The sequence below is a fragment of the Stegostoma tigrinum genome, chromosome 1 (assembly GCF_030684315.1).
Source record: "Stegostoma tigrinum isolate sSteTig4 chromosome 1, sSteTig4.hap1, whole genome shotgun sequence".
In the NCBI taxonomy this organism is placed as follows: Eukaryota; Metazoa; Chordata; class Chondrichthyes; order Orectolobiformes; family Stegostomatidae; genus Stegostoma; species Stegostoma tigrinum.
The window spans coordinates 129156363-129444720 of record NC_081354.1 but is presented as its reverse complement, the minus strand read 5'-3'; the positions used below and the strand labels follow the sequence as shown (position 1 = coordinate 129444720).

The window sequence follows — 288358 nt, the reverse complement described above, 5'->3', positions numbered from 1 at the left end:
CAGAAGAGAGCTGCTGAATATGTACGCAGGGTCGTTCATTTAGCTTTATCAAATGTACGCTTTTCGGGGGTGGGGGGGGGAAATACAACAGTCACAACAGAAAACGGCGACCAGAGAGAGGAAAAAAAATCGTTTGAAATGTCTAGCTCCTCCGTGTCAATCAAAACGGATAAAATCCATCAAGCTTTGGCCGATTAAAATGACAGTTCAACAGCTCCACCGCCCCCCCCTTGGTTTGTGCCGAGTCCGCTATAATTTTTATTTTTTAGATGTTAACTTGATGCAAGTCCGGCGGCGTAATCTTTTTAAACTTTCAAACAATACACGAATACCGACAGCGAATTAATTCATAGAAAATATCAGGGAAAGGAGTTGGGATTGAGAAGCAGAATACTGCCAATAATGCACAGCGATTTATAATCAGACAATAATCACTGTTTGCAGCTTCTGCATTTGCGGCAGTTTGAATTAAACCGGTGGAGTAAGCTATTTGAAAGCACTCTTCGTAAATTCAACAAACCCAACATTTGACTGGATGTGCCGCTGTGTGGATGATACTGAGGAGGAGGGGGGCGGGGAGAGAAAATTGAGGTGTTTGCATTTAATACGAGTGAAAGTATTACTAGCAATCCGATTTGAGAGGAGACATCTGTCTAATGCAGCCAATAAGAGCTATCCATTAGTGTTATTGGAGCTGAGGAGCGGGGGACGGCAGATCGCGATGAGATTAAGGAATTCGCAATCGGATTAGAGGTTGGCAGCTCAATCTCGTACTTTCGGAGCGGCAGAATGTCAGGCAGACTGCTCCAGCTCCGCTCTCAATGTAATCCGATTAAAAGTAAAACCAGACAAGCCACGCTACTTCCAGTCCACGTGCAATCAGATCAATAGTTTCAGGTAAACTGCTACAGGCAGGCTTCTTGCGTGAGCACATTACTGTACAGTCAGGTACAGAGCTGCATTCTCATCTCCAAACTCCTTCGCTTTCATTTGGGGCTGAGCAAAACCTGGAACTTTTTTACCCCATCCTGTGAACAAAAAGACGAAAGTCGATCCAGTTTCATTCTGTGTCCCATCAATCAGGAAGGGCGTGGAATTCCTTCCTGTCCCGGGAATCGGATCAAGACCAAGTCCCGCCGCCAGCTCCAAAGTAGCTGATACCCAAATAGGTTTCAGACCGCCCTCGGTCGCTGTCCTTCGCTCATCAGCGGCTGCTTGATGCAGTGCATACCCCAGCGGGAAAAAAATTCCAATCAACCCGTTCAAGGACGTTATTACACATCTGGAACAGGTGGGTCTTGAACCCTAGTCTCTTGTTTCAGTGGTGTAGGTGCTACCCCGGTGCCACAAAAGTCCCATACCCAGGCGGAACAGTGCACTCGTTGCACATACAGACAGAATGGCTGTGGAGTGCACATCTCGGCATATTTGTGTAGTCAGTGCACATCAGGACAGAATAGTTCACTCGATGCACGTTCACATAAAACTAGTGCAGGCAGTGCACACAATAACAAAAAATAGTGCACTCAGCACACTTCCAGAGAAAACAGTTGATCCAGACCAAAAAGTGCAATCAGTGGCACATCCAGGTAGAATGGTAGAGAGAGTTCACATCGACACAGAATAGCGCATACGGTTCACATAGGGAAGAAAATAGTGCACTCATTGCACATAAAGGCAAAATCGTGCAGTCAGTGCACATCGAGCAGAATACTGCAGTCCAGAAAGAATGGTGCAGTCATTGCACATCAAAACAGTTAAGTAGTCACTCCACGTCCTGGCACAATAGTGCAGCTACTGCTCATTCTGACACTGTGTTGTGCAGTTGGGTCACTTCCAGGCAGAATGAGACAGTCGGTGCTCGTCCAGAGCACATCCAGGCAGAACAGTGTGGCAAGTACGCATCCAGAGAGCATAGGACCGCGAGTATATGTCCAGACAGAGTAATCCAGACATTGCACGTTCGGGCCAACAGTGTACTCGGCGCCGATTAGGACAGAATAGTCCAGTCATTGCACACCTGGCAGAATAGCGCAGTGAGTGTACATCCAGGTAGAAATAGGCAGTCAATACATATCCAGGCAGATCAGTGCAGTCATTGCACATCCACAGACAATAGTGAGGTCGTTGTCCATCTGGACAGGACAGAATAGTATAATAAGTGTGTATCCAGACAGAATACTGCAGCTACCACACATTGAGAGAGAATAATGTAGTTAGATTACATCTGGGTAGAATTGTGCTGTCAGTGCAAATTCTGACACAATAGTGTACTCAGTCAACATCCAGCAAGAATGGTGCAGTCAGTGCATATCTTGACAGAGTAGTGCGGACATTGTACGTCCAGGGTGAATAGTGCAGTCAGTGCACTTCCAGGTACAGTAGTGTGGTTAGTGCAGATCCAGGAAGAATGGTGCTGTAATTGCACATTCTGGTAGAACAGTGCAGGCAGTGCAAATACCAACATTATATAGTGCAGGCAGTACAGTTCCAGACACAACAGTGCAGTCAGTACACATCCAGGAACAAAATTACAGTTAGTGCATTTTCAGACAGAACAGTGCACATCCAGGCAGTACACTGCTGTGAGGGCACATCCAGATAGATTAATACTGTCATTTCACATCTGGCAGAATAGTTAAGGCACTGCACATCAGACAAACCATTGCAGTTACAGAGTTATAGAGTCATATAGCATGGAAAGAGACCCTTCAGTCCAACTAGTCCATGCCAACCATGTTCCTAAACCAAACTAATTCCACTTGTCTCCGTTTAGTACATATCCCTTTAAATCTTTCCTATTCATGTACTTGTCCAAATGTCTTTTAAATGTTGTGACTGTACCAGCACCCACCACTTCCTCTGTCTGTTTATTCCACATACGAAACACTCGCTGTGGAAAATAATTTCTGCCATGTTTTTTCAAAAACTTTCTCCTCTCACCTTTAAAGTATTCCCCCTAATTTTGAACTCTTCTACCCTATGGAAGATAGTCTTGCTATTTATCTTATCTATGCTGCTCAGGATTTTGTAAACATCTATAAGGTCACCACACAACCTCCCACATGCAGTGAAAAATAAATCTCAGCCTATTCAGCCCCTCTTTATAATTCAAACCCTCCATTCATGTCAGCATCTTGGTAAATCTTTTCTGAACCTTCTCCAATTTAATAATATCCTTCCTACAGCAGGGTGACCAGTGCTACTGACAATACTCAAGGAGACCTCTCCAACATCCTGTATAACCTCCAACATGATGTATCAACTCCTGTACTTAAAGCTCTGAGCAATGAAGGCAAGTAGGCTAACTGCCTTCTTAACCATCATATCCACATGTGATGCAAATTTCACAATTATGCACCTGAACCTAGGTCTCCCTGTTCTATAACACTGCCTAGAGTCCTGCCACTAATAGTATTAGTTTTGCCCTTATTTGTTTTACCAAAATGCAATACTTCACATTTATCCAAATCAAATTCCATCTGTCACTTCTTGGCCCATTGACCTAATTGATCAAGATATCTTCATTTTAAGATTGAGGAAGCAAGGATTGGGCAGGGCTCCAGAGGTCTACAAGGTAGCCAGGAATGAACTGAAGAATGGAGTTAGGAGAGCTAGAAGGGGGTATGAGAAAACCTTGGCGGGTAGGATCAAGCAAAGCCACAAGGCATTCTATGCTTATGTGAGGAACAAGAGGATGGCCAGAGTAAGAGTAGGGCCAATCAGGGATAGTGGAAGGAACTTGAGCGCAGAACCAGAGGAGGTAGGGGAGGTCCCTAATGAATACCTTGCTTCAGTATTCACCAGTGAGAGGGACCTTGACATTTGTGAGGACAGCATGAAACAGGCAGATATGCTCAAACAGGTTGATGTTAGGAAGGAGAACTAGAAATTTTGAAAAACATTAGGATAGATAAGTCCCCTGGGCCAGACGTGATACACCCAAGGTGCTATGGGAAGTGAAGGAAGAGATTGCTGCCCCTTTGGCAATGGTCTTTCATCCTCACTGTCCACTGGAGTAGTACCAGAAGATTGGAGGGTGGCAAATGTCATCCCTTTTTTAAGAAAGGGAATAGGAATAAATCTGTAAATTACAGACCAATCAGTCTTACTTCTGTGGTGGGCAAATTATTGGAGAGGGTTCTGAGAGATAGTATTTATGATTATTTGGAAAAGCACAGTTTGATTAGAAATAGCATGGCTTTGACAGGGGTAGGTCATGCCTCACAACCCTTATTGAATTCTTTGAGGATGTGACAAAACACAGTGATGAAGGTAGAGCAGTGCATGTGGTGTATATGGATTTTAGCAAAGCATTTGATAAGGTTCCACATGGTAGGCTCATTTAGAAAGTAGGGAGGCAAGTAAATTTGGATGTCTGGTTGCAAAACTGGCTGTCAAATAGAAGACAGAGGGTGGTAGTAGATGGAAAGTATTCAGCCTGGACCTTGATGTGAAATGTTATTGGGATAACATCCCATTAATTTTTATGCTCCTTATCTTCTTACACAGGAATATGTAGAAACTGTCTTAAACTTCCTACCCAAATAGGATTGGGTGGGAAACATTTGTAAAGGTGTGAGACATCTGTAATTCTGTAAAGGGGTAAAACTTCTGTAAAGGTGTGAAACTTCTGTTTCCATTGAAGTGGCCAGGTCAGTGACCTTTGTTCAAGCTGGACACTTCGGCGACTTGAAATCACATCCTGTCATTATCAGTCACTTCGTGAATGATCAATGTTGTATCCTGTTCTCTTTATGTTCCAAATGTAGTAATTGTTTTATGTATCAGCCAAAATAGAGTATAAAAAGCTGGGACTGTCCACTGTTCAGGGAGAATTGCTTACGGAACTCAGCACTCTGTGCCGGGTTGAGTACAGCAATCCTCCACAGCTTTTACTTGCTTAACAATACAGGACTGTGTTTTTGTAGCCAAGTCAGTGTCTTGCTATTGCATCAAGTCTGTGAGGGTCTCTGAAAAATGCACCTAATGCTCAGTGGTGTTCTGTTAGACTGCGGGAGGAAACCAGAGCACCCAGAGGAAACCCACACAGACATGGGGAGAATGTCCATCTCCACGCAGTCACCCGAGGATGGAATCAAACCCAGACCCCTGGCACTGTGAGGCAGTCGTGCTAAGCATTGATCCACCGCACCCCCTCCGTGCATATCAAGGCAGAATAGGGCAGCTGCTGCAAATCCAGGGACAATAGGGCAATGCACATCTGAAGATAATAGTGCAGTCAGTACAGATCCAGACAGAATAGTACAATCAGTGCACATTCAGTTAGAATAGCGCAGTCGGGGGCACATACAAAGTGTAAATAGTGCAACAAGTGCACATTCAGACACAACAGTGCAGCCAGTCCTTATCCAGGCAGCAGTGCAGTTAGTGCAGATCTAGGTAAATTTGTGCAGTCAGTGCACATCCAGGCAGAATTGTGCAGTTAGTTCACATCCAGGAAGAATGGCACAGCCAGTACACATCATGTACAATAGTGTAGTCAGTCCCCATCCAGACAAAATAATGCAGTCAGTACACATTCAGGCAGAATAGTGTCGCTACTGCACATCCAGGTAAACTGGTGGAAACACTGCACATCCAGACAGAAAGAAGGGTGCAGTTAGTTCACTTCCAGCCAGAATAGGGAAATCAGTGCATAATTATTAAGAATGGTGCAGTCGGTGCACCTTTGGACACAATAATGTGTTCAGTTCACATTCAGGTAGAATTGTGCAGGCAATGCACATATGAAGATTAAGTGGTGCAGTCAGCACACTTCCAACAGAACACTGCAGTCATTGCTGAAACAGACATAAAAGTGCAGTCAGTGTACATCCAGGCAGAAAAGTGCAGCTACTGCACGTCGAGGAACAAGAGTGCAGTCAATGCACATCCAGGTAAAACAGTGGCGACTGTGAATATCTGGACAGAATAGAGCAGTCAGTTCACAAACAGGCGCAATTGTGCTGACATTGTGCTTCGAGGCACAATAGTGCAGTGGGGGCACATTCTGACAGAACAAGGAGGTCAGGGCCCATCCACTCAGGGCACAAACAGGCAGAATGTTGCAGGCAGTACACAGAGTATATATGCAGTTGGTACACTTCCAGATACAATAGTGCTGTCATTGCACATCCAGGTACAATAGTGCATTTACTGTACATCTTGAAACAATGGTGCAGCTGTTGTACATCCAGGCACTAGAGTGCAGTCAGAGCACATCCAGAAAGAATGGTGCAGTTAGTTGACATCCTGGCACAGTCATGCAGTCAATGAACATTCCAGCACAATAGTTCAATCAGTGCACATCATAAGAGAATAGGGCAGTCAGTACATTTCTAGAAATATGGTGCAGTCAGTGTACATCCAGACACAATGTACAGCATGGTAACTCAGTGCTTAGCACAACAGCCTCACAGCGCCAGGGACCTGCGTTTGATTTCACTCTTGGCTGACTTTCTGTGTGGACTTTACATATTCTCCCTGTGTGTGTGTGTGGATTTTCTCCCATGCTCTGGTTTCCCTCCATGATCCAGTGATGTGCAGGTTAGGTGGCTTGGCCATGCTAAAATGCACAAAGTGCCCAGGGATGTGCAGGCTAGGTGGATTAGCTATGCGGCATATGGGGTTACAGGGATAGGGTTGAGCAGTGGGTCTGGGTGGGATTCTGTTTGGAAGATTGGTGTACACTCGATGGGCCAAATGGCCTGCTTCCACACTGTAGGGATTCCATGATTTTATGGTTGCAGTCATTGCACATCCAAGTACAATAGTACAGTCGGGGTACATCCAGACAGAATAGTGCAGTCAACAACAACCAGGTACAAAAGTGCTGTTAGCACACATCCGAAAGGAATTGTGCTTTCAGTGTACATCCAGTAGTATAGTGCAGGCAGGACTCATCCAGGTAGAATAGTGCTGTCATTGCACATCTAGAAACAAAAGTGCAGTCTGTGCACATGCAGACGGAATAATGCAGTCTGAGGGCACATCAGACACAATTGAACAGTCAGCACAAATCCAGATAGAACCATGCAGTCAGTGCATGTTCAGGCAGAATAGTGCAATTAGGACACATCCAGACAGATTAGTCAGTCATTTCACACCCTGACACAATTTTTCAGGCAGTGACATCAGACAGAACAGTGCAGTCATGAGCCATGGCATCTTACGGCATGAAAACAGACTCTTCGCTACAGCTAAGTCCACGCCACACCTTCAAATGCAACAGTGTATTCACAAGATATCCAGTAGAATAGTGCAGTTAGTGCACGTCCTGACATAATAGTGCAGTCGTTACACATCCAGGGAGAATAATGCGGTCGTTGCACATCCACATACAAAAGTGCAGTCACTGCACATCCAGGTACAATAGTGGAGGCACTCCACATATAAAGATGATATACTGCAGTTAGTTCATGTTCAGGCACAAGAGTGCAGTCAGTGCACATTCAGACAGAAGTGTAGTTATTGCACGTCCAGACAAAACTGTGCAGTCGGCATACATCCAGGCAGAACATTGCAGCTACTGCACACCCAGAGACAGGACTACAGCTGGTGCACATCTGGCTAAAAGAGTGGAGACAGTGAACATCCAAAAAGAATAGTCATTGCACATCCAGACAAAACCATGCAGTCAGTGAATATCTAAGCACAATGGTACAGCCAGTGTACATCTAAAGAGAATTATGCAGTCACTGCATATCTGGGTACAATAGTGCAGTCAGGACACTTGCAGGCAGACTGGGGCAGTCACACACATCCAGACAGAACAGTGCAGTCAGTGCATATCTGGGGAGAAAAGTGCAGTCATCGCACATCCAGGCAGATAATCCAGTCAGTGCACATCCAGACAGGATACTTCATTCGTGGCACATTCAGGTGAAATATTGCAAGCAGTACACTTCCAGACACAGTAATGCACTCACTGCTGATCTGGACAAAAATGTGCAGTGTATATTCAGGCAAAAACAGCAGCTACTGCTGAAACAGTGACAAGAGTGTAGTCAATGCAGATGCCGCTAAAAGTGGAGACAGTAAGCATCCAGAAATATTGAGGCAGTAAGTTCACACCCAGTCACAACAGTGTAGCCAGTGCACATACAAACACTATCGTGTAGTCTTGGTTAGAGACAAAAAAAAACTACAGTTGCTGGAATTCAAGTAGACAAACAGGAGCCGGGAAGAATACAGCAGGTCAGGCAGCTTCTGGAGGAAAGGAGCGGTCAATGTTTTGGGTATTACGCAAAAAATACTCCAGATGCTGTCTAGCTTGCTGTGTTTTTCCAGCCTCCTGTTTGTCTCCAGTAGTAGTCAATGTGCATCTGGGTAGAATAGTGTAATTAATGCGCCTCCAGAATGAACAATGAGGTGGGTGCACATCCAGACAGAATACTTCAATGTACATCAGGTAGAATTGTGCAGGCAGTTCCCGTACAAAGACTACATAGAGCAGTCAGTGCACATCCAGACTTAATTGAGTGTTCAGTGCACCTCGAGACACAATAGCGTATTCAATTTTTTTTCAAGTGGTAGAGTGCAGACAATGCATATCCAGACACAGTAATGCAGTCTCGGTACAATAGTGCAGTCCGTGTATATCCAAGCAGCATGTTGCATTCACACTGGCGGGGCGGCCTAACAACTTCCTCATTTCCAATTGTTCAGCGTGTGCCGTATTTTAGCGTATGTTATTCCAGTAACATTTCGGCCAAGAACAAGTGTTCCCTCTGTCCATCAAATTTTTTTTCTTGAAGTTATTGCAGATGTTCATCAGTTCTAGTTTGATTCAATTTGTGGATTAGCCAATCCAGATCTACCGTGGATTAGTGCAGATACTACAAATCTACAGTGCAGACACGACATCCAATATATTCTTGTTGGGACTGAACCCCATTGTTCAGAATCAAAGAGAAACATAAATTAACGTGCCGTTGCTGCTGTTACTTGTAAGTAATGCAAATCTATGAACTCCATCACCGTTATTAATTTACTGGATAATATCAATGTAATTTGGCTTTAATCTGAGATAACAAGGTGTGGAGCTGGATGAACACAGTAGGCCAAGCAGCATCAGAGGACCAGGAAAGCTGACCTTTCGGGTCTGGACCCTTCTTCAGGAATGGGGGAGGGGAAGGGGATTCTGAAGTAAGTAGAGGGGGTGGCAGATGGAAGATGGATAAAGGAGCATTTTTGCCCCGACATTATTATTTGATGATTTTGCAGATTTATGGCTCATAAGGACTTTACTGGCTTTTGAGCCAAGCGGGAGGCCTCCAGAGGACAAAGTGATTTGGAAATGGGGCAGAGTATCACGTTTGCGGGGATGCCTTCGACCCCTTGGCTTTGCACATATTGTGCAGTTTCTTTAAATCGCCATTATTCCCCGTCTCCATCTGAAGCATCAAGATTTTAAAACTAAGTTGTACTAAGTTGCACTCATTGTCCGCAATAACATTCTGCCGGAAACTCCAGCGCAGATAGTTTGCCGTTGTTACTTACAACGATTGCTTATTACCAAACGCTTATAAAACCACACTGTATTTCACTGAGAAAACCCACACCTTAGAAATAATTGGAAGCAACTATTTATATTGCCCACTGTTGTATTTTGTGTATTGGGTCATACTATCCTGAGGAACGCCTCATACTTCCAATCCTTTGTCACTGTTGGTACAGTATTTTGTTGGAAGGGTTATTCTGTAAATTAAAGTCATATATTTAAAGCGATCAGATTAAACCTTTGCATGAAATTTAAGGTACTCGTAGTGTGGCTACGTCGGCCTAAATAGCGTATTCCCTTTAAGACGCCCTTGTTTTGAGAGTCTGACCGATTTGTTCCTTCTCGGAAGTAAAAATTTTGCATGTTGAAATACGGCTTCTTCGTCGCAGACTTCCACCATGAGCACGTTTTCGAATTCCTCATCTCCTTCACTCTGCCCAAGAGGCAGTCGCGGCGATACTTTTAACCTGATGCACCATTTCCTTTTTAAATAACATTTATTTTGTCCGGATATCTCACTTTCAGAAAAAACACAGATGGTCGAGTGGGTTGGTTCATTGATCTGTGTGTGGCACGAAGAAACGATCCAGGGTTCACATCACTCCTACCCCCCCCCCCGTTCCGAGCTTTTATGCAGATTCCCTTAATAAAGTACTGTGTTTCTCAATTCAAGAAGCTTGTCGCTCTTCAATGCTGTTCAGGCTGACAGTTTATAAACTCAAGGAATCGTCACAATTTGACAGATTTTTATGCTGAAATCATATTTAGGTCCCATCTACTTTGCAAATCATCCTTTCAAATAATGCAGGACACAAAACGTCAGGAATATTCTTTGGGTTATATGATATCATTTCCCCCTTCTCTGGGGAGGATTATGCCTTTGTATTTGTAGATCTTTTCAAAACAAAAAGGCACAGCGCCATCGAATTTTAGTAAATAAGGAGAAAGGATGAAGAAAGTGAACATAGGGGTTGGGAGGAAACAACAGGACAGATCCTGCCCTGGGTTGTGAATAGGCATTCCCCATTGGAGATTTGAAGGAGGATTTTTTGCACTGTTTGCGGCGGGAGTTGGATTGGAGGGTGGGGTGTGGATAACTGAACTCACCACATAAACACCATGGTTACAACAGCAGGTCAGAGGCTAGGAATATTGCAGCAAGCAACTCCTTTCCTGTCTCCCCAGGACCTGTCCACCATCTACAAGGCACAAGTCAGAGGTGATTTAGAATACTCCTCACTTGCCTGGGCAGGTGCTGTGCCAACAACACTCAAGAAGCTTGACACCATCAGGCCAAAGCAACCCTGCTTCTTTGGCACCACATCCATAGACAATCAGTCATCTGCCATCAATGCTCAGTAGCAGCAGTGTTCAGTATCTACAAGATGCTCTGCAGAAATTTGCCGAAGACCATTAAACAGCATCTTCCAAACTCACGACCACTTGTGTCTCAAAGGACAAAGATAGCAGACACATGGGAACATTATCACCCGCAAGTTCACCTTCAAGCCACTCACCATCCTGACTTGGAAATATATCACCATCCCTTCACTGTCCCTGGGACAGAATCCTGTAATTCCCTCTGTAAAGGGCAGTGTGGGTTTATTTATAGCACATGGACAGTTGGGGCTTGAGAGGCAGCTTACCATTGACATCTTGAGGACAATGAGAGGTGGGTGATAAATGCTGGCCTAGGCAGTAACACCCATGCCTCATGATTGGATTAAAAAAGGAAATAGTCTGCATTGGAGATGTGAAAAGAGAGATGCAAGTATGGCAAGCAATCAGGGAAGTAATTAGAATGTTATTAATTACAAGAGGGATTGAATATAATGGTAGGGTGATGATGCTTCAGTTCTATGGGCTCTGGTGGGACCACATCTGGAATATTGTGTACACTTATTTCAAGAGGGATGAAATACATTGGAGGTAATTCAGAAGTTTACTGGACTAATCATTGGACAGGTTAGGTTTGTATGCACTGGGTACTTGAAGAGAAATATATTCCAATCCTGAGGGGTCTTGATAGGATAGATGTGGAGAGATATTTCTCTTGCAGGAGAATCTAAAAGTAGGGGGTCGCTGTTTAAAAATGAGAGATTGATGAAAAACAAAGATTAGGTGATTTTTTTTTTCTCTGTCTCAGAGGGTTGTGAGTTTTTGCATTTCTCCTCCTGAAAATGTGACTGAAGCAGAGTATTCGAATATTTTTAAGGCAATAAGAGGTTCTTGCTGAGCAAAGGGGTTGAAATCATATCAGGAGAGGCAGGAATGTGGATGTAAAGTTGCAATTGGATTAGCTGTAGAATCACTCATAGAGTCAAAGAGATGTACAGCATGGAAACAAGACCCTTCGGTCCAACTCGGCCATATTGACCAGATATCCTAGGTTAATTTAGTACCATTTCTCAGCATTTGGCCTATATCCCTCTAAACCCTTCCTGTTCATATACCCGTCCAGATGCCTTTTAAATATTGTAGTTGTGCCAGCCTCCACCACTTCCTCTGGCAGCTCATCCCATACACATACCACCCTCTGCATGAAAATGTTGCCCCTTAGGTCCCTTTTAAATCTTTCCCTTCGCACCTTAAACCTATGTCCTCTAGTATTGTACTCCCCTAACCTGGGGAAAAGATCTTGACTATTCACCTTATCCATGTCCTTTGTGATTTTATAAACCTCCAGAAGCTCACACCTCAGTCTCTGATGCTCCAGGAAAAATAGAACGTAGAACATTACAGCACAGCACAGGCCCTTCGGCCCTCGATGTTGTGCTGACCTGTCATACCGATCTGAAGCCCATCTAACCTACACTATTCCATGTATGTCCATATGCTTGTCCATTGATGACTTAAATGTGCTTAAAGTTGGCGAATCTACTACCGTTGCAGGCAAAGCGTTCCATTCCCTTGCTACTCAGCCCCAGTTTATTCAGCTTCTCCCTACAACCATGACCTACTTGAAAATGCTGAATGGCCGACTTCTACTCTGGATTCATACATTCTTATCCTGCTCCAGGGGAATGATGACGCTGAGGCTTGAAGAAGGTTTCTGCATGGGTGCTTTCAGTGGAGAAATGCAGTACTGAGCATGTGAATGGAGACGTGCAGCACTGGGGGAGTGATGAGTGATGATCTCAATGAAAGATGGTGCAGATTCAGTGGGCCGATTGGCTGACCTCTGCTCCTGCATCTTGTGGTCTTATACTGTACTGAGAGGTTGTAGGGAGAAATGCTCCGTTGGTGTCTTGAATGGAGAGATGCTGCATTGGAGGTTTGAATGGAGAGATAATTCAGTGGAGTTTCAATGGAAAGACGTTGCATTTTGCTATGGATGGTGTGATGTTACACCTAAGATTGGGATGTAGAGAGAATTAGCACTACACTAGTGGTGGGAGAGATGTTCTGAATCATGGTGGAGATACTGAAAGATTTACAAAATAGTATAGTGATGACTACGGCATAGCAAATGATTAAATATTGTCCACTTCATCCTTAGGAGGTTTTTTTGTTTACTGTACTTTTTGAAATGCTTATTTGAAGCTCGGCATGGAGATAGCCGCTCTGAGTCCAACTGGACTTCTGTGATATGCAAAACAAATCAGGAAATGTGATCAGTGAATGAATCTAAAAGTCAGAAGTAGCTTCTCAGGCATTGTTGATGCATATCAGATTAATTTTTACATTCATTGCTGAAAAATCCATAAAGTAGACCAAATGTTTAGCTAATGGGCAAATCTGTAAGCCAAAAAGTATTTTGGCCAAAATGAAACCAGGACAGATTATTGCTAATGGTTTTAATCTTTTCGCTGTTGTACATATGCCATCTGGCACCATGTGTTGGAACACGTTTTGCTAAATTTCACATTTATGTACTGTTGTTTTGTACTACAGGTACTAACTTGAAATCACTTCCATTTGGAACAATGTATAACTCGAAGACCGAACTTATGCGACAGGCTTCATATTGCCATCTTGTTGAAGACTTCCTGGCATCAGAGATGCAATAGTTATCTTAGTGTTAATATAAAAAATAAAGTTTAAAGAAGTTTCCAGGTGCTTCACAGAATGGGCAGGGAACTTTGTAAACATGCCTTTTTACTGGTCACAGATTGGAAAAAAATATCAAGTTGGATGTTTATACAGACCTAACACTACTTTGTGATAAGTTCTTAAAGGAAAAAAAACGCTTTACGTTTAAAACAAAACTGTAAACCTACAAGTTTAGTCTAGCAGCCCTGTTAAACAAAAAATAGGACTGTCTGAGGGTGACATTGTAACTCCCTTAATAAATTCATTTTCATATTTAATAGATCAAAGATTTTACTAAAATAACAAAAAAATGAAACGTGTATTCTATGGACTGAAGTAGTAATATCTCTAACATACTTCTTTGCATATGTATCATTATGTTCAATCCCAGTTGCCTTAACACCTCACAACAAACTCCAAAAAGCTTGAGTTTAGAACATAAACAGACCGTTCATTCACTGAAACAAAGCAGACCTTCATTTATTACATTGTATCCAGCAGAGTAATGTGAAGTTGATCCCTTTTTCAGAAATATCGTATACATGGAAGAAAAACTAAATGTCGTCGTCTTAAAGTGTGGAGACATAAATGTGATAAATGTCCCATCTATCAGACATTGAAAAATAAATCACAGAAAGTTGTGAAGAAAATATCTGGGATGTTTCTATAGACATTGTACTATTGGATTGGATTAGGTTTATAAATTAAACATAACGTGATGACAGCTTGAAATCACTCAACAGATAATCACCATAGCAACCCAAAAGTTTAACCATCTACTTCCAAAAATAGAACATCAGCCATCCAGATGTTCAATATGATAAAATAAAATTGTATTTTCTAGCACAAGTAATACTTCAAAAGCAATTATTTTTATTTCCTTTTTATATGTACGACAAACATGCCTTTTGATATTTTTATGGTTTTTTTTTGCATTGTAGGTTTACCACATTTTCAAAGGCCTGTAATGAGGCAACAGAGGAAGTAGAGGTCTGCAGGGAAGGAGTTAAAATTTTGCCTGAATAGTAGTTTCTGGACACTGTGAGTTTCACCTGCACCTGACAGACACTTGCTGATAAATTCATCCTTGTTCAGGCACAACGGCAGTGGGCCAGGAGGTTAGATAAATATGACATGACATCGTAGGCACTGAAGGTTATTTGATTCCCAGCCTGCCTTTTGACGCCTTTGCACTGTCTGTGCATAACAGTGCACTAGTAATACATCCCCTCCCCACATTTGTACCTGTTTAAAATGAATAAATTTAACATTTAGAATAATGAAGAAATCAACCAGTTGATGTCTTTAAGCTTGATTGTGACAAATACTTCTCTCCATTCACTAAAGGTTCTTAGAATTTTAATTAAGTTTGTAAATTTAATTCATATATTTTGCACAAATTTGATGAATCATTTGAGTATGTAAGTACATTATTTAATTTTTTCCTAGATTTTGCACAAATGTGGACATTTATTCCATTGTGATTGCTAGCAATATTCAACATTGTATTAGAAGTCAGAGAACAGAAATAATCCTTTCTGGCACTCCATGTAAGTAATTTAATTAACAGTTTGTTTTAGTTATCATATGGGAAACTACAAGAAAAGCAATCACTAAAACTGCTTTTGAAATTAGGAGATCTGCTTGATCAGGTGTCATTTATAATAGTTTCACATTGGAAATTTTACCTACTGGCATCATCAAGGAATTAATAATAGTACCTGAATATTCTAAGCATTTTGGAATAAAATAAATCTTCACTTTTACTTAAGATTCATTCCAAATGTTCTGAAATATGTAGGAAATTATATTGTTGCCTTCTTTTTTGTGGCCCACAAGCATATGCTTTGTTTGTTCATATGGGTGACTTGTTTTTAATTTTTGCAGTTTCCACCACCATGTACTATGATTCTGGTCTAAAGAATTTTCAGAAAACCTTCTCTCAGACCTCAGTCAATGAACTAGTTATCAAGACTTGTAGGATTCAGTTGCCAGGTTTACTTTTTTAAGAAGGCAAAAATCTGCTCTTAACGTCTGGCACACTCTTGTTCTCCCACTGCTCTTCAATATCATGTCACTTTCCATGTCTCCTAACTAAGTGTCACCTTCAGCCTTGCATATACAATGATATATTTCTTGGTTCACCTGCTAAGTATATAAACTGTGAGGGAATGATCCATTGGAAAGGTGAACTTAAGGACATTGCATTATATTTTGGGGAATAACTGTTTGGGAAAAATAGTCAGACATCCTTTATGCCAGAGTTCTGTCCAATCCCATATTGTATTGTGCCCCAGTGCCAGAAGCATGTGGTACTTTACAGCTGAAATTTGTTTTTTTTAAAGTCAGCAATCATGCAATTTGAATGCATTACAATTCTTCAGTATTTACACTGGTAAAGTACACAGTAATCCACCCAGTCACACAAGAAAGGTCTTGAGGAAATATGGGAACACAAGTGAGCCATTGAATCCCTGACCTTCTTTTCCAACGCAATTAGATTATGGTTGAACCCAACTCCTCTATCTTAGCGTTTTTATGTGCTTGAATATCTAACAAAAAGATCAATCTTGGTCTTGAAAATTTAATTTGATGGAACATCCACTGCCTTTTTAGGGAGCAAGTTGTAGATTTACAATACTGGTAAAGGACACAGTTTTCCACTGTTTGCAGGTGGGAAGAAGGGCAAGTAATTGGATGAGTCACATTGGAATGATAATTGACAAAAAAAACAAAAGAACTGCAGTTGCTGGAAATCTGAAACAAAAACAGAAATTGCTGGAAAATCCGAGTAAGTCTGGCAGCATCGGTGGAGAGAAGCCAGAGTAAATGTTTCTGTTCTGAAGAAGGGTCGCTGGATCTGAAATGTTAATGCTGATCTGTCGACACAGATGCTACCAGATCTGCTGAGATTTTCCAGCAACTTCCGTTTTTGTTTTGGAATGCTACTTGCCTGCTTCTCATCATCTCAGAAAATATTCTAGGTAAATAAGTTGGGTTTTTTTTAAAAATCAAGCTATTTTTCTAATTAACCCATTCAGAGACATTATTACACATCTCTGGAACAGGTGGGAACTGAATCGGGGCCTCCTGGCCCAGGCATAGTTACAGTACCATTGGACCACAAGAGGACCCAAAATGAATGCTGCTGTGATTCAGATCCAACCTGATCCATCACAATGCACAGTACTAACCACTATATGATCACAATGCTACACAATAGCAAGCATAAGATCAACTTGTCACTTGCTATTAATTAAGGTTTTTTAAGTGTTCAATTAATGGCCTCTTAAAGGCTTCAAGTCACCACTGGCCCAGCATCCTGCTTACCCATCAGGTGAGAAAAATGGCTTGCTTTCCAGCAACAACGCAACCTGCATATCAGATTGAAACTTGGACCTTTTCTTCCCCCAGTCTGCAGCTAGTTCAGGACAGGGATACACAACACAGGACTGGATACTGAAATCCACCTCTCCTATCCCCATGTGATGCTTGAAATAAATGCATACCTTCTTGTGGTTGCATCCCTGAAATTTAGGCATCTAGCAATAAACATGGGCCCAGAACCTACTAGTTCCTGACTGACTATCAGCTTTGGATGAAGCAGAACATCAACACTGAACCCCTTGAACATATGAATTAGGAGTAGAAATAAACCATTCAGCATTTCAAGGCTCCTCTACCACTCATTAAGTTCGTGGTTGTTGTGATCTTGTTTTGTTCCAATTTTCATAATTTCACCTATCTCTAATAACCCTCAATTCTTCTTGCCTAATAAGAATCTATTTACCTCGCCATTAAAAATATTCATGACTCCATCTGTACTACCTACTGAGGGAGAGTGTTTCGAAATTAGACAACAATGAGAGAAAAATATTCCTCTCATTGTTGTTCTAAAAAGGCGACCCCTAATTTCAAAACAGTGTCCCCTTCTTCTGCATTCACTGTTGAAATTAAAAAAAGCCCTTACCACCTTGTCAGAACCATTCAGTAATGATATCGCTGAGACTTATAACTGTTAGTACCAAAAATGTTACATTTTTAATATTATTACATAGGAACATCCTGAACATTGCTGTACATGAGTAATGTATTTAAAGTAGAACACAAAATTATGATATAGTATGAAGTATTGTGCATTTTACTAAGACATCGGAGAGGATATGTCTCATATGCCACATGCATTAAAATCATAAACATTCTTCTAAATAAGAAATTTATGATTTAATTACATCTAAACACATCAAAAATAGAGCAAAGTGGATCAAAACACAAAGACGTTTTTGTTTTTCATGTATTTTAGCTAGTTTAAAGAGATTTTAGATGAGGAACTGGTGTTAGCCATAACTTATTATGGAGCGGGACATTTTAAATGAGCTTGTAAAGTTCCGATTTATTACTGTTGGGAACTGAGAATCCTTTACTATTTGCAAACATTATCAACATCAAATTAAGAATTACATACTACCAAAATATATCTTCTCCTTGTCTCCACACATACTCTACCTTTATCTTCAAAAAACCTTGGCATCTCACTGGAATATGCTTACCAGATGTTAACTTGTTCATCATCAAAATGACCATATTCTATATTAGCCCAGGCAATTGCCTGAAGATTCCAATGCAGTGCATTCATTCTTGTTGGAGTTAACCAGGTGGGCGAGAACAGGAAATGGTCCAACTGGGAGAACACACAAAGACATTGAACTCCAAAGCAACCAATGAATGCAAATATGATACATCATCCAGCTTGAGTTCAAAGACACTTAAGATGTGAAACTAGGATTATTTACTTAATTATATTGCCACAATTAAAAGCTGGCATAACACAATATATAGCCCATATACAGCTTTATTTAACCTATTTCTCTGTTTTCTCCTTAAGTCTACGCACATGCACTTTAGTGGGGCTAATTTGGGAACAGTTATGAAATTCTAGGCAATGTTTCCCTCCTTTACTGTCCTTCTTAGAGGTGGAATTGATGCCTTTTGCTTTCTGCACTGTTACATCTGTTTCTTGGGATCCTTGCCTTGCTTTGCCTTACCTTGCAATGCCATGCATTTCCACAGATTGGCATTTCACCCACTGCCTAAGCGCTCATAGTACAGCCATGTTGATTGCTGTTTAACCCGCAAAGGGTTAGGCTGTTCGCTGTGCTTGTCACTGGGGATCAGTGTGAGGGATGGCCACCTTCCTGTACCTTCATGCAAAGTGAGACATCAATCTCACACCTACACTACATGCTAGTTCCCTGCACATCAAACACACTACATTATTTTTCAAGAAAGTGGCCATTTCTCAAAGAAGCCCTTTGTCAAATCAAAGGGTCTGCTGTCACTCAAGGGTGGAGTATGCACAAATCAGAGGTTTGGCCATGGTCAGTCATTTGCTCGGGATTGTCATAGTCAGGGACAAGTTGGTCCAAAGGGTCTGTTTCCATGCTTTACATCTCTATGACTCTGTGAGATATTGTCTGACAATGGCTGCAGTACACTTCATTTTTGTATGGGATATGGGCCTTGCCAGCATTTGTTGCCCATCCCTAATTGCCTTTGAACAGAGTAAGCTACTTCAGAGTCAGTGACAATGCTGCAGGTTGGAAGTCTAAAGCACACTGAACCAGGTAAGGATGGCAGATTTCCTTCACTGAAGAACATTTGTGAATCGGAAGTGTTTTCAAAGTAATCAAAATGGTCACTGATAGGCTAGGGAACATGTCTGTCTACAGTCTGGACAGTAAGCAGTGGTCAATTCTGTAGAACTGTCTCAAGTAGTCAGGGGAATTGCATATCGTCAGTTGGGGAGCTGCAAGGACAGTAGTCAGAGGGGACAAAGCACAGTGACTTATCAAATAATAAGGGGTATAGATAAGGAGAATAGCAGGTGTCTTTGAAGAGGTTTTGAACCCGGGGCGGGGGTGGGGCTGTGGGGGTGGGGGAGGAGGGGGCACATCATAGGTGAGAGGAGAAAGATTTAAAAAGACATGCGGGGCAATTTTTTTACACACACTGGTTTGTGTGTAGAGTGAATTTCCAGCGGAAGTGGTGGATACAGCTACAGATCAGTTCAGGAATAGATGTTGGGAGGAATAGGGACTGAGTTTAGGCTAGTGGATCTAGTTTAGTTTGGGATTATGGTCAGCATGGACTGGTTGGACCGAAGGGCCTGCTCTATGACTCAATGATTCAATGACATATACAGGGTGGTGGTGTAGCATGTTAAGCTGTGTGGCATTGGAGTTTGTATCAGTGATAATGGGAACTGCAGATGCTGGAGAATCCAAGATAACAAAGTGTGGAGCTGGATGAACACAGCAGGCCCAGCAGCATCTCAGGAGCACAAAAGCTGACGTTTTGGGCCTAGACCCTTCATCATCTCTCTCTGATGAAGGGTCTAGGCCCGAAATGTCAGTTTTTGTGCTCCTGAGATGCTGCTTGGCCTGCTGTGTTCATCTGGCCTGCTGTGTTCATCCAGCTCCACACTTTGTTATCTGGCATTGGAGTTTGCCTGGAGTGTTGGTGCCTGGTGTCCAAAATGGAGATGCAGTGATGGTGAGGTATTAATGCATCCAAATAGACCTCCCGCCGTTGACTAGTAAGAATCCTATCTCGCCATTTGGTACTAGGTTGGAATATGTGACTTGCTCCCAACATCAAGAAGTTCTTCTTTGGCAATCTCATATAATTTTCCAAACTTTCTTGGCATTTCACCTGTCATTCAGGGAGCTGATGATTTTGCATAGTCTTCACTTCAGAGAAATTCATCATTTATTGCTTCTTAACTGAGCATTTAAACAAAAAAGACACTTGGATTATAGTACATTATATTGGTGACAATTTCAATTCAAACTAAGGCCATCAAAAAAAAATAGATTTGATACTCATAGAATTTTGTAATGCGCAAGATTGTTGCCGTAATAACAATAATAATACAAATTTGGAAAATAAAATTTGAATGTGAAGTGGTTTTAGACATCTTGGGGATTTAGCGAGCTGTTACATAAATGTGTTATTTCCTTCAGGGTATGCTGTGAGGGGACAGGAATAAGCTAGAATGCTATTGACATACAACAAATGTCAAGTATTATGAATGGAATCACACAAGCAATAGTGTCGATTAAGGTTCCAAAACTTAATATGGTTTTCAACAATAAGAAAACAGTCATACAGAGAAGCATAGTCAAAAACCATTCTTTGTTAAATCACTAATTGCTCAATTGCTCAATTTCAAATTCATCAAGAGCTCAGGCGGCATGGTCGCTCAGGGGTTAGCACCGTTGCCTCTCAATGCCAGGCATCTGGGTTTGATTCCAGCTTTGAGTGACAGTCTGTGTGGAGTTTGCACATTCTCCCTATGTTTGCGTGGGTTCCACCGGATGCTCTGGTTTCTTCCCGCAGTCCGAAGATGTGCAGAAACAAATACAGAAGTTGCTGGAAAAGCTCTGAGGAAGGGTCACCAAACTTGAAACGTTAACTCTGAGTTTTCTTCACAGGTGCTGCCAGACCTGCTGCGCCTTTCCAACAACTTCTGTTTTTGTTCCTGATTTACAGCATCCATAGTTCTTTTGGTTTGTTTTTCCAAAGCTGTGCAGGTTAGGCGAATTGGCCATGGTAGGTCGCCTTACAGTGTCTAGTGATGTGCAGGCATGGTGGGTTAGTCATAGTAAATGTGGGGTTTTGGGGTGGGGGTATAGGTCTGAGTGGGATGGCCTTCAGAAAATTGATACAGACTCAATGGGCCAAATGGACTCTTTCTGCACTTTGAGGTTTTGGTGATTCTCAAGAGTCCAAATATGATGTCATGTTGTGACTGGCCCCCTAAAATTCAATACAGTTCAATTTATGTATGTTCCTACGTCAATTTTTGTATTCTTCAGAGTAATTCAGTTACTGATGCTAAGATGCTTAGAAAATTAATTTCTGAACATTTATTTGGACAAAGTTATTCAGGATAATGTGTAATTTCAAAACATGTCTGTGGAGGACAAGCATTTTATTGTTTTTATATAAGCAGAGATGTCTGACAACCAAAAGCTCTGTCGTAAATTCAGTGTTTCCATAATCTCACAAGGGAGCTGTGCTTGATGGGAGCATATGTTGAGGACTGAGCTCTATGCTTCTGATCTGCTAATTGTGTACTTCACTCCTGTTGAACATGACTTCCTTACTTGGTGTACTATACCACTGAATTTACCATATTGCTTTTCTAGGCAACATGTGAACATAATTAGTGGCTTCCATCCAAATGCTTCTACATTGTTCCCATCTAGCTCTGGCTTAGTGTAAGTAGGACAGGATGTCCCCATGGATTGTGATGAAGTATTTGGAACGTTGCTGACGTAATTTCAGAGCAGGACTATGTAAGGCTGTTGCTTGACAGGTCTGTAGAACTGCTTCCAGTTTGGGAACCACTCTCCATACTGTTAATGAAAAGAACTTCAGAGGACCAACTGGGCCAAGGTTACTTGAGTTATGTCCTCGTTTGATACAATTGTCCAATTTCCCAATTATTATTGAAGCAAGAACTAATTGTTAGAGACCAAGAGGCATTCTGGACCATTATCAAAGTGTTAAGGAATCAGTGGCAGGTATAGGTCACTTTGGGTAATATTGCCAGCTACCCTTTCTGGTTGCTAACTCTCAGTTTATCAAATATGCTGGAAAATTGCTTTGCAGTTATGAACTCCTGACTTCAGAGTTGACTAGTATTAACCTCACTACAGTGTCATCACCAAATAGATGAACTTTGAAGGAAAATGGATACCTGGCACTGTTTTTGATTCTTCTAATATGTCTAAATTAAGGTAGGTTGTTATTATAATGTCACCCAGACCTCCATAACAGAAGGCTGCAAAAGACCACTTTGTGTTATTTAGCTAATCTTTCAAGGATCTTAGCTGTATCTTTGAACGTTGCATTCTCTGATGCATTTCCAGTTTTCCCTGTTGTCAGGTATGTCTGATAGTTCCCAAGTGACTCATAGGTCCACTAGATTTATGCCATTAATATCCTGTCTTTCTTCTTTCATTTTGGTGGTCAGCAACCAGCTCCATCAGCAGCCATCCACCGCTAACCTCTCATCCTGGAATTCATGCTGGGATGAAGAATCTGTGGATTTCTGAATTTTTCATGCTGCAGCAATTGTACGTAATATGCACAATTAAAGTTCCAAGAAATGTCCTCAATTTTATTAGATATTACTGGATCAGATGTGTTGCCGCTTGCAGTGTTGTGGGTGTGCTGCTTTCTTATGCCACCTAATGCATAATCTATTTACTATGGAATGTGGCCCTATAAAAGACAACAGTTGTGAAGCAAATATTAACCTGAGACAGTGCATATTATTTATTACCTATTATTTGATCCGGCAACTTAATGCATTAAAATGCGTTAGCCAGTTTCAGACTGAAGGTTTGAACAGCAAATCAGAGGCAGTCAGCATTTTAAAATGCTTTTGCATGTATACTGAAGCACTGTCTCTGGATTGTGATGTTTATATACTGATGCATAATTTTTTTTATTACTAGCCTATTTTCCTTGGCATTGTTCAAGAGTTTCCATCCTTAGTAGTTCATACTTGTTCCATGTATTTCCTTCCTGTACAGTTGTAATTTAGAAGTATTTTACGAGTATGAAATTTGAACCAAACAGGTGTGGATATGTTTAAGAAATTTCAAATATTATTGAATGAGGCTGAAGCCTGATGAAAGATGCAGCCTAGGCACAATGAGCAACATTTTAACTCCTTCAAAACACACTCAATTACAGTCTTTTGAACCTCAAAAGCACTGCTGACCAATGCCTTGTCATGAGCAATTAGAAAGGGCATTAAATGCTGGCCATTAAAACCAAACTGAAATCTCATGAATAAATAGTAAAAACAAAATGGATTGGGGATTTGCAACATAATAAGAGAAACATTACTGGGATACATACTTTCTGTTTAGGGGAGAAGCAAATGGCCAGTTTCTAATGGGATCAGGAGTAGAGATGAGTCTGTCCATCTCTTCATATATTCATGAAAACGCTGGTCTGATGAGATTGCTATTTCAGGCAAAGTATCCTGACTTTTTCCCCCGTCAGGATACTTTGCCTGAAATAGTAATGCTCAATTCATCTTCCATTACACAAGAAGCTTTGTGTATAAATTGTGGTATTGAAGAATCTAATACACGTTTATTACAGAGATAGAGATAGTAGGAACTGCAGATGCTGGAGAATCCGAGATAACAATGTGTAGAGCTGGATAAACACAGCAGGCCAAGCAGTATCATAGGAGCAGGAAAGCTAACGTTTTGGGCCTAGACCCTTCTTCAGAAAAAGGGTCTAGGCCCGAAACGTCAGCTTTCCTGCTCCCATGATGCTGCTTGGCGTGCTGTGTTCATCCAGCTCTACACATTTGTTATATCAGACATTTATTATAGTCAGCTGTAATCCATAAAAGATTATCCTAATCATTCACATCACAATTGGGCAGCATGTTTTCAGTGGCATTTCATACATTAAGTGATCCCAAGGTAATATGGAGGTTGAGATCTTTGTACCTTCAGGCCACATGTTTGATAGGGTGATGATACCATAAGCACGTCTTTTAAACGCATACTGTCATTCTATCCGTGGGACATTTATATGTTTTATACAAAGATAAAATGTTATCTCAAGCAACTAGACATGATCGTCCATAGGCATGTGTTGTGACAGAGATGTATATCAACAAGTAAAACAGAGTTTGTAAGCTTAACATTTCAAAGATTATGTAACATTTGGAGATTTGATCATTTGTGCTGATCTGGTGATTGTATACTCATCTGGAAAGTTAGGCATAGTTCTCTGTTACACTTGTCCAATAACTTGGTGTCTTCCCGCTGGTTGCTGTCACTAAACATTACTGCACCATCATCATTGTTGAGTGTTCCTCCTCCTAGTCTTTGTCACAATTGGGATGCTGCACATTGTTCTGGTCAGGTTTCTTTTCCTCAGAACAGATCACCGTGATCAGCCATTACTTTTTGTGATCTGCACTAGCTCCAAATTTTAGAAACATCTGCTGACAGCCAAGCATTTGTATTTGTATTTCTACTTTGCACTGTCTGACCTACACACGGTTTTGTTAGCACTCTACCTGCTCGCTCGTTGTGTATCTCTTTCATTCTCCTCTGTTATTGAAGAACATCCGGTGTTTTAGAATATTTAGACAGTGGTTATTGGGCAAGTTTGTTTGGACTTGCTTTCCAGCCACTAGTTGTGCCACTAATTGTAATTCTTTCTCCATTGATCTTCCAAGAAAGTGCACCAATTCAATGCAAAAATCTTGTTTTGTTGCTAAAGACTTAATGGTCAATGATTTGATAGCACATCGATTTGATATTCTACTGGTCTGTTACAGTGTGAATGATGGGGAGATAATGTAATATGTGTCAGTCCCCATTTACTGTGCATATTTTGAAATGGTTTCCCAGTGAGTTTTTTTTTGAGGAGGCATTGGTGATAATATCAGTTGACTAGAAAACTAGAACAACAGATGATTTTTCTGGAGATGTAGGATTGTGTCCCACCATGGCAGATAATGAAATTCAAATTAAGTACAATCTGGAATTCAGATCTAGCCTATCAGTGATCACGTAACCATTTCAATTATTGAAAACACTTCTGGTTCACAAATGTTCTTTAGGGAAGGAAATCTGCTATCCTTACCTGCTATGGTGTGTGTTAGACTTCAGGCCTGCAGCAATGTTTTTGACTCTGAAGTAGCTTACTCTGTTCGAGGGTAATTAGGGATGGGCAACAAATGCTGGCGATGCCCATGTCCTATACAAAAATGAAATGCGCTGCAGCCATTGTCAGACAATATCTCATAGAGTCATAGAGATGTACAGCATAGAAACAGACCCTTCGGACCAACTTGTCCATGCCGGCACGATATCCTAAATTAATCGAGTCCAATTTGCCAGCATTTGGCCCATTTCCCTCTGAACCCTTCCTATTCATATACCCATCCAGATGCCTTTTAAATGTTGTAATTGTATCAGCCTTTACCATTTTGGCAGCACTCACCACTCTCTGTGTGAAAACGTTGCCCCTTAGGTCCCTTTTAAATCTTTCCCCTCTCACCTTAAGCCCCTATAGTTTGGTACTCCCTTTCCTTGGGGAAGAATCCTTGTCTATTCATCCTATCCATGCCTGTCATGATTTTATAAACATCTGAAAGGTCGCCTGTTAGCCTCCAACGCTCCAGTGAAACTAGCCCCAGCCTATTCAGCTTCGCCCTATAGTTCAAACCCTCCAACACCGAAAAGATCCTTGGAAATCTTTTCTGAACCCTTCCAAGTTTTGCAACATCCTTCCTATAGTAGGCATACCAGAACTGAATGTAGTATTCCAAAAGTGGCCTAACCAATGTCCTGTACAGCCGCAACATGATAGCCCAACTCCTTTAGTTAATGCACTGACCAATAAAGACAAGCATACAAGTCTGCTTCTTCACTATCCTGTCTCCCTGCAACTCCATTTTCAAGGAGCTCTGAACCTGCACCCCAAGGCCTCTTTGTTCAGCAACACTCCCCAGGCCTTACCATTGAGTGTATAAGTCCTGACCTGATTTGCCTTTCCAAAATGCAGCACCTCACATTTATCTAAATTAAACTCCATCTGCCACTCCTCAGAACATTTGGCCCATCTGCTCAATGTCCTGTTGTACTCTGAGGTAACCTTCTCCATTGTCCGCTAGACCACCAATTTTGCTGTCACCTGCAAACTTACTAACCATACCTCCAATGTTCACATCCAAATCATTTATATGAATGACTGATCTGGGACACTGAATAAACTGAAAATAGCACTCATCCTGTCAACAATGGGCACGCCTCTGCGAACAATGTGAAATTTAGAGAACTTATCCATTGCAGAGACGTAATCTTCTGCATCCCCTGTGAACACGAAATGGATGAAATATTGCGTGAATGTAGAGGCTCCTTTTGCTGCTGATGTTATATATTTGGCAATGCCTCACATGCAGCTGTCTCCTTTCGATGGAAGATCAATCAAAAGAGGAGTGTGGAACACCCAGGGAGACTTCCCCAACACTTGAGCTAGATGCTGCCTTCAAATCTTTAATGAGATCAATAGTCTCCTCTTTATCCTGTGGTATTCATGAATCTTCCACAATATTCATGGGGCTTATAGTTATTTTGCCTCATTAACTAACATATCAGATCTGAAATGCCACTTCTTAGAAAACTGACTAAACTCGACTGTCTATATTGGGTAACTGTGGTACAAAATCCCCAAAATCTAACACTGTCTTCACTACCCTCTCTTCTTTACTCTCCCAACATCTCTGCTATCTTCCCCATATTCCCTGTCTTTGCCAGCAGATTAAAAAGTAGGCAGAATGGACAAACACTTTTTCACACAGTCTCTCACACTGCAGGAGTTGGGTCACCCTAAGGAGTTGGATAGTCCACACTCTCCAGTAGAAAAAAATGGAAATATTTTAGAGGGGGCATGCAGCTGTCAAGAATCAGCCTGAGTCCCATGGTAGCCATTGCTACTTCAGATCTTTTGAATCTTAAAATCTTACGGTGACAGCTTTCTTTAAAACACATAGAAAGGAATCTCACCATGTGGCGACTGACCTTCCAAATTATGCCAATTTAATCCATCATGTTAAATTCTGTTTAAAGTTTTTCTTGGATGAGTGCACTGCACCAGGCTGTACTACTGCAATATTTAACGGCATCTTGACAGATACATGAACAGGTAAGGAATAGAAAGACATGGACCACAGAGAGGCAAAAGTTTTTTAGTTAGAAAGTCATCACGCTTTAGCACAGTCTTGGATGGCCAAAGGGCCTGTTCCTATGCTGTACTGTTCTTTGTTCTTTGTATAATCACTATACTGTCAGGGAGACAGTGGCATAGTGATCATAACACTGGACTAGTAATCTAGAAGCCAGACTAATGCTTTGGGGCCAGAGAGAGTCATAGTTTCACATGCCTCTACGCAACTGATAGAGTTTATATTCAATTATTAAATCTGGAATTGAAAACTCTTTAATAATGTTGTCACAAAACTAGCTTGTTTGTCATAAAAACTTATTCGGGTGTCTAAAATTTACCAATTTTACTTAGTCTTGCCGACATTTGACTCCAGATCCACAACAGTGTTGTTCACTTCCAAGTGCTTTCAAAGACCTAGTAGGTAAAGAGCTACTAGCGATGGGTAACAAATGCAGCTTTGCCAGTGATGCCAACACCCCATAAAAGAATAAAGGAAAAAAAAGCCCTGACATACCCTATTTTTTACAGTCAAGATTTAGGGGCTGGGAAACAATAGATCCTTCTGGAGTTTCTAGGCCAGGTCGCAGCTTACTCCATTGTTTTTGATTTGGCCAGTTACAAATGAGATGAGTAATCACTTTCTGCAAGTATTTGTTTGAGAGATCTGGGACAACTTATGAAGGTATTGTTGTTGTACCTTATGTTCCTCCCCCACATTTTGTGCCTAAAATGTACAGCTGACTATCACGGATGCTAACACAAAATATATGACTGTAATTTAGTGCCAGTGCCAAATTTTATTTTTCCAACATTTACGTTCATTAACAATAAACCACAGGCTTAAGTGCTGTTGTAGTGTTCTACATACATTTTAAGAATAATAAATAAGGAATGTTAGGGTCATAAATCAATATATCAGTTCATGATGAGTCATCAAATGGAACAGTGCTCTAAATTATTTATGTAACTCTCAGAAGACACTTGCTTTATTAAAACAAAGTATAGTTTACCTGGAATATCCCACCAAAGATTATTAATATTAACAATAACTAAGAATCAGTCTTTATAAAATTACACTAATCTTTTTAAGAGTTAAAAGATATATATATATATATGTATATATAATGTATGTTGTCTGTATGTGAATGGAAAACAGAAACTCAGTAAAGATTCTCTAAAATAATCTTCTCTTCATGGATAGAACAGAGTGCTGTTTGTAAGAAAGATATCTTCAACATATGTTGATGGATTGTAATCTCATACTGTATAGTCTTTCAATCAAATTAGTCTCACAGCAATGGTACAACTGTACAGAAAATTAAGGTCAATCAGACAATGGGCTGAATTTCCACAAGAGACCTCCTGTATGCCAGATCCTCAGAGAACTATAAATAAGCTTTTTAAAATGGTGAAAATATCATTTATTTTGAAGTTTCCGCATCTCTTTTGCTGACCTGTAGAGAAGCTCCTTGTAGAAACTAATCCCGACTCCCACCCTTGTCACAATCCCTATGTGAGAACCATAGATGAAAACCATCCATTTTATTAAATGAACACACCACCCAAACAAGAAAGTATAAACATTTTTTCACTTTTTGTAATTATGTGTAAGTTATGTAAGCTAAACAAATTTACCAGACCAATTGTGTTTCACTTGAGAGGATGAATTTCAATTTAAGGTAGTTGATACAACAAAAGTATCTCTCAGGATTATAAGCATTTACGTTCTGTCTGTTTGTCATTACGAAGCTGCACAGTATTTTGATACAATAGCGTCATTTAGGAGGTATTTAGACAGAATAGTGGGATACAGATAATGTGCCGGCAGATTTGACTGGTTTAGAATGGCATCATGGTCAGCACAGATATAATGGGCTGAAGTGCCTGTTCCTATGCTCTACTGTGTTGTTTATTTGTGCAGGGTAGATCAGGAACCTTATTTAGATTTCATCTCCGTGTTTTACCAATATAATTATCATTGGTAAGGCACACTGTCATGAACTTTTTTACCCTTGGGTCAGAACAGTCCTGATGATGTAGCTTTCCAGTATTTCCTTACAAACTACCGACTAATAACACCTCAGTTTATGGCTTGGCTACTTACTACTATACATCTAATTCTGTAGCACCTCTGAATTATTTACACAGCTTTTTAAAAAAAGTTTCAGACATTTTTTAACTAGCTTTTACACAACCTTCAAGATTTTTTTTTCTGTTGTACAGAAAATATCCTAATCTTTGTCTGAAAGAGATTTGCTTTTCTTCCTCACAAAAAATTCTGTGTGTTTTGTATTTCTGTCTCTATCTACTTTCTGTTTGTGTCTACTTTGTGGATTCAGATTTATTGCATGTAGCTTTCCTTTGTGTCTGTTAGTCATATGGCTTTCACTCTTAACTATTTTACTGGTGGCACTGCTGCAAGGCAAGGGTTCCCGGTTCGTATGGCTGACATTTTTAATAGCCAAGAAAATTATACTTGATCTCTTTCTAAACTCTTAAAAGTCATTTTCAAACATTCTTAAAATGATTAAGATTCTCTCGATATTTTAAGTAAATTACAAATATTTCTCACTGCATTGCACTCCCAAAGGTCGTCAACACATTATGTACATTTTATAGCAATAAAATCTACTTTAAACACAGCATCCAAACAAAAGATGAGAGGAATCGCTAAGAAAATGTGGCTTCATAAATTATTTGTTACCATATAAATATTCATTAAATTATTACTTTAATTGCATGATATTGGATACAGTATTACCTACCAGATCATCTGGTTTGTTCCAAATGCTCCATGCATTCAGAAGCAAAACTTTTAAGTTTTTCTTTTAATTATACTTGTAATCTCTAGCCTTATCTGTTGTTGTGTATTCCCTATCCATTCCTGTCATGGCCTGTTTATTATTTACCATATTAATACCTTTCTCCCTCTATTCTACTCCTTGATTTACTAGAGCTTCCCAATCTTATAGATGACTCTACATGCTGATTATCCAAATGGATCTTAGTATTATCATCATGTCCAAAAATTCTGTGGCTTAATATTGGTCTCGCCTCCAACTATCAGGGCCCTCAGCTGTGGTAACGTTTATCAGCTTCCCTGTCGGATACGTTTATCAAATGGTGACTCTGATGCTAAATATGATTGCACATTCACTGAGGTCCCTGTATTGGTGGAAAGTGCAAGGGAAGGTATGATGTGTGCCCTGTAGGATAGTGATTCTTTCCTCCTCACAGTTCAGCTAGAGGGTCACAGAGTCCAGCCAATGCGCGGAAATTATAACATACATCAGAAAATGTCATTGTATTAATTTGAAGGAAATGAATGACAGATCTCCTGTGCACCATACCCATTGTGGGACACTGATGTAAATAATTTTCTGGAGATTGGGAATCATTAGCCTACACCTATGTTTATGAATATTGACATATTTATCTCAACGATAGAAAGTTCATTCCATGCAATGATCATCAAATCCTTTACATTGCTAACTACGCCAGGATCTACTCATTGACTAGATATCTACAGATGGTTGGATTATCCTGATCAGTACAACTTTGGGAATGAGTATCTTGCAGGTTCACTCAACTGAATGATCACACCAAACTACAATCTAAAATTCATCATTGTCAGCAGATTCATTAGAGATCTTCCTAAGTTAAACACTACTTTTGTACTTAGAGAAAGCTGAGAAGCTGAACTTTGTGAAATGAATCAATGTTGGATCATTTAATTCAAAATATAGACTTTAGTTTGATAAGATGTAATGTTCAGTTTTTCTGTTCTTAATTATGTGAGTCTGTTTATTATTAATGCTCACTGTGCTTGATTAGTTAAGCCTGGGAGTGGACTCATCAAAAACAGGGTAGTTTGATCTTAGCATAGGATAATAAATTGGAACAACATGTTGAGCTGAAGGGCCTGCACTGTGCTGTACTGTTCTATGTTGTAAAACAAATTGTAGAAGTTGCTGGAGGTTAGAACTATGATACTGATATTTTAAAGTACTATGAATAAAACCTGTTATTCATATTGACATAGTGTCCGAGATAATGGGAACTGCAGATGCTGGAGAATCTGAGATAACAATAACCCTTCCAGGCCCAAAACGTCAGCTTTTGTACTTCGAAGATGCTGCTTGGCATGCTGTGTTTATCCAGCTCCACACTTTGTTAGCTTTGAATTTATTTTCTTTGAAAGAAAGCAATTAGGGGCCAGCCACATTGTTGTGGGTCTGGAGTCATGTGTAGGACAGACCAAGTAATGGTGGCAGATTTCCTTCCCCCAAGGACGTAAGTGAACCAGATGGACTTTTTTTATGACACTTGACAATGGCTATATGGTCACCATTAGGTTAGCTTTTTATTTCAGGTTTTTTTTAATGTTTATTTAAAATTTCACCTTCTGCAGTGTGAGATTTGAACTCAAGCCCAGAACATTAACCCAGGGATCTAGGTTGTTTGTTCAGCGACACTACCACTATGACATCACTTCTTGTGCCTGCCCTTTCCTGTCACTTCACCTTCAGTGAGACACATTGCTTGTTCCCCATATCAAAGTCAAAATATTCGAATGATTCTGTGATACTTACTCCAGCAGCCTGGACGATATCATTGACCCACTTTTGGCATCGCACCAAATGTGCCTTTGAATGTCACTGTTGATAATGTGAAATAAAACTAAGAACTGCCACTAATCCCTAGTGTGAGGCTGGATGAACACAGCAGGCCAAGCAGCATCTCAGGAGCACAAAAGCTGACGTTTCGGGCCTAGACCCTTCATCAGAGAGGGGGATGGGGAGAGGGAACTGGAATAAATAGGGAGAGAGGGGGAGGCGGACCGAAGATGGAGAGTAAAGAAGATAGGTGGAGAGAGTATAGGTGGGGAGGTAGGGAGGGGATAGGTCAGTCCAGGGAAGACGGACAGGTCAAGGAGGTGGGATGAGGTTAGTAGGTAGATGGGGGTGCAGCTTGGGGTGGGAGGAAGGGATGGGTGAGAGGAAGAACCGGTTAGGGAGGCAGAGACAGGTTGGACTGGTTTTGGGATGCAGTGGGTGGAGGGGAAGAGCTGGGCTGGTTGTGTGGTTCAGTGGGGGGAGGGGACGAACTGGGCTGGTTTAGGGATGCAGTAGGGGAAGGGGAGATTTTGAAACTGGTGAAGTCCACATTGATACCATATGGCTGCAGGGTTCCCAGGCGGAATATGAGTTGCTGTTCCTGCAACCTTCGGGTGGCATCATAGTGGCAGTGCAGGAGGCCCATGATGGACATGTCATCTAGAGAATGGGAGGGGGATTGGAAATGGTTTGCGACTGGGAGGTGCAGTTGTTTGTTGCGAACTGAGCGGAGGTGTTCTGCAAAGCGGTCCCCAAGCCTCCGCTTGGTTTCCCCAATGTAGAGGAAGCCGCACCGGGTACATTGGATGCAGTATACCACATTGGCAGATGTGCAGGTGAACCTCTGCTTAATGTGGAATGTCATCTTGGGGCCTGGGATAGGGGTGAGGGAGGAGGTGTGGGGACAAGTGTAGCATTTCCTGCGATTGCAGGGGAAGGTGCCGGGTGTGGTGGGGTTGGAGGGCAGTGTGGAGCGAACAAGGGAGTCATGGAGAGAGTGGTCTCTCCGGAAAGCAGACAGGGGTGGGGATGGAAAAATGTCTTGGGTGGTGGGGTCGGATTGTAAATGGCGGAAGTGTCGGAGGATGATGCGTTGTATCCGGAGGTTGGTAGGGTGGTGTGTGAGAACGAGGGGGATCCTCCTAGGGCGGTTGTGGCGGGGGCGGGGTGTGAGGGATGTGTTGCGGGAAATACGGGAGACGCGGTCAAGGGCGTTCTCGATCACTGTAGGGGGAAAGTTGCGGTCCTTAAAGAACTTGGACATCTGGGATGTGCGGGAGTGGAATGTCTTATCGTGGGAGCAGATGCGGCGGAGGCGGAGGAATTGGGAATAGGGGATGGAATTTTTGCAGGAAGGTGGGTGGGAGGAGGTGTATTCTAGGTAGCAGTGGGAGTCGGTGGGCTTGAAATGGACATCAGTTACAAGCTGGTTGCCTGAGATGGAGACTGAGAGGTCCAGGAAGGTGAGGGATGTGCTGGAGATGGCCCAGGTGAACTGAAGGTTGGGGTGGAAGGTGTTGGTGAAGTGGATGAGCTGTTCGAGCTCCTCTGGGGAGCAAGAGGCGGCGCCGATACAGTCATCAATACCACCGACTCCCACAGCTACCTAGAATACACCTCCTCCCACCCACCCTCCTGCAAAAATTCCATCCCCTATTCCCAATTCCTCCGCCTCCGCCGCATCTGCTCCCACGATAAGACATTCCACTCCCGCACATCCCAGATGTCCAAGTTCTTTAAGGACCGCAACTTTCCCCCCACGGTGATTGAGAACGCCCTTGACCGCATCTCCCGCATTTCCCGCGACACATCCCTCACACCCCGCCCCCGCCACAACCGCCCCAAGAGGATCCCCCTCGTTCTCACACACCACCCTACCAACCTCCGGATACAACGCATTATCCTCCGACACTTCCGCCATTTACAATCCGACCCCACCACCCAAGACATTTTTCCATCCCCTCCCCTGTCTGCTTTCCGGAGAGACCACTCTCTCCGTGACTCCCTTGTTCGCTCCACACGCCCTCCAACCCCACCACACCCGGCACCTTCCCCTGCAACCGCAGGAAATGCTACACTTGTCCCCACACCTCCTCCCTCACCCCCATCCCAGGCCCCAAGATGACATTCCACATTAAGCAGAGGTTCACCTGCACATCTGCCAATGTGGTATACTGCATCCACTGTACCCGGTGCGGCTTCCTCTACATTGGGGAAACCAAGCGGAGGCTTGGGGACCGCTTTGCAGAACACCTCCGCTCAGTTCGCAACAAACAACTGCACCTCCCAGTCGCAAACCATTTCCACTCCCCCTCCCATTCTCTTGATGACATGTCCATCATGAGCCTCCTGCACTGCCACAATGATGCCACCCGAAGGTTGCAGGAACAGCAACTCATATTCCGCCTGGGAACCCTGCAGCCATATGGTATCAATGTGGACTTCACCAGTTTCAAAATCTCCCCTTCCCCTACTGCATCCCTAAACCAGCCCAGTGCATCCCCTCCCCCCACTGCACCACACAACCAGCCCAGCTCTTCCCCCCCACCCACTGCATCCCAAAACCAGTCCAACCTGTCTCTGCCTCCCTAACCGGTTCTTCCTCTCACCCATCCCTTCCTCCCACCCCAAGCCGCACCCCCAGCTACCTACTAACCTCATCCCACCTCCTTGACCTGTCCGTCTTCCCTGGACTGACCTATCCCCTCCCTACCTCCCCACCTACACCCTCTCCACCTATCTTCTTTACTCTCCATCTTCGGTCCGCCTCCCCCTCTCTCCCTATTTATTCCAGTTCCCTCCCCCCATCCCCCTCTCTGATGAAGGGTCTAGGCCCGAAACGTCAGCTTTTGTGCTCCTGAGATGCTGCTTGGCCTGCTGTGTTCATCCAGCCTCACATTTTATTATCTTGGAATCTCCAGCATCTGCAGTTCCCATTATCTCTGATTCAGTTTTTGTAACTTTAATTTTAAATTAACAGGCAAATTATAGTTAGTACAAATGATAAGTTACACACAAAACCAGCTACAAGCTGGCTACCTCACAAGTTTATAAGCATTTGTGTTTCTTCCCATAAACAAGGAACATTAGATGCAATCTCACACCTTTTCTAAACAGGCTGTTTCTTTTCCCACTTTGATTTGATCCTCAAGTCACCTATTGGTAGCTGCACTCCTGAGTTCACTGGAGACAGTTGTCACCCAAATAACACACTGTACCACAAAACTCCTTAGTTAGGTTTACTACTGTCTTGATAGCATGGATTCCCCAGAGACAGGTTTCATAAATATCAGTCAGTGGTTTGGTCAGTTTTAGTAGATCTGAAGCACTGCAGTGGAATTGCCCAATTGACAGTAACAGATGAATTAGTTACAGAAGTTGGCCATTTGGCCCTTCAAGCCTACTCTGTCATTCAATCAGATTCTACTTGATCTGTTTGCGTTCTGAATTCCACATTTCTGTCTTTCCCCAATAACCTTTGATTCCATAAGACTGTACACATAAGATCAGAAGTAGACCACGCAGTCCATCAAATTTGCTCTACCATTCAATGAGATGATGGCAGACCTGATAATCCGTAATTCTACTTTCCTGCCTTTTCTCCATAGTCTTTGATGCCCTTACAGATGAAACATTGGCCGCGCTTAGACATTTGCATCTGTTCATAGATCCTTGAAGGGCTATAACACTATTAGCTCTGGCTAACATATTGTACCGTTGATCTTTGCCGTGTCATGATTTCTTTTTCCCAAATTTCATTTTCATACCATCCTTAACTTCCTCACTTGATTATGGTTGGTTTATTGTCCCCCTTGAATCCTTTTTTTTCTCACTGGGATATATCTTTGCTGTGAGCCAAGAACTATTTTCTTATATATTTTCCATTGTTCTGTTAAATTCCTTTCCCCAGTCCACTCAAGCCGATTTTGCCCTCATCCCTATTTACTTAAGCCATTTATGTTTCACACAGTTTTTTCCAACCCAGGTTTCTCATTTTTGAACTGAATGCTAAATTCTATGTTGTGATCAATGATATTGATGCATCTTTTACTCTGAAGTCATTAAATCTACCTCATTACTCATTACCCGATCCCAAATGGGCTGATTCCTGGTTGTATCCATGACACATTGTCCTGAATGCACTCTATGAATTCTTTCTCTATCAATTTGATTTTTCCAATCTACATGAAGATCCATGATGATTGTACTGTCTTTTTAAAATGCTGTCATTATCTCTTGATTTATTCTCTGTCCTTCAGTAATAGATACTTAAAGCAGTAAAATCAAACCTCTACCCATGTTCTCTGCAATGAATTCTCACTTTGAACCCAATTCCCAGCTATATTCACTCATAACTTTATCTCATACAAAGTTCCCACTCAAGTCGACCGCGCTCCTTACAGACAGTGTGTACAAAAATCCCTTTCTTATATGCATCTGTTCTGAATCACCTCATAGTTCCACTAATCAGCATCTCAGTTAGACAAAGGATTTCAGGAACTTGAATACCAACTGTCACTATTATCCAAATGTCCCTTTTAAGGATACTATTTTAAATTACTTGATGGCTATTGGCTGATTCTGAATTCAACTTGAAAACTGAACTTGGAAAGATATACCAGTTGAATTCCTATCCTTGCTTAACAAGCCTAACTCTGTCCTAAAAGGGTGACTCCTACATTTATAATATGACGCCTAGTTCTGGACACACTCATACCCACTCATCCACGCTTTCCACATCCTGCTCATCAAGTCATTCAGAATCTAATGCACTCAATCGAATCATAGCTTACCCTTGTAAACCGCAGCGAAAACAAGCTCAGCTTGTCCTCACAGGACAACTTTCTAATTCTACGCATCAACCTAGCAAACTACCTTTGAATTAGCATTGCCGCCATCACAACTACTACTAACATTAACTCTGCTTTCTTCCCACAGATGCTACCAGACCTGCTGAGTTTTGCTAGCAATTTCTGTTTCAGTTTCAGAGCTCTAGTTCTCACATTTCTTTGTTTTATTATTTTCTTTCCTTCCTATCTTTGTGACATAACATTTGATCTTGTACTCTCATCAACTTTCTGTCACTTTTAACTGTTATTAACAGAGCTCCTTATAAATATCTCTATTCACACCTGTACTGTAGCTCCCCTATCTATTTCATGACTTCTATTTCTTGACTTCATGGAGAGTGGAGAGGCCTTGTGGTATTCTTGTTAGACTGTTAGTCCAAAGACCCAGATAATGTTCTGGGGACCTGGGTTTGAATCCTGTCATGGCAGATGGTGGAATTTGAATTCAATAAATATCTAGAATTTGGAGTCTAATGACGACCATTAATCCATTGTCAATTGTTGGAAAACCCATCTGGTTCAGTAATGTTCTTTAGGGAAGGAAACTGCTATCCTTACCTGGTCTGGCCTACATGTGACTCCAGACTCAATGCAGTTGACCGTTAACTGGCCTCTGGACAATTGGAGATGGGCAATAAATGCTGCCTAGCCAGCAAAGCCCTCATCCCATGAATGATTAAAGGAAAAAAAATTCCTATTGGTACTACCTTCAACTGAAGCGTTTCCCAAGTCACATTGATCAGTACTTTCTTTTATCCAAGAAAATTACAATGCATTCCTTCACGATTGGTGCAAACTTTGAAAATCCTCTCCAAATATCTTTAAAACTAATTACACTTTTACACATACATTTATGGAAAATTACAAGTTTTCTTCTTGGACTTCCAGGTTGAAGGTCATCACATTTTTAGGTTTGATATTAAATAACAACTATAAACCTCTGATACAATATTTGTAAAGTGAGGAGTGTAGTTGTCAAGCAATCGATAACTGTGTATCAAATTAAACTCAGTGGTAAGGGCGCTTTGTACATATGTAGATTTCTGGTTCCACAATGATTAACCTCTGAAGTTATAATAATTACAACATACATACAACAAGACAGCACAGAACAGGCCCTTCGGCCCTCAATGTTGCGCCGACATCCTTCCTCTCGCAAGGAGACCAAAATCGATTGCAGTATTCCAAAAGCAGCCGAACCAACGTCCTATATGGCTGCTAAGTGATCTCCCAACTCCTATACTCAATGCACTGACCGATAAAGGCGAGCACACCAAATGTCTCCTTCATATCCTTTCTACCGGTGGCTGTACTTTGATGGAACTACAAAACTGCACTCCAGCGTCTCTTTATTAAGCAACACTCCCCACAACCTTCAGTGTATACGTGCTGCCCTGATTTGCCTTTCCAAAATATAGCACCTCACATTTATCTAACCTCAACTCCATCTGCCACTCCTCAATTTATTGGCCCTTGTCAATGTCCCATTGCATTCTGAGGTGACCTTCTTGGCTGGCTACTACACCTTCAATCATTGGGAAACTTACTAACCACACCTTCTGTTTTCATATCCAAATCATTGCATCACTTCAACTCCCCCTCCCACTCCCTGGACGACATTTCCATCCTGGGCCTCTTCCAGTGTCACAATCACACCACCCAGAAACTAGAGGGGCAGCACCTCATATTCCACCTCGGGAGCTTCCAACTCAATAGCCTCAATATGGACTTTGCCACCCTCAAAATCTCCCCACCCGCTAGCCTCATCCCAAGACTAGTTCCTCCCCTTATCCCTGCCTCCGTATCCTGTCCACCTTCTCTCCCACCTATCCACTCCTCCCAGCTCACTGACCAACTCCCACCACTGCTTGGAATTATTATTCTTTTCACACTTCATCAGCTCGACGTTATTTCTAAAATCTATTTTCCAATTGTTGGAAAAAGTGAGATAAAGTAAAATAAGTTACATTTTTACCACTCGGGAAATCTCTGAATATTATTCTGTTGAAAGGCCGCCAAGGAACGATGCAATTCTTGTGTCACAAACGCTGTGAGGGAGACATCTTTTTCGGTTCCACTAACTCCACCCAGAAACGGACTTTGTATATCTCTCATAATACTACAGTATCAAACATATCCAGCAGGTCAGATGGATTGTATGTACAATTTGAATATGATATTTTAGGTGAAGCAGAGTTTTTACTGTATATGATTTATATTATTATTGTTGTTATGAAATATTATTTCATTGGAGACAGTTCATAGAAGGTTCACAAAAATGATTTCCAATATGGAGGGATTGTCGTATGATCAAAGGTTAAGCAGGTTGGGACTCTACATACTGGAACTGAGAATAATAAGGGTGGTCTCATTGAAACATATTTCCCTTCATGGGAGAGTGTAGGACCAGATGGTGTCGTCACAGAATGAAGGGGTGCCAATTTAAAACAGAGATGAGGAGAAATTTCTTCTCTCTGAGAGAATTGTTTGTCTTTGGAACTCCTTGCCGTAGACATCTGTGACAGTAGAGTCCTTGTGTATATTTAAAGCTGAGATAGAAAGGTTCTTGATCAGTTAGGAAACCAATGGTTATGGGGAAAGAGCACAAATGTGGATGTGAGGAGCGTCAGATCAGTTATCATCTTATTGACTGGCTGAACAGGCTTCCATCCAAATGGTGTCCTCCTGTTCTTATTTCTTGTGGTCTTTTGGTACTGCCATGGTACTAATTAGAAGCATTTTCTGACTGGTTAGTTTTATGTGCCAGGTGCCAGTCGCGCAATTGGCCACCAAATGTCCAACTGTACTTGCATATACCTTCATATGTCGGAAACTACTTTGCTCCAGTATATATTAGGGATAAGGCAAGCGAATAATTAAAAATAAAAGTTGTATTTCAGTCCATATTGAATAGAATTCATATCCATTGCTCGACATTCAACAGGGAATGTTATTCCAGCCAAAAGACTAGCAGACAACTGCTGGCTATTTTTGAAATATTTTAATCAGCTGATTATTGCCAACATTAGAAAAGGTAGTGATAGACAAAATTACACTACTGGTAATTCACTACTTCTTATCCAGGGAAAAAAAATCAGAATGTTTTTATCCAAGCATTAGCCAGAACTGACCTAATATTGTCATTTACAATACATAACAGAATACAGATTTTTTTTATTGTCAAAAGGGTGGATGACAACAGAGGATCATCAGAGTGGCAAGCATTAAAGCTTGTTGACAAGTGTACAGTTGGTCTCTAAATATGCAGCAGGTCTGAAATAAGTTTTTATTAATATAAGGTTGCTTGTTGACCAAGAATTCATTACAGCACTATTCATCATTCAGCTAGGGTTAATCAGATACAAACTGCTCATGCATAATCTTGTCATTTAACACCTCTCACTCAGAGATTTAAACCCTGATGACAATTGTAAAACCTTCAGAGAGGGGAATTACAGCAATTATCAGAGTGTGCACACGTGTGTTGAACAAGAACCAGCTGTGTTTATACCACACATATACTATATAGAGTGGTGGCAGTTTATTTTCAGTGGTTTATCAGTAAGTCAGAACTATTTTTAAACAATAGATAATATCATATCCAAAGTACTTTATCATGTAATTCTCAGTTGTGAGAAAGTAGTATATTTCAGGTCACAAGCCTGTATTATGCAAAACTGAATGCTATGGCAATAACTTCAAAACATTAATAAGGAAGAGCTGATTAATCCTTTCTGGGCATACATACCCACAGCACTACTTCTGCTAATAGCCCAATGTATTCCCTGTGAGTGATGTGAAACAAAGTATACATTTTCAATTTGTGCACAATGTGCTTGTAATGGCCCATGTATAATACAAATTTCCTGCCTGATTTCACCACTGGAAGAAGATCTGGTCGTCATTTTTTGAAAGTATGGATTTATTTCGGATGGGTCCCTGGATGCAGATGTGAAACTGAATTGTTGCTGTAAATGAAGACAGTATCATCATTATCAACTTGAGTGACTGAAGCTGTACTGTTCTTCCTTTTTAATAGAAAAATTTACTCAATACAAAACTGTGCAGATCTTATTCAATGTGGGGAAAATGATGCATGCACAATTGAACTGAACGGAGTTTTAAAGTATTTTTGTTCTGAAAAGTTATTCAGCGGCATGGCAAACTTCATACAGGTAAGAGATGCCCAGACTATGTTATTAGGTGTGTCAGGAAGTATGGTAGGTCTGCAAATGTTTATTTACTGTTCTTTAGCAATAACTTCCCTGCTGTTAAAAGCCTGTGGTATAAAAATTGTTTTATCAACATTACCTTCTTCTATTTGACAGGAATTAGCAAACTTGCCTCTTTGCTTGAATATATTGTTTACAGACTCCCTGTATGTTTGGTATTATAAAGGGCTTGCTTATCTTACTGCTTCCTGTTCTGATGAATGGTCCAGATCCAAAATATTAAATTGTCCTTTCTTTTCTTCAATGTTGCTGGAACTATATTTTAGATAGGGACTTTTTAAAACTTACTATTGCTCTGTATTATTGTATTTCTCCAAGAAAATATAACATTCTGTGCCCAGGAAGTTTGGAGATTCAAGTATCAGGTTTGGAATCTACAGAAGAGATAATTAAAACAGGCTAAAGGGTGATACCACCCACAGGAAGCAATCACTTTATTTTAGCAGGAAGAGATGAACGAACAACTGAACAAGGAACGGAAGTAGAGCGCTCAGCCCTTCAAGCCTGCTCCACCATTCAACAATATCAAGGCTGATCTAATTTTAGCCTCAGCTCTGCATTCCTGCACATCCACGATCATCTATTGTCCCCTCAACAATTAAGAATCTATCTACCTCTGAGGTTAAAAGAAAAGTAAAGATTGTGCTTTCATTACCCTTTGAAGAAGAGAATTTCAAAATTCTAAGATAAAAAAATTTCCTCACTTCTGTTTAAAATGGGTGACTCCTTATTTTTATATTATGACCTCGAGTTCTAGATTCTTCCTCAAGATCCTTTCTCCATCCACCTGATCAAATCCCCTCAGGATCTTAGATGTTTTAATTATGTCTCCATACAAGGCATTGGTGAGGCTAGCTTGGAATACTGTGTTCAATTCTGTCTCCATGCTATAAGAAGGATGTTGTTAAACTTGAGAGGGTGCAGAAAAGATTTACAAGGATGTTGCTGTCACTGGATGGTTTGAGCTCTATGGAGAAGCTGAATAGGCTGGGGCTTTTCCCCCTGGAGCATCAGAGGCTGAGGGATGACCTTATAGAGGTTTATAAAATCATGAGGGCCATGGATAGAGTGAATAGCCAAGCTCATTTTGATAGCGTGGGGGAATGCAAAACTGGATGGTATAGGTTTAAGGTGAGAGGGGAAAGATTTTAAAAGGACCTGAGTTGGTAACTATTTCATGCAGAGGCTGATGCGTGTATGGAATGAGCTGCCAGAGGATGGTACATGAATTGGAAGGGTTTAGAGGGATGTGTGATAAATGCTGGTCAATAGGGTGAAGTTAGATTAGGATATCTGATGAGCACAGATGAGTTGGACCAAGAGGTCTGTTTATGTGCTGCATAACCATGACCAAGCCAGCACTAATTCTTCTCAACTCTGGAGGATATAGTCCTAGCCTGTCTAGCTTTTCCTCATAAGACAATCTGCTCTTTCCAGGTATTAGTCTAGTGAACCTTCACTGAACTGCTTACAACACATTAATATCCTTACACAAGTATGGTGACCAGTACTGTACCAGAACTCCAGATAGAGTCTTACAAATGCCCTGTACTAACTGAACATAACCTTTCCACTCTTGCATTCATTCCTCTCGCAATAAAATTTTATTAGCTTTCCTAATTAATTTATATGCGTGCAGACTAGTCTTTTATGACTTGTGCATGAAGGCACCCAGATCCCTCTGCTTCTCGGAGTCCTGCAATGTCTCAGCATTTCAGTAATATGCTTTTTTTAAAATTCTTTCGACTAAAATGGACAACTTCATACTTTTCTCCATTTTATGCCATTTATCATGTCTTTGACCACTCACTTAACCTATCTGTGTTCATTTGTAGGCTCCTTATGTCCCCTTCTCAAATCACTTTCTGGCCTATCCTTTTGTCATCAGCACATTTAGCAACCATACCTTTGGACCCTTCATCCAAATCATTTATTGACATTATAAAAAGTTGAGGCCCCAGTACTGATCTCTTTGGCATACCACTTGCAACATTCTTGAAAAAGACCCATTCAGGCCTCCTTTCTGCTTCCTGTGAGCCAGCCAACCTTCTGTGTGTGGCAATATTTCATTCCCAACACCATGAGCTATTATTATCTCTTGTGTCTTGTGTAGACTGTCCTCGGTTTGGTGCCTTAACATGCTGGTCCAGGAAGTTGTCATGAAAATATTTAATAAATTTCTCATAACTATATTTCTCATCAGAAATTTCCAGTCAACATGTCAGATAAAATCCCCCACCATAATCATTATAATAAAATGTGAGGCTGGATGAACACAGCAGGCCAAGCAGCATCTCAGGAGCACAAAAGCTGACGTTTCGGGCCTAGACCCTTCATCAGAGAGGGGGATGGGGAGAGGGAACAGGAATAAATAGGGAGAGACGGGGAGGCGGACCGAAGATGGAGAGTAAAGAAGATAGGTGGAGAGAGTATAGGTGGGGAGGTAGGGAGGGGATAGGTCAGCCCAGGGAAGACAGACAGGTCAAGGAGGTGGGATGAGGTTAGTAGGTAGATGGGGGTGCGGCTTGGGGTGGGAGGAAGGGATGGGTGAGAGGGAGAACCGGTTAGGGAGGCAGAGACAGGTTGGACTGGTTTTGGGATGCAGTGGGTGGGGGGGAAGAGCTGGGCTGGTTGCGTGGCGCAGTGGGGGGAGGGGACGAACTGGGCTGGTTTAGGGATGCAGTAGGGGAAGGGGAGATTTTGAAACTGGTGAAGTCCACATTGATACCATATGGCTGCAGGGTTCCCAGGCGGAATATGAGTTGCTGTTCCTGCAACCTTCGGGTTAACCACCATAATCATTATATCCTTTTGACAAGTTCCCATTTATTTTCCCTTGAAACCCCGTCCTACCATATTTCTGTGTGGGGGCCAACTCCACAAGTAACCTCTTGCTTTTATCATTCTTCATCTTTCCTGAGACAGCTTCTATTTCCTGGTTTCCTGAACTTAAGTCATTCCCCATTGTACCAAAATCATTTCTAATTCACAAACTTACTCCTCCACCTTTTCTGACATCACTAAGTGTTACATACCCTTCAATATTCAGGGCCCCATTAAGGTCATCTCAGTCATATACAATGCCCCAGGTTTTCTCTATTAATTGTTTTTGTAACCTCTAATTTCATCTGCTGATTTGCTCTTAGATCTGTATTCTCCACCCCCCGCTTCCTGTGATTATCATTACTCATATTAATTTCTTTCTCGGTTGCTTTTTATTCACTGTTTGATTTACCACAGCTTCTCGAATTTGGGCCCTCACTATAGGGCCTAAAAGTGGCTCTATTTCCCTAGTTATGCAAATCACAAAAATACCAGTCTAAGTATGGTTCAGTTGTAGCCTGTCCTAATGGTATAGATTCTTACTTTCTCTGGTATTGGTGTCAATACACCATGAGTTGGAAATCACTTTTCCCAAAACAGTCTTTCAGCCATACATAAACTCTGTAACCTTGTTTACCCTACGCCAATTTGCATGTGGCTCAGGTAATAATTCAGAGATTATTGCCTATTAGGTTTTGCTTCTTAATTAGGTTGCAGAGGTCCTCTTACTGGCTATACAGAACCTCTTTCCTAGTTCTGTCAATATCATTCATGTCTACATGGATGACAACAACTGGGTGTTGCCCCCTCCCAAAGCATGTTCTTCTCCGGCCCACAACAGATATCGTGATCTCTACCATTGGAAAGACCACACAGCTGCTTGGACTCACAATCTCTGCTGCAGAGAGAAGGATCAATACCCCTGCACTACATGTCAATTGCCCATGCTTGAATGGCTTCTTGTAACATGGTGCTATGGTCATTTAGCTCATCCAGGCGATCGCCCCTGTTCTTGATCAAACGAGCTGAGAATCTCAAACTTGTTGAATAATTGCAGATGCTGACAGTCCTGCACTCATTTCCTTCAAGTTCCCTTACCTGCCTTAGCTGCAGTTACACTCTCCTATCCCTGACCACTGACTATATCAGAACACCTTATTCAAGACTCACTCTTGGTACAAAGATTTCAGGTAACTATCAACTACCCTGTTGTGTCACATAGCCTAATGCAACCATATGAAAGAGAAGAAAATATTTATAAGAGGTGCAGGAGTAGGCTCCTTTAGACTACTCTGCTATTCATACATACATCATTACTTGATTGACAGCAGTGGCTACATTAGCAAAATATCTGCATGATCAAATGAAAGTTGTATGATTTTAGTTATCCAAGAGAATGCTCTCACCAACATTGAGAGTGGTGTCATTAATCTCTTGAGCAACCCACTGCCAGATTGGAAAATATGAGAGATCATTTATAAAGAATAACATTGGTAATCTCAGCCATCCTGTAGAAAGTTGTCATGCAGCATTATCATCATCCAGATGTGGTACCCAGTCCTGATTGAACTCATTGAAATGCAAAAGATTCTGCAAGGGCTTATTGTGGTAGAAGTAGGAAACCTAATCTCAGAATAAGAGGGCAGGCATTTACGTGCAAGTTGAAGAGATTTTTCTTCACTCAGTGGCTTATACCAAAGGTCTCTGGATTCTCTGTTTTGGGGTAAATCCAATTCAGAGATGAATAGAAAAGAGAATCCAGGTATATTAGATCAAACACAAAAGTGATGTTAAGGCAGATTGACTAAAATCATGTTATTTGCTGCAACAGGCCCATGAAAGCATTATCTGCATTTATTTATTAGTTTTATGCCACAATCTCTTGAAAAGTTGACTATGTGCAGTTCTAGTCACCCCACTATAGAAAGGATATCATTAAACTAGAAAGAGTGCAGAAAAGAATTTCTAGGATGCTACCTGGACTGGAAGGGTTAAATTATAGGGAGAGGTTGGATAGCCTGGAACTTTTTTTCCCTGGAGACTGAGAGGTGACCTTATAGAGGTCTATAAATTCATGAGAGACACAGATAAGTTAGATAGCCAACAGTTTTTCCCCGTGTAGGTGAGTCTAAAACTGGAAGACATAGGTTTAAGGCGAGAGGGTAGAGATTCAAAAGAGTGCAGGGAGCAAATTTTTCATACAGAGGGTGGTGAGTGTCTGGAATAGCCTGCCAGAGGTACTGTGGAAGTGAGCACAATTTTGTCATTAAAGAAATATTTAGACAGATGCATGGATGGAATAGGAATGGAGGGATATGGACCAAATTAAGGCAAATGAGCCTAGTTTAAATTGTAAAAACTGGGTGGCATGGGTAAGTTAGGCCAAAGGGCCTGTTTCCATGATGTAGACTTCTATAACTCTATGACTAGTAACTTGCTTTTATATAGCCCTGTTCATTGAGACATTAATGGCAGTGTACTTCACATCTACAGAGGAAAAGGAAGGCTGAATGTTCTCTCTCCTTAGCCAGGTCGCTTAGCTTTGATCTGAAATTTGCAAGGCCATTCATCCAGGATTCTATGATGATCATCATTCCAATAGTGTGGTCCATAAGATAAAGCTGAGTTAACATGGTCTTAACATAAAAGCATTAATTACTGCAACTGCTAAAGATCTGAAATAGAAACAGAAAATACCAGAGAAACTCAACAGATCTGGCAGCCTCTGTGAAGAGAGTAACAGGTTTAATACTTCACGCCCAATATAGCTCCTCTTTAATAAAATTGAATGTTATTTGTTGTCAGTTGTATATTTTACAAACAGAAAGTGAGAAGTGTTTAAGTCACCATACCACGGCACCTATATTGATATAAGAAGGCACAGATAAGAAAAAAATGTTTAAATTAAGACAAAGTTCATCTTTGTTCAATTCATGTCTCCTGTGTTCAGGAAAAGACAGTAGTGCTGCAGAAAACTATCACAGCTACCACTGAAGCAGGACATCTATGCCAGGTCATTGGAATCATGGGCCACAAGACTCCACAAAATCCCAAAGCCTGACCAATCTTGGCCCAGGAGATGCAGCAGAAGCCATCCAAAGGAATCCCAGGTCGCCAGATGCCAGGCCAAAACAAGCTCACTTGCCTAAGCCTGCTGCCAACTTGTATCGATGGAATCCTAGGCCATGCACTGAAGATAGTCAAGCAGACCGCCACTAGACATGGCTGCAATGGCCATGGGGAACTGTCATCACTGCCACAGCAGCCACCTGAAGTGTTCCTCCTCTACCGAAGCTGCCATAAGAAGGTAAGATGAATATTGATGTCAAAAATAATAAAGGGGAAAAGTAAAAATGAAAGAAGGATACACAGGCCTGGAAATCAGAAGTAGACAGGCTTAGGAGCCCAAAATCTCTGACCCTGCTGTCACCATCTTTAAGGAACACTGAATGACTTTCTATTGAGAGAGCACAGAGAAGGTTCACTGCACATATTAGCAGGATGTTAAGATTGTGAAGAAAGCTTGAGGTGTTCTTTGAAGTTTAGATGACTGAGAGGTGATTTCATTGAAATCAACAAGATTCTTAAATGGCTGGACAGTAGGACAGCAGAAAGGATGCTTTCTTTGGTAGGGATTAAAACCAGGGAACACAGTCTCAGAATATGGTGTAAGTCATTAAGAAGTGGAAGAAGGAATTACTTCATTCACAAAGTAGTGAATATGTGGAATTTTCCACCCCAGACGGCTATGGAATCTCAACCATTGAATATGTTCAGGACATTTGGATAGACTTATAGCGACGAATGATATTGGAGATATGGAGATAGTATAGAAAATTGGCATTGAAATTGATAATCAATCATGATTCAAAATTGTGGAGAAGCTAAATGATTTACACCTGCTCCCATGTTCCCTGGCCCACAATATTGACAGCAAAAAAGCTATTCTCCCAAATTGATGTTTCACAAATAGGTGTGATTATGAATTAATTTTCTTAATCTAATTCATAAAACAAGGTTGGAGTAATCAAAATAATTTCTATTTTTACAATGTAGTTAATTTCTCACTTCATGATAATAGTAATTGCCTTAATTCCAAGAAAACATCCATCAGCAAACCGAACACTGCACAAAGTGACAATAATGTAAAACTAGAAGTGAGCAAGATGCCAAAAAGCTACTCCTACAACTTTCTACAAAATTATTTTGTACTACATTCAAGATGATGATTGTATTTTTCAGCGGTGTTGGAAACACCCACTGTTTTGCTGCAGGCATAGGCAACAGTGAGCACAATTTCCAGCCACTGACTGCAGCACAGTTTTGATCTATTTGTATCTTTATATAACAAGAAACCACAGTTGCTGGGAACTGTGCCTTTTGAATAAATAGACTTGAAGATATCCATATTGAGAAGAGTATTTTGAAGCCATCTCTGAAATTTTTCAAGGGTTATATTTTGTTTGTTTTCTGCTTCCACTTATCATTACAAAAAACATTTTTGTTATCAAGTACCTTTAGTCAAAAACCTGTTGCATAACGACTGGCTGCCACGCTTCCTAAATTTATAGTGACCATTGTTTAAAAAGCACTTAAATAGGATGTCCTGAGGTTGTGGAATGCATTATATAAATGTAGGTTCTTTCTTTCTACTGCATGATGGCCTGTTTGGCATGAGTCCCAGTGACTTCAACAGTGCACTCAGAAAGCAATCCACATTTTACAATAGATCCCTTGAAGTTAATGACATTAAATTGATCCGTTGGACCAAAATGCAAACTGAGACAATCCCATTGAGCAAGGTTTTGCTACTCTGGGTTACTCCTGCTTCATCAGCCTTTGCTTCCCATAAAGGATCCTCATCTTTAACTCGCTTTATTAATCTTTCAAATGAGTGGATCTGAACTGGTTCTTGGTCTGTAACATCATATGTTCTGAGGCCTGAAGCTTGCTTCATTTCCTTTTGGTATATCCAGAGGATTAAGGGAAGAAGATCAGCAGAAATAAAAACAAAAAGAACTGTGGATGTTGTGAATCAGGAAAACAAAATAGAAATGGCTTGAAAAGCTCAGCAAGTTTGGCAGCATCTGTGAAGTAAAGATCAGAGTTAATATTTTGGGTCCAGTGCTCTTTCATCAGACCAGTGAAAATAACGTATAAAAATGTAGCTCATGTCTTGTTGAATACCCAACCATTTATTGCCCTTGAGAAGGCAGTATCTGGCTGTTTCTTGTAATGTTGCAGTCCATGTGATGTAGATGCTCCCACTGTTCTGTTAGTGAGAGAGCTCCAGGATTCTGAGCAGCTGGAAAGGAACAACAATATATTTCCATGTCAAGATGCTGTGGTGCTGGGAACTTGCATATGGTGGCGTTCCAAAGCATTTGCTACCCCCTTGTCCTTCTGGATGTTTGTGATTACTGATTCAGAAAATGCTCACAAAGGAATCTGGTGAGTTCTGCAGTGCATCCTGGAGATAATACAGTCAGGTCTCCGTGCATCAGAGATGGCAAGAGTAGTTGTTTAAGATGCTGGATGGAATGACTGTCAATCAGGTTGCTTTGTCCTGATGGTGTTCTTGAACCTTCATTTATCCAACTAAGTGGAGACTATTCCACCTCTGCATGAATCTTGACCTTTAAATGGCTTTCAGCAGTCAGGAGATGAGTTACCTCAAAATTCCCATACTCTAATATAAATACCATGGATACAAGATCAATCATTCAGTTTCTGGTCAATGGTAATCTAAGGATTATTAGAGGATTCAGTGATAGAACATAGAACATAGAACATAGAACATTACAGCACAGTACAGGCCCTTCAGCCCTCGATGTTGTGCCGACCTGTCATACTGATCTCAAGCCCATCTAACCTACACTATTCCATGTACGTCCATATGCTTATCCAATGACGACTTAAATGTGCCTAAAGTTGGCGAATCTACTACCGTTGCAGGCAAAGCGTTCCATTCCCTTACTATTCTCTGAGTAAAGAAACTACCTCTGACATCTGTCCTATATCTTTCACTCCTCAATTTAAAGCTATGCCCCCTCATGCTCACTGTCACCATCCTAGGAAAAAGGCTCTCCCTATCCACCCTATCTAACCCTCTGATTATTTTATATGTTTCTATTAAGTCACCTCTCAACCTTCTTCTCTCCAAGCAAAACAGCCTCAAGTCCTTCAGCCTATCCTCATAAGACCTTCCCTCCATACCAGGCAACATCCTAGTAAATCTCCTCTGCACCCTTTCCAAAGCTTCCACATTCTTCTTATAATGCGGTGACCAGAACTGTACGCAATACTCCAAGTGCAGCCGCACCAGAGTTTTGTACAGCTTCACCATAACCTCTTTGTTCTGGAACTCGATCCCTCTATTAATAAAAGCTAAAACACTGTGTGCCTTCTTAACAGCTCTGTCAACCTGGGTGGCAACTTTCAAGGATCTGTGTACATGGACACCGACATGATAATTCTTTTATTCATTCATGGGATGAGGGCATCTCTGGCTAGGCCAGCAGTTATTACCCATCCCTTGCCCAGAGGGTAGTAAGTGTCAACCACATCGCAATGGATCTGGAGTTATATATAAACCAAACCAGGTAAGGATGGCAGTTTCCTTCCCGAAAGAACTTTAGTGAACCAGACATTTTTTTTTCCTCCCCCCTACAATAATGGCCATCATTAGACTCTTAATTCCAGACTTTTATTGAATTCAATTACACTGCCTGCAATTGCAGGATTTGAACCCAGGTCTCCAGGATAACAGTCCAGTGATAATACCGCTAGGCCACCACCTCCCATGTCATTGAATGTCAAGGAGTGATGAGTATCTTCTGCTGGAGCTGCTTCTTTCTAGTATTGACACATCACTTATCATCCCCAAGCCTGAATATTATCCACATCTTGCTGCAAATGGACATGGACCTGTTCCTGTATCTGGAATTTTCTGAATGGACCAAAGCATTGACTAATCATTGGCAAATATACCCACCTCTGACTTTCTGACGGAGGTGAGGACATGATGAAGTAGCTAGAGATAGTGAGTCTAGGCACTATTCTGAGAAATTCCTACAGAGCTCTTCTAAGACTGAGATAATTGATCTCCAATAACCATAACCATATTCTAGTGTGTTAGATACTGGTCTGACCAGTGGTGATGTTTTCACTGATTCCCTCTGACTTCAGTTTTCCTGAGGCTCTTGCTGCTACACTTGGTCAATTCTACCTTAATCTCAAGAGCAATCACTTTCATCTTATCTCTGGTGTTCAACTTGTTTGTTCATGTTTGGACCAATTATCTATCAAGATCAGGAGATGGGTTGCCCTGGTAGAACACAGAGTGTCAGGGACCATGTGATTGATAAACAAGTGTTTGATAGGTTTATTGGTTATACCTTCCATGACTTTGGCGCTGATGGTAGATAGTAGACTGATGGGATAGGTATTGGCTGAGTTGGATTTGATGATGACCCTATAAAAATATAATCCGATATATGTTATGCTCATTGTGAGGTCATTGCCAATGAATGGTTTTGCGACTAGGACAAGAAGAAAGAGCAGTGAAAGCGATGATTTACTGAGAGTTTAGGAAGCCCTCACCTTCCTCATATTCACCGTGATAAATTGCCTCTTATTCCATGACTTGTTTCCTCCCTGAAGAAGTCAAAAGGTGAATGTTGTGGAGTTCTTTTGCTATTGAGTTTTAATCTTTCTTTTGGACTGTTTCCTTCTGCAATCGAATTGTTGTAATAATATACATACTATCACAACTAAAATGGTTGGAATGTACTGACAAGTAAGCCCCTCTACTCCATCAGTCACATCATTAATATAAATATGGTGATTAAATTATCAAAGTAGACAAGCACTTCTCTTGAGTACTTTGACCAGAATTCTTTAATTGACTCCAAATAATCATAGTCTGATAGAATCATAGAGATATACAGCATAGAAACAGACCCTTCAGTCCAACTCATTCATGCTGACCAGGTCTCCCAAAATAAAGTAGGTCCATTTGCCTGCATTTGGCCCACATTCCTCTTTTTTTTTCCTATTTATGTACCTGTTCAAATATCTTTTAAAAATTGTAATTTGTTTGCTATGAAGAAAAGTTAATATGATAGTAAGTGGCAAGTGCTGGCCAACACATAAGCCATGGTCTGGAATTAAGACCCCCTAATCCCACATATAGACACATGTGAACAATTGTCTTGAACTCTTTGGGAAAATTCACTAATATCTGAGTCCCACTACTCCCTGAGTAGTTACAAAGGTTATAGATTTAATCATTTGCTCAAATCTCCAGTTTCCCTGTCTGATGGACTCATCGTAATGGAAAACACTGGCCATGTTTCTCAACTTAATAAAATAACTTACTTATTACAAGTAAATGCTTTTCAAGCACAGAGAAACAGGGTATGAATGATAAACATATAACTTTATTCATTGACACTCTAAATCTCCTCTTAAAACCAACATATACATGTAGATAGAGATTGACAAACAAACATATATGGACCGTATGAGTGGGGAAAGAAGTACCGAAGAAACATATTGCAGTCATTCCATTCCACAACATTCAATTATCCATTCTTTTTTGATCTTCCAAGTCCTCCTGATCTCTGATCTGGAATTCCAAGTCCTTTTAATTCTTTGCTGAAGATGTAGGATGGTCACGTTCCATCTTTCAGTAACTGGTTAGAGGCAACAGCTTCTCACAAATGTTGGGAGAGATTGGCAAGCTATCTTTCGGTCTTTTGTTTATTTCATAGCAGAGGCAAAAAAAAATGATGCTGTTCCTTGCAGACTGAAGACCTTCTGCCTCTGTATTATTCGCATGCAAGCTGTCCACCTGCTAAGGAATCAATCAGATAATTGTGTACATGCTCATGACTCCTACCCTTCACAATTGGTCCTGAGTGCACAAACTAATCAGCAATTTGCTCTGGGAGAAGGGAACTCAGCGTATACATCCATAACATTGTGGCGCCTTAAACATCTCCAACCCTGAAGACACAGTTTTAAAGGAAGACTCTTTTATGCAACATATTTCCTGACAAAAATTAAATTGCTTTAAATCAGTGTTGTGAAAGTAGTTGACTGCAAGCCACATCATACCACAGGCCATGGTCTCTCTCCATTAAACTATAAGATCATAAGATAACCTTTATTCATTCATGGGATGAGGGCATCACTGAATAGGCAGCAGTTGTTGCCCATCCCTCATTGCCTAGAGGGCAGTTAAGAGTCAATCACGTTGCTGTGGGTCTGGAGCCACATGTAGACCACACCAGGTAAGGATGGCAGTCTCCCTCCCTATTGTATATTAGTGGATCAGATGGGTTTTTCCTGACAATCGTCAATGGATTCACAATCATCATTCGACTCTTAATTCCAGGTATTTTATTGAATTCAAATTCTACCATCTGCTGTGGCAGGATTTGAACCTGGGTCCCCAGAATGTTATCTGGTTATCCAGCAATAATACACCATCACCTCCCTTTGAATGATAGCTTTTAATAAAGAACTCAAACACTGAGAGGAGTCTTCAAGTCTTATTTTGGCTATTCAGAAGCTCAAAAGATATGTGACAAATAGGATGGAGATATTGGTTTCTACAGATAACAATCTATTGAAGTTCTCAGAATATTTCAAAAGCAAGAATCATCATGTTTGAGTGGAGTTTAATGCTACAGCCATTTACACTAAAGAATATTCATATCATTTGTAGCAACATGATTATGGAAGCCACTCCTACGTCCTTGTGAAAGAAAGTTGGTGTTCGGCCTGGAAACAATAACAGTAGGAAAATTTGTGATTATTTTAAAATGTGTGAGAATGCAGAGTTGCTTTAGATATGTTTGAAAAGTGACTTTGTAATTTGTGAATCTAAAAAAGGATCGATTATAACATTTGAATCCACGCGATCTGTGTTACCATTGACGCAGAAGCTGTACAAAGAGGAAGTAAGTTAAAACACAAGTCGGTAGAGGCAGAAGGATGAGATAGATAATCAATGAAGGTAAACTCACACCATCATGATGCATGGGAGCTAGCAGTTGAGAGGTTTCGGAAAATAAATTTATCATTGTGTGGAGGATTACTTAAACTGAAGCCTGTTAGCATGGATGCAGCTGCCTTTAGCAGATTGACAAAGTCCTTTGTCACAACTCACTGGTGATAGTGCACTGTAAATCAAACGTATCCACTAAATTCCTTAATTCAATTGAATAGTCTAACTTAGGTTTAAAGAAGATACGTGTCAGGTTTTCTCCCATTAACAAGAAGAGAAAAAACTATGTCACCAATGGCAATAAATAATAAAAGAATTGTTAACCTATAACTGTACAACATAAACAAAAACAGTTTAAGAAAAAGTAATTTATCTAACATAAGCTTTATGCTTTTTAAAAATCTCCCCAACACAGACATACTAACACCAAACAAAAGGGAAAACACAACTATTATAAGTAGAGGGGGAGAAATAACTGAGATACACAGTGTTGTTTCACTAGTTCAGAGTAACAAAACTAAATCCTTTGGCTCCATAGCCCTTTTTCATTCACCATTAATGCCTCCTCTTTTTTTGCATAATGGTGATCAGTCTGTAGTGCAATTGTTACTTGCAATTCTGGTTCAGAAAAGCTTTAGAAGGATGTTGCCCAGGTTGGAGGATTTGAGCAATAGGGAGACGCTGAATAGGCTGGGGCTGTTTTCCCTGGACTGTCAAAGGCTGAGGTGTGGCCCGAAATAATCATATAAAAGGTTTATAAAATCATGAGGGGCATCAATAGGGTAAATAGACAAGGTCTTTTCCCTAGGGGAGTCCAAAACTAGAGGGCATGCGTTTAAGATGAGAGGAGAAAGATCTAAAAGTGACCTGAGGAACAACTTTTTCACGCAGCACATGTTGTGTGTATGGAATGAGCTGCCAGAGGAAAAGATGGAGGCTGGTATAATTACAACATTTAAAAGGCATCTGGACAGCTATATGAATAGGAAGTGTTTAGAGGGAAATGGGCCAAATGCTGGCAAATGAGAATAGATTTATCTGAGATATCTGGTTGGCGTGGTTGGGCCAAAAGGTCTGTTTCCATGTTGAATATTTCTGTGACGCTGTAGCCAAGGTCTTCCTTTTCAATTTGGGTTTTATTATTCTTCCTTTCAGCAAATTTCAATATAGTTTTTCCTTGCTCTTTCAATAGAGAATAGGAGTGGACAAGGGAACAGAGACAGAGAGACAGAGAATCAGAGAGACAGAGAGAGAGTTATTGCAGGCTTCTGGGGTTTATATCCCCTTCTGTTTTAATCCCCATTGCCAGACAGCCCATTTTAAACTGTAGCTGGTGCAGTCAGGGGCTGTTATCTTGATTTTTATCAAATTATCTTGAGGTCTCCTGAGCCCACAACAACTAGAGCCAACTGAAAGAAAAAACAATTGAAAATCTATCTCTGGGCAAAGGTTCCCTGAATACTCAGGCAATGTTGATTTTCTCGTCTTCTTCCTTATTGTTCTAATAAGGCAGCTTTGTATGTATAATTCATAATGTGTCACAGCGACCTGTTTTTAACATTGCAAACATCCCCTTATACAGTTTCCTTGGTTTAAAGCAGCACCTTTCCCATTTTTAGTCAGCAGAACAATAACAAAAGTGGTCTTTACAACTTCAATGAAAGAAAATGGAATCCTCTGCTAGGAAGATTGAAGCTTAGTAGCACTTTGCAATTAAAAACATCGGCTCTTGTAGAAACATTATAAAATGCCTCGCTGGCACCTACTAATCCGTATAGAAACCAAGAGCTGTGGATGCTGTAAATCAAAAATAAAAGCAGAAATTGCTGGTAAAGGTCAGCAGATCTAGCAGCATCTGTGGGAGGCCTGAAGCATTAATTCTGACTTCTCTCTCCAGATGCTGTGTTTTTCCAACAATTTGTTTTAATTTCTGATATTCCAGAAATAAGTTATAGTTCATACTGACCATGATTTATCTGTTAATTTATGTTCAATTTACTTTGAGTCTAGTTAGTGATTTTTTTTCATTCACAGAATAAGGGCATCACTGGCTAGGCAGCATTTATTGCCATCCTTAATGACCAGAGGACAATTAAGAGCCAACCACATTGCTGTGGGTCTGGAGTCACATTTATACCAGACCAGGTAAAGATGGCACTTTCTTTCCCTAAAGAACATGAATGAACCAGCTGGGTTTTTCCCCTGGCAATCAACAATGGATTCAAGGTCATCATTAGATTCTTAATCCTAGGTATTTATTGAATTCAAATTCAACCATCTGCCTTGGTGGGATTCGAACCCGTGTCTCTGGATTAACAGTCCAGCAATAATATCACTTAGCCATCACCTCCCCTACATGTGTTATGGTAAAAGATGTGACCAGTGAAATTTTGTTCAATAATTTCTTTGTTCAGTTGTCATTTGGTTTACAGATTCTCATCAGAAATGTAACATGTTTACTTTTTATATTCATTGTGCCACTCATAAATCTTGGGTAAAATTATGCCTTGAGGATGGGCTTCTATATCCCAGTGTAAATGTCAGGGCAAGTCTGCCTCCAATTCGCCAGAATACCCTGTTTCAATTTTTCATTTGGAGATAACTTAATTGATATCTGGCAGGACTTCTGTCTCCAGGAAATTCTGCCGCAGAGAGCTGTTATTGATTCTGATGCAGCATCTCCACACTATATCAGGATTGGCAGCCCCTGTGGGTACTGCAGGAATCCAGGAGGATGAGGAACCATGAGCGCTCCCAAACTCAATCATGCCTACAGTCCTCCTACATCCACCAACCCTCCCCTTCCCCCCACCCCGATAGGTCCAGGGTCTCACCACAGCCACATTAGCGCCCCACTCTGAGGCAACTGGCAGGCATCCTGGATATGGTTAGTGGGGAACGGGGATCATGGAAAGGAAAAACTGGGTAGGTGATTCCTCTGTCTGTTATAAAAGGTCTGGGAAGGACGAACAGCCCACATGGTTAAACCCACTTCGCAATACTTTTTGATGCAGGCCTCTCCTGACACCCATCGAGACACCGTTGCATGATAAGATCCTGAATTGGTCATTTATTGCACTTGCATGATACTCAATTTGCCATGCATGGATGGATGTGAGGGTATACCTTAAAATCATGGTAGGGCTGTGCCAAAATGCACCAGTATCTGAATTTATAGGTGAATGTATCTCGCTGTAAAAGACATTGATTAGGCCACTTTTAGAGTGCTGCCTACAATACTTATTGCCCTGCTATTAGAAGGATGTTATTAAACTAGAAAAAGGTGTAAAAAAGGATATCACCAAGACAGGAGAGTTTAAGCAAGATGGAGAGGCTGGATAGGCTGGAACATTTTTCCCTGGAGTATAGGACGTTGAGGATGACCTGACAGAGATTTATAAAAGCATGAGGGGTATACATAGGGTGAATAGCTGATGGACTTTCCTCAGAGTAGGGAAGTACAAATTTAGAAGCCAAAGGTTTAAGGGGAGAGGGGAAAGATTTAAAAGGGATTTGAGAGGCAGTTTTTTTTTCACAGAGGGTGGTGCACTTACGAAACAAGAATGGATAGGAAAGCTTTAGTGGAAAGGGGCCAAATGTAGGCAAATGGGGCCAGTTCAGTTTAGGAAACCCAGTCAGCATGGACAAGTTGGGCTGAAGGGCCTGTTTCAATACTGTATGACTCTGTGACTCTATTTCTGTTCAAACCATTGTGTCAGCCATAGAATTCAATTCCCTGTTTCAGTGGTGTATCAGTTACACAGGACAATACAAAAACAAAATTAGAACGATCCTAATAAAATGATTTCCCTTCAGTGAAAACAGAAAATGTTAGAAATATTCAGCAGGTCCAGCAACATGTTTAGAGGGAGAAGATCAAAGTTTACATTTTTGACCAATGATCTTTCTTCCAAACAAGGTAAAATTAGAGAAATAGCACATTTCAGACTAGAGAAATTAGGGAGCTGGGATAACCAAACACCTTCCTCACTTAGCCTTCCACTGGAAATACGACTCCCTGGCCACCAAGTACATTTTGAAAGCACAGCCAACAGACATAGACAGGCAGGAGGAAACATGGGGGCAGAAAATCAAAGCTGTGTAAACAAATTATCTCCAGGAGGTACTGTACACTTGATCAGAGCATAATATTATGTTCAGAAAGCTTTACTAAGATGACACAAATAAGATCATTACAGATGAGAAGATTAGAATCCATGGTAATTCAGCTGCGTTGCCATGAATGTTGGTCATTGCGCTGTGCATACTGCAGACAACTGGTGATTAGCTGGGCAAGTGGGACACATGGGTGAGCAGTATGTGACCACTCATGTGGTTCTTGCTAACTTCAAAGGAGGAATGTGTCCTGGTTGATTGTGATCAAAGGTTTGTACCTTTACCTGTAAATAAGTCTGCTCTTTTTCTTCTCCATTGATGGCTATTTCACTGGATGAGAAATCTGTGGAAGAATGAGGCTGCCCCTTCCTCCACCAGTGATGCATGACTATTTCATGGAACTGCAAAGCACAGAACATCGTATATGTAATTTACCGTCCGTGCCTAAGGTGTGATTCAAGGCAGGGGGAATTCAATCAGATGTGCGAGTGTCACCCCATCCCTTTTATACCTCCGATCTACTGCCAATTGCCAAAGCAAGGGCTTTATCCTGACATCGTTGGTCGTCAACCAGAGGTGAACAGGGCATTTGACAGACAAGAAACCCAATAAACAAACTTTGACATGTTTGCTTGCAGGGTCCCCAAGGCAGATCCCTAGAGGGAGCAAGGATCAGGAAGCAGCAGGAGCCTCTGAGAGCCACCCACCTGCCCTGACTGCCGATGCTTTCTCCACCCCATGACATCTAGTCTACCTGCACTCATCTGTGGCCTGGTCCTGAGCATCTGCTAGATGCATTACTGACAACGAGCACTGCACCCAGGGCCACTACCTATAGAGGGCAGCTGCTGGCCTCTGACTGTGCAGGAGCTCTCAGGGTTTTCACCCTTGGGATTCTTGATTTCAGATAACATCTACTGTTGGCCGCTTAAGCATAGAAAACAGACGCATTCCCAAAAGAAGTGATGCAGACCTCGTACTGTTTCTTGAGCTAATGGATAAGACCTCTCTCACTTGAGCTAAATTTCTCCCCATATGTTGTGAAAATATGGCTGGGCTGTGAATGAAACCACACTTATCAAAATCGAATGCTGCTTCATATATCAACGTTCTTTCTGATGTTTCTGCTGGAGGGTTTTCTCCTATCATATCTAGTGCATTGCTGTTGCAGGCATGAATGGAATGAGGCAGCACATACACCTACAGTCTCTCAAGCTCCATCCTGTATTTTGCTTTAACAATTGCAAAGAGAGAAATACAACAGCTTGCTTTTGCAAACATATCAGTAGACTAAACATTTATTTGCATTTTTCCTTGCAGAACTCGCAAAGCTGCGAATTGACTGGTATCACTTCCAGTCGATGTATCTGCCCCCTATTGTGTTCATGGAACGTAGTGCTATATGTTTGGAATTAAACACAAATCAAATCTGAAACGTTCTATCACTCTGCATGGAAAAACCCTAGGATAATTTTCTGTTGTTCTCTTTGCCCACGGGGAATGCAAGTTAACTGTTTGGTTTTGCAAATTGATAACAGTCACCTGTTTAATGCAATTGCAAACTACAGACTGAATGGTGTTATTGAAGTTTCTGCTCACAGCTGAAAGCAAAAGCAGAGATAATGGGAACTGCAGATGCTGGAGAATTCCAAGATAATAAAATGTGAGGCTGGATGAACACAGCAGGCCAAGCAGCATCTCAGGAGCACAAAAGCTGACGTTTTGGGCCTAGACCCTTCATCAGAGGCCCGAAACGTCAGCTTTTGTGCTCCTGAGATGCTGCTTGGCCTGCTGTGTTCATCCAGCCTCACATTTTATTATCTTGAAAGCAAAAGCACTCAGGTTTGCAGACAGTAACCTGCCCCTCCTGTGGCAAGACATCTTGTGCCCTTAAGTGTGGCTAGAGGTTATTCTGAAGAATGTGACTCAACTATTTCATTGCTTCCTAGTGAATCGTTGCACTGCTTTGAGTTCTGGTGTGGATGGTTGTACTATAGCTAGTAGAAACAGCAAAATGATAATTAACATGGTATCAATTGATGCATGTATCAATTTGTTCCTCCATATTCTTCTACTTCCAGGTAATACATATACAGAGATAGGAGTTTTGAGCACCCACATGCTCAAGGCAATGGCCAAGCGGTATTATCGCTAGACTATTAATCCAGAAACCCAGCTGATGTTCTGGGGAACCAGGTTCGAATCCCATCATGGCAGATGGTGGAATTGGGATAGAAAAAAAAGTCTACAATTAACAATCTACTGATCACCTTGAAATCATTGCCGATTGTTGGGAAAAACCCACCTGGTTCACTAATCCCCTTCAGCGGAGGAAATCTGTCACCCTCACCTGGTCTGGCCTACATGTAACTCCAGATCCAGAGCAATGTGGTTGACTCTCAGCAGCCCTCTGAATGGGCCAAGCAAGCCACTCAGTTGTACCAATCACTACAAAGGCTCAAAGAAATGAAACTGGACGGATCACCTGGCATTGACCCAGGCAACGAAAATGTCAATAGCAGAAACAGCCCTGTTGACCATGCAAAGTCCTCCTCAATAACATTGGGGGATTACAGCAGAATAAAGATAGACTGGAGAGTTACAGCAGAATATAGATAGACTGGAGAGTTGGACAGATAAATGGCAGATGGAGTTCAATCCGGGCAAATGCGAGGTGATGCATTTTGGAAGATCAAATTCAAGGGCGAACTATACAGTAAATGGAAAAGTCCCAGGGAAAATTGATGAACAGAGAGATCTGGGTGTTCAGGTCCATTGTTCCCTGAAGGTGGCAACGCAGGTCAATAGGGTGGTCAAAAAGGCATATGGCATGCTTTCCTTCATTGGGCGGGGTATTGAGTACAAGAGTTGGCAGGTCATGTTGCAGTTGTATAGGACTTTGGTTCAGTCACATTTGGAGTACTGTGTGCAGTTCTGGTCACCACATTACCAAAAGGATGTGGATGCTTTGGAGAGGGTGCAGAGCAGGTTCATCAGGATGTTGCCTGGTATGGTGGATGCTAGCTATGAAGAGAGGTTGAGTAGATTAGGATTGTTTTCATTAGAAAGACGGAGATTGAGGGGGGTCCTGATTGAGGTCTACAAAATCATGATGGGTATAGACAGGGCGGATAGCAAAAAGCCTTTTCCCAGAGTGGGGGACTCAATTACTAGGGGTCATGAGTTCAAAGTGAGAGGAGGAAAGTTTAAGGGAGATATGCGAGGAAAGTTCTTTACACATAGGGTGGTGGGTGCCTGGAATGCGTTGACAGCGGAGGTGGTAGACGCAGACACGTTAGCATCTTTTAAGATATATTTGGACAGGTACATGGATGGGCAGGGAGCAAATGGACACAGACCGTTAGAAAATAGATGACAGGTTAGACAAAGGATCTTGATCGGCGCAGGCTTGGAGGGCCGAAGGGCCTGTTCCTGTGCTGTAGGTTTCTTTGTTCTTTGTTCTTTATTAGTGCTAAAATTGAAAGAGCTGTCTCACAGACTGATCAAGCAACAGCCCGGCATAGTCATACTCACAGATTCATACCTTGCTGACAATGTCCCAGACACCACAATCACCATCTCTGGATATATCCTGTCTCACTGGCAGCAGAGAGGGTGGCACACTGGTATACAATTGGGAGGGTGTTCCACTGGGAGTCCTCAACATTAACTCCAGACCCCATGAAGTCTCATGGCTTTAAGTTAAACATGGGCAAAGAAACCTCCTGCAGATTACCACAAACAGTCCTCCCTCAGCTGATGAATCAGTATTCCTCGATGTTGAACAGCACCTAGAGGAAGCAATGAGGATGCCAAGGGCACAACATGTACTCTGAGTGGGGGATTTCAATGCCAAGAGTGCCTCAGCAACACCACTACTGATCGAGCTGGCCGGGTCCTAAAGAACATAGCTGCTAAACTGGGTCTGCAGCAGGTGGTGAGGTGGTGACCCCATCCTTACTAATCTGCCAGCTGCAGTTGCATCTGTCCATGACAGTGTCAGTAACAGTGGCCATCACACAGTCTTTGTGGGGACAAAGACCTGCCTTCACATTGAGAACAGCCTCCATTGTTTTGTGTGGCACTATCACCATGCTAAATGGGACAGACTTCGCACTGATCTAGCAACTCAAGGCTGGGCAACTATGAGGCGCTGTGGGCCAACCACAGCAGAATTGTACTCCAACACAATCTGTAACCTCATGGCCCGGCATATCACCCACCTAACCATTCCCATCAAGCCAGGGGATCAATCCTAGTTCAATGGAGAGTGCAGGAGGGCATTCCAGGAGTAGCACCAGACATACCTGAAGATGAGGTATCAACCTAGTGGAGCTACCAAACAGGACTACTTGCACACCAAACAGCGAAAGGAGCAAGTGATAGGCTGAGCTAAGCAATCCCACAACCAATGGATCAGATCCAAGCTCTGCAGTCCTGCCACATCCAGCTGCGAATGGTGGTGGACAATTAAACCACTCACTGGAGGAGGAGGCTCCACAAATATCCCCATCCTCAATGATGGAAGAGCTCAGCACATCCGAACAAAAGATAAAGCTGAAGCATTTGCAGCAATCTTCAGCCAGAAGTGCTGAGTGGATGATCCATCTCGGCCTCCTCCTGTGATCTCCAGCATTACAGATTCCAGTCTTCAGCCAATTCAATTTACTTCACGTGATATCAAGAAACAGTTGGAGACACTGGGTAGAACATATATAGAACATAGAACATTACAGCACAGTACAGGCCCTTTGCCTCAATGTTGTGCTGACCTGTCATACCAACCTGAAGCCCATCTAACCTACACTATTCCATGTACGTCCATATGCTTGTCCAATGACGACTTAAATGTACTTAAAGTTGGCGAATCTACTACCGTTGCAGGCAAAGCGTTCCATTCCCTTACTACTCTCTGAGTAAAGAATAAAGGATAAAGAGTAAAGGATACTGCAAAGGCTAAGGACCTAAACAACATTCTGGCATTAAAATGTGAGGCTGGATGAACACAGCAGGCCAAGCAGCATCTCAGGAGCACAAAAGCTGACGTTTCGGGCCTAGACCCTTCATCAGAGAGCTCTCTGATGAAGGGTCTAGGCCCGAAACGTCAGCTTTTGTGTTCCTGAGATGCTGCTTGGCCTGCTGTGTTCATCCAGCCTCACATTTTGTTGTCTTGGATTCTCCAGCATCTGCAGTTCCCATTATCTCTGATAACATTCTGGCAATAGTACTGAAGACTTGTGTTCCAGAACTTGCCGCTCCCCTAGCCAAGCTGTTCCAGTAAAGTTACAACACTGGCATCAACCCCACAATGTGGAAAATTGCCCTACTGTGTCCTGTACATGAAAAGCAGGACAAATCCAACCCAGCCAATTACTGACCCATCGGTTTCCTCTCGATCATCAGTAAAGTGATGGAAGGTGTCATCAACAGTGCTATCAAGCAGCACCTGCTCAGCAATAACCTGTTCACTGATGTGCAGTTTTGGTTCTGAATGGGCCACTCAGCTCCTGATCTTATTACAGCCTTGGTTCAAACACAGACAAAAGAGCTGAATTCCACAGGTGAGGTGAGAGTGACAGCCCTTGATATCAAGGCTGCATTCAACCGAGTGTGGCATCAAGGGGCCCTAGCAAAACTGGAATCAATAGGCATCAGGGGGCAAATGCTCTGGTGTTTGGTGTCTTACCTGACATACAGGAAGATGGTCATGCTTGTGGGAGGCCAATCATCTCAGCTCCAGGACATTTCTGCAGGAGTTCCTCAGGGTAGTGCCCTTGGCCCAACCACCTTCAGCTGCTTCATCAATGACCTTCCCTCCATCATAAGATCAGAGGTAGGGATGTTTGCTGCTGATTGCACAATGTTTAGCACCATTTGAGACTCCTCAGATACTGAAGCAGTCCATGTTCAAATGCAACAAGATCAGGACAATATCCAGGCTTGGGCTGACAAGTGCAAAGTGACATTTGCGCCACACAATGCCAGGCTATGGCCATCACCAATGAGAGATAATCTAACCACTGCCCATTGACATTCAATGGTGTTACCATTACTGAATCCCCCACTATCAAAATCCTCAGGGTTACCATTGACTAGAAACTCAACTGGACTCACCACATTAACACAGTGGCTACAAGAGCAGGCCAGAGCTGGGAATACTGCGGTGAGTAACTCACTCCTGATTCCTCAAAGCCTGTCCATCATCTCAAAGGCACAAGTCAGTATTGTGATGGAATACTACCCACTTGCCTGGATGAGTGCAGCCCCAACAACACTCAAGAAGCTTGACACCATCCAGGACACAGCAGCCCACTTGATTGGCACGACATCCACAAGCATTCACTCCCTCCACCACCGACACTCAGCAGCAGCAGCGTGTACTATCTACAAGATGCACTGCAGAAATTCACTAAAGATCCTTAGACAGCTCCTTCCAAACCGATGACCACGTCCATCCAGAAGATCAAGGGCAGCAGATATATGGGAATACCACCACCTCCAAGTTCCCCTCCAAGTCACTCACCATCCTGACTTAGCAATATATTGCCGTTCCTTCATTGGGTCAAAATCCTGAAATTCCTTCATTAATGGCATTGTGAGTCAACCTATAAGCTGGTGAACTGCAGCGGTTCAAGAAGGTAGCTTACCACCAACTTTTCAAGGACAACCAGTGATGGGCAAGAAATGCCAGCCAGCGACATCCACATCCCATAAATGAACAGAAAACAAAACTCCCAAGATCTGATGCAAATCCATTGCAATGAAATGGTGCAGTGGGTAAAGCTTCCATTTTCGTTGGTTTTGTTGGTAACAGCATCAAATAAAACCTATGAAAGCCCAGTGATTTGGGGAGGGCTGGGATCTACCATTACACTTGGCATTGTGCCAACAAGAAACATGGGAAAATATTACAGCACTCCCATTGTATAAATTTCCTGCAGCATTTAATTTCTCGGTGTTTGACTATGTGAGCCTCTGTAACATTGATGCTTACAATGGTCGATTGGCTAAGCTTGTGTGTGGACACACAAAATGTGTAAGCAAAGACATGGAAACTAGATTGAAGAACAAATGGCCAGCCATTCAGGACTGAGACATAGAGAACATTCTGCAATCAAATGGTTGTGATTGTTTAAGTATTCTATATATTGTCAATAGAATTTTGGATACTGAGAGAATCAAGGAATAAAATTGGGAGGTGGACCTGAGATGGGTCAGTCTTATTATGTTTACTTATATTCTCATGTTTATTATGACTTATATGTATTTAGAAATCAAAAGAGAGAGTCTACCATAAATTCTGACTATCAATGCCCTGGAAGCTACCAGTGGGATGGTACGGTGGCTCAGTGGTGAACACAGCTGCCTTGAGGTACCAGGGACCTGCGTTCAATTCCAACCTTGGGAGAGTGGCTGTTTGGAGTTAACACATTCTCCCTGTGTCTGTGTGGGTCTCTTCTAGATGCTCTGGTTCCTTTCACAGTCCAAAGATATGCAGGTTAAGTCAATTGCCATGCTAAATTGTCCTATAGCGTCTAGAGATATGCAGGCTAGCTGGGTCTTCCATGGTGATTTTACAGGGATAAGGTAAGATGCTGTTTCTGGGTGGGGGGATGCTCTTCAGAGATTTGGTGCAGATCTGATGGGCCAAATAGCCTCTTTTCTCACTGTTATGACTCTAAAATTGCTCAGAAACTGAACTGCCGAGGAATCTTGCAGTAAGTAGCTAAATTTGTATTTCCCAAAGCCTATCCAAAGGGCACAAGTCAGGAGTGTGATGGAATGCTCCCCTTTTACAAAGTCTAGAAGCTTGACCCCGTTCAGAGCAAAGCAGCCCACTTGACTGGCACTAGACCTATGAACTTTGATTCTCTTCATTACTGATGCTGAGTGATAGCAGTCTTGTGCTGGCATTTCAAATAGTCCACAGCATAGGCTGTGTTTTCTTTGCCTGTCTGGGCAGAACTATGAGAGTAACCTGTCAGTTTTTGCACTTCTTAGTCAGTTTGCCGACAGTGTCCCAGTATGCTGTATAATACTGAGCCTGAAACTGTCCCAAGTGCACCACGCTCACATGGTTCCTCTGCTTCTGCTTTGATTCTTACTTTCTCCATTTTCCGCTTCACTTCCTCCATCTCCCTACTTGGCTTCACCTTTTCCTTCTCTAAGTCACAGCTAATCCATGCAGCTGGCTATTGCTATAGCCTTGCTGAAGTGTATAGTGTCTTTCCCTACAGTTTTCCATGTCTCCTCTCAGCATTTCTGTCCCAGGGACAAACCTGGGTCATTTAGAACAGAGAACATAGAACATAGAACATTACAGCACAGTACAGGCCCTTAGGCTCTCGAAGTTGTGCCAACCTGTCATACCGATCTCAAGCCCATCTAACCTACACTATTTCATGTACGTCCATATGCTTATCCAATGACAACTTAAATGTACCTCAAGTTGGCGAATCTACTACCGTTGCAGGCAAAGCGTTCCATTCTCTTACTACTCTCTGAGTAAAGAAACTACCTCTGACATCTGTCCTATATCTTTCACCCCTCAATTTAAAGCTATGCCCCCTCGTGCTCGCCGTCGCCATCCTAGGAGAAAGGCTTTCCCTATCCACCCTATCTAACCCTCTGATTATTTTATATGTTTCTATTAAGTCACCTCTCAACCTTCTTCTCTCCAAGGAAAACAGCCTCAAGTCCCTCAGCCTTTCCTCATAAGACCTTCCCTCCATACCAGGCAACATCCTAGTAAATCTCCTCTGCAACCTTTCCAAAGCTTCCACATCCTTCTTATGATGCGGTGACCAGAACTGTACGCAATACTCCAAGTGCAGCCGCACCAGAGTTTTGTACAGCTTCACCATAACCTCTTGGTTCCAGAACTCGATCCCTCTATTAATAAAAGCTAAATCACTGTATGCCTTCTTAACAGCCCTGTCAACCTGGGTGGCAACTTTCAAGGATCTGTGCACATGTACACCGAGATCTGTCTGCTCATCTACACTACTAAGAATCTTACCATTAGCCCTGTACTTTGCCTTCTGGTTACTCCTACCAAAGTGCATCACCTCACACTTGTCTGCATTAAACTCCATTTGCCACCTCTCAGCCCAGCTCTGCAGCTTATCTATGTCTCTCTGCAAACTACAGCATCCTTCGCCACTATCCACAACTCCACTGACCTTAGTGTCATCTGCAAATTTACTAACCCATCCTTCTACGCCCTCATCCAGGTCATTTATAAAAATGACAAACAGCAGTGGACCCAACACCGACTCTTGCGGTACACCACTAGTAACTGGTCTCCAGGATGAACATTTCCCATCAACTACTACCCTCTGTCTTCTTTCAGCAAGCCAATTTCTGATCCAAACTGCTATATCTCCCACAATTCCATTCCTCCGCATTTTGTACAATAGCCTATTGTGAGGAACCTTATCGAACGCCTTGCTGAAATCCATATACACCACATCAACCGGTTTACTCTCATCTACCTGTTTGGTCAACTTCTCAAAGAACTCAATAAGGTTTGTGAGGCACGACCTTCCCTTCACAAAACCGTGCTGACTATCCCTAATCAATTTATTCTTTTCTAGATGATTATAAATCCTATCCCTTATAACCTTTCCCAACACTTTACCAACAACTGAGGTAAGGCTCAGGCTCACTGGTCTAATTTAAGGTAACAAGGTGTGGAGCAGGATGAACACAGCCGGCCAAGCAGCATCAGAGGAGCAGGAGGGCTGACGTTTTGGGCCTAGACCCTTCTTCAGAAATGGGGGAAGGGAGGTAGGTTCTGAAATAAATAGGAAGAGAGGGGGAGGCAGATAGAAGATGGATAGATGAGAAGATAGGTGGAGAGGAGACAGACAGGTCAAAGAGGCAGGGATGGAGCCAGTAAAGGTAGGCATAGGTGGGGAGTTAGGGAGGATTTAGGTCAGTCCAGGGAGGACAGACTGGTCAATGTGGCGGAATGAGGTTAATAGGTAGGAGTTGGGGGTGTCGCTTGAGGTAAGAGGTGGGAATAAGTGGGAGGAAGGACAGGTTAGGGAGGCAGGGGCAAGCTGGGCTGCTTTTGGGACGTGGTAGGGTAAGGGGAGATTTTCCTTCCTGGACTGACCTATCTCCTCCCCAACTCCCCATTGACACACACCTTCACTGGCTCCATCTCCACCTCTTTGGCCTGTCTGTCTCCTCTCCACCTATCTTCTCATCTATCCATCTTCTATCTGCCTCCCCCTCTCTTCCTATTTATTTCAGAACCTACTTCCCCTCCCCCATTTCTGAAGAAGGGTCTAGGCCCAAAACGTCAGCCCTCCTGCTGCTCTGATGCTGTTTGGCCTGCTGTGTTCATCCAGCTCTACACCTTGTTATCTCAGATTCTCCAGCATCTGCGGTTCCTACTATCTCATTTCTAAGTTAAATACTTTCTGACTACATGTTCTCACTCTGGGTACTGTGCCATTTCTCCTACTGTTTCCTTCTAGGTTACTGTTTTCTATTTGTCTCTCTCTCTCTGTCTCTCCCTCGTGAGTCCCTGATCCTACATTAGCTCTTTTTTTGCTTCTCTGTGACTCTGGGATCTCAACCCTTTTCACCATTATCTCTTATCTTATGGACCCCCGATTCTACTCTGGCTTCTATGTATCCTTGTTGCTGTCTGCTCCCAATATCTGCCTTCACACTGCCCCATAGTTCCTCTGATCCTATATTTGGTTTCATTGTCTCTGTTTTCTGTAGGTGAATACTCTATTAATTCTAGTTGTTTGTCATCCTCACATGAGAAACACTTGGCTTTTGGCCTAATCACTGATTGGAAACCTTAACACTCTTTCACCCACTTGAATCCTGGCCAGCTGCCCTCTTAAATCAAGGTCAGGATGGATATCTGAGAGCTCAAGTTTGGTGGGGTTCAACTTTGGAGATTATACAAACACTTCTGATCAAAGACCCAGCCAGGAATACCAATATGTTCCATGCTTTGAACACTTCAACCAGTTTTAATATTAAAAATAATTCACACAATAACTCTTGTTGATGAGGTGGACAAAGAGAGACAGAATCTGGTTTGCGGTCAGCTCGATTTTATTCACAAAATATTCCTTATTAAAAGCACGATGTGAGCATTTCCCGGATTCTCATAATATTTACTCTTTACCTACTTCTATCGATCTGAGAAAGGATATTACCCACAACAATCCATGTGTTCTAGCTGGGCCTCTGGAATCTCCTTCCTCGCTGACATTGGAATGGCTGTCTTCTATGAAGGTGGCATTCACAGGTTAGGGCAGATCTTCTCTCTCGCTCTCTCTCCAGGTGGTCAGAGCTCTGCTTCTGGACCAGGTCGAGTCTTCACTGAGATTTCACTGAATGGGTGGCATCCAGGTATGTGTTGGCCTGAATTTCCATAATACACTGTGGCCTTTGGCCAATGGGTCATGACTTGGATTCCAATCACCCAATAGGGTCACTCCAACACCTTACACTATTGCTTTGTTGAAAGTTGTAAGGAGTACATTTTCAGGCAATCAAGGTACCAGAACATCTGATCGACCCTTCTACACTACACCAACCCTCATGTTGGTGGTAACTGGTTTACCTTGAATCTTTGTAACCTCTTTGATCTTTGTTTCCATTGTTCTCTTTAGCTGATATCGCCGGCTGCTATTAAGTATAGTTTGGACAATTTTCCATCAAGGTGGATTTTTACGGTTGTGTGTCAATTTAGAGTGTCCTAATTTTGGATTTGTGATCTTGTGGCCACTCATTTTATACTTGATTAAAGCTTGAAGTCATCTCTTCAGGATTTTATCCTAACACTTCAGGTAAAGGACTAATATAAACTCTTTACCCTAAGGCAATCTACTTCATCATATATCCTTATCTTCTTAGGAGCACTAGTCTACATGTCCATTCTATTCCAAAGACTAAAAGAAAATCCAAAACCAAAAGTCTCTCTCTCTAAAAAAATGGGTGTTTCCCTTCAGCTCAAATTGTAAAAAGTTGCAGAAATTTCCTTGAGGCCCCATTACTTTATCTTGTTGGCTCACTGAGTAATCTAGGATAAATTTTAAAAATCCATTTTGAAATCACACAAACCTATTCATTATAAAATCATAAAACTGTTTAAAAATAAATCATAATGGCTACAGAAATACTTATCAATTAATTACTGACTTACGCATGCAAAAACCCATAGATTATCAACTCAAAAAATTCAGCCCAAACTTACAAGAAATGATATTAAATGCAAACAGTTTGTATAACAATCCTGAATTGGAAATATAATGCTGTTCCTTCAGTGCCAAAATCCTGGATCTCCTTCCCCGATGGCATTGTGAGAGTTCTGTCAACAAATGGACTAAAATTGTTCAAGAAGGCAGCTCATCACTACCTTCTCAAGAGCAAATAGGGACAGCAAATAAAATGCTGACCTAGCTAGCAACATCCACATCTCATGAATGCATCACATGATAGGAAGGACGTGAACACATTGGAGAGAGTACAGAAACATTGTACAAGAATGGTCCCACAGACGAGAGACTTTAGTTACGAGGATAGTTCGAAGAAGTTGGGTCTGTTCTCTTTGGAGGCAAGAAGGTTAAGAGAAAATCTGATAGAAGCTTTTAAATTTATGAGCAGGCTGGAAAGAGTCGATAGAGGGAAACAGTTCCAGCTCTAAACAAGAACAAGAATGAGAACACATAGATTTAAAGTGATTTGCAAAAGGACTAAATGTGATATGTAAAAACGAAAATATTTTACAAATAGCAAATAGCTAGGGTATGGAGTGCACTGGCTGGCAAAATGGTGGAGACAGGTTCAATTGAGACATTAAAAAGGGTATCAGTTGATTATTTGGATAGAAATATTATAGTGAAAAAGCATAAAGTTGGTATTAAGCATTGAGGTTTATTTGAAGATCATATGTACACATGATGGGCTGAACGGTCTCCTTCTACATCAGAATACTTCTGTGATATGAAAAAATGAAGGATGCATGAATGACATTAACAAATGGAGTATACTTTCTGTATGATTGTACAAAACCTACAAACTTACTCTTGCCATTTCTGTCTACTTAAGGATCAAGCTTTTTAAGAAAATCTGTTCAACTACGGCATAAAGCTGACATAGCCCCCAAAATGTAGATAACTAAGTAACTTTCTAATACACGAAAATGTGTAGTTGCTCATACTAAGCCTAAATAGTGCTGAAAATTGATTTGCCAATATTGGAGGAAATATAGATTTTAGGAGAACATGTTAGTGGAACTTGGGTCTCATTGTTATTGAAACAGAAAGCTGTGGACACTTCATGGACTTCTCCAGTCAAAATGAAAAGAACATTAAACCTGTGTAAGCTTCAGGTTGGGGATGGGGTACGGTCATCAGGAAGTCAGAGCAATCATGTTGGGGAGGAGAATGATTTGATCAGGAAGGGAGTTGATCAGGTATGGAGAGATACAAGAGTGGGGACCATGTGGGTTGCAGTTATTTGGAAAGTCAATTTCTTTACTTTGATTTTCGAGTTGACATCACTCTTATTTTTAAGTATTAATAGATATTTCTTATGATATTGTTTGTTTTCCCTGTAGCTTTTCTTCAACTTTCTACTCTTTCCATTCTTTCCATTTTTTTGAAATTTGGCTAGATGCTACCTTATGTTAGGATTATTAATAGGATGCGTTGTATTGAAAAGAATGAATAGAGTGGAGCTATTGTGGGAATAGAGCTCTGACAGAGTGTGAGTGGTAGAAGAAAAGTGAACTCTCAATTAAAAGAAATGTTTTAAAAGTTGTCAATGTATAACATCCAGAATGACAGTTTTGACCTAATATATGCATTCTATTGTAAACTGGCAGATTACCAACTTATTTTCCATTAAACACAATGAATAAACAGTGAAGTATAAATCACGCCTGACAAAATAATTTCTATCAGTAGGTTTAGAAGAGCAGTTTTCTCTCTTATGGAGCTGAAGCATGCTGTTAACAATTTGCATTATCAGTTTTTCTAGTGTTCGCTAGGAGAAAATGGATTCCAAGTGGTTGTAGAATATAGAATCGCAAGCTATAGAAATATAATTAAATGAAAGACGTGCAAAATGGAGAATAAGATCATCTTTTCAATGTTGGTCAACTCAAACACACATAAAATCTTTATCAAAATAAATTATAAGTTTAATGTTAATTGTAGAACACTTTGAGTTCAAATTGTCCTAGCATGTTTGTAGCTTTCTGATGATTTAGTCGCAAAAAATAATTCAGTTGTGTGAAAAAAACATGCTACAGGTAATCCTTCCTTAATGTATGTGGTGTGTACACATGTGTGTGCGTGTGCGTAAGCAAATATTACTAAACTAGGAACGGACAGTTCTCCAATTTCAAAATGTCGAGTGTAAACTATACATAACATTGGAAGGTTGCATCTTTCAGTATTTCTGTAATAACTTTAAAATCTACATCAACTAAGACATCATGATCAAACACATATTTTAAAATAAGGCAAATTCATTAAAAAAAATTAAATTCTTGAAGCCTTGAAATCCTTCCAAGATTGCAATCTGTGCACTGTATTATTACATGCATTATCACTCACCTTACATTTTGCTTTGCAAATATCCTCTGACTGATGAGTTATCGTGTTGAATGCTATAGCTGCAGTACACAGTTGATCAATTTTGACAGGAGCCTATCTGACAGTGCTGATGAAGTGACATGAGCATACCTGCAACCAGCACAGACCTAGAAGTTTTGAAGTGATCAAAGAGGTTGCATGATGAGGCAGTCAAGTTAGCTCTTCTATATAGGTGTGCTCAGTCTTCCTGGTATTACATATTTCAGTTCATATTGGTTTTACCATGAAGGTGAGACATTTCAAAATCTCATGTGTTTGCGACTTGCTAACCTTGGCTTTCAATTCCCACCACTCAGCTCACTATTAATTATTTCCTGAAATGTCAGAAAGTTGGAATAATTATCTCAGATTACTAAACAAATTAAATTACTGTCAATCTTACAAAATGTTCTTCCAAAGTTATTTAACAGCCATTGAGTTCATGGAATTTCTATTGTGCCCAATCTGAATCACCACACAAACAATAAGGAACAATCAAATAAAACCAAAGTACTGCAGGTGTTGGAAATCTGAAATAAAGCGGGAAGTGCTAGAGAAACTCAACAGATCAGGCTGTGTCCATGGAGAGAGAAACTGGTAAACATTTTGAGTCTGATATCTTTTTAATAACTCAGAAAAAAACAAAGTTAGCACAAATACCAGCAAATCAGAATGACATTGGCTCTTGTTTCAAATCTGGGTCTTCAGTGATGCCCTGTGTCCATCCACAGGTTTCAGTTTATTAATAATAATTAATAAATTAAATGAAAGACGTGCAAAATGGAGAATAAGATCATAAATTAATAATAATTAATAATGGAGTGCAGAGAGTTTTCATTGCTGAATAAAACTGGCACTGAATGTTTACAGCCAAGTTGCTCAATGGGGCAGGTTTCTTGCCCCCAGCACTATTAGTAGCAGTTTTCTGGTCCTGGCAGTTCCTGACTACAGAATGTCTAGGCCCGAAACGTCAGCTTTTGAGCTCCTAAGATGCTGCTTGGCCTGCTGTGTTCATCCAGCTCTACACTTCGTTATCTCGGATTCTCCAGCATCTGCAATTCCCATTATCTCTCTTACAGAATGTGAAGAATGTCTGAAGAAAAGACAGTGAAAGGCAGAAGCAGACATAGACTTCAAGGTCCACCCTGACCTTAGACCATGGAAAGGGAAAATTTGTGCAAAGCCAACAGTGTATGGAAAAGCCCACAGCAAGGAATGTGGCAAGCTGGAAGAAAATCAATTGCCTGTAATATGTAAAATAATACAGAAGTCTTTACAGGATTGAAGAACAAAAGAGCACGCAGAATGTTTGCTTGAAGAAAATACATAAAACAAAGGGCTTGGTCAATGATTAATAGGAACCCATGAGCAGAAAATAGACCCAGTCAGTATTACAGGGTTCCAAAGTTGTATCAACAGCACAGAAAATGAAAATAGACCAAGACAGCTTGCAAATGTTCAGGCATTAAAAAACACTGAGAGTACAGGATACTGTAAAGTATTCTTGGGGAATAGGACAAGTAAGCTGCACAATCTCAACAGATTTTTCTAATGCACAAGGCAAATCACGGTACGCAAGCATTATCGCTAATTGTGGTAACATTCATTTTGAATTAGATACAGGGACAGATATATTTGCTGCTTGGCCTGCTGTGTTCATCCAGCTCCACACTTTGTTACCTCGGATTCTCCAGCATCTGCAGTTCCCATTATCTCTCGCAGAACATTCTCCATTTAACTTCCAACAGAAGATATTAAAATCAGAATGTATGCTGCACTTCGCTACAATGGAGGAGAAAAGACTAAATGTTGCTTGTCATTCTGAATCATTATGTTGTTTATTAAGTGGAAATGCTTGTGTAGCTTTGAATATTCTTTGGTTAGCAGACACAGAAGACCATGAAGTTGATCTAATGCTCCAAGAATTGTTCTCTACTACAGAATTGTTCTCTACTAACCTTAGGATTACAGAAGATGATGCAGGTCCTGCATTTCTCTTAGAAGAGATACCGTAAATTGCAGAAAATAAAGGTACCAATCGTGAAGGTGACCAGCTACATGAATTCCCTTTTTCAATACAGAAAAACAGGGAATGAACCGACCATTCATGTTGTTCATTTAGCAGAAGCAGTGGTCCTAGATCTTCCTGTACACTTAGGTTGCACTCTTTGAGCAATATGTGCTGTTTCTTTTGAGGATAATTGTCTTTTTGTTGAAGAAGGTAACAAAGGGGTCTAACTGAGCCTACCAAGGATGCGTGACAAAAACACTGGCTGCAGCAACCACATTTAGATGAAAACATTCCTCCTTGTGATGAAGGCTGGAACATTACAGGGAAGCAGAAGGAGACCAACATTCTGAAGTTACAGCTGCTGTCAGCTGCATTGCCACACCTATTGGAGTATGGATGGGCACTTGGCAAGTCGCAGATAACACAACTGAATGTAAAGAATCTTCCAGCGTCCTTATGCAATTGACATAATGAAGAGCTACATTACAGATGAAAAACTCACTTTTTTTTTCAAATGTTCACTGTGAATTATTAACCATGGAAAATATTCTGTTACAATCAATGAGTGATGAAAAATTTGAAAAATAAAATCTGAAGAGGAAGAGCCTGGAAAAGCAAACTCTGGTTAATGACAGAGATCACCTGCAGTATGATGATGATTTTTTTTTTCTTTAAGAAAAGCTTAAAAAGAAACGGGAAAGCAAACACGGAATTTAAGCCTTTAATGCCATTCCTGTGGTGTTGTTTCATCAAAATCCTGGGAATCCCTCACTCATGACATTGTGGGTTTACCTATAGTACATGGACTGCAAGGTTCAAAAAGGCTGCTTACGACCACCTTCTCAAGGATAAAATCAGTAGGGTGGTGATAGTGGAGTATTTCAACCTTCCCAATACTGAGGGGGTCCTGGACTTGATTTTAGAGAATGAAGCCGGATAAGTAGTTGAAATACGAGTGAGGGAGCATTTTGTAGACAATGTTCATAATTCCATTTGATTCAAGATTGCTATGTAAGAGGAAGGAGGGACGTAAAATAAAAGTTCTAAACCAGGGGGAGACTATTTTAATAAGATCAGATGTGAGTTAGATGTGGGAGCAGATACTTTGAGGTAAATCTGTGTCAGAGCAGTGGGACGTATTCAAGAAGAAAATAAGGAACATATTCTAACAAAGGTAAAGGGTAGGACCAACAAAGGACACACCAGACTGGATAGTGGCAGATACTAAGGTCTCAAAGCAACAGAAACCTTAGAGGAATACAGAATGTACAAGGATGAAAGAATGTACGAAGGGGAAAAGGAACAAGGAATAAACTGGGCAATTACAGGTCAGTGAGCTTAACCTTAGTAGTGAGAAAACTAGTGCCTCTTAAGGACAGAAATAATCTTCACTTGGAGATGCAGGAATTAATCAAGAACATTTAGCATTTGCCTGAAGAAAATTACTCTGAGGGTTATGAGCAATGTGATAGGAAGGCAGCCCACAAGCCACACTTTTTTGGGATTGAGGGAAAAAAGGATTGGGATTTCAACTCAACACCCTCCTGCCCAATCAAATGCTCTCCCTACATCTAATCTCATCTTGGAGAAGAACATTAAATTCTTATGTAGCAAGGTGTTGTGTGGTTTGGTTTATGCAGAATTGAACAGATTGCACATTTGGTTGTGAGATGCTCGACAAGGGTAAACTTGATTTTAGCCACAGAATGGTCAGAACTGATCCAAATGTAGATGTAAATTAAAATTCTTCATTTTGAAAAGGGGTCGCTCCAAAATGTAAAAAAAAGTCAATAGATAAACGTGTCAAGTATGGGGGTAAGCGTTGATACTTACTCACAGCATTATCGTCAACCGTAATATTTGTCTTACACTTTACCACTTAACTTTGCAATGAAATATCATTGAAAACAAAAACAATAGTTGAAGCAATTAATTAGGCTCTTTGTTATTCTACCCTCTATTTAATTTCTTCCATTGTTTCCCGGTTGCGAGGTCCAAATTTCACAGATCACAAGCAGGGAGCTATTCTGTAAATTGCTATTTAAAATGTGAAAGGCAGAGTGCATCATAGCAGGATGTGCCTGCATATTAATCAAATTAACAGTATACTTCAAAGGTTTCAATCCGACATTTACCAGCTTGCTTTTAAATCAGCATTTGTATTGGAAGGAGGTTGCATAATGAATGCCTTGGCAAAGGAATTGTTTATTAGTTCGTAGCAGAACAAAATGCTGCTTAATTTCGAGAGACATGCTGACGAAAGCATCTTTGGTTAGAAGGCAAAGGGATTTCAAACCTAATTTCACTCCTAAAGAAAGGTAAACAATTTCTAAGCTCTCAATTTGACATATGTGATGAATATCCTATATAATAGTTATTCTATATAAGAATATCAGTATCCCAAAGTTCTTTTTGGTTTATGAGGACTGTTAGGTTTAACATGTGGCTTGAAACAGAAGACGTTGGAAATGCACCATAGCTTCATCAGCATTTGAAAAGGAAATGATTGTTCATGTTTTGGCTGCAAAATTTTGGAAATTGTTTAATTGTGCTTCTTGCTAGTCAAAATAGTTGAATATTTAATGTATTACTTTCTTCCTTTGGTGCCTCTGCATATTATTATTCCACTGCAGATTTGTCTCCTATATTTTACCCTCTGTAAACTTCAGTTCATTCAAATTCTGCTGCGCATGACTTAACTCTCACCGAGTCTCTGACCTAGACTGTAAAGTAACATTTTGGTTTTTAAATTGTCAATTTTGCTTTTAATCCCGTTTCAGCCTTCCTGATCCCTTTCTGAGTAGTTTTCTCTAGGCCTGTAATCTTCTGAGATATCAGCATTCTTCAATTATTTTTCTGCTGATCTTTTCACTCTGCTCCACCACTGGTGGCCATGTCTTCAGTTGTCAAGAGCCCAAACTCTGGAATTCCATCCCTACACCTCTCTACCTCTCTGATAAAAATAACATATTGAGGATGCTGGGAATCTGAATAGAAACAGTAATTGCTGGAAAATTCAACAGGTCTGGCAACATCTGTGGGGAGAGAAACAGAGTTAATGTTTTGAATCTGATATGGTGCTGCTTCAGTTCTGATAAAGAGTCACTAAAGGCTCTAAACATATCTCTTCCTTTCACTAGGTATACTGCCAGACTTACCAAGTCCTTTAGCATTTTCTAACATAGTCTCTATTTATTATAATTCTCATTACTACACAAAAATAATCTATCAGTGTCTATCTTGAATACATGCAGTGACTGAACAATCACAGCTCTCCCGGATACAGAAATCAAAGATTCATGCTTCTTTGAGAGAAGAAATTTTCCCTGAATTCAGTTTGAAATGACCAACTGCATATACTGACCCTGGGTTTTACATTCTAGAAGGAAACATTATCTGATATCTATTCCCTCAAGCTCCTTAGAATTACAATTGTTTCAGTTAACTTACTTTTCATTCACATAAATTCTAGGAAAATGAGCTTAATCTGCTCAATCACACCCTATGTGATAAGCTACTCTTCCAAGGAAACGACTCCCGTAAACATTTGTTGTATTCCCTCTTGGACAAGTGTAACCTTCCTCAGGCAAGGAGACTTTTATTCATGCATTTTAATCATCACATCTACTGTATAATTTTCATAAGGCTTCCTTGCTCCTCAACCTCTGATCCCTTTTTAACAAATGTGAACATACCATTAGGCTCTCTAAGTACTCGGTGTATCTGCACACTGATTTTCTGGGATTCATACACAAGAATACTTGGGACAATGTGAATGCAAGGTTCTTCCAACCTCTCAGCATTTGAAAACTTTTAACTTTTCCAACAAAAGTGGATATCTTCGAACTTATTGTTTTGTATTCCATCTTCCATAGGTTCTTCCCCATTCACCCATCCCTCTGCAAAATCTTTACATCCCTCCCACTGCATATATTCCCACTTAACTTTATATCATTAGTAAACTTGAATACATTATACTTAGTCCTTTTCAGCAACAACATTAATATAGATTGCAAGTATTTAAGGCATAAGTATTGATTCTTGTTGTATTAGTTACTTGTTTCAACCTGCCAAACTGAAAATGTTACATTCATTCTTAATCTCTTTATTGAAACTGTAATATTTGCTCATGTATTATACTTGATTCCATGAGTCCTAATTTTGTGAGGCACCTCATCAAATGAGTTTTGAAAATTCAAACTGCATGCATTGGATTGCCCTTAACCATTTTGATAGTTACATACCAAAAAGCCTTACTGGATTTATCTAACACAATTTTCAACTTAAATCTAATTCTTATATAATGACATTCCAACTATTCGTAATAGATTCTAGGTCCTTTTATCAAGTATGGGTGCAGGCTGCCTGGGTGTGGATTACTGTTTAAATAAAAAAAACGAAAGAACTGCGGATACTGTAAATCAGGAACAATAACAAAGTTGCTGGAAAAGCTCAACAGGTCTGGCAGCATCTGCGAAGGAAGGAACAGAGTTAATATTTCGGGTCCGGTGACCCTTCCTTAGACTGGATTATGTTTGTATCACTGCAGATGAAGAAACTGATGAATACTTGGAGGGAAGCGCACAAGGAACAAAAATGTGTAACAAGTGAGAACATTTCCAAATAAATGAAGCATTAAATGGGGTTCTTTACAAAAAATGCTTCGTAGCAGTGAGGATGTGCAGATCGTGGTCATGCATGAAATCTAATAGACCATTTTATGAAATATGCTGAACACTTGCAACCATGAATATTTATTTGTATATCTTTTTCAGAAAACAACAAGATCCATTGTGTTGCTACAGTATCAGTAATAAAGTGAAGATTGTGGTACTTTGAAAAAATATAGTTGCTGACCTGCTTCAATGTACTGGAAAGCCTTCATGGGGAGGAGGTAGGAGAGTGACAGCTGGCATTTTCAAATTTTCTGCTTTTTTTTTGACTTACAGAAGAGCTAACATCAATAGATCAATCCTATCAACATAAAAGGTATTGGGTTTTGTAAACGAAATAAAATGGTGTAGATCTGAATGAACACAGCAGGCCAAACAGCATCTTGGGAGCAGGAAAGTTAATGTTTCGGCGCTAGACCCATCATCAGAAATGGGGGAGGGGAAGGGGGTTCTGAAATAAATAGGAAGAGAGGGGGAGGCGGAACGAAGATGGAAAGAGGAAAAGATAGGTGGAGAGGAGACAGACAGGTCAATGAGATGGGGATGGAGCCAGTAAAGGTGAGTATAATGTGGGAGGTAGGGAGGAGATAGGTCAGTTCAGGCAGGATGGACACATCAAGGGGGTGGGATGCGGTTAGTAGGTAGGAAATAGGGGTGCAGCTTGAGATGGGAGGAGGGGATAGATGAGAGGAAGAGAAGGTTAGGGAGGTGGGGATGAGCTGGGCTAGTTTTGGGATGTGTTCGGGGCAGGGGAGATTTTGAAGCTTGTGAAATGCACATTGATGCAATGGGCTGCAGGGTTCCCAAGCAGAATATGAATTGCTCTTCCTGCAACCTTCGGGTGGCATCATTGTGGCACTGCAGGAGACCTCCCAGTCACCAACTATTTCAAATCCCCCTCCCATTCCTTAGACAACATGTCCATCCCGGGCCTCCTGCAGTGCCACAATGATGCCACCCAAAGATTGCAGGAAGACCAATTCATATTCCGCTTGGGAACCCTGCAGACATGTCATCTGAGGAATGGGAGGGGGAGATGAAATGGTTCGTGACTGGGAATGCAGTTGTTTATTGCATACCGAGCGTAGGTGTTCTGCAAAGCGGTCCCCAAGCCTCTGGTTGGCTTCTCCGATGTAGAGGAGGCCACAATGAGTACAGCAGATGCAGGTGAACATTTGCTTGATGTGGAAAGTCTTCTTGGGGCCTGGGATGGGGTTAAAGGAGGAAGTGTAGGGGCAGCAGTAGTAAAAGTGACAGGGGTGGTGGGGTGGGAGGGGAGTGTGGAGTAGACAAAGGAGGCACGGAGAGAGTGGTCCCTCCGGAAAGCAGACAAGGGTGGGGAGGGAAAAATGTCTTTGCTGGTGGGGTCGGATTGCAGACGGCGGAGGTGTCGGAGGATGATGCGTTGGATTGGGAGGTTCATGGGGTGGTAGTTGAGTACGAGGCGATTCTCTTTTGGTGGATATTGTGGGGACGTGGTGTGAGGGATGAGTTGCAGGAAATGCGGGAGACCTGTTCGAGGGCGTTCCCGACCACTGCGGGGGACGCGGATGTTGCGGCCCTTGAATTACGAGGACATCTGAGATGTGCGGGAGTGGAATGCCTCATCCTGGGAGCAGATGCGGTGGAGGCGAAGGAATTGAGAGTAGTGGATGGCAGTTTTGCAGGTTGTGGCCTCCTCTACATTGGGGACACCAAGCGGAGGCTTGGGGACTGCTTTGCAGAACACTGACGCTCGGTTCGCATTAAGCATATGGAATAGTGTAGTTTAGATGGGCTTCAGATTGGTATGACAGGTCAGCATAACATCGAGGGCCGAAGGGCCTGTACTGTGCTGTAATGTTCTATGTTCTATGTTCTACCTCCCAGTCGCCAACTATTTCAACTCCCCCTCCCATTCCTTAGACAACATGTCCATCCTGGGCCTCCTGCAGTGCCACAATGATGCCACCCGAAGGTTGCAGGAAGAGCAATTCATATTCCGCTTGGGAACCCTGCAGCCCAATGGTATCAATGTGGATTTCACAAGCTTCAAAATCTCCCCTCCCCCTACCGCATCCCAAAATCAGCCCAGCTTGTCCCAGACTCCCTAACCTGTTCTTCCTCTCACCTATCCCCTCCTCCCACCTCAAGCCCCACCCCCATTTCCTACCGACTAACCTCATCCTGCCCCCTTGTCCTGTCCATCCTCCTTGGACGGGCATATCCCCTCCCTACCTCCCCACCTACATTCACCTCTACTGGCTCCACCCTCGCCTCTTTAACCTGTCTGTTTCCTCTCCATCTATCTTTTCCTCCATCCATCTTCGATCCGCCTCTTCCTCTCTCCCTATTTATTTCAGAACCCCCTTCCCCTTCCCCATTTCTGTTGAAGGGTCTAGGCCCAAAACATCAGCTTTCCTGCTGCTAAGATATTGTTTGGCCTGCTGTATTCATCCAGCTCTACATCGTGTTATCTCGGATTCTCCAGCATCTGCAGTTCCTATTATATTGGGTTTTGTAACTTTGTTTTTACAAAGAAATAAATTGCGAAGAGTGATGATTCAAATGTAATTGTAGTTGCAGCTCTCTTCCAGGGACAGTGTAGAAAACAATAAGGTATGCCAACAATACACTTACCATCTTGCATAAGAGTATCTACTGATAACACACACATGAAATTCCAGGTCATGTACCATTATTTTGGGATTGATAGCACAGAGAAAGAGCCAAGGATCAAGAGGTTGGTCACTGGAAATGAATATAGAGAAGGGAACATTAAACTGTCCACAATTAGTTGAGCATCACGACTAGCCTTCTGGCGAAGTCAGAGGAAAAATTAAGAATACAAAGACCAGAACATTATTCTGCCTTTTAGCTTACCCTCCCATACAGCCTTACAGTTCTCCCACTACATCATCTAACTGACTTTTGAAAGCTTTCATAATCTCTTGCCTTACCAAGAAGACCAAGTTTAACCAAAACTTTTAATTGTTTATGATACTTAACAAATAATTTTCAGAGAATATGTGTACATTTGAAAAGCTTAACTTGAGAATATTTGAAATCAGATGGCCAGATAAAATTTTGCAGTTTTCTTGTCTCAGTTTGGTTAATTTCAAAGATACACGTGTCTAAATTGTAAGGTGTAACTTTATTAGTAATGCAAGACTAAAGAATATATCCTCGGTTGACATTTCTGTACAGTGTTAAAAGAAATGCCACAATATTTTCTTCCGGCTAAGATGTTAAAATTAGGAAGTGTCTGTTCAGAGCAGTGTCAAATAACCCATAGCATCATCCTCCAACACTTCTGCCATCTGCAATCCGACCCCACCACCAAAGACGTTTTTCCATCCCCACCCTTATTTGCTTTCCGGAGGCATCACTCTCTCCATGACTCCCTTGTCTGCGCCACAGTCCCCTCTGGCCCCACCACACCCGGCACTTTTCCCTGCAACCGCAGGAAGTGCTGTACCTGCCCCTACACCTCCCCACTCGCCCCCATCCCTGGCCCCAAGAAGACTTTCTACATCAAACAGATGTTCACCTGCACATCTGCCAATGTGGTATACTGTATCCGCTGTTCCCGTTGTGGCCTCCTCTACATCGGGGAAACCAAATGGATGCTTGGGGATCGCTTTGCAGAACACCTACGTTCGGTTCGCACTAAACAACTGCACCTCCCAGTTGAGAACCATTGCAACTCCCCCTCCCATTCCTCAGACAACATGTCCATCCTGGGACTCCTGCAGTGCCACAACGATGCTACCTGAAGTTTGCAGGAAGAGCAATTCATATTCCGCTTGGGAACCCTGCAGCCCAATGGTATCAATGTGGACTTCACAAGCTTCAAAATCTCCCCTCCCCCCACTGCATCCCAAAATCAGCTCAGCTCATCCCCACCTCCCTAACACGCCCTTCCTCCCGCCCACCCCCATCCCCTACCTACTAGACTCATCCCGCCCCCTTTAACTGTCTATCCTCCCTGACTGACCTATCTCTCCCTACCTTCCCACCTACACTCACCTTTACTGGCTCCATCCCCGCCTCTTTGACCTGTCTGTCTCCTCTCCACCTATCTTCTCCTCTATCCATCTTCTATCTGCCTCCCCCTCTTTCCTATTTATTTCAGAATCCCCTTCCCCTCCCCCATTTCTGATGCAGGGTCTAGGCCTGAAACGTCAGCCTTTCTGCTCCTCTGATGCTGCTTGGCCTGCTGTGTTCATCCAGCTCTACACCTTGTTATCTCAGATTCTCCAGCATCTGCAGTTCCTATTATCCCTCTTAGCCATAACATTGTTTTGGGCAAAGTGTTTATCTGGTTAATATTTTACCTCATCTAACATCACCAAAAAGTGTGTTAGATAGCTATATTATTTGGGATAATACTGACCTTAAATTGACTGTTCTTTTAATAAAACAGACTTCATCTCAGGCATTGCAAAGCAGCTTAGGGCAAAGTGAGGCTGTGCTATTTGAATCGAAGCTATTTTATCCATTTCTTTCAAAGTACCGAGATTACAATTTACCTTTCCAGTACCTATTATAAATGTGAGCATATAGATTTATAGTGGAAGATTGTCTGCACTTTTCATGCAACCACAACAGTAACAACTTCCATTTATATAGCATCATTCATGAAGAATAATTCTCCAAACTGCCTTGCATCAAATTTAATAAACGCTTAGGTGATATTGAGATGTATTGAACATGTTTGTTTTCTCCATTTTCTTGTTCTTTTCATATATCAGCTTTGGAAGAAAACATTATTATCCCAGAAGAATGGAGTTTAAAAGAATGTCTGTCAATAATTAGAGTTCCTCACCATTCTATGTATCCCATATAGGAAGAGATCAAGGCATAATGGTGACGGTAATGATAATGACACTGGACCAGCAATCCTGAGACTAAGGCTGAGCCTTTTGGTACACAGGTTGAAATCCCACCAAGGCAGCCTGATAGAATTTTAATTCATTTAGAAATCTGAAATTGAAAGCCAATCTCAGTAATGGTGAGTATCATCAATTGTTGTAACAAACCCTTTTCCTGGGGGGAGGGGTGTTCAAAACTAAAGGCCGTACTTTTAAGGTGACAGGAGAAAGATTTGAAAGACACCCAATGGACAATTTTTCAGAGAGAGGGTGGTTTGTGTGGGAATGAACAATGTGAGAAAGCAGTAGATGTAGGTACATTAATAACATTTAGAAGAAATTTGACTAGGTACATGAGTACAAAAGGTTTAGATGGATTATTGGCCAAACAAAGACAAATGGGACTAGCTTTGTTTGGGAAACCTGGTCGGCATGGATAAGTTGAACTGAAGGGCCTGTTTTAGTGCTGCATGACTCTATGACTAGTGTCCTTTAGAGAGGGAAAAATGCCATCTTGACTTACAAGTGACACCAGACGTGGAAGTGTGGTTGCTTCTTAACTGTGCTCTGAAATATTCTGCTCATGGGCAATTAGATAGGGGCCACAAATTCTGCCCCTCAAGAGATGCCTATATTCTGTAAATTAAACATATTCTAATTATTTATATAAAAAAGCAAAAGAAAACAAATATATGATTGCCGAAGTAACTTTGGGAAATATGAGGCACTAACTTAGTAAATGGAACAGTGACTATTAACTCACAGCCAGCATATGGAATTGTCATACAAGTTTGTACTCCTGCAGTCCTCCTGGGACAAGACCTTCATTCCACTGGATGAAAACAACTATCTGCAAAGTATGTGACTTAGATTCTACAGTCATTACATTTTCTAGTAGATTCAATTTGAAAGACAATCAAAAGATTAATATCTCATTTGGAGTTGAAATGAACCTCTATAATAGAGAACCCATCTCAATCAACCACTCTTGAAAGGAAGAGAATCACTTCTGTGATGAACTTAATTAATAAAACAAAATCCTGTTAATATTGTTGGTAACAAAGCCTCGCTCCTTAGAAAAAGAAGTAAATAAATGAGTTGGCCATGACCCAAAATGGAAGAAAGACATTTTTCCTTAATTCCAGAATTGCATTTATTGATTTTGTTTTCATTGTGGGTAGGAATTTGTATAAACAACATTTGTCAGCTGTGGCCTTTAGCTCCTGAATAATGTTTGTATGTTACAAACGGCCTTTTTGGAGTGCACCATAAATAAAGAATTCAGTTGACAGAGCACAGCATCCGGTGTAGTGATTTGCACAAAAAAAGTACATCTCCTGTATTATCCCTGTCATATCATCCTGTCCAACAGGCAAAGTGATAATGAAGATTTTTTACTGGATGAATTAAACAGCGATCGAACTACTATAGAAGCGAAGATAAAATTTATTTATGGCATTGTTTCACTAAAAGGGTGAAGGAGGGTCAGTCTTTTACTGTATCTTCTAAGTTGTGAATTCAATATTTATGTATTTTCTCCAGCCGTTGCTGCAATCCCATCCGTTCAGTTCGGTAAATAAAGTGCTTGGGCCGTCCACTGGAATGCATTTAGAATACAGAATTTAGATTGTTTGGGTGGATAGTCAGGACAGAATGGGTCAGTTGCAGGGCTAGTCACGAAGGTCGTGTACGGTTTAAATTAAAGATGAAGCAGGTCGCAGTAAAATGGTCAAACACTAACAACTGCTGGAAAATTATATAACAAACTCTGGCAGTTTACATTTTAATTTTAACTGAAATTATCTAAATGAAATTCATTCATGTTTTTGTTTCTTGCTAACATAAATCAACAATGGAAGTAAATTACCAAAGAAACATTCTGCTTTCTTTGGATATGGGAATATTCACACTAGTTTTGCATTGAGTGTAGCAGGATTATATCACAGCTAATTTTAATTATGGGAACAGTATGCAATCACCAATCTGGATTGGTGCTTATTAAATGCCCTGTCCAATATTCTACTGCATTCATTTTGCTAGTAAGGAAAATCAAGCAAGATGCCAAATCTGTACATTCTCTTCCAAATTTAAGCTTATCCCAAAAAATCTATAGCACAAGAACAAGCCATTAAGCCTAAACTCAAAACAAAAGTAGAAACTTCAATCATGTTCATTTTTTTCAAGCTCAGATGATATCAGGAGCCTGTTTATCTCAAGGAGACAAGGTTGAGTTGAAATATCACTGGCTCCAAGCTCCTGCCCCTCTGTAGCACATTCATTTCTGTACTGATGTTTAGAATCCTTGTGAGTCTAGTGTCAACTCAAGTTACCTCTTTAAAGCTTGCTATCATATTCATCAGAGCTAATGGGAACTGCAGATGCTGGAGAATCCAAGACAACAACAACTTTTGTGCTCCTAAGATGCTGCTTGGCCTGTTGTGTTCATCCAGCTCCACACTTTGTTATATCATATTCATCTGTTCATTTTTCATTCAATGAATTCATTATCTTTCCTTTACCATTAGCACATGTCCATAATGTTTGTAATTCTAGGCTGCCAGGCAGTTTGGAGAATTATTCTTCATGAATGATGCTATATAATGGAAGTTGTTACTGTTGTGGTTGCATGAAAAGTGCAGACAATCTTGCACTATAAATCTATATGTTCACATTTATAATAGGTACTGGAAAGGTAAATTGTAATCTCGGCTAAATAACACATACCCGCATGGGATGGGCTGTGGGGAGGAATTTTCCATTTCAGTCAAATGTCTCGCTGGCTTGCTCAAAGGTGGCAAGACATCCATGCTCTGATGAAGGGTCTAGGCCCGAAACGTCAGCTTTTGTGCTCCTGAGATGCTGCTTGGCCTGCTGTGTTCATCCAGCCTCACATTTTGTTGTCTCAGACATCCATGCTTATTTCTCAGAGCAACATTCAACATATCTTCCTCCAGGCAGGCAGGGCAGTGTTGGGTCTTTCTCTCAGATTGTGATCTTGACATGCAAGTCCTGTCCAACAGGGACTGCCTGCCAATCAGAGGCCAGCAGCTCTCAAACTCAACAGCGTAACCAAAGGAGCTACTGACACCTCACCCACCCCAGTTAAAGTGACAGACTGCTCAAACTGATTTACTAGTCACGGGGCTGAAATAACTGTAACCCAAGTGGGAATGCGTTATTGGGTGGTCCCTAAATGATCATTAATTCCCAACTTAAAAAACCTCAATTGCCAGTAGAGCAGGAAGCTAGTGAGGCAGAATGTTCATTTATATCTGAAGGGGTGGTGGCATTTCAGAATCCCAACATTTTCCTGACCAGAACATCATTCCATTGGAGGTAGTTAGGTGGTGGGATTCTGGCAAACCATCGCCCTGGCCGTTAAAGCTGTGCTGTCTCCTCCTGAACCAAAAGATTCCACCATGGTATCCCTGTTTTGCAACTCCCAACTTTTCACATTTGACTACATTGAAACTTCAATAATGCAACCATCTCCCTTTCTCTGCATTCTCAATTGAAGTATATTTTGCTCTTCCATTACTACCTAAAAATATGCACTGTGTTTGTTTGTTTGCCTCGATCAATTATTGAGCTCTCACTTTGAACTACTTCATTTGAAGACAAGATTTAGGATAATATTTTTCACTGCCTGGAGAGAAATGGCAAGAAATGGACTAATTGGCCCTGGTGAGAAAGTCAGCAAAGCCATTGCAGAGTAGCAGCATTTATTTTATTTGTGAAACCGTGGAAGTCTTTTTCATACCATTTCATGTTGCCTTTCAATACCAAATTTACAAATGGGTATGACAGGTGAGGTGAATGGGCTGAAAGAGCTAAATGGGCAGACAAGAGTTTAATGTGGATAAGTATGAGATTATCCATATTAGTCAGAAGAATAAAATGGTAGTTTATTATCTAAATGGAGAAAGAACTTCAAAATGCTTTGGTGCAGACAGATCTGGGTTTCCTCAGTCACCTCATGCAGGTGCAGCAGATAATATGGGAGGCAAGTGGAATTTTGACTTTTTTTGTTCAAGGAATTAAGTATTAAAGTAGGGAAGTGTTGCAACTGTACAAAGCATTGGTGAGACTGCACCTGAAGTAATGCATATAATTTTAGTCCTCTTACTTGTGGAATGATGTAACTGCATTGGAAACAGTTCAGAGAAAGTTCATAGATTAATTCTATGGAAGAAAAGCTTGTCTTAAGTGGATTGATTAAACAAGTTTAGGCCTATACTTGCTAGAATTTAAAAGAATGCCAGGAGATCTAACTGGAGTATATAGCATGCTAAAGGGGATTGACAAAATAGACAAAGATCAGATGTTTCCCCATGTGGAGCTATCTGGAATGATACATCATATTTTTTAGGCTAAAGAGTGGCAGATCTAAAACAGAGAAGAGGACAAATTACTTCTCTGAGAGGGTACTCAATCTGTAGAGTTTGCTATCCAAAGTGTGGTGGATAACGAGACATTAAATAAATTTAAGGAGGAGGTAGACAGATTCTTAATGAGCAATAGCTTAAAGGGTTATAGGGAGTGGGCAGGAGACTGGAACTGAGTACAAGATGAGATCAGCCATTGTCATATTAAAGGGTAGAGCAGACGTGAGGGCTGAATTGCCCACTCCTAATCGTGGTTCTTATTTTCCTACGTGTATTGAGCATAACCTGTTCTTCCTCTCACCTATCCCCTCCTCCCACCTCAAGCTGCACGTCCATTTCCTACCTACTAACCTCATCCCGCCCCCCCCCTTGACCTGTCCGTCCTCCCCAGACTGACCTATCCCCTCCTTACCTCCCCACCCATACTCTCCTCTTCAACTATCTTCTCCTCTATCCATCTTCGGTCCGCCTCCACCTCTCTCCCTATTTATTTCAGAATCCTCTCCCCATCCCCCTTTCTGATGAAGGGTCTAGGCCCAAAACATCAGCTTTTGAGCTCCTAAGATGCTGCTTGGTCTGCTGTGTTCATTCAGCTCCACACTTTGTTATTTCAGATTCTCCCGCATCTGCAATTCCCATTATCTCTTAATCTGACAAGTTAGGCTACATGGTCATGAAATGCTTCCTCAGAGGGAATGCCCCGTGGCATTGTTTACCTGTAAATTGCAACATTGAGTAAGATAACAGCTGTTATTGGATTTTTGCTCTTCATAAAAAGAAATTACAGTAATGACAGAAGGTTGAATTAAGTGTTGACAGTAATGCAGTAGAAGCATCTTTGCCAAAGAGGGGTTGGAAGTCCTGATGAGTAGGTGCATCTTTGGAACATGAGCAACTTAAATAAAAGCATATTAGTTATGTGAAGTTATCAAATAAATCACAGCAGTCACCGAGATAACAAAGTTTGGGGCTGGATGAATACAGCAGGCCAAGCAGCATCTTAGGAGCACAAAAGCTGATGTTTCGGGTCTAGACCCTTCATCAGAAAGGGTCTAGACCCGAAACGTCAGCTTTCGTGCTCCTAAGATGCTGCTTGGCCTGCTGTATTCATCCAGCTCCACACTTCGTTATCTTGGATTCTCCAGCATCTGCAGTTCCCATTATCTCTGATCACTGCACTCACCTAGTGCTACTATTATGGCATCAAAAAACTAATTCATAGACTTTGGCAACTTGTGTGAAATCATTGAAATTTCTGCAACACCACATCAGTCGTCAAGGCTCCACTTCCACTGCCTTTTGGCAAATTGCCTTTCTTACCTTCTCCCAGTTCACTGATGATAGAGACGTTGTGCAATCTTCTGCCTTTCTCAGTTCCAAGTAAGTGACTTCTAGCACATGCTGCGGCCATAACATATGTCACCTTGAAGAGGCGCAGGCTGACTTTAAGTTAATATTGCAGGCTAGCTAACCCGCTCACCTGGTTAGTGCTGGTTGCACATTCATGTAAATTAGCAGGCCACAAAAATTGTGGTGCTGCCTGTATTACCTTGAGCAGAGTTGGATTAATGCCCTATCATGATCCTCGCTCCTATTTTAGGAGATATTGCCCTTAGCCTCCTGAAGACGCAGAAAGTGGACAGTTTTCCACTGGGAGTCAGCATACAGACTTGCAGATGTTAAAGCTTCTAGCATCATCCTAACTCTGGACCTTTCTCCTGAGAGAGGATATAGGCTGACTGGCAGTGAACTAGCAAACAATCACTTATTAAGCCTCTTGTCAGAAGCCAACTGAAATTTTTCATGGAAACAGGAACCAGCCAGAAGCCTCAGGGGTCCACCTGCCAGCCTGGCTTCAGCTGAAAGCACAGACTACTCTGTGGATGGATTCCCATTTCCCACACAGCAACCCCCGCTTTCTCTCCTCATCCCCACAATGGTAACCTGGGAATATGTTTTAGTTTAAACATTAAAATGTTGGAGAGTGGTTGCCTATATCTTTGGGGACCTGCTCCCTCACTTACTAGCTTCTGTGTTGGAGAATCTCATGCTGGGTCTGAACTTGAAGAATCCTTTCCATCAGTCAGTCAGTCTGCCCTCTGGCCACTAACTGACCAATTCAGGGAAAATTACAGAAGAGTGAATGTTCCCCACACATTGTACATATTGTCCTCACATTTAGGTTGATTGCAGGGTCCTGAGGCTCACTGGAAAAGATCTCTGCACAAGAAATACATTTTACTCTCTGCTTTAACCCAATGATTGGCCCATTTAAAACTGTGGGAGTTAATCACTTTTTTCTAGTTCTCTGATGTAGAGTACATAAATCCACAATGCTATTATGGAAGGAGTTCCTAAACTTTGATGCAGCCACAGTGCAGGAACAGAGATATGGGTCCAAGTCAGGATGTTGCGTGATTTGTACAGAAGCTTGTAGGTGACAGGGCTTCCTTGTATCTGCTGATCTTTGTCCTCTAGGTGGTAGTAGTCATGGATTTGGATCAAAGTGTTGTCTAAGGAGCATGATGAGTTGCTGCATCTTGTACACTACTGCCACTGTGAATGGTGTTGAAGGGAATGATTGTTGAAGATGGTGGATCGGATGCCAAACATGTAGCTGGTTTTCTGACCAGGAGACATACTGCTACAGTGAGGATGCACATTTATCCTCTTGTTGTTTTCCTCACCACTTGCCGCAGGCCCAGTCTAGTAGCAATGTCCTTTTGGACTTGACCACCTCAGTAAGTAATAGTGCTACCAAGCAACTCTTAGTGGTGTATAATGAAATCTCCCACACAGAGTACATTCTGTGCCCTTTCCGCCAATAGCTCATCCTTCAAGTGCTCTTCAACGTGGAATATAAACTGATTTGTTAGCGTATTAAATAATACATTGCAATAGATTTCTTTTTGTTTCTGAATAGATTCTGTCTTGCAGCCCTCAAGAACATTCCCTCTTTCCTGCTCTGTGATACTTTCCATTTTTAAAAACTGTTAGTGTTTCTCCATTTCCTTTGCTTCCATATCTTTCCTGATTGTCTTGTAGCCAGAAGCATAAAATATCCAATTTCCTTTTTGAATCAATTTGAAATGATTATCATTCATCATATTCTCATGCAACTATTTGTCCCTGCAATTCAGCAACCCTTTTAGCCAGACTTGTAATTTACAGGCCCACATTTGAAATGTCCCTTGGAGCTCTTTGTATTTTCTATATTTCCACCTTAATCCTATATTATTTTTAGTACTAGTTGTCTCAACCAGGCTTCTGTCCACTGTGCATTGACTGCACCGTGGTGACCAGCCCCTTTAAAACCTCCACCACAGCATCAGTTAAGCTGCTCGCTTGAATAAGATATTCAGATACAACCACTGCATCATGAACAGGTCTAATTCTGAGACACAAGTGGTTCAGTGACCTCCCTGAATTTGAAGAACTTCCTAATGCACCAGTTTCTAGCCATACACTGGCTGGTGGTATTCTGCCAGATAAATTCTCATTACCTCATGGTACTGGAAGTGGCCAGAGATCATGTTATTTAAATTTCTGCTTTTTAAAAATTCCTGAGTTTCTCTAACTCTTTTAGAACTCTTTAGAAACTGGAAATTAGTTCATTCTTTTGAGAAGTTATTCCCTGTTTACAAGAACAATTGCATGGCAACATAGGTCTTGAGGCTTAGGAACGGGATTAGACCATCTGAACCGAGTTTTGAGAAGATTTGTAGCTCAGGTTGAGGTTCTGGATGTGAGTTTGCTCGCTGAGCTGGAAGGTTAGTTTTCAGACGTTTCGTCACCATTCTAGGTAACATCATCAGTGAGCCTTCGACGAAGCGCTGGTGTTATGTCCCGCTTTCTATTTATCTGGTTAGGTTTCCTTGGGTTGGTGATGTCATTTCCTGTTCTTTTTCTCAGGGGATGGTAGATTGGCTCCAACTCAACTGTAACAAACACTACATTGGACAAACTGGCAGGGAGCTAGCCACCAGGATACATGAACATCAACTAGCCACAAAACGACAAGACCCACTATCACTCGTATCCTTACACACAGATAAGGAAGGACACCACTTTGATTGGGACAACACATCCATCCTAGGACAAGCCAAACAGAGACATGCACGAGAATTCCTAGAAGCATGGCATTCCAACCGGAACTCCATCAACAAACACATTGACTTGGAGCCAATCTACCATCCCCTGAGAAAAAGAACAGGAAATGACATCACCAACCCAAGGAAACCTAACCAGATAAATAGAAAGCGGGACATAACACCAGCGCTTCGTCGGAGGCTCACTGATGATGTTACCTAGAATGGTGACGAAATGTCTGAAAACTAACCTTCCAGCTCAGCGAGCAAACTCACATCCAGAACCATCTGAACCCTTGAGTCTGCTCTGCCATTTAATAAGATTGATTGTGGCCTCATTCCCATTTTTCTGTCTGCTCCTCAAAACCCTTCAGTCTTATGTCTATTAAATTGTTTTTCAGGTCCAAGCATAAGAAAATACTTGAATTTATGCGTCACCTTTCATGACCATAGGACAGTGCAAGACAATTTTCATCCAACAACAGTGCAGCCATTGTCATAATTTTAGTAATAGAACTAGAATTGGGTTTACTGTCACACATACTCAAGTACAGAATTATTTGAGTACAGTGAAAAGTGTACAAAGTCATCATTTCTGGCACCATTCTAGGTACAAAGATACCTAAGTGCACAAATTTCGATATAAATCAGAAAAATAAAGAAATAAAGGCAAAACTTCATCATTATTGTCCTAAGGTTCTCAAGCAGGAAGTCCATGCTGGGCGTCTTGAGGCTGAGCGTCCATGCTCGCTTCCTCACTGGGCTCCTATTGTTGGAAAGGAGCAGACGATTTTGTACAGCAGGTCCTCCTGAACAGGAAAATAATAATAACATAATAATTTTGTGGTGTCAATTGAGAAATAAATATTCACCAGGATATCAGGAATAATTTGCCTACTTTTCTTCAAATACTAACATGGATATTTTATAATAATATAAAAATGGCTTTGTTTAACTTCTCATTTAGAAAGAGATTATAATAACAAGTACTGAAGGAGATGCTGCTTCCATAACATAGGAACACAGAAAATAAGAGCAGAAGTAGGCCATTCAGTCCTTCAAGTCCTCTCCATCTTTCAATATGATCGTGGCTCATCATCCAACTCATTATTCTGTTGTCACTTACTCCCCATACCCTTTGATCCCTTTAGCCCTAAATTCAATATCTGACTCCTTCTTGAAAATATTCAATGTTTTTGCCTCAACTGCCTTCCATAGCAGGATCTCAATGCACTGGGTGAAGAAAGATTTCCTCACCTCAGTCTTAAATGGCTTACTCCATATCTTTAGAGTGTGATTCCAGAATTTTATAGGTTACTCTGTGATCTCTTCCCATTCTTTTAAATTCTAAATGCAAATGACAATCCAATTTCCCTTCATATATCTTTTTTGCCATCCCAGGTATCATAGAATTATAGAATCTCCACAGTGTGGAAAGAGGGCATTCAGCCCATTGAGTCTGTACTGGCCCTCTGAAGAGCATCTCATTCAGACCAATCCCACCACCCTATCCCTACAAACCCACATTTTACTCCGGCTAACCCATCCAGCTTGGACACAATGTAATAATTTAGCTTGATCGGTCCACCTAAGCTGCACATCTTTGGAATCAATCTAGTAAACCTTTGCTGCATTCTATCCACAAATAGAATCCTTTCTCAGATAAAGAGACCAAAATAATGAATGAGGGTTCTTTACAGATAAAAAGATGTCATTTTATGTTTTGTCTCAAAATTTCATGCAAGTAATGTGGATATGCAAGGGTAAATTTTGTGAGCTCTTGCACTAGCTCTCTAGTTTATCTCAGTCATTTTGCTATTGATTTCCTAATTGGCTTCCTGCCCCTCCTTCTGACAAGCCCATTTTTTTCATAACACAAGTGCTTGCTCTTAGCATTACTGCTAATAGATGTATGCTGTGGATTCTCATTGATAGATATAGAATCAATACAAGCATTTTGAAATTGATGTAAGGTTCAGTCGAATGCATCATGATTTATGGAGGAGCAGATTACAATGGTTGTGCCTGTTACCCCTTTTCAGTACTCTCTTCTACTGAAATATGTAATAATATAACTCAATGTATCTCTCACCTGAGCTGAAATAAATGACATTTTACTTTATGAAGTCTGTTAAGATATTTCTTTTTTAAACAACATCATTTTTACTGCAACATTAGGGATGGTTTTCACAGTGCTGACTAACGATGTGCAATATGCTGCAGTTTCTTTTGTCTCCCAAGTTGCATTGCTGGATCTATTTATTAGCATTATTAAACTTTGTGGTACAAAACAGATGAAATAGCTTTTAAGAAATTGTTTACTGAAAAACAAACTGCATCATAGTTTCTGAGATAGTAGGAACTGTCGATGCTGGAGAGTCTGAGATAATATTGAATGAGACCCAAAACGTCAGCTTTCCTGCTCCTCTGATGCCGTTTGTCCTGCTGTGTTCATCCAGCTCCATACCGTGTTATCACAGTACAGTTTCTGCCTGCATTCTCCAGAATTGGAACCATGCTCACAGATAGGACACAGCGCAGCTATATTTTGGGAGGTTAAAAGATGGGAAATGTATCTTTCAATTGCAATCTAAGCTAGTATACCAGTACAATACTGACAGAGTACTGTTTTGGAAGTATCATTCTTCAGGTCAAAAATTAAACCGAATTATAGCCCTTGAAGAAGTGCACATAGATGATAAAGATCCTGCAGCACTATTCCAAGGAGACTTATCAACATGCTGACTTCCGTATTTTCCTCAATTCGCCACAACCAAATCATGATGAATTAGCTTCTGGGATCACTCTCTGCTGTGGATAAAATTATTGTTCTGTTTACCTAAGACAGCAGTCACCCTAACTTAGAAATTTTTAAGAGAGAGCTGTAAATACAATATTACACTGATTTTGCAGCTTGTAGTAGTGATCCTGTTGGCATTGTTGTGTCAGATATGAGAAGGTGAGAAAATTAAACAGAGATCCTTAGACTTCTGCTGAACTGAAATGACATGGCACCTTCCAGGCAGCCTTCTAGTATGTTAATTATTTTTTAAAAATGGTCTGAAATATGATTTATTGTCTAATTAGGGTGTCTTTTGCTTTTCTACCTGGAGTGAGCAAATGTTATCACCTTGCGCAAAATCACAAGATGTTCGAAATGGTGCTTTGGACATTTGAGACAAACTTTTAATTTGTATTTTTCTGCATGTTTTTATTATGCCTTTTCCTGTTCTCTCTTGATCATAATGTGGCTTGAAAACAAGGAGCTGAGTATTGTCTGCAAGACCATTGCAACATTCAATTTGAATAATTTAAAGAATCAGCAGAGCAGGGGGATTGTAAAAATCAGGGTACATGACTATAAACTGGTATGGAATGCACTCTAGGGTGAATCCCTCACTGAAAACTAGAAAATGCCACTCCTGCTGGCAGGTTAGAATAAAATTAATGATAGGATTGTTTTTAAATTCTCCGATACACTACGGTATTTTACAGTTGACGGATTATTAAGTAAAATAAAGTGTGCCAGTGAGATCAACAAGCTGTAAAGCTGGGATGTCTGCATGTGATGTGACATCACCAAACATACCTGCAGACCTTGTCATCCATACATGATCAATAAAGATTTGAATCAGCGTAGTCCTGTTGTAGGGTGCACAAAGTGGCAGTACTGAGCAGCATTAAGGATGGGATTATGGAATCGCAGAGATGCTTTGGTGCAGAGGAGGCTATTCACTCCATCATGCCTGTACTGGTTTGTTGAATGAGCATCATCATTTAGTGCCAATCTCCTGCTTTTATCCCCTACCCTTACAATTTACTTTTGATCGAATAATCATCCAGTGCCCTCTCAAACAACCCAACTGGAAGCACACTTCCGGGTGCTGCATTTCATAGCCTAACTATTCACTGAGTGAAAACATTTGCCACACAAAACTCTTGCTTTACTTGCAAATTGTTTCAAATCTATGTTTCTCTCACAAAGAAACAGCTTCTCTCCATCATCTCTATCCAGCCCAGTCATGACGTTGAAAATCTCAATCAGATCTCCTTTCTGCCTTCTTCTCTCCAAAGAGACAGTTATAGAACAGAATATCCTGTATTATCATGTGTACTCCATTGTAGAAATACAGTGAAAAGCTTCTACAATGTCTGCCTCTTATGGCACCATCTTAGATACAAGTATCTAGGTACAAATCTTAGATACAAAAGAAGAATAAAAAGTAGTAACATTACTTTACAAAATTTAAAGCATAATTTAGAAATAAGAAATCATCAAAGGATTTACATTACAGCTGAGAAAAAATTTCAAACAAATGTTACATTACAGCAGCTCAGCGTAGAGCCGACACATATGGTCTGACCACCCGCACCAGACCCCAGTCCAACAGCTGTCCCCACCAACTCCAAGCCTCCAATGCACTCTGTACTCAGCTGCTCCAGGGTAAGATCCAGGACTGCCTGTCCCATGCTATTCTCTGCCTGGGACTTGCTGGCCGCATGCTACGCCAGGGCTGCTTCCCCACCCACTGCTCCAAAGTTTGCAGCCCATGCACTGCTCCAGGGGATGCTGGCCATGCTGTTCCAGGACTCTGAGCCCACACACCGTACTGGGACTCACAGCCCATGTGAGAACAGTTCCAACTTTTTCAATTTATCCTCAGAGCTGAAGTTCTTCATTCCTGGAATCATTCTAGTAAATCACTTCTGTAGTCTCTCCGATATATTTACATCCTTCTTATAGAGTGGTGCCCAAAACTGTACACAATTTTCCAGCTAAGATCTAAAAAGTGTCTTATACAAATTCAACACCACTTCTCTGGTGTCATATTAAATAAGAGCAGACTAAGAAGGACGAAGAGGGCTACAAAGACAAATTCCAGTCAATATAGTATGGAGCTGGAGGAGTGCAGCAGGCCAGGTAGAATCAAAGGCACAGGAAAGTTGATGTTTTGGGTTTACATCCCTCATCAGAACTGGCATGTATGTAAATACTCAAAGATTGGTGATAAGATACAGACGCAAATAGTCATGTGGGAACAAGGGGCCATGTCCTCGGGTCAGAGAATCTGCAGAAACCTCACTTATCTTCCATTGTAAAGGGCCGCTGAAATCAAGAGCCAAGGGCAGGCTTTCTCCAAGATTGAGAACCCAAAGTCACCAATGCTGTTCGCCAAGGACTGCTGGCCAATCAGAGGCGAGCAGCTTTCCATTACTGGGGAGCAGTAGCTGCTGCTGACAATCTATATGTCAGAGGTTGAGGATTGGTGAGGGAACCTGACCATACATATGTGACAACAGGATGGAATAAGGGGTAAAGGGTCACAATGCTCTGCTCCCCACTCTGGAGCCCTCCACCGCACCACCCCCATACACCACTGCACAGCTCTTAACCATCACTCTCCCACCAAACATAATATAATTAGGGTCCCCCTTGTCCTCAGTTTCTACCCCACAACAGGATGTAGTAATGGGTAAAGGTCACTAACTAGAGCAGAATGCATTTGAAGAAATGCAGCTCGGACAGGAAAATTCATATACACCAGTATGAAACCAAAACAAAATCTACTGGCACATACTGTTCAACAGAGATTTTGATCTAGTGGGAGTGGATTTGTGCTGGAGGCAACCATAATACTGGTTATTCTGTTACTCAAAAACATGGTATCAATAGTTTTCATGAATTTTTTTAGCTCGGACTCAGTTTACTCAATAAATATCATACTATCTTGTTCTCATATATAAATTCTGTATGTGTATTATGTTTATTCCAAGGGGGCAATCTCACAGAAACATATAAAGTACTGATGGGACTGGATAGGCTAGATGTGGAAAGAATGTTCCTGGTGTTGGGGAAGCCCAGAAGTAGGGGTCACAGTCAAGAATAAGGGGTAAGCAGGACTGAGATGAGGAAGAATTTCTTCACTGAGAGAGTTGTGAACATGTGGAAGTCTCTACCAGAGGAAGCTGTTGGTGCCAGTTAGTTAGATATATTCAAGATGGAGCGGACATGGCTCCCACAGCTAAAGGGATCAAGGGCATGGAAAGAAAGTGGGAATGGGATACTGAATTTGCACGATCAGCCCTGATCATATTGAATGGTGCTGCAGGCTCGAAGGCCTGAATGGCCTACTCCTGCACCAATTTTCCATGTTTCAATGTTTCACTCCATTTGTCTTTTTAATAATTCTTTAGATAACTCCTGTCCACCTCCCTCCCCAGCCTCACATTCCCTGTCTGCAGCACTTCCCACCCTCATAGCTCCTATCTCTCCCACTGCCTATACCCTACACCCACACTGGATTCATCAAACCAAACACCCTGGCTGTTTTAATGATCTTCTGTGAACACAGCCGTGGATATCTCAGCTTTTAATAGCAACAACTATATCTGAAAACAATGAAAATATTACATCACAACGAGTAGTTGACTGCTTGCTCTGATGGATCCAGGTGGGTGTTGTCAAGTTGGAGAACTACAACATGCAGAACTCTGATAACCTCCAAACCACAGAGCTTCTGATAAATCAGCATTCAATGTAGCAATATGCGTCAATCATGAGACTGCTGATTAAAATTCTCGTGCATCCCATCTCCAGACCAAGTCCCTTGAAGAGAAAAGGACAGAAACAGCCGAGCAAAAGGCTTAAACCTGGCCTAGCTGTGTGGAGTTATAAAATACTGATGTCACTCATGACTTGAGCTGAATCACGTAGTTGAAGAGCTCGTTGGAGACCACAACAAGGTAGGTGTTTCATTGACTTTGCCAACAACTTTTACCCCACCGTCAAATTCACTTGGCCCAACTCAGACGCCTCCCTTCCCTTTCTTGACCTCTCCTTTTCCATTTCTGGTGACAGTTTATGGACTGACATTTACTATAAACCCCCAGACTCCCACAACTTCTTAGACGACACCTCCTCCCATCTCATATCCTGCAAAAACTCCATCCTATTTACCCGATTTCTCCATCTCCTTTGCATTTGATTTGATGAGGAGACGTTCCATTCCAAGCATCCCAGAATGTACACCTTTTTCAAACAATGCTCTTTCCCCCCCGTCTTTGTCATCCAGACAGCCCTCCACCACACCTCTTCCATATCCCACTCCACAGCTTTTAACCACATCCCGCCTGCGAAACACAATTATAGATAGGGTCCCCTTGTACTCACTTTCCACCCCACCGGCCTCTGCATCCAAACATTTCTTCTAACTCCAATTCCACCCTCTCTAGCCGAACATCTTCTACCCCAAACGTCTCTCTCCCTTCTGCAAGGACAATTCCTTTCGCTACTCATTAGTTTGTGCCACCCACCCCACCAACCACTCCAACCCACCGGGTACCTTCCCCTGTAACACCTGCCCATACCCTGCCTGCATCATCTCCATCCAGGGCCCTAAACAGTCCTCTCAATGAGATTGAGCTTCAACTGAATCTCCTCCAACACAAACTATTGCATCTGGTGCTGCCGATGTGGTCTTTGCCACTTCAGTGAGACCAAATGTAGACTAGGTGATCGTTTAGCTGAGCATCTTTGCTTGGCCTGTAACGGCCAACTGAACCTCCCGGTCACCGCTCAGTTCAACTCCCCGCCCCATTCTCCCTCCATCATGTCCATCCTCAGCCTTCCCCAGTGTTGCAGTGACTCGCAATGCAAATTTGAAGAGCAACACCTTATCTTCTGCCTGGGCACCTGATAGCCCGGAGGACTCAACATTGAGTTCTCCAATTTAAAATAACCTTCCCACCCATTCCCCAGCTCCCTTTCCAGCCCAACCTCTTTCCTTCTATTTTATCTTCTGACCCTCCGTTCCAGCCACCAACTGGATTCATCCCTCTCATTGACCAACCAGTTCATACTGACTACCAGTGCCCATCTATCACTGCCATTCTACCTCCACCCCTTTCTTCATCTGCAGTTCCCCCTACTCCAACATCCAGCCCTGAAGAAGGGTAATATCCGATACGTTGACTACTCCTTTCCTCCAGATGGGGCATGGCTTGCTGTGTTTTTCCAGCCTCCCGTTTATTTATCTGGATTCCAGCATCTGCAGTTTTCTTTTGTCTCTACGGGCTAGAGCCACTCATTTTTTTTTTGGAGGCATGGTACTGAAGAGCTATCTGTTCTGAGGAAGGCTCACCGAACCCGAAACGTTAACTTTGCTTTGTCCTCCACAGATGCTGCCAGACGTGCTGAGCTTTTCCAGAAACTTTGTCTTTGTTCTTGAAGAGCTATAGATGTTTATACTTTTGTTTGCATAATTTCTGGATTTCTGAGGCAGAAAACTGATCAGCCTTTCCCTCAACTGCTGTGTTGGCTGGAGATTACACAGTACCAAAGGCAAAATGTTCTCAACTCCAAGACCATCAAAAAGTGCAAAGAACACAGAAAACTACAGCACAGGAACAGGCCCTTCGGCCCTCCAAGCCTGTGCCGATTCAGATCCTCTGTCTAGACCTGTCATCTATTTTCTAAGGGTCTGTATCCTTTTGCTCTCTGCCCATCCATGTACCTGTCCAGATACACCATAAAAGACACTAACATGTCTGCGTCTACCACCTCCACTGGCAACGCGTTCCAGGCACCCGCCACTCTCCGTGTATAGAACTTTCCATGCATATCTCCCAAAACTTTGCTCCTCTCACTTTGACCTCATGACCCCCTAGTAATTGAGTCCCTGGGAAAAAGCTTCTTGCTATCCACCTTGTCTATACCCCTCATGATTTTGGAGACCTCAATCAGGCCTCCCCTCAATCTCTGTCTTTCTAATGATAATAACCCTAATCTACTCAACCTCTCTTCATAGCTAGCACCCTCCATATCAGGCAACATCCTGGTGAACCTCCTCTGCATTCTCTCCAAAGCATCCACATCCTTTTGGTAATGTGGCGACCACAACTGTACACAGTACTCTAAATGTGGCCGAACCAAAGTCTTATACAATTGTAACATGACCTGCCAACTCTTGTACTCAATACCCTGCCCAATGAAGGAAAGCATGCCGTATGCCTTCTTGACCACTCTATTGACCTGGGTTGCCACCTTCAGGGAACAATGGACCTGAATGCCCAGATCTCTCTGTACATCAATTTTCCCCAGGGCTTTTCCATTACCGTATAGTTCACTCTTGCATTAGATCGTCCAAAATGCATCACCTTGCATTTGCCTGGATTGAACTCCATCTGCCAATTATCTGCCCAACTCTCCAATCTATCTATATTCTGCTGTAATCTCTGACAGTCCCCTTCACTATCTGCTACTCCACCAATCTTTGTGCCATCTGAAAACTTGCTCATCAGACCATCTATACCTTCCTCCAAATCATTTACATATATCACAAACAACAGTGGTCACAGCACAGATCTCTGTGGAACACCACTGGTCACAGGTCTCCAATTTGAGAAACCCCCTTCCACTACAACTCTCTGTCTCCTGTTGCCCAGCCAGCTTTTTATCCATTTAGTTAGCACACCCTGGACTCCATGTGACTTCACTTTCTCCATCAGCCTGCCATGGGGAACCTTACCAAATGCCTTACTGAAGTCCATGTATATGACATCTACAGCCTTTCCCTCATCAATCAACTTTGTCACGTCCTCAAAGAATTCTATTAAGTTGGTAAGACATGACCTTCCCTGCACAAAACCATGCTGCCTATCACTGATAAGCCCATTTTCTTCCAAATGGGAGTAGATCCTATCCTTCAGTATCTTCTCCAGCAGATTCCCTACCACTGACGTCAGGCTCACCAGTTGATACTTACCTGGATTATCCTTGCTACCCTTCTTAAACAATATTTGTCAAGATACGTTTTTTTAAAAATTTCCCTTCTGCGACATGGGCATTGCTGCATGGATGGGGCATTTATTGCCCATCCCTTAGTTGCCTTTGAGAAGGTGGCAGTGAACTGCCTTCTTGAACTGTTGCAGTCCATGTGCTGTAGATTGTCCCATCGTGCCCTTAGAGAGGGGATTCCAGAATTTTGATCCAGCAACTGAGGAGGAAATGCAATATATATTTCCACTGGAGAGAACGTGCAGAAAGTTGCAATGCAAAAGCACCTGAAGATATTTGTGCACCATGCTAAGAAAGGTCAGCAGGTAATCAGAAAGGCTAATGGAATATTAGACCTTATTTCAAGGAGGTTGGAGTATAAAAGTGGGGAAGTCTTACTGCAACTGTCCAATGTGCTTGTGTGACCACTTCTGTGAGTAGTTTTTGTCCCCTTATTTCAGGAAATATATCATTTCTTTGGAGGCAGATCAGAGAAGGTTCATGAGAATGATCCCTGGTATGAAGAGATTGTCTTATGAGCAAAGATTAAATAGCTTGGAACTTTACTCCCTGGAGTTTAGAAGAATGAATGATGATCTATTGAAACATACAGGGTTCTTAAAGGGCTTCACAGAGTAAACAGTGAGAGGCTGTTTCCCGTCTTGGGAGAGTCTAGGACCAGATGGCATGCTTTTAGAATAAACGGGTGCAAATTTAAGATTGCGATGAGGATTCCTTGTGTGTACTTAAGGTTGAGATAGAATTTTGATCAATCAGGGAATCAAGGCAACGGGCAAAAACATGTATATGAGGAATGTGTTTTGTTTTAAGAAAGGATATGTTGCAAGAGTAGGAATAGACTGCAATGCAGTGACTGAAACATTTCTGAGTGGAGTACACCCAGCTTCAGAAAACCATGGATTGTTGCACTTGGAAGGGTGTCAAGGATTTCAGAGTATTTCAGTTCAATTGGAGAGGTACAATGGTGTTTTAATTTCTTTCTCCTTTTGAAACAGGCCATGTCATGTTTCCCCCAAACTGTCCATTGGAAAACCCAATGTTAACATAACCCACAATAAACTGCCTACAGGGTTAAATCAGAAGTATGACTTATTCATGTATTCAAACTCAGGGATAATTATTGTGATACATTAGCATAACAGGAAGAGTAAGTACAAGAAAACATAACTTACATACCAAAGGTTTGGATATTCATCCAGATGATCATCAGATGCAAGATGTCAAGTGAGTGTGTTTTTTTCTCTGTAGAAAATCAGATTCATGAAAATTCAACTCGTTAAAGCAATTTGTAGAAATCCTTTCTAAGTTGATGAAAATGTAACAATATGAAGTTGGAACGCAGACATTTGTTCCTTTTCAGGAAGATACAATATTTCTTTTGGATATTTTTAGTCACCTCTTAAGACATGTTAAAATAGACCTCTAGAACAAATGGGGCTTGTCTGAATCAGAGATGGGGAAACTAGTATTGCATCAGAAAAGACTTAGGTTTCTTTCAGCTAAATGTGGTTTTTCAGGGGCATGAATTTAAGGCAGACTTAGCTATCAGCTTGGACTCTGGTTTTCTGTCGATGGCTTCATCGACAAGGCTCCATGTTAATATCAGATGGAGGTAAATGCTCCAGAAATTATATTCAAACTCTCAGACATCAGAGTTGGTCATGTGATGTTGTTCCAGAATGAGTCCACCAGATTATTGAGGTAAGCTTCTATGTCATTGGTGAAAAACCTTTGTTTATTGAAATCATAATGTGTTTTTTTCTTACCCATCCCATAGGGATGTAATAGCTGTTCTTTCGTGCATCTTGACTGTATTGTTTACACGAGGAAAAGTGTGAGATTGCAGACGGATGGGTATTTAATTTAGCCTTTGTAATTAATTTGCTGGACATTTCTAGAGGTATGGACAACTTAAAAATCTGGTAGCAGCCATTTTTTTCAGCAAAGTTCACTTCAAAACAAACAAAGTATTGCTTTTACATTAATTTATGATCATTTAAATGTAGCCATGACAGCCTAATGCCGCTTACTCCCATTACCCCAATCCCCACACCAGGCCACAAGCCGATCATCTGCAGCATTTCCCCAATGACCAAGTGTGTGCCACTTAGTGATCCTGCTAATGTGTTTATTTTTCTCACTTTATTATCAATCTGCTTTTCCTGGCTTATTAATTTTAACCGGTGTCCTTGGATCATTTTATATGATTGCATACATTTTTGTTCTTTTTTTCACTTGATGTTTCACAAATGTTAGACCAGTCCTGGATTTGTTCTCTTTTTCATTGTGGTTTTGTTTTGTGCGTGCTTTGTTGTGTTCACCTGCCTATATTTTCACTGATACTGAATAGGTTGAATGCACCAATGACCTTCTAATTTCAGCTCTCACTGAACAAAGATCAGCCCTTTTCCTTTGTTAATTAGCACGTGGCTTTCAAATACATGGAGATGGGGGCATGGATAGTTTCAAGGGATGAATGTCTTCCAAAAAACCAGTTTAGTAACACAGAGTAATGTATAATGGCATCATTATGTATAGAAATAGTGTGTTCCATTATCTAGCTTAATGGCATGGAAGAACGTTTCAGCTATATTCCTTTTGCATTTTGAAAATTATATGAGTTCTTTACCAGCTACCAGATTAGTTGAAGAAAATGAGGGGAAGAATATTTATTATACACCATTTCTTTAAACAGCTTCTCTCTAGCAAATTACTTACTAATACCAGAATGCAATGCATGATAATGTGCTCAAACGGTCAAGGTGAGAGCAAGTGTATTCTTATAATTCAGTCACTAGCCTCAGACTCTATTCTGTTAACAACTATCTTTCACTTACCTGTAAATGATTTCCATCAGCCGCAACATACACTTTACATTCTCAGCTTCAGTCCCTCCTGACACATGTAGCACTACTTTAAGCCTCATCCCAATTTGCAAAGTCAAAAATGACGTAACACCAGGTCCAACAAGTTTATTTGAAATCACAGGCTTATGGAGTGCAACTGCTTCATCAGGTGCAGTGAGAGGAAAGCACACAGACACAGAGTTTATAGGCAGAGAGATGAAGACAGAGAGATCAAAGGATCATAAAACTAGTGTGAGTGGAGTGAACAAGCCTAAGATGACTGACTGACTGCCTCCCGTTGAATCTTTAATCATTCATACGTCCTGCTTTCTATAAATTGCAGACGCAGGATATGGAAAACTCTGTTGGAAAGGAGATGCAAGTTTCAATTGATTAAGATGAAAATTCCAGAATCTGTTTCAAGTCACTGCCCTGAGATAATTAAAGGTTTCATTCGTGTCTGCCGAATTTGCCAAACTTCAAACAGACAGAGCAATAGGAATATACAAAAGGTGACATCTCAGGTCAGACACTGAATTGTTCTGTGAGGTGTGAGGCCTTGTTCAGACCTGCCTGAGAGTTTTAATCTGGAATCAGGCTGATTTTACTCTGAAAGCAGGAATTTATAAAATGCTACACTGGCTGACTGTGATTTCAAATTATGTGTTTCATGAACAAAATAGAATGTATCTGCAAATAAACAAACATCTTGGATGAAATGATTCACCACATTTGGTTATATATATGTGTGTATGTGTGTGCTTGAGAGAGAATATGTGTGAGTGTGCGTGTGAGTGTGAGTGTGTATGTGCGAGTGACAGTGTGTGTGAGAGAGTGAGTCTGGGTGAGTGTGTGTGAGTGATTGTGTGTGTGAGTGTGTGTATGTGAGAGAGTGTAGTGAATAATCCAAAACTGTACAAACTAATTAAGGTAAAAGAGATCATAACAGGGTTTCAAGGTGATGACATCAAAACAGGGCAGTGAGGAAGACCTTACAGGTATAGAACAGTGTGGTGGGGTCAAATGTAGGGCGACATGAACCCAAGATCCCAGTTGAGGCTGTCTTCATGGGCACTGTGCTTAGCTATCAGTCTCTGCTCAGCGATTCTGCATTGTTGTGTATCTCAAAGTCCACCACTTACCCATAGATCGGAGGCTGATTGTCCTTGACTGCTGAAGTGTTCCCTGACTGGCAGGGAATATTCCTGTCTGGTGATTGTTGAACAGTGTCCATTCCTCCATTGTCGTCGCATGGTCTCACCAATATACCGTACCTCAGGGCATCCTTACCTGCAGCGTATGAGATAGACAACATTGCCCAAGTCACATGAGTATTTACCATGTGTGTGATAGGTGGTGTTCCCACATGTGATGGCACTATCCGTGTCATTGATCTGACAGATCTCGCAACGTTGCCTTGGCAGTGATGTGTGGTGTTGTGATTAATATTATCCTGAAAGCTGGGGAGGTTGCAGCGTACATGGGTTTGTTTAATGTTTGGCAATTGTTTGAAGGCGAGAAGTGGAGGTATAGGGAAGATCTTGGCTAGATGCTTATCATCAAAGATATGTTGAAGGCTGTGAAGTACATGCGTAGCTTCTCTGCTCTGGGTAATTACTAGATGACGAAGGATATTTTAAAAGCCAGATCCTCTGACTGTCTTTGAGGAGGCCATTGTGCATTTTACTGTGGTGTGTTGGAACTGGCGATTGGTGAGTTGCGCATTGTACCCCGTTCTGATGAGGGTGTCCTTCAAAACCTTAAGGTGTCCCTCACGCTCCTCCTCATCTGAGCAGATCCTGTGTATGTGCAGGACTTGTTCGTAGATGATGGCTTTTGTTTTTAACATGTTTAAGGTGGAAGCTAGAGAAATGCAGCAACGTAAGGTTATACTTGGGCTTGCGGTAGAGTGAGGTACTGAGGTGCCTGTCCTTGATAGAGATGCATGTGTCCAAGAATGTGACTAATTTTGAAGAGTAGACCATGGTAAGTCTGATGGTGGTATGAAACTTGTTGAAAACACTATGTAGTTGTTTCGGTGATTCCTCACCGTGAGCCCAAAGGAAGAAAATGTTATCAATGTTCCTGGTGTATAGTGTTGATCCGAAGTCCTACGCAGCAAAGAAGTCTTACTCGAACTTGTATATGAAGAAGATGTTGGCATATTCGAGTGCAAATTTGGTCCCAATAGCTGTTCCGTGTTATTGGATGAATGACCGCCTCAGAAGACACACACAGGATACGTCCGATAGAGTACCCTTCATCGTCCAGTACTTATGCGGAGCTGAGAATCTACATCACGTTCTTCACAGCGTTCAACATGCTGAAGACAATGAGTATCTCCCAAGATGTTCCCAATGCCTCCACTTCTCACTTTCAAACAATCACCAATCCCTAAACAGACCGTTGTTTGCAGCAAATGACCCAGCCTTCAGGACAACATCAACCACAACACCACACAACCTTGCCATGGCAACCTTTGCAAGACATGTCAGATCATTCACATGGATACTACCATCACACGTGGGAACGACACCCATTCTGCACGTGGCAGATATACACGTGACCCAGCCAATGTTATCTATGTCATACGCTACAGGCAAGGATGCCCCGAGGCATGGTTTCTTGGTGAGACTATGCAGATGCTATAGCAACGGATGAATAGACACCACGCAACAATCGCCAGACAGGAATGTTCCCTCCTAGTGGGGGAACACCTCAGAGGTCAAGCGCTTTCAGCCTCCAGTCTTCAGGTTAGCATCCTCCAAGGTGGACTTTGAGATACACAATAATGCAGAATCACCAAGCAGATTACGTACCCATGAAGATGGCCTCAACCATGTTCTTGGGTTCCTATCATGCTGCAGGTGACCCCACTACACCATCCTGTATCTGCAAAATCTTCTTTATTGCCCTGATTTGACAGCATCACCTGATAAATTGCCATGATCTCTCTTTGTGAATTAGTTTGGATAGTTTTGGAATATTTATTATACTGTCTCACACACACATCCTCTCACATATGCACTCTCTCTCTCTCATACGCATGCACACGTGCACACATACACACTGTCACACACACACATTTTCTCTGACACACATGCTCTCTCAAAACATATACTCTCTCATACTCACACACTCTCATGCACATACACACATAAACACACATTCTCACACAAACACAATAAAACACACACACACGCAGACTCTCTCTTATGTGCGTACAAACACGCACACACAAACCTATGGACTGAATCATGCAGAAAAATTCTGTCGTTCATGAAACACACAATTTGAAGTCACAGTCAGTCAGTGTGGCAGTTTATAAATTCCTGCTTTCAGAATAAAACCAGCCCGATTCCAGATTAAAACTCTCAGGCAGATCTAAACAAGGCCTCACACCTAGAATTCAGTGTCTGACCTGAGATGTCACCTTTTGTATATTCCTATTGCTCTGTCTGTTTGGAGTTTGGCAATTTCGGCAGACACTATTGAAACCTTTAATTATCTCGGGGCAGTGAACTTGAAACAGATTCTGGAATTTTCATCTTAATCAATCGAAACTTACATCTCCTTTCTAACAGAGTTCTCCATATCCTGCGTCTGCAATTTATAGAAAGCAGGACGTATGAATGATTAAAGATTCAACGGGAGGCAGTCAGTCAGCCATCTTAGGCTTGTTCACTCCACTCACACTAGTTGTACGATCCTTTGATCTCTCTGTCTTTCATCTCTTTGCCTATAAAATCTGTGTCTGTGTGCTCTCCTCTCACTGCACTCTGAAAGTGTGATCTCAAATAAACTTGTTGGACTATAACCTGGTGTCACGTCACTTTTGACTTTGTCCACGCCTGTCCAACATGGCACCTTGGCATGATGTCTATCAATTTGCACAGTCTAGCAGCCCTGCTACGACACATTCATCACCGAAACACATTGTATTGCACTCAGTGACGCATATCCCTGCCCCTTGCTGGACAGGATGGTGCAATCAGGATGGTGCCTATACAATCATAGGCAGTCGTTCTTAACTGGTGAACAGCAGGTGTAGATTGATATCTATGCCCCCTATTGTGGAGATGATGCTGACTATCACTGAAGAGGAATATAGCCAACAATGGTGATAATGGCATTTGAATCTATCTTCTTACATCCCATTTCCTCCTCATTTCTTCCAATTCTAAGGTGCAGTTAGGCAATTCTTCCTTCCATTTCTCCCACACTTACTGCAGCATAACCATACCCTACTTTCAGATGTTTAAGACATGCCACTTCGCCAGGTAGTACAGGAGTGTGAACTCCAAGAGAAATAATAGATGTATCATGGCAAAATAACTTCTCACTATCACCACACCGGTAACCACCATCTCAGATATGGGCATTGTGTATAATTACCAGGGTGATATGGAGACATGATTCACACATGGAGAGTTAGCAGGCCTGAGTGGCCTACTGGAGAGAAGGATGCTACTGAGGTCTCAGCTGAAAATGGGGCAAAGTGCACAAAAAAGGCTAATGGGTTTGCACAGTGCAATTATCAGTGTGTTGCTGCTCGGGTGTAATGGTAAGTCTGCTGTTGTCACTGCCAATAAATATGGAGGAGTTTGGCTCCAAACTAGCACAGGGCTTTGCACAGAGCTTGGAGTCTGTCTTTTCCAGCGTGGATGTGATAAACTTCATGAAAACATTTGTAGATGCAACCATGATGCAGCATCTGATAACCAATGCCTGAAGTACTACCAAAACCCTTGACATAGAAGCCTTCCACCAGTAACAGAGGGCCATCAGTGTCTTAACAATCTAGGAATTTGTGTTTGAGATTACCAGGATTGTTGAGGTGCTGTTTGAAAAGGTGACATTTGGTTCCATAGAGTAGGAACCTATAATCCTTCCTCTGTATGTCAAATAATATGTCCTACTATGAATGCTATGCCTGCAAATTCCTCGCTGTGCTGTTTAGAGTCATACAGCATGTAAACAGACTCTTTGATCGACCTAATTCATGCCATCGCAGCCCAAACTAGTCCCACTTGTCTGCCCTTGGCCCATATCCCTCCAATTCACATGCTTACCCAAATGTCTTTTAAATATTGCATCTGCACCTGAATCCACCACTTCCTCAGGCAGTTCATTCCACGTATGAATCATTCTCTGTGTAAAAAAAAAATTGCCCCTTAAGGCCTTTTGAAAACTTTCTCCTCTCACCTTAAAAATATGCCTCCTAGTTTTGAACTCCTCCACACAAGGGAAAAAATCCTTGCTATTCACCCGATCTATATCCCTCATGATTTTATAAACCTCTGAAAGGTAACCCCTCAACCTCCTACACTCCAGTGAAAGAAGGTCATAGCCTATCCATCTGATCCTTATAACTCAAGCCCTCCAGTCTTGGCAACATCCCGGCATATCTTTTCTGAGCCCTATCCAATTTATTAATGTCCTTCCTGTAGCGGGGCCAGAACTGTACACAGTCCTCCAAAAACAAAAGTATATTTACTTGACCAGATTTTGATTTAGTCTCTAACTTGGAAGCACTTCTCTTTTACCAGAAGAGATAATAAGAATTGCAGATGCTGGAGTCTTCTTTTTCTCTACATAGTCAATCTGTTTCATTTGACTCATCGCTAAAATTGAGTCTTCCTGGTAACGTTATTGATGCTGTCATGATGATCTATTTTCCTTTGATTAAAGGCTTTTAATTCTGCAGTTTGGCAATGTTGCTATTGTATGCTGCTACTTAACTATACTTTTACGGTGAAAGTGGGAGATTCTGTCTGAACTTATTATCATAATAGAAAAATGGACTACAAATATTCAATTTGTAGTTTATGATTATTAACACCTGAGGCCTTTATGGGCTAAGGGGGTCTTTAAATAAAAGAAATGGCTGCCTTGATTACCTTACCACATTTTAAGACAAGATACGAGAAAACAGAGTGAGGTATAAAAAATTCCATCGGCACTGAAATTACTGTTTCATCCAAAGACAGTCAAATCAGATAACTAAGTCAACTTTAAGAAATTTGCATCCTGTATGCACACATGCATGGTAAGTTCACATACTGGGAGATGAAAGGTTTCCAAAGAGTATCTAGTTTGGAAGGCCAAAGAAACAGATTCAGAATATACAAAGGAGTGGCAAAGCAGACAGGGGTAAAAAATTAGAGATAGCGAGGTGTAGAGCTGAATGAACACAGCAGGCCAGGCAGTATCAGAGGAGCAGGAAAGCTGACATTTTGGGTCTGGACCCTTCTTCAGAAATGGGGGAGGGGAAGGGGATTCTGAAATAAATAGAGAAGGGGGGATGCGATGATGGAAGGTGGATAAAGGAGCGGATAGGTGGAGAGAAGACAGAAAGGTCAAGGGGGTGGGTATGGAGCCAGTAAAGTTGAGTGTGGGTAGGTAGTTGGGATGGGGGTTGGTCAATTGAGGGAAGAAGGACAGGTTGATGAGGCGGGGATCAGGCTTGTAGGTATGAGGTGGGGGTGGGCTCGAGCTGTGAGGAGCGGATAGGTGGGAGAAAAGATGGATAGGTCAAAGTGCTGGGGATGAGTTGGGCTGGTCTTGGGATGAGGTCGAGGGTGTGGAGATTTTGAAGTTTGTGAAGTCCTCATTGAGGCCATTGGGCTGCAGGGTTCCCAAGCGAAATATAAGGTGCTGTTCCTGCAGCCTTTGGGTAGCATTGTTGTGGTGCTGGAGAAGGCCCAGGATGGACATGTTGTCCAAGGAGTGGGAAGGGGAATTGAAGTGGTTTGCGACTGGGAGGTGCAGCCGTTTGTCATGAACTGAGAGTGGGTGTTCCACAAAGTGTTCTCCAAGCCTCCACTTGGTTTCCCCAATGAAAAAAAAATGGCTTGATAACAAGAACAACATCTGGAAATGTTTCTCTCTCTCCATCTCTCTCTCTCTCTTTCTCCCTCTCTCTCTCTGTCTCTCAGTGTCTGGTGAAAAGGCAACTTGGGTCATCAAACATATACTAAACGGTCAAGATCTGCAAACTTTGCTGCTGCTGCTGGAGAATATGAGTCAACAACACCATCCCACCAACCTCCAGATCCAACGCACCACCCTCCGACACTTCCTCCACCTGCAATCCGACCCCACCACCAGGCATTTGTCCCTCCCTACCCTTGTCTGCCTTCCGAGGGACCACTCTTTCCGTGACTCCCTTGTCCGCTCCAGCCTCGCCTACAACCCCACCACACCCGGCACTTTTCCCTGCAATCCCAGGAAGTGCTATACCTGCCCCCACACCTCCTTCTGCACCCCCATCCCAGGCCCCAAGAAGACTTTCCACATCAAGCAGCTGTACAAATCACTAGTGCGGCCTCATTTGGAATTTTGTGTGCAGTTCTGGTCATCCCATTACAGGAAGGTTGTGGAAGCATTGGAAAAGGTGCAGAGGAGATTTACCAGGATGTTGCCTGGTCTGGAGTGCAGGCCCTAAGAAGAAAGGCTGAGGGACTGGTCTGTTCTCATTAGAGAGAAGGAGGCTTAGAGGGGGTTTAATAGAGACATACACGATGATCAGAGGATTAGATAGGGTGGACAGAGACAGTCTTTTTCCAAGGATGATGACTTCAGCTTGTACAAGGGGGCATAGCTACAAATTGAGGGGTTATAGATTTAAGACAGATGTCAGAGGCAGGCTCTTTACTCAAAGAGTGGTAAGGGCGTGGAATGCCCTGCCTGCAAATGTAGTGAACTGAGCCACATTAGGGGCATTTAAACAGTCCTTGGATAACATATGGATAATGATGGGATAGTGTAGGGGGAGGGCTTAGATTAGTTCACAGGTCGGCGCAACATCGAGGGCCGAAGGGCCTATTCGGCGTTGTATTGTTCTATGTTCACCTGCACATCTGCCAATGTGGTATACTGCATCCGCTGTACCCGTTGTGGCTTCCTCTACTTTGGGGAAACCAAGCAGAGGCTTGGGGACCACTTTGCAGAACACCTCTGCTCAGTTCACAATAAACAACTGCACCTCCCAGTCACGAACCATTTCATCTTCATCTTCCATTCCTTAGACAACATGTCCATCCTGGGCCTCCTGCAGTGCCATAATGATGCCACCCGAAGGTTGCAGGACCAGCAACTCATATTCCACTTGGGAACCCTGCAGCCCAATGGTATCAATGTGGATTTCACAAGCTTCAAAATCTCCCCTCCCTTTACTGCATCCCAAAACCAGCCCAGCTCGTCCCCGCCTCCCTAACCTGTTCTTCCTCTCACCTATCCCCTCCTCCCACCTCATGCCGCACCCCCATCTCCTACCTACTAACCGCATCGCACCCCCTGACCTGTCCATCCTCCCCGGACAGACCTATCTCCTCCCTACCTCTCCACCTACACTCACCCCTACTGGCTCCATCCCTGCTCCTTTAACTTGTCTGTCTCCTCTCCACCTATCTTCTTCTCTATCCATCTTCGTTCCGCCTCCCCCCTCTCCCTATTTATTTCAGAACCCTCTTCCCCTCCCCCATTTCTGATGAAGGATCTAGGCCCAAAACATCTTTTCTGCTCCCAAGGTGCCGCTTCCCTGCTGTGTTCATTCAGCTCCACACCTTGTTATCTTGGATTCTCCAGCATCTGCAGTTCCTATTATCTCGGGAAACGAAATGACCTCAGTTTTAAACTCTCGTACCCCTCAAAGACTCTAAAGACTTAAAACAGAACTGTGGTTCTGCATGTACTGGACAACCTTCTCCTTTTTAATGTTATTAACTGTGTTTGTGTGTGTTTGGTAACATGCTTCTGGCTTTTTTTCAGAATTAAAATAACAAATTTCTTCAATTCAAGATAACCTTAGCATTTGGCCCCTGCATTTTGATTTGGTTAATGACATGCTGATTGAAATGTTTCGCTAAAACCAAATAAATAAAAAATATTCATTACAATTGACTCAGAGGAGAACTGATTTCCCCCTTCTCAACAGGTCATACTAAACTAATGTAGGAGGCTGCAAGGACACAGAAAGCCAGGCAGCATCTAGAGGAAAGGAGAAGTCAACATTTCAGGTATCACCCTTCTTCAGGGCTGGATGTAGTGTTAGGGGGAACTGAAGACAAGGGGCGTGGGGGTGGTGATCACAGAATGGTTTCCTGTCTTCTGCCTTTAAATTTGACAATTCCACTTTCTGTGAGTAGAATGGATGTTTCCTGATGTTTTTTGTGTGGTTTTTCTAGATGCATCTGCTAATTATGGCTTTAATAAACAATTGCCACTTCCTTAACTGCATTACTGAGTGAATCCAGCTTTAATCACATTACACATTCTCTAACAGCTTTGCTGAATTAATCTAACTCTTTGCTGCACTATAAGATGAATCTTTTTGACAGATTTCCCTGGATGATCTGTATTGTTTTCTGTATCACTAATAATTCCTGTTGCTTTACATTTTTTTCCTGGCTATGTCTTGCTGTCTGTGGTTTGAATAAATGATTCCTGCCTTTATCACAGTTTAAATAATAGATAACGCACCTTTTCTGTAGCCTCAACAATGTTCCAAGTCTTGCCATTCATTAGACTTTCTCTGTTTATGCCTCATAGATCGATGAAGGGGAATCATGTCTGACAAACTTTATAAGAGATTTTTGAGGATTTTATTACCAGAGCCGTTAAGGACAACTAGTGGATGTGGTTCACTTTCAGAAGGCTTTTGATTAAATCTCACCTAGCAGATTAGTAACCAAAATTAAAATACATGATATTGCTGAACAAAGGGACGCGGACTGCAGATTCACAGTTTCCTGAAAGTGAAGTTACAGATAGAGAGGCTAGTAAAGAATGTGTTTGGTATGCTTGTCTTGATTGGTCAGTGCATTGAGTATAAGAGTTGGGAGGTCATGTAATGGTTGTACAGGACATTAGTGGGCCACTTTCGGAATACTGTGTTCAATGCTAGTCTCCTTGCTATGGGAAGGATATTGTTAAACTTGCTAGGGTTCAGAAAATATTTAGAAGGATGTTGCCAGGATTGGAGTAATTGAGTCAAGTGGAGAAGCAGAATAGGCTGGGGATATTTTATCTGGAGCATTCGAGGTTGAGGGGTGGCCTTATAGAAGGTTATAATATCATGAGGGGCATAGATATGAAGGTCTTTTCCCCAGGGTAGGGGAGTCCAAAACTAGATGCCATGGATATAAGGTGAAAGGGGAAAGATTTAAAAGGGACCTAAGGGGCAACATCTTCACATAGAGGGTGGTGCGTTTGTGGAATGAGTTGCCAGAGGAAGTGGTGGAGGCTGCTACAATTACAACATTTAAAAGGCATCTGGATGGGAATGTGAATGGGAAGTGCCTGGAGGGATATGGGTCAAATGCTGTCAAATGAAATTAGATTAATTCAGGATATCTGTATGGTATGGATGAGTTGGAGCGAAGGGTCTGTTTCTGTGCTGTATATCTCTATGACCCTAAGACTCAGTAATAACCCTGGTTTGGCAATACTACTGTATCTTCCAATCTGCTCTTGATTTTGCAGAGCATAGCCATACCTTGTGGTGTCTTTCCCATATTAGATTTGAAGCTTGTTTTGAGCTGTAAGTATTTTGCTTACTTGTAACTTTTCTGACATAAAAACTACAGGATATTTTCTTTTAAGTCTCCCTTTGCCCGCCTGGGATTTTAACTGCATTCATGGATCCTGCGACACTTAAACAGTCTGCAGCTGAACCTTGACTTGGGACAACTCCCAGAGATGCACCAATGGATTCTGTAACTGTCTAGTTGTGACCTCAACTCCAAGTCCATTAAGTTTCTATCTCATACCAATTCTGAACATCTCTTACAGGCCTGATTATTATGACATCTATAATAACGCTGACAAAGCAGTGCAAAAATTAAGGCTGAAGCATTCACAACAAACAGCACCCAGTAATGCCGAGTGAGTGATCCATCTCAGCCTTTTCCAAATGACTCCTGCATCACAGATACCAGTCTTCAGCCAATTTCATTCACTCCGCATGATATCAGGAAACAAATGGAAGCACTGAATATTGCAAAGAGTATGGCTATGACAACATTCCATCAATAGTAGTGAAGACTTGTGCTTCAGGACTTGCCATACTCCTAGCCATTCTCTTCCTGTACAGTTACCACACTGACATCTACCCAAAAAGGTAGAAAGTTGCCCAGGTCTGTCCTGTACACAAAAAGCAGGAAAAACCCAGCCCTGGCCAATTACCACTCGTCAGTCCACTCTTAATCATCAATACAGTGATGGAAGTGCCATCAACAGTGCTATCAAGGAGCCCCTGCACAGCAGTAACCTGCTCAGTGATGCCCAGTTTGAGTTCAGCTGAGATCATAGTTCCAGGTCTCATTACAGCCTTGATTCAACCATGAGCAAGAGCTGAATTTCAGAGGTGGGGTGAGAATGGCATCAAGGCAGAATTCGACAGAGTGTGTCATCAAGGAGTTGTAACAGAACTGAAATGATTGTGAATCAGTGAAACTCTCCACTCTTTGGAGTCATGTCTGGCACAAAGGAAGATGGTTATGCCCATTGGATTCAGTTAGTTCAGCTCCAGGAATTCCTCAGGGCACTGCCCTAGACCCTACCACCTTCGCTACTTCATCAAGAACATAGAACACAGAACATAGGACAGTACAGGCCCTTTGGCCCATGATGTTGTGTCGACCTATTATCATACTAAGATCAATCTACCCTGCATTTTACTATCCTCCATGTGCCTATCCGAGAGTCACTTAAATGTCTCTAAACTATCTGACTCCCACCATGAGGTCAAAAATGGGAATGTCTGTTGATGAGTGCATAAAGCTCACCATCATTTGCAACTCCTCAGATACTGAAGCAGTCTGTGTCCAAACATACCGACACTTGGACAATATTCAGACTTGGGCTGACAATTGGCAAGTAAAATTCATGCCACACAAGTGCCAGACAATAATACAGTGTGGAGCTGGAGGAACACAGCAGTCCAGGCAAGATCAGGCCTGCTGTGTTCCTCCAGCTCCACACTGTGTTATCTCTGACTCCAGCATCAGTAGTTCTTATTATCTCTGCCAGATAATAATCATTTCCAACAGGAGAGAATCTAACTACAATCCTTTGACATTCAATGGCATTACTGCCATTGAATCTCTGTAATGCTAGGGATTACCAATTATCAGAAATTCAGCTGGACTTGCCACATAAACAGAATGACTACAACAGCATTTTAAAGATATGGAACACTGTGGTGAGTACTCAACTCCAAACTCCCTGAAGTCCCAAGCACTATCTACAAGACATAAACTAGGAATGTGAAGGAATATTTTCCACTTGCCTCTATGGGTGCAGCTCCATAAACATCCAAGAATCTTGACACTACCCAGGACAAAGCAGTCACTTGATTGATTCCACATCAACAAACATTCATTGCCTCCACCATTGAGCTGAGTATCTGCGGTATATATTATGTTTTAGACAGCATCTTCGAAACCCAAAAGCACTGGCCTTTGAAAGGGCAAGGACAGCAGATGTGTGGGAATTCCACCAACTACAAGATTGTCTCCAATCCTCCCATTATCCTGATTTGGAAATATATCACTATTCCTTCAGTGTTCCTGGGTCATAATCCCTTAACTCCTTCCTGTGTGTCTACCTGCAGCACATGGACTGCACAGGTACCATCATCTTCTCAAGGGTAACTGGTAATAACGCTGGCCATTCAGCAACGCTCAAATCCCATGAACAAATGAATAAAATGATTCTGAAAACTGGTGGAGGCATGTCGGCAAAAGTTATAGTTACCACAGCATCCACTGATTTCACACCATATCCTGGGGTGACGGGGTGGTTACCATTCGTCAGGAACTCAACTGACTCACCACATAAACACAGTAGCTATAAGAGCAAGTTCCACACAAGAACATAAGGACATAAGAACTAGGAGAAAGGATAGGCAATTCAACCTCTCTAGCTTGCTCTGCCATTTAATGTAATGATGGACAATCTCATTTAGCCTCATTTCCACTTCCCCGCTCACTCTTCATAACCATTCAATCATTACTAATCGAAAATTTGTCTATATCCTCCTTAAATTTGCTCAATGTCCCAGGATACATTACTCTTGTGGGTAGTGAATTCCACAGATTCATGACCTTTTGAGAATAATAATTTCTCCTTACCTCAGTTTAAATCTGCTATCCTTTATCCCAAAACTATGACCTCTCTTTCTAGGTTGCCCCACGAGGGGAATCGTCCTTTCTATGTCTACTTTGTCAATCCCCTTTAACATCTTATATACCTCAACTAGATCGACTCTCATTCTTCTGAAGTCTAGGGAGTGTAGGTCTAAACTGCTCCAACTCTCGTCATAGGACAAGGCTCTCAACTCAAAAATCAATCTAGTAAACCTCCTCTGAATTTCCTCTAACACAACTGCAACTGTCCTCAAGTAAGGGATCAAAATTATACACAGCCTTCCAAGTGTGATCTCACTAATGCCTTGTTTAGTTGCAGCACCACTTCCCTCCTTTTATTCTCTATTCCTTTAGCAATAAATGCCAAAGTTCCATTTGCCTCCCTTGTTTCCTGCTACACCTGCATGCTAATTTTTTTTTGTGATTTATGCATGCGTACATCCAGATCTCTATGCGCTGAAACACTCTGACGGTTCTCTCCATTTGGATAATAAGTTGCCGTTTTCATCCTCTAACTAAAATGGATAACCTCACACTTAATCATATTAAAATTCATCTGACAAATCTTGGCCCATTCAACTAACCTATTCATTACCATTTTTAAATTTATTATTTCTTCATCGCAACTTCAGTATGCTAGTGTCAAATACATAAATGCATGAGTGCCCTTTTGTTGCTAAACAGCTCACATGGCAGAAAATCTATGGGTGCTGCAAAGCTGCATTTTGCAGTTATCCTTTGCATTGTATATGCTATGATGAAACTCAACTGGCATCAATTATCAATTTATCAGGAATAAAGTCTTTGCACAGATATTCACGTGCACAAACATATACAAATTGGGAAACCTGGCTGCATGGATGTATGTCCCATTATAAATGCATGAGGGGTAATCCAGAAGTATTTAACTTCGATCGTTTCTTCTCTGTTAGTGATTCCTTAAAGATACCTCATGACTATCAGTCTGTCGCAATCTTTCTAGCTTGCATTTTGTCAATATTGCAATGGTCATTTGTCCTCCGCACCTTTCTCTCAAATTCCTTCTGAACTCCTGTGTGCTTTTTCCACTCCCTTCATATATACTTTTCCAAAATGAAGTCCATAGCAACTGTCACAGGATTTCAAACTAATTCATTCATAATTGAGAAATTTCAGAGATACCACAAAGCATTCGGTAAGCTTAGGTCTTCGTTTCATGACATTATGTATAATTTTCACTGACTCCTTGTCTTCCAAATCTTTAAACTACAGGATTTGTTCAATCTTGTTTTAGCAATGTAGCAGTTCTTCTATGTGCATTGTTCTTGATGATTGCAAAAAGAATGGAAGAGTCCAGCTCAGTGTGAGTCGAGAGCAGAGCATTGTGAGGATACGTTTGTACATATTCCATGAAACATCATTTGGATCATCAAATGAGTACCTGACCATAGTAGTGAAACATCTAGATGCCAACACATCTGAAGTTGTAAATAGGATGAAGGATGACTTTGCCTTCAATCATAAAGTGCTTTGCTTATTGATGCAGAGCTACCCTACAACAGATTAGTGGGAGTGAGATGTAGCCATGAAAGGAAGATTTGGAAGTGAGATTTCCACTCAAAATGCTACCCTCTGCCATGTTAATTTTACCTCAGCTAATATCAATCAAGCTGACTCCTCTGTTGTTGATGGAATCTAACCCAGCGTAACTGCAGGTGGAATCATTTTTTCCAGTGTCCTCATCGGCTCAAACAGTTAGAGATTATCAGCAGTGAACGTTGCAACAGAAAGAGCAGGGAACTGAGTGCATCAACACCTTCTGATGTTGCATTCTTTAGGAGTAGAAGGAAAAGAAAAAGCTATGCATTTGTACAAGAACATGCACAAAGGTATATGCAAAACCTGTTGTTAATTTTCTGTTTACTCCAATCATGTAGTTTATTACCTTGTACCACTTTGTTGTGTGCCTGCTTTCAGTTGTTTAATGGCTACTTGGGTGTTTAATTGCGTGTTGACAAATGAAAAGATAAAGTAAATGAGGTTGTGCAATGAATAGACTGCAAGTGTGCTTAGGGTCAGTGGAACTGTTGGAGAATGACCATTACATGTTTCTGTTACTTCAGTTCTGTGCTATTGGCAATAAAATCTTATAGTTATAAGAGAATCACATGCAACGATATGAGTGGATGGTGCTGCATTGGGATTAACATTTACATCCTCATCTTTGATCTCCATTATGTTTCATTGGTCTTCTCTGCAGACAGTATGTGCTCAGTGCCTTGTTTCCCTTGCAAAAGGATACAGAGGTAGAAAGGTTGAGGGTGGATATCAGACAAGGCCAGTTATCAATTTTGTTTTAAAGAAGAAATCTGAATCCTGATTATTTCGGAACGAAGTCATATTTTAATATTTTCAAATGAAATCATTTTTCTTTCCAAGCAAACAGCAAATATTATTTTTGGTAACAACCTCTAAAACTCCAAAAGTTATCTATAACTTAACAGGCAGATGGCACTTAACTAAAAAAGGTAATTATAATAAAATTGTAAAATCAATACAAACACTGTAATCATAGATTCAATCAATCTCAAGACTTATTCTGAAATATAGTAAGCTGTTTTCACCTAAGACATTTTAACAAATGTATCAAATGTCATTGTAGTCCTAGAGGACCATAGGACTGCTTTGTTATTAGATCAAAACTACTGGTGGTGAGTTTAACCTGAGTCATAATGCCTCAGGTGAGGGACAATGATGAGAAGGAAGGACATTAGGGATCTCAGCCAGTACAGGAAATGCATTATTACATACAAAACAGGTGATATTTTCACACATCACAATATATTTGCAAATTTATAAGAGTTTAAGCAAGAGAATAAAAGACATTCTTGTAATAATTAGGACTAGCAATGTTCAAAAGCCATTGAATAATCATTACTCAGAAGCTGCTTCTGTCCTACACCACTTTCTTAAGCTTTGGGCAGAGCACCAGCAATTACATTATTTAATCTAGCAGCATATTCAGTCTTCAAGGAGAAAAACTGTAGCATAAAGATCCAGTGAAACAGCTGAAGATTTTTCATGAGGCACTTTTTCACAAGCACTTGTAGATTATGATCTGTGTAAGCTAAAAGTACAGAATTTCCAACGGCCAGTCAGTCACTAAGCAGTGTAGACTGAAGCTGTTTGTTGGGACCATGCAGAATTGTTGACACTGTGAGAATGTCCTTGGGTTTACCATTGACCAGATATCGAACTGGACTAGGAGACAGTAAGGACTGCAGATGCTGGAAACTAGAATCAATAAATGTCAATCTGGAAAAGCACAGCCAGTCAGACAGCATCTGAGGAGCAGGAAAGTCAACCTTTCAGGCCAAAACACTTCATCAGAACTGGACTAGCCATATCAATACTGTAGCTACAAGAGCAGGTCAGATTCTATGCCAATGTAGTTTACAAAATACCATGCAATGACTGCCACAAGCCTTACATTGGACAGACAGGAAGGAAACTAACCATCAGAATACATGAACATCAGCTAGCAGCAAAATGACACAACAAACTTTCCTTAATATCAGTACACTCAGACAATGAAGGTCATCATTTTAATGGGAAGTATGTAACTATAGTAGCTTAAGCCAAACATAGACACACATGGGAATTCCTAGAGGCGTGGTTCTCAACTGTAATGCAATCAACAAACATATAGAATTAGATCCAATATACAAACCCATACAGAACAAAACTGGAAATGACATACTCACTATAACAGACCAGACAGTATAAAGTCCAAGCGGAGGAGAACAACATTACTTCATTGGAGGCCTCACTGATGATGTTACCTAGCATGGTGGTGAAATATCTGAATGAAAACAAGCCAGCTCGGCAAGCAAATTAACAACTACTTGAATGTTGAATGGTACTTTTTTGCCTTTAGGATCCTAAATGTTAGGGCAAGCTCAGAGACAAGTCCATAGATGTCAAGTACGATAGATTTAATAATTTAAAGATTGATCTTCTGAAAATCTTGTATAACGTCCAATAGTTTTGCCATCAAAATATTTTGCAATACACAAATTAATATGTACTTAGCTTTGTCACAACTTTTGCAACTCAGAAAAAAATCTCTCAAATCTGTCTCCATTAATTTCAAGCACTGAGCAAATATTTCTACACAATTCAAACCTCGAAAAAGACTCTATTCATTGTATAAATTACTATGTTTTCCTTCACTCTGTCACCTAATTTTTTTTACTTCAAGAGTTCTCATTTCTCTTTCATTTTTTCTAGCTCCAGCTGCCTCATTTCTTTCTCATTTGAAGTTTCGCTATTTGCAACTAGTTTTTAGTTAATTTAAGTTTCTATTTTGTTGTACAAAATGCGGAGGCATGGAATTGTGGGAGATATAGCAGTCTGGATCGGAAATTGGCTTGCTGAAAGAAGACAGAGGGTGGTAGTTGATGGGAAATGTTCATCCTGGAGACCAGTTACTAGTGGTGTACCGCAAGGGGCGGTGTTGGGTCCACTGCTGTTTGTCATTTTTATAAATGACCTGGATGAGGGCGTAGAAGGATGTGTCAGTAAATTTGCAGACGACACTAAGGTTGGTGGAGTTGTGGATAATGACGAAGGATGCTGTAGGTTGCAGAGAGACACAGATAAGCTGCAGAGCTGGGCTGAGAGGTGGCAAATGGAGTTTAATGCAAACAAGTGTGAGGTGATGCACTTTGGTAGGAGTAACCAGAAGACAAAGTACAGGGCTAATGATAAGATTCTTAGCAGCGTAGATGAGCAGAGAGATCTCGGTGTCCATGTACACAGTTCCTTGAAAGTTGCCACCCAGGTTGACAGAGATAATGGGAGCTGCAGATGCTGGAGAATTCCAAGATAATAAAATGTGAGGCTGGATGAACACAGCAGGCCAAGCAGCATCTCAAGAGCACAAAAGCTGACGTTTCGGGCCTAGACCCTTCATCAGAGAGGGGGATGGGGAGAGGGAACTGGAATAAATAGCGAGAGACAGGGAGGCGGACCGAAGATGGAGAGTAAAGAAGATAGGTGGAGAGAGTATAGGTGGGGAGGTAGGGAGGGGATAGGTCAGTCCAGGGAAGACGGACAGGTCAAGGAGGTGGGATGAGGTTAGTCGGTAGCTGGGGGTGCGGCTTGGGGTGGGAGGAAGGGATGGGTGTCATCTAGAGAATGGGAGGACCAAAGCTTGGGGACCGCTTTGCAGAACACCTCCGCTCAGTTCGCAACAAACAACTGCACCTCCCAGTCGCAAACCATTTCCACTCCCCCTCCCATTCTCTAGATGACATGTCCATCATGGGCCTCCTGCACTGCCACAATGATGCCACCCGAAGGTTGCAGGAACAGCAACTCATATTCCGCCTGGGAACCCTGCAGCCATATGGTATCAATGTGGACTTCACCAGTTTCAAAATCTCCCCTTCCCCCACTGCACCACACAACCAGCCCAGTTCTTCCCCCCCACCCACTGCATCCCAAAACCAGTCCAACCTGTCTCTGCCTCCCTAACCGGTTCTTCCTCTCACCCATCCCTTCCTCCCACCCCAAGCCGCACCCCCAGCTACCGACTAACCTCATCCCACCTCCTTGACCTGTCCGTCTTCCCTGGACTGACCTATCCCCTCCCTACCTCCCCACCTATACTCTCTCCACCTATCTTCTTTACTCTCCATCTTCGGTCCGCGTCCCCGTCTCTCCCTATTTATTCCAGTTCCCTCTCCCCATCCCCCTCTCTGATGAAGGGTCTAGGCCCGAAACGTCAGCTTTTGTGCTCCTGAGATGCTGCTTGGCCTGCTGTGTTCATCCAGCCTCACATTTTATTACCCAGGTTGACAGGGCTGTTAAGCAGGCATACAGTGTTTTAGCTTTTATTAATAGAGGGATCGAGTTCCGGAACCAAGAGGTTATGGTGAAGCTGTACCAAACTCTGGTGCAGCCATACTTGGAGTATTGTGTACAGTTCTGGTCACCGCATTATAAGAAGGATGTGGAAGCTTTGGAAAGGGTGCAGAGGAGATTTACGAGGATGTTGCCTGGTATGGAGGGAAGGTCTTACAAGGAAAGGCTGAGGGACTTGAGGCTGTTTTCCTTAGAGAGAAGAAGGTTGAGAGGTGACTTAATAGAAACATATAAAATAATCAGAGGGTTAGATAGGGTGGATAGGGAGAGCCTTTTTCCTATAGGATATAGGACAGATGTCAGAAGTAGTTCCTTTACTCAGAGAGCAGTAAGGGAATGGAATGCTTTGCCTGCAACGGTAGTAGATTCGCTAACTTTAGGTACATTTAAGTCGTCATTGGATAAGCATACGGACGTACATGGAATAGTGTAGTTTAGATGTGCTTGAGATCGGTGTGACGGGTCGGCACAACATCGAGGGCCGAAGGGCCTGTACTTGCTGTAATGTTCTATGTTCTATGTTCCATATATGAGTGTTTACCTAGTCTTCCATGAGTTTCAAATATTGACTCAGCAATTGAACCATTTCTGCTTTTTTAGCCATTAATTTTCATTTCGCGTATAGCTTTTCTTCTAATGCTGTTCACCTAACCTTTGCTAATTATTGTAAATTATCAAGGGTAATCTTTTCTCTCAAGAGAAGCCTCAGCAATTGGAACAGACATTCTGCTTTGCAGTAGCTGAGGTAAAATTAATTGTGAAATCATGCAAGCCTAAAATTTTATCAAATCCCAACATTATCTGTTGTGTTTTTGCCATCCCACAAAGAGGTCCCAATTTTACTGTGACCTCTGTCAAAGCTGGTTACTTTTTTTTTTCAGAAGTAGAAGCCTGAATCTCACTTATTTAATGGAAGAATGAAATCACAATTCTCGATGGTACAAAGCAATGATTTCCTCTGCCAGACTCAAGCAAAGCAAGCATTCAATATCATTTATATAGCTACCAAGACTCTAAAACCTAGAATTAACCTGAATTAACTGGAAAAGTACAGTTGGCTATAAAGTTCAAAATTAAAAAGGAGACACAACTAAAATTAAAGCGCTAATGAAGTGGCTTTTTTTCTGATCCCAGAGCAGATCCATATTTTATGTTGTGAAACCCAACAAGACTGCCAATTTATTTTATGATCAATGTGTTTCCCAGATTGACACTTGGAACGAGGAGTTGTCTTGTGGGGACATGTTGGACAGATGAGCCTTGTGCCCACTTGTGTTTAGAGTTTTAAAAAAGTGACGCGGATTTGATTGGAAGTCTGCACGATCCTAAATGGCCTTAACATGTTGGATTTGGAAAGGATGCTTCCAACTGGGCATAAGTCCAGGACTAGGGGGTGCAATATTAAAATTTAGGATCAATCTTTCAGGAAAGAGCTGAGAAGACTTTGGAATTCTCTGCATCAAAAGGCTGTGGAGGCGGGGTCATTAAATATTTTTAAGACAGACATAGATAAATTCTTGGTAGGCAGGGGAACCAAGATTTATCAAGAATTGATGCAAATGTGGAATTAAAAATATGAACATATTAAATGAATTCCAGAGCAGGCTTGAGGTGTTGAGTGGCCTACTTCTGGTTCTGACTTATTTGACCTGATTAGGATCCAGTAGCTTTTTTTACATAACGGAGATTATGTTTGAAATCGTAAGTGCTTAGGACAAAAAATGAAGAAAATTACAGAACAGGAACAGACCCTTCGGCCCTCCAAGCCTGCACTGATCCAGACCCACTATCTAAACCTGTCGCCCATTTTCCAAGGATCTTTATCCCTCTGCTCCCTGCCCATTCATGTCTATACATCTTAAATGATTCTATTGTACCCGCCTCTACCATCCTCTGCAGCAACGTGTTCCAGGCACCCACCACCCTCTGGGTAAAGAACTTTCCATGCATACCTCCCTTAAATGTTTCCTCTCTCATCTTGAAATTGTGACCCCTAGTAATTGAGTCCCCCACTCTGGGAAAAAGCTTCTTGCTATACACCCTGTCTATATCCCTCATGATTTTGTAGACTCAAATCAGGAACCCCCTCAACCCCTGTCTTTCTAATGTAAATAATCCTAATCTACTCAACCTCTCTTCATAGCTAGTGCCATCCTGGTGAACCTCCTCTGCACCCTCTCCAAGGATGCATCCACATCCTTTTGGTAATGTGGTGACCAGAGCTGTACACAGCATTCCACATGTGGTCAAACCAAAGTCCAATACAACTGCAACATGACCTGCCAACTCTTGTACTCAATGCCCCACCCGATGAATGAAAGCATGCCATGTGCCTCTTGACCACTCTATCGACCTGTGTTGCCACCTTCAGGGTACAATGGACCTGAACACCCAGATCTCACTGAGCATCCATTTTCCCCAGGGCTTTTCCATTTATCATTTAGATCACTCTTGAATCGGATCTTCCAAAATACATCACTTCCTATTTGCCTGGATTGATCTCCATCTGCCATTTCTCCACCCAACTCTCCAAACTATCTATATTCTCCTGCATTCTCTGACAGTCCCCTTCACTATCTGCTTCTCCACCAATCTTAGTGTCATCGACAAACTTGCTAATCAGACCATCTCCACCTTCCTCCAGATCATTTATGTATATCACAAACAACAGTGGTCTCAACACGGATCCCTATGGAACATGACTGGTCACAGTTCTCCATTTTGAGAAACTCCCTTCCACTACAACTCTCTGTCTCCTGTTGCCCAGCCAGTTATCTATCCATCTAGCGAGTACAGCCTGGACCCCATGCGGCTTCACTGTCTCTATCAGCCTACCATGGGGAACCTTATCAAACACCTTACTGAAGTCCATGCATATGACATCTACAGCTCTTCCCTCATCTCTCAATTTTGTCACTTCCTCAAAGAATTCTAACAAGTTGGTAAGACATGACCTTCCCTGCACAAAACCATGCTGCCTATCACTAATAAGCCCATTTTCTTCCAAATGGGAGTAGATCCTATCCCTCAGTATCTTCTCCAGCAGCTTCCCCATCACTGACGTCAGGCTCACCGGTCTATAACTACCTGCATTATCCTTGCTACGCTTCTCAAACAAGGGGACAACATTAGCAATTCTCCAGTCCCCTGGGCCTCACTGTGCTCAAAGATTCTTAAATGCCCCAGTTATTTCCTCTTTCACTTCCCTCAATAACCTGGGGTAGATCCCATTTGGACCTAGGGACTTGTTCACCCTAATGCCTTTTAGAATACCTAACACTTCCCCCACTCCTTATGCTGACTTGACCTAGGGTAATCAAACATCTATCCGTACCCTCAACATCCATCAGGTCCCTCTCCTTAGTGAATATCAATGGAAAGTACTCATTAAGAATCTCAGATAACAAAGTGTGAAGCTGGATGAACACAGCAGGCCAAGCAGCATCTCAGGAGCACAAAAGCTGATGTTTCGGGCCTAGACCCTTCATCAGAGAGGTACCTGGCTTGCTTTAGGACGTGGTCAAGCAGGTTCAAGGCCAAAGAGATTACAACACAGTTGCAGTGCAGAGAGATTCCCTGCGGTTGGTCCAGAGGGTAACTTCTTCAGGTTAGGCATCCCTGGAAGAGACTTCGCAGTGAGGTTAAAATTGTATCAGAGATAATAGGAACTGCAGATACTGGAGAATCCAAGATAACAAAGTGTGAAACTGGATGAACACAGCAGGTCAAGCAGCATCTCAGGAGTACAAAAGCTGACGTTTTGGGTCTAGACCCTTCATCAGAGAGCTGAGAGCTCTCTGATGAAGGGTCTAGGCCCAAAACGTCAGCTTTTGTGCTCCTGAGATGCTGCTTGGCCTGCTGTGTTCATCCAGCTTCACATTAATAATCTCACTCATTTTCTCCGACTCCTCGCATAACTTCTCTCCTTTCTCCTTGAGAGGACCAACCCTTTCTCTTATTACCCGCTTGTTCCTTAGGTACGAATAAAAGGCGTTGGGATTTTCCTTTACCCTGCTTGCTAAAGATATTTCATAACCCCTTTTAGCCCCCTTAATTCTTAATTTCAGATTGGTACTACTTCCCAGATATTCGTCCAAAGCTTTGTCTGTTTTCAGTCACTTGGACCTTACGTATGCTTCCTTTTTCCTCTTTGCTAGTCTCACAATTTTACCTGTCATCCATGGTTCCCTAATCCATGCCCTTTCTATCCCTCATTTTCACAGGGACATGTCTGTCCTGTACTCTAATCAACCTGTCTTTAAAAACTCCCTCATATCAAATATGGATTTACCCTCAAACAGCTGCTCACAAACCACATTTCCCAGTTCCTGCTGAATTTTGCTACAATTGGCCTTCCCCCAATTTGACACTCTTCCTTTAGGACCACTCTCGTCTTTGTCCATGAGTACTCTAAAACTTACAGAATTATGATCACTATTCCGAAAGTAATCCCCTACTGAAACTTCAACCATCTGGCCAGGCTCATTCCCCAACACCAGGTCCAGTATGGCCCCTTCCTGAGTTGGACTATTTACACACTGCTCCATAAAACACTCCTGGATGTTCCTTGTAAATTCTCCATCTAAAACCCTAACACTAAGTGAATCCCAGTCAATGTTAGGAAAATTAAAATCTCCCATCACCATCACCCTGTTGCTCCTGCATCTTTCCATAATCTGTCTACATATTTGTACCTCTATTTCATGCTTGCTGTTGGGAGACCTGTAGTACAGCCTCAACACTGTTACTGCACCCTTCCTATTTCTGAGCTCTGCCCATATTGCCTCACTGCTCGAGCCCTCCATAGTGCCCTCCTTCAGCACAGCTGTGATAAACTCTTTGACCAATAATGCAACTCCTCCACCCCTTTTACCTCCCTCTCTATCCTGCCTGAAACATCTATATCCTGGGATATTTAGTTGCCAATCTTGCCCTTCCCTGAGACAAGTCTCAGTAATAGCAATAACATCATACTCCCAGGTACTAATCCAAACCCTAAGTTCATCCGCTTTACTTACTACACTTCTCGCATTAAAACAGATGCACCTCAGACTACCTGTCCCTTTGCGTTCATCATCTTCTTTCTGCCTACTCTTCCCTTTAGTCACACTGACTTCATTATCTAGTTCCTTACAGGCTTTAGTTACTATCCCCTTACTGTCTCCTAACCTCCTCATCGTATCCCATCCCCCGCCACATTAGTTTAAACCTTCCCCAACAGTGTTGGCAAAAGCAGCCAGTGGTTCCAGTCCTGCCCAGGTGTAGACCGTCCGATTTGCAACAGTCCCACCTCCCCCAGAACCGGTCCCAATGCCTCTGCCCAAATATATCAGTTCACTCACCTTTCCAGGCCACAATTTGACTGTTCCCATTCAGCTCCACTGCCGAAATGAAGAACGTACCTTCCCGGCAGTCCCCGGTCCTCACTCTCGTCGCTCCTGCTGCTGCTGCAAAAATGGAGGCCGCTGATTCCACGAGGTAAGTATTAAAATGGGAAACTTACCTCTCAGCAGCCCCCTGGTCCACGCCCTCACCGCTCCTGCTGCTGCTGCAAACGTTTTAAAAAGTAATACATTTCAACTTGTATTACATGCAATCTTTGCACTGACATCAGAATTAAGAAGAGATTATAATAGCATAAAATAGAATGAAGACCACCCTTGGTTCAGCACACTGTGGAGCACATCAAATAGCAGACACAGTCAAGATAAATCTCAGAGATTTCTCAGCTACCAACTGAGTGACACAATGGGTCACTGAATCTCATTAAAACTAAGTCTCCTTTACAAGAGATATCAACTCTTCACCTTTGAAGCCCTAACTTGTCAATTCTTTAAAAGTGTACCAACCTGCACTGCCACCATGATTGCTCACCTCCTAGTGGTTCAGACTCTTCTCATGAGATTGTGCACCACTGGAGCTACAAAGTTGCACTGCTACTTCTAATTATGGGCATAATCCCAGCTCCGTTATGAACAGCTAGCTTAACAAATTGGCACTGCCCCTCAGTTTCTGTGAACTACAGACTCCCAAGTTGCACCAAGCAAGTATTACTCCCGGAGTTCCTTGACCCACAACTCTGGGCTGCTTCAAAGGGTTCCTGGAATTTCATTGTATTCCAGGTCTTCAGAGTTAACAGCAGTAATTTAGCCTCACCTTCTTCCCTGCTGCTGCCCCGGGCTCTCTCACATATTAAGACAGATTAACTAACCTTTGGACGGTTATTTTGAATGACCTATTGAAACTCTTTCAAATGTAACTATTAGGGGAACAAGCCTGTGCATAACTATCATTATCTTCTGAAGCTACAAGCTTACAAAACACATGTCGATGCAGAGAAAAAAACATGGATTTTATAATGCATGGTTCTCCATTCAATATATATTATCTGTCTTCAAATCTGTCAAAGCTCTGCAACTTTGTAACAAATTTCAGATTCTCTTCTTTCATGATTTCATCTAGGACAGCAGCACGTAACAAACCCAAGTAGCATGGATACAGTTTTCCTCAAAATGAAACAGATATGTAGTGCTTGCCTAACTCTGCTTTTAACAGTTTGGATGGCATTGATCTATCAAGTAGAATGACTGCAACAGCTGTATAATTGATATGTTCAGCTTTTGCATCTAGCCTCTGTCTTCTTCATCAACCTGTACCGCACCATTATGATCATTACCTTTCCCTGAGCTCTGAGTCCTTTACATGGTTTAAACCAACTTCAGTCTCTTCAAAGTAACAAAGTGTGGAGCTGGATGAACACAGCAGGCCAGGCAGCATCTTAGGAGCACAAAAGCTGATGTTTCAGGTCGAGACCCTTCAAGTTTCAGTCTTAGAAACTGGAAATGTTAGATTCCTTTCTCATTTAAATCACTCATTTTAAATTAACACCTGCCTTTAAAAAATTACAAAGTTTTTCATTCAAAAATTCCATTATAGTGGTGATCACTCTCATAGTGACCAATAATGCACAATGATGACATCTAGCAGAAATAAAGTTTCCCTCCAGAATGCTGCAGATATGTACTCCAAACTGATTTTATAATCTGAGTTTAAAGGAGCATCGCTCTTCCAATCAGTTAAGTCATCGAGCCATTGACTGTAAATCCTGGTTCATGGGTAGTGCTTTTTGCAAGTCAAATCAATAACTCCCTTCTCTGATGACTAGCTCCCCTCCTCTGGCCTCCTGCATGTCTCTCTGCAGCAGGCTGTTGCTGCTGCTAACAGGCATCTTGTTCTATGTCTGTGATCCAATCTAAGATACCTCAGGCATGTTACAACTGACCTGGAATCTCAATACTTTTAACCCATACAAGTTTGGAGCAGGAGTGGGCCATTTGACCCCTGAAGGCTGCTCCACTATTCAATAAAATCATGGCTCAATTGACTGTGGACTCAACTCCACATCCCACCCACATCCAGTCACCTTTGAGTCCAGTATGAACTGCACGAAGAGCAGAGGTTAGCTCCTCACCACAGTGCTCTTAACAAATCCTTTCTCAGTGCGAGTTAAGAAAGTAACTGTTGAGTTTTCAATTAATATTGGGGACTGGTTAGTTGCTCCCACAAACAGGTCTTTACATCCTGAGGTGTGGGGCATGTCCTAAACATCAGCTAACTCTTGAAGCCTCCAACTGCCATATACAACAAGAAAAAATGCAAATGGGATAGTTTTCATTCATAAAATAACAGTTTTGGATATTTTACAAGCATTTTGGAACATGGCATGAGATAGGTGCCCAAACTTTGGATGAAGAGGGGACTTTGGAATTATGGTTCCGGTAATCATTCCACCATTTTGGACGTTCCTCACATGCCTAGGTGTCATGACTATGGGTTAAAAATGCAAAGTACTGTGGGCACTTTTTAAACTTATAATTCCAAAATGAGTTTTTTTTTAAAGAAAGATTCTGCCAAAACTAGCTGCAATTGTAAAATGAATGGCTGTTTGGAGAGAGAAAGAGAGAGAGAGACCCATAGAATGTCATACCCTATGGATGAAAACGGAACAATCCTAAACAGTCCTTTGCAGAGATGAAGAGGCAAGTCAACATAGACTAGATTGTATTCTCTTGTGACTACAAAGATGATGAGGAGTTAACTACTCACTGCTCAACAGCAAGCTGTGGATTATGTCCAAAATTGCAGGCACATTTTGTGTTTTTTGTTTGAAATATACACAAGGATGGAATTATAAAGTCAGTTTCACCCCTTCTGGAATGTGCTTACAGGACTGAATGTTCTCAGTGTTTACCAGACTGGGCTTGAGAGTTAGCATGTTGTGAAGGTCATTATCAAAGAACTAGCTCTTGTCACCACTCTGTTGTGGTCAAGATTCTCTCTCACTGAATACTACAAACCAGACAAGAAGAACTGTGACAACGTAAGTGCTCTCCTTCATCCTGAGTACTTAATGATCCAGTCTTGATAGCCCTCTGTTGTAAAGAAATCCATAGATTCATTGCCCATTGAGAGAAGATATTCTTCCTTAGCTTTGTCCTAACTGGGTGACTGCTTACTTTGAGATCATACCCTTTGGTCCTCTTCTTTCCCACAAAAGAAAAATTCTTTCTGCATCTATCCTGCCAAGCCCCTTAAAGCTTGTATATTTCAACAAGGTTTCCTTTCATTCTTCTAAACTCCATTCATTGCAGGTCTAGCCTACTCAATCTCTTCTCATAAGAAAATCTCTTGATACTAATGATCACCCTGGTAAATCTTACTTGAAATGCATAACTGCACCTATATCTTGCCTTATGTAAAGAGACCAAAACTGTTCACAGTATTCTAGCTGTGGTATAACTAGTGTCATGCATAGCATAGTAAAATTTCCTGTTTTAATATTGTTTTAATGCTGTTTTAATTCCCTTTGAAAGAAACTCAAACATTTGACTTTTTCATTGCCAGTAATTTATGTGCTAGCTATTTGTGATTCATGGACAAGGGCTCCCACATTTCTCTGTATGGCAGTCTTTCTTCTCTTCTCAATGTTTAATGGAATTACCATCGTTATGCCTCTCATTATCAACATTTCAGGGTTGCCTATAGTTTAGCACAGTACAGAAGAATTGTAGAATCCTTACTTGGAAACAGGCCATTCAACCCAACGAGTCTACACTGCACCACCAAAGAACACCCCGCCCAGACCCATCCCCCTATCCTTTCCCTGTAACCCTACATTTCCCGTGTTTAATCCACTTAACTTACACACCCTAGGACACTACAGGCAATTTAGCCTGGCCAATCCACCTAACACCCACACACCTTTGGTCTGTGGGAGGAAACCAGAGCACCCAGCGGAAACCCCTCAGACATGGCAGCAACTGACTGAATGGAACCAGACATGTAAATACTATGACTTTAAAACCAGGTCAGAGACTAGCAATTCTGAGTTGAACAACTCTTCTGTTGTCTACCCACTGCTCATCCATTCACTACTACGCACGAGTCAGCTATGTGAAGGAATCCTTGCATCTTGTTTGGATAAATACAATTCCAACAACATTTAAGAAGCTCAACACCATCTAGGACAAAGCAGTCTACTTGATTGGCACCACATTCACCATGATCAGCATTCATTCCCTCAATCACTGGCATATAGTGGCAGAAATATGTGACAACAACAAGATGCATGACAGCAAGTTGACAAGGTTCCTGCACCAACACATTTCAAAGCCAAACCAATGGAATAAACTTATTCTCTGGATATAAATTAGCTAAAAAGAAATGCTGCCAAACTTGCCTGAACTACAGCATGGATTAAAGTCACCCCCATTTACTCTACATAAAAAAATACATTGCTTTAAACAGCAAAACAGCAACTACTCAGGCAATGATTCCTTTGATTCCTTTGCAAGCCACTATATAACCATCAAACATAAAACTGTGGTTAAATTTTTGAAACTTGTACAATAGATGCCCAAAAGCTGTGGTTGCAAACATAATTTGTGTTTTGCAATTGTTCAGATGTCTTTGATTCCTCTACGCAATATTTTTATGTTGCTATATTGAAAAGATGTGTCTATTTGTATTTTAAATGGACTGTTCCTTTTTGTTTATGCAGGTTGACTCAGTTGTATCTTTGAAACTTTGTATTTGTGTTAAAAGTAGTGATAATGTGACCCTTTGTTATTGCTTGTGATTTACTTCTGCTGAAGAAGATTTTTTTCCTTTCCACGGAATCAGTGCATGTCCTAATCTAACTCTCATAGGGGATCCTGCAACTACACCACACTATAACAAGATGTGACGTCCAGTCCTACCTAATCAGTGTTCAGTCGCAAACTGAAGCTGCAGTACAGTCTGCATTATCTCTGTTCCCAGTGCACAAACTAAATTCTGAAAAAAGAGAAATAAATAAAAACGAAAAATACCACTGCAATTTCATCTGAAAATGTGCCTGCAAGAAATGTCATTTTGTAAAATCCAAAACCTTGGCTTAATGCTCCACTTAGATTAAACCTTTTGCTTTGAGAGGCAGAAGGTCTCCGGTGACCCGTACAGCAGCCACAGGAGATTTTCAGACTAGCTATTTTCTGCTAAATGTGCTCACATATTAATATTTTAAAAAGCTGTAATGCCTCTGTGAAAGCCTCAGAGGACAGATCCATCAATTTGTGAGGTGTTTGCTCCAGGAAACAGAAACCGTAAGCAGCAAATCCTCACTTTCAAGTGAAGGAAAATACCATGCCCCAGAGCTTTATTAGAACAAAAAGGTTTGTTGTGGCTTTAAATCTTAACCTTGTTCCAGTAATAAATCAACAATAAGTAGGCTTTGAGCTCTGTTGTATTATTGCCCAATAAATCAGTTAAACAAACAGTCCTATTTTTTCATTAAGGAAAGGTACATTGAGCAAATATTATACTTTAACAAAGGGAGACTATGAACATCTCAAACATAAGAATGCTATTTCAGCAATGTCCAAACGTCACACCCATTTGCCACCTGAAAGACTTTTATATATATTGCTGATACCATTCCTGGTTTAACATTTTCTGTTCCTTGTTCTTGTGTAATAAAGAGCTTAAATAAAATTCTATTTCGGAAACCTGTTTTGTAACTGAGCCCAAGTAGACTTTTCAATGTAAAAATCATAAAATTTGCTGTTTAAAAAGTTAATTTTGATTTGCTATGTAAGGTTCTTTTTCAAATTAGTTATGGAGTCACACATCACAGAAACAGAATCTTCGGTCCAACTCATACTCACTGACCACACATCCCAATCTGACCTGGTCCCATTTGCCAGCATTTAGACCATATCCCTCTAAACCCTTCCAATTCATGTACCCATCTAGGTGCCTTTTAAATGGTGCAATTGTACCAGCCTCCACTGCTTCCTCTGGCAGCTTGTTCCATACAAACATCACCTCAGCTCCTTTTTAAATCTGTCCCCTCTCAAATTAAAACTATAATTTTGGACTCCCCTATCTTCAGAAAAAAAACCTTGGGTATTCACCTTATCCATGCCCCTCATGATTTTATAAACCTCTATAAGGCTCCCCCTCAGTCTCTGATGCTCCAGAGACAAAAGCCCAAAACTATTTAGCCTCTCCCTAAAGTTCAAACACCCTAGTCCCAACAACATCCTTGTCAGTGATACTGGGAACTGCAGATGCTGGAGAATCCAAGATAACAAAGTGTGGAGCTGGATGAACACAGCAGGCCAAGCAGCACCTCAGGAGCACAAAAACTGACGTTTCGGGCCTAGACCCTTCATCAGGCCCGAAACGTCAGCTTTTGTGCTCCTGAGATGCTGCTTGGCCTGCTGTGTTCATCCAGCTCCACACTTTGTTATCTAACATCCTTGTCATCTTTTTTCTGCACCCTCTCAAGTTTAACAACATTCTTCCTTGAGAAATTACCCACAAGTTTTCCAGAATGACAGTACCGCAAACTTTCACTATTAATGAAATAATTTGGAATAAAATGCAATGTAGATCATATGTTCTTCAAATAATTTTAACAATACAGTTAGGAAACAAAGATCATGTAATAAACTGGCACCAACATTCTTTTCCTTATCAAGTGAGCTTTGATTTGATGATTTTAGGCCTCCCAAATTAGATTACAAACATTTCTGAATAAATCCAAGAAATTTTCCCCTGTTTACTGAGGTCATTGTGAAATTCATTAATGGGAAATGCACACGTATTCCATAGCAGTTCATTCAAGTTTTGAAATGACTACTTTCCCTGGGTTCAGTGAATTAACTTACACTACAAAGAGGTTACTATTTCCCTTTAGTTTACAAAACTAGAAAGATCATTATAGTTGCAAAAAAGTACTTTAGTGGCAAAACTCCTGCTCTTATTGAAACAGTATGAGACACCTGTGGAAAGAGAGAACTCAAGTTTTTGATGATTTCTGTTGTACTGAGCTACTGAGAAAATACTGACAATGATAGAGGGCAAATGTAGATAGTAAGGTGGAGCTCCATAGTGAATAGGAGGGGAAATGGAAACTCCAGAAATGGATTTCAGACAGCAAATGGTAACTCTGGCCTCAACATGGGGAGGGTGTAGGTCAACAAGGGCTTGGAAATTTACAACATCATGAGCTCTGAGGGAAAGTGAAAACCTTAGAAGTCATACAAAATGGCTTGAAAGAAAATTAGGGGAAACTGGAGATCACAGGGAGGCATGGAGACAGGAAAACAAAAGAGACATGGGGGCTAAATCTGTAAATCACAGTTGAACCCTGGAAGTCATATACACTGGAATGAAGTTAGAAAATCAAATCAAATGTCAACTGCACAATTAAAAAATGGCTGACATCATGTGCAAGGTAACAAGGTGTAGAACTGGATGAACACAGCAGGCCAAGCAGCATCAGAGGAGCAGGAAGGCTGACAATTTGGGCCTAGACCCTTCTTCAGAAATGGGGGAGGGGAAGGGTGTTCTGAAATAAATAGGGAGAGAGGGGGAGGCGGATAGAGGAGAAAATAGGTGGAGAGGAGACAGACAGGTCAAAGAGGCAGGTGTGGAGCCAGTAAAGGTGAGTTAGGTGGGGCGGTAGGGAGGGGATAGGTCAGTCCAGGGAGAATGGACAGGTCAAGGGGGCGAGATGAGGTTAGTAGGGAGGAGATGGGGATGGGGCTTGAGGTGGGAGGAGGGGATAGGTAGAAGGAAGGACAGGTTAGGGAGGTGGGGACATGCTGGGCTGGTTTTGGGATGCGGTAGGGTGAGGGGAGATTTTGAAGCTTATGAAATCTGGAGGCTTGGGGACCGCTTGGTTTGCACTAAACAACTGTACCTCCCAGTCGCGAACCATTTCAACATGCCCCTCCCATTCCGCAGACGACATGTCCATCCTGGGCCTCCTGCAGTGCCACAACGAAGCTATTCGAAGGTTGCAGGAACAGCAACTCATATTCTGCTTGGGAACCTCGCAGCCCAATGGTATGCATGTGGATTTCACAAGCTCCAAAATCTCCCCTCCCCCACCACATCCCCAAACCAGCCCAGCTTGTCCCCACCTCCCTAACCTATCCTTCCTCCCACCTATCCCCTCCTCCCACCTCAAGCCACACCCCATCTCCTTCCTACTGATTTCATCCCGCCTCCTTAAGCTGTCCGTCCTCCCTGGACTGACCTATCTCCTCTCTACCTCCCCACCTACACTCACCTTTACTGGCTCCACCCCTGCCTCTTTGACCTGTCTGTCTCTTCTCCACCTATCTTCTCCTCTAGCCATCTTCTATCGGCCTGCCTCTCTCTCCCTATTTATTTCAGAACCCCCTTCCCCTCTCCCATTTCTGAAGAAGGGTCTTGGGTCGAAACGTCAGCTTTCCTGCTCCTCTGATGCTGCTTGGCCTGCTGTGTTCATCCAGCTCTACAACTTGTTATCTCGGATTCTCCAGCATCTGCAGTTGCCACTATCTCTGACATCATATGCAAGGTGGGTGAAGTAATTTACTGCTTTTGCTCCCTTTTGGAGAAAAGTGAAACTCTTGGAGTTGGAGAATCTCCTGGAGGCAAATGCAGCAACCAAGCTGCCATTGATTCAGTGGTATCACTTCATCAGAAGTCAATCATTGTCCACGAATACAAGCAAACATGACATCACATTATGCGCACTAATTGCCTACTTGTCACATCAGTTAAATAACTACAATGAGAACAAAGCATTTAAAAGCATAAACTGAATATTCCTATTTCATAAGCACATTTCAAGGCAAGCTTGGAAGATAATGCTTGCAGCTGCCAGATTCATACTTTGAGCTGCAAGAATGTAAAGGGCATGATCTGAGAAGTTGTATCATTGGATAAGCTAATCTGTTTCTTCAAACCTTACAGAAGAGCTGACAATGCTGTCCTTGGGAGGCCTCCATGTCACACTTTGTCAGGTGCAAAATGAAGTTTTGCTGTGAAGGGATATGAGGGCAAAGGAATTCCTTCAGTAAAATTGCATTATCTTTTTGACATTCTCCACAGAATTTCTGCTCAGAGATTTGAAATGGAGAATACCACTGCAGTAGCCGTTGTGGCCTTGATGCTGCTGTGGTAACAATGTAGGAAGAACTTTATCATCAAGTATTCTACACAGCCTCCAGAGGGAGAACGTGAAAGTGAAGGGAGGCCAAGGAGAATGATGGCCAAAATTTGTGAGAATGATGTTCAGACAGAATTACATTTTGCCAAATGTAAAATCTGCATGGACCAGCACAATCGAGCCAAATTTTAGAATGTAATTCTATTGTTTAAAAAATTGCTTTTAAAATATTCTTGATACCTTTCCAAGTAATAACATAACACATTTTGATTAATACCACTGAAACTGGGTTTTGTCCAAAAATTAAACATTTTACTTAGGGGGTCCAGTCCACCACTTGTGAGTAATTTGATTTTGAATAACTCAAAAGCTGACTTCAAAAAGATATACAGAAACATTTGCTAATTATGTTGGTGTATAGTAGTCCATTTCTTTTTTAAAAGTACTATATAGAGCATAGAACATAGAACAGTACAGTACTGTACAGTACAGGCCCATTGGCCCACGATGTTGTGCTGACCTATTATATCCAAACATTTTTCAAAAGTGTCTATGAGCACACTGGCAAACAGACAAATGGTGATTAATTTGCACAGGAGGAATGATCAGGTTTGGAAATAGTGTGGGCTTCTAGCTTGAACTCTTCTTAAACCAGTGCAAAGATATTAAAAATCAGTTCCCATTGAACATAACTTGAGCCTGATAATTCTGTAATCTTTTGTGCTGACTTTAAGTAAATTGCAATGAGGAAAGCAACAGAATAGAATTTTCAGGTCACTATTTTTGTCAAGATCACTCACCAATGCCAGTGAACAGTTAACTGCCAGGTTTTGTGCCCATTTTAAACCAGGCAGGATGACTTGAACTGGTACAGGTATTGACTCAAGAAATGAACAAACAAATGGTTGCATTGCTATGAAGAATCCAAACTGTGTCTTTTCAGTAAATGCACACTTAGGTCAGTACAACTAGACAACTCACTTTATTTAAAATGACCTCGTCCAACTTCTAATTTTCGCAGTTCCTTGGTTCCCTGGAATTGCTTGGAAATATTCTGCATTTTCTTCTGTGAACAAAGTCAAAAGTCACATGACAACAGGTTATAGTTCTTTGTTGGAGCTGTGCTTAGAAAGCTTCTTCGATTCCAAATAAACCTGCAGAACGTCACCTCCGGTTGTGTGACTTCTGACTTTGTCCAGCCCAGTCCAATACCAGCAACTTCACAACATTCTTCTGTGAAGACAGGCACAAAGGACAGAATCTTCCAAGCCCCTGAATGACGTGGACATTGGCAGTGGATTTGGGAAGACAGATTTTGTTCAGAAGAAATGAGATATAAGACATTGAGATGATTCAGAAAACTCTCTCACCAAGTTTTGGTGGTTGAGTGGAGAATGTAACTAGTGAGCTCTGAGAGGTCTATTTGTGTCTTTTTGCATCCATTACTACACCATTAGTACCTGGTCTTGGCTCATTAATATGCAATCTTCCATTCTCCCATCCGCCAGATAGAGATTATCCAGCAACAATTCCTGACATGAAAATCAGTGTGGGCCCCTGGCGACTGCTGTTCACAACTTGGCTTTCTGGACCTGTATCTTCTACGGCAGTTGGTAAGATCTCAGGGTACTGTGCATGGTCAGTGATCGTCTATTTCCCATCCATTGGTATCAGTCACATACCAGCCTTATCACGTCATCATGGCACACCTCAAATCCACTTACAGTACAGTTCCGCACTTCAAAGCTGCACTTTGAAATGGATAGATACATTTCATTCTAAAGCTGCTGTCAGGGCTCTTTGCGTGCAGGGACAGGATTGTTTTAGACCTCATGTCAGGGCTCTTCACTTGCTCTCTTAGTGCTCATTCACTTTGTGCATATTTGGATGCTCATAGCATTTTTGCCTTGCCTTTACTTACTGCATTTTGCCCACTTCAGCCAGAGCCTAAAGGCTCACTGTACTTCTGCCTTGCCTTGCTGTTTACCATAGGCACAAAATCAGTGATCAGTGAAGAGGCTGGAATAGCACTCTGCTGGGTAAATCTTTCACCTGCAGCAAGTCCCAGCGGTGTATGCAGCAAAAAAACCATATGTACTTCAAGCAAATGGCAATGTCTCAAAGCTCATGTGGAGTAGTCCTCAGTCAGGCCAAGGAAGACAGCTTACAGTCAGAGGTTCCAGAACAGTAAGTTAAGGGAATCAACCTCTCTGTCCAGGGGCTTGGACATGGTCTGTCTGCCAGTTGGAGCAGTTAGGGTCATGGGTAGCTGTACCTCTATTGCTGCAGGATTTGGTCACCGTCAGTTTTGGTGGTCCAGCGCAAACATCTTTGGGGTTATGCAGTAAGTCAGCCTGGGTGCTGCGAAGGGATCAGTCAGGGATTTGGACATTAAACAGATGAAGCTCTCTGGCCATGTCGGCTGGTGGGGAGGGGTGGGGGGCACAGTGAAGGAAAAGTCATGTGGGGAATGGGGATTGTTATCAAGAACCACTGATGAGGGAGAGAAGTTGGGGAAATCAGTTTTGGGGATTGGAGGCAGCAGGTTGGAAAGTTGAATGAATAATAATTGTGAAAGAGACTGACTCAATATATAAGGGGAAGAACCAATAGTGCATTGGAGGACACGGGTTATTGTGGGGTGGGGTCATTGATCATTGCAACCACCCTGGCTTCTATAAGGGACATTGCAGCCTGACAGTAGACATCACTTTGCTGTACATTATACTGGGTACTAGATAAGCGTAGCACTCTCTTCGATATTGCAAATAGAATGGAAATAAACTAGGGAAGAGTAACCTGTGTGGCTTGGGTCTTGACTAACATTAGGTTTATGGATGTGTAATTTTATTTAAATGCATCCTATATATCCAGAGAAGAGTTTCTGTTTGGTACCTCTCCCATTGTGTACAGTGACCTCCTGACTGCCAGTGCACTGGGCTTTAAAAATTGCACCAGTACCAAGAATTTTAGGAGGTCCCAGCAGTGCCAAGTACCTCTGTCTCTGGCTAGACAGAGGTCAGGACAATATTCACATTTGAGGGATGGAACTTAGGTAATGAGGTGACTTTCAGAGAAGAGGTGTAAAGTTCCAACAGGGTTCACAGACAGGTCCCCCATCAAACTCAATAAATTTTACGCAACTATTTTTCAGGTAAAATTCAACCAAAAGTAACTGTTTTACAAAAAAACCGGTGGATTCACACTGATAACAGTTCTTCCAATCAGAATCTACTTGCTGACCAATCAGCACTCTTGTGTCCTATTGTATAAATGTTGTTTACTTTTCATATTTCTTGTAGGTGGTGTAATGGAATGAAAGGCATAAAATTTGACAAAAGAAAAGGGACTTTTTGCATGAAACATTAATAGTGGTCAAATAGTCAAATGGTCAATAGTGGTGGTGGTCAAAAAATCAATTGGATTGAACTGGACCAGTGAGCTAAATCTTACAGTACCCAAGGAAATGTCTACCAGGGTAATTGATGTGCTGGTGAGTAGTTTTCAAAATTCTACAGATTCTGGAGAGCTTTCTGCAGACTGAAAAGTAGTAAATGTAACTCCACTATTTATGGTGTGTGAGAGAAACAAAACAGAGAACTACAGACCTCTTAATTTGATGTTAGTAGTTGTCAAAATGCTAGCATTTATTATGATCAAATTGTTCATCAGAAACACAGAAATAATTAGATGACAGAGGAGGGTCAACTTGGATTTATGAAGGTGAAATCAAGTCTGACAAAATTGTCGCAGTTTATTGAGGATGTTACTTGTAGTGAAGGTAAAAGTGAACTGATGGATATGTTGTACTTGGATGTTCAGAAAGTTTTCAATATGTTCCCACACAGGAGGAATGTAAGAAATATGAGAGTTGATATGAAATATGAGATTGGGTCTAATATACTGCTACGGATTGAGAATTTGTTAACAGATAGAAAACAGATTAGGAATGAATGGGTCATTCTCAGAGTGGCAGACTGTTACAAAAGTGATTCCAAAGCTAGTGATAATGGGAACTGCAGATGCTGGAGAATCAAAGATAATAAAATGTGAGACTGGATGAACACAGCAGGCCCAGCAGCATCTCAGGAGCACAAAAGCTGACGTTTCGGACCTAGACCCTTCATCAGAGAAGGGAATGGGGTGAGGGTTCTGGAATAAATAGGGAGAGAGGGGGAAGCAGACCGAAGATGGAGAGAAAAGAAGATAGGTGGAGAGAGTATAGGTGGGGAGGTAGGGAGGGGATAGGTCAGTCCAGGGAAGATGGACAGGTCAAGGAGGTGGGATGAGGTTAGTAGGTAGGAGATGGAGGTGCGGCTTGGGGTGGGAGGAAGGGATGGGTGAGAGGAAGAACAGGTTAGGGAGGCAGAGACAGGCTGGAGTGGTTTTGGGATGCAGTGGGTGGAGGGGAAGAGCTGGGCTGGTTGTCCCCTCCCCCCACTGCACCACACAACCAGCCCAGCTCTTCCCCTCCACCCACTGTATCCCAAAACCACTCCAGCCTGTCTCTGCCTCCCTAACCTGTTCTTCCTCTCACCCATCCCTTCCTCCCACCCCAAGCCGCACCTCCATCTCCTACCTACTAACCTCATCCCACCTCCTTGACCTGTCCGTCTTCCCTGGACTGACCTATCACCTCCCCACCTCCCCACCTATACTCTCCTCTCCACCTATCTTCTTTTCTCTCCATCTTCGGTCCGCCTCCCCCTCTCTCCCTATTTATTCCAGAACCCTCACCCCATCCCCCTCTCTGATGAAGGGTCTAGGCCCGAAACGTCAGCTTTTGTGCTCCTGAGATGCTGCTGGGCCTGCTGTGTTCATCCAGCCTCACATTTTATTATCTTTGATTCCAAAGCTATTTGCATTGTATATAAAAATTTGAATGGCGAGGCTAAATGTAATATTTCCAGATTTGCTGATGACACGGAATGAGGTTGGAATATGAGCTGTGATGAGGATGTGAAGAGAGTTCAAAAGGATTTGAACAGGCTTTAACAATGCACATGTTAGATGAACCATAATGTGAATAAGTTCAGAGTTATTCACTTTGGTCATGTTGTGATCCCAGCTGATGGTATTATTAGTCAAGTCAAATTCCACAGTGAAACCTTGCTTGTGAGATCATGTTTTATTTTTGCTATTTGATTCCATGGTAAGTAAACAAGAGGCTGCCATACTTTCCACCAAAAAAGTATCAATGTTTATTTTACACAAGACAAAAAAGAAGCTATCTAAAATATAATTTGGAAAAATATTCTTATAAATAGCAAAAATAAAGGTTCCAACTTTTTCCCAGTAACATCCTGTACAGACAATCATTTCTACCTTCACTTTATAATTTCTTACTCAACTGACAAGGTTGCAAACATTTCCTTTCAGCAAATTTTTGCACATTCACTAAATGTAATTCTCTCTGTACTGTCTCTCCGTGAGGTACATAATCACAAATTAACTCACTTTAGTTGTTTCACTGAACTTAAAAACAAGTCAAGGCATGTTTCAGCTACCATAACTACTTTTAAGCTGTTGGATAACATATCTACTAATATTGATCATTTCTTGTTATCTTGTTAACCATATTATGGCTTCAGGACTCTCTTTTTTTAAGTGTAAAATTGCAGCTTTTTAAAACTTCAGCAGTTATCAAATCAGGCACAGCTTATACAGTCATTTAACATAAGTCACATGGTTTCACGGAAATGTTGTTTTGAGTCATGGCTAAAAAAATGATTTGTGACCTTTAAAAAGAAACAAGTCGCCTTCACAGAAATAAACAAAAGTGAGGTTGAAATAACTGCCCTTGATATCAAGATAGCATTGACCAAGTTTAGCAACAAAGACCCTTGCAAATCTAATGTTAACAGTAATTCGAAGGGAAACCCTCTATTATTTGATGTCATGCAAAACACATAGGAAGATGGTTATGGTTGTTGGAGGCCAGACATTTCAGCTCCAGGACATCTTTCCAAGAGTTCCTCATGGTAGACTCGGAAGCACTATCATCTTTAGCATCTTCATCAATGATCTTTCTCCCATCATAAAATCAGGTGGGGATAATTGAACCTTTTTCAGCACCATTCTTAACTTCTCAGATATTGAAGCAATGTGCATCTAAATGCAGCAAGACCTAGACAATATCCAGACTTGGGCTGCCAAGTGTCAATTAACATTCATGTCATGCAGATACCAAACTAATAATCTCAAACAAGAAATAATCTAACCATCAATCTTGATGTTCATTGGCATAATCGTCACTGAATCTCCACCTGTCCACATGCTGAGTGATACCATTGACCAGAAATTGAACTGGGTGAGCCACATAAATACAATTGCAACAGAAGCAAGTTAGAGGCCAGAAATTCTGTAGTTAAGAACTCAGCTCCTGAGCTTCCAAAGCCTGTCTACCATTTATTAGACATAGGTCAGGAGTGGGTTGGAATAGTTTCCATTTTCTGGATGAGCGGGGGTCTAATAGGCTCAAGACACCATCCAGGACAAAGTAACTATCATGATTTGCATCATATCCATAAACATTTATTCTCTTCACCTCCAATACTCAGTCATGGCAGTGTTTACCACCTACAAGATGCAGTGCAGAAATTCATCAAGCTACCTTATACCTTCCAAATCCATGACCACTACCATCTAGAAGGAGAAAGTAACACTGCCATGACCAATTTCTCCTCCAGACCAATCACCACCCTGACTCAGAACTATATCACTGTTCCTTCAATTTCACTGGGCAGAATAATGGATTCTTGGATCTCTCTCCCTTAATGCTATTATGGATGTAAATGCACCAAATGAACTGCAGTGATTCAACGCGGCAGCTCACCAACACTTTCTCAAAGGCAGCTAGATATGTGTAATCAATGTTGGACCAGCCTGAGAAGTCGACATCCTGTGAACGAATAAAACAAAAAATCAGGAATTATTGAAGTTACAAGGGGTATTGGTTTTCTTGCTCATGAGTCACTGAAAGCTAGCAAACAGGAAGTAAGATGGTATGTTAACCTTTATCACAAGGGAATTGTGTACATAAGAAAAGATGCCTTGCTGCAAATATATAGATCCTCGGAAAAACTGTACATTAAATATTGTTTCAGAGATAGTAGGAATTGCAGATGCTGGAGATAACAAGGTGTAGAGCTGGGTGAACACAGCAGGCCAAACAGCATCAGAAGAGCAGCAAGGCTGACGTTTCAGGCCTAGATCTTTCTTTGGAAGGGTCTAGGCCCGAAACGTCAGCCTTCCTGCTCTTCTGATGCTGCTTGGCTTGCTGTGTTCATCCAGTTCTGTACCTTGTTATCATGGAATATTGCGTACATTTTTAGTCTCATTATCTAAGGAAAGATATATTTACCATAAATTAGTACAATGAAGGTTCACCAGACTAATTTCTGTAATGGTGAGGTTATCCTATCTGAAGAATTTGAGGAAACTGTGCTGCATTCCCTGGAGTCTTGAAGAGTGACAGATGATCTCATTGAAATTTACAAAATTCTTATAGGGCATGAGAGGTTGGATGTGTACCGAATGTGGCTGGTAAGTCTAGAATTCATGGATGCAGTCTTGGAATAATGAGTAGGCTATTTAAGAGTAAAATGAAGATTTTCTTCACTCAGAGAAGGCGTATTGTTGGAATTCTCTACCCTTGATGACTTAGGCTTTTGAGAATATTCAAATCAGAAATCAAGAGATATTGACATCGGGGAACACGAGGACAGTGAGAAAAAAAATTAGGCAGAGGTAAATGATCAGGCTTGATCTGTTTGAATGGTGGAGAAGGCTATATGGATTGAATGATATACTCCTGCTCAAATGTCCTATGTTTGTATCTCGTGAATACAGAACAGATGAATGTAATGCTCAATTCCACAAAATGATCTCGGCTGATATCTTCCTCTTCAGTAACGAAGTAGGAAATTCACAGAAAAAAAAAGAACCTTTCAAAATTGTATTTGAAACACAGAAACTCAAAGGGGCCAGCAAGCTCATTATAGCTGATAGTTGTTCAGATTGTAATTTACCCTGTGCCTGAATTGCTGTTGCACAATGGTTCGGAATTGCTTACCAGTGGACCTATTATATGCTGTTCTGACTCTCACAGTGTTTGCAGAAACTATATTGGATTTAGTCTGGTGTTGTAAGATTATCTTTCCATTTAATTCAGGAAGGTTTCAACTAACTATATAAATTGTGTACCTCACAAAACTTTTGAATCTAAATCACATCAACAAGAAGAAAAATCATAGTGTTAGAAAATTATCATCACTGTTTTTCTGCTTTTGCAATTCACAACTTTTCTAGAATAGACAGCTGAAATGGTGATATCAATTGTTTTCAGCAGTAGCTAACCACTTTAGAAGTGAATCACTCTTGTTTGCTAATTCTGGAAAACATTAAAACAGGACAAATAGTAAAATGATACAGCTTGAAAAAGTGATGCACGACAACAAAATATAACACTTCTTTCAGTCAATGGAGCATAGCGTATCATGACTCATTACTAGAGCTGAAGCAATGACAAAGGTATTAGCAAATAGCATTGGTATAATCATAGCACTTCCACAGAGGCAGTATTATAACTGCCAGTGTTCAGGAAGGGTAATTGTGCAGGCAAACCTACAAAGCAACCAGTGTAACATTTATCTTTTCATTTAGCAGATGGTCCCATTGAGAGAAAATTTTATTCTGTCGATTGCCTGCCTGTGTGCTTCATTTGCTTACTTTCACTGGATAAAGCTACAGTGAAGACTCAAATGGTTGTAAAGCACCTGCTGTACAAATTAAACAAGCAAAAAAATGTGGGAGAGGTGAAAGGGACATTCTTTTTGACTAGGTCTGAATCTTATGTTAGCTAAATGCGAGTTGTGTTGTGTTTTTGAAACTTTCCACTATAAGGCCTCGTGGGTTTTCTTACAGTATCTTATGAGCCTGCCTCATCAGCTATCTACAGCATCCCCATATATCCATCACATCTAATTCCAGCCCCACCTTATCGCTTGCCATTCCCAGACCAACGTGTCACTGAAAGACTAGTACCTTTTTTACCCACATTATTCTTAAAAGGCTACCTTGTACCCAGGCGAGCACTGCTTTTCTGAAGCTGCTCTGGTCATTGATAGACACAATATGAATTTGTTGGAGGAGAGCTAGATGGCACCTCAATTTTCTGCCAACACCTGGAGGCCCTGGTTAAGGGGGTAGTGCAAAGGAGAAGGGTCCTCTTCCCAGAGAACCAGCAGAAGATGCCATGGCGTCAAACCCTGGAAGGTTAGTCTGAGTTCAGGATCTGATGGTACCATCTTTAATGCCCAGCAGAATGGTTACCATAATGCCATAAGAAGTTCAATTTCATTCTCTGCTGGAGCAACGTAAGTACCTTCTTTCTGTTGCTAATAGTCACACTATCGCTGATACTTCACCCACCAAGGTTCAAGCTCTGCCACTCTCTGCCTGCAACATTTTCCCACATTCATTCTCAGGTCCCACAACCTCTCACACTATCTAAGCCTGCATTACCTGTATGCTACTTACTCACTCCCTTGGAATACCTCACCACCTTTTGACAACCTGCATCAGGATGAAGAGTTGTGTCGCACACTTTGTCTCATGTTGTCTCTTTCTATCTCTCATACCAGGAGGTGGCAGCCCACAGTAGCCCAGAATAAGCCCATACAATGTAGGGTTACCAGACATTAGGCTACCAGGGGAGACCCTCGCAGGAGAAGACTGTGACTACTCCTGCAGGGATGTTGGAACATTCATGTCCCACCTAACAAGTAGGTACAATTCTTCATTCTAACGTAACTCTCACAGTAATTCTGCTGTCAACATCATTCATTACATACTACTTCTAACCACGAGTCAAAGCACCCAGAAATCATCTCCTCATTCTCGGCGATGAGAGTACCGAGGCCAGAGAGGAAGCATCAGCAACCCTACCTCCTGCACTCCCACCAGCTTGGCTGCTGACACTTCAGTGGGAACATTAAATTTGGAAAATGTTGGACCACGTTTGAGTGAGGGCCCAGCTGTGACAGCTTCACAGCTGGCTGAGGAAGAAATGCCCTAGGCCACTGGAACTGAAAGAACTACCCAAGACCAGGCATCAGCTAAACTCCAGGTAGAAGAGGACACTGCAGTGCCAGGAATCAGGGGCATTGTTAATGTGGACAGGGAGGAGCAGGAAATGACAGACAATGGCATTCATTGCCAAGAAGCTGCAGCAGTGCAATAGGTCATGAGATTTTCTGTCTGCCCACATAGACTGTCATGGGGAATAAGGTCCAGCCCTTGGGCGCTACTAGAGATGTAATCACACTCCAATGCCACAGCCATTAGTCCTTAGGATCAAAGGCATGGTAACAGGAGGATGGAGAACCTGGTACACAATCAGGTAGTCCAGCCTCACAAGGAGACAACTGACAGGTTGCAGTCAGCCAGAGGTGGAACCCCACACAACTCCGCTCAGAAAGCGCCACTCAGGATACTCCAGAGATGGCTGAGCTCTCCATTCCCACCCTGCCTGTCCCCTTCAGACCCTTGGAAGGTCAAACTGACATGATTCTCCATACATTTAGCAAGAAGACACTCAGCATGTCTGTCCTGTATACGCAAAAGTGCCCGCGAACTCACCTGGCCAGCTTTTCAGGGCCAATGGGCTCCATGACCGAGCAGGATCTTTCTTCCTCAAAGGCAGAACCAGGGAGTACAGTAAGATATAATGGGAGGGAGAGAAGAAAACAAACATATTGAGGCCACTTTGATCATATACACACTTTTTTTTGATATAAATGTTATTGTTTTCACCTTGCGTCTGGTTGGTAACCCTGTGTGTAACCCGGAATGTCACTGTTACAGCATGAAGCGTGAATTCATGGCAACACAAGACGTTCGCTATTTGGATCTCTGTGGTGAGAGCCTGCTGCGTCCTCTGGAAGCAAGACAAACAAGGAGCATCCAAAGCAATGGGTGCTGCTGGCACATTCCCCCAATCTTATAACGTTCCTATTTTTTCCCAGCCTCTCAATACTAAAATGTGCATGGTTTGGTGAGCAATGTCTGGGCAGTACATTGTAAAATGGGGCCAATGCCTTAGAATGGCTAGGCTTTTGGGATCCCACAAACTGTGCCCTGTACAGTGCATTTACATTCCTATGCAATGTTCTTCCCCTTTAAGAGCCTTAACGTTGGTCGATTATGCAGCCACCATCCTCACAGATAAATACGCTTACCCAATCCACGTCAAGCTCATTGCAGCTGTTTTGATCCCAAGTGTGTACTTTGATTTCTAACACGTTGGAAGGTAGCAAGAAGTGGTCCTTGGACAGTGGCTTCTAGCTTCCACCTCAGTGTGTCCATCAGTCCCCAAAAATTCCAAATTCCCTTCCTACAACATCATATTGTCACGCACCCCAGCTTCCCAACTCATGTACATGAGACTGTGCCTACTTACCTTTCCCAAATAGCCATTGACAGATGAGGCTATAGTGTCAAACATTGTACTCCCTACTGAAGCCAGGGTGCTCCTCATCATAAATACACACTCCTCCTGCATGAATTCCTTCTCATTCATGCTTTATCATATCCTCCCCTCACAATTTTCACCCCCCCCCCCCACTTCGGTCTATCTAACAGAACCCTGTGCTGAATACTCATGGCAGTAGCTCCCCATATCACCCACTAAACTTCCACTTTCTACTCTCTTAGTTTCTGCAGAATGTTAGTGACTGACTGGCATACCCAGGCAGCCTTGAACAAGAAGCACCCAGAACCCTGGCTGCTGGCTGCACATCTCCCCAGCAACATTACCCATACCCCCTTTCCTTGCACAGACTGACCACTATGGGTTATAAGATAGACTGTGACCATCTCCACAGACTGCAGAGATCTCTCCAGCCAGACACCTGACCATGGCCAGTCCCCGAGGTTGGTATGGTAGTTGCCTTTGACTTACTGAACTGGGACTGCAGCATGGATTGCACATGGACTGCCGCTGTTCAAGAAGGCAGCTCGCCATCATTTTCTTAAGGTGAAATAGTGAATAACAAAGATCAAAGAACAATATAGCACAGGAACAGACCCTTCAGCCCTCCAAACCTGCGCCAACACATTTTGCCCTTCCATATTAAAACTGTATTCACTGAAAGGATCTGTATCCTTCTACTCCCTTCTTATTCATATATTTGTCCAGGTGCTTTTTGAATGCTGCTCTTGTGTCTGCTTCCACCACTTCCTCTGACAGTGCATTCCAGGCACCTACTGCTCTGTGTGAAAAATGTGCCTTGCATAATTCTTGTAAACTTACTGCTTTGCACGTTGAATCTATGTTGCATAGTAATTAACCCCTGCACCCTGGGGAAAAGCCTGGATTATCCCTGTTACCCTTTTTAAGTATTTGTTTAAAACCTCACCTACCTTTTCTGGCTGCAAATATACATTCCCTCCTTTGTCCTTGAATGAGCCAACTCTTTCCCTGGTTACCTTTTTACATATGTTCAAAAAGCTTTGAGATTCTCTTTAATCCTGTTTGCTAACAACTTTTCACGACTCCTTTTAGTCCTTCTAATTCCATGTTTAATTTTTTTCCTGCTTTCCTTATGTGCTTCAAGGACTTTGGCAGTTCCCATCTTCCTACACCTTACTGATGCTTCCTTTTTTTTAACGAAGGGCATAACATCCTCGGCCATCCAAGGTTCACGTAGCTTTCCATACCTACCCTTCATTCTTGCAGGGACATGCCGTTCCTGAATTCCTATAAACTGCCATTTGAAATACTCCCACATGTCTGACGTAGATTTACCCTCAAACAGCTGCCTCCAATCAACATTTTCCAGTTCCTGCCTAATATTGTTGCAGTTCGTCTTCCCCCAGTTTAATACCTTCACCCGAGGACTGTTGTTATCTCTATCCATGAGTAACTTAAAATTGACAGTATTATGTCACTACTCTTGAAATGTTCCCTCGGTCCCAAGAATTGGTTCAGTGTAACCCCTTCCCCAGTTCTAAATGGTTCTTATGAATTCTGCACCATTCAACCCCTAACATGTAGTGAGTCCCACCCAATACAGGGGAAGTTAAAATCACCCACCACACCCGCTGTTGATGTATCTTTCTAAAATCTGTCTACATATTCTTTCCTCTATCTCCTGCTGGGTGTTGGGAAGCCTTTAGTATACCTGCAGCATTGTGATTTCATCTTTCCTATTCCTGAGTTCTACACATATTGCCTCACTGCACGAGTCCTCTGTTGTATCTTCCCTCAATACAGCTGTGAGATACTGAATTACCAGTCGTGCAACTCGCCCACCCCTTTTAAATGCTTTTCTATCACACCTGAAACATCTAAATCCTAGGACAGTCCGCTGCCAGTCCTTTCCCTCTTTCAGTCAGTCTCTGTAATCACAATAATGTCATTGTTCCAAGTACTAGCCAACTCTCTGATTTCATGTATCTTCCCAGTTATACTTCTTGCGTTGAAACACATGCATTTCATACCACCTCCCCTTCCTGCCTGTGGAGTCCGAATCTGTGATGTGGCCACCTGTCTATATATGTTATCCACAATGCTCTCCACCTCGCAAACACTCCACAGTGTCCCCAGATACCTCTCCAACTCCAAAACTCAGGCTTCCAGGAGCTGCAAGTAGAGGCAATTCTTGCACACTTGCAGGTCCTGGGCACTGGAAATAGAAGGAAATGTAGTGAAGTATAAAGGTATAGGGAAAGCATGAAGGAACTTAAACGTAGAATTAGAAAGGCTAAAAGGGCTATGAAATGTCTTTAGAAATCAGGGTCAAGAAGAATCCCAAGGCTTTTTATACATATATTAGAAGGAAGATGGTAGCAAGGGAAAGAGTAGGCCATTTAAGGACAAAGGAGGGAAGTTTATGTGGAGCTGCAGGAAGTGGGAAAAATCCTTAAAGATTACTTTGTATCGGCATTCGCTAAGAAGAAAGACATGATTGCTGTTGAGATCAGGATGAACTTGTGAATACTCTAGAGACTGTCAATCTATTAAAGGATGAAGTTTTGGGTGTCCTAAATTGCATTAATTAGACAATTCCCCAGGGCCAGATGGGATGTATCCCAGATTACTGCAAAGGGCAAGGGAAGAAATAGCTAGGACATTAGCATATATCTTCACATCCTCCTCGACCACAGGTGAAGTTCCAGCGGACTAGAGATTAGCTAATGTCGTTTTAGAGATAGTTGGAACTTGAGATGCCGGACAATCTGAGGTAACAAGGTGTAGAGCTGGATGAACACAGCAGGCCAAGTGGCTTCAGAACAGCAGGAAGGCTGATGTTTCAGGCCTAGACTTCTGACCTCTGTTACTGCTTGGACTGCTGTGTTCATCCAGCTCTACACCTCGTTATCTCATTAACTAATATCGTTCCTTTGTTTAAGAAAGGAAGCAGGGATATACAGGAAATTATAGGCCAGTGAGCCTGATGTCTGTGTGGGGAAGCTCTTGGAGAAGATACTGAGGGACAAGATATGTGCACATTTAGAAGAAAATTGACTAGTTACTGACAGGGAGCATAGTTTTGTAGGGGGAAGGTCATGTCTCACCAACCTGATTGAATTTTTTGAAGAGGTGACAAAGATAATTGATGATGGAAGGGCTGTGGATGTAGTTTATATGGATTTTAGTAAGACACTTGATAGCATCTCACATGGCAAACTGGTACAAAAACTAAAATTACATGGGATTCGGGGTGGGCTGGCTAGATGGAGACAAATGTGGCTTGGTCATAGAGGACAGAGGGTAGTGGCTGATGGATGTCTTTTGGAGTGGAGACTGATAATAGTGGTGTTCCACAGGGATCAGTCTTAGGTGCTTTGTTTGCAGTATATATAAATGATCTGGAGGAAAATGGGGTTGCTGATAGCGCTGATGTTTGTGAAAGGATACCATAGGATACAGATAGATTGGCAACTTGTGCACTGAAATGGCAGATGGAGTTTAATCCAGACAAATATGAGCTGACACATTTTGGAGAAATCAAATTTGGGTGAGAATTGTACTGTAAATAGTAGAACTCTTTGGAGCATTAACATTCAGACAGATCTGAGCATGTAGGTCCACATTTCCCTAAAAGTGGCAAAACAAATAAGTGGCCTAGGTGATTAAGAAGGCATATGGTTAGCTTGTCTTCATCGGCTGGGGGATGGAGTACAAGAGTTGGCAAACCATGTTGCCGCTACATAAAACCCTTGTGAGGCTGCATCTGCAGGATTGTATGCAGTTTTGGTTGCCACATTACCAGAAGGATCATCATTAAATCCCTATGGTGTGGAAACAGGCTCTTCAGCTCAACAGGTCCACACTGATCCTCAGAGCATCCCACCCCATCCCATATAACCCATACATCCCTGAACAGTATGGACAATTTAGCATGGCCAATCCACCTAGCCTGCACATTTTTAGACTGTGGGAGGAAACCGGAGCACACCCACGCAGACACAGGGAGAAAGTGCAAACTCGACATAGGCAGTCAACTGAGGGTGGAATTGAACCCAGGTCCCTAACACTGTGAGGCAGCAGTGCTAACCACTGAGCCACTGTGCACCCCGCCCTCCCCCCCACTGAGTGGATGTGGAAGCTTTGAAAAGAATACAGAGAAAGTTCACCAGGATGTTGCTTGGTCTTGGGGTCATTGGCTATGAGGAAAGGTGATTTTTTTCACTGGAAGGACGATGGCTGAGATGAGACCTAATAGAGGTCTCTAAAATTATGAGAAGCATAGATTGGGTGGATCATCAGAGGCTTTTTCCCAGGGTTGAGGTTTCAATTACAAGGGAGCACAGGTTCAAGGTGAGAGGGCAAAAGTTTAAGGGAGATGTGTGAGGGAGGTTTTTCATGCAGAGAGTGGTAGAAGACTGGAATGCACTGCCAGAGGATGTGGTGGAAGTGGGTATGGCAGTGACATCCAAGAGGCATCTGGATGGTTACACGGATAGAGAGGTGGAGAGGGACAGGACTGAATAAGGGCAGGAGGTGCATTTTTTACTTTAATTAGGGCATGACGAGCAGCATAGGCTTGGGGGGGGGGGCAAAAGGCCTGTTCCTTTGCTGTACTTCTCTTTTGCTCTTTTGTTTTCTTTCATTCCCACATCGAGCAAGAGGAGCAGACTATGATTTGGAGCTCTCCTGTCATGTCTTACCCTGTTAACTTAATTAATCCTTGCAATAAATGCTTGCCAAACAAGGACATGCATTTGAATAATAGGAAGGACTCACTGAAAGACAGGTGCCTCCATGGTGAGGGCTGTTCCCTTATTGTTTTGAGATGCGTCTGCCTGCTTACTGCTCATGCATTGCATTTTCCATGTAACTTTCTGGCACATAGAGAAGGCATGAGATTGACACAGTGCACTGCTGAACAATAAGATGTCTTCCCCCTTGACTGAGGATTGCTAAAGCAGCAAGGCAAGCTGCCTGGCTGTGTGACTGTGTTAATTGGCACTGCAACATTACACATGGATGATATGAGTATGCAAGTAGGCATTAATTGAGCAAGTGCGATGAGAGCAAGTATGCAGCCCTGGGATGCTTCCTGCTCCAATTTGTGAGCTGGGTCCCTGGCTGTGTGTGTAAACTGATCCTGCTAAAGCATTTCTAATGCTAGTTGCCTGTGCAGCTTGCAATGCAAGTCTTTCTGTGCGCTCTCTCAGTATATTGGTGAGGTACCATCATGGTCTGGAGGGGGTGGCAAATGCTATGTAACAATGTCTGTGGATGAAGGTGCATGTGACTGGGGTCGACAGATGGTGCCCTGGGATGTTGTTTTGTACTGTGCAACTTGGATGTCCTTTGGAGCAAATGGACAATCTACCAGGTATATGCTCTGAAATTCACATTGAGATTTCCCTCCATTGAGTGTGTTTGTCACATTGGCAATAGGAAGCTGAATATTAATGAAGTGAGTTGGTCCATTAATAAGACATTTTACAAGCAATAATCTCTCTTAGTCAGCAACTCACTACTGCCTCATGTGAAACTTATAAAAAGCATAAAAGATGGAGTGGACATTGAGGTGGGCCTTCCCAGGCTTCTCATTTGATTCTGCTACAAATTCTGCGACAGGTCATTTTGCTCAAACACTTAGACATTTCTCCCTTATGTGCCCATAGCAATGGATTTTCATGGAATGTAGAACATAGAACAGTATAGCGCAGTACAGGCCCTTTGGCCCACGATGTTGTGCTGACCTATTATGCTACAAAGACCAATCTACCCTGCATACCCTACATTTTACTAACTTCCATGTGCCTAACCAAGAGTCGTTTAAAAGTCTCTAAAGTATCTAACTCCACTACCACTGCCAGCAGCACATTCCACATGCCCACCACTCTCCATGTGAAGAACCTACCTTTGACATCTCCCCTATACCTTCTTGCAATCGCCATAAAATTATGCCCCCTCATAATAGTAATTTCTGCTCTAGGAAAAAGTCTCTGACTATCCACTCTATCTATGCTTCTCATCATCTTGTACACCTCTATAAAGTCATCTGTCATCCTTCTTCACTCCAATGAAAAAAGCCCTTGCTCCCTCAAACTTTCCTCATAAGACCTGCCCTCCAGTCCAGGCAGCATCCTGGTAAATCTCCTCTGCAACATCTCTAAAGCTTCCACACATTTCCTGTAAGGAGGTGACCAGAACTGAACACAATATCCCAAGTGTGGTCTAACCAGAGTCTTATAGAGCTGCAGCATAACCTCACGGCTCTTAAACTCAATTCCCCTGCCAATGAAAGTCAACACACCATATAACAAAGTGTGAAACTGGATGTACACAGCAGGCCAAGCAGCATCTCAGGAATCATCCAGCTTCACACTTTTTTATCTTGGATTCTCCAGCATCTGCAGTCCCCATTATCTCTCAACACACCATATGCCTTCTTTACAACCCTAGCAACTTCTTACCGTATTTAAATGCTGTCTGTTCCAGCCTTCTCAGCTGCAACTTAGTCCTTACCTGTTTTGTCCAAACACTCTTCTTTTAGTGAATGACAAATACTCAGGAAAATTACGAATTATCAGGGTGTAGAGGCTGCCCCACACCCGGTCGCTGTGATTTATGAGCAACCCCCATCCCACTCAAGTGTCAAACAAAACCAGCTTCAGATAGTTCTATGTTCATTCAGGGGCTTGGTCAATGCATTGGCAATAACTGATCTTGCCATCCTTGCACATGCACATTGTACTAACCAGCTGCATTAACACCACAGGCCTGCTCCCAGCCAGCCACACCCTCTGGAGAACTATCTGAGGAATCCTCGAACTTCTGCAGCATGTCACAAGTAAGATCTCTGCAGGGCAGCCCCAGATCAGATTTTAAAGATGTGGTCTAAATGCAATGGAATCCAAGAAAATTCAAGCTGGACCCATATTCTGGGCTTCTCCAGTGGATGTAAATACAGTTTATAACCTCTCATGTTGCAATACTTTTAGGATCATTAATATCAGAACCATGTCTTATTATTTCCGGATACAACGCATCATCCTTCGACACTTCCGCCATTTACAATCCGACCCCACCACCCAAGACATTTTTCCATCCCCACCCCTGTCTGCTTTCCGGAGAGACCACTCTCTCCGTGACTCCCTTGTTCGCTCCACACTGCCCTCCAACCCTACCACACCCGGCACCTTCCCCTGCAACCGCAGGAAATGCTACACTTGTCCCCACACCTCCTCCCTCACCCCTATCCCAGGCCCCAAGATGACATTCCACATTAAGCAGAGGTTCACCTGCACATCTGCCAATGTGGTATACTGCATCCACTGTACCCGGTGCGGCTTCCTCTGCATTGGGGAAACCAAGCGGAGGCTTGGGGACCGCTTTGTAGAACACCTCCGCTCAGTTCGCAACAAACAACTGCACCTCCCAATCGCAAACCATTTCCACTCCCCCTCCCATTCTCTAGATGACATGTCCATCATGGGCCTCCTGCACTGCCACAATGATGCCACCCGAAGGTTGCAGGAACAGCAACTCATATTCCGCCTGGGAACCCTGCAGCCATATGGTATCAATGTGGACTTGTCCAGTTTCAAAATCTCCCCTTCCCCTACTGCATCCCTAAACCAGCCCAGTTCGTCCCCTCCCCCCACTGCACCACACAACCAGCCCAGCTCTTCCCCCCCACCCACTGCATCCCAAAACCAGTCCAACCTGTCTCTGCCTCCCTAACCGGTTCTTCCTCTCACCCATCCCTTCCTCCCACCCCAAGCCGCACCCCCATCTACCCACTAACCTCATCCCACCTCCTTGACCTGTCCATCTTCCCTGGACTGACCTATCCCCTCCCTACCTCCCCACCTATACTCTCTCCACCTATCTTCTTTACTCTCCATCTTCGGTCCGCCTCCCCGTCTCTCCCTATTTATTCCAGTTCCCTCTCCCCATCCCCCTCTCTGATGAAGGGTCTAGGCCCGAAACGTCAGCTTTTGTGCTCCTGAGATGCTGCTTGGCCTGCTGTGTTCATCCAGCCTCACATTTTATTATCTTGGAATTCTCCAGCATCTGCAGTTCCCATTATCTCTTATTATTTGCTGTTGTAATCAACAAGATACACAAAGCACACGTAGCTGTTAATAAATTTCGTAAACCATGGGATAAATTGTAGGCTAGTGTTCTCTCTGCAAAGAGCTGAATGTTCTTGGAATGTGAAATTCTGCATTGGGAGCAGAAAACTGAAAATAGTCCCAACAGGTCTGGCAAAACAAGGTTTGACTTAATTAAATTGAGATCTCAGACAGTCGCTTGTGCACTTTCTCCTTATGGCTCAGAAATCAATCATTTCTTGTAGAAATGAAGTTAGCTGACATTGCACCTGCTTGCTTCTAGCTTCCCAGTGCTTTGAATAAGGTAAGAATTCATTTGAAATGAAAAACTAAATTAATAGCTCGTGACATTATGCAGAACAGAGTTTTGCTTTCTTTACAACTGTCTGCATCTTCAGAAACAGAGAAATTAGTCCCATGCTCAGTGAAAAAGCTGTGAGATGCTTCACTTCTGACCCATTCCCCTCAAACACTCATTCCTCACCAATTGCTTCAGTGTCAAATTTTTGGAATGGTTATGCTAGATGGCTACGATTGGAATCTTTGACGTCAGCCTAACAACTATTCATTAACTTGGATGAACTTTGAAAAGCTTTGTTTTCATTCAATTTTTAAATGGAGTCAGACTTTTTATGATTCTCTTTGTCCACAGCTGCTACCAAATATAAGTTTAAAAAGTTAATGCGGCTTTTGTTGTGGCTCAGGAGAAATCCCTCAAGGTGGCTTTATTTTGTTAGACTGGCAAGTTTATATTGTACATGTCATAGGATTAGTGATGTGATTCTGAAACTTGCAGCTATTGAGCCACTCAGCTACAGGCTAGTTATGAGAACATGTATTATCCAAGATTTGAGTTATGAAGAAAGAATACATTGCTGCTGAAGTTAGATACAGCCTAACTGGTCGGGTATTTGACAACTTTGACGTTATAGTATATACTCGAGCTGTATCAAGATGCTGTTGCCATTGGACTCTAAAGATTTGTGTTAAATTCTGCCACTCACTGCACTATTCATAACCTGCTGTCTGTGTGACAAAGGCTCAAGCACAGTTTTGTTGATCGTTCAATAACCAAAAGCCAATTGTCTTCCTTCTTGGAGGAGATAAGTGGAGTGCTTACGGTTTTCATATAGTTCCAAAATAAGGTGCCAGAAAGTTTTTTTCCAAATTAATTGTGTAAAAGACTTGGGAATCTGAATCATGCTGATGTACAGTTTCCATTGACATTGTTGATGATTATGATGATTATCCGTTATTCCCTTTTCCTCATTGAACCAGGAGCACTTAATGGTGGCACTGTGAACTTTTACAAGAAGCTTCAGTCAAGCTTAAGAGTCACACAAACTGTGACAAATTGAGTTTAAACTTGTTAGACTTAGCTGTGGATGGTAATTTTCTATGGAGTGAAAATTTGCATTAGCTCGCAAATAGAAATGTTATCGATACAGCAACTCCTTTCCTCAGGGAAAGGAGTCTTAAGCATGGTGATGGGATACTGTGCAGATCATACACCCATTTAACTGAGAAAAAAAGCCTCAGGCTCAAAAGCATCAGGAATTCACTCTAACTTGAGGCAAAATTTGGGCAAATGTAGGATGGTGGATCTTTATGGCAGTAATTTCAAGGTTGTAAGTAGTCTTGAATCTAGATTTATTAACTGACTTAAGCCAATATGATAGGATTTGAACCCCAAATCATTCACCTTGTTTTCATGGACCATGGGCTCATTATCTCATAGTTCAGTAGAATTATCTCTTCACCAGCACCCAAAACAGGCCCTGGAACTTTGGGTAACAGGAAGATTGAAAACTGAAGATGGGAGAATCAGTTTCAGAGGAGAAATTAGAGTGGGCGGAAGCTTGATGCCACTTGTGAAATTGTACACTGAAATTTGCTAATGAAGATTAGTGTTATGAACAGTCCTCAGGCTAGATTGCCCAATTTGGTACGCTTCAAGACATTATACCACCAAACAGTTATGCTCTCAGATGAGGGGTGATGAGCAGACCCTCCGTCGTAATGCAACCCCTCTTGGTCTGTTGTAACAAGGTCAAATCAAACAGGTCACCTTCCATATAGATATCGTTTTTCCAATCCAAAATGCAATTTTGTTTTAAAAGAAGCAAAATGGTTCAGACTTTCTTTAATTAAAAAAAGATGAATTTATTAGCTACTAAATATGAGAAAAGATTGTAAAATGCACCACGCACAAACTGATGGATTAGTAACTGAATTAAGTCAAATAATGCCAGTTAAAAAGCTATGTCAATCAGTCTGTGTATTCCCTGAAGAATAGACTGAATACTGTTAAGTTGGATGATAGTGGTGATGCTAATATTGATAGTGAAGCAAAAACAGAAGTTACTGGAGAAACTCAGCAGGCCTGGCAATACCTGTAGAGAGAGAAGCAGAATTAATCTTTCAAGTCCCATGTGACTTGGAACTCTGAAAAAACAGCCAGAGTAGATTCAAAATATTAACTCTATTTCTGCCAGATGTGGTTGAGTTTATACAGTACTTTCTGTTTTATTTTCAGACTTGGAGCATCTACAGAATTTTGCTTAAATTATTACTGAAGCAGTTGCTTTGAGTTTTTTGTGTGTATTTGGCTGACAGATTTTGTCCTGTTTCCTGCTTACACTTTGGCAGTGAAGTCATCGATTAGCCTGGATTCTACCACTCCGAGTGAGACAGAATTTGACTCGACCTGGAATTCAGGGATGTTAATGGCTATCCTCAAGCTGTGAGCTGTACAGCACATGAGACCACGCTAGAACATCAGCCCACTAACACACAGAAACTAGGGGTTTCACTTGTTTTTTTTTCAATTTCTTTTGTATCTTCCTGGAAAGTTTAAACACAAACATGCCTTCAGTTTGGAACACAATACACAGGAGATGGCTTTCTACTGAGATGGATAATCATTATCTTTGCAACCACTGAAGATACGAGGAAATCTGACCAAATTGTATTTCTTCTGTTAAAAGGTTGCTGTTTAAAGATCACTAGTGTATTTAGGTGTGACATTCTCGGGTTTCTCCAGTCATCCTACCACAGAAAGAGTATACTTACCAGAGATAGAGAGCAGTGGAGGTTCACTATGCTGATACAATGGATGGCAGAACTATCCTGTGAGAAGAGATTTGACAAACTAGGCCTGTATTCACTGAAGTTTAGAAAGAAATCTGATTGAAAAGTATAGAATTCTAACATGGCTGGATGGACTAGATTCAGACAGGATGTTTCTTCTGGTTGGGGAGTCAAGGACAAGGGTACATGGTCTCTAGATGTTGGTTGGACCAATTAGGACTGAGATGAGGAAAACATTTCCTCCATCAAAAGGTAATGAGCCTGTGAAATTTGCCACTACAGGAGGTTATCAAGGCCAGGTTATTGAAGATATTTTAGAAATAGATTGGCGGAAGTTTAGATTCTAAAGGCATCAAGGGGTATGGGGAGAAAACAAGAATACGGCATTGAGATAGTGATGTAATCATGATTATATTGAATAGCATTTGCAGGCTTAAAGGGGAAAATAAGCATGTCTGCTCCTAGTGTTCATGTTTCTGTTTCCTCTCAGGAATAAGTGTGATCCAGAAAGGGCCTTGTTAGGCAGTCACTGAATTAACACCTGAAATCATTTATTAGCTGGATTGCTCAAGCTGGGTGGGTGGATAAACTGGGAGGTGGATGTGGAAATATTTCAGTGCACTTTGAAAGAGTTGACTGTGTGGGCTTTTAATAAGGATAAATGTGATGTTATCTACTTTTGCTAGCAAAAATAGGAAGGCAGATTATTATCTTAACAACAATAGATTGGGAAAGGGTGAGGTGTATAGACTCCTGAGAGCCCTTGAGCACCAGTTGATGAAAGTAAGCATGCAGGTACAGCAAGTGGTGATGAAACCAAGTTGCATGTTGGTCTTCGTAGTGAGAGGATTTGAGTACAAGAACAGGGATATCTTGCACAATTTTCTCGGGTCTTGGTGAGACCACAGCTGGAATATTGTGTACAGTTTTGGTTTCCTTATCTGAGGAAGGATGTGCTGGCTGAGGAAGCAGTGCATCAGACATTTACCAGGTTAGCAATGTTTGAGAAGATTTGTAGGTCAGGTTGAGTTTCTGGATGTGAGTTTGCTCGCTGAGCTGGAAGGTTAGTTTTCAGACGTTTTGTCACCATTCTAGGTAATATCATCAGTGAGCCTCCGATGAAGCGCTGGTGTTATGTCTCGCTTTCTATTTATCCGTTTAGGTTTCCTTGGGTTGGTGATGTCATTTCCTGCGTTGGTGATGTCATTTCCTGTTCTTTTTCTAGGATGGTAGATTGGCCCCAAATCAATGAACATAGAACATAGAACATAGAACATTACAGCACAGTACAGGCCCTTCAGCCCTTGATGTTGTGCCGACCTGTCATACCAATCTCAAGCCCATCTAACCTACACTATTCCACGTACGTCCATATGCTTATCCAATGACGCCTTAAATGTACCTAAAGTTGGTGAACCTACTACCATTGCAGGCAAAGCGTTCCATTCCTTTACTACTCTCTGAGTAAAGAAACTACCTCTGACATCTGTCCTATATCTTTCACCCCTCAATTTAAAGCTATGCCCTCTCGTGCTCGCCGTCACCATCTTAGGAAAAAGGCTCTCCCTATCCACCCTATCTAACCCTCTGATTATCTTATATGCTTCAATTAAGTCACCTCTCAACCTTCTTCTCTCGAATGAAAACAGCCTCAAGTCCCTCAGCCTTTCCTTGTAAGACCTTCCCTCCATACCAGGCAACATCCTAGTAAATCTCCTCTGCACCCTTTCCAAAGCTTCCACATCCTTCTTATAATGCGGTGACCAGAACTGTACACAATACTCCAAGTGCGGCTGGACCAGAGTTTTGTACAGCTGCAGCATAACCTCTTGGTTCCGGAACTCGATCCCTCTATTAATAAAAGCTAAAACACTATATGCCTGCTTAACAGCCCTGTCAACCTGGGTGGCAACTTTCAAGGATCTGTATACATAGACACCGAGATCTCTCTGCTCATCTACACTACTAAGAATCTTATCATTAGCCCTGTAATTTGCCTTCCGGTTACTCCTACCAAAGTGCATCACCTCACTCTTGTCTACATTAAACCCCATTTGCCACCTCTCAGCCCAGCTCTGCAGCTTATCTATGTCTCTCTGCAACCTACAGCATCCTTCGTCACTATCCACAACTCCACCGACCTTAGTGTCGTCTGCAAATTTACTAACCCATCCTTCTACACCCTCATCCAGGTCATTTATAAAAATGACAAACAGCAGTGGACCCAACACCGACCCTTCGGTACACCACTAGTAACTGGTCTCCAGGTTGAACATTTCCCATCAACTACCACCCTCTGTCTTCTTTCAGCAAGCCAATTTCTGATCCAAACTGCTATATCTCCCACAATCCCATTCCTCTGCATTTTGTACAATAGCCTATTGTGAGGAACCTTATCGAACGCCTTGCTGAAATCCATATACACCACATCAACCGGTTTACTCTCATCTACCTGTTTGGTCACCTTCTCAAAGAACTCAATGAGGTTTGTGAGGCACGACTTTCCCTTCACAAAACCGTGCTGACTATCCCTAATCAATTTATTCTTTTCTAGATGATTATAAATCCTACCCCTTGTAACTTTTTCCAACACTTTACCAACAACTGAAGTAAGGCTCACTGGTCTATAATTACTAGGGTTGTCTCTACTCCCCTTCTTGAACAGGGGAACCACATTTGCTATCCTCCAGTCATCTGGCACTATTCCTGTAGACAATGATGAGTTAAAGATCAATGCCAAACGCTCAGCAATCTCCTCCCTGGCTTCGCAAAGGATCCTAGGATAAATCCCGTCCGGCCCAGGGGACTTATCTATCTTCACCTTTTGAAGGATTTCTAATACCTCATCCTTGTGAACCTTAATCCCACCTAGTCTAGTAGCCTGTATCTCAGTATTCACCTCGACAACATTGTCGTTTTCTAGAGTGAATACTGTTTTAAAATATTTATTTAGCGCTTCCCCTATCTCATCTGACTCCACACACAACTTACCACTACTATCCTTCATTGGGCCTAATCTTACGTTCGTCATTCTTTTATTCCTTAAATACCTATAGAAAGCCTTAGGGTTTACCCTGATCCTATCCGCCAACAAATTTTCATGTCTCCTCCTGGCTCTTCTGAGCTCTCTCTTTAGGTCTTTCCTGGCTACCTCGTAGCCCTCAAGTGCCCTAACTGAGCCTTCACATCTCATCCTAACATTAGCCTTCTTCTTCCTCTTGATCAGAGATTCCACCTCCTTCGTAAACCTCGGCTCCCGTACTCTACAGCTTCCTCCCTGCCTGACAGGTACATACTTATCTAGGACACTCAGGAGCTTTTCCTTGAATAAGCTCCACATTTCTAATGTGCCCATCCCCTGCAGTTTCCTTCCCCATTCTATGCTCCCTAAATCTTGCCTAATCTCATCGTAATTGCCTTTCCCCCAGCTATAAGTCTTGCCCTGTGGTATACACCTATCCATTTCCATCACTAAAGGAAACATAACAGAATTGTGATCGCTATCGCCAAAGTGCTCACCTACGTCCAAATCTAACACCTGGCCAGGCTCATTACCCAGTACCAAATCTAATGTGGCTTCGCCCCTTGTTGGCCTATCTACATATTGTGTCAGGAAGCCCTCCTGCACACACTGGACAAAAACTGACCCATCTATAGTACTCAAATTATAGTGTTCCCAGTCAATATTTGGAAAGTTGAAGTCCCCCATGACAACTACCCTGTCTCTCTCACTCCTATCGCGAATCATCTTTGCTATCCTTTCCTCTACATCTCTGGAACTATTTGGAGGCCTATAGAAAACTCCCAACAGGGTGACCTCTCCTTTCCTGTTTCTAACCTCAGCCCATACCACCTCAGTTGACGAGTCCCCAAACATCCTTTCTGCAACTGTAATACTGTCCTTGACTAACAATGCCACACCTCCACCTCTTTTACCATCTTCTCTGCTCTTCCTGAAACATCTAAATCCCAGAACCTGCAACAACCATTCCTGTCCCTGCTCTATCCATGTCTCCAAAATGGCCACAACATTGAAGTCCCAGGTACTAACCCATGCTGCAAGTTCACCCACCTTATTCCGGATGCTCCTGGTATTGAAGTAGACACAATTCAAACCAACCTCTTGCTTGCCAGTGCCATTTTGCTTCCCTGAAACTTTATTTCGGACCACCCTACTCTCAACCTTTTCTATAGTCTAACTACAATTTAGTGCCCATCCCCCTGCTGAATTAGTTTAAACCCACCCGAATAGCCTTAGCATATTTCCCCCCAGGATATCGGTACCCCTCTGTTCAGGTGAAGACCATCTTGCTTGTAGAGGTCCCACTTACCCCAGAAAGAGCCCCAATTATCCAAGAATCCAAAATCCTCCCTCCTGCACCATCCCTGTAGCCACGTGTTCAACTCCTCTCTCTCCCTAATCCTCGCCTCACTAGCACGTGGCATGGGCAACAAACCAGAGACAAAAACCCTGTTTGTCCTAGTTCTCAGCTTGCAACCTAGCTCCCTGAATTTCTGCCTTAAATCCCCATCTCTCTTCCTACCTATGTCGTTGGTGCCAATGAGGACCATGACTTGGGGCTGCTCCCCGTCCCCCTTAAGGATCCCCAAAACACGATCAGAGACATCACGCACCCTGGCACCTGGGAAGCAACACACCAACCATGAGTCTTTCTCGTCCTCACAGAACCTTCTATCTGTCCCCCTAACTATGGAGTCCCCAATGACTAATGCTCTGCTCCTCTTCCCCCTTCCCTTCTGAGCAGCAGGGACAGAGTCTGTGCCAGAGACCCGTGACCCACTGCTTTCCCCTGGTAAGTCGTCCCCCCCAACAGTATCCAAAACGGTATACTTATTGTTGAGGGGAATGGCCACAGGGGATCCCTGCGCTGCCTGCCGGTTCCCTTTCCGTCCCCTGACCGTAACCCATCTGCCTTTTTCCTGTACTTGAGGAGTGACTACCTCCCTGTAACTCCTCTCAATAACCCCCTCTGCCTCCCGAATGACCCGAAGTTCATCCAGCTCCAGCTCCAGTTCCCTAAAGTGGTTTTCAAGGAGCTGGAGTTGGGTGCACTTCCCGCAGATGTAGTCAGCAGGGACACTGGGGGTGACCCTTACCTCCCAAATTCTGCAGGAGGAACATTCAACTGCCCTGACCTCTGTTCCCATTATTCTAAATTCCCAAGACTTAAAAATAAAGAATAAAAAATAAACTAGTTACCTTACCAATCAGGTACACAGAACCTTTTTTTATTGGTTAGAGGAGGAGAATGGGTGGGAGACACTACCCGGGTAGTGTTTCGGGTAACGCAACCACACAAATATATTACCTCACTCACTCACCAGTCCCGTGTCGGCTCCTCATCAGCGTAACTCTCCCTATTCACGAGGTAAGCTTTTTATAGATTCAAAAACAGTGACTCACCGGCTTCCCGACAGGCTCCTGCTCCAAGCTCCCGCTCGCGCTGCTGCTGCAACCAGAAATGTGTTTGTTGATGGAGTTCTGGTTGGAATGCCATGCTTCTAGGAATTCTCGTGCGTGTCTCTGTTTGGTTTGTCCTAGGATGGATGTGTTGTCCCAATCAAAGTGGTGTTCTTCCTCATCTATATGTAAGGATATGAGTGATAGTGGGTCATGTCGTTTTGTGGCTAGTTGATGTTCATGTGACGAAACGTCTGAAAACTAACCTTCCAGCTCAGCCAGCAAACTCACATCCATTTACCAGACTGATTTCTAGGATGGCAGGATTAACATCTGAAGTGAGGCTGCATCATTTGGAACTATGTTCATTGAAGCTTAGAAGAATGAGGGGAGAATCTCAGAGAAACCTATAAAAATCTAACAGGACGAGACTGGATAAATGCAGAAAGGGTGTTCTCAATGACTGAGGGAGTCCAGAGGCAGGGGTCACAATCTAAGGAGACAGGATAGGCCTTAGGGTTTCTTGTGGCACAGTGGTATTGCCCCTACCTTGGAGTCATACAAGGTCTGTTCAAATGCCACAAATGTGTCATAACATGCCTAAACCGGTTAATTAGAAATAGCTACAAGGCAAGCCATTAGAAATTTCTTCACGCAAAAAATACAGAGCCTGTAGAATTCTTTGCCACAGAAAGCAATTGAGACCAAAAATATTGAATGTTTTCAAGAAAATATTAGACAAGGTTCTTTGGGCTAAACGGATCAAAAAGTTTGGGGGAGAAATCAGGAAAAGGGTATTGATTTGGATGATCAGTTCTAATCATATTGAATGGTGGAGAAGGTTCAAAGACCTGAATGGCCTACTCCCGTCCCTACTTTCTATGTGTGTACTCTTCCTAAAAAATACACATTTGTCATTAAGTTTAATGTGAGTCTGAGCAATCCAGGTTGCAGACTATTGTCATGATACCAATGATATATCCTTCCTCCCTTGGCTTGAAAGATTCAGCCCCATTCCTAGTTGTCCTTCTCCCCAGACCCCAACGAATAGATTTCCAGTTTTTTTCTCTTGACTGTTTCCCAAAAGCAGGTCTCATACCAATGTCTCTCTCTTGTTGTCCTCTCTACCTTCAGAAACAGTCGCTCTCACACCTAGACCTCCTGTGGAGTTTGCCATTGAATATCAACTTTGCCAAACTAATACCTGAGTCCCAATTGTTCCTGTTACACCTGCCACTCCTGGTCTCTGCAGTGTCATATGATATGAAATTACATAGCTAGTGCCTTCTCTGTGAAAACACAGAGAATTGCTTTCATAGGAAATATAAAACATGGATATTGTCCAAGCTGTTTGCAGCAAAGCCCAGGACGCCTCTCAACAAGGCAGGAGAATTCTGGTCAATCTCAGAGACCTGGAAAAATTATCTGGGAAAATTCCAGTGCATCTAAGGAAATTTCTTGTGCTGTGCAACATCTATTCAAACTGAAAGGTTGAAGAAATGATGAAGTTGTAAATAGTCAGTGGGATAGCCTTAGATTACATGGGGATTTAGATCGGCTGATCAGTGGCAAATGGAATTCAATCTGGATAAATGTGAGATGATACACTTGAGCCAGTCAAACAAGGCAAAGGAATACATTATAACAAAGTGTGGGGCTGGATGAACACAGCAGGCCAAGCAGCGTCTTAGGAGCACAAAAACTGACGTTTCGGACCTAGACCCTTCATCAGAAAAAAGGACCCTTTTTTCTGATAAAGGGTCCAGGCCCGAAACGTCAGCTTTTGTGCTCCTAAGACGCTGTTTGGCCTGCTGTGTTCACCCAGCCCCAAACTTTGTTATCTTGGATTCTCCAGCATCTGCAGTCCCCATTATCTCTGAAAGGAATACATTATGAACAGTAAGGCTGTAGGAAGCATCGGCGATCAGAGTGACCTTGGTGCGCGCATTAATTGGTTGCCTAAAGTCATGGGCCAGGTAGATAAAGAGGTGAAGAAGGCATATGGAATACTTGCGTTCATCAATCATTGCAGAGAGTTTAGGGGCAGGGAGGTGATGTTGGAATTGTACAGAATGTCAGTTATACCTTAACTAGAGCATTGTGTGCAGTTCTGGAATCCATCTTACAGGAGGGATGTGATAGCACTATACCAAGGAAATTTACCAGGTTCTGGAAAGTTTTTTGTTATGACAAGAGATTGGATAAACCAGGTCGATTTTCTGAGGAATAGAGGAGATTGAGGAGGGGTGTGATTGAGATATATAAAATAATGATGCACATATTCAGGGCAGATTGGAAGAAATGTTTCCTCTTGATGGAGGGATCAATGATTGGGAAGTATAAATTTAAGGTAATGGTTTACAGGGAATGTGAGAGAAAAGAAATTCACCCAGAAGGTGATGGGAATCTGGAACTCATTGCCTGTAAGGGTGGTAGAAGCAGAAACCCTCACTACATTTAAGAAGTATTTCAATGTACATTTCAATACTGAAGCAAACAAAGCTTTGGGCCAAGTGCTGGCAAATGGGATTAGAATATTTAAGTGTTGCTTTAGATCAACATCGACTTGAAGGGCCAAATGGCCTTTACAGCTCTCTGAAAGGTATGCTGGGTTCCTGGAATATTTCGTTTGTTATTACCATTACATACTGGAAGGATCAGACAATGGAATTACCCAGCAACATGTCTGTTAATTGCTCCTGCTTCTGGCAGCATTCTGCATTGCATTTGATTTTCTATCTGAACATATATTCTCCTGGTGATCCAGAGCTGGCACTATTTTGCCACTAATTTAGCTTTGACCTTCTCAATTAGAATTGCAATTTCGATTTTGCTATATTCTTTTTTCATGAGGATTGATTTTCTTGCCATGCTGCTGAAAGTAGTCTTTAAATATGTGTACTTTTCTTTTGTTTTATTTCCTGTTTCTGTTTCCTATTTCTCACTATGAGGTTTCTGATGCTGGTCTTCCTCTTTTGAATCATGTCCTTTCACATCAGTGTCAGCAGAGAGTGTTTGATGATGAAGTAAAATAGAAATCAGGAGTAAAAACAAAGGAAAGTGAAGCACTACAAAGAACACAAAACTAAAAAATATAGCAATGTACACTAAATATAAGAAGTGGAAAATAGAGAGCAAAAGACAAGTGAAAAGGAAAAAGGAAACAAAAAAATCCTCTCATAAAAATGAAAAACATTAAGTTAAAAAAGAGAAGAGAAATAATGAATAGTGAGTCTGGAGAGTCCACTTGATTTGCCCCGAATTGACTGAAATAATGTGCAACGAGTTATAAATACAGTTACAGCTAAATGTTTCTGGGCATTGTTTATTGCTTTGTTCTTCAATTCATGCTTTTAATAATTTGGATGTATTTACTCTTGATGTAACGCCAGAGAGGGTAAACATTTTATGAAGTCTGTTTCTGAATAGATTTCCAGATGTTAATAAATGAACAAAATTGCTTTCACCCAGGCAGGGCTCCAAGATGGTATGGCTCTAATGATGGCTAGCCTCTGTAGCTTGATTCTAACAGCTGCAGTTACAATGACGGTGTACTATACAGGTGATGATGTGAAATAACAACATAGTTACAAATGCAAGCTTGCATTTGCAAAGAAATGCCAATCATGCCCTCTGAAGCCTTTCTTTTTTACTCTGTTTCCAACTTGGGTGCTGTAAAAGGGCAGCGCTTGGCTGGTAATGTTTGACCATCAAATATGGTGCTCGCTGTAGGGATTCTGGGAGATACTGACAGTAGCTAGTACTTCCATTATTACTGAGGGCATGGTAGCACAAGCGTGATGCCGTAGAGATATGGTGCAAACTTAATAAGGTGAGTTGGGGATAATTGTGTGGGGCAACCTGCTCAAGTTCACCAAAAAAAACTTTAAGAAATTCTCCAAAAGTAATAACGCCAAAGCTTTGTCATGTTACATCACTCTAACTATCAAGTGTGAATTCCACCTTTGCAGGAATTGAAATTTCCATAAGTTGCAGAAAAATATAATCAGGACTACAGAGCATTAATCAATTGAGTCAGCAATTTGCAATCAAATAAAGTAAAAACATGCAAATAACCCAAACTGACAACAGCTGTAGGGACACCCCAGGTTAATCTAGCAATATGCTAACTATTGGATTAAAATTGCAAAACAGCAACTGCAATGTGTATTTACATAATGTCAGGAACATAAGACAAACAAACCAAAGCATTTCACACAAGGGTAAGGAAGAAAATGGATACTTAACAAACCAAGTTGATAATAGGAGGTTTGACTAAAATTTTGATCAAAGTGACTTTAAGGAGAGCTTGAAGGAGAAATTATTAGAAGTTTTAAGGAGGGCATTCCAGATTTTAGGACCTGGTTGGCTGAAAACACAGCTGACTTAGCTGAGGTAATTTGCACGAGAGGTTAGAAGGAGAGTGAGAGAGACTTTGGACAGGCAGCTACAATCGTGCAGAAGGGAGTGACAGAGATATGGAAAGACAAAACCACAGAGGGGTTAACTATGACGAGAATTGCAGAAACCTGATTAAACAATTTAAACAATGTGTTTCGGGAGCCATAATTTGGAAGTGTAACTAGTATTTTCTCAAATGGCCATGCCTGGTACCCCAGTGGCATTTGTTGCCTCTATCAGTACATAACACTATAAAATGGTTATTATCTTGGGCTTATCTGGCAATTGGTGCTAGAGAATACCAACACCTACAAAAAGTCACAATCCTTAGATAACAGCAAATTTATACAATGATAGCAATGAGTACAACTACATTTGGTCAGGCAGAATTAATAAGATGTTAGAGAGATGGTACAGATACATCTACTCTGAAAGCTCAAATTAGATTCCTCGTCTCCACTCACAGACTATATGTGGCATCAGTAGAATGGGTGGAACTAATGTAGCATGAAGATTAACCCGTTCAAAACCATTACATTATGCAACAATAATGATTTCAAGTAATTTAGAAAAGAAACGAAGTTGAAAATGAGATACTGGTATGGAAGGAGAGAGGAGATGAGGCTAGGTTTTAAGGATGGGACAGAATGTATTGCTTAGAAAGAGTAGGAGCAATACTGAGGATACTAACATATTTACAATGAGAGCTAGCAATGGCAGCCTGGAAAGAGAGTTGAATCATCAACAGTTCACTGGGAATAGAGGTAAATGAGCAATAAATGGGTTTAATGGTGTGTGAGTTAAATTTCAAAGAAGCCACAGAGTCACAGAATTGTTACAGTGCAGAAAGATAATTGGTTGCTTAGTAAAATTGTCTCAGGAAACTCCTGCACTGCCTGCCTGGTTCCCATGAACTGGCCGATAGGCACCCATTTCTTATATGTCCCTATTCTGTGACATGAACACCTCCCTACGTGAGTTATCACATTAGTGCCACCACTTGAACTCCAAAACCCAGAGCTCAAGTTACAACATTTGGTGATAATTCATGCATATATGCTTGTTTAGATCACCTGAAGTGTCCACAACTTTCCACATGCCACGGGAAGTTCATTTGACATTGCCAGACTGTCCTGCCATGCCTAAAACTTACTTTTTGACTGTTTACAATAAATTAAAGACCAAAGATTAGAAGGTAAAATTACTCACCCTTACTCACCAATTACTCCTTCTCCTGTGCATTTAAATAAATAGAATTCTCCTTCAATTTCATACATGTCTCCTTAAAACTGAATTTTGTGAGGAAACATTTTGAAAAGTTTACAAATGGCATGTTGAACAATCAAAGAACAGAGACCAGTACAGGCCCTTCAGCCCACGATGTTGTGCCAACCTATTATCCTGCTAAGATCAACTTACCCTGCATATCCCACATTGAACTATCCTCCATGTGCCTATCCAAGAGTTGCTTAAAAGTCAACTTTGGAAACTGCCAAATTAGCTAAAATTCTGAACACCATGAAGTTAAATTCTACATACAAGCATGGTCACTTATCCATACAGTAACAGAACTGACAGTAATATCAGTTCCAACAATTAATAACTGTCTCCTATAGTGTAACAAAGATATAAAAACTCAAATTTATATAATGTATTGCATTACATGAGGATGTCCTAAAGTGTTTTACAGACAATTGAGTACTTTTGAAGTACAGCCATAATTATAATGTAGGAAATATAGCAGCCAAGTTTCATATATCATGATTGCATAAGTGACACTGTGACAATGGCCAGGTTATCGGTCTTGTTGATGCTGCTGTAAACACAACCTGTAGTCGCATATGTCAACAGGTCCCTGCAAATCTTACAACACCCTCTATGAGGCTTCCTATTTTTTAAAAAAATTGGGATCTGGGAACTGGGCCCAAATCTCCAGTTATCGAAACATGACCTGAGAAATAGGAGCAGGAATAGAGTAACTGGACCTTGGAACATGCCTCCCAATTGGATAAGATAATATCTAATCTAATGTGGTCTTAATGTCACTTTCTTGCCTGATCAAAAACTTGCCCGAGTCAGCCATGAACATTTTTAATGATGCCAGTTGCATAATTTGCTCAGGGATACAATTCCAAACACTAATGATGCATAGAGAGAAGACATTCTTTCAAGTCTCTGTTTGAAATGGGGGACCATTTATTTTGAACCTGTGTCTCGTAGTTTCCTCCACAAAGGGAAATAGCTTTTCAGCATTTACCCTATCAAACCCCTCATAACCTGGAATGTTTCACTCAGTTTCACCTCTCATTCTACGAAGGCTTTGTAAGTATTGGGGCAATCCACTCACCTTTTCCCTCTAAGGCAACATTTTGTTCGAGGAGAGGCTCAGCAGGTCTGGCAGAATCTGTGAAGGAAAGAAACAGAGTTAATGTTTAGGGTCCGGTGACCTTTCCTCAGAACTGATGGTGGCTGTGAAAACATCAATTTATATGCAGAAAATAGGGAGGTGGATAGGGTAGGGAGTAAACGATAGGATGGGGCTCAAAGTCAGAGCAGGACAGTTGGACTGACAAAGGAGTTGCTAATGATCAGGCTGGAAGGGTGAATAAAAACCAAAAGAACTGCGGACGCTGTGAATCAGGAACAAAAACAAAGTTGCTGAAAAAGCTCAGCAGGTCTGGCAGCATCTGTGGAAACAGAGTTAACGGAGGAAGGGTCACTGGACCTGAAACATTCATTTTGGTTTTTCTTCAAGATGCTGCCAGATCTGTTGAGCTTTTCCAGCGACTTCTGTTTTTGTTTCTGATTTACAGCATCTGCAGTTCTTTTGGTTTTCGATTTCTTTGTTTCCAAATTGCTTCCAAAGCAAATCTCTCTCTCTTTTAGTAAGTTGACCAAAACTGCACATGGTATTCTGTTTGTGGTGTCACAGTGCCCTGTCCAGTTGTAGCAAGACTTCCTTACTTTTATACTCCATCTCCATCATATTAAGGACAAAGATTACATTTGTGTTCTTAATTACTTGTACTTACATGCTGACGTTTTCTGCTTCATAGACAAGGACACCCAAGCCTTTCTGGTCCACAAAGTTATGCATTATACTCTCCATTTAAATATTGATTTTAATATTTGCATCTAATATTTTGCTTTCTTGTTCTTTCTGCAAAGTGGACAACTTCACATATTTCCACACTATATTCAAATTGCCAAATTTGAACCAGTTTCTGCTTGAGGTTCTGTATCTCCGTTTCACATCTTGCTTTCCTACATATTTTCATATCAGCAGCTAGTATTACTAGAATACGATTGATCCTTTTATCGAAGGCACAGCAAAAATAAATGAGCCTAGGGATTCTATAAACTTGACTGACTATCCTATGACTATATTTGTCAGTGCAGCCATTAGAACATACAGGATTGTTCACCCAGCACTGCCCAAATGCAGAATCACACCCCACAGTCAATGCATTATTTTAGATTCCAAAAATGTAGGTGAGTTGTCTTTTCCTGGTGACTTGAAGAAGATTGCACACTCTGTCGGCTAAAACTGGGGCTTTTGACTGATTTTCAATATTGCATGATACACAGTGAATAATGATTTTTTCAAGAAAACAATTGTCCTATAGATTAGCTGTGACACGTTCTATTTCTGTAATAAACACAGAATGCTAGAGAAACTCAGCAGATCTGACAGTAACTGTGGACAGAGAAATAGAGTTAATATTTTGATTCCGCTATAACTGTATGGTTATAAATTCTGAATATGAGTCATACCACACTTAAAACATCAAATCTGGCTCTCTCCACAGATGCTGCCAGATCTGTTGAGTTTCTTCAGCGTTTTTTAAAAATTCTCTCATGGGATGTGGATACCACTGGTTGACCAAAACTTATTGCCATCCTTACTTGCCTTTGAGAAGGTGGTGGTGAGGTGCCTTCTTGAATAACTACATTCTCTGGGCTTCAGATTTCCAGGATCCACAGCACTTTGCTTTCACTCTATTTCTGTGTTTTGCCTACAAAGTGATCAAACGGCTAGGGTGATTTGTTGATCTGGCCATTGGTCTAGAACAAGCCTGCTTTTGCTGATCAATATACACTTTGTAGTTTTAATTGGTTCATGCACTGTAAGACTAATAATTACATTCTGAGGAAGGGTCACCGGACCCGATGGGTTAACTCGTTTTTTCCTCGCCACAGATACTGCCAGATCTGCTGAGCTTTTCCAGCAACATTGTCTTTTTTTACCTGATTTACAGCATCCACAGTTCTTTTGGTTCCTAATAATTACATTAACAATCAATCCCAAAAAAAATGAGCCCCAAATGAGGTTCATCGACATGTGTTAAAAAGCAGCATTGGTTCATATATTCTCTTTAAATAAAAAGGAAAAAAGGAAATAAAAAGCCTTGCACCTTTTTTGAATTATCTGGGGAAATATTGACATTGCTTTCTCCACGGCAATATTTCAGCCAATCAGAATAAGCTTGTTAACCAATCAGTCCCAACTTCCCTGTAGTATCAATTGTTACAATCATTTAAAATTTCATATTCTTGCATTTGTCCTGATCAGTGCATTATGAAAGGCTTGGCAACATTTCTCTCATTTCAATAATATTCAATTATCACATTTTTACAACCCTAATTCATTTATGCATTTAGCCACCAGGTTAACATAACAACTTCATCCAATAAAAAGCACAGCAACTTCATGACTACAGCACATGTCTTGGATAGTAAAATGTCATTTATGTGAAGCTAACAGCAGAGTAAAGCAACTTGCACAGTAAATTTTGATATTCACTCTTACCTGTATATCTGATTTACACCTAAAGTTACTGTACCATTTCTGAGTAAATAACAAACAATAAGCTTCCAACAACATGCCATTCCTCTGAATGAAACCTTTCATCTATTAAGCTGGTGCAAGAAACATTTCTAGATGTTTTAAATTTTATTATTTTTCCAGCAGAGTCATGAACTGCTTCTATAAAAGTAACAGTCTTTGTTGTCTTTCTCCTCTTTTTATGATTCGGATCTCAATTTTATGGTTATATTCACTCTTTTGCAATTGTTTATAGGTTAACATAGGGAAACAAAGGCCAGAGCAAGCTTCATTACAAATTGTTGTCTGCCTGGATTTATCAGTTTTTAACAGAGCCCCTTTGATGCTTAATCTTTATTCTTTTGATATCTTGCCAGCGGCTTCGTGAAAACAACTTGTAGTTTAGCACTCAGGTTCAAGACATCTCTGCTGTGAATAAAAATGAAAATTGTAAGGACTCCTGTGCCATTTCCCCAATTAGCAAATCATTAAGCTTACTGTGTTACACTGAGCAATCCAGATTTTAAAAAAACATATTACACTGAGCCACTCAAATTCAGCAATCCTCAATGCAGGAAAGTGAAACAAAATGACCACGAAACTTCCTGCTTACCACTAAGCAGTATATAAAATATTTTCTTTCTGCTAATATTGTACTGAATTGTGGTGTTTCCATTGTTGGTTAACACACTACTGCACAGATAAAGATCATATTCACGATGGCCATTTAGGGCAAAACAATATTGGGACAATCACTAAGACCAAAGCAAACGTATTTTTGAGTGAAGATGGTTTCTTCAGTATTGTACTGTATGCCTCAGTACCTGTAAGCTCTGTTAATTGATATTTTTTTCAAAATGTCCTCTCACTTTAGCTTCACAGAAGATTAGATTTAAAACATTAACTCTTTCTCTCTTTACAGAACCATTGAATCATACAGCACAGAAACAGACCCCTTTGTTCCAACTCGTCCATGCTGACCAAGTTTCCAGTAACTAGTCCCACTAATCCCATTTATCTGCATTTGGTCCGTAACTCTCCAAACCATTCCTTTCCATGTCCCTGTCCAAATGTCTTTTAAATGCTGTTATTGTACCTGCATCTACCACTTCCTCTGGCAGTTCATTCCACATATAGACCGCCCTCTGTTTGAAAAAGTTGCTCCTTGAGTCCCTTTTAAATCTTTGTCCTGTCACTTTAAAAGTATGCCCCCCAATTTTTCAACACCCTGCCCTATTGAAAAGATCTTTGCTATTCACCTTATTTTTGCCTGTCCTAATTTTACAAACCTCTATAAGGTCACCCCTGAACCTCCTATGCTCCAGTGATAAAAGTCCCAGTTATCCAGCCTCTTCTTAAAACTCAACAGTTCAGCCCTGGTAACATCCCTGTAAATCTTTTCCGCACCCTCTCCAATTTAATAATATCCTTTCTATTGCAGGGCCACCAGAACTGTACACAGTACTCTAAAATTGGCCTCACCAACATCCAGTAAAAGCTCAATGAGACATTCCAGTTCCTATACTCAATGACCTGAACAATGAAGTAAGGGTGCTAAATGCCTTCTTAACCAGCCTGTACCTGTGACTCAACTTTCAAAGAGCTATGTATCTATACCCCTTGGTCTCTCCATTCGACAACACTGCCCAGGACCCTGATGTCACCTGTATAAATCCTGTCTTTGTGAGGCTGGATGAACACAGCAGGCCAAGCAGCATCTCGAAACGTCAGCTTTTGTGCTCTTGAGATGCTGCTTGGCCTGCTGTGTTCATCCACCTTCACATTTTATTATCTTGGAATTCTCCAGCATCTGCAGTTCCCATTATCTCTAAATCCTGTCTTTATTTGTTTTACTAAAATGCAATACCTCTCCTTTAACCAAATTAAACTCCATCTGCTACTCCTCAGCCCATTGGCCCAATTGATCTAGATCCCTTTGTAATCTTTGATAACCTTCCTCATGATGAATGTACCACCAATTTTGGTGTCATCCACAAACTTACCTACTATGTCTCCTAAATTCTCATGCAAACCATTTCTATAAATGACAGGCAACAGTAGTTCCAGCACCAATCCCTATGGAACACAACTGGCCACAGGCCACCAATCTGAAAAATAACACTCTGTCATTACTCTCTGTGTCCTATCATCAAGCTAATTTTGTATCCAAATGGCAATCTCTCCATGTGATCTATCTTTATTAATCAATCTACCATGTGGAACCTTGTCAAAGGCTTTACTAAACTCCATACAGACAACATCTACCACTCTACCCTCATCTATCTTTTGGTTACGTCCTCAAAGAACTCAGTCAAGTTTGTGAGACATGAATTCCCTTGCAGAAAGCCATTGTGAATACCTGTAATTGATCCTTGCCTCTCCAAATGTATGTAAATCCTATTTCTCAGAATTCACTCCAACAACTTACCCACTGCTGATGTCAGATTTAGATGTCTATCTTTCCCAGACTTCTCCTTACTGCTTTTCTTAAATAAAGGCACATCATCAGCCTCCCTGCAGTCCTCCAGCACCTCACCTGCGGCTGCAGATGACACAAATATCTGTGCCAAGTGCCCCACAATTTCTTCCCTAGCTTCCCAAAATGTCCTGGGATGTACTTGATCAGATCCCAGAGAGTTATGTCTTTTAAGACCTCCAGCACCTCCTCTTCTGTACTGAGGTCTGTTTTCAAGACATTAATATTTATTTCCCCAAGCTCCCCAGCTTCCATGTTTTTCTCTGCAGTAAAAACTCATGCAAAATATTCATTTATTATCTCTCCCATCTCCTATAGTTCTACACATAGACAATCTTGTTGATCTTTAATGGACCCCATTCTGTCCCTAGATGCTCTTAGTGTACTTACAGAATCTCTTTCGATTATCCTTAATCTTATCTACCAAGGCTATCAGATATCCCCTTTTTGCCCTCCTGATTTCCCTCTTAAGAATGCCCCGACACCTCTAATACTCTTAAAGAGATTCACTTGATCTCAGTTGTCTGTACCTAATATATGCTGCCTTCTTATTCTTGACCACAGCCTCAATGTCTCCAATCATCCATTGTTCCTTACTCCTGCCAGCCTTGCCCTTCACTCTAACAGGAGTACTCTGTCACTGAACTCTTGTTATCTCACTTTTGAAAGCCTCCCCCTTGCCAATTGTTTGTATACATGCAAACAGTCTACTCCAATCAATTTTTGAAAATTCCTGCCTCCTACCATCAGAAATTGCTTTACAGCAATTAAGAACTTTAACTTTTATACAAGGTCTTTCCTTTTCCATAACTATTTTAAAACTAAAAAGAATTGTGATCACTGGCGCCAAAGTGTTCCCCTACGAATACTTCAGTCGCTTGCCCTGCCTTATTTCCAAAGACATGGTTAAGATTTATTCCTTCCCCAGGTGGAATATTTACATATTGATAAAGAAAATTTTCTTGAACACATTGAACAAATTCCTCACCATCCAAGCCCTTACTCTATGGCTGTCCTAGTTTAAGTTTGGAAAGTTAAAATCCCCTAATATTACAACCCTGTTATTCTTACATATATCTGAGATCTCTCCACATATTTGCTCCTCAGTTTCCCACTGACCATGTGGGTCTTACAGTACAGTGACATCAAGGTGATCATCCTTTCTTATTTCCGAGTTCCACTCATGTAGCTTCACTGGACATTCTCCTCAAAAATATCCTCTCTAATTACAATAATGGTTTTTCCTTATCAAAAATGCCACTCTCCCTCCTCATTTGCCTCTGTTTCTATACTTCCAAAAGCATCCAAACCCTGGAACATTGAGCAACCATAGTTATCATTCCCTCCTTTCTATAATAGCTATGGTGTCCTAATCCCATGTTCTCACACAAGTCCTGAGTTCACCTACCTTATTACTTACATTGAAATTAATGCAATTTAATTCTTTAGAGTTCCCTTATTCTCTGACTTGCTCTTGCCTGCCTTTTCTAATTAACTTGCTCTCTTTAACTTCAGAACTATCCTCATCTATCTTTCTATTATCACTACTATTCAGGAACCCCCTGGATAAAAAACATACTAGTCAAAAGACTGCCACATAGAATGAGTAAATCTTCCCATCAGGCTATTGGTCACCCTCCAGTTCAAGCCTTCTGCCCCAGAAGAGATACTAATGATACAAAAAAAACTGAATCCTTGCCCATTGTACCGTCTCCTCATCCATTACTTTATTTGTCCAACCTTTTTATTTCTGTTCTCAATAGCATGTGCGACTGGGAGTAATCCAGAGATTACTATATTGGACACTCTTTTTAACCTTCTACCTAACTTCCCATATTCACTCTGCAAAGCCTCAACCCATTCCCTAACTATGTCATTCTTACCAATGTGTTCAACAACTTACAGCTTCTCACTCTCCCCTTCGATGTTATGTTGCAACCGCTTAAAGATGTCCTTGACCCTGGCACAAGGGAGGCGATATACCAACTTGAATTCACAGTCATAGTCACAAAATCACTTGTCCGTGCTCCCGACAGGAGACTCCCTTAGAGAAATTACTCATTTGAACCGTGACAAATCCTACTTAACTGAAGATTCTCCACACATGATGGTTGTGCCAGATCTATCCGGGGTTTCATTAATTAATCTATACTTGTCCAAGTGACTGCCAATTTTATCTCAAATTATTGCTTCTAAAAATTGCTCACATACTGAAACAGTCCATGTTTGAATGCAATAACATCTGAACAATATCCAAGCTTGGGCTAACAGGTGGCAAGTAACATTAGCAGCACACATCAGCCAGGCAATGACCATTCCCAGTAGGAAAATATCTAACCGCTGCACATTGACATTCAATAGTGTTACCAGTACTGAATACTCCACTATCATATCCTGAGGGTTACTATTAACCAGAAGCTAACTGGATTAACCATATAAATACAAAGGCTACAAAAGCAGGTCAGAGGAGAGGAATACTGCAGTGTGCAACACCCCTCTTGATTCCCCAAATCTTGTGTACCACCTACCAGTCAGGAGTGTGATGGAATATTCACCACTTGCCTGGATGACGGCAACTCCAACATCACCCAAGAAACTTTATACTATCCAGGGCAAAACCGCCTACTCATTTGGCACCACAAATATCCACTCCCTCCACCATTGACGCTCACTGGCTGCAGTGTTCACTATCCAGAAACTGCACGCAGAAATTTGCCAAAGAAACTTAGACAGGACCTTCTAAACCCATGATCACTACCATCTATGACAACAAGTGTGGCAGGTACATGGGAACATCACCTCCTTCAGTTCCCCTCCAAGCCACTTACCATCCTGAGTTGGAAATACATCACTGTTCCTTCACTGTTATTAAGTCAAAATCCTGGAACTCCCTCCCTAACAGCATTGTGGCTCTACCCACAGCACATGGACTGCAGTGGTTCAAGAAGGCAGCACACCAACACATTCTCAAGAGCAACTAATGGCCAGCCAGCCATGCTCATGTCCCCTGAATGTATTTTAAAAAGAGCTGACAGAATACTTTTGCATTTGCTTTTATGTTAACTGCCAGTCTCATCTCAGTCTTTCTCTTGTTTCCTTTTCACTTATTTTCTGTCTACTATTTTATATTCAGCCTGTTCCCCATTAGTATTATTGACTTTGTATTTGGCATAGGTCTGCTTTCTCTACTTCATTATAGCCTTCAACTACTTTATAATCCGGGACTTTCACTTTGTTTGCTTTACCTTGTTCCCTGGGAAACGTACCCAGGCTATCAAAATGATCTCCTTTTTAAATCTAACCTCTTAGTTTATTCCAGTTTCACCTGCTGATCTTTGCTTGCATCAGTTCTCTTCTCACCTGATGAAATTAGGCCTCCTTGTGTGAAATGTATTTTGCTTCAGATTATTCCTTGTCCTTTTTCACACCAGAACCTTATAATGCTCGTCTGTTCCTAATTGTTCCCCTAATGACACTTGATCCACTTAACATACACCATTCCTCAGAAGCTAACCCAGAAAGTCCCACTGTCCTCAATAGGCTGAGATCACACGATTTAAAAATGTTCTCCTGATAACACTTCTGACACTCTTCCCTCTCTCTGCCCTTTGCAGTACTGCTTGCTTTATTTATGTTATGATATTTAAAAGCTCCCATTATCGCTACTCCATAGTTTTGCACCTCTCTATAATTTCCTTGCAGATTTATTTCGCGTTATCTTCCCCACGAACTGATGGGCTGTAGAAAACAATCACTAGTGTAATGGTACCTCAACGTTTCTTCGCTTGAACATAATAAATTCTATTCTTGACCCCTCTGGAGCATCTTCTTTTTTCTACTCTGTAATATTCTCCTTGCTCAATTCCATACACCCTCCTATTTTTTTTCCATTCCTATATTTTCCAAGTACCTTCTATCAAGGAAAACTTAGTCCCCTTTTATTTTCTTTTATGTACCAAGTGTCTCCTTGGCACACATCACTTTCCCATAGGGTATTTCAACAACCATATTTACCATATATTGTGCATTTAATAATTGAACTGTACAGGTAATTTAGAATTTATTGCTTTTCTGTTTATAATGATTTCAGTTATAGATTAATAAAAGGAAATTGCCATTTTTTACTCCAGCTCTTTTTGTACTATTCATTCACAGGATGTGGGTGTCACTGGCTCGGCCAGTATTTATTGTCCAGTGGGCAGTTAAGAGTCGAACATATTGCTGTAGGTCTGGTATCACATGTAGGCCAGATCAGGTAAGGAAAGCAGTTTCCTTCCTTAAAGGACATTAGTGAGCCTGATGACTTTTCCAACAATTGACAATGGATTCACAGTCATCATTAGCCTCTTAGTTCCATCTGTTGTGGTGGGATTTAAACCTGGGTCCTCAGGACATTACATGGTTCTCTACATTAATAATTCAGTGATAATACCACTAGGCCATTGCCTCCCCACTGCAATCTGTCTCTTGTAGTACTCTGCTTATGAAGGTAGCAACGTACATCCATGTGTCCCATTGCCCTACAAAATGGGGTTACTCCTCATTCGCAGACCTAGTAGTATGACATCTGCTGCCTTATGAAACATGCAGCTGTAGTTTTCTCATTAGAAAGAATGAACCTATGTGTTCACCCGACTCAGGATGCTCTGAAGTGTTTATAAAACAAATTAATTATTCTGAAGTACAGTTCCTGTGCATGCTAACAAATGGATAGCCTGTTTTCAGTGTTGGTAGAATATAGGTAAGGATAAAGGTTAACCAGGGTGTTGGCAAAACTCTCCTCTTTTTCAAAATGCCATGGACTCATTTACTAAGCTCCCAATATAATAGCTCATCAAATACAGAATTGATATGGGATTTATTTAGATTAGATGTGTGCTGTGTTGTAAGTTGGTCATCAAGACAGATGCCATATTGATGATGACATTTGCTCATGTATTGTAAGATAGCCAGAAGCATGTAGAATAGGATGATCATGATTGCAAACAGTGGCAATGCTACTTTCACATCATCTCTGCTAGTCTGAAGTTTTATGCTCCAGCTCATGGGCCTTATCCGTAGCATGTGTTAAGCAGAAAGAGGGATTCCAAACCGTTGCTATTTAACTGGATCAGCAACATCTTTCTAGTTCCAGGCCCAAGACAGCAGTGGAGTCTCCTCAGAACTCGTTTGCTCTGTCCATTTCTTTTCTTTCATTTTTTTTCTCTTTCTCTTTTGAGTATTTTCCTCCCTCTTTCTTTTTTGGCCATGTCCTGAACTCTTGGCCCTAGGCGGACTTGGACCACTGGCCTCAGCATGCACTCAGACACCCGTGCTCAGTATGGACTCAGACTCTCACAGCCTCAGCGCAGACCCAAAATGATGATCTCTTGGCCTGGCATTGCAAACTCACAGGATCATCTTGAAAGGAGCCACAGGAGTATCAGGTAGATGTTTCTCTACCCTTTCAAGGCCCAACTGTATACCTGAAGCACTTAATCAACTTGTGAGGGATTCAAGTATCTTGGGCCTATCTGGCTTGATCAGTACTCAGCAAAATTTGTAGATCAGTTAATAAATGCAGGTTAGCATGTCACACTTGTCTTCACGTGCAATTATAGCCACGAGTTATTGAGGGGAATTCATTTTCGTATAGTATAATTTCATAACTGAGCAATGCTACTCTAGGCCAAAAGCAAAGTGTATGTTTTAAGGCTAAAATCGTGCTGTGCATTATTGGTAAAATAGAATTTTCCATTTGTGTAAGTTTCATTAGCGTATTCTGTGAACTAGTTCTCACAAATACCTCAAATAATAAAAGACACGTTTTTTTGACTTGATTTGATGACAAAATATTCTATGAACAAATTGTTCATAAATTCTTCAAGGAGAACCTGATATTGTTTGGATATATTTATTACCCACTCTTGGAGTACAATTTGAAAGATTGAAGGATTCTGCATAGGTTGTGTCAGCACATTTAAGCTATTATGTGACCTTCATTTGTCTGGTGCCTGGCCTTAAAGCAGACAGACCTATTGATTTTATAAAACAGGGATGTTTTCATGCTGGCATTTAAATATGCTTGTATAATTTTGTACTCATTAGTCAAAGTCATCAAAACAAATTCTCTTCCCTGAGCAAAGATGCCATATTCACTGCTAATAGCTAAAGTCCTTTTGCTTCATTCATTCTTCAGAAAATGCTCTATATTATGTATTTGCTAATAATTATCCCTTCCTATTTATTGTTTATTTTTCTCTCTCTCTATACTTCATGCTTCACCATCTCCCATGCCCTCCAAAACTGAGCTGTCAAGTTTTATACTACCCAATGGCTTACACCTCTTTGTTGACCTCTGGCCTTCAGGTGCCTCATGGTGTCTTTCTCATTTTCCTGAACTTCTGATTTTCAATGTTTCATCATCTCTCTTCTTGGTAAAACGTGACACTATATCCTCACTTCCATGTTTCTTCTGCCTGTCGATTTCAAATGCCTATTCTCTTTTTTCCTTCTGTCTCCAATTTGACAGGCAACCTGCATGATTAGGTATCAAGCAGTGCCGCCAAATATCTCCCTGAGTCAGTGGTTCTTAGTGACTTGCAAAAACCTTCACAGAAATTAAGCTGCAATACAATTAGAAGCACTGAGTTATAAAAGGTAAGAAGCCATGGAAATGAGTAGTTCACACAATCAAATTGTCCCTCAATATTCTTCTAATCCTGCTTGTTCTCCTTATTCAGACAACAGCCCAATTCTCTTTGAATGCTTCAGTTGAACCTGCCTACGCTACAGCTTTAGAGAGTGCTTTCCAGATCTCAACCACTCAATACATGATAAAGCTTTTCCTTGCGTCTTTTGCTTTTTTCCCCCATGAGATTAAATTTGTACACTCTAGTTTTAAATTCTTTCATGAGCAGGACACATTTCTTCCTATCTACTCTATCCATACCCCTCATATCTTCGAATACCTCAATCAAAATATCCACTGCTAGATTGATGAAGGAGAAATGTGATGGGTGAAAAACCAAGGACAGAATAAGTAATTGAGAAGGAAGAGAAATCTTGTTTTGGTTCATCAAACTCAGCAATAGGTCAAACATTTAAATGAACCAGATGGTGAGCCTGAAGTTCATGGAGAATCCAATGGCACTATTCTCAATGAATAATATCCAAGTTAAGAAAAAGGAACAAATACAGAAATTGCTGGACAAACTCAGCAGGTCTGGGCAGCATCTGTGGAGAGAAATCAGACTTAAAGTTTCGCTTCCATTGACCTTTCCTCAGAAAAAAGGAGTTCAGAGAAGATAGCCAATCTTATACTGCAAAAGTCATGATCTTGGAAAGTTGTGAAGTCACTTGGCAGATTAAATTTGTCAACGTGTAAATTCAAAAGTAAGGTTTCAAGGAAATACAAAATTAGGGTTTATCAGGGTAATTTTTGGGATTGTGAAAATAGCACCTTCCACAATGATGATGTAAGGGAACAATATAGACCTAATCATGTAGAGCTATAAGTATCCGAGAAGGATAATGCCCGAAATGTTGGCTTCTCTTTTCCTTCAGATGCTGCCTGGCTTGCTATGTTCTTTCAGCCTCCTAATTGTCTACTTTGGATTCCAGCATCTGCAGTTTTTCTTTCCCTCTAAGAGCTATAAGTTGTTTGCCATACATAACGTGCTTAGCTATATCTGTGACTCAGAGCTAATCCTGAAGCTAGACTAACAAACATACAGCAAATTACACATTTAGAGAGCTTACTTCCAGATTGTCAGTTATTTTCAGGATGGTGATATCAGTTCTTAAATGGAAAGTTTATTAACACTTATGTTATCCCAAGAAGTAAACATTAAAAGATCTATTCTAAAATGTTTCCATTCTTTAAGCTTTTGCCATAATGGTAGATCTCATACATGCATCAGTCTCATCAATTCTTTCTGCTCAAAAAAAAATATGGAAATAGATGCAGCTGGTATTGCAGAAATAGAGATGGAAACAGACATAAGAGACTGTCAGATTAAAGACAGACAAAGGAAGATAGAGAATGAGACTAAATGGAGCCAGCAATCCCTATGGGCTGGACCTGGTCTTGCACACTTTGCAATGTAATACTCGTTACATAATCTTCTGTTACATTTAGAATGCAAAGGTTCAAGAATTGTGATGGACAGAAAGAATTCTTCTAATTTGAAACCCATGCACTGAAAATAGATACTACTTTTAAAAAATCTCATTAAATCTTAAGTAGCCAAGAAATAATTGTTAAACCACAGTTGAAAAAGAAAAATTTGAAGCAATAGATGTGATTTTTGGCTATTGCTGGAATATTCAAGGACAACATTGAGAAAAAATAAAACTGTCCAACTTAAAAAGGAAGAATGTTACATTTTGCTACAGATATAATGTTACATGTCACACCTTTTTGGAGCACAATATTTCTATGGAAACCCAACAAACAAACTGAATTTCATCTTTAAAGAAAGAGAAGTAGGAGAATGCTGAGCAACAAAATTTTAGGACTGTAGCTTTGAAAAGTGTGACATCCAAAAACACAATTCACTTAGAAACAATTAATTATAGAGGAAGATAAATATTCTCCTCTTCTCCCTGAGAATAATAATTTTACTCTAATTGAATTCTATTCTGCATTTTGCCTTTGGTAAAATAATTTCAGTGCAATTCATTACAATTTTATGATTTTATATTTGTCAACTCAGTATCTTTCTTTTATATAAATCTTATTATCACAGCTTTATTGCAATAACAGATTGGAGTCACTGTAGGCCTGCATTAGTAATTAACCTGCTTGAAGAATTATATTATTGCTTGGCTCATTTAGAGTATCATTTATACTGCAACAGTTCAAAAAATGTGAACTTCATTGACTGATAAACATTTTGGGATATCCTAAAGTTTAAAAAGGTGAAATTAAAATAAACATTCTTTTTTCTCTTGAATAGCTATTTCATAAATACAATTCAGACTCAGTTATGGAATTCTACGGCTCCTGATATCAAACTTGTGCATGTCAGACCTCACCTGATTGTTGAATATTAACTATTTCTGTGGAGTTATCAAAGCCAAAATTATAGTAAGAACTTTGAAATGTCTAAATGCACTAAACAAACAACCTTTCCAAAAGGACAAACTTTTCTTTTAGCTTAGTTAGAAATTTTTATGTTGCTGATATGGTGTCTGATAAAACTTCTTTGATAGTGCCTAAAATTTGAAGGGGGAACATTATTTGAGGAGGCATTCTCCTCTGTCTCTTTCTTTAAAAATGAAATTCAGTTTCTTTGTTTGGTTTCTACAGAAAATATATGCTTGAAAAAGGTGTGACCTATAACTTTATATCCAAAGCAAAACGTAACACTCTGGTTTTTCTGAGTGTTATAATTGAATGTTCCAGTTATAGCAAAAAGCACATTTATTGCTTTCAATTTCTTTTTTTACTATGGCTTAACAAATTATTTCTTGGCTACTTAAGAAGATTGAATGAATTTTTTTAAGAAGTAACGTTTCTTTTAAGTGCTTCGGTTTCAAAATAAAAGAATGCTTTCTGTCCATCACAGTTGTTGAAACTTTGCAGTCGAAATGTAATAGTAGACGGCTGAGAGATGACTTTCACAAAGGGAGAATGAGATTTTTTTTTAAAATGTAGAGCACAGGCAAATTTTCATTTCAGGATTGAATGCAATTTACATCCGGCATCTCGAGTGCATAGCCTGCTGGCAGTGGAAATATAGCTTGTCAGAAGCAATGCATTGGGTTGGAATTTGAAGATCCTCTAGCCTGGAGGGACTTTTTAAAAATCAATCACATAATAAGGGAATCACTGGCTAAGCCAGCATTTATTACCCATCCTTAATTAACCAGAGGGCAGGGTCAACCACATTGCTGTTGTTCTGGAGTCGCATGTACAGACCAGGTAAGAATGGCAGTTTTCTTCCCCAAAGGACATTAGTGAAGCAGATGGATTTTTTCAACAATTGACAATAGTTTTATGGTCATCATAAGATTCTTAATTCCAGATTTTTAAAAATTGAATTTGAATTCTACCATTTGGCATGGCAAGATTTGTACCTGGGTCTCCAGAACATTAACTGGTTCTCTGGATTAACAGCCTGGCGATAATACACTAAATCCTCATCTCCCCACAAAAGAGCAATGGACAGACCTTATAACCATATTGCTGATGAGACAATATTTCTATCCTCATATTTTTCACTAATGTCTTTCACCTAACATCTACCCTCCTTAAACTGTAAGATAAGGTTCACCTCTACAGTCTCCTTGCATTGTTTCAGCCACCTATTTTGTGAAGAAAGTTAACACAAATTGTCAGTTCATTCTTGCTTTGCTGATTGGCGTCTATGCCCCCAATTACAAATATTATAGAGCTGTCCAACTGTTTGACAGACTTAGGAGCAATCCTGTTTCCATTCATAAGAAATTCTTCATTTTGCATTTTTCTATGAATTTGCAGCGATGTTAATGTAATGGAATATCTAATCTAGAAACAGTTACTGTTGTGTTTTCTAATACTTCCTTTGTCACAACCTGGAAGTTTGTTGGTTGAGTGCAATATGTGCCTCTCTCTCAAGAGGTTGCATTTCAATGCAAACTTTGGGTTGTCTTTAATTGTTTTGGGAGGCACTCTAAAGGGTGAATGTTAACTTTCAAGTGGCTCATCACAGAATTGATGGATGAGACACCTGAGGCCTACTTTCAGAGCTGTCCCTAATCAACATGCAAGCAGCAATGTTTCAAAAGATGTCCCCATCTGAGGCGAAATATTGAGTCATCCAGCAGTCCAACCAGTCAGGTAACATGTAAGTCCTGTGTAAGAAGATTAGCAAGCATGCAACTCACAGTGGGCACTGCTGTCCCCAAGAAAGGCCACTACTGCTGTCATTTTAGTTTATACTGAAAATAGCATCTTTGACAAGTGTGTCTTTCAGTAGGTTCTTAAAATGCCATTTCTAAATCTGATGAGTCCGCAATTTGCATGAGTTCATAATTGGGCACATAAGCTACTTAATGGAATGATACAGAAAAAAAAATGGGTGAGTGGAAATTAGAAAGTAACTCCAGGACCTTGGTTCAATTCCACTCAATCCCAATTTTTAAATAGTGGAGAGAGCTAAATTTATCCTTTCTTGAATCTGAATCAAATCTTGTTTGGATAATGTAAGCTTGGTCATGAAAACTACTTTACTTTTCATTTCAATATATGCAGATTGACCACTGTATTTCCCTGTGTCATCATCATTGTTGGGCCCTCACAAATGAGGATGACTCTCTTCCAGTCTCAGGGTGAGTCTGTAGGTGGCTGGATATTTGAATTTCACTGCAAAGCAACAGTGTCAATACTTCATCAGTAACCTGCTGACTATGAACAGAATATCGCAGTGTTTCATTCCGGATGAGCCAAGAACCATAGGGCACAATTTAAAAATTAGAAAACACCCATTTAAGAATGAAATGAAGAGTTTTGTCTATCTCTAACTGGGTTGTTTGTATGTGGAATTGACTTTTCCAGAAAATAGTGGAGGCTTGGTCATTGATTATCGCCGAAGCTGAAACATGTTGATACTTGATTAACAAGGGAGTCAAGGGCTATGCAGGCAAACAGGAAAGTGAAGTTGAGGTCACAATCAGATCACCTATGATTTTATATAAAATGGGGAAGCAAGCTCAGAGGGCCAAATAATTGTTTCTGCTTTGAATTCATGCATTCTTGTGTTCTATTTATTCAATATTATTTCAAACGTACATAAGACCAATAAAATAGTTCAAAGGAAGATTATTTTTCTATCTTGGTTCATCCTCCCAGGAAAGCCCAAATAGCCTAATCTGTCATCCATTTATTCTGACCATCTCAAGTATGGTCACTGTTCATATGAAGGAAGCCTTCCAGATGTCTATCCTGGTTATATTCTAATCAACTTGTTGAGAGATCTCATATATTGGACATAGCTTGTATGAAGGAAGCCTTCCAGATATCTGTCCTAGTTACATTCCAATCAGCATTTTCAGAGATGTTACGACACACCATTGGATTAGGTAGGGCTTGACCCCAGGCCTCAAGGCTGAGAGGTAGGAACACCACCACTCCACTACAAGAGCCCTCAGATTTCTGTCTAAGGTATTTTCTAATCAATTTATTCAGAGATATCTCCAAGACACAACAGCGCTATTTTAGCTTACAATCATAGAGTCATGGAGCTGTACAGCATAGAAAGAGACCCTTTGGTCCAACTTGTTCATGCCAACCAAATATCCGAAATTAATCTAATCCCATCTGCCAGCATTTCAACTATATCCCTCTAAACCCTTCCTAGTCAGACACCCATCCACATTTTTTTTTAAAATTGTTACTGAACCAGCCTCCACCACTTCCTCTGACAGCTCATTCCATACACACACCACTCTATGCGTGAAAACGTTTCTCTTTAGGTCCCTTATAAATTTTTCCCCTCTCACCTCAAACTAATGCCCTCTAGTTTTAGACTCCCTGACTCTGAGGAAAATACCTTGGCTATTCACTCTATCCATACCCTTCGTGATTTTATAAACCTCTGTACACCCTTCAGCCTCCAATGCTCCAGGGAAAATAACCACAGTCTATTCAGGATCTCCCTATAGCTCAAGCCCTCCAACCCTGGCAACTCCTTGTTAATTTTTTCTAAACCGTCTCAAGTTTCACAACATCCTTCCTATAGGAGGGGGACTAGAACTGCATACAGTATTTTGAAATTGGCCTGACCGATGTCCTGTACATCTGCAATATGACCTTCCAAATCCTATACTCAATGCACTGACCAATAAAGATAAGCATACCAAATGCCTTCTTCATACCCAATCTACCTGTGACTCCATTTTCAAGGAACTATGAACCTGCACTTCAAGATTTCTTTGTTTAGCAACACTCCCAAGACCTTACTATTACATGTATAAATCCTTCCCTGAATTGCCTTTCCAAAAGGCATCACCTCACATTTATCAAAATTAAACTCTATCTGCCAATCCTCGGCCTATTGGCCCATCTGATCAAGATCCTGTTGTATTCTGACATAACCTTCTTTGTTATCCTCTACACTTTCAATTTTGTTGTTGTCTGCAAACTTACTGAGCATACCTCACATCCAAATCTTTATATAAATGACAAAAAGCAGTGGATCCAGCATTGGTTCTTGTGGCTCCTAAGATGCTGCTTGGCCTGCTGTGTTCATCCAGCTCCACACTTTGAATTCTTGGATTCTCCAGCATCTGCAGTTCCCATTATCTCTTACTTAAGACGCAATAGTTTCTCCAGTTTTTTTTCATAACTGGTTCCAGGGTTGGTCTTGCGTCCATTCTCTATACTGCCCACAATGCTGGAATATTTCCCTTGAATGTAAGTAATACTATGGTCTTTACCTGAATAGATATGAGTGGGCAAATTTTATTTTATGATCTAACAAGCTTTTGGGATAATTTGAACTTCACATGATGCCATAAAAATGGATGAATCAATAGGCCGTTTTGCCTTTTAGCTTATACTTATTTCTGTTGGAATAAAAATGACTGCAAATTATCCGCTATACACCATCACACAAATTTTCTATTTTGTATGCTTAGATAAAAGGAAACATCTGATTAAAAAAAATTAAATAACCTGAAATAAATATAATTCATACAGATATGGCATAGTTATTGTTCAAACAGCAGTTTTATTGGTGGCTGGGATGGTGGTAAAATGAATTTACATCTTGGATTATACGGGCTACTTTGGTTTCTCTTTGAAGAAGTCAGCATGTCTCAAGACATCTCAGAAGCTGTTTTCAAGTTTGAATGTAAGCTGAGGGAGTTTCAATTATTTATGTTAGTTCCCTGGATAAAAGAAGCTTAAAGCATTTTTTAAATATTGAGTTTCTTGAAGAAATAAGTAAGTCCAGCAAGAAGGTCATTTTCTCCATTAGATATATAAAATATTCATACAGGCACCAGAATCAATTGTTTTGAAGGTAAGAAAAAATTGTTCAAAAGCATTTTTGGAACTTAAAAGACATGTCACAATGCTATGGAGCTAGGCGATGCAGAGGGATCTATATTTTTGTGTACCTTCTCACAAAAACAGGCAGTCAACCTCAAAGTCCATGAGAATGCAGAGATAATGGGAACTGTAGATGCCGGAGAAACCGAGATAACTAAGTGTGGGGCTGGATGAACACAGCAGACCAAGCAGCAGCTGATGAAGGGTCTAGGCCCGAAACATCAGCTTTTGTACTCCTAAAATGCTGCTGGCCTGCTGTGTTCATCTAGCTCCACACTTTGTTATCTACGAGAATGCAATTGTGCATTTACCACTAGTTAGATCCAGGAGTAGATAGGTGATTAGGAATCAAGCTGTCAGTGTGTACAGTCAAGAAGCACTGATTCTGAGTGAAGATCTTGGTCAAAAAGAAATGTACAAATGCACAAGGAATGCATAGGAAATTAAAATCGTAAATCAACCCAGTAAAATTAATGGAAAGAGATCAGAATTGCCATCCCAGAAGAGAGCAAGAGATGTCTGCACTCTGCAGGGGAACTGAGGAGAAATGAAATGAAATCCTAAGAGTTGTAACACATCTTGGTTTGGTCCCAGGAGAAACATATGACCCTCAAGATCTTGTAATGTGTGGAACTCTTGGATGAAATTAAGAACAGGTTAACAGGCTGAAGTATATCAAAGGTTTAATAAATATGTGGCTGGAGAATTGAGGGGTGGTAAGGACTACTAAAAATGATGGGCAGAACCCAATTCCAGGATTCCAAGTCCATTCCCAGCTTACCCAATTTTTGGTAGTGTTGTATAAGTATGCAGATAGTGAGCCCACAACCTGCAATCCTGACCTGGCTGGCTCCTTTGTAGGGAAGGCATCTCCTAGCCCCATGTAATTTTTTTTGTGCTGTTAGAACATATTCTAGATGACTCATGAATTGCAACTCTTCAGAAGCATGACGGATTCAGGAACTGTTATAAAGATAATGGCTCATGGCCTTACACATGTGCCCAAAGCCAAACCCCATGCCAATTAATGCTCCCCTATCACTTCCCCCTGACATCTCCTCGCCTCCATGTCAATTCATGGCACATCCATGCCCATTGAATCAGTACATATTTCATAAGGGCAAATGAACCCTATATTAAGGTAATGTGTGAAAAGCCCACCCATTCTTAATTATCTTTAAAATAGTATCCTGTTGCTATAATAGTATAAAACTGTCAATTATCCAGAGCATTACAATATAAATGAGAGAAACTAAGCACTTGATACCCCATTTATCTTGCCCAAATAAACACCAAGTCATGGATAAAAAAAAATTACAGAAAAAAGCTTATTGTACGAATGTGAAGCAGTTTTCTTTTTTCTATATTTGTGTCAAAAACAGTTATTGCTTTTAATGGAATTTTATGGAATCAGGTAAATGGAAAGTGAGCTGAAACTTAATCATTTTTGTGTTCAATGAATCTCTGAGCCTGTGGAAAATCTGAATTGACTATAAAATTCATAGTGTCTCCCTAGTGGCTCCTGGATCCATAAGGAATAAGAATAAATTGTTTTAGCATCGCCAAATAGTGAGTTTCTGGCCAGTTTTCTTTTAAGTATTGCATCTTGGTATATTTTACATGTCTGTAGATGTCATCTGGATTGCCCACCAGAACATAGCAGAAGCTGTCACTTTGCATGGCAGTTTCTGATGCAACACTCTGCATAATTTTCATTCTTTCTTTCATGAGAAGTGCAACCTCTTCCTCAACAAACCTCACTGAAATACATATGGTTACTACTGCATCTGTAGATCCATGTGGCAAGTTCCCCATCTTCTTGGACTCTTAGCAAAGTCAAATGTTGCCCCATGATGTTTCATTGTTATTGCTGTTCTTGTTATCCTGTTCCTGCAACCAGTAAAGACTAGTCTCATTTTTAATAAAACAAGAAAATCTCTGTGCTAACAGAATGGCTTAAATGTCAAAAAAGGCACAATTTGAGCATCAAAAACATTCTTAAACTCCAATTCACCAGATGGACATTCATGATCTGAGTATTAGAATGCCAACCCATTTTTTTTCAAGGGATTGATGGAAAAGGCCGAAAGACTTACATACACTCTAAGGAATATGGCCATCCGGTGAAAACTATATATCCTTGACTGATGCTTTTCCAAGGGGAAATGCCGAAGGTGTTCACCTTGGTAATAATACAGGTACAAATTATTTAATGCTATGCACTGTAAAATGTCTACTGTTTGTGAAATGGAGTCACCCTTACTGACACCTCAGATACTGAAGCAGGTCAGTTCTAATAAGTGGCAAGTAACATTTGTACCACCAAAGTGCCAGCAATGGCCACCTTGAACAAAAGAAGGTCTATCCATTGCTCCTCAGTGTTTCAATGATGTCTATAATTGAAATCCCCCACTATGAACATCCTGCAGCATACCATTGACCAGAAGCTGAACTGGACTTGCCATACAAATAACCATGCCTTCAAATGGCTAGGAATCTTACAGTGAGGAATGTCTGAAACATGATGGCATACTCACCACTTGCTTGGAGGGTGCAGCTCCAACAACACACAAGATGTTTGACACCATCCAAGACAAAGCAACCCACTTTATTGTCAACTCATTCTCAAACAGTCACTCCTTCCACAACCAAAGCTCAGTAGCAACAATATGTATGATATGCAGTTACACTGTATAAATTCACCATGGTTCCTTAGATAACACCTTTCAAACCCATTACCACTAACATTAAGAAAGACAAGAGCAGTAGAAACATGGGAATCCCACCAACTGCAGTTCTCATTCAAGCCATCCACCATTCTGATTTTGAAATATCATCTTTCATTCAGTGTGGCTGTGTCAAAATCCTGGAACTCCCTCCCTAATGGCATTGTCGGTCTACCTACAGCAGGTGGACTACTCCAATCATGACAACAGGTCACCACCAACTTCTCAAGGGCAACTTGCAAAGGACAACAAGTGCTGACCCACACAACAATGCCTACATCTCAGGGATAAATAAAAATAGTTTTCTGGGTTGATTGAGGAAGCAGTAGTGGTATGCAAATTAAGTGGTAGTAACTTCCTTTTCTACAGGATCACAAAATTGTTACAAGGTAGAAGGGGACAGCTCAGCCTCTTGTGTCTGAATTGTTTTTCTGAGCATTTTGACTTCATGCCAAACTCATGCCGGTCCAAATAACTTTCTGCATTGTTTCTGTTTAAGCAATCATTGAATACCCCTTTGAATGTTTCAATTGATCTCACATTTACTTCTTTTGCAGAACATTTTAGAGCTTTGCCCTGTGGGCCTCAATCCTTTTCAGTGCAAACAGTTTATCCCTAATGCTCTGTCCAGACCACTCCTGAATTTGAAAATCGTTAACAAATTTTTCCTCAGGCTTCTCCTCTTCAAGGAAAATAGTCTCAACTTCTTCAATCTTTGCTTATAAGTGAAGTGGCATCAGAGGGTTTTGTTTTCCATGTATACATTCAATTAAAACAGCGCAATGCCATATGTGAAATAGAGTGGTGAAATATTTTGGATCTGGGATACAAAAAAAAGGTTCAGGGCTTGAGATTGTTCTGCCATTCAATGAGATCATGACTAGTCTGTGATCTAACTCAATATATTCCGTTATTAACGGGTTAACAGAGAGACATCTGAAAATTAACAATTGATCAAGCACAATTTCCATTTGTGGGAGAGTTCCAAACTTCAACCAACCTTTGTAGGTCAAGACTTTTCCTACGGGTATGGTGCCAGAATATGGGATAGGGGTGAATGTCATTCCCTTGTTCAAAAAAGGGAAGAGGGATAACCCCGGAAATTACAGGCCAGTTAGTCTTACATCAGTGGTGGGCAAATTATTGGAAAGGGCTCTGAGAGATAGGATTAATGATCACTTGGAAAGGCACAGTTTAATTCGTGATAGTCCACATGGATTTGTGAGAGTTAAATCATGCCTCACAGGTCTGGTGGAATTCTTTGAAGAGGCGATCAAACATGTGGATGAAGTTAGAGCAGTGGATGTTGTATACAAGGATTTAAGTAATGAGTTTTTTAAGGTTCCCTATGGTAGGGTCATGCAGAAAGTAAGGAGGCATGGGATAAAGAGAAATGTGGCAGATTGGATTCCGAATTGGATGACCCTTAGAAGACGAAGGGTGGTAATGGACGGAAAATATTCAACATGGTGCTCAGTTACGAGTGGTGTACCACAAGGATCTGTTCTGGGTCCTCTTCTATTTGTGACTTTTGTAAATGTTTGGATGAAGGAGTGGAAGGGTGGATTAATAAGTTCGCAGATGATATGATGGTGGGTCAAGTTGTGGATAGTGTGGAGGGCTGTTCTAGATTACAAAGGGACATTGATAGGATGTACAGTTGGGCTGAGAAGTGGCAGATGGAGTGTGAGGTGACTCATTTTGGAAGGACAAATTTGAAAGCAGAATACAGGGTTAACGGAAAGATTCTCGGCAGTGTGGAGGAGCAGAGGGATCTTGGGCTTCATGTCCACAGATCTCTGAAAGCTGCCATGCAGGTGGATAGAGTTGTTAAGAAGTTGTATGGTGTGTTAGCTTTCATTGATAGAGGGATTGAGTTAAGAGCCATGAGGTTACGTTCCAGTTATATAAAACCCTGGTTCGGTCAAATCTGGGGTACTGCATCCAGTTCTATTCACCTCATTACAGAAAGATGTGGAAGCATTGGTAAAGGCACAGAGGAGATTTACTAGGATGTTGCCTGGAATGGAGGGATGGCCTTATGAGGAGAGGTTGAGAGAGCTAGGGCTTTTCTCCTTAGAACAATGAAGGATGAGAATTGACTTGATAGAGGTGTACAAAATGAGCCGAGGTATAGATAGAGTGGACAGCCAGAGACTTTTTCCTAGGGTGGAGGTCGCTATTACGTGGAGGTATAGTTTTAAAGTGAAAGGAGATAGATATAGGGGAGAGGTCAGAGGTAGGTTCTTTACTCAGACAGTGGTAGGGGCACGGAATGCATTGTCAGAGAGGGTTGTGGAGTCAGCGTCATTGGGGCATTTAAGCAGCTATTAGATTGCCATAGGATGATAGTATAACGTAGGGGTGGAGGTTAGATAGACCTTAGGTTTATGGTAAAGGTTTGGCATAACGTTGTGGGCCGAAGGGCCTGTACTGCGTTTTGCTGTTCTATGTTCCAATGTTCTACCTTTGCTCATGAATAGTTTGATTCAGGCTTGAGGGCTGTTAACTTGTTCTAGACTGCACAAACTGCTGAATTATATCTTTTTTATTACTCTACCACATTCCCTATGTACCTTGAAAACTCTCTCGCTCCTTTGAAAGTCCAGGCCGTACAATCCCAGCGTGTGTGATCTTGCCACAAAATGTAGCCTTTGGAGTGCAGGTATTATTCTGAAAAATCTATTACATTCTCCTTACAAGGATATTATATAAAATGTAATGCTCAGAAATGCTCACATTGTTCCAGCTGTGGACCAACTAGGGCCTTGTATGGGTTTGGCATATCCCCTACTCTATTGCTACCTGTCACATTAATATAAAGACCAGGATTCCATTCCAAATTTGAAGAACAGGCTCTGGACCCGAAACAGTAACTCTGCTTTATCTCCACAGATGATGCCAGACCTGCCGAGTTGTTCCAGCAAATTCTGACTTTATCCAGAATTCCATTAGTTGTTTCATTATTTTCTGTCCATGACATTTCATTGATAATTTTTTTTTTGGTTGTTCACTTTTCTAGCAGTTCATTACTTAGAAAGCACTCTGTTCCTTCCTTTCACATCAATATGATTTAAAGATGCTGTATGGATGACCTCACATTTGCTATATCAAAATTAATTTGCCATATTACGCTTATTTCACAAAACTGCAGAATCAGAAAATGCTTACATTATAGTTCAACATGTTTTTGCCAACTCTCAATGAGAGCACCTCAAGAAGTCCTAGTCATATCTTTCTGTGTAGTCCTGCGAATCTTTTTATCTTTAGATAATGATCCAATTCCACTTAACAATCCACAGGCATATAAAATAGCTGAACAGAATGGAAACAGAATGCTACAAGCAATGATTATTGAAGTCCATAACCATCTCCACAGGTACGAATGGGAAATTTTGCACCAAAAATCACAGTACCTAAACACTGTGGATCAGCAATGGACCACAACTCTAGAACAGGCCATCACCATCAATCAACACAAGACCAAAGCTAAGAAGGGGCATAAGCTACAGGAGAAGCATACCAAACTGATTCACCACAAAGACAAGGGAAGCAACAAACTGGACACATGGATAAGGAACATATCCAGCAGACAACTCACAGAAACTGAGAAAGCGGTCCTATTACACAGACTGAACTATAACCACAAAGATGTGAACAGAACATACTTCATGGCCGCTCTGGGGACTACATTAAAAGACAACAGACTCATGGACGAAATACAACAAGACATCCAACAAACTATAATCCCCAAACTACACAGAAGGAACATAGGGGACAACCTGAACACATCTGGGGGAGAAGCACTAGATAAATTCAAGAAAGATAAGAACATCATAACCTTACCAGCAGACAAAGGGCACATGACCATCATTATGAACAAACTGGACTACATTAAGAAAACTTGCAAATACAAGCACTTTCCAACAGGTGGCAATAAACCCTACACCCCACCTAGGTAATAGGATCACCCACACACTGAAGAGACAAAAGGATACAGGGCAGATAACCCAAGACAGACTACATGAGAATGAAACCAGAAGCACAAACACCCCCTACTTCGATGGAGTTCCTAAAGTACATAACCCAGACATCCCCCTCAGACCCACTGTCTCAGTGGCATGCACACCTTCACACAAACTGGCCAAGAAACACCTAATCGACAGATCACAAGGTATAGAGCTGGATGAACACAGCAGGCCAAGCTGCATCAGAGGAGCAGGAAGGCTGATGTTTCAGGCCTGCTTGGCTACCTGTGTTTATCCAGCTCATGCTGCTTGGCCTGCTGCGTTCATCCAGCTCTACACTTTGTTATCTCAGATTCTCCAGCATCTGCAGTTCCTACTATCTCTAATCGACAGATCACTCCATTCCATCCACCCAACCCAAGAATTCCTCGATGCTCTCAACAACATGAAATTCAGCGACAACAAGATTAGGGTATCCTTTGACATCACAGCATTATTTACATCAGTTGACATCCCACTGGCCAAAGAAACACTGGCCACATTAGTAGAGGAAACAGCAACACAAGGCAGCAGTTCAATCAACAATGACAACATACTCAAACTACTAGACCTTTGCCTCACATACATTTCGTCTTTAATGGTCTACAAACAGATCAATGGTACACCAATGGGGTCAGCTATCTCAGGACTCATTGCAGAAGCAGTCATGCAAAGACTAGAACACACCACCCTCCCCCACATTCAACCAAAGCTGTGGATACGGTAAGTGGATGACACATTTGCCATTAATAATTGCAACAAATTAGAAGAGACCCACCACCTCATCAACAGCATACTCACTGGGATCAAATTCAAAAGGGAAGAAGAAAACAGCAATCATTTCTGGATGTCAAAGTTGAGCACATGACCAATGGGGAGTTCCAAACCTCAGAATGCAGAAAAGCAACCCATACTGGTCAAATCCTCAGCTTCCACAGCAACCACCCTAATGCCCACCAACAAAGCTACAATAGAAAACTATTTAAATGGCCAAAAGCACACTGCAACACTCCAGAGCTACACAGGAAAGAGGAAAAGCACCTGTACAAAATCCTCGCTGTAAACGGATATCCGCACAACTTCATCCACAGATGCCTACTAAACAGACAACAACCGCAGGACACAGTACCCCCTAACAGACTAGCCACACTGCTATACATCAAGCCAGAAATCACAATAATCGCCATCATAGAACAAACAGTATAAATTCCAAGAGGAGTAGAATAATATTGTTTCATCGGAGGCTCCACTGATGATGTCAGCTAGCGTGGTGATAAAACATCTGAATGAGAACAAGCCGACTTGATGAACACATCAACAACCCAATGATCCAATTCCCTTTTGAAAGTAAATAATGAGGGTTAGGGTTAGGGTTAGCTCTCTCCACCTCACTCTCAGGATGTGCATTCAAAATCCGAACCATTCACAGTATATTTTCCCCTCCTGTCTCCTGGAATTCTCCTTATCTTCTTTTCATGGATCATCGACCAATGTGACACTTTATTGCTCCCTAATCTGTCTAAACACCTTACTTTGTTGAATGCCTCAATTAAATATCCACCTGCCCTTTCCTTTTTGATGAGAATGTAGCTACTTCTACAAACTGTCCTTGTATTGGAAATCCCACATGACTGGAACTATTCTCATAAATGTTTCCTGCAACCCCTCAATGCCTTCACATCCTTCATAATAGATACTGAGAATTGGACATACTAGTAATGCGTTTAATTGCTTATGTGCTGTGATGATAAAAGACACAATCAGATTGGTTTTCTGGTATTTTCACAAAGAGGAATGGTAGAATTATTGTAGTTAAACAAATCTAAGAAAATGAATCATAAAAACGTGCTCTAAATTTTGCATGCTCACATATTTGAAGTATACATGCACACAAATAGATTAAAGCATGGGGAAAGGCGGATTTAATAAGTTAAGAGTCCAGAAAAAAAATTCAATGGATGTTCATTAAATGGAGCTTGGAGAGTTAACTGCTTCAAGCTGATTGTGGCAATTGCACATGTTTGACTCAATGGCCTTGTTGCTTCTGATATCAAGACGATTTAAAGATGCTGTCAGCATTTGACAAATTTATTGAAGAAAGGTCGGAAATTTGAATGGATGCAAGAACATCAAAGAATGTTTGACAATGTGGAAGTTGTGCTGATAACTGCAACAATCTTAGCAGCTCCAAACTCTGAGAAAGTAATCAAACTAACTGTTGATGCAAGCGATATCAGTGTGGCTACTATTTTACCACAAGAAGATAAAATAAGGATCAAATTACCCCCATTTCATCAGTTATTTTTCTTAAAAAAAACTGACTCCCTGCCGACATCAATATTTGGTCATAGAGAAGGAGACAATGGGCCTTCTCTTGGATTCACACTAGTTTGATGTTTAGATCTCTAACCAGGCTGAAGAAACTGGCACATTTACAGGCTATAATCCTTTGATTTTTTTATGTGGAAGAAGTTTGGGTTAAGAACTTATAGTTATTTTGGTGATGTTTAAACTCCAAGCAGACAATTTGAAAATAATTCATGTTCCTGAAAAAGACAACATTTTAGCTGCCACTTTGTCAAGATCAAATATGAAGGAAACAAAATCAGGACGGACTTCTCTAAAAATGGTTACTGTGAAACTCATGTGATAATGGGAACTGCAGATGCTGGAGAATCCAAGATAATGAAATGTGAGGCTGGATGAACACAGCAGGCCCAGCAGCATCCCAGGAGCTCCTGAGATGCTGCTGGGCCTGCTGTGTTCATCCAGCCTCACATTTCATTACTGTGAAACTCATTGTATGTTTGATGTAAATATCTTACTGGTGTTAATGTAACATAGAAATAGAGTTCCAGAAGAGCTTTTTGGTGAGCAATTAAAATCTCAATTAAGGATACATTTTTTTATTTTCTTTTGGGAGGAGGGGAGAGGGGAGGATGAAAGATGTACACAGATATGTCATTTTTGGAAGGTGAGTTTTACTATGCAGGTACTTTTCTATGGAGGTTTTCTATGAGGTATTTCATTGCTATAAAAGTTTTCTTTAAAATAAAATCAAGGTCAGAGACCCTGTCAACTTTCTGAAGAAGGGTCTAGGCCCGAAACGTCAGCCTTCCTGCTCCTCTGATGCTACTTGTCCTACTGTGTTCATCCAGCTCTACACTTTCTTATCTCAGATTCGCCAGCATCTGCAGTTCCTACAATCTCACCTCAGTAGAAAAGTTTAGTCTAGCGAAAAAGGTGAGTTTAACTAAAAATCTGCAGATTATTAGAAAAAATGAAAGTGTGACCTTTAGGGTTTATGAATGCTCATGCAAGAGAACTATGCAGTTCACATGAAATAAACTGGACAGATTCGATTCACAGAATTGCAGAAGTGTCATTGTGCAGAATTTTTCCCGTTGCATCTGCACAGCTCTTCCCTTCCTGCCTTTTTTCCTTACCCTTGCACATTATTTCTGAAAAAGCAATTCAATCTATTGAATACCCTTTAGAATGTCTCAGTTGAACAGCTCCACCACACTTTGAGGCAGTGAATTTCATTCTCTAAACATTTATTGTGTGAAAAATACATCACGTCATTATTTGGTTCTTTTGCAAATCATTTTAAATCTATGCCCTTTCATCTGTGATTCTTTTGTCCCTAACCACGCTATACAGCCAGTTCATGATTTGAAAACCTCTATCAGACATACTCTTAGCCTTCACATGCAGGCCAGACCAGGTGAGGATCGCAGATATTCCTTCCTAGAAGGACATTAGTGAACCAGACAGGTTTCTTCAACAATCAGCAATGATTTCATGCTGATCAATTGATCTTAAATTTGACTTTTTAAAAAATTGATTTCAAATTCCACAATCGGCTGTGGTGGGATTCGAACTTGAGCTGAGTTTCCTGAATTAATAATCTAGTGATAATACCACTAGGCCATCACTTACCCTGTGGGTATTGTGGGTAGCGCATGAATTACCAGTAGGAAGTCATCTAGCAGTGAGGAAGACTCAGTCGAAGATACAATGCATTTCTATTGGCCCAGATTACATAAGGATGTGGTTGAATTTTGCCATACCAGTCATACATGTCAAATCGTAGGAAAGCCTCAAGCAATAAAAAAAAAACAGCTCCTTTGATATCAATTCCCGCATTTGAAGAACCTTTCAGGTGGTTGAGACTGATTGTGTAGGCCCCCTCCCTAAAACCAGAGGTGGAAACCAGTATTTGCAAACTGTATTGGATGTGTCTACCAGATTTCAGGAGGCAATTTCATTACAGAATGTGACAGCAAACAAGGTTGTGGAGGAGTTGATTGCTTCCTTTTAGTTGTTATGTACTACCAGGGAGATTCAGTCAGACCAAGGGTCCAATTTTACTCCCAAACAATTTAAGGTGGTCATGGGCACTCTGGACATTCAACACTTCCAATCAAGTACGTACCATCCTGAATCCCAGGGAGCATTGAAAAGGTGGCATCAGACCCTACAGACCATGTTGGGGGCTTATTGCCAGGTTTACCCAGATGATTGGGACAAAGATATCCCACTTATACTGTTTGCCATTAGACATGCTCCAAATGAATTGACTCAGTTTACTCCAATTGAATTGATATTCGCGCATGAAGTAAGAGGGCTTTTAAAATCGATGAAGGAAAAGCTGATAGGTCTGAAATATGAAATCTCACAGTTGGATTGTGTATCTGAGGAGAGAGAAAGATTAAACAGAGTAGGTAAATTAGCTGGACAACATTTGAAGGTAGCACAGCATGAAATAACAGAGTAGTTGTTATGGGGGATCTTTAACTTTCCAAATATTGACTGGAAACACTACAGTTTGAGTACTTTAGATGGGTCAGTTTTTGTCCAATGTATGCAGGAGGATATCGTGACACAGTATGTAGATAGGCCAACAAGAGGCGAGGCCACATTGGATTTGGTACTGGTTAATGAGCCTGGCCAGATGTTAGATTTGGAGATCGGAGAGCACTTTGGTGATAGTGACCATGATTATCGGTTATGTTTACTGTAGTGATGGAAAGGGATAGGTGTATACCACAGGGCAAGAGTTATGGCTGGGGGAAAGGCAATTATGAGGTGATTAGGCAATATTTATGATGCAAAGGATGGGGAAGGAAACTGCAGGGGCTGGGCACATTGAAATGTGGAGCTTGTTAAGGAACAGCTACTGCGAGTCCTTGAAAAGTATGTCCCTGTCATGCAGAGAGGAAGTGGTTGAGTGAGGGAACCATGGTTTACTAAAGAAGTTGAAACTCTTGTCAAGAGGAAGAAGGAGGCTTATGTAAAGATGAGGTGTGAAGGCTCAGTTAGGGTGCTTGAGAGTTACAAGTTAGCCAGGAAGGACCTAAAGAGAGAGGTAAGAAGAGCCAGGAGGGGACATGAGAAGTCTTTGGCAGGTAGGATGAAGGAAAACCCTAAAGCTTTATTTCGGTATGTCAGGAACAAAAGACTGACAAGAGTAAGATTAGGGCCAGGCAAGAACAGTAGTGGGAAGTTGTGCATGGAGTCCAAAGAGATAGGAGAGATGTTAAATGAATATTTTTCATCAGTATTCACACAGGAAAAAGACAATGTTGGTGAGGAGAACACTGAGATACAGGCTATTAGACTACATGGGATTGAGGTTCATAAGGAGGAGGTGTTAGCAATTCTGGAAAGTATGAAAATAGATAAGTCCCCTGGACTGGATGTGATTTATCCGAGGATTTTCTCAGAAGCTAGGGAGGAGACTGAAGATTTCTGAAGAAGGGTTTATACCCAAAACGTCAGCTTTCCTGCACCTATGATGCTGCTTGGCCTGCTATGTTATCTCAGATTGCAAATCATTTGACTTTGATCTTTTTTGTCATCATTGTCTGCAGGAATAGTGCCAGAAGACTGGAGGATAACAAATGTTGTCCCCTTTTTCAAGAAGGAGAGCAGAGACAACCCTGGTAATTATAGACCAGTGAGCCCTACTTCGGTTGTGGTTAAAGTGTTGGAAAGGATTATAAAAGATAGGATTTATAATCATCTAGAAAGGAATAATTCAATTAGGGATAGTCAACACGGTTTTGTGAAGGGTAGATTATGCCTCACAAAATTTACTGAGTTCTTTGAGAAGGTGACCAAACAGGTGGATGAGGGTAAAGCTGTTGATGTGGTATATATGGATTTCAGTAAAGCGTTTGAAAGGTTCCCCACAGTAGGCTATTGCAGAAAATATGGAGGCCTGGGATTGAGGGTGATTTAGCAATTTGGATCAGAAATTGGCTAGCTATCAGAAGACAGAGGGTGGTGGTTGATGGGAAATGTTCATCCTGGATTTCAGTTACTAGTGGTGTACCACATGGATTTGTTTTGGGGCCACTGCTGTTTGTCATTTCTATAAATGGCCTGGATGAGGGCATAGAAGGATGAGTTAGTAAATTTGTGGATGACACTAAAGTTGATGGAGTTGTAGATAGTGCGGAAGGATGTTGCAGGTTACAGAGGGACATAGATAAGCTGTTGAGCTGGGCTGAGAGGTGGCAAATGGAGTTCAATGTGGAAAAGCGTGAGGTGATTCACTTTGGAAAGAGTGACAGGAATACAGAGTACTGGGCTAATGGTAACATTCTTGGTAGTGTGGATGAGCAGAGAGATCTCAGTGCCCATGTGCATAGATCCCTTGCCACCCAGGTTGATACGATTGTTAAGAAGGCATATAGTGTGTTAGGTTTTATTGGTAGGGAGATTGAGTTTTGGAGCCATGAGGCCATGTTGCAGATGTACAAAACTGTGATGCGGCCGCACTTGGAGTATTGCGTACAGTTCTGGTCGCTGCATTTTGGGAGGATGTGGAAGCATTGGAAAGGGTGCAGAGCAGATTTAACAGGATGTTGCCTAGTATGAAGGGAAGGTCTTATGAGGAAAGGCTGAGGGACTTGAGGCTGTTTTCGTTAGCAAGAAGAAGGTTAAGAGGTGACTTAATAGAGACACACAAGAAGATCAGAGGATTAGATAAGTTGGACAGTGAGACCCTTTTTCCTCGGATGGTGATGGCTAACACGAGGAGACTTAGCTTTAAATTGAGGGGTGATAGATATAGGACAGATGTCAGAGGTAGGTTCTTTACTCAGAGAGTAGTAAGGGCGTGGAATGACCTGCCTGCAACATTAGTAGACTCGATAACTTTAAAGACATTTAAATGGTCATTGGCTGAACATATGGATGATAATGGAACAGTGTAGGTTAGATGGGCTTCAGATTGGTTTCACAGGTCGGCGCAACATCGAGGGCCGAAGGGCCTGTGCTGTGCTGTAATGTTCTATGTTCTATGTTCTATATTCTATGTTCTAGCTTCCTCACATTCTAGCATTGGGGAAATCACTGGATTTGGATAAACTGGTTCACCCCCGACCTTTTCTTTATTTCAGAAAGGCACAACGTGTTGGAGGTGTTTTTTCTGTATACAGAGACAGCAGCCTGTGTATGAATTTATATTGCACTTTGCAATTATAAGTGAGTCACATTGCAAATTGAGCTAATAGTCCTAAACAACACAGGAAATGATGGAAAAACTCATCAGATCTAGCATCAACTATGGAGAGAAAAACAGAATTAACGTTTTGAGTCTGGTCTGAATCTTCTCGAGAACACCATCTAACTTCCACAATATCTTGCTTTTGTTTATGAGGTAATCTTCGAACATAGAACATGGAACAGTACAGCCCAGTACGGGCCCTTTGACCCACGATACTTTCCTACTCTAAGATCAAACTACCTTTAAGATCAAAATACCATGTCATTTTACTATCATCCGTGTGCCTTTCCAAGAGTCATTTAAATGTCCCTAATGTATCTGACTCCACTACCACCACCGGCAGCACATTCCACACACCCAGCGCTCTCTGTGTAAAGAAAGTACCTCTGACATCTCCCCTTTTACTTTCTTCCAATCACGTTAAAGTTATGTCCCATCGTAATAGTCATATCCACCCTGGGAAGATGTCTATGGCCATCCACTCTGTCTGTGCCTCTTATCATATTGTACACCACTGTCAAGTCACCTCTCATCCTTCTTCAAATCCAATGAGAAAAGACCTAGCTCCCTCAACCTTTCCTCATAAGACCTACCCTTCAGTCCAGGCAGCATCCTGGTAAATATTCTTTGCGCCATCTCCATAGATTCCATATCCTTCCTACAATGAGGCGACCAGAACTGAACACAATATTCCAAGCGTGGCCTAACTGGGGTTTTAGTAAATTGCAGTATAACCTCGTGGATCTTAAACTCAATTCCCCTGCTAATGAAAGCCAACGTACCACACGCCTTCCTAACAACCCTATCAACTTGAGTAGCAACTGTGTGGGATCTATGGATGTGGATCCTAAGATTCCTTTGTTCCTCCACACCACCAAGAATCCTACCATTAACCCTGTATTCTGCATTCAAGTTTGACCTTCCAAAATGAATCATTTCACACATTTCCGGGTTGAATTCCATCTGCCACTTATTTGCCCAGCTCTGAATCCTGTCAACATCCTGTTGCAGCCTACAACAACCCTCCTCACTATCCACAGCTCCACCAGCCTTTGTGTCATCAGGAAACTTACTAGCCCACCCTTCCATTTCCTCATCCAAGTAATTTATAAAGATCACAAAGAGCAGAAGGTTCCAGAACAGATCCTTGTGGAACACCACTGGTCACCGAGCTGCAGGCTGAATACTTTCCATCTACTATCACCCTTTGTCTTCTATTGGACAACCACTCAATCTTAAATTAACCTTAAATAAAATGCTTAACACAACTGGAATTACAGCACAGAATGCAGGGGCATAGGTTGGGCTTTCAACCCGTTGAGTCGGCTTCACTATTCAATGGGAGCATGACTGATTTTATAATCTTCAACTTCTTTTTCTTGCCTTTTCTCCATACTCCCTGATTTCCTTACTTTAATCTATCAAAAAGAAAGGGAGAGACCAAAGTGAACATATGCCCCTTAATGAATGAGCCTGGAGAAAAGTAATGGGAAACCAGGATGTGACAAAAGGCTTGAGCAAGTATTGTACAGCAGTCTTCACAGTAATGGCACTCCAGAATGACCAAATAAAGAGTTAAAAGTGAGGGAAGAAATAAATGCAATAACTGATATTGGAAAACGTACTAACAAAACTAATGAGGTCAAAAGACTAATAAGTCCCCTGGACCTAATGGATTGCATTTTAAGAAATGAAAAGAAGTTGTAAAAAGTCAGTGGATATGCTGGTTGTAATCTTCCCATTGTCTTTTGATTCTGAAGTCCCAGGAGATCAGAAAATCATAAATGTAACTGTTGTATTCAAAAGTGGAGGGCAACTATAACAGGTAACTATAGTTAGTTAGCCTAACATCTATCGTGGGAAATTAGAGTCTACTATTAAGATATAACAGCAGAGCTTTCAGAAAAGCACAATATAAACAAACAGAATCAACATGTGCTTTTGATAACTTTGCATTGAGACAAAGTAGGTAGAAGGCAATTGGGGAAGATGACATAAAAGTCTGCAGAGGGATGTAGACAGGTTCTTCAGAGGGATACAGATAAGTTAAGCAAGTGAGCAAAATCTTCACAGATGGAATATAATTTGGGAAAAATAACTTTGACTGGAAGCATAAAGTAGCAGAATATTAATTAAATATAGAAATATTGTAGAAAGTGATGGCACAGAGAGATTTGGAACTTAAATCACAAAGAAACCAGCAAACCATTTCATCAGGTAATAGGGAACACAAATGAGATGTTGGCTCTTCTTTCAAAGGGAATGGAGTAAAAAGATAGGGTAAATTTTGCAAAAGCTATACAAGGCACTAGCTGCACCATGCCTCAACTAGGGTGAACAGTTTGGTCTCCTTATCAAAGGAAAGATATATTAGTATTGGAGGCATTTCGTAGAGTCATAGAGATGTACAGTATGGAAATAGACCCTTCAGTCTAACTTGTTCATGCCGACCAGATATCCTAAATTAATCTTGTCCTATTTGGCAGCATTTGGACCATATTTCTCTTTACCCTTCCTATTCTTATACCCATCCAGGTGTCTTTTAAATGTTGTAATTGTACCAGACTCCACCACTTCCTCCGGCAGCTCATTTCAAACACAAACCACACAGTGCATGAAAAGGTTTCACCTTAGGTCCTTTTGAATCATTCCTCTCTCACCTCAAACTTATGCTCTCTAGTTTTGGACATCCCCCACCCAGTGAAAAGACCTTGACTATTCACCCTATCCATGTCCCTCATGACTTTATAAACCCCCATAAGGTCACCCTTCAGCCTCCAACACTCCAGGGAAAATAACCACAGTCTATTCAGAATCTCCCTATAGCCCAAGCCCTCCAACCCTGGCAACATCCTTGTAAATCTTTTCTAAACCCTCTCAAGTTTTACAACATCCTTCCTATAGCAGGGAGACTAGAACTGCACACAGTATTTCAAAATTGGCCTAGCCAATGTCCTGTACAGCTGCAATATGACCTACCAAATCCTATACTCAATGCACTGACCAATAAAGATAAGCATACCAAATGCCTTCTTCACCATCCTGCCTACCTGTGACTCCAATTTCAAGACACTATAAACCTGTACTCCAAGGCCTCTTTGCTTAGCAACACTTCCCATAAACTCCAACAGCCACTCCTCGGCCCATTGGCTAATCTGATCAAAGTCCTAGCAGCATCATAGGAGCAGGAAAGCTGACGTTTCTGGCCTAGACCCTTCTTCAGAAAAAAATTTCTGAAGAAGGGTCTAGGCCTGAAACATCAGCTTTCCTGCTCCTTTTATGTTGCTCGGCCTGCTGTGTTCATCCAGCTCTACACCTTGTGATCTCAGATTCTCCAGCGTCTGCAGTTCCTACTATCTCTGATCAAAGTCCTGTTGTAATCTGAGGTAACCTTCTTTGCTGTCTACTACACCTCCAATTTTGATGTTATCTGCAAACTTACTAACAATACTTCCTACATTCACATCCGAATCACTTATATAAATGATGAATAGCAAATTCATATAAGGTTTATTCAGTTAATTCTGTGCAGGAAGAGATCATCTTTTGATGGGAGGTTGGGTAGGATGGGCCTCAACTCATTGGACTTTAGAAGAATGAAATTCAGCTTTATTGAAGCTTACAAGAGGTTGTTAGGGGAGTTGACAGAAGGAATGCAGAGAGGCTGTTTCTCCTAGTTGGAGAATCTAAGATCAGACAGCATAATCTCTGAGTAAATGTTGTTCAGTCAGGACAGAGGTGAAGAGGAATTCCTCATCAAAATGGCTGATGAAATTCAATGTGAGTAAATGTGAGGTTTTGCACTTTGGAAAAAAGAATACAGGCATGGACTATTTTCTAAATGGTGAGAAAATTCGCAAGCCGAAGTACAAAGGGATCTGGGAATGTTGGTCCAGGATTCTCTAAAGGTTAACTTGCAGGTAGAGTCCGTAATTAAGAAAGCGAGTGTAATGTTGTCGTTTATCTCAAGAGGGTTGGAATATAAAAGCAGCGATGTGCTTCTGAGGCTTTATAAAGCTCTAGTTAGGCCCCATTTAGAATGCTGTGTCCAATTTTGGGCCCCACACCTCAGGAAGGACATACTAGCCCTAGCGTGTCCAGCGGAGATTCACACGGATGATCCCTGGAATGGTAGGTTTAGCATATGATGAAGGACTAAGGATCCTGGGATTGTACTCATTAGAGTTTAGAACGTTGAGGGGAGATGTAATAGAAACTTATAAAATAATGTATGGTTTAGAAGGGGTGGACGCTAGGAAGTTGTTTCCGTTAGGCGGGGAGACTGGGACCGTGGGCACAGCCTTAAAATTAGAGGGGGTAAATTTAAAACTGAAATGAAGTGACATTTCTTCAGCCAGAGAGTGGTGGGCTTGTGGAATTCATTGCCATGGAGTGCAATGGAGGCTGGGACGTTGGATGCCTTCAAGGCAGAGATCGACAAATTCTTGATCTCAGAAGGAATCAAGGGCTACAGGGAAAGTGCACGGAAGTGGAGTTGAAATGCCTATTAGCCATGATTTAAATGGCAGAGTGGACTTGATGGGCCGAATGGCCTTACTTCCACTCCTATGTCTTATGGTCTTATAGGGTAGTGAATCTGTACAATGTGTTACCATTGAGGCTGTGTTGTTAAGTATATTTAAGGTGGAGATAGATAATTTTTAGATGCAATCAAGGGTTATGGGGAACAGAGAGGAAAATAGAGTTGCTAATTATCAGATCAATCATGATCTCATTGATGATATAGTGAGCACGTCTGTTAAAGATATATCACATATCTTCTGTGAGACATAATACAACGATAATAAGGTGAAACTGGTGTTTTGCTGATGTTGACTTTCATAGACAGTGGATGTTGGCAGTTGCTGTCGACGGAGCATGTCATAAGGTATCGGGCTATGATGAACAAGTTGGAGCTGAGAGAAGACACTGGTGAGCTGAATCCACCAGATAACCACTCAGACTTTCAATTGGGCATTTGGCACTGTCTGATTTCTCACTGGTAGATGGGAAAATAGCGAACTGCATATAAGTGATGTTGGTTTAGCCAATAACAAGATGCCACTGCATGGAAATAAGGTCCTTGCCACTTATTAGTGACATTCTCATCTCACTATTGAAACCTTAAGTGGATAGGCAGATCTTTTTATTCGACATTAAGAATCTCATTTTTTCATTCTTGCCGCATTCTCCCAAATTCCTCAGCAGTTTCGCCATTATTCAAGGGACAGGAAGATTTTGCCAACCATCTGTCCACAGTTTAACCATGCTGCATTAGTCATGAAAATATTTTAAGTTGACATTTCCTAAAGAAATTCACCACCCAAAAGCACAGTTTCATCTTTTGGCATTTCCCTCTTTAAAGCACCTTGAATCATTTTGCAGCATTAGTGGTGAGTTGTTGTGTGATAATTCCATCTCCAGAGAAAGAGAAGCTGAAAGTACATTCTTTGAAGTGTACACTTTTAAGAAAAAAAATTACTGATTTTGACATAGGTGAAGTATTATCCAAATATAAAACACAATTGGAATTGTTCATGTGATTTTTGAGTGTGCTTTTATCCTCAACACATTTAAGGTTCACATTGCCTGTCAACATTGCATGTATGTTTTTTGATTTCTCCACTGGTATGCCTCCTGTCTAATACATCTCAATCACATACATGAGTCCGCCCCAATGCATTAGCAGAAGGAAAGTGATGGACGCACTTTGCCTGCCTACATGACCCTCCTGATAATCCTGTTTCACAGACAGGCTCCCTGCTGCACAGAGCACAAAAGCTGCCACCACATCTCTGTGGTTCCAGTCGATATTCTGACAGATTTGATCTGGCAAATTAGTATGCTTTGGGAGGGCATGATCAACGACCTTTTTGACACTCTCAGAATCAATACAAAGGCAAACAGAAGCATATTTTCTCTGCTTTCGAGTTCTCTGTCCACTTCTGACAACCCATATTCTTCCACCATATAGCCAGGTTCCTGGAAAGCTTAAAGGGAATTTGATTAAATATTAACAAACCTGCCAGATCATTCACGCATGTGTTTTTTTTACAAGGCATCGTAATTTCTTTGTTAAGCATTTTCAAGCACATTGGACATTATCGAGTTTATTTTTCAGCACTCCCTGATCCCATAGCCCTCCACCCACAATCTGCACTTCAGTCGTATTAATGGTCCGAGCTAGATACAGGACCACAGGCATAACCTATTGTTCCATTCTAGGCACTGTGGCCCAGTTCAGACCCATCTCTGATAAGGAATAAAAAGGGGAAACTTGAAGTCCAGCCGTTGGCGAGCATTCTTGGCTGGTAGCCATGGGCTTTCTGACTGCTGCTTGATAGCAGAGGGTCCTTAGGCAAGTGGACCTAAATACAAACAATTTCTATCAGATGGCAACAGTGAGACGAGTACCAAGGTGAAAAATAGAGGTTTAATACATAGACTGAATCTGTAGTGCTAAAAAACCATCCTAATATACTTTTCATTGTGCCTTCTGTGTCATTGGCAGGAGTATCAGTGCAACATTGCTAATTTAGTTAAGGAAGTAGCCATGAGTGCTTCCATCCACAGTCCAAAGATGTGCAGGTTAGATGGATTGGCCATGCTAAATTGACCATAGCATTCAGGGATGTGCCAAAGGTAAATGTAGGGTTACGGGGATAGTGTAGGGGGAATGGGCCTGGGTCGGATTCTGTCCTTTGGAGGGGCTTGTGGACTTGATGGGCTGAACAGCATGCTTCCGTGCTGTAGGGATTCTATGATTTTATGATTATGATTGACATTGGCAAGATCTTTATTGTACCTGCATAAAGCACAGTGTTACAGAAAGAATAATAAACCAATTCTGTTTTCCACTGCAAGACACGTTGCTCACCAATGCCAAATATTCTATCAAAGGAAGAAATGAAAAAAAAAGGTTGGAAGGAAGGAATTGAAGAAATGAAGAAAGGGAGTAGGGGGAAGAGGAGAGGAGAGGGAGGGAGGAAGAGTTACGGAAGGAAGTGAGAGAGGGAGGGATGGAATGAGGGAGGAAGGGAGAAAGGAAGACAGGATAAAAGTAGGATAAATAAAGTGCTTTTTGTGACCCCCTAATTGTCCCAAAGCACTTCACAGACAATGAAGAGCTTTGGAAGATAGACAACTGCTGTACTACAGAGATCAGTGCCTGTTCATTTGTACTAAACAATGTCCCAAAGCCAGCAATGAGAAAATGAACAGATAATATATTTACTGATTGGCCAAGGCTTTGGGAGAACTCCCTTGCTCTCTTTTAAATAGTGACATGGGATCTCTTGTATCCATCTGAAAGAGCAGACAGGACATCAGTTTAATGTCTCATATGGAAGATGCAAATCAGTCCCATTTCCTCTAACATTTTGTATCAGGACATCATGACATGACAGGAACTACTTGTACATTCCTGCCTTATTTTAAAGATTTCAACTTTCAACATTAGCTAAATAAATCTCAACCAGTCTTACACACAATTGGCATTCTTTTTCACAATGATCCTTACAGGGCTTATATAGGACTCATGGATCAATATCAAATGAATTTGACCCTAAAGATGAAGAGGAAAAACATCAGGATAATATCTTGGCAATTAATGTATTCATGTGCACTGCATCCTGCTTTATGCTGAAGTACTAATCAGAAAAGACTAACCAGAATGGGCCACAGGCCTGGGAGAATTCTTTTGCTCGCATGCAGAATCATGTGCCAGTATTTTCAGCATTTTGGAGCCAAGTTTATTAGCTTTGTGTTCAAGCCACAATCTCAATGTTGATATCGTCACTGAAGATCTGTTTCAACAAAATTGGAACATGCTGTATCGCAAAACAATAGAATGTAAATCTGTGAGGTGATTTCCCACACACTATATTCTGAATTTCAACTGCTTAACTGTGATCTTGTAACAAATGAAGAATAGAGGCAGAAAAAGCATGGAAAAAACATCTCTTGAGCTAGTTGTTCAGTCAAGTAATCCTGTTTTAATACAGCCTTTTTCACTTGTTGAAGAGAAGAAGGGGTGATTGTCTTGGAGTACTATTTCCTTGTCATCTTTTGTTGGAGGAGAATGAGAAGGAGAGAAACTGGATGTCAGCTGAGGCAGAATTCCACAAATGGGAAGGCCATCAACAGAGTCCTGGAGGCACACAGAACAGCAAGTTTGCCAGAGGGCACATGTGTGAGATGGACCACAAATAGTCCCTTGGGCCATATAGCTTATTTTAAAAACAAGTATAAGCCTGAATTAAACATGGTTCTGCTTACTTCTTGTCGAGTCTATTCAATACTTGTGTTTCTAGAAAATGATAAAGTATTGGTGCAAATGAGGAAAGTAATTATATACATTTTTGTCAATTCATTTAACATTTGCTTGCGAGGGTAGAATCAAAAGACAATGAAGTGGAATAGTCTCTTTGAGCGAATGTGAGATTGTATCCATAGCCATCCAATTTGGTGAGTTTTTTGATATAAATTACATTGTCATGGGAACACTAAGTGGAAAAGCTTTTTCATGTTAGGGTTATTAGGAAGAAAATAACATTGATGCAGATATCAGAAATTTTGATTAATTTATCCTGCTGCCTCACAGTTCAAAGAGCAGCAATGCAGCACAGACAGTCTCCTAGCTGTAAAGGGGTTACATTCTTGACTCTGCTCATAGATCAATGTATTCACAAGTCAAACACAATACAGAACAATATAAAGATGACAAAGTGTGGAGTTGGATGAACACAGCAGGCCAAGCAGCATCTTAGGAGCACAAATCTGATGCTTCAGGCCGAGACCCTTCATCAGCAAAAGGGGATGGGGAGAGGGTTCTGAAATAAACAGGGAGAGAGGGGGAGGCAGATCGAAGATGGATAGAGAAGATAGATGGAGAGGAGAGTATAGGTGGGGAGGTAGGGAGGGGATAGGTCAGTCCGGGGAGGATGGACAGGTCAAGGGGGCTGGATGAGGTTAGTAGGAAGGAAATGGGGGTGCGGCTTGAGGTGGGAGGAGGGGATAGGTGAGAGGAAGAACAGATTATGGAGGCAGGTATGAGCTGGGCTGGTTTTGGGATGCACTGGGGGGAGGGGAGATTTTGAAGCTTGTGAAATCCACATTGATACCATTGGGCTGCAAGGTTCCCAAGCGGTATATGAGTTCCTGTTCCTGCAACCTTCGGGTGGCATTATTGTGGCACTGCAGGAGGCCCAGGGCAGATATGTCGTCTATGGAATGTGAGGGGAAGTTGAAATGGTTCACGACTGGGAGGTGCAGTTGTTAATTATGAACTGAGCGTAGGTGTTCTGCAAAGCGGTCCCCAAGCCTCCGCTTCGTTTCCCCAATGTAGAGGTAGCCAGAATGTGGACAGCGGATGCAGTATACCACATTGGCAGATGTGCAGGTGAACATCTGCTTGATGTGGAAAGTCATCTTGGGGCCTGGGATGTGGTTGAAGGAGGAGGTGTGGGGGCAAGTGTAGCACTCCCTGCGGTTGCAATGGAAAGTGCTGGATGTGGTGGGGTTGGAGGGATGAAGGGTCTAGGCCTGAAACAGCAGCTTTTGTGCTCCTAAGATGCTGGTTGGCCTGCTGTGTTCATCCAGCTCCACACTTTGTTATCTCAGATTCTCCAGCATCTGCAGTTCCCATTATCTCTGATACAACCTAAGCATGCTCATCCCATTTTCCATCATTCGGCTTATAGTCTTGTTTGGCTTAGCAGCACATCTAAATAGTTTTTGAATATAATGAAGATTTCTGCCTCTACTACCTTTACAGAAAGGCAGATCTAGATTCCACCACTCTCTTTCCCCTCATGTCCCCTTTAAGCTACCAGCCCCTTCCCTTAAAATCATTCCACCTAATCATTGATCCCTCTACCAATGACAAAAGTATCTTAAATAAAACAAAGAACTGTGAAGGCTGATGATCAGAAATAAACAAATACAGAAATTGCTGGAGAAACTCAGTAGGTCTGGCAGCATCTGCTGGAAGAAAACACAATTAATATTTTGAGTCCAGTGACCCTTTGTCAGAACATGAAGCAGCTAGGGATAGATGGTTTTTATGTGTATGCGCACCATTACAGGAAGGGAGTAAGACGATTGATACCAAGGATGAGAGACAATAGATTTGATGAGAAACATGAAGAACTTTTATATTTTGCCCCATAGCAATAATAAAGCATAATAAATGGTAAATGGCAACAGTAAAGGAACTTTCACAATCAGGGTGGTGCCGTGGCTCAGTGGTTAGTACAGCAGCCTCACAGCACCAGGGGCCCTTTTCAATTCCAGCCTTGGGTGACTGTCTGTGTGGATTTTGCACATTCGCCCCATGCCTGCATAGGTTTCTGCTGGGGGCTCCAGTTTCCTCCTACAGCCCAAAGATGTGCAGGTTAGGTGAATTGTCCATGCCAAATTGTCCCATCGTCTCCACGGATGGTTAGACTAGCTGGTTTAGCCATGGAAAATGTGGGATTGCAGGGATGGGATGGAGGGCTAAGATTGGGTGGGATGGTTTTCGGAGCACCAGACTAAATTTGATGGGCCAAACAGACTCTTTCTGCACTGTAGGGATCCCATAAAGCATTTTGAAAGGGTGAACCATTGTTAAGTGTTAAGAATTGGCATGGTTCAATCGCCATTGAATGATAATAAATTGGTCTGTGCTCAGGATTGCATATCGAGAAGCTCAAAGAAATTTTATCTCTGGAGGATTGTAACAACGTGAGATGGTTTATTATAAATGCTTATTGAGATACCAATCATAATAATTTAAAGAAAAAATCTTGATTAAGCACTTGAAAAAATAAAATGAAAAGGAATACAACAAGATTGAACTGGAACAATCAGGGTGCTGGACAGATCATTCAAATGACAGTATAAGCTGTCTCCTATGTGTTGTAAATTCTATGATTCAATGATTCTAGGAACAATGGTAACATTCCATTTTAAAATTCTGTGGAGGTGAAATATAGGGAAATCATTTTTGTTAGAACACTTGGAAATAAGAAAAAAAAACATTGCAGTTTCTAGAATGCTGAAATAAAAACAGTAAAAGCTGTAAATTTTCAGCCAGCTGTGGCAGCAATGTAAAGAGAAATAATAATCAGATAAATTTAAAAAAGGAAACATATATTCATGTGTAGCTGGATGAACACAGCAGGCCAAGCAGCATCTCAGGAGCACAAAAGCTGACGTTTCGGGCCTAGACCCTTCATCAGAGCTCACGTTGTTACAATCCTCCAGAGATAAAATTTCTTTGAGCTTCTCGAAATGCAATCCTGAGCACAGACCAACTTATTATCATTCAATGGCGATTGAACCATACCAATTCTTAACACTTAACAATGGCTCTGATGAAGGGTCTAGGCCCGAAACGTCAGCTTTTGTGCTCCTGAGATGCTGCTTGGCCTGCTGTGTTCATCCAGCCTCACATTTTATTATCTTGGAATCTCCAGCATCTGCAGTTCCCATTATCTCTGATATATTCATGTGTGCTGACTTTGAAGGCAGTTCCTTAGTGCATTAATAGGAAATGACTTGAAGGATAGAGATTCTGCAAGTGAAGACAGTTTTAGTATGGAAGGGCAGAATGTGTTGGTGCAGCCTTGGAGGGCCGATGGGCCTGTTCCTGTGCTGTATTGTTCTTTGTCTTCTGATGCTTCACCGTGAGCTGTTTCCTTCACTGACTTTTGTTCAGTGGCGGTTTGCCATTGGCTTTTGCTCTCGGGGGCAGAACATGGAGTCAAATCCAAAGTCTCCCTTCATCCGAAGAGGAAGCAAATTCACACTTTTGGCATTTTGAATCACATACTAGCTGTCTAATCAACTGAACCAACTGACCCCATTAAAAGTATATGTAAAACCATAAAGAAATCAAACTAAGACTGAGATAAAATAAATACGTTGTAGCCACTGATTGATAGGATGATATCTTTGGTAATCTGCAAATACTTCTGGCAAGACATGCAGATGATTTCCTGTAGTTTTTGTGATGGAGCACCTCTGAGATCACATGTTACATTGTGAGTACACCATCATCTTGAAATCAAAGTGCAGCCAACTGGCTTTTGAATCTTCATAGAATAACAACCAGCAATAGACAAATTGCAGATGTGTGGTTCTATTCTGTTATACACATGTGTATTTATTTCTGCTTCACTTAAGAACATTCAGGCCCTAACCCGACTCGTACATCTGACTATTTGTTCTCCTAAATGTAAACTGTTTATTTTGAACATCTTTTATTTCCTTCTTACGCTTAACCAATATATTGTCATCAAATACCCAAATTAGGCATGTTTATTTACAGTGCACTTTGAAACATAAAACAGTAAGATAAATCTTGACTTATGCTTGAATAATTATCAATAATGTTACAGTTATGTTTAATGACATAGGTGACCTCATGGGTATGTATTGGAGATAGAGATGATAAACATTCATTCCTGTTGACTGAAAGCTATAATTATGTATATTCAGTAACTATAACCCAACTGTAATTTTGTAGCGAAATGGCAACATTCTTGGCATACTGATTCAATAGTATAATAGTTGCAACGTTACAGAATATTAAAAAGGTAACTATGCTTTTCTTGATGAGCTAACAAGAATTCCCTGCTGTATTATTCAACACGATTATTTGTCATAAAATGAAAATTAGCTCAAAAGATTATATCAACACTAAAGAAAAGCAAATCGAGAATTAGAATAATTCTGGCTGCAAGTAGGAATTGGAATTCCTTTGTTTAAGTTTAAGCACTGTAACAATTCAAAAGATGGGGAAGAAATGTAATCTTATACTTCACACACACACACACACACACACACACACACACACACACACACACACACACACACACACACACACACACACACACACACACACACACACACACACACACACACACACTTTCCATTTACCAGACATTCATGTATATTTGCCATGCCACATTGTCACCTTCCTTTGGGAGCAAAAATGCCTGTATATACTATTGATCTGCCAAAGTGAGATCTGGTAGCCTCTGTTAATGACAGTATGAGGATCCTCATGGGTGGGAATAGAACATCTTATATGTAGTCTGACCTTCTTGTTATACTTCCATAGGTCCTTCTCTTTTGTCAAATATCCATGGGGGATGGATATCTAAAAGGAAGCTTAATGTCAAAAATAACATTTTATATGCAGTGAGTGAGACAATGAGCTGAGAGTGGAGGGGAGGCATTGGGTCAGTGGAGGAGAAGCAAGCCAGATTAGAATAATCATCAGAAGCAGTCATCGTAACCTACATATCAGCACAGAAGCACACAAGAGTAGAAGTTCATCTAGATCTAGTTTCAACCTAAGCTGAATGCCAAACAGATAGCATATTTCTCAACAGGAAGGCTGAAAGCTGGTGAAAATTGGGATCTAGGTGTTCAGTCAAATCTTATGCATGGTGTCAAGCAACAGTAATGCATTCAGACGTAGCTCACCCATTATCAGAGCCAAATGTTCATTTGCCCTGTTGGCAAAAAAAAAACATGGCAACAGAAGATAGGAGCAGGAGGAAGACATTCAACACTTTAATCCTGTTTCACGATCATAGCTGATCGTCCAACTCAATAACCTAATCTTGCTTTCTCCCCATAAGCCTTGATCCCATTCACCCCAAGTGCTATTTCTAGTCGCCTTTTGAATACTTTTAATATTTTGGCATTAACTACTTCCTGTGGTAATGAATTCCACAGGTTTGCTACTCTTTGGGTGAAGAATTGTCTCCTCATCTCTGTCCTAAATGGTCTACTCTGAAACCTCATTCTGTGACCCCTGATTATGGACACACCCACCATCAGGAACATCCTCCCTGCATCTACGCTGTCCACTCTGTGTGAATTTTACAAGTGTCTATGAGATCCCTCCTTGATCTTGGAGCCTGGGGGGGATTCATGTTGAACCAATGATGATACTCAAAGCCTACTTTTGGAAGATCCACCAAACCATAAATCAAGACAATTAGGAGCCACTGGCATGCCCTTCCCTTCAAGCCATGAAGTCGGTGTGAGGTTGTGAAGGGAATGTGGGGCATGGTTGAGGGGGGTGGAGGAGGTGTGTGTAGAACTAGCAGTCAGAGTCTGGCAGCTGTCATGTGTAGCAGTGCTACTGGCAAAGGAGAGGCACCAGTGCCCCAGGATTATGGGCCGACTTAGTGCAGGTAGAAAAAGGTGTAGATTTCATGGGTTGTGGGTCACTGGGGTGATTGTTAGGGGGCAGCAGCCGAGAAAGCAACAACGGTAAAATTTTGAACAGCACATTTATTCCTATTTCTGTTGTATCTTTCAAAATTCATTTCCAAGTATTACTTGTCTTTGCCTGGTTTCTCTCTTGGGTTTGATGGGCTTGAGGGTTTGGGGAGGGGGGGGGGGGGAGGGTGTGACAAACAGCAATAAGTATAAGGTGGGATGTCCCTCAATGGGCTTCCCTTATAGGAGTCCAGTTCCTGGATCATGCAAAGGAATGTCATTTATTGATGGGCAACCCAAGCTGTAAAAGTCCTCCCCCCACAATCTGCTACTTACAGAGGTGAAATGCTGGCCACATGGTGTTAATCATCATATACATCTAATGGCAACAGGCTGCCTGCATCTGGATTAGTACCAGCCGATATAAACTGAGGCCTTTAAGTGCTCATTAATTAGCTGCTGAGAGCCTTTCTATTGGCAGCAGAGTAGGAAGGCCAACCAGGGGTTTTCTTGGCCAGAGCTTCATATTTATGACAGAGCGTGAGTAATGGGAGAGTCACACAGCAATGCCCAATGCTTCCTACTTGGTTGCCAACGCATTGATGCTTCTGCATTTCCAGAGGGCCGGTCCTAATCCTCGTCTGTAAGGGCTGAGGCCATCTCCTCAAAGGAGGTGAGAAGCCAAGTATTGAGCACTGTGCCATCTCTCCTGGCTCTTTCAACCTTATTATGGGTCACTTTCTCTTGAAATGAGAGCAATAGGGGGAATCAAATCAGATGAATTTAGATGGCACAATTGTTAGTGCTGGTACAGGTGGAGGGAAGATGGTTCAGTGTCCCAAGTGTATAAGGGGACACATTTTTAAAATGTGAGGATAGAGATTTAATAAAGACATAAGAGGACATTTTCTCACACAGAGGGTGAACGAACTTCTTGTTGAAGTGGTGAATGCGGGTATAATTACAATGTTTCGAAGACATTTGGATGGATATATGAATGGGAAAGGTTTGGAGGGATAATGGGCCGGGAGCAGGCTGTGGGCAAGTTTAGTTTGGGATTACATTCAGCATGGACTGGTTGGATTGAAGGGTTTGTTTCCATGCTGTATGACTCTGTAACTATGTAACACAGATAGCTTTCAAGATGAGAACTATAGGGTTGGGAGTGGTGGGAATGCTGAGGTGGGAAAGAGCAAGTGCAGGAAACTGGTACATGTAGCAGTGATAACAACGTGTGGAGCTGGATAAACACGGCAGGCCAAGCAGCATCTTAGGAGCAGAAAAGTGCTTCGGGCCGAGACCCTTCTTCAGCTCTTCTGCTCCTAAGATGCTGCTTGGCCTGCCGTGTTCATCTAGCTCCACACTTTGTTATCTCAGATTATCCAGCATCTGCAGTTCCCATTATCTCATGCAGCAGTGAGATTGGTAAAGCTGAGTGCTCTCCCTATCCCACAGACTCCTTCACCCAGTTCCAACACTCTAACTCCACCTGGACCCATCCCTCTGGCCTTTTACCTACACTCCACCTGTTAATTGAGAGCCATCAACATGACATTGGTCACTTAAACTTTTCTACCCTCCTCACCCAATCCAACTTACCTCCATCCAAACTGACTGCACTCCGTGCGCTTAGATCCAACCCTGACTTTGTTATTAAGCCTGCTGATAAGCGGGGTGCTGTTGTAGTCTGGCGTACTGACATCTACATTGCAGAGGCTGAGCGCCAGTTCTCAGATACCTCCTCCTACTTTCCCCTGGACCATGACCCCACCATGACACATCAGGCCATTACATCAACAACCATAACTAACCTTATTTCATCTGGTAATCTCCACACCCCCACCCACCACTGCATTCAAGATGACAGACCTCTAGCCCCGCAGAGCTTGCTTCTACCTCCTTCTAAAAATCCATAAATAGGCCTGCTTAGACAGACCCATTTTTTCAGTTTGCTCCTGCCCCACAGAATTTAACTCTTCCTACATTGACTCAGTCTTTTACTCCGTGGTCCAGTCCCTGCCCATATAGGTCAGTGATGGGGCCAACATTGACAAATGAGCCTCCGAAATATCCACCTTCTTCCTCAACCAAGGATTCTCTAACACTGTTTTGACAGGGCCCTCAACCAGGTCTGACCACATCCTGCGCATTGGCCCTCTTCCCCTCTCCTCCTTCCTACAACAACAACAGGCTTCCTCTTGTCCTTACTTGCCATCCTCCCAGCATCCAGATCCAGAAGATCATCAGATGCCATTTCCGCCACCTCCAGCAAAATGTCACCACTAGACACATATTCCCCTCCCCACCCTTGTCTGCCTTTCACAGGGACCGTTCCCACTGGGACATCCAGGTCTGCTCTTCCTTCACTCTCAACATCCCCCACTGTGCCATGGCACCTTCCCCTGTAAACAGCAAAGGTGTAACACCTGCCCATTTACCTCCTCCCTCCCCAGTATCCAAGGGCCCAAACATACCTTCCAGGTGAAGCAACACCTCACCTGTACTTCCCAGAATCTAGCTTGCTGCATTCGCTGCTCAAAATGTGGTCTCCTCTACATTGGGGAAACAAGATATAGACTGGCTAACCACTTAGCAGACCATCTACATTTTGCCCGCAAAAAAAAAGCTTTGAGCTTCTAGTTGCCTGCCACTTAAACACACCACCCTGTTTCCTGGCCAACATCTCTGTCTCAGACTTGCAGCAGTGTTCCAGTGAAATTCAATGCAAGCTTGAAGAACAACACCTCATTTTCCGCTTGGGCACCCTGCAGTCCTCCAGGCTCAATATTTTTAGGGCCTGAATTCTCCCATGTCCTAGACCCCGACCCCACATACCAGGCCTTGTTATCACTTAGCCAGCCATTACATACTACCTATTGTTAGCCACTAACAGTCCCCATTAACGGCTCCTCACCCTCCGAGCCAGATCATTGTCAACTCCTTTGTCTGTCCAACTGTTCTTTCTCCTTGGGCTCTACCCCACTTATTTTTTACTTGTTAACCCCTTCTCCCACCCTATCTTTTGCACATAAGCCAACAACTTCTTAGCTACCAACTGTTCTAAGGGAGGGTCACCAGACCTGAAATGTTAACTCTGATTTTACGTCACAGATGCTGCCAGACACACTGAGTTTTTCCAGCAACTTCAGGTTTTGTTCCTGATTTATGGCATTTGCAGTTCTGTTGGCTTTTATTTGGTGTAGCTGAGCCTGTATGGGAGGTGGGCACAGGAACAGAAAGAGGGTGGGTATGAGGTAGCAGAGAAAAGATGTTGACAAGTCGATGACCAATTTGTAGCAATGCTGGGCATTTCACCAGCCAGCTGATACTGCACTGATCCAGTTGGCAACCTTGCACCAACCTGGGGTTGGTGTCGTGGCTTCCTCTGCCAGTCCCGAGAGAAGAGGACAGGTGCCCCCTGCAGAACCCATTTACCAAGCCCTCCAGATCCCTGTCTGCAAAGCAGCTGCCAATTTCCCCTTGTTTGCCATGCCTGGGAAAACAGTTTGATGTGTGCAGTGCAGCTTGGACTGCCAGTGCTTGACAGGGTGCATGACATCTTTTAAATATGGTGCCAGCATCAGGGATCCCAGCATGTCCTAGCAGTGGCGAGTACATGCCTCTTATCGCAAGTGGGAAAATCATGCTAGTTTTGGACAAGCTGGGCTACCTGGGAAGGTGAACATTAGTCAATGAAGTTCCTCTGTGACGACAACACAAGAAAACTCACTAGGACTTGCAGAGCAAACCCTCCAAGCAACTTGATGAAAATGACAATTTGCTGATTTCTGATAAGATTCAGAACAATGGACTTTAGTGGAGCTAATTAAGTCAGGAAGTGAGGTAAGAATGTAAACAAACAGAACATTTTACAAAATTATTCTGTAAAAAGATTCAAAAGTATTAGATTCAATTTCAGGACAGTACTGTATTATCAGAGTGAAATCAAATTGATGACTTGGATACTGCTATTGGATTGAGTGATGTAGTTAGAGAGATAGGAAAATGTGGGGGAGCGGGACATATTTTGCTGGCACTCCCATGCCACCCCATCTGATTCTTTTGAAGGCCAACCCACCAGCTTTCCTTGTACTTCATACTATGCTGGATTGTTAAAAAAAATTAGCCTTTCTGGCCGCCCTTAGGCCTATTAAGGTGCTAATTAAAGGCCACATAAGGGGTTGTTTCTACCTCTGCCAATATAATATATTGGATGGGATTAGTAAGAAGGAAAGTAACCATGATACTACTTTGCTCTCCCTCTAACAACTTCCCCAGCCTTGTGAAGGGTCCTTGATCCTTTCCTGACCAAAACCTCCAGACTTACTTGTACATCCAGTATACAAGACCTTTTACTTGAAAGTCCCTTGTAGTCCCAGCAATGGTCATTATCGCATAATGGCACTGCTAGGGCGACTCAACTACTGACCAATCAGATTAGCAAGCAATCCTTGAGGTCAGGACCTCCACTGCCTGACACACCCAGTCACCTTATGAAACCTGCCCCCAGTGTATTATGACAGCAGGGAAGGGCTTTGTAACGTCAATGGGCTGAAAACCAACTTTTCAATCAATTCCGCTCACCCCATACAATTTACCCAATGATTGCAGGGTGGCAGCTCCAGAATCATTTTTGATGGTCATCTGGAGTTAATATGTGTTGAAATATGTGTGTCATTTCCAAATGGACTGGAGCAAATCCTATTTGAGAGAGCAACTGCTAATAACACTAAATATTCCAGTGTGAACTCGTTTGCACGACTATTTGTGATACGAGGTGCAGACTCCCATGTATTTAGACAGCACCCTGGTGGCAAGTGAAGAAAATTGCACACATGGCAAACAGAAAGAGCTGCGACCAATTAAAGAGTCACAAATTGACCTTTGACCGCAGGTGCCTGTGGGAGGCACAGAGCACGATTTAACACCTCCTCAAGGTATTTGCTCAGTTTGTAAAGTCATCAGTTGAGGGGATGTCATGGGAAAAATATTGATGAGAGAATTGGTGCTGGGTCAAAAATAATTGTGGAAGACTAAAGTGAATGGGAATGAACATCCATGTGGCAGTAAACTTTGAAACATAGAAAGGAAAGTAAAAATGGTATTAAATGCGCATTATCATTTCACATCTGTTAGCAATGATTTACTCAGTGTCAGAGTGAAGGATTTCTTGAGGATGTTTTAATAAGGTCAAAAATCCCACGACACCAGGTCATAGTCCAACAGGTTTATTTGAAAACACAAGCTTTCAAAGTACTCCTCTGCTCCTTCCTCAGATATAGGGTGGAAGAGGAAGTTGACTAAACAGAATTTATAGGCAGAAAGGTAACAAACCTAAAAATAGCTCGCTGACCTCCTCCTGTTCAATCTTTAATCAATTAGAAAGGACATGCAGGTTTCTATTGATTAAAATACAAATCGCATGAATTTCTTTCAAATCATTGCCCCAAGATAATTACAGGTTTTATCAATGTATACAAGAGGTGACATCCTGGGTCAGACACTGCATTTTAGGTGTGAGGCCTTGTTTAGAACCTGTCTCTGTTTTAACTTGGAGTCAGGCTGGTTTTATTGTCTTGAATAAAATAGAATGTAGCTGCAAATACACAAACATCTTGAATGAAATAATTCACTCCATAGATTTGTGTGTGTGTGTGTGTGTGTGTGTGTGTGTGTGTGTGTGTGTGTGTGTGTGTGTGTGTGTCTGTGTCTGTGCGGGTGTGGGTGAGAGAGAGTGGGTGCGTGTAAGAGAGTGTATGTGTGTGAGGGTGTGCGCGTGTGTGTGTGTGAGAGTGTGTGAGAAAGAGGGCATATGTGAGTGCGCAAGTGTGTGTGTGTGTGTGTGTGTGTGTGTGTGTGTAAGTGTGTTTGTGTGAGAAAGTATGTGTGCATGTGTGTGTGTGTGTGAATATGTTTGTGAGATTATATAGTGTGGTGGGCCACTCTAGCAATGACGTGAACCCAAGATCACTGTTGAGGGCATCTTCATTGGTACAGAACTTGGCTTTCAGCCAAGCGCTTTTGTGTTGATGTGTATCTAAGTCTGCCTTGGAGGACACTAAAACGCAGATCAGAGATTGAATGCCCTTGACCGCTTAAGTGTTCCACCACTGGGAGCAAACATACCTGTCTGGCAATTGGCATGCAGCATCCATCCAAGGCTGCCATAACGACTGCATGGTTTCACCAATATCCCAAGGTTTGGGGCATCTTTGCCTGCAGCATGTGAGATAGAGACCATTGGCCGAGTCACATGAATATCTGACGTGGTGGGTGGTGTACCCACGTATGTTGGTGTATCCATGTCGAAAATCTGACATATCTTACAGAGTTGCCATGACAGGGTTGTGTGGTGTTGTGGTCGATGTTATCCTGAAGGCTGGGTAGTTAGCTGCAAATGCTGGTCTGTTTAAGGTTTGGCAGTTGTTTGATGGTGAGAAGGGGAGGGATAGGGAGGATCATGGTGAGGTGCTCATCATCATTGATAAAATGTTGAAGGCTGTGAAGAACATGCCTTAGTTTCTCCACTCGGGGGAAGTAATGGATGACAAAGGGTACCCTGTCGATCATATCCCATGTCTGTCTTCTGAGGAGGGCATTGTAGTTGTTCACTGTGGCACGTTGGAACTGGCGATTGATGAATTGCGCACCATATCGTGTTCTTATGAGGGCGTACTTCAACAACTTCAGGTGTCCATGGTATTTCCCCTCATCTGAGCATTTCCTGTGGATGCTTAGGGCTTGTCCATAGGGGATGGCTGTTCTAATACGTTTAGGGTGGAAGCAAGAGAAGTGCAGCATCATGAGGTTATCCATGGGCTTGCGGGTACAGTGAGGTACTGAGGTGCCTGTCCTTGATGGAGCATCCAAGAATGAAACTGATTGTGAAGAGTAGTCTATGATAAGACTGATGGCAGAATGAAATTTGTTGACATCATTTTGTAGTTGTTTCAGTGATTCCTCGCCATGAGTCTAAAGGAAGAAAATGTGGTCAATGTATCTGGTGTATAGTGTTGGTTGGAGGCCCTGCACAGGAAAAAAGTCTCCTTTCTTACTGATTAAAGATTCAACAGGAGGCAGTGAGCAACTATTTTTAGGGTTGTTACCTTTCTCTTGATAAATTCTGTGTTGGAATGCCTCCATTTCCACACTATACCTGAGGAAAGAGCAGTGCTCAAAAAGCTAAAAAACCTAGTGGACTATAACCTGGTGTTGTGATTTTTGACCTTGTTCACCCCATTCCAACACCGGCACCTCCATATGATGTTTTAATAGTGTTACCTTGTTTTCCATGTGAATGTCTTAGAATCCTAGACCCTTACAGGGGAGCTAGTCCACTGCACTTTGGGTGAATGCTGGCCTGAAGCATCCATCAGCACCATCCACAAGGACCAAGTTTCTTGCCCTGTAATGAAGCATGAGGTGGCATTTAGGAGAAATGGTAGGTATTTCACACTGCCTGGACAAACAATGGGAGCCCCACTATCACTCTTTTAGAGAAGGCCCATGCAATTAAAAACCAGTCATGCACTTATTAGAGGACTAGTTGTCCTTTCCTGTGCTGGGAAGGTGGTGGTTGCTGTCTGCCGAAATACTAGTAGACTGCACTTCTCAATTCTATGTCCCTCAGATAGGTGCTGAGTGCCTTGTCGCAAAGTATCACTCATACCACCCCACACCTGCACAGTGGGAGTCTGCAAGCAACCAGCATGGGCTTGCTTGCTGTACTCCCCTCATGGTGAGTTCAATTGAGTTCATACCGATAGCAGGCTGTGCCCTTTAATGGAGCATTTACTGCCTAGTTAAGGGTGTCAATTAGCCACTGATACTAAGCTATTCATTGGAGACGTACAGATAGAAAGATGCCACAATCCCGACAAATTTTATATCCACTCATCACCAAACCCGGCACACAGGAGAACATTAAATTGTACCCTTGGTTTCCAATTGGTCTGATTAAGAAATTGAATGGGGAGAAAAACAAATAAGGAATCAGAATGAATTTCTACCTAAATTAAACGTCCTTTTTTTCCAGGTCGAAGAAGCTGAATCCTGCAGAAATGTTAAAGTTCATACAGTAAGAGTTGTTACTTGGCAATGTACTGCTTGTTAGCTGACACCGATAGCACTGTATCTCAATGAGTAGAATCATAGAGCAGTTACAGTGCGAAAAAAGGTCATCTGGCCCATGATTCCTGCTCTTCAATATCTGCAGCCAATCTTCTGCTTTCTCCCTATATCCTCGCACACCATTTATATCCAATCATTCAATGCCTTATTGAATGCCTCAAGTGAACTTGCCTCCAACACAGTGCATTCCAGACTCTAACTACTTACTGACTGAATTTTTTTTTCCCCTCACATCACCTTAAATGCCCTTTAACAACAGGAGCAGCTTTTCCTTATTTACTCTATCTGACCCACCCAAGGAGAGCGACTCCAAATTCTTCAATAGAGATAGTAAGAACTGCAGTTGCTGGAGTCAGAGATAACACAGTGTTGAGCTGGAGGAACACAGCAGGCCAGGCAGCATCAGAGGAGCAGGAAAGCTGATGTTTCAGGAGTGAAGAAGGGTCCCGACCCAAAGCGTCAGCTTTCTTGCTCCTCTGAAGCTGCCTGGCCTGCTGTGGTCCTCCAACTCCAAACTGAGTTATCCCAGAATTCTTCAATCTGTTCTCATAACTGGGATTTCTAATTCCTGGAATCATTCTTAAAAAATGCTTCTGCACTCCCACCAGTGCACTCACATCTTTCCTATAATATGGTACCTACAAGTGCACACACATAATGTGACAAAGGGATGTGACAAAAGGATCTTCTCTCAGATTAAGCAATACAACAAGCTGTAGCTAGAGATAGCAGCTTACTTTTCAGCACATCTCAACTTCTTTATTGAAGCTAATGGCAAATAAAATTAGGAGTCCAAGCCTGGCTGCAGATTTATTGCTGCCCGGGTGGTAAGAGCAACCATGCTGAATTTCCTCCCCAAAAACTTCAAGAACTTGGGGAAGAAAATTGAGCACAGAATGTTGAGCAGAAAATGAAAAAAAAGAAAGATTTCTGTTTTTTCACAATTAGTGAACATCTGAAAGAACTCTACAGCCAATTAAGTCCTTTTTGAAGTGTAATCATTATTGTCATACAGAAAACACAACTGCTATTTTTTTCTCAACAAACACACACAAATATAAACAATGAAAAGACAATCTTTTTTTTCCATGTTCACTGAAGATTTTTGTGGTGCAGTGGTCATGTTCTTATCTCTGAGCCAGGAGATATGGGTGCAGGTCCCACATGTTCAAGAAGGGTGTAACAATGTTGCTGGACTGGTTCATCAAGAAAATGTAACACTGACAGAGAGATAAATATTGGCCCAGACATAAGGGTTAACTCCCCTGTTCTTCTTCAGTGTAATGTCATAGGATCTTTTACATCAGGCTAATGGAACCTTGTCTTAATGTTTCATTGAAAAGACTGCACATCGAACAGTGTGATGCTCACTCAGTAGTGCACTGGAATGTCATCTGTGCTCAAATCCTGGATTGGAACCCTTCTGTTATCATCTCAGACTTGGCTGACAATGTTGACAGATAATCAAATGAATTCTTCCCTAAAAATATCTGCTATATAATTAGTTTTGTCTTAGAGGGTGGCAAATATGACCCGACTTTTTAAAAAATGGAGCGAAGGAGGAAATGGGGAATGATAACCTAACATCAATAATGGTGAAATGCTGAAGTCTATTGTAAAGAATGTAGGGAAAGCATGTCTAGAAAATACCAAAGGAATTAGACAAAATCAGAGGATTTATGTAAAGGAAATTATTTGATAAGTGAACTATTGCTTTTTGAGGACACGATTGGTAGACTAGATGAGGGCTTAGATATTGTTGATCTGAATTTTCAGAAGCCTTTGATAAAATCACATGAGTGGCCCATGTGCAACTTCAAAGTATTTGGGATAAGGGTAATATACAAGCATGGATTGAGAATTAATTATCAGACAGGCACTGGAAAATAATAATAGATGAATCTATTTCAAAGTGGAAAGCAGTGACTAGTGAGGTACCACAAAGATCACTTTTTAGGCCCCAGCTACTCACAATATATATTATAGATTTAGGTGAGGGAATCAAATTAGTATTTTCCAGTTTGCTGATGACACAAAACTAGGTGGGATTTTGAGTGATGAGGAGCAGCAAAGAGGTTTTGAGTTGATTTTGAACAAATTGACTGAGTGGACAAATGCATGGCAGATTCACCAAAGTTCCTTGAACAGCACCTTCCAAACCCATGATGCCTACCATCTAGGAGGACAGCAGATACAAGGAAACATCACCACCTACAAGCTCCTCTCCAAGCCACTCATCATCCTGACTTGGGAATATATTGCCATTCCTTCAGCATTAGAACATTACATTACAGCACAGTACAGGCCCTTCGGCCCTTGATGCTGTGCCGACCTGTCATACCGATCTGAAGCCCATCTAACCTATACCATTCCATGTACGTCCATATGCTTATCCAATGATAACTTAAATGTACTTAAAGTTGGCGAATCTACTACAGTTGCAGGCAAAGTGTTCCATTCCCTTACTACTCTCTGAGTAAAGAAACTATTGCTGGGTTAAAATCATCTTGAACAACACATAGGTGTGTGTACACCAAACGGATTGCAGTAATTCAGAAGGCAGCTAGCCAAATGCTGCTCCAAGCTATGTCACCCACTTCTCATGAATTTTTTTTTACATACAGTATAACATGAATGACATGGGTAAAATGATCCACTTAATTTGGATTGTAAATTAGCAGAATATTATTTAAACAGTGATAGATTGGGAAATGTTGATGTGCAGAGGGACTGAGGCATTTTTCCACACCAGTCACTGAAAGCAAGTTCACAAGTGCATTAAACAATTAAGAGGCAAATGGTATGATGTCCTTCATTCTAAGAGGGTTTCCGTACGCAAGCATGGAAGTATTACTACAGTTACACATGGCCTTGTTGAGAGGATACTTGGGGATTTCATGTACTTTGGCCTCCCTATGTAAGAAGGAATATATTTTCCATAGACAGAATGCAAAGAAGGTTCATTAGACATGTTCCTGTGATGATAAGTTTGAGCAGGGATTGAGTCGATGGTGCCTGTATTCATTGCAATTTATTCTTAGGAGAGACGATCTCATTGAAAAAGATAATATTAAGATTGGGCTGGGCAGAGAGGATGTAGGGATAATATTTCCACTGGCTCGGGTATCCAGAATAAGGCATCACAATTTCAGGATGGTAAAACATTTCAGGCTGAGATGAGGAGGAATTTCTTTATACAGAGGATGGTGAATCTGTGGAATCCTCCAACACAGAGGGCTTTGTAGAGATGAAATCAAAGTATATGTTTAAAAAAGAAATAGGTTTCTGTAGACTGAAGGCTACAAGGAATATGGGGAAAGACCAGGAATGAGACATCGAAATAAAGGATCAGCCATGATCATGAATGACAGGCTGGGTCCGATGGGCCAAATGATCTACTCCTGCTCCTATTGTCTATGTCTCTATGAAAGGAAATATCATCTATTACAATCAGAAATAGTTTGTTTATAAGGTACTCTTTGTTAGTTAATTCCAAAATCATGACAAAAGTATTTAAGAAAAATTCTTCTGACACAACTGAAGCTTTTGTTGAAATTCAACTTTCTGTTTCTTTCTATTAATGTTGATATTAATGTTTCTGCTGCACACAGCTTGTAATGTTCATTTGGGGTTTCCTTTTCCAGAGTAAAAGCAAGGAAAGCCACATTGCAAGATAATCTCTCAAAAGGAATGTCACTTGATTAAAAAGATGAAAGATTTGTAAAAATGTCTGGCATAATTTTAAGTAGATTACTAACTTCCCTAGCAGTAGTTCCTCATTAGTGCAGAAATTTGAACTTCTTTATACTTCTTTGTAGCTCCTAATGTATGCCACTTACCTCCAGCTGATATGAATTTCCCTAATATTCAATAATCACTTTCAACTCCACTGGGGATGCCTGGTAGCATCTGTGCAAGCATATGTTAGACATCTCCAAGCGGGTCACTACTTCATTTTGTCACAGGGCCTTTTATCATCTGGAGAGATACAAACATCCCTCCCCAACAGGCTCTTCCAGATGACACAACATGGCTGCAAATAAATTTGGATCAGCACACTTTAACCCATCATATCCTGAGAACCTTTAAAAGTATACAGCATGCCACACATGTTTTTAAATTGATACTCTGATTATTTCCTCTATGCTCAATATTACCGTTTAGCCTGTGAAAACAGATAAACAAATCAACAGCAAAATGCACAATGCTTGAAATATTGCTTACACTATGCAAATTGTACCACAAATGACACATTGGCAACAAAATATGACTTTTGGGGGTCTCATTGGAGGTTCATCTACTTCACTTACATAGATCATGCAAAACATGTATAAAGATAATTGTCAAGTTTTCATCTCAACCAAAGAGATATGGAGGAGAGTTATTTGAATACAAAATAGCATTTCCTCTTAGCTATGTCTTTTGGCATGGTCTTTCACATCAAATATTCAAATATATAGTGGAATGCTTTGTTACAAGCTTTTGGTATGCCCAAGTCTCTGTTTACCTTCTATCTGCGCTCTTTCAAAATATTATGGTGATCAAAGAAAGGGTTAAAGACCTAATGCAGTTCAAAGATCTCCGATACACAACAATTCAATATAACAAGGTTACCCTCCGATGTTATTGACAAAACAATGCTTTCTATCAATAAAAATGTTCCTTCTCATGCTTAGTGAGTTTTACTGTAAACGGTACTCTCTGTTTCTTTTCTCCCTTGACATCGGTAATGATGTTTTTACAGAGTGTGAGTTTCAGATTCATAAAAGATTGACAAAACGGCGGTGCTCTCTCTCTCTCTCTCTTTTCCTGAAAGGGTGGACCACTCGCTTCCATGGACAGAGAAAAGGGGGAAGAGAAAGAAAAAATAAAGCTGCCACTTTACAGAGCCGACAACAAAGCTTGTGCTCAATAGGTAAGGGTTCAGTTCACATTTGTTTAAATCCCAAGAAAAATAATGAAAAGAAATCAGGTGGCACAAAGTCCATTTTTGTCACTGCGTTGTTGCAAATGAATATCATGCTCAGCAAGACACTGTGGCACCTGGTTGACCAGACCTTGTGCACCACAAAGCCATCTGGGGGTAATTATGACAAGGTATTCTTTTAGTACCAGATGGGACCAAGGAACAGAAGCTCTACCACTCCCAGTCATTTACAACATAATTCCTTTCAATGATATACTTAATCCTCCCACCAGCTAGGCTTTTCACATTGCCGTTGTTGCTGTTCCTTTATGTTAATTCAGTTGAGTGAGCCACCGGCCCCTCGAGGGACTAAAGAAATTATTCATCCACAAATTGTTTCCACTATGGCAAGTACAGTAACTAAAATAAAGAGAGAGAGGGGGTGGGGTGAGCAAGAGAGAGAGTTGTGGGGTGGGGATGGGGGCGGGGGAGGGGGTTTAGGAGTGGGGGTAAGACTGAGAGCTGAAATTATCCTAACGAAGGTCAAAGCCAGCCTCTGCGTAACACCAGCTGAGCTCACTCAGCCACCTGTTAGTGACAAGGATTCTGCACACGCTCACCATGCATTTAACCAGTTTAAGGGCCTTTATTGACAAGCAGCCTTTCCTGAATCAGCAGGCACTGACACTCGCCTTCTTTGTGACTGTGGACCGCACAAGTCTCTTTATTCGATTACGTCCATAAGCCTATCCAGTTCACATCAATGCCCTTTTATTTTTATATCACTTTCTTCTGTCTGCCAAAGGGTTTGGTTTTATTAGAGAGAAATAAAGACAACTGGGATCTCTGTAAAACTGCACGATTAAAAGGAATGGAATTTAAATTTTGGAGACTTCGGTGGTAAAGAATTAAACTGAACCTAAATTCTGGAGGCTGGACAAATCTAATTAATCTTCCTGAAACAAAGATTTGCTTTTGTATGAATTAGAACAGTGTTATTTTGAATTCATTGCTAAAGTTGCTCATAATTCATGCAATATTCTTCTCGTACAAAAATGATAATGTTTTAATATTCATAGACAAAACATTGTGTGTATTAATACATAGATCAAAATTACTAACGCTTACTTTCCTGTGCTACCAAGCACAGCTGGAGAAGCCAGTGGAAACCATTCCAATTGGATCCTGAATAAAAAACGAAAGAACTACGGATGCTATAAATCAGGAACAAAAACAAAGTTGCTGGAAAAGCTCAGCAGGTCTGGCAGCATCTGTGAAGTTAAAAGCAGAGTTAACGTTTCGGGTCCGGTGACCCTATGTTTTGAAGGGTCACCGGACCCGAAACGTTAAGTCTGTTTTTAACTTCACAGATGCTGCCAGACCTGCTGAGCTTTTCCAGCAACTTTGTTTTTGTTCCGGTTGGATTCTGTCCTGACTAGCACCTATTTTTGGACTTTGGTTAAATGTCTCAAAGGGAGTTTTTCGGAGATTTAACTCCTGGTGCTGAAGGGAACGGAAGTGGAAACTATATCTCCTCGCCCGACAGTGTGATAAGCACTTTGCTTAAAGGCACACTAACAGAAACTGTGCACGAAGGAGATCCCATCCTGACCTAAGATGGCCTTTAAAAGTAAGGGTCATGTTCGAATTCATAATTCCAGGATGGGCATGGACTACAGTTGGGAAAGACTTCAAAATGAAAAGATGCGTCAGCTAAACACTATTATGCCATTTAAATAGCCTTTGCATAGTTTTCGTGTTTTGCCCTCTGACACAGGCTTACACAAGCCATTGTAGCATCTGTTTCTTACATATGCCCTGCCCTGTGCACAAATTAGAATGCATCCTTTAAGTGTTCAAGTTCATTTAAATTACACTCACAGGTATTTTCTCCACTACCATCAGATATCTTTTGATGCATCTGTGTGAATAATTATGCAAGTGAACTCAGGCCAGATTTAGCATGTGTAGTTGCAGTGCCAATCAAGCTATCATTTTAATTTCTGTATCAAGGTCAGGTTGTTGCTGAAATGTGGCTGCATCTTCATGCTGCAGACTGCAATGCTGAAACAAGGGATGATATCATGCATTACCTCATATCCACATCATGCAGCATACCTTCAATTCAATAGTTATTAGTGTGTTCAGTGATGGACTGCTCTGTCATCTAACTGCAAACTCATATTGGAGATAAAGTTTCCTTTCGCTTCATTTTTATTTAACATTTCTTCATCCATTACTTCTTTAGCCAAAGCTAAAGTTAGTTTTATGCTGAAGTGCCTTTTGAGGATCACCCTCAACAACTTTTTTAACTCCTCTCATTTTCTTCAGGTAAGAGGGGTTGCCATGGGTAGCCGCAGGGATCCCAGTTATTCTTGCCTCTATGTGGGGTAATGGAACATTCCTTGTTCCAGTCTGTTTCTGGCCCCCACCCACAACTCTTTCTCCGATATGTCGATGATACAATCAGTTCTGCTTCCCTCTCTCATCTGGAATTCGAAAAGTTCATTGATTTTGCCTCCAATTTCCACCCTGCCCTCACTTTCACCTGGTCTATCTCTACCTTGTCATTTCCATTTCCATTTCTGGGGACAGACTGGCCACTGATATCCATTACAAACCCATTGACTCCTGCAGCTATCTGGACTATACATTTCTGAAGAAGGTTCCAGGTCCGAAACGTCAGCTTTCCTGCTCTTCTGTTGCTAGATGTGTTCATCTAGCTCTACATCTTGTTATCTCAGATTCTCCAGCATCTGCAGTTCCTACTATCTCTTATAAATCCTCACACCCTGCTTCCTGTAAAATCTCCATTTCATTCTCTCAGTTCTTCTGTCTCTGTTGTATATGTTTCAATGAGGCCACCTTCGACAAGGGAATCTCTGGAATGTGCACCCTCTTCCTCAACTGAGAATTCCCCAGCACCATTTTCGAAAAGGCCAACAATTGGGTCCGACTCACCTCCTGCGCTTCCGCCCTTATCTCTTCTCTTCAACCCCTCAACAGCAGAGGGTTCCCCTTGGCCTTACCTACCATCCCAATAGCGTCCACATCTGGAAGATCAGCAGATGCCATTTCTGCCACGTCCAGCGAGATGCCACCACCAGGCACATATTCCCTTCCCCTCCCTTTTCCGTCATCCGCTGTGGCCGTTCCCTCTGTAACTGGCAAAGGTGCAACAGCTGCCCTTTTACCTCCTCCCTCCCCAGTATCCAAGGGCCCAAACAGAACTTCCAGGTGAAGCAACACTTCACCTGCACTTGCAAGAATCTAGTCTACCGCATTCACTGCTCACAATGTGGTCTCTTCTACATTAGGGAAACAAAACGTAGATTGGGTGAATGCTTGGGAGAGCGCCTACGTTCTGCTCACAAAAATGGTCCTGAACTATCCGTTGCCTGCCACTTTAAAGCACCATCCCGTTCCCTGGCCAACATCTCTGTCTCTGGCTTGCTGCAGTGTTCCAGCGAAGCTCAACGAAAGCTGGAGGAACAATACCTCATTTTTAGCTTGGGGACCTTACAGCCCTCCAGACTCAATATCGAGTTCAACAATTTTAGGGTCTGAACTCTCCCATGTCCCAGCCCCATGCTCCACACGCCAGGCCTTGTTATCACATAGCTTGCCTTTACACATCACCTGTTGTTAGTCACTAACAGTCTACATTAACTATTCACCCTCCCAGCCTGATTGTTATCAACCCCTTTGTCTGTCCAACTGTTCTCCCTCTTTAGGCTCTACCCCATCATTTACTCGTGATCCCACCCGCTCCCTACTTTCTACATATAAACGGTCATTTTTCCAGCCACCATCAGTTCTGAGGAGGGGTCACCAGACATGAAATGTTAACACTGATTTTTTCTTCACAGACGCTACCAGACTTACTGAGCTTTTCCAGCAACTTTGTTTTTGTGCCTAATTTACAGCATCCATACTTCTTTCAGTTTTTATTTTAAAGTCTTAAACTAATCTCGTCCCACCTTCTTGCATTTTGCCCATATCCTACCACACCTTTCCTATTCATGTACTTATCCAAGTGTTTTTTTCAGTATTGTAACTGTACGCACATCCACCACCTTCATGGGAAATTCATTCCACACGCGAGCCATGTGAAAAATAATTGTCCCTCATGTCTTTTTATAAATGTTTCTCCTCTCACCTTTAAAGTAAGCTCCCAGTCTTGAAATCCCCAATCCTCAGGAAAAGACACCTGCCATTTGCCTTATCTGTACCCCTCATTGTTTTATAACCCTCTGTATAGTCACTCCCTCAACCTCCTACGCTACAGTGAAAATGTCCCAGCTAACCCAATCTCTCCTTATATGTTAAAGCCTCCATTCCTGGCAACATCCTGGTAAATCTTTTCTGAACCCTCTCTTGCTTAAAAAATATCCCTACTATAACAGGGTGACCAGAAGTGGGCACAATACTCCTGAAGTGTGAAAGAGATGATATCCTAGCAGTATTATCGCTGGACTATTAATCCAGAACCCCAGGTAATGATCTGGGACCTGGGTTTGAATCCTGCCACGGTGGATGGTGGAAGTCGAATTCAATAAGAATCTGGAATTAAGGGTCTACTGATGATCATGAATCCATTGCCAACTGTTGAAAAAACCCATCTGGTTCATTTATGTCCTTTAGGGCAGGAAACTGCCATCCTTACCTGGACTGGCTTACGTGTGACCCCCCAGACCCACAGTTGACTCTTAACTGGTCTCTGAGTATTAGGGATGGGTGATAAATGCTGACCTGGCCAGTGACACTTTACCCCGTGAATGAATTTTTAAAAAAGAGATGCCTTAATAACGTTCTGTACTACCTCAACATCACGCCTCAATTCCTTCACTCAAAGGTCTGAGCAATAAAGGCAAGGGTGCTAAATACCTTCTTAACCGCACAATCTACATGTGAAATAAACTTCAAAGAATTATGTACATGATGCCCAGAGGAATAAAGCTCATTTTCAGTGGTAATTAAGGCAGATGTTAGTGATTCAGTTGCCAGTTTTATATTCCACCTAATTCTTCTGTGAAATAACACAAAGGCCAGTGACCCTAACGTACCCCTTGGAGTTTATATCAGGAATAATTTGTATGATTATGAAAATGAGTTCATATTGTGGAATTGAATACTATTCAACAACTGTCTTTCGCCTTCACGTTATCATTATTTATTATCCTTACGTATTAAATACTACCGAATGTAAGAAACATAGATATTCCAGATTCTGATTTGTAAGGCAATGGTGAGACAGTTGGGAAAATATGGTAAGATTGGGAAAATGAGAACCTCAACATGGATTTTCCATGTAAGGCTTTAACTGTTGGGGTGAACAGGGATTGGAAAAAAAAGAAAGCAACATAAAGGTTTGTGGTTGGGGATCACATAAGTTAATGGCTGAGCCTGTGATTCACTCTGCAAAGCATGACCTGTGTTGCCTTTCATCCTCATCCAAATTGCAAAAACGTAATGTTAATGAGAAATGGCTACCAACAAACTTGCAATTGCATTAATTAAGCACTTTTACAGTGCAGGTTTTGGACAACTGAAAACATAGAACTCTGCATGTGAAATGCAGGCAGCAACCAACTATGTCAAATACAAGCAAATTTTACCATGTCATTTGTTATTACAAATTGATCATCTCTTTGAATTGGAAGTAATCTCAGGAATGTTAGAAATGTCACCTGTGTGCCACAATTCACAAAGCAATCTAAGGACTCACAGGCTGCACAAGGGAGTAGAGTTGATTTCCTCTCACCTTGAACTAGAAGTACTTGACAACATGCTCTGATACGCAATTTTTAATTAAATGAGGGCGGGGCTTTGGAAGTGGGAGACATGTTTACAGTAATCCTACTGCACTCATAATCTCCAACTATATTTGTGCAATGTGGCCTTTGCCATAAACATTAGGATAAGGTCCTTGGTGTCAAAAGCCCATATTGAGACATTCCATGGCCCTTCTTATTAAATCTTTCATTTCCCACAAAGACTATGGCTAACTATAATTAATGTGTGCTGCAAATACTGACTGCTCACATTACTAAGAACCTGTTTTGTTTCTGATTTCCCTCACATTGATTCATTGAAACATTGTCTAATGGATCTAGCCACAGCAGTGGTCATCTTCACTATTGCTGAGGTGCAACAAAGATGCAGAAAATTTGAGGAGGAACGTGTAAAGAATGTATCATTTTATTTTTTCTGTATCTTTGATTGTGGAAAATGAAAGAAATCTGATTTTCAACATCAGACTAAAGGTTCCTCTTCAGGTTTAAACAGTGAGCTCTCATTTCAGGTCCCTTTTTCCCTCGGGGAGACAGAGCAATGCTAGCAGGTAACTATAGGAAGTAGGTGCCACACACAAACCCTCAGAACCTTCCTGCCAGGACACTCCAGAAGTCTCCAGTTCTTTTCACTTCCCTTTTACCTGTGATGCTGAAGCCTGCAGAAATCCAAGCTGAGGACAGTGAGCCTGCGCCTGGGCAGGAAACTCTCGGTATGCCTCAGTATTCTAGGCCAAAACACTCCTATGAATGACCTTCCAAGACTTCAAGACCCACAGTGCCAAATGTAGAACAGTTGAGATGTCAGACTACACTCATTTGTTGAGGGACAGAAGTGAAAAAATCTTATAAAGGGAAAATGGGTGGCATGTGTGAGGCAGCATTGTGGGGTTACTTGTGCCTATGTAAACATGCTTTTTGGATTCATGGTCATCATGTCAGCACTTTCACTTTTAAAATGTGTTTTTGTTTCTGTCAAGTGGATGGTGGTTAAGTCACACCCATTTCAAAGATAAGGGGCCACTTCAGACATCCCAAGGAAGAAAGAAGTCGTAATGGCCAAGCATTGCTCATCTCTCATGAGTAACTGACTCCTTGTGTGTATATAGATCCTTGAATTATGACATTGATGACCTTAGCCAAACTGTTGTACTTTCATTTGGACAGTACTGAGGCTGAAAGCAATGTGCCCCATTGCCAACATACAAAGTTTGTAAAACAGCAAAAACTCCCACTCCATCAACATGAATTTTATGTGTCTATAGATGCCAGACTGTGGAAGTCTATGCCAGATATGCTGGGAGCTGCTTGATGCATACTTACAAGAAAACTCATCGAGCTTTCTCAGAGTACAACAGGATCTTGATCAGATGGGTCAATGGGCCGATGTGCGTGGCAGATGGATTTTAATTTAGACAAATGTGAGGTGCTGCATTTTGATGAGGCAAACCAGGGCTGGACTTATACAGTTAATGGTAGGGACCTGGGGAGTGTTGCTGAATAGAGTGTTGCTGACCTTGGGGTAGAGGTGCGTAGTTCATTGAAAGTGGAGTCATAGGTAGACAGGCTGAAGAAGATGTTTGGCATGCTTGCCTTTTTTGGTCGGTGTATTGATTATTGGAGTTGGGATGTCATGTTGTGGCTGTATAGGACATTGGTGAGGCCACATTTAGAATACTGTGAACAATTCCGGTCTCATGCCAAAGGAAAGATGTTGTTAAACTTGAAAGCGTTCAGAAGAGATTTCAATGAATATTACTGGGACTGGAAGATTTCAGCTCTAGGGAGAGGCTGAATAGGCTGGGGTTCTTTTTTTCCCTGAAGCATTGGAGGCTGAGGGGATGACCTTATAGGGGTTCATAAAATCATAAGGGGCATGGATAGACTAAATAGACAAGGCCTTTTTCTCAGGGTAGGGGAGTCCAAAACGAGAGGGCATAGGTTTAAGGTGAGAGGGGAAAGATTGAAAAAGGAATAGAAGTTTGAAAGAACTGCAGGTGCTGGAAATCAGAAACAAAAACAGAAATTGCTGGAAAACATCAGCAGTTGACCATTCATGGACCTAACACTTTAACATTGATTTCTGTCCACAGATGCTGCCAGACCTGCTGAGATTTTTCCAGAAAGGTTTAAGGGGGACGTGAGAGGCAACTTTTTCACAAAGAGGGTGGTGGTGCATAGAACGAGCTATCAGATGAGGTAGTGGAGGCAGGTACAATGAGAACATTTGAAAGGCATCTGGAGGGCTACATGAATAGGAAGGGTGTAGAGGGATATGGACCAAATACTGGCAAATGGGACGAGACCAGTTTATGATATCTGTTCAGCCTGACAATTTGGACTGAAGGATTTGTTTCTGATCTGTATGACGCTAAGTCGTGTAGACTCTAAAGTCTTTTACCATTTTCCTCTGCCTCCTTAGTGGATCTTCACTTGCTGCTATCCTTCTGATTGCCGTTGAAGGTTACTATTCTTGCTGATGAAGTTTTTTTATTCATTTGTGGGACATGGTACTGCTGGCTGACCAGCAATTATTGCCTATCCCTAGTTACCTTCAAACTGAATAGCTTGCTCAACAATTTCGGAGGACGGTTGAGAATCAACCACATTACTGTGGCTCTGAGGGCAGCCAATTTCCTTCCCTAAAGGACTTGTGTGAGCTGCTTGTATTTCTTTTTGCTGGCAATTGGCAATGACTTCATGGTCATCAGTAGATTCTTAATCCCAGAAGTTGAGGCTGGTAGCCTCTAGGTAATGAAACTAAGAGCCATGAGATTTGTCTGTAGAAGTGTGAGCTATGTTTATGACCCTGCACACAAAGCAACCTGGCAGAATCATACAAGTTGCAAGTATCTCTGATCTCCGAAGTGATGTTTCAAAGTGGTGTGTGACTTAATGTAAGATGACGATATAGTGAGACCGGAGGTTTGCTGAATCCCATTTATGCAGACAAAGGGTAGAGGACGATGACCTTCATGAAGCGTGCTGGAATGTTGTGATGGAGACTAAATTCGATGAGGGCGCAGGGAAGCTATTCAGACTGTTATGTCAAGAATTGACAACATCTAGTTTTTGGAGGAAGGAGAAAAGAGTTGGAAGCTCCATAGAAATTTGATGATTTGGACTATAAATTAGATGCAAATAGATGGAAATAATGTAGTGCCCACTCAATAATAATATTCTAAATATCAACATTCTGAAGTTTGACAGGAAATTAGAAACTATTTCCTTACTGTCAAATTTCTGATTATGTTCTTTTTCACTATACTTTCTCACAATTGCCCACATGTTCAAGGGAACAGATAATTTTGCCTCATAGAAATTTATGACACAGAAGAACATCATTTCAACCACTGTGCCTACGTTGGCTCATTGAAAAAGTGGTCATGCTTGGTGTCACCCCCACAATTTCGTCCATAACCATATTATTTCTTCATCCTCAAGATCCTGTTGAACTCTCTTTCCAATTATTTATTAGCACACTAAAACAGTAATTTGTTTAAAGTTATTGAAAAGAAGAGATTTATTATACCGTAAGAAAATTAACATAAATATCATCAGCTTTGATTTATTATCGTAAGTAGCAATGCAAACATAACTTTTTATTTTGCACAGTAAATACTATTCACAGTGCCACATGAAACGTTTCCTCCAGGAGCCATATTCAGATATGTTACAGTTAGCAGAGGAACAATGCATGGTTTTGTTTTTAATTGTGAAGTTGAATTGATGCATATAAGAAAGAAGTAAATTATAAAGAGTTTGAATAAGATGCTGTTATGAATACACTTGCAACATGCGGCAATAAATGACACCAATTGTAAAATGTCCCTGAGAAAGTGAGCATTCCAGAGATGCATTACTGCAATTGTACATTAACATGAACATAAATGCAGCAGGCACAGTGATAATTCAGGCACTTCATGTAATCACTGGTGAGCTGGAAAGAAAAGTTCAGCCTATTCATATTATTTTTAATGGATGAAAAAAAAGAGAGGAAAATAAATCAGTTATCTCATTGAGGACTGAATCTCTACAGCAAATGTTTTTAGTTCTCCTCAAAGGTGTGGGTTTATGCTGGCAGATGGCTCCTCAAGAGCTTCATCCCAGAGCTCTTTTCATATCAGCCTTGATAGCCAGCTATTTGAATACAGAAGACTGTTATTGTCATATGTAATGAAATGTGCAACATCCATAACCCTGCCACCAATTCTTGGATAGGATGAGCCAAATGGATACCCTTGTTAATTTTTCCTTGTATTGGCCAAAAAAGAAGTAACGAGCTTGCATTTTTGTAAGACCTACAAATTATTCCAAAGCAATTTTGATATGTAGTCATTGCTCAAGTGTAGAAAATGGAGCAACCGATTTGAACACAAACAGCAATGACTGGATTATTTGTTTTAGTGGTGTTAATTGAGGGTTAGACATTGGTCAGGACACCAGGAAGAACTTCTACGATCTTCATCAAAATAGTTATTGGATTTTCTACATCCACCTAAGAGGACAGATAATATCTCTATTTTAGAGAATTGTATCCATTTAAGCCAAAAGGAGGTGTTAAGCACAACACAAGATCACTCAATACTGCACACAAGGTTCAGCCCACCCGATGTAGTCAAGTATATAAGATGGGACATTAAACCTCCCAACTTTGAGTTGGGGTGCAATTGTTATCAATTGCGCTATTGTTATCAACTGATGCATAGAAATCAAATATCACGACAACCATGAGAGTTTAGGGACAACCAATTTATTAATCATAAGAACATCTTTCAATCCAGTCCACTTTGGATGTTAAACTGACTGGTCTTTAGTTATCATAGAATCATCGAATCCCTACAGTGTGGAAACAGGCCCTTCAGCCCAACAAGTCCATACCGCACCGCAGAGCTTCCCACCCAGACCTATCCCCCTATAACCCACCTAATCTATACATCCATGAACACTACGGGCAATTTAGCATCGCCAACTACTTAGCCTGCACATCTTTGGACAGTGGGAGGAAACCAGAGCACCGGGAGGAAATCCACACAGACATGGGACAAATGTGCAAACTAACCTTGACATTTTTTTTAACAAGGTGTAATGCCTGCAATTTCCTGGTGCTCTGGCAATACCTCAGAGTCTAAGAAAGACCAGAAAACTATGACTAGTGATTCCCCAATTTTCATTTTCACTTCCCTCAGTATCTTTAGATGCATTTCAACCAGTCCTTATAAATTTTTAGTGCAGGCAGCCTATCTAGTACATCCTTGTTATCAATGATAAACTTTTCAAGGGTCTGAATCACATATTTTTTCACCTTTAGCTTTGGTAAAGACAAATGCAAAGACTTAATTGAATATCTTAGACATACCTCCTGCCTCTATATGTAAATCCACTCTTTGGTTCCTTATTGACCTCACTCCTCCTTTTATTATCCCTTTCATATTCATATGTCTAGAGAAGACTGTTGAGTTTTCTTTTATATTATCTGGTAGTCTCTTTTCATACTTGCTGTTTGCTTTTCTTATATGTCTTTGCCATTCTTCCAGCATAAGCCTTTTCTATTCAACCTTGTTCCCGATTCTATTGTCACCCGCTATCTGTCACAAGTGAATATTTTATTCTTCATCATAATCCCTAACTCTATTGTCATTTGGAGGGTGCTGCATTCTTTTGCTCTGTGTTTCCTTTCTTTGTGGGATTATACCCTTTTTGGTGAACTATCTCTTCTCTAATGCAAGATAATGAAATGTGAGGCTGGATGAACACAGCAGGCCCAGCAGCATCTCAGAAGCACAAAAGCTGACGTTTCGGGCCCAGACCCTTCATCAGAGAGGGGGATGGGGTGAGGGTTCTGGAATAAATAGGGAGAGAGGGGGAGGCAGACCGAAGATGGAGAGAAAAGAAGATAGGTGGGGAGGTAGGGAGGGGATAGGTCAGTCCAGGGAAGACGGACAGGTCAAGGAGGTGGGATGAGGTTAGTAGGTAGGAGATGGAGGTGCGGCTTGGAGTGGGAGGAAGGGATGGGTGAGAGGAAGAACAGGTTAGGGAGGCAGAGACAGGTTGGACTGGTTTTGGGATGCAGTGGGTGGAGGGGAAGAGATGGGCTGGTTGTGTGGTGCAGTGGGGGGAGGGGACGAACTGGGCTGGTTTTGGGATGCAGTGGGGGAAGGGGAGATTTTGAAGCTGGTGAAGTCCACATTGATACCATTGGGCTGCACATTTATACAAATACTGTTCTACCTGTCACTTGTTGATTGTGATTAATCTGGATCAGTTCTATTCTCACTCCATTCATTTTGTTTTCACCCAGTTAATTCTGCTTACTGAGGATTGCTTCTTGAGCTTTTCCATAGCCAATCTAAACCCTTTCATATAATGGCACTGTGGCTCAGTGATTTATTCAGAGTGACATTGGACAATGCGTGCTTACGTGCCAGCAAGATTAACTTCATTTGACCATAAGAAACAGAAACAGGAGCATGCAATTCAGCCCCTTGACCAGCTCTATCATTCAATCGGATCATAGTCGATCCAACGTTCCTTTTATCCACTTTCCAGTGTTTTCCTAGGACCCTTGATTCTCCTATTGATCAAGATTCTACCTATCTTAGCTTGAACAAAAGCCTCAACAAGAACTCTACCCCTCATAGCTTTGTGTGGCAACGAGCTCCAAAGAATTTTGAGAAAAGAAATTCCTCCTCACTTCAGTCTTAAATTGGCACCCCTTTATTCTGAGGCTATGCTCTCTGGTCCTAGACTTCGAAGGGTCTAGGCCTGAAATGTCAGCTTTTGTGCTCCTGAGATGCTGCTTGGCCTGCTGTGTTAATCTAGCTCCACACTTTGTTGTATTGGATTCTCCAGCATCTGCAGTTCCCATTATCCCAGTGAAGGGAAATATCTTTTTAGTATTTACCCTGAAAACCCCTTAAGAATCCTATAGGTTTCAATGAGATCCCCTCTCAGTCTTCAAGACTGCAGAGAGTAGAGTTCCAAATTGTTTAGTTTGAGCTCCTAAGACAATCCCTCAATACGGGTAATCATCCTTAGTGAACCTTCTCCGAACTGTCTCTAATGAAATAATATTTTTCCTTATCTAAATGGATAAAAACTACTCACAGTACTCCAAATATGATCTCATCAGCACATTGTACGTTTGAAGTAAGTCTTCTAACATTCCAACTTCCTTCCTGATTACCTGCTGTACGTGTGTGCTGGCTTTCTTTGTTTCATCCACAAGTACACCCAAATTCCTTTGATTTGCAGATCCCTGCAGTTTTTTTTCCTCATAGAACAGAATAATAGAATCCCTAAAGTATGGAAAGTGGCTATTTGGCCCATCAAGTCTGCACCAACCATCCAACCCAGACCCAGCCCCTACCCTATCTCTGTAACCTCATATTTACCATGACCAAACCACCCAGTTGACACATCCCTGGACACGACAGATAATTTAGCATGGCCAATCCACCTAACCTGCACATCTTTGGACAGTGGGAGGAAGCCCGACAGAAACCATGCAGCTTTGGCAAGAACATGCAAATTCCAAACAGTCACCGAAGGCTGCAACTGAACCTGAATCCCTGCCGCTGTGAAACAGCGCTGCTAACCATCTTACTCATAATGGTTTAAAAAATAAAATATCCTGAAAATTCTGGCAAGTTAATCATCAAACCCCTTCATTACAGAAAAGCCAAAACCCACAAGTCTGTAGTTCAAAATCCAAATATGACATTAATGATATATATATTTCTTTTTAAATCACACATCTTATATTACATCTCAATGGACTATCATACAGTCAAGCCTAATTCTTTGTGCAACATTTCCAGTTAATGTACTGGATCTCCTCACTGTATTATTCAATCTATCAGTTCTTTGTGATGGTTATTGAAGTCCCCTAATCTGAGTACATTGTATGTCTTTATTGCCCTCAGCTCCTCTCAAGTGATGCTGTATCTTCTACATCCATCCTGCTGGTGGGACAGGATATGAACAATAATAACGATGGTGGAGCCTGATGCATTTGCTGTAGGGTATACTTTGGTGAATTTGTTTTATTTGTCAGGGAATGTTATTTCTGTAACTCGGCCAGAATTCTTTGCCCATCCCGTTATGCTGTTAGGAATATGGCCATAAGCTGCAGTTGGTGATGTTCCTGTGTTCCCTTGTCCCTCCAGTTGGAAGTGTGGTGTGTTTCGAAGGTGCTGTCTAAGTATTTTTGGTGAATTTTTGCAACGCATCGTTGAGATAGTATGCACTTCTGCTACTGAAGTTCAGTGATGGAGGGACTGAATGGTTCTGGATGTGATGTCAAGCAAGCGGACTGCTTTGCCCTGGATGGTGTCAAACTTCTTTCGTGTTGTTGGAACCGCGCCCATCCAGACAAATCAAGATTATTCCATCACACTCCTGACTTGTGCCTTGTAGATGGTGTACAGGCTTTGGCAGTCAGGAAGTGTAGAGTTTGGTTTGCCAACAGTAATTTGCTGATTTTAGGTAGTTCAAATCACCCCCAGATCCCTGGTTCTAGGCACTGGACTTATTATAGGAAATATGAAATAAAGAAGGCAGGAGACAGGTATTTCAGGGTAAAAGAAGCTCTGTGTTTACTTACAATAAGTGTGTCTAATGTAAGAAACACAGGTAAATGTAATAAGGAGTGAAATTAACACTATCAATTATACACAGCATGGTAATATTATTAATTATACTAGTAGCTAGATTCAACACGATTACAATTTAAAATGAGAGCTTTAATCACAGAAACTTTAATCAGGCTTTGTACCCTTGGAGTCCCTGCAGTGTCACCACCCGTCTTCCCCTGCCTGCTACTAGGTTGGAAACTTTGGTGTCTTTGGAGTTTAAGCTCACCACTGAGGAAGATGTAATTTTAAAGTGCATCCAGTTGCTGGAGTTCTTGCAGTCAGTTCTCTTGTTTTGGAACAGGCGCAGGTATGGAAGCTCTTGTTTGGATAATGTTTGGTTCGCCTCCCCCGTCTCTGATGTTATTTGCTGAGCTATGCCCTTGGTTGTCTTCCTGATTCAGCTTCTCTGTTCATTCTCTGTGGTTCTTGGTTCTGAAGCCTGTGAGGAAGATCTTTCTGCAGAAGCTTATTGTTGAGAAAGGCTCTCTCTTCGTGTCAGAGCAGGGCTAACAGTTATACAGACTGTGTGACCCATTATCTCACCTCAAATCTGTGTTGTCCATTGTGTTCCTGGTGTTTCTTTCTGAAGTCAATTGGTCTCCCAATGGTTAGAGCATGTGTTAATAGACTTTGATTGAAGTTGAATGTCCAGTGTCTCTGCAAGCTCTATACTGTCTGTACTGGGTAGCCCAAAGTGTAAAGTTAATGTCAGTCTGGAATGTTAGGTTAGGCTGATTGTTCTCTTAGAGTGTATTGGACTTCCAGAGTAAATTGGACTTCCAGACTGAACAATAGTTCCAGACTGAAAACATTCTGGCTTACATGAGTTTGTTGCAGCCTGAGCTCAGGATTTTACCCAGTGGGGGACTCAATTACTAGGGGTCATGAGTTCAAAGTGAGAGGAGGAAAGTTTAAGGGAGATATGCATGGAAAGCTCTTTACACAGAGGGTGGTGGGTGCCTGGAATGCGTTGCCAGTGGAGGTGGTAGACGCAGACACGTTAGCGTCTTTTAAGATATATCTGGATGGGTACATTGATGGGCGTGGAGCAAATGGACACAGACCCTTAGAAAATAGATGACAGGTTAGACAGAGGATCTCGATTGGCACAGGCATGGAGGGCCGAAGGGCCTGTTGCTGTGCTGTAATTTTCTTTGTTCTTTGCTCTTTGTTTCTGGACATTGATGAAGTTCAAGGTCTTGTGCAGTACTTTAGACGATGGGGATTTTTGCTCAATCCTACAGAAGTGAATTACTCATGTAGGATTCTTAAGCTGCTCTTGTAGATATAGTATTTAAATGGTTTGTCAAGTTTGGGTTTTATTCAATGCTACCTCCAGGATATTGTTCTTTAAAGATTAGAAGGCCAACCTGGAAATGATAGAACATAGAACAGAGAACATATATACGTGCAGCACAGTACAGGCCCTTTGGCCCACAATGTTGTGCCATGGAATAATCCTAATCCAAAAACAAAATAACCTAACCTACATTCCTCTCAATTCACTGCTGCCCATGTGCATGCCCAGCAGTCACTTAAATGTCACTAATGACTCCGCTTCCGCGACTACCACTGGTAAACTATTCCATGTGCTCACAACTCTCTGGGTGAAGAACCTCCCTCTGACGTCTCCTCTATACCTTCCTCCTAACACCTTAAAACTATGGCCCCTCGTGACAGTCAATCCTGCCCTGGGGAAAAGTCTCTGGCTATCGACTCTATCCATGCCTCTTATTACCTTGTATACCTCATTCCCACTAAGATTTTGACTGTTGAAAGCAATTCCAATTCTATAATGGAACAAGGGCTTACTGTCAGGAATTCATCTGCTGTAGTGCCTGGGTGGCTGAAAATACTTCTTGCTCCATGAACCCCTTCACATTTAAATTGGAATCTTCTGCTTCGAAAGCTTGGATGAGGGAAGGGCACTTACGAAGGCAGAGTGATGCTACACCCAAACTTGATTGCTTATTCACATCCACAGAACTAAATTCAGTGTTTGAAGGACAATTGTTGATGTTTCTGCCCCATCAGCGATCAAGACCATGAAAAAACCTATTAAGGGCCTCTGGTAACCACCACTGAAATGAAAACCAAAAGAACTGTGGAGGCTGTAAATCATGAACAGAAACAAAGTTGCTGGAAAAGCTCAGCAGGTCTGGCAGCATCTGTGGAGGAGAAAACAGAGTTAATGTTTCGGGTCCGGTGACCCTTCCTTAGAACTATCCTGAGGAAGGGTTACTGAACCCAAAACGTTAACTCTGTTTTCTCCTTCACAGATACTGCTCGACCTGCTGAGCCTCGCCAGCAACTTTGTTTTTCTTACCACTGAGATGAAGTCAGCTGCAAGCAGGACTATTACAGTTTAGCTTGCCTGACAAGTCAGCCTATTTGGACAGCTTTTCAGCTGGAGGTGGGACCGCTCAACAAACAGCAATCAGTACATTATTAAGGGATTGGCATAGGCTGGGGAGGATGTTCACTAGCAGTGAATCCCCCTGTGCTTGCTTCTAAAACTTCTTGTACTCATTCCCTCTTATTCTCAACCCCAGAACTTCTCTTTCCCCATAAATAACTCACCTTCCTCTGTTGTCCTCTGTGATCCTTGGTGGTCTGCCAGAACCACCTACAACCTCCTCTGTGGTGCTTTTGAGCACAAAATGCAGCCAGCCTATAATTGTCTGCTAGTTCCCGCTGAGTGAGATGTGCACTCCTGGCATCTTAATTCCAGGTGAAGGCCCAACAATGGCTTCATCAATGCCTGATTGGCATTAGATTTGATTCGCCTTCCTTGGAGGAGTCAGGGGCCTGTTGGCTGCCCAGTCAGTTTTCAGGACTTCTGCCATTTTAATAAAATTTCACCTACACAACCCAAACTGCTTATAAGAGGCATTTGGAGGTCAACAAAAAGTATTCGTACTCCTGGAACATGAAACCTAGTGAATCCAGATTATACTCTAAAGTACATCCTTGTCCACCAGAATTACAGTGCACAGCATGAAACCTTTAAATAACAACGAGGTGTTATTAACTGCAAATAATAAGTTACTATTTAAGCACAACAGCTTAGATGGAAAAATACACTTTGTTTCTTATTTATCACTATAGTGGCCTCAAGCAATATATCAAGAAGGCAGTGTCTCATCATGAGTTTATTGCATCACTAACACAATGCCAATATCATTGAAACATATATCAAGAGCACAAATTTTAATAACCGTCCTTTTTTTCATTTTGCATTGTTTGATAGCAAACTGCTCCATGGTAGGGGCTTGTGCTAACAAGATCAAATTGAATAACATACTGCTTCACTCTATTATCCCTGACTAGCATGTCTGATTAGGACATTCAGCACACTCGCCATTGTAAATGTGATTGATAAATGCTGAAGAGAATTTGTCAAAACAACATAGACTACACCCAGTGGGACATCAATATGCTCCATTTATTCACCAATTCAGTGCCTCTTGCATTGGTTTGTCACATAAAATTAAGACTAGCCACTAACCAGCTATGGAGACATCAGCCAGGCTGTGTTATATATGTATATTAGTCACATGTTTAACAATTTGGGCTGTCAAACTTGATTGGTGCAGTGACCTCTGGGGCAGGAGTTGAAATTTCCAGTGTGGCTGAGACAAGCTCAGCTGTTACAGTTCGCAGTCCATTTCCTCTCAGATCTGTGCACAGATGCACAGCCCTAAGCTATAATCTCTGGCCTCGTCCAAATGACAAACTGCACAGCATAGATTATTGCATTATATTAAGTACCACAAGTCTGTAAATTACTGTGATCTGCTGAGCAGCACAACAGTCTGTCTGCAGCCTACTTGGGATTTGGCATTGAGCACTTCTGCCAAAATGAAACTAGGCTTGTTTCTGACTAAATGTTAGATTCTAGTGTCAATAAGTTTACTCCCATTTGCTATTTCCACTAATTCCCAAGACACTGAAAGTACACTGTTGTGCTACATTACAAAATAATATTCTAAGTTTCTTTTTGATGATGTGAAAGAATGCCCTACATCATTAAATTCACTACAGTTGTTCATGTTGACCACCAGTAGGAGTAAACATTTCTGGCATTCTCAAAAAGTTTACATTGGCTCGTCTTGGCTCAAGGATCATATTAGAATCATGTATAACAAGAAAACATTGAATAAACATTATGATTTAAAAAAAATCTTTTATTCCCTTTTATAAAATTCCTTTCGCATAACAGCAGCTAGTAACCGATAGCTGTTCTGCTTGAAATGTTAAATAAACACCGAAAGAACTGCGGAGATGCTGTAAATCAGGAACAAAAACAGAAGTTGCTGGAATAGTTCAGCAGGTCTGGCAGCATCTGTGAAGAAAAAATCAGAGTTAACGTTTTGGGTCCGTTCTGAGGAAGGTGCACCATACCCAAAAAGTTAACTCTGATTTTTTCTTCACAGATGCTGCCAAACCTGCTGAGCTTTTCCAGCAACTTCTGTTGTTCTTCCTGCTTGAAATGTTGTTTGAAAAAATAAAAGTAAAAAATAAAATGTGTCTTGCATGCCGGTAATGCCATGTAGGAGATATAACAAGTTAAATGTGACTGTGATGATGAGATCAAACCAGTTTTCAATTGTTACAAATTTAAACTTACATGATAAACTTCAGAAATAAATTATATTTAAACAGAGGCAAAAAGGTCAAGCTGCATATTTTTGCTTTTAATTTTATTGGTTTATCAAAATAGCCTTTGATGGCAGCTCACTGTCCACAAATCCACTCGTAGTGCAATTTGTGTTACACTATCCCATTAATCCCATATAATTCCCAAATGATGCTGTACTGTCTTATGCTTCTTGTAACAGTATACTCCAATTTGACAACAACAGAACACCAGAATTTTCAACAATCAGGAAACAGCTTGACAAAATGACTTCTCTATATAACTCAGAATTACAGAATCACAGAATTATTATGGTCCATCATGCTACATTGGTTCTATTTGTTAGTTTGATTCTGCTAACCAGTGCCAGTCTCTCAGTTCCTTTCTTCTCAAAAATGCAACGGATTGTCTTTTAATGTCACTAATTCTTGAAACCAGAGGGTAGTTGGTTTCAATGGAATCACACAGCACAGAGGGATGGCATTGCATCTGATCATCTCTATGAACAAGCTAGTCAATTGGTTCCGCACCCACGCTCTTTATCCACAGCCCTGAAAAATATTTCACTTCAAATAATTACCCAATGCTTCATTGAAAATCTCTATTGAAGTGACACCCAATTCAGACAGTCCATTCTAGAACATAATAATTGGTGAAAAATATGAACATATATATTGTTCGTATTTTACCAGTATGCTGGATATTTAACACTTTTCATGCTATGAGAAACAGTTTATTAAATGATTAATGTTTGATTATTATAATTCTTCGCTCACTTTTACAGTTACATTGAAGCATACTTGCTTTTGATTTTGTTTAAGCAAGCATAAATTAATATGTGTAATTCCGTACATAGATAACACCAAAGCTTAATGACAACGGACTTTATAAAATTAATTTGGTGGGATGTGGGTATCACTGGCTGGCCAGCATTTATTGGCCACCCCTAGAATTATTTTTATTCTCGACCACAGGAATAAAGTTTATCAATGATAATCCTCCACTAGGAAAATGACACTAAGGGCAAATCTACCTCAAACAAATCTTGAACACATGCTTGGAAGGGTTTCCAGCTCAACTGCACAGATCTGAATCCAAACATATAAAGGCTGTTCAATGGCCTGTTTATGATGCACATTGTGTGGTTGGCCTTTTTCTTCTTCATTTTCCACACAAGTTCTTAGACAAAGATTGGTACGGCAGTTGGAGCTAATTAACAACAGTAATGCAATTTCCCTGAGCTTTCCCTAATCTCACCTCGAAAGAATTACAAGAGATTGAGAAAATGCAGCAAGAATTCTGGGCATTTTTAAAATTAATTTTCCACAGCATTGCAGATAGAATTCAAGTGCATTTTCAGGAGAAGGCATGTTAGAAAGTTTGGAATGTTGATGGAGGATGTGTAAGCATATTTCTGAAGAATCTCCAGTAAAGCCTTTAGCCATAATATTTTGATTTGATTTATTGTAGTCACATGGACCTAAGTGCAGTGAAAAGCTTTGTTTGCAAGCAGCGCAAGCAAGGGCATACAGATCATTGGGTGGTTAAACAGGGTGAGGCATACAGATTGCACTGATCATGAAGTGCATGAAACAAGATCAACATTATTTGAAGTTAGAAACTCCATTTCTCAGTCTAATAATGACAGGGAAGAAGCTGTTCTAGAACCTGTTGGTGCTTGTGTTCAAGCTTCTGTATCTCCTGTGTGAAGGAAAAGTTTGTAAGAGAGCATTACCAGAGTGGGAGGGGTCTTTGATGATGTTGGCAGACCTTCTGTGCCAATGTAAAATGTAAATGGAGCCCGTGGTTGGAAGGTTGGCTTCCATGATGGTCTGGGCTGTGTATACAACCTAGTGTCGTTTTTTTATGGTTTTGGGCAGAGCAATGTTGTACTAAGCTGTTATGCACCCGGATAGTATGCTTCCTGCAGTGCATCTGTAAATGTTGGTGAGGGTCCTTATGGACATGCTGTATTTTCTAAGCTGCCTGAGGAAGAAGAGGTGTTGTTGTACCTTCTGGACTGTCACATTTATGTGGGAATTCCAGGACAGTTTGTTGAATATGCATATGCCATAATGAGGTAATCAGGATCGGCTGAAGTACAGTCCAACATAACATTTAGCTTGGTATTCACAACTTGTAGTGAGGCCTGTTGGCAGAGGTCACAAATTGAGTTGTGCTTTCTCATTTTGAAAACTTAAAAAAAAGCTTTTCCCTGCTTTGGATTGGAACTTGAAACACTCTTCTCAGACCCAACCACATAAAGGGTCAATGTTCTAATTGCAGAGAATCCAGGCAGAACCAATTCCCTAAGGGAAAGATTCTAAGATCTCAGCATTTTGTTTATACTAGGGGTCATGCCAGACACAGTTTTTCCAAGGGAACAACAGTTTTAGGACTAAATCTCATGATTGCCATCATTCCACACCCGTTGTGGTGGTCAGTTTTTATGGAGATGTTCCATCATTCACTGTCCTTCAAACAAGTGTTAAACAAGAACCCATTGTAGATATTAGGTTCACTATGAAGTTTTTGAAACTATTTTTGTCATTTGATCTATCGTTGAAACTGGAAACTTTTCAGAAACGATATCTCTGACCAAAGCTCTGCTAGATGAACTATAGAAGAAACAATACTTTTTACTTGTGGTAATGTACTCCCCAGACTATTAATTCATTATTCCCAACTTTAGGCAGCATCTGGTCTGAGTGAATATATAGAACACGGAATGTAGAACGGTACAGCACAGGGACTGGCCCTTCGGCCGACAGTTTTGCGCTAAACATGATGCCAAATTAAACTAATCCCCTCTGCCTATCCTTGGTCCACATTCTTCCATTCTTGCATATTCATGTGCTTATCTAAAAGTCTCTTAAAGCCTCTATTGTATCTGCCTCCATCACGACCCCAGGAGCACGTTCCACACTCCTACCACTCTCAGTGTAAAAAAAACTTCTCACTGACATCCCCTTTGAACTTACCCTCTCTCATCTTAAATGCATGCCTGCAAGTTTTGGACATTTCAAACTGTTCTTGCACACAGTCGTCTAATGTCTTTCACAGGTTAATGTCTATAGATGCTGTGAGATGGAAATTGTGCAGTATAAGGTGCTATGCATGCTGTGAATAAGAATTAATCCATGTATTGAAACATGTTTTAGCTACGTACACTGTGCACTAGTAGTCTTGAAAGTTGGGCCTTAGATTTAGATTAGATTTGTGGGTCTACAAAAATATGCTGTACAATCTCATGAAGATTTCTTGCTGGCATGGGCAGGATAATGGCCTAATGGTGTTATCACCTGACTATTAGTCTAGAAAACCAGTTAATGTTCTTGGGACCTAGCTTCAAAACTTTCAATGGCAGATAGTAGAGTTTGAATTCAATTAGAAATCTGGAATTACATATCTGTGATGGCAATGAAACCATTGTTGATTGTCAGGGGAATAAAAAAGATATATTTGGTTCATTAATATCCTTTAGGAAAGGAAGCTGCTGTCCTTACCTGGATAATAAAATGTGAGGCTGGATGAACACAGCAGGCCCAGCAGCATCTCAGGGACACAAAAGCTGACGTTTCGGGCCTAGACCCTTCATCAGAGAGGGAGATGGGGTGAGGGTTCTGGAATAAATAGGGAGAGAGGGGGAGGCGGACCGAAGATGGAGAGATTTCAAAATCTCCCCTTCCCCCACCGTATCCCAAAACCAGCCCAGTTCGTCCCCTCCCCCCACTGCACCACACAACCAGCCCAGCTCTTCCCCTCCACCCACTGCATCCCAAAACCAGTCCAACCTGTCTCTGCCTCCCTAACCTGTTCTTCCTCTCACCCATCCCTTCCTCCCACCCCAAGCCGCACCTCCATCTCCTACCTACTAACCTCATCCCACCTCCTTGACCTGTCCGTCTTCCCTGGACTGACCTATCCCCTCCCTACCTCCCCACCTATACTCTCCTCTCCACCTATCTTCTTTTCTCTCCATCTTCGGTCCGCCTCCCCCTCTCTCCCTATTTATTCCAGAACCCTCACCCCATCCCCCTCTCTGATGAAGGGTCTAGGTCCGAAACGTCAGCTTTTGTGCTCCTGAGATGCTGCTGGGCCTGCTGTGTTCATCCAGCCTCACATTTTATTATCTTGGATTCTCCAGCATCTGCAGTTCCCATTATCACCTCTGCTGTCCTTACCTGGTTTGGCCTATATGAGTGGCTCCAGTTCCACAGCAATGTGCTTGACTCTTGACTGTCACCTGATCAATCAGGAATGGGCAATAAGTGCTAGCCTGGTCAGCAATATCCTCATACCATGGATAAATATAAAACAAAAACATCAATTACAGCAGCCCTAAGTTAAATTTCAATCTTAATGCCTATGGCCTTTTATGATTATGCAAACACATGAATTAGGAACTGAAGTAGGTCACTTGTCCCCTTGAGCCTGCTCTATCATTCAATAAGATCATGGCTGATTTGATTTTGTTTTGAATTCTACGTTCTCATCTACACACAAACACTTCAGATTCTTGTTCAGCCAAGAATCTACCTCTACCTTAAAAATGTTCAAAGATCTAACCTTAACCATTCTCTGAGACAGACAGTTCCAAAGTCACACAATCCTCTGGCAGAAAAAAAAATTCTCTTCTCCTCTGACGCCTAAAAGGGTGAACCTTAACTTTTAAACCATATCCTTTTGCTCCAGATTGATCCTTAAAATGAAACAATTCTTCCACATTCATTTTGTCAAGACTGTTCTTACAGACTCCATTTGAGCCAGTCTTCACTCTTCTAAACTCCAGTGGAAACAAGCCCAGTCTTTTCAATAAAAAGAACGAAAGAACTGCGGATGCTTTAAATCAGGAACAAAAACAAAGTTGCTGGAAAAGCCCATCAAGTCTGGCAGCATCAGTGAAGGAAAAACAGAGTTAATGTTTCAAGTCCAGTCACCCTTTCTCAGAACAGATGAAAACGGAATAGTTCTGTGGAAGGGTCACCGGACGTGAAACAATAACTCTGTTTTTTCCTTCACAGATGCTGCCAGACCTGCTGAGCTTTTCCAGCAACTTTGCTTTTGTTGCAAGTCTTTTCAATCTTTCCTCATAAGAAAATCTGATCATTCCAGGTATCAGCATAGAAAATTACCACAGAAAGCAGCTGAGGCCAAAACATTAAAAATGTTTTGAAGCACTTAGATGTAATTCTTTCGGCTAATGGGAGAAGGCAGGAACAGAGCTCTGAGTCGGATGACCACCATGATCTTATTGAATGACCAAGTAATATCGAAAGACTGAATGGCCTACTTCTGCTCCTATTTTCTATGTTTCTATATCAATCTAGTAAACCTTCTCTACCTGCCTCCAATGTATTTATATCCTTCCTGAAATAAGAGCAAAACTGTCCACAGCATTCAAGATGTTGTCTCACCAGTACCCTGTAGAGCTGAAGAATATCTTTGCATTTACGTTAAATTTCCTCTGAAATAAAGGGCAGCATTCTATTTGGCTTCTTAATTATTTTCTCCCCATCCAGCTGAAGGGCAATGTCCTTTTAAATTTCTTTTTATTGTTTATTGCTTGACAGTTGTAACAGCTGCTGCAGAATTCCAAGTGGGGAGGATCCAGTGATACTTGCCCCAATTACCACGAAAGAATTTTGCAAAGGAATCAAACAATAGAATTCAAAGTTAAATATTCGAATGGACACGAGACTGTTTTCATCGTCCACTCAGACCCTGTTGCAGTAAGAACAATGTCAGTGCCGATTAGGAACACACTGCCTCACTACCAATAATGTATGCTTTGCACCCATTTTGAGTCTGTGAAATGGGCATAAGGCATCAATTTATACTCCATGAGCATAATGGCACTTGGTTTCCCTTTCCATTTAATTGCTTCTTCATCTTCTCTTGAGGGTGATAAATCAAGCTGGGATATAGTGCTGATATTCATTTCGCTACTATTATTTTAAAGGGCAGTAATTGTTGGAAATGGTGAAATTTGTCTCAGGTATCATATTTGAATGAATTGAAATAATTCTGCTTTGAATTGATTTAAGTTTCCTTTTCCAGCTCAGTCAGCAGCAAAGTCAAGCATTACACTTCCTCCAAATCAAGACAAGCAAACGCAAACAGAGCGAAAGCTAGAAGTGTAACTCACCAGCCTCCTGGTCGAGAGTCTTTAAGTAATATTTTGAATAATGACATGTGTGTGTGGTTAGTATTCAGCAGGTTAACTATGCTACCTTCTCATCCCAAACAAAGTCTTTTACAAGACAAACATAATGACAGTACTGATTAATTAGCAGGCCTCAACCCCCAGCACTCAAGCATGATTTATTAAGACACGTCTCTAACATAAGGCATTGTGCTGGCGGGATTAATGTAACTGGGTTGAGGATCTCACTGGAACATTGCATTTATAGTACATAAAGTATTAACCCTCTGAGATCCCTTATCTCCTTCAGCTGACAGAATATCTATTGTATGAAAAACACATAAATATATGTGTTTCACCAAGTTACTTTCCAATAAATCAGGAGCACAGTTCTGTTCTAGAATTGTGACAGTTGTTAGGATGTTAAAAATGTATATGTTTGTAATTATGTACTAATTTTATAAGCACATTTAAGTCAGAGTGTTTCACAATGCCTTTCCCAAACTTAAACCTTATTTAACAATTACTTATTTTAACTGAAAAAAGAATCCTGAATTCACTGACACCATCGTCAAGATGTTGCCTCTCTTAATGGGTACCACCAATCCTGTTGTGTAGTGATAGAAAAATAATGAGTTGTGTGTTTTCATTACTCTAATCCCTCTTTGTGGATACAACATGAAATAATATTCGAATATATCAGTGCAGCACAATTACAACAGTTATTTTGCGAGCCTCTTTTTAAGCAGCTGTCCTAAATTTTGCAACATTGTGGCTGCAATCAAAGATTGATTTCAGTGTTTAGTATTTTCCAAACTGTTGCAGATTTTTTTTCCTGTGAAAGCTTCTACTATCTTTCACTTCTGCGAGGTGAATCTACTGAATCAAATTTATTGCTAGTTTAAAATCTCAAATATGAGAAATTTCAGGGCACCAGTCTTTAGATGCTAAGTTGACTAAGTTCCCTAGATGATTGTAGAATATGTCTCCAGGTATATTATAGGAGAACCAACTTTTTTAAGTTGACCAATATCAGCATTTAGAATCCTCATTAAGAATTTTGGGATATCGCTATCTAGATGTGAGCTTGTGAGCGTAAAAGTTTGGGACTACATTCTTTTATACTTGCTGATAAATATTTACTGTAAAACTAATTCTAGATTATTTTACATGGATGGCTACAGTGTCCTGTAATATATAGTACTTAAAGGCAATGACTTCACTTAAGCAGAAAGCAATTATTTTAGGAAGAGTAAATATTCAATGCTACATTCCCACAGTGAGTGTTGGCCTTATAGTCAATCAAATATAGCTATAATGTAACTATTCTACTTTAAAATTACATGCAATTTTAAAATCAAACTTTAAAACCCCCTTTTGATATTCAAATAAGGAAGATTTAAACAAAATTATGCTCAAACTCCAATGTAATTGTTTTAAAGTGTCTTTTTCTCAGCCTTCAAGGCTAAATGGTGATAAACCCAACTCTCTGTGTTCTGAGAATGTTGACCTATATCCCTGCATTTGTGTGCATCTATGTTTTATGCTAGCTTTTTAAGAACTGTAGTTTGCTGAACAGAATTTATGTTAACTGCAAGTAAATAATCTTATTATTTTTGTTTCATTTGTCTTTTTATGAATGTTCATAAATGAATTTATTGATGTTCAGTGTTCCTTGATCTGGATTTGGTCACAGTGTTTGGCTATTTTGCAACAGTAAATTTATGGCGCTCCCTTCTGCACAACATTTTCTCACTAACTTCTTAGTATATATTCAAATGATAAAAATACATGTAATTTTTGATATGATATGATACAATAGTGAGTAAGATATTCATATGTAATGATGGTTAATTTCAAATTACACCACAATACTGAAATTACTCAAAAGTTATGCAGAAGCTTTTTTATAGATGTTCATTCATACAGGAAGTGTAATGACTCTTTTGTTCGCCTCACTCCTTTATGCAGACCATAATGCATAGCAATTAATTAATTAGTAATCATTATAAGAATCTTGGCAAACCTGTATCTTGAAGTAGACAAGGAATCTGTGATATTATTGTTCTCATATTCCTGCTTTAGAACGCAATTTAAAACCTTTACTCACTATCCTTTATCTACTGCTAAATTTAATTTTATAATATGAATAATCACATTGAGCATAGCCAAATTCACACAGGTCATAGAGAGTATTTCTGTGTTTGTACCTGATTATTTTTCTTGTATATTTAGATAATACTAGTCTAAAATAATTTACTCCCTCTCCATTCCAAGTTTAGACTAATGCCTGTATGATTAAAAAATAAAGCAAAAAAGTAGCTGCATAGTACCGCTAGTGTGTTTATTTCTTCATTTGATCTTTACAAAGAAGTAAAAATTATAAAGGTACACAGCATCTAAAAGAGGAGACAGACCAACATTCAGGCTAAAGACCCTTAATCAGTTACCAATGATTCCCGTTCACTCCTTCAGATCTGAACAGAAATATTATTTTCTTTCTTTATTCCAGTTTTCAAATATTTTTATATTGTTATGATTTCTTGTTGCATTCCATCTCCTGTCATCTGCTGCAATTCTTCCTGTGGAGTGGCTCTTCTATTAAAATGCTTTTAAGTCTTATATAGGCTAGGCGACTTCTCACTCAAGGGTGAAGGACAGAATTTGATGAATAAATGGTTAATTTAAACCTGTTTTGAAGAAATCCACTTTTCAGCAATTTTTGAAGTTGCCATTTATTATATGAGAATCTAAGTAACTACCATACGTGTTCCTACACTATATGTAGATATTAAAAATCTGAACCAATCTCAAAATAATCAGGAACAGAATCAGAATTCTTATCTACTTCATTCGCTCCCTCCAGGTCCTCTGCCAGATCTGAGCACACAGCCTAGGCTGAACACTCCAGTGCAGCATTAAAGAGAGCGGCAATGCTAAGTTTTCCCATTTAGATCGATACGTAAGATGCCATGGCATTATTTGAAAACAAATTGAATTATTTTCCTTGTACCATGGTCAACATTTACCCTTCAATAAACTAGATTAATTGGACATTGTTAAAATTACACCTGGGTGAAGTTCCCTAATTTGTCACTGTTCCAAATAAGTCCCCCAGGCTCTAAATTTCGCAGGTAAAGAGGGATTATCCATCTTCGTTCAACAAGGTTAGCTTAAAAAGAATCCCTTGATACCTTTACCCCAGACCTAATTTACTTATATTTTAAAAGAAACTAAGTTAGCGGGCTTTCTTCTGTTTAAAGTGATATACTGTTACTTACGAAATATAGGCACCACAGCATACTTATTCACAGGTGAGAAATAAGAGGTATAGCCAAACTAAATATCAATTTTTAAAAAAATACAGATTGGTCTCAGAATTGTTCACAAAGATGGATAGTTGAATGCAGTGGCTGTTGCAGTGGGGTTTACTGGTAGCATTGACTTTGACAGCTATTTTTTGAGATTCTTGAATTTGTAGACAAATTGAAATTCCTTTGTTCTGATTCTTTTTTGATGCACTCTGGATGAGAAAGTATTTTTACCACCAAAACAGAGTAACTGGAGATGGTTCTTCATAGCATACAAATGCTAGAATCTCGGTGAGACAAGATCATTCAGGCCCACTTGTCCATTTCAGTAGAGTTGACACTGGCTTTTCACTCCTGTCCTTATGTGTTCCTGGATAGTAAAACAGACTTGTCCTAAGAGATGGCTTTCTGCCAACCGGGGAGAGATTGGTAGCCTCATCTTTATTGTTTTATTTTAACTCTCTTCGTGCTTGACATTCCTCTGACAATTTACATGTGTGACATTCAGTTGGTTGCACACAGGATTTTGTCATTGAATTTAAATCCACAGTTTATCTGTAGTAGTGCTGCCTTTAAAAACAAGAATTTTTGGAATTAGTAGTAAAATATCTATACATACTTTAGGGTTTTGTTCCATCATTATAACATTTACTCACCTCTTGTTGTTTATGAAACCTGAAAGAGTGGAAGGTTGCCACTTGGCTGGACTGATGCAAACTCAACAACATTCAAGAACTCCATACCATTCCAGGCAATCAGATCCACATCTACCACTTAAAAATTCCACCCCATCCATCACCCGTAGATTGTGGCAGCAGTGTGTTCCAGCTGCAAGATGGAATGCAGCAACTCATCATCTCTCCTTCACCCGAGCCATCCAAATGCAATATCTCAACCATCTAGAAGAAGAAGAGCACCATGGGCGCCTAAATGTTTTCCTTCAAGTCACACACCATCCTGACTTGTAAATATTTCACCATTCTGTCCCTTTCTCTGGCCCAAAATCCTGTAACTCACTTCCCTACCACACTGTGGGTGTAGCCTACAGTGTAATGATTTGAGAATCACAGATTGCCGCTACCTTGTCAACCACAGCTAGGGATGACAATAAATGCTGGCCTGTCCAGTGTTGCTCATACCCCGTGAAAACAATGACAGATCTCAGTCAGTAAGAGCAGGGAATAAATGTTAACAGTAATTAATTGGCTATAGGATGGACTGAAGTTGTGAAATGTGCTATGTAAAATGCAAGTCCTTGTTCCAGGTTTCATACCGAACCACCATATTTTTATCTATGTATTAGAAGTTACTGTACAACTGACCTCTGCATTGCATCTGCTTCAGAGTGGTAATGGTTCTGAGGTAAAGTATAGAAGTAACTGGTTAATGTAGCAAAAGACACATCGGATTGATGAATAGTATGCGTTTTATGCAGTGGAAGAAAGGAACATGGACAAGTACCCCAACACATGCCATCATTTGCTGGATAAGAATAATATAGTACTGACTATACAGCAAAATATCCCCACACTTTGCTCAGAAATAACAGTTTCTTTCATTCATCGCTAGGGACTATGATATGTATAGTCATGGTTAGAAGACATTATCGTTAGCTATTGTGTTCCTCCGTCTACAATTATCCACAGTATTCAGAATTCACACCTAATACTAGGCAAATGGTCAACAAGCTTCTGCAAACTGTAATGGTGCACTTCAGGTTATAGCAGATAACTGCACGGGATGCAGCAAAACTTAAAGATATACTGTTTTTCTTGATTGCTGAATGAAAAAGCCAAAGGCCTTTATATAACTCTCATCAAGACAAAGTGATGTGAGCAAATTTTTCAGTGTGCCATGTTCATGTGCACAAATTATTATTTGACAAATGCATGCTTTAACTTTTAAGCTGCATTTTTTCTTCTAATAAATCACTATTTAATGTATAAAAACTAAAAGAACTGCGGATGCTGTAAATCAGGAATAAAAACAAACAAACCTGGTAGAAAAGCTCGGCGGGTCTGGCAGCATCTGTGATGGAACAAACAGAGTTAAAGTTTCGGGTCTGGTGACCCGAATGTGGTTTTGAGGAAGAGTCACTGGATCCGAAATGTTAACTCTGTTTACTCCTTCACGGATGCTGCCAGGCCTGCTGAGCTTTTCCAGCCACTTTGTTTTTGTTCACTATTTAATGTATTGGTTACGTGCTTTGCTTTTCTCTCGTCTTCAAATGTAACTCCATAACAGCTTTTGCTTACTAAAATCAAGCTCAATGCTTTTTAATGGGACTCAGTGCTGATAATACTGAGCAGTTGTATCACTTTAAAAAAAAGGGGGACAATTTTCATTCTCACTTCTATTCAGGCACATGGTGAACAAAGCTACTGTAATGGCCTGTCAAGAGAATCAATGAGGAATTTGTCAGATCTAGATTTATTTTATCTTCAGATTTCAATTAGAATTAGGTTTTTGAGCTGTCAGTGTAAAACGTACTCTCTGTAGCGAGATTGCCAAATTAGAATAGGAAATAAGCTAGGACAGCCAAATCTGAAGGACCTAAAACATCACCTCAAAGTGAATGGTTAAAAACATTAGGAGAAAAGTAAAGCAGCACTTCACAGCAGCAGACAACTGTTACCAACCCCGTTGGTTTTATTTTTGGACATTTCAGATCCCAGACTGAAATCTAGCTTGACATAACAGATATGGTTTTATCAATAAGTTTATTACACAAGAGAAACTAAGAAATTTTTAATAAACTAGCTAATTTACTTTTAACATGATTTTGAAACATTTTGAAACAGACAATAAAATACAAACACCTCTGTCCCAACACTCATGCATATTAATAGTCAAACACCAGAGACCTTATTTTACTATCAAATACAGTCTAAGAACAAAGAACAATGTAGCTGACATATATTGCCGTTTCACACAAAAACTGTCTTCACTTATAAGATCCATATCCCTCTATTCCCTTCCCATTCATGTATTTTTCTAGGTTCTTCTCGAATGCTACTATTGTGTTTGCTTCCATCACCTTCTCTGGCGGCATGTTCCAGTCACTCACTATACCTTGTGTGAAAAACTTGCCTTGCACATTTCTTTTAAACTTCCCCCCCTGCTACTTGAACCTGTGTCCCCTAATAATTGACCCCTCCACCCTGGGAAATGCCTCATACTTTCTATTCTAACCATAGAGCAATACAGCATGGAAACAGACACTTCAATCCAGCTTGCCCAGGTTTCCCAAACTAAACTAGTCCCACTTGCCTGCCTTTGGCCCATACTCCTCTAAACCTTTCCAATTCATGTACCCATCAAAATGTCTTTTAAATGGTGAGGGCATGGGGGAAGATGCTCAAGTCCTAAAATTATTGAACTCTATTTTGAGTCCTGAAGGTTGCAGGGTTCCCAAGTAAAAATTAAGTCTTGTTCTTCCAGCTTGCACTGAGCTTTTCTGGAACACTGCACCAAGCCTGAGATAGAGATGTTGACCAGGCAACACAGTGGTGTGTTGAAGTGGCAGGCAATCGGAAGTTCAGGGTCATTTTTGTAGACAGAAGGCAAGCATTCTTCAAGCGATCACCCAGTCTGCATTTTGTCTCCACGGTGTAGAGGAGACTACGTTGTGAGCAGTGAATACAGAAGACCAGAAACACAAACGGAAATAGCTGTAGAGACTCAGCAGTTCTGGCTGCATCTTTGGAAAGAAAGCAGAATTAACGTTTTAGATCCAGTGACACTTTTTCAGAACTTATGCAGTTCTCTGCTTCTTTTTGTTAAATGTTTGACTCACAGCAGACTAGATTGAGTGAAATACAGGTAAATCATTGCTTCACCTGGAAGGTGTATTGGATACTGAAGAGAAAGCAAGCAAATGGACAGGTGTTACATATTCTGTGGTTACAGAGGAAGGTGCCATGAGGCTGTGGTGGTTGTTAGGAACAGCGGAGGAATGACACAGTGGCTCAGTGGTTAGCATTGCATCCCCACAGTGACAGGGATATGGGTTCAATTCCACCCTGGACAACTGTCTGTGCGGAGTTCACACACTCTCCCCATGTCTGCGTGGGTTTCCTCCAGGTATTCAGGTTTCCTCCCCCAATCCAAAGATGTGCAGGTTGGGTGGATTGGCCACACTAAATTGTCCATAGTGATCAGGGATGCATAGCTTAGGTGTGTTAGCCATGGGAAATGGAGGTTTGCAGGGAGGAGATTGCAGGTGATTGGTCTGGGTGGGATGCTCTTCAGAGGTTCAGTGTGGTCTTTTGGATTGGGTTGCCTGTTTCTACACTGTAGGAATTCTGTGATTTCGAGTGGACCAAAATGTCTTGGAAGGAATGGACCCTGCAGAAGGCTGAGGTCTGGTCGGGTTATCCTGCCGGAAATGATAGTTAATGATCCCCAAATGTGGATGCTGGGGGAGCGTAAGTGAGTCCCAGAGGGACACTATTGTTTTTATAGGAGGAAAGAAAAGGAATGAGGGCCAATGTGCAGGAGATGAGTCAGACATGACTGAGCGCCTTGTTAATCACAGTGTCAGAGAATCCTCGGCTGAGGAAGGTAGATATTTTAGGAGCCTACCAGGTTTCCCAAACTAAACTAGTCCCACTTGCCTGCCTTTGGCCCATACTCCTCTAAATCTTTCCAATTCATGTACCCATCAATGGGTACATTGATGTACCCATTGTAGAAGCTGTCATAATTGGAACAGATGTAACAGAGACAGAGAAACTGGGACAATAGACTAGACTCTTTACAGGAAGCAGGCTGTGAGATGTATAATCCAAGTAACTGTGGAAGTCAGTGAATTTGTGATGTATATTAGTCACCAGGCTATCTCCAAAAATAGAAACAGAGATGTTTTAGGAGGAAAGGGAGGTGTCAGAGATGGACTAGGTGAAAGTGAGGGCTTGGTGGAGGTTGAATGAAATTAATAACTTTTCCAATTCTAGCCAAGAAAGGGAAGCAGCACCAGTGATGTCTTCAACGTAACAGTGTAACAGTTGTGGGTGGGGGCCCAAGTAGTACTGGAGCATTGAATGTTTCACATACCCCCACAAAGACACAGGCATAACTGGGGCACATTCGCGTACCATCGCTACACCTTTGCCCTCAATAAAGTGACAGAAGTTAAAGGGAAAGTTGTTCACACTGAGGATGAGCTTGGCCATATGGAGCATGTATTGGTTGGGGACAGTTCAGGCCTTTTTCCAGTCAGAAGTGGAGAGACCTGAGACCATCCTGATGGGGGATGGATGAGTAAAGCGATTGCACGCCCATAGCTAAGAGGAGGTGGCTGGAGCCCGCAAATTGGAAATTCTGAAACTAGCATAAAGCATCAGAGGCTTTGCAGATGTAAATGGGCAGGGATGAGACATGAGAGAAAAAAATTGAGTCAAGACAGGAAGAAATGATTTCTGTGCGGCAGGAGCGGGCAGAAACAATGGCTCTGCCTGGGCAGTTCTGTTTGTAGATTTTGGGGAGGAGGTAGAAGCCGACAGAGCAGCATTGGGAGACTATGAGATCGGAGGCACTAGGCAGGAGGTGTCTGAAAGCTTACACTCATCCTCTGCAATGTAGAGTTCAGTTTACCAGACATTAACATCACCACCCTTGTTGGCAGGCTTCATTCCAAAGTGAGGGTTAGATTTGAGAGCAAGAAGTGCAGTCAGTTCAGAGGGAGATAGGTTGTAATTTGTAAACAGGGAGTGGTGGTGCACAGAAATTAAGGCAATCAATGTCATATCAACAGTTCTCAATGAGCAGGTCGAGTGCATGTAAAAGGCCAGATGGATGGGTCCAGGTAGAGGATGAGTGTTGGAGCTGGGTAAAGGCATCCATGAGATGAGGAACAGAAAATATTTTCACCAACGTAAAAATGTGGGTCAGCGTGCAGACCTCTACTTGACATAGGCTAAACACCAACGTTTTGAAATATTTACCTCTCTGGACCATAAACGTGCCAGGTAAATTGAGGGCACCATTTCCATGATTGTCATTGACATTATCCCGTTTTTTTCCTCCACAGTTTCCTACCTCACAACTCCCCAGTACCACCAGCCCACTTCTATCTCTGTCCCAAGTTCTGAGACAGGAATACCCTGATAGATTTGCCTTTAATTCAGTAATATTTTACAAAATCCCTCCAAACTCTGCTTTATTTTTACCCTTGTCCAGTCTGTTCCTATTTACATCCATGGCTCTTCCAATACCCTTCACTTCTTTGTTAGGTTCCTGGCTCTAGCCATCTTCTTTCACCATGGATGTCTGATGGCCGCTATCACAATCTGCTTTGAACATACTTTGTTTCTTTGTTGGCTGAATCAATTCACATCCAACACCACCACACACCTAAATGTCTGTCTTGTCCTCACATTATTAAACCTCTTTAATTCCTCTCACTTCCTCAGTCAAAACATGTTGCAATGGGACATTGTATGGCTCTTAACAGTGCCTTTTAGTGAAATGTGCAACACAATGTTGATTCCAATCTTGTTCAGGCCTAATCCCTTACCCTTTTCCAGAGATTGTTGATTGTATCCTGCTGTTTCCTACCCATGCTGCTAAATTTAACGAACTTTGTCTCCAATTTTCATGCTAACCTCACCTTCACAATTTTGATCTATGACTCTTCCCTTCCTCAACTTTTCCATTTCAAAGGATAGACTATCCAATAGTATTCGTTATAAATCTATTGACTCCTATAGTTACCTCAGCTACACTGCTTCCTGCCACTTTATGTTAGGGCTCTATTCCAGATTCCCAGTTCCTCAGTCTCCATTGCGTCTGGTCTGATGATGCAAACTGCCATATCAGTTTTTCTGATTTGTCCTCCTTTTTCTCCAAATAACACACCTTGCACCTGCCCTCCACATCACCCCCACCACCAATAGTTGACAGGCCCCTCCATTTTATTTCCTGCCTTCAGTTTTGACCGCTTCCCTGCCCTTGCCCATCCTGCCTCTAGCCGATGAAGATTCTGAAAGACTTCCGTGTTTGACATATCATCCTCCATCATTTCAACCACAACTAGCTTTTCGCTACCATCAAATACATGTTTCCCTCAACTAAATTCCAAAATAGTCTTGCTGTTGCTCCAACATTCCCACCTCATCCCATTGCAACTTCACATCAGAACAAAAAATCTGCAAAATCGACTATGAAGGACTGAGCACTGAGTCTGATGTTTCCACCATCAGATCCCATTTTCTCAACACTTAATGGCCCAGGTTCCAGTGGAGAATATAGAAAATTCTTCAAAGATGCCCTCGATGCACGGTTGCATTCACATTAATTAATTGACAGGAAGTTGCGGCCAATCATTCAAAATGGTGACAATTTATCATCAAGCTGCACTATCTTTTGAGATGAAATGCTTTAACAATGAGGCAGAGCAGCATCAGAGAAGGAAAGAAATGTAAGTTCATCCTGACTTCCAGATCCCATTATCTTCTGGAACAAAAGGCCCATGTGTTCTGTAGCCATTGTAACAAGCTCAGCCGGGTGTGCCTCATAGAATATGAATTCCTTGATTGGAGCTGTTAATCTGGTCCAGTCAGTGAGCCCCAGCTGACAGATAAGTACAGGAGTGTCAGTGCTTCTGTTTACTTTGACAGCTGGCTTTGAGGAAGTTGGATCAGTAACAAGGACTCGCCGTGTGTTAATACAGGGTGACTTGATGATAAGATACTGGCCTCTGTAGCATTATTTTAGTGGAGATGAGAGAAAAGCATGCACCAGATGAAATTCACTCTCAACAATCATCTATGAGTTGGGTTAAGCATTGCTGGCCTTATGCCATTATTTGGGAAGCTTGACCTGTTCGATCCTGCTGTCCAAGACTGCTCCCAGTTTTTGGAAAGAATGCATTATTTTTCTGGGGAAATGACATTGGGGCGGATGAAAAGCAGAGGGTAATTCTTCTGACAGCTTGTGAACCTGCAGCCGTTTTGGTTATTTGGAGCCTAACTTTCCCTGAGGCACCAGATACTTTAAAGAGTTGACAGATTTAGTTAAGGAATTACAACTTTTAGTTCAAAACATTACAACTCCAAGCCTCCTCTAATTCTGCTATGCTGTTGGTTTTACTTGGCAATTCAAGAACCACAGGAATCTGTATCAGAATTTTTGACTGGGTTAGAGCAACTGGGAGAGGCATGTAACTTTAGTTTAATGCTTAATGTGATGCTGAGAGGCTGTTTGGTTGTGGCCTACTAGCTGAAGCCAAACTGAACTTCAAATAGGCACTATCACTGGCTTTATCAATGGAAAATATGGCAAGTGAAGCATATGAGTTTCAGGGTGTTCTGACAGAAGTGGACACTCTTGCCAGTCTGACAGAGCTTGGGGAACATCACTTGAATGAATTACACAGCCTCACTCAGGGCATATCTTGAAGCAAAAGAATTTAAGAGAAGTCATGGGTCAGTATCCAGGAGAGTGCACTCACTGGAAAGTCCATCTATATTTGGTTTGAAACAGCTAAATTGCTTTGCAACGTCTGAATCACAACTGGTCAAAATAAACATCCAGTAAATGGTTACCTACTTCTAATAGAGGTTGATATTGGCATGGCTATATCAACGATCTAGAGCCGGTCTTTAACAAAATTCACTCTGGACTCCAACTTTTAAGTTTGTGCAAGGCCTTAACAAGACTGAGAACCTACGTAGGGGAATGTTTACAGTAAGAGTCCAAATTTGAATCTGGTCTCTTATGAAGAGCGGCTGGTTCAGTTACCATTGATTGTAGTAAAAGGCTTGGGTCAGGCTTGGTGGGCAAAATTGGTTGGGAAACATTCACCAGTATTGGTTCAATGTTTTTCTATTAGAAAATGGCTGCTGAGTGAAGTCCTAATTAAATACCCAAAGGTTTTTCAGGAACTGCTAGACCCACCCAGTGCCATTTGCTTTACGAACAAATGTGGAGGCAGAATGCGAAGGAATAATCAAACTAATCCAGTTTGTGGATCGGGCTGCACCAGTTCTACTGATTGTGATGCCAATTGTGTCGGTTTGCCTTTGTGGGGGTTTCAAGCGAATGTTGAACCACTTTTTGCAGCTGGATAAATACCCAATCCCTCACAGAGAGGATTTATACACAAAGCAGGCAGGGGATGTTGTCCTTCACAAAGCTGGACATGAGCCATATGTACTTGCAATTGCAATAAAATGAAGATTCCCAGGAGTATTCTCCAATTAATACCCATAAGAGTTTGTACCAAGATACAAGACTGTCATTTGGGACATTGTCAGCCTGTGCATTTCTATTGTTGACGATAGGGAACATTTTACAACATCTACCCCAGGTTGCCATTTATCAAGATGATATTCTAATAACAGGGAAGACCAATAAGGAACACTTAGAAAACTTGGACATAGTTCTTATACTTTCTTGCAAGTGGGCAGCTGAATAAGAAGGGAAACTGTGTATTCCAGGAAGCATGAATGACCTACTTGGACCACAGATTCAACAAGATCAGGTTGCACACGCTGGAAGGTAAAGTGAGGGTGATCTAAGGTACCCCAGCTCTCACTTCTCTACGGGAGCTTAGGCCTTTACTTGGGCTGGTGAACTATTATGGAAAGTTTATACATAACTGGTCTCCATGCTGGGACCTTTGTATCAACTCCTAAAAAAGGGTCAGCTTTGAAAATGGTCATGTAACCGAGGCATTGCTTTCAAGGAAATGAAGAAACAACTATTATCCTCTAAGGCACTGGCACACTGTGATCCTAAGTGAAATCTTGTATTGACATACAATGCCTCCCCATATGGCATCAAGATCACACTAGCCCATAAGAACATAAGAACATAGAACATAAGACTAGGAGCAGGAGTAGGCCATTTGGCCGTTCGAGCCTACTCCACCATTCAATAAGATCATGGCTGATCTTTTTGTGGACTCAGATCCACTTATCCATGTTCTCACTGTATCCCTTAATTCCTTTATTGTTCAAAAAAAACCTACCTTAGCTTTAAAAACGTTTACTGAAGTAGCGTCAACTATTTCACTGGGCAAGGAATTCCATAGATTAACAACCATCTGGGTGAAGAAGTTCCTTCGCAATTCAGTCCTAAATCTGCTCCCTCTAATCTTGAGGCTAAGCCCTCTTGTCCTAGCTTCACCTGCCAGTGGGAACATCTTCTCTACTTCTATCTTATATATTTCTTTCATAATTTTATATGTTTCTATAAGGTCCCCCCTCAATCTTCTGAATTCCAATGAATAGCCCAATGGAGAGGAATGGCCAAAAGCGCATGCGAACAGGACTTTGGCTATTACAGAATGTAAATAGAGAAGGAAGGTTTGACAGTCATATTTTGACTCAAGAAGTTCTACCAATACCTTTATGGATGTAAATTTGTAAAAATAAAGCACCACAAAAACCTTGTTTGGTTTACTTAAAGAGTACAAGGCTGAATTACATGGCGAGCTTTAATACTAAGTGCAGACAATTACAAACTGGAACACCATCCAGGAAGCCAAGTAGCAAATGCAGATGCATTGAGCCATCTCCCACTGGCAGATAGACCACTGATCTTCCTGGGCCTGGGGAGAAGGGAAAAATGGCATGAGGAAGACCAAAGTTGGACACAAAACTCTGCTAAGCTAGAGAGACAGTTTACTTAAAGGGGAGAAGTTTTGTGTAGTAACCACAGGCATGGCCCTGCATAAATAAGAGGCATGATCAATGGAAGGTCAGGTCTGGTGACATATAAAGTTCGGGTAGGTGCGACCAAGCACGTGGACCATATGAAAGCTGCAAACTCGCAAACCTTGCAGGAACAAAATGTACCTGGCTCCTCAACTACCTTTCTGACTGTTCCGGAACCAGAGTGGGTTCTCCCACTCTGTCAAGAATTGAAGAGACCTCAGAGTATGAGATGAACAGGGTAGCTAGAAACATAGAAAGCAGGTGCAGGAGTAGGCCACCCATTCCTTTGAACCTGCACCACCATTCAATATGATCATGGTTGATCATGCAATCTCAGTATCCCATTCCTGCCATCTCCCCATACCCCTTCATCCCTTTATCCGCAAAGGCCACACCCAGCTCCCTCTTGAATATATCTAATGAAATGATTCCAGCAGCTTCCTGTGGGAGAGAATTCCACGGGTTCACAACTGTCTGAGTGAAGGAATTCTTTCTCATCTCAGTCCTGAATGGCTTACCCCTTATTCTTAGACTATGACCCCTTGTTTTGGACTTCCCCAACATCACAAACTTTCTTCCCACAACTAGCCTGTCCAGCCCAATCAGGATTTTATATGTATCTATGAGATTCCACTCCCACCCCCGCAATTCTTAAAAATCCCGCCAAATATAGACCAGTCGATCTAGCCTTTCCTCATGTTAGCCCTGCCATCCCAGGAATCAGTCTGATGATCCTTCACTGGACGTCCTCAATAGGAAGACTGTCCTTCCTCAGACGAGGAAGCCAAAACCTTAACATGTAATTGGGGTTGGCCTCACCAAGGCCCTGTATAACTGTAGCAAGGCATCCTTATTCAGATACTCAAATCCTCTTGCTATGAAGGCCAGCATGCCATTAGCTTTCCTCACTGCCTGCTGCACCTCCAACATGAAACCTAGGTCTTGTTGCACAGCAGCTTTTCCCAATTTTTCACCGTTCAGATAAAAATCTACCTTCCTGTTTTTGAGATCAAAGTGGATAACCTCACATTTATCCACACTATTTTGCGTTTGCTGAGTATTTACCCAGTCAACCAGTCTGTTCAAAGCATCTTGCAGCCTCTTAGCATCCTTCTCACAGCACACACTGCCACCCAGCTTAGTGTCATCTACAAATTTGGAGGTATTGCATTCAATTCCTTCATTCAAATAGGTAATGTATATTGTGAACTGCTGGGTTCCCAGCACTGAATGCTGCAGCACCCCCACTCATCACTGCCTGCCACTCTGAAAAGGACCCCTTTATTCGAACTCCTTGCTTCCTATCTGCCAACCAGTTTGTTGCCACCTCAATGTTTTTCCCCCGATGAAGTGAATGAGTTTCCTCCAAGATGCTCTGGATGCAAGGGGTAACTCTTGCGAACAACTCTGTGTTACGTGTGCCTATATTAGAAGTTGTTGGAGGACCCTGATACGGTGTTAAAACCCCCCAAAGAGAGCTACAAAGAAAAGAATCAGCCAATGTTCTCAGACTCAAAGGAGGAGGGATGTAATTATTGTCATGGGGTCAGTCAGGTGGACTTCACTGAATATGAGTTCCCTAATTGAGACAGTTAACCTGGCCCAATCAGGACCCCTGGTTGATAGATAAGAACAGGAGTGTCAGTGGCTCTGTTTACTCTGAGAGTTGGCTTTGGGGATGCTGGATCAGCATCAAAGACTTTCCAGATGTAAATAAAGGGTGACTTGGTATTGAAATGCTAGCACCTTGAAGTTATTGCATGTCCAAATATCTGTGTCAAGTATTGGCCAGTTTTGTCATATGAGGACTTTTGACAAAAATTTATGACCCTGAATGGATGTCACACTTGAATCAACAGGTATCTGGTGATATATTCCTAGAAGAATCAGGAATGATATCTTGTTCAATGTGACCTGTATTACACTTTTCATGTAAAGTGAAAGATATCATGTAACTTTATTGCATATTCTCAATCTGTGAATTGTTGAAAAAAAGTGTAGAGTAGATTTCTGTGAAATGTGCCATGTTTGAAAAATTCACAGGTGTGTACTTAAGTGCAATTGTTTTTCTATTTCATGTTTTGCAGAAACTTCAGGTCACATTACAGGACTAGTACTTTTATGGAATTGGCAACACAATTAATTGGAACACATCAGGTTCAGTGACACTATCATTTACCACGGTACATGCCTCATACTTGTTTATAGCCGGAGGAAGTTTTGCTCTAAGATTGTAATTATACTATATTGGAGTAATGATTTTCCTGCTTTGTGTGTATTCACAGACTCAGCATGAAATACAATCCAGGTTATAAAATAGTTCTGGATGAGTAATTTTCTATTCTTTGCTATCTCTTCTAACAGATGTGGGGAAATGTTTTAGAGCTAAACAGCTGCTATCAATGATAGACATAATGCAAAAATACTAATTGCTGTGTATCAAATAGAAAATCATGTTTACATTCACTATGACTGAAACTGCATTATTCAAGCATAAGTTTGAGGAAGAATCAATGATCAGTGTTCTTTGATACTTAAATATGTAGCTAGCTCTCAACACCTCACCACCAACCTGTTTTGTTTTTAGTTAATGATGCATTTACTTGCCAAGCAGTGAGATGGCAGCAAAACGCTAAGAAGTGCTCACAGGTCAACCTCCAGCTTCAGTCAGTCTTGAAAAACCTTGCTCCTAAGTGTGAGCATGTCTATACCCAGCTAACCTGTGTGCTTTGTAATGTGAAGTAAATGGCTTCATAAAGTGTACAAGGCAGCATATGTTTAAACAATCAGCAGTAATTTTCCAGTTAAGAAATTAAAGAGGAGTTACACCTGAGTTCAAGCTTTGTGATCGACTGAAAGAGTTAAAGATGTGACTACTATATCCCATTAAACAGCACTTAGGAAACAGAGCTAGAGCCCACAAATCTTTTCACTTCAACATTTCTAACAATGCATCCTGTTAACCATAGCCACCGCCCCACTGCTATTCCAAGCACATTGTCACACAAACTGGTGCCATGGTTGACCCTGAATATATACTTTGTAATGTTACTGTAGCATGAAGGAATTGAGAAAAGAACTGCGTGTATACATCATAAGAAGGTAATAAGGCATTACAAGGCCAACTTCACACTCAGTTTGTCTACCGAGGGCTTTTTTCATTTACAACAATAACCCAATGTTTTGGTAGGCAGGCTCCAGTCCACTTAGCAAGTGAGGCGGCATGGGTGGAATGCCAGGTATGTCTACAGAGCAGCACAACGCAGGCAGGCTGACGCCAGGAGAGAATAGGCAGGTACCTATTGAATTACAGGATTTCTACAAATCTAATCCACATGTAATGTGAGACTCATTATATATCCAGCCTCAGCCAGAGCTGAGGATGACAGGAGATGTGTGTGACCTATGGGCAGTGATCCCAGCTAAGAATCATCAGAAGGCAGCTTGGCCCTGGGAGAGAGTTTTCTTTTTTCCTCAGGAAAGGTTATACGAAGCATGACAACTGCTTGTTTTGTGCTCACCAGGCAAGCAAATCTCTCCCAGCTCTCCACCTCTTTTTTTTAAAAAAAGATTGTTGTCACACTTCCTTTCCTCAACAAAATGCCTAGAGATACTGAAGCTATCCTGTGGTGCTTGACACAAGTTGACTGGTTGTCAGGGTGCTGCTCCAGGCTGTCAGATACCTGAATCCCATCACTTCTCACACTTTGGAAGCTCTTTCTTCTCTTCAACCCCTTTGGTGTGGCCTCCCTCACCCAACCTCTGTGGTAGGTAAGGACAAAAAAAAATTGCTAACTTAGCTGTAGACTTTATGCTCAACTCTCAAAGGTGGCATGTCGAATATGCACTAACAAGAATGTGAAGGATGATATGCATTAATCTCCCTACACAAGAAACACTTTGGATTTGAGCATTTTTTCCCAAATGTTTAAATGGGTGTCCTCAAGCTAACTATTGTCTGACCTCTTTTAGAACCCACACTCCAGTAAACATAACCAGAGGCAAAACTTGATGTTGAGGTATCCAAAGATGAAAGAGATTTTGATGTAACTTTGATTTATTTCATGCAATGTATTTCTTCACAATGTTTTCACATCATATGAAGGCATTTTAAAACCTCACTGATGCTAGTTATCTTATTTAGTTATTTTTCCTTACTTTGTTTGATTGGAGACAAATAATTGGCTGTTATCTCATCATTGCCATACTGTTATTATCTGTATGTTAAATTGAATAAACGTTTGTTACAAACACACAGGGTGATTTGGGGTTGTAACGCACTAATTAAAAGTGTAGTGGAAGCAGGTTCAACTGAGGCATACATGAAAGAAATGGATGATTATTTAAATCAATCAACGTGCAGGAACATGGAGAAAAAGTAGAAGATTGGAAATAAGTCAGAATATTTGGTGTACTGTTGCAAATGCAATAACTTAATGGAATTCTTCTATGCTGTAACAATTCTGATTCTCTGTGTTCAATTTTATGCTATATCTTGCATAACAATATATATCTTGCAAAGAGGTGTGCTTTCGGTGCCATGCCTTTAGGCTTATGTTTAATCCTGCAAAGATATCATTACACATTTACTTGAATAGTCTTTGCATATTTCACTAACCAGGAAAGTACACTATTGTACACCATCATAATAAAAGAGGTATTGCTACTAGGTTCACATGACAGGTAGGGACAACTTCACCTGGAAATAGTATATTGCATGTTATTAGGATTTTCTGTATCAAATATACAGTCTAACAATTATAAAATTTCAATAGGCTTTGAGGTTCTTGCAAGGAATAAAACTTAGTAAGCATGGTGTCTCTATAAGATAATGTCTACTTTACAAATTCAAAAATTTCTCAATGTTAGTTTTTACTTGCTGAAACATTGCAATCACTAAAATTCAATTTTTCTTGAAGGTATTTCAGAAATTAATTAGTATTAATGCATAGATCTCAATTTTGCTTGATCTGTTTGACCAATTTGCCATTGCAAAATAGTGTTGTTAAATTGAGCCCCATTTAATTAAACTATGTTAGATTTTCCAGTTATTTGTTAAAATGAGAATTATCAGTGTCTGAGATTGCAACCTTTTCATTTCCAACCATTGCCATAAAGCATTTCATGTTGCTGTCTGGTGTGATTGAAAGTACACTATCACAGCTGTGGACCTCAACTCCATTCTCAGAAAAACTTCTTTTGCTATACCTGTGACTTTAGCATTTCTTTCCATCAGTTCTCTGAACTAGATTTCAAAAGAAAATTTGATGAACAGTTGAGCAACATAAACTTGGAGAGTTATAGGATAGGGTAGGGAAATACCACTTCCTGGAATGCTTTGCTGAAAACTAGCATGATGTGTATGATGGACCAAATGTTCTCCTTTGCTATAATGTCTCTGTTACACTTTGTGTGGCTGAGCCGTCTAGGAGACTGAGAATCCTGCTAGAGATGGAATACAACTTTTTTTAATCAACCTGTTTAGAGTAGGTGGGAATTGAACCTGGCCCTCTGGTTCAGAGGTAGGAACACTACCACTGTGTCTAAAGAACCCTCAGGTATAGTTAAACTCTGAGCAAGCATGTGCAATGTCAACAGGGAATAACCTGAGAGTTCCAAAATTCATTTAAATTAGGAGTCTTAAAGAAAACAGAAAAAAATCCATCCCAAGATTCCAGCAATCCGTCTTCAGATCAAAATTTCCAAAAACAAAAGAATAACATTCCCCCATTGTGCCATCCAGATTCCTCTTTTCTGACATTGCTTCACCCCAATACAAAGTGGGACAAAATCCTAGAATTCCCTTCATAATGACACTGGGGGCCAAAATGCTGAACATGGACTGCAGCAGTTCAAGAAGGTAGCTTCACCACCACCTTCTCAACGGCAACTAGGGACGGGCAATAAATATTGGCCCACATCCCATGAGTGAATTAAAAGAAGGAAATTTGGATAATTAGTACATGGTGTTGCAGCCCCCAGGCATGGTGTGGTGGTCTCTCGGCCTGCCATGGCCTCAGCGTGGATTCTTGGTCTTGAGGTGATTCCAGATCAATTTCCTAGCCTCATGAATCTTGAGGAGAAGCCTGGCATTGATTGGAGTCTAGGCCCTGTGCAGACTAGATGCTAGGTGCTGGTGTGGTTTGGGTTGGAAGACTGTTGATCTGAACTTTAATTCCTGCAATGCTGGACTTTTTATATCTCTATTTTCTAAGATTTTTTAACTGTAGAAATTGTACCTAATCATCTTTGTATCTAAGATGGCACTATCAATGACAATTTATAAACTTTTCTCTGTACTCAATTTAGTACATGTGACAATAAAGTTGTCAATTCAATTCAATTCAACATGGTTTTGTTAAAACTTAGTAATGAAACTTGAACAAAAGTAGCTCAAAAAGAAAAAAAAAAGCTTTGTTTTCTGAGTAGTGTAACTATTCAGCAATTGTTGGTGTCAGTTATGTGCCAGCTTTTAAATGAATAAAATGTCCAAAACTCTCCATGCTGTGCAAATGCACAAGCACAGACATATTGCACTGGAAGAAGATCTGGATTTTGTTGTGCATATGGTTTCTCACTGGATTGTGAAGGAGGAAGAAAAGCTTGAGTTTTTCTCCTGGGAGAGGCAATGGCCTAGTGGTACTATTGCTGGACTGTTAATCCAGAGACCCAGGTAACGTTCTGGGGACCCACGTTCAAATCTCACCATCCCAGTTGGTGGAAATTGAATTTACTTAAAAAGCTAGAATTAAGAGGTTAATGATGACCATGAGCCATTGCTGATTGTCAGGAAAAACCTGTCTGGTTCACTCATGTCCTTGAGGGAAGGATACTGCCATCCTTACCTGGTCTGGTTTACATGTCACTTCAGACCCACAGCAATGCAGTTGAGTCTGAACTGCCCTCCAGGCAATTAAGGATGGGCAGTAAGTGTTGGCCTAGCTAGTGATACCATTATCCTCTGAATGAGTGAACAATGTAATTCTAATGTACAGAGGAGCTGAAAGCAGAGGCATCAAAATCTCCAGGACGTAAGTTATACGTGCACTACCATTTTGTCAAATTTTGGTACGATTATTGCCCAGTCTGAATTTTGATGACTAACTTACACTGAATTTTGAAAGTTGTGGAAGGTGTCTTGAAACCTGGTTAACTTGTGGAGAAGCAACATAATCTTGTGAATTGATGAATGATTTATTGTCACATGCATTATCCTACTTTCCCCAGCCCAAGAAAACATCACTGAATTCCACACAATCTTTCAGGCATGTCCTAACTCTTAGATGGAGCATGAGGAGGAAATTGGTCACAGCAAAAGACATCACTGATGACCCAGAGCAAGTGTTGCATCAGGCGGACCTTAGAGTAGCAATATGCTTTTCAGTTGAGACAAAGGCCAATCCAAACATAGAGATAACATGGTATGAAACTGAATGAACACAGCCAGCCAAGCAGCATCAGAGGAGCAGGAAAACTCAATCCAAACATACTTTGCTTCTTAGTTGGCAACTGAAGTAATGTTTGATGACATTTTCTCTGGCTAAATACCAACACAATTCACGGTAAAGTCTCACTATGCATTCTCTACCAATAATGCACAGCTCTAAGAAAACATAAAAGTCAGTGTCTTTTGTGATACTGCTTGCTTCAATTTGTTTCCATAATTATTTTCACAAATACTTCCCTCGAGTAAACATTCATATTGTCAGATCTGAAATTGAGGTCTGAATGTCTGGAAGATTTAATTCAGTAGGCAGGCCATCAGTAAGGAATTAGCCTTCTCTGGGCTTCTAGCATATTTTTAAACTGGGGAATTCCAAAAGGATGCAACACATACAACTCTTGTACATGCTCATTATTGAAAGAAGTCAATTGGCAGCGTGAGGCCACTCCTCTCGCATCTTGTCAAAAAGCACCAAATCCGCTTTCAGCAATTAATATCAAGTGAAAGTAAGCTTGGTATACACAATTTACCAATATGCTGTTGACAACATAATACCAATTTCCCAGCAGCAACTGATATTGACCACTCAAGTACTATTGGAAACTTACATTAAAAAACACTTACATTCAACTTTTATGAAGAAAACTCTTTTGTCTCATTGTAGCAAGATTCCAGTCCGATAAGTCAGAATTCACCTTTCATTATTATTTTAGGTTTACTCTCAATCTTTCCTGTTCCAACAAGTCGTGTCTTAACTTTTCAACCACCTGTCATACCTGAAATCCCTCAGCCCTGATAACATCCAGTAAATTGTGGCGAGTGAAACCTTTTCTATGTCCTTTGTGTATTCCCTTAAATGTGCTTATCATAAGCGTTCGCATTACTGCAGTTGAGAATTTTGCTGCCATATGCTTCCTTGGCCAGTATGAGATATTAACAATTGACTGAGTGAATGCTTAGCCGACTGAACATTGTGTTTTTCCCAGAGAGGAGAGGAAGTTCAGGTAAATTTGGTTTTAAATCCTGGAACAAGCTTCCTATCAGAACTACATAAAGCAAATCGTTCAAGAATGCACATCACCACCATTTTCTCAAGGGCAACTAAGGATAGACAATAAATTGTGGCTCAGGCAGCTGAGTCCACAACCAATGAGTAAATTTTTAAACGTTCAGCCAGGATTTTATTATATTGGTTTAGCACATTTGAAGAGTCAAACAGGCTACTCTTGCTTCTAAGTCTTAGGTTCTTCTTTCACAGCCTTGTGGTAAAATCTGCCCTGCTGGAATTGTTTTACAAAGCCATCAAAATGTTCATTAGAAACATGGCTATTTTTAAAATTCTTAATGCTGAGAAATAATTTTATTGAATTATCAAAGGATTGACAAGTGAAAGCAGAATAAATGATGGTCCGGAACTTATGAAGTGGCAATGCTAACAAATTTGAAAATTTTCTGATTCGATGCTGCTGCACACTTTATCTGGATTTTCTCAGCCCAGATTTCACAAGGCTTCTTGTCAGAGTGGACCTGGTCAGGGAAATCCAGGATCATATAAAACAAAGAACTGTGAATGCTGGAGATCTAAAACAAACAAAACCAGGAATTCCTGGAGAAACTCAGCAGGCCTGGTAGCATCCATGGAGAGAGATGCAGAGTTAATATTTCAAGTCTTGTGACTCTTCTTTGGAATAAGATAGTAGCTTGAGAAAGGTGACATATAAGCTGATGATGGGGATGGTGAATAAAGACAGGGTAGAAAAGGAACCCAGACAGAGGGAGAGTGAAAAGTGACCAGCCAACAAAGGGAATGTTGATAGCAGGATGGGAAAGCAGAGAAACTAGACAGGTGTTAATGGGGACTATGAGTTGTTGAAAATGAATTGGCTGTACTGAAAACAACTCATATTGTGGGTTTGTGGGTGTTGAGTAATAGAGAAGGAAGGGGATGTTCATGCTTTGAAATTATAATATTTGATGATGAGTCCTGAAGACTGTAAGTTGCCCCAGTGGAAGATGAGGTGTTGCCTCTCCAGCTTACATTGAACTGCAATGGAGCACTATAGCAGGCCAGAGCCAGAAATGTAAATATGGGAACACAATGATGCATTGAAGTGGAAGGCAACTGGAAGCTCAAAATTGTTTCTCTGGACTAAACTTAAGTGTTCTACAAAGTGGTCACCCAGCCTGCACTTTGTCTGCCCGTTGTAGATGACACTGCATTGTGAGCAGTGACTAGAGTAGAGTAGATTGAATGACGTGCAGATAAACCACTGTTTCACCTGGAAAATCCCTGGCTAGTGAGTAAGGAGGAGGTAAGAGGACAAGTATTACAATTTCTGCGATTGCATGCCAAGGTTCAGGGCATGGATGTGGGGAGGTTTTGGGAATGAAGGAGGAGTAGACCAAAGTCCTCTCTGATGAAGGGTCTAGGCCCAAAACGTCAGCTTTTGTGCTCCTGAGATGCTGCTTGGCCTGCTGTGTTCATCCAGCTTCACAATTTATTATCTTGGATTCTCCAGCATCTGCAGTTCCCATTATCACTTTCCCAAAGGGAAAGGTTCTTGTGGAATGCTGACGCGGGGAGGAATGGAATGTGAGTCTGGTCGTGGAATCCTGCTGGATATGATGGAAATGGTAGTGTTTGATCCTTTGGATGTGGAAGATGGTGGGATGGGAAGTGATGACAAGGAGGGGATCTGTCAATTTCGTGGAAGAGAAGAAAAGGGTGAGGCCAGAAGTTGGGAAATGAGTCAGACACAACTGAGGGTACCATCAACCATGGTAGCACGGATTCCTCGATTGGGGAGAAAGGCAGAGATGTTTGAGGCTCCCATGGAGGAAGATGGTATTTTCAAAACAGATGCAATAAAAATGGTAAAACTGAGAGTAGAATACATCTGGGCCTCCACAAAGCCCAACACGTATCTTCAGTTATACACCTAGTCTCTGGCAATCCGGAGATATGAAGATTTGGCTCTATATTTGTGACACCTGCCTGAAGTGTAGCCTTGTCCTATGCACGTTGTTGCCGATGTAGAAAGTACGATCTGTAAACACCACTGTGCACTTACAGGCAAGTAAGTAATACTGTTGTCCCTTCACTCCACTTATCACAACGGTTCTTCCTCCCTATCAGTGCCTTCTACAGTTGCATGATGACATGAGCAGCTCTCTCTCTGTTGTCCCAATGTTCTGATGCTGTGCTGTGGAATTTCATAAGGAAAGCTAAGTGGGGTGAAAGTTCCAAAAACAGTTGAAGCAATACAATTCTAACACTGTTCAAACTATAAAATATGTTATGTCAAATGCAGTGCTGAAAAATAAAATTCTTAACTTACATGTCGACAATATTTTCTATATATATCACCTGTGAGTATTCTACAATCTACATGCTTGCTACTGATGGACTCAACCTGCTTTTAATCCATGTCCCGGTTAGGGTTAGGCTTTGGGTTAGTGTTAAGATTAGGTTTACAGATAGGGCTGAGGCTAGGGTAAGGGCTAAGGCTAGGGTTAGTTCTAGGATGAGGGTAGGCTTAGGGTCAGGGCAAGGCTAGGGCTAGGGTTAGGGCTAAGGCAAGTGTTGAACTGTGGGTGAGGTGAGGATTGGGGCTTAGGCGAGGGTTGGGGTTGGGGCTGGGGCTGGGGATGAGAGTTGGGTTTGGAGCTGGGGCTGAGCTGAGTGTTGGGGCTGGGGCTGAGGTAAGTGTTGGTGTTGGAGCTGGGGCTGGGGCTGAGAGTTGGGTCTGGGATTGGGGCTGAGGTGAGAGTTGGGGTTGGGGCTGAGCTGAGGGTTGGGGCTGATGCGAGGGTTGGGGTTAGGATTAGTGTTTGGACTGAGGCTAGTTTTAGAGTTAGTCTTGAGGCTAGGGTTAATGTTCGCTCTGTGGCTACATCTAGGGTTCAGGATTGGACTGAGGACAGGGTTAGCTTTCGGGCTGAGGCTAGGGTTAGGATGATGGTGGGATTAGAGCTAAGACTAGGTTTAGGGTTAACCCTGAGGTAAGGGTTAGAGCTGAGGCTAGGATTAGGTTTAGGGCTGAGGTTAGTCTTAGGATGAGAGTAGGGTGAGGATTAGGGCTGAGGCTAGGATTAGATTTAGGATGAGGTTAGGGTTTGGGTTAGGATTGATGCTACGGTACGGTTGGGGCTGATGGTACGGCTAGGGTTAAGGGTTGGTTTGAGGCAAGGTTTAGGGTTAGGATGAGGCTCAGGTTAGGATTAGGGCTGAGGCAAGGGTTAAGTTTAGGATAAGGTTAGGATTAGGGTTGGGGTTACGGTTGAGACTAGGGTGAGTGTAAGGGCTGAGGCTTGGGTAGGGTTAGGGCAGTGGCTAAGGTTAGGGTTTGGTCTGAGGGCAGGGTTAGTTTTAGGGCTGAGGTTGATATTGGGGCTGAGGCTAGGTTTAGTTTTAAGGCCGAGGTTAGGGTTAAGGCCAAGGCTAAAGTTAGGGCTGAGGCTCGGCTTAGCCTTAGGATAAGGTTAGGCTGAGGTCTGCAGCTATGGTTAGACTTAGAGTGAGTTAGGGTTAGAGGTAAGACTTAGGCTATGGTTAAGGTTAGGTTTAGGCCTAGGCTAGGTTTGGATTTAGGATGAGTTTAGCGTTAGGGCTGAGGCTAAGATTAGGGTTAGGGTTGAGGTTACTTTTAGAGCTGAAGCTAGAGCTAGGTATAGGGTTAAGGCTAGAGTTAGGGCTAGCGTTTGGCCTGAGTCTCGGGTTAGGGTTAAGGCTAGGGTGAGCATTTGGCCTGAGGCTAGGTTTAGGGTAGGGGTTCAGGCTGAGGCCAGGGTTTAGGTTATGTTTTTTTTGAGCCTCAGGTTAGGCTTAAGGTTAGGGTTAGGGTTAGGGCTGAGGGTTAGTTTAGGCCTAGGATGAGGTTAAGCTTATGGCTGCGACTATGGTTAGGCTTAGAATTAGGTAGGGTTAGAATTAGGGCTTAGGCTGTGGTTAAGGTTAGGTTTAGGTGTAGGCTAGGGTTAGATTTAGGATGAGTTTAGGGTGAGGGCTGAGGCTAGGATTAGGCTTAGGATGAGGATAGATTTAGGGCTGCATTGAGCGTAGCTTTAACAAAACGATTATCACAGATGGCGTGTATGTGCTCTTGAGTCTTTGGCACCATTAGGCAAACAATGCTTCTTCCTCTTCTGCTGTCTCACCTTACTTAATTTCCATTGCTTGCTCTTTTTGAAACTATGACAGTTTCTCCATTATGATGAGCACTGGAGCAAAACTTGACTTGTTTCATTTGAGCTGTTCTTTATTGAAATTCCTTACCTGTCATTGAATCCATAGCCCATTGTTTCTGATATCTGTGCAGTTCTAAGTTTCCATGTCTGAAATAAGTTACTTTTTGTCGAATTATCATATAATTTAAGTTTGACCTTTAAAAAATTAATGGGTGGAACCTTACAGAGCCTTGAACAATTTGAGTTACGACAAGATTTGTGTCAGAATTAAACAAGAAGTCTGGTGAGACCAATCTCGATGTCAGGAGCATCTTGCAGCATCTTTTATGGTTTCACTGAGTAGTAAGGTGAGTTTCTTGTTTGAAAGCACTGGGTTGCCAATTAAGGGGAGTAACTCGTTGAACTTACTAAGTTAGTGCATTAACAGGCATTTAAAACACCAGTTCAAAATCAACTGGAGTGTTCTAATTTTGAGAATTGCACTTTAGGAGGACATGAACATTTTAGAGATTTTAAAAAGAATAAATCCTAAGATAAGGGACTTCAGTTATGTAGGTTAATAGAAGGAGCTAGGCCAATCATACATAGGGAAAAGAACACAAGAGACTTGAACATGGTTTCCAACATCATTTTGTATCTGGATAGGCTAGATGAGGAGAAATTGTTTCCAATAGCACAGGGGTCAAGAGTTAGAGGATACTGATTTAAAGTGAACGACAAACAAAGGTGACATAGGAACAATGTTATTTTTTAATGCTGTAAGTGCTGTCTAAGAGTGTAGTCAGGAGAGACTCAATTTTTTAAAAAATCATTCACAGGATGAAGGCATTGCTGGCCAGGCAGCATTTATTGTCTATCCCTAATTGTCCAGACAGCAGTTAAGAGTCAACCACGTTGTTGTGGGTCTGGAGTCACATGTAGGTCAAACCAGGTAAGGATGGCAGTTTCCTTCCCTAAAGGACATTAGTGAACCAGATGGGTTTTTCCAAAAATCAACAACAGATTCATGGTCATCATTAGATTCTTAATTCCAGGTATTTATTGCATTCAAAGTCCACCATCGGCAGTGACAGGATTTGAACCCTGGTGTCTAGAACATTATCTGGGTCACTGGATTAACAGTCCAGCAACAATACCATTAGGCCATTGCCACCCCGAACCCCGCCCCAATTGTGCAATTATTGAATGATCAAAGAAATTTGAAGGCCGCAAAAAAAAGGCTGGGAATTGGGTCCCACGGAGTTGGTTTTACAGAGAGCCATCATAGATACCATAGCAAAATGAACTTCGTTGTATCATTTATGATTTTATGATTCAATGACGGCAAATCTCATCTTGTGGTTGCCAGATATCAGCTCTGAGATGTATCAAAAGCAAAGTGTACCATTCTCTCTCAAATTGTGCTGTTGGTGTGTCATCACATGCACAGAGTAATGCTGGTTACTACCTGATACGCTGCCAGCATTCACGATGCCTTTATTCTGACATCTGCATTTGAGCAATTGGAGCAAGTCAGAGGGTTTTCCTGGGTGTCAAAGACAGATGCTGTGTCTCATAACTGTAATGTGCATCCATTGTGCACTTTATCAGCACACATACAACCAAAATTTGATAGGAGCCAGTAGAATTGCAGTAGCTTTAAATCAGACAGAAATAGAAATTGGTGGAAGAGCTCAGCAGCTCTGGTAGTATCTGTGGAGAAAAAGCAGAGTTAATGTTTCAAGATGAATGACCGTTCCTCAGAATTGATGGTAGCTAGGAAAATGCCAGGTTATATGCAGAAGATAGGATGGTGGAAGGGGGCAAGGTGTAAACGATACATGGGGTTAGAACCAAAGAGAGAGAAGAACAGTTCGGCTGACAAAGGGGTGGATAACAATCTGGCTGGGAGGGGGGTAGCTATTAATGGGGACTTTTAGTGAGTAACAATGGGTTATGTATAACAAGAGACTTTGTGATAACAAGGCCTGGTGTATGGTGGTTTGAATAAGGACATGGGTCAGCTCAAGCCCTAAAGTTATTGAACTTGATATTGAGTCCAGAGGGATGCAGAGTCCACAAGCGGATAACAAGGTGTTGTTCTCCCAACTTGCACTGAGCTTGGGTGGATAACAGCAGCAAGCCTGAGACAAAGATGTTGACGAGTGAACAGAGTGATATGTTAAAGTGGCAAGCAACTGGAAGCACAGGGGCTTTTTCTGAAAATGGAATGCAAGTGTTCTGAGAAGTGGTCGCCTCGTCTATGCTTTGTTGCCCAATGTGGAGGAGACTACATTGTGGCAGCAAATGCAGTAGGCTAAATTATGTGAAGTGCAGATGAAGTGTTGCTTCACCTGGGAAGGTGTGTTTTGATCCTGGGATACTGAGAAGACAGGAAGTAAACAGACAGTAAGCAGGAGGTTCCATGAGGCTTTGGGGGTGTTTTGGGATTGA

The 288358-nt window shown here is 41.4% G+C and overlaps 1 long non-coding RNA gene across 2 annotated transcripts; it reads left to right on the top strand.

Moving 5' to 3' along the window:
* The first annotated feature begins 76799 nt into the window (after positions 1–76799).
* Positions 76800–261607, top strand: LOC125457062 (uncharacterized). Of its 2 annotated transcripts, XR_009446154.1 has the most exons (5): positions 76800–76915; positions 79373–79491; positions 99195–99340; positions 234021–234119; positions 259238–261607. It is a non-coding gene; the product is annotated as an uncharacterized LOC125457062 (long non-coding RNA). The 2 variants fall into 2 exon arrangements; XR_007248558.2 differs by lacking the exon at positions 99195–99340.
* The last annotated feature ends 26751 nt before the right edge of the window (positions 261608–288358 follow it).